Genomic DNA, 227,237 nt, shown 5'->3' on the forward strand with positions numbered 1-227,237 from the left:
GTAGAAGTCATGCATTTTTTAGATTTTTCTGCTTTGAGTGTATTTCATTTTTGCACAACGTTTGGTGGCCTTGGAACGCTGAGTCAGTTCTGGAGGAAAAGTGCCAAGGTCCTGACGGTTCGCCAACAATGGCCATTTATGTTGCTACAAATAAGTTTTGTAGGGAACAAAAAAAGTAACCACTAGTGTAGGATTGAGAGGGGAAGAAAGGATCTTGCTGCAAAGAAGTTTTGTAGGAAAAAATGTAACCAGTAGTGTAGGATTTAGAAAGGAGGGGGCAGGCACGAGAATGTTTGTTTTTAGAGAATGTTCCAGAAGAACTTACCTTGCAACATTGCACTTAGGGCTTCATCACCGCAAAGGAGCAGTTAGAGCTGCAAACAACCAGTTTGAGTCATATTTTTAGTATCCTGAACTGAACTTTCTTCATTGTGATAGTAAATTACCCACCTTGGGAAGGCCTTTGCTTCTCTTTGCTGAACATACTATGTATAAAGATGTAATGCATAAGGGGCCTTCCCCCCTCCTCTTTTGCTAAGGTTTTTGACAAAAGCTCCCCTAACCTTGGCTATAAGTTGCCAAACAGTGTGGCAAGCCCAGGCCCCATCTACGAGTTAGCAGGCAGGAAAAAAACAGGATTCAGAACAATTGGATTTAACATGGTGTCCAAATTCACCACTACCTGACCTCAAGCCCCATTATACACTCTTTGTAATTCATTGGCATAGTAAAGATCACTCCCCTTTAGGCCACAACAGTTTACAATTACCATGACAAGCCATTTAAGTGGCCAGACAAGGAGAAAAAAAAAAAAAAAAAAAGCTGTGGATCTCTAATTCCCTGAAGTCATCACTCCTTATGCAGAAATTAGATTAATAATCTGCCCAAGTATTAGCATACATTTCATGGACCTAATTAACATAAAACTCCAACAGCCCACGGAGCTGCTGTGTCTGGGAAGAGTGTGCTGTTTGCTACTTTGTTTAGCACACCTCTCTTGCTTTAACTATGCTGCCTCCAGATTGAGTTCTATCTCATGCAAAAGCCAAGAACCCTCCTGAGGCTGCAGTGAGCCCAGCCTGTCTGGTGTCAAAACTGCTTATTATGGCTGCCCTGTCTTGAGGGAGCTATACCTTCCCACTGTCTCCTTTACGTCTCACAGGTAAGTAAAACTATGAGTAACTCTCATTTAACTGGGTGATTGATTGGTGATACCCCAAGGAAAAGGACCTCTTAGGTCCAAAATGAGCATTCTTGTCCACTTGGATTTTGAAGTTCCATAGTTTAGGTTTTCATAGTTCAGGTTTTCTTCTGCCCCTCTGTCATAGGAAATCTGGTTGCCTTTGGTCCAAGACTTTTTTTTTTCTTCCATCCTTCCAAACTACATCTTATATAGGTATGCAAAGAAAAGAAAAGAAAGAACCAAACTCACTCATAGTAATGTTTAATGGGAATGTAATGGAACACTTGAAGTATGGTCCATGATTGTGAAAGTTAAACACCAATGAACTATACCCAGTGGTCAAAATGAATGTTCATCAAAACTAGACATGGTACTTCTGGTTTAAAAAGAAATAAGATATAAATCACAAAATTGTAGAAAGCAAGCTGGAACAGGTTGAAGAAGAATTAGCAAAAATGAACTTTGACCCCTGACAAATTCTGCAGTGAGATGATTGGAATGTGTGCTTGGCTTCAAAGGCCCAGGAGAACTTAAAGTATCTTGGCTAGGCTAAGAATGTGCCACCAGTTCTCCAATGATTCCTGTTAACTGATAAGCTCCTTCCTCTGCTCTTAATTAGAACCTTACATCCTTTTCTAATGGCAGTGGGCAATAAAACCTGACTTCTGTTGACTCAAACCAGCACACTCATGATTTTTCCACCCAAAGGCTTTATTTTTATATTAAAATTTGTGTGACTTTTGTGTTTCTGACATACTTGTATTTAGTAGGAAAAAAAACCACGCTTTGTCCCTAGCTCTTGAAGTCAGCTTCACATTCCAGGATGTTGGTTCCTCTGTGTAGTTCTTTGTTTGCGTCCCCACTTAGACACATAAGTGCACACACGCCCCCTAATCATTCTGGTGACTTACATGTCTCATGTTTCAAAATTTGTTTCATCCAGTCATTAATCATCTATATTTAGGGCTCAGTGTTTTAAGAATTGGGTTGTATGAGAACTGCCACCCAATCATTATGTACATAAGGAAACTGAGGTCCCAACAATTTAAGAACTGAAATGCATGAGCCCCTAATAATGATATGTGTACAAGAATAGGGTATGCTATATTTTGTGGAAGGACTAAAGATTTATATTCATGGATCTACCAAAGACATTTATGGATAATAGTGGAAAACAGTAAATAGAATAAAGGCTTGGTGACAGGATATTGATTAAATTATAATAGGTTTATGCAAGACTATTTAGCTATTTAAAAATGACATTATGGGCCTGCTGTTGTGGCATAGCAGGTAAGGCTGTGATGTTAGCATTCCAAATGGATGCTGGTTCATGTCCAGGCTGCTGCACTTCCAGACCAGCTCTGCTAATGTGGGAAAGCAGTGGAAGATGGCCTAGGTGCTTGGGCTTACACCCATGTGGGAGACCCAGAAGGAGGTCCTGGCTTCTGGATTTTGGCCTGGCCCAGTCCCTGCCATTAAAGCCATATGGGGAGTGAACCAGTGAATGAAAGATCTTTCTTTCTCTCTCTCCCTCTCTCTCGATCCCTCTCTCTCTCACTCTCCAGCTCTGACTTTCAAATAAATAAATAAACAAATATTTTTGAAAAATAACAACTGGAAGAACACATAAGTTTTTTTTGTAAGACTTAGTTACTTGAAAGACAGAACTAGAAAGAGGAAGAGTGAGAGATATTTTCCATCCGCTGGTTCACTCCCCAAATGGCCACAATGAATATTGATCATATAATATGATTAGAATTATTAAATTATTAGCATTATACTTTTAAGAAGATATCATATCTTATACTTGGAACTAAAAATGTTTATTATCAGAGAAGTAAAAAGTATTCTAGAACTAGAAATATAAACAATATGCTTAAGCAATACTGTTAACGCTTATAGAACCAAATGATGATAACTAAAGATACTAAATATGATACTGTGTTAGAAAAACAAACTGAAAGATTTTATTAAAATTAAAGATTTCTACTCTCCAAAAGACACCATAAAAAGAATGAAAAGACTAATTACAACCTGAGAGAAGTATATAATGAACCCTTAAAACTTCCTCAACAGTAAGAAAACAAATAACCTGATTGAAAAATGGGTCAATATTTTGATAAACCCCTCACCAATGCAGATATACAAATGGCAAATAAAAACATATGAAGCGGCAGGCTCTGAGGCGCACAAAGTTAATCCTCTGCCTGTGGCCCCAGCATCTCATATGGGTACCGGTTCTAGTCCTGGCTGCTCCTCTTCCAGTCCAGCTCTCTGCTATGGCCTGGGATAGCAGCAGAAGATGGCCCAAGTGCTTGGGCCTTTGAACCCACACAGGAAACAAGGAAGAAGCTTCTGACTCCTGGCTTCAGCCTGGCACAGCCCTTGCTGTTGCAGCCATTTGGGGAATGAAGCAGCAGATGGAAGATATTTCTCTCTCTCCCCCTCTCTCTGTAACTCTGCCTTTCAAATAAGTAAATCTTCTTTAAAAAATTGAATGCTTTATCATATTATTGTTTTGATTAGCTGTATCTTATGGTATGACAGATCTCAGCCCTAACCACTACCCTAAAATCTGAGAATTTACTAGCAAAGAAATAGGATGATGTACTATAATAAGAAGCCATAATATCAACATATTTTTATGAATTCTTAAGAAATGTCAATAGGAGTAAAACCCATCTTTAAAGTCTTTATTAAAGACTAGCCCAAGAAAAGGCATAAATTTAACAAATATATTTTAAAGGTCATGTACCTTAGATTTAAGAATATTTGGAATATCTATTGCCTTCATGTGTTGGTAAATATACCAACTACAAGACTTCATATATATTCAAGAAATATTTGTAAAAATCTCAAAAACATCCATGAATGCTAATGCTATTTGTTGTTATATTTAACAACAAATATTGTTAAATGTTGGTATCTCTAGCACTTCATAATTCCAATTGTTGGGATAAAATGAGAAAGTACATGTGATAACATCTTTACATTATGAGGAACTATATAGATTCTTTTTTTGTGGATAAAGTCCCACTACTAGTAGATCAGTATCTATTGATCAATAATAAATTAAGACTAATTTATTATTAAACACAATAATAAATTAAGACTAAACCAGATACTTTCATTATGAGACTCTATTTTTAACGCTTCTAAAGAGAATTATGCCACAAGTGAGATTAATTTTCTAGTTAAAACATGAACTGTTTTTAACCTGATAGTGTTATCAGAGATGATAATAATGAAAATGACTTTAAATGACCAGTTTATGCTGATGTTGGAATCCATTGCATTACATAGGTGAGGGTACTGATTACATAAATGGCTTCTGTTGCTGAGTAAGTGGTGATCTAGTTCCCTTGGTATCTGACAGCTCTAAAATATCATCCTGTCCCTTTGCCCTCTCCTTCTTCCTACCACAGTGACCCAGGAGACCCATGATGTAATCCTTAGAAAAGAACAAGAGGCTGGTGCCATGGTTCACTAGACTAATCCTCCGCCTGTGGCGCCAGCACTCGGGGTTCTAGTCCCAGTTGGGGCGCCACTTCTGTCCCGGTTGCCCCTCTTCCAGGCCAGCTCTCTGCTGTAGCTGGGGAGTACAGTGGAGGATGGCCCAAGTGCTTGGGCCCTGCACCCACATGGGAGACCAGGAGAAGCACCTGGCTCCTGGCTTCAGATCGGCGCAGCACGCCAGCCGTGGCGGCCATTTGGGGGGTGAACCAACGGAGGGAAGACCTTTCTCTCTGTCTCTGTCTCTCTCTCACTGTCTAACTCTGCCTGTAAAAAAAACAAAACAAACAGACAAAAAAAAAAAAAAAAAAAAGAGAAACTGTCTAGTGGAAAAAAGAGCCAACCCAGGGCCTGCATGTGGAAACAGCTGGAGAGTGAGGTATCTCTCTATGATGCAATGAATGCAGATGTCAAACTTCATAGAGATTTTCTTAGCAATATAGCTTTTTAATGAATGACTAAATGAAAGAAGTACCTACATTTAAGTACATACTTAGGATTTTATTGTGATTTATATTTCACTTATTTTTTTCTTTACTATATCAGAGATGAACAACATAGGCATATTGCAGAATCATAACTGAACATTTTAAAAGATAGGAGAAGCTTCATTTTGACTATACAAGAGGTTCAGTCTGGCATCTCTTCAGTAACTGTCTAAAAGTAAGACAGATCTGTGTATCTCCTGTTATTTCATCTGCTTGCTAAAGTTGGTTTCTCAAGAAATTTAGTAATAAAAATATAGCTTGTTTCTCAATTTCTTCCTGCTTCCCTATTTTAAGTTACCACTGAGCCACCAATAAAATTAATATCAGGCCAAAATTACCCATAGGACAACATGAACTTCCTTTGTTAAGAAAGAAAACTCTAGGGACCGTGCCTGTCTCCCTAGCTGCTTCCACATGAGGGCCCTGGATTGGCTCTTTGTCCTGCTAGGCATTGCCTTTGCTGATCGCTGAATCGTGCTCTTTCCTCGTGGCCTAATATTTAGAGAGACTGATCATCTGAGCTTTAGGAAGGGGCATCCAAGAGCAACTCCCCAGTTGATGTCTTCTGAGTTAAGGATACCACCAAATCACCAGTGTGCAAAAAAAACTGTGCAAATGATGATGTGCTTGGTTTATAGGAGGAGAAGGCTAAATCCTATCTGGGAAGACAACACTCTAAGCAATTTTTCTCATTTATCCCATGAATTTTATGAGTGTTACATGTATAAGACATAATGTTAGCTGCTGGATATTTGATGATGATAAAAACAGACATGGGGTGTGCCCTCCCATGGGACTTAACAGTTTTATGGAAGAGATGGACACTATTCAGGTAGACAAAAATATAATGAAAAATGTAGTATATGGCACTAAGGGGGAAAAAGGAGGGTGTCATAATTACCCATTACGGGGGTAATGGCTTAACTGTAGGCAGTGAGCTCAGGGAAGCCCCATCTGAACAATGTTATGTAAGCTGAGATCTGAAAGGTGAGAAGGAACTGGACCTGCAAAAAGCAGAAGAAGAGCTGCACTGGTGGTGGAGGCCCAGTGTTTGAAGCCCTGAGAAGAAAGGCTTTTTTTTTTAACCAGGTCACAAGAATTGACAAGCCAACTAATAACTTTTACTGATCTTAGAGTGTTTCTAAAGTGATTTCAGACTCATGATGGTCATCGCTGAATGTCAACAATCAGCAGGACCGCCCAGCTAGAGTTTTCCCCCTTCTATCCTCTGAGCAGTTCTTGGATCTGAATGTTAAGACATATTTGCAGAATGAAAAAGTAATGTGTTGTAAGGTGTTTTGGTTAAGATCCTGCCAGGGAAACACAAACCATACTCTGTTTTCTAAGTAAAAGGAGTTTAACACAGGTCATTTCAGTCTCACACACTCACTGGAAGGACAGAGTAACAACAGTCAGGGAACCTGTCACCAACTGTCTCAGCCCCCAGCAGAAAACCTGTGATTGGGGTGGGAGTTGTGGAGCAGTGGGCTAAGACGCCACTTGGGATGCCTGCATTTCATGTTGGAGTGCCTAGTTTGAGTTCTGACTTTTCCATTTCTTTAGCTTCCTACTAATATGCCTGGGAAGGAAGCAAATGATGGCCCAAGGTTTGGGTCTCTGCCACCCATGTGGGAGACCCAGATGGAGTTCCTGGCTTCTGTCTTTGGCTTGGCTCAGCTCTGAATGTTGCAGGCATTTGGGAATAGACCCAGGAGGTACAAGGTCTATTTCTCTTTTTCTGTCTTACACACACACACACACACACACACCCTCTCTCTCTCTTTCTCTCCCCTCTCCTTGCTGTCACTGTGCCTTTCAAATGAATGAATAAATATATAACTCGAAAAACAAAGCAAATCCTATGATTATACCTTGTCCAGAAGCTACTGCAAATCCCAAGAAGCCCTGGGAAGCTCTTCTCAAATCTCTCGGCAGCACCTACTCATACTCAGCTGTTTGTCAAGAAACTTCCCACGTGTGTCAGGCCTCCTGTCTGCAGTCTGTACATGCTTCTGCTTGTAACTGTCTCCTGGAGAATGATGACCTCTTATGTGTGTTTTCTGTATCTTGTACTCTTGCTAGCAGACTGCACTGTGTTACAAAGGAAAATTTAGAAAGGGATAATGGTGATGCCTGGGTGACAGTAATTCCAAATTGCCAATGGTAATCCTAAATTGCCAACAGACAGCCCAGTACAACAGTTCACCCCTTTTGCTTTGGTGAGAAAATAAAAATCATGAGTTATTTTTCAGTTGTAGTAATATGAAAAGCCATTTCTCCTTGGTCCTTGACACTTGTTTTCTGGAAAACATGGCATCACACACTGAGTGGTGCTTCAGACTACAAATCTGTCTTGTAGCACAGCAACCCTGTATGTGCTGCCCCACCTGGAACTGTAGCTGAGTCTTCCGTGGGTCATTCTACTGTTTTGTCAAGCAAGTTGCTTCAGAGTGGTAGCGTTGTGGGCTGCAGGCTCTCAGCTAGACCTATTCTAGATTCTGCCCTCCATGCATAAAAGAATTCAAAGGTGGGTATATAAAGATGTAGAGGAGAGTGGGGCCAGCACTGTGGCACAGCAGGTTAACGCCCTGGCCTGAAGCGCTGCCATCCCATATGGGCACTGGTTCAAGTCCTGGCTGCTCCTCTTCCAATCCAGCTCTCTACTGTGGCCTGGGAAAGCAGTAGAAGATGGCTCAAGTCTTTGGGTCCCTGCACCCGTGTGGGAGACCCGAAAGAAGCTCCTGGCTCCTGGCTTCAGATCAGCAGAGCTCCGGCCATTGCGGTCAATTGGGGAGTGAACCATCGGATGGAAGATCTCTCTCTGTCTCTACCTCTCTCTGTAACTCTGTTTTTCAAATAAATAAAATAAATCATTAAAAGAAATGTAGAGGAGAGCAGAATTTACCTGGAGCAAAACAAAAGTGCAAGCTCAAGAACCAAGTCGTATGTGAACAGACAAAAACCACAAAAAAGGGCCCCAAAGAAAACCCTTTCTCCAAGGAAAAACATCCAGCAATGAAAAAGCTCCCCTCCCCCCCCATGCACAATAGAAGAAGCCCTCAACCAAGAAAAAGCCCAATCAACAAGGTTAGGTCTTCCCTTTATACCCTCCAGAGGTATAGGGGGTGATGTCTGGGGTGGAACTCAACTGAATATGCAAAAGGGGCTGGAGTTTGGGGCAGTACTCAAGCACCATTCATTTCTGTGCCCTTTTTAGGAAATAGTGGAAGTGTCATGGTGGCAGATGCCTGATGGGAGTGGGTGTGCCCCCATGGTAATATTATTTTAATGACATTATAATGACCTAAAAGTTGTGGAGGGAGGGGGTACATCCTGCAGCCATGGGAGGGAACCTGCATGAGGCACAGAAAGGGAAGCTTTGGTTGTGCACAAAAACCAGAGACGGGGGCCGGCGCCGTGGCTCAACAGGCTAATCCTCCGCCTTGCGGCGCCGGCACACCGGGTTCTAGTCCCGGTCGGGGTGCCGGTTCTGTCCCGGCTGCCCCTCTTCCAGGCCAGCTCTCTGCTGTGGCCAGGGAGTGCAGAGGAGGATGGCCCAAGTGCTTGGGTCCTGCACCCCATGGGAGACCAGGATAGGCACTTGGCTCCTGCCATCGGATCAGCGCGGTGCGCCGGCCGTAGCGCGCCAGCCGCGGCGGCCATTGGAGGGTGAACCAATGGCAAAGGAAGACCTTTCTTTCTGTCTCTCTCTCTCTCACTGTCCACTCTGCCTGTCAAAAAATTAAAAAAAAAAAACAAAAACAAAAACAAAACAAAAAAAAAACCAGAGACGGGGATGATGCACAGAATGGCACAAGTCATGCCACTGGACTAGGCTGTCACATGGACCTGCTACAGCTGTGCTGTGTTGGGTTAGCTGCAGCTGTCAAAATGCAAATCACTTGGAGCTGTCACACACACACACACACACACACACCATCCCTGGATCTGTCAACAGCAGTTTGACTGGAGCTGATGGTCACTGTCCCACGATGTCTCCTGGGTTGGCAAGGAGCTGTCCAGCTACAGTTCAGCTGGAGATATCAGACCCCAGCTTCTCCCCTAGCTATCTGTCTTTGCCACACCAGTAGGGTATGAAAAAAACTTCATGGATTTAAAAATTTTTACAACAAATGAAATGTATCTGAAAATTCCATTTTCCATGAACTTCTTGAAGTTTGCTTGTATGTCTCCTTTGTGCTGTTATTGCAATTCAAATTACATCTTTTTTAAAAAAATTTATTTACTTATTCGAAAGTCAGAGTTACATAGAAAGAAGGAGAGGCAGAGAGAGAGAGAGAGAGAGAGAGAGAGAGATCTTCCATCTGATGGTTCACTTCCCAATTGACCACAACGGCCAGAGCTGTGCCGATCCGAAGCCAGGAGCCAGGAGCTTCTTCAGGGTCTCCCACGTGGGTTCAGGGGCCTAAGGACTTGGGCCATCTTCTACTGCTTTTCAGGCCATAGCAGAGAGCTGGATCAGAAGTAGAGCAGCCAGGTCTCTCTCTATCCATATGGGATGGCAGCGCTTCAGGCCAGGGCGTTAACCTGCTGTGCCACAGCACCAGCCCCTGATTAAGCTATTTTTAAATTAAGCTATTTATAAATCTAGATGGGAGATTTAAAACAAGAAACTCCCAAAGCCAAAAAGTGCATTCATACTGCCTTTTTTCGTATATTTAGCTTACTTTTATGGGTCCTCTTTTTTTCTTCCTGTGGGTTTGGATTTCTGTCTAGTGCCTTTTTTTTTTTTTTTTAAGATTTATTTATTTATTTTAAAGAGTTACACAGAGAAAGAGAGTCTTCCATCCACTGGTTCACTCTCCAATTGGCTGCAACGATTGGAGCTGTGCCAATCCGAAGCCAGGAGCCAGGAGCTTCTTCCAGGTCTTCCACTTGGGTACAGAGGCCCAAGGACTTGGGCCATCTCCTACTGATTTCCTAGGCCATAACAGAGAGCTGGATCAGATGTGGAGCAGCTGAGACTCGTACTGGCGCCCATATGGGATGCCAGCACTGCAGGTGGCGGCTTTACCCACTATGCCACAGCGTCGGCCCCAGTCTAGTGCCTTTTTATTTCATTCCAGAAACTCCATAAAATATTTTTTGTATGGAGGGTCTCATTTTGACAGATTGCCTCACTGTTTAATTATCTGGGAGGCCTTAATTTTTTCTTCAACTTTGAAAGCTAGTTTTGCTGAATAATACGACTCTTGATTGGTAGTCTTTGTTTCAATTCTTTGAATATGTCATTATGTCATTCCACTGTCTTTTGACCTTCATAACTTTTAATGAGAAATTGGTTGTTAATTTTTTTGCAGATCTCTTATATATAATAACATCCTGCGGCTATTTTTTTTTTTTTTTTTTTGCTGTCCTCAAGTTTTTTCTTTGTTGTGGACTTTCAACAATTTGATTGTAATGTGTCTATTTGTGATTTTTCTTTGAGTTTATCCTACTTGAAGTTTGTCAAGCTTCTTGTTTGTGTTGGTAAATATTTTTCCCAAATTTGAGTAGTTTTTAGTCAATATTTCTTCAAAGATTCTTTTTGCCCCCTTTTGTCTTCTCTCCTTAAAGGACTCCTGTTATTCATAACTTGGAATATTTGACACAGCTCACGGGTCTTTGAGGCTTTGTTCTTTTTTGCTGTTTTATCTTTCTGTTTTTTGCACTTAATATTCTCAGTTGACCCATCTTCATAGTTACTGATTCTTTCTTATGAGTTCTTAATTCTTCAGTTAAGTGAAAATTTTATTTCTGTTCCTTTACTTTTCAAGTCCAGAACTTTTATTTTGTTCCTTTTTGTAACTTCTGTCTCTTTCTTGATATTATCTATGTGGTGAGACATTGTTCTACTATTTCTTAAGTTCTTAAAACATGTTTTCCTTTACTTCACTGAACATATTTTAGGCAGCTGATTCAAAACCTTCATTTTAGTAAGTCCGGCATTTTCTCTTCCTCAAAGACAGTTTCTTAAACTCCTTTTTTCCTCCTGTGTATGAAACATGCTTTCTTGTTTCTTTATGTGTGTCATAACTTTTTTATTGAAACTTGGACATTTAAATTAATGCAGTGTGAAAACTCAGAACATTTATTTCTTCTTACTCAAGGTTTATTGTTGATTGCTACTTGCTGTAATGTTTGTTTATTAGAGACTTTTTTGAATTAATGTGATATTATAGTTTGAAAATCCCCTCTGAAAGTCATGTTGAAATTTAATTGACTTTATTAAGTGGTAGGGTCTGCCGGAGGGTGATTAGGTCTCTCATGAAAGCTTTAATATCATTGCTGTGAATTGTTAGAATAAGATACTAATAAGAAGGATGATACTGCGTAATTTCCTCTCTTGTGTGTTCACTTGCCCTTCTGGTTTCTGCCATGGGATATGCAGAAGTTAATGTGCATCCATTTCCCCATGTTGGGATCCATCCTAATTTTGTAAACTAGACATAATTATGACTTTTTCTTAAATTCACTCTGACAACCTCTTTTAATTGCTCTGTTGAGGTTGATGTTTAAAGTTAGGCTGTTGATATTTAAGGTGATTATTGGTACTGTTGGATAAGCATCTAACATATTTGCTGCTGTCTTCTATGTGTTCCCTTGCACTTTGCTTCTCTATTTTTTGTCTCCCAGTCTTTTCCCGCCTCTTCTGGTATTAATGGAACAATTTTAAGTGATTTTGTTTTCTCTCCTCTGTTAGCATTTTAAATTAGTTTGTCAAGGCTGTCAAAAGAAAATGCCACAGACTAGGTATATTAAACAATAGAAAGGTATTCCCTCACTTATTTGGAGGCCGATGACCCAAAGCAAGGACTCCCTCTGAGGCATTTCTCCTTGGCTTCCAGGTAGTGTTTTTCTCACTGTGACCTCACAGGCTCTTTCCTCTGTGTGCACAAATCCCTGCCATCTCTTTGTGTGTCCTAATTTCGTCTTCTTATTAGGACATCAATCATTTTGGATTAGAGCACACCCCTAATGCCCTTCTAACTCAACTTCCCTTTGAAGGAATACAATTAAATTCTGAGATACTGAGGATTGGAGCTTCAACATATGAATTTGGGGGGATCCAATGCAGACCATAATGCAATCAATTGTAATTCTTGCTTTTAAAAAAAGATTGATTTATCTGTCTAAAAGTCAGAGAGAGAGAGAGAGATTAAGAGAGAGAGAGAGAGAGATTAAGAGAGAGAGAGAGAGAGGTCTTCCATCACTGGTTCACTCCCCAGATGGCAGCAAAGGCCAGCACTGGGCCAAGCTAAATTCAGGAATCAGGAGCTTCATCCAGCTCTCCCATGTGGGTGGTCATTAGCAGAGAGCTGGATTGGAGGTGGAGCAGCTGGGACATGAGCCAGTGCCCATATGGGATGTGACAATGTCAGGCAGTGGCTTAACCCTCTGTGCCACAATGCCAGCCCTTGTAATTCTTTCTAAACATTCTTCTTAGTGGTTGTCATAGAGAATAAAGTATCCATTTAGTCTGCCTCTAAATAACACTATGCTGCTTCAAAGGCAGTCTAAATTCTTCTCAATAATATATTGTTAATTTCTCTTAAGTCCTTATGATATGGCAGTTATGAGTTTCACTTATCTACAAGTGATAATCATTTAATATAATATTGTTTTTTTGAATACTTTTTTACATCAATTAATTATAATAAAAGTTAAAAGAATTTATTTTAGGGGCCAGAATTTTGGCACAACATGTTAAGCCATTGCCTATGAGGCCAGGATCCTATATGAGTACCAGTTCAAGTCCTGGCTGCTCCACTTTTCATCCAATTCTAGGCTAATGTGCCTGGAAAAGCAGAAGATATCCCAAGTGCTTGGGCCCCTGCCACCCCCATGGGAGACCTGGACAGACTCCGGACTCCTGGCTTCAGCCTGACCCAGTCCTGGAGACTGCAGCCATTTGGAGAGTGAACCAGTGGGTGGAAGATCTCTCTCTCTCTCTTTTCTGTAACTCTGCCTTTTAGATAAATAAATCTTTTTAAAAATACTTTATTGTAGTTTCATATTTCCCTTCTCTAAACTTCTTCCTTTCCTTGCATAGATCCAGTTTCTGACATCATTTTACTTGTTTTATTATGACAAATTCCCTCAATTTCTATTTGTCTCATTCAGTTTCAAAAATCATTTCTCTGGATACCAAATTCAAGATTGGTACGTTCTTTCTTTCAACACTTTATATAACTTTATATATTTTGTTCTACTCCCTTCTTACTTGTGTGACTTTTGTGAAAAAATGTGATGTGATTATTATCCTTGCACTTCCAGTAATAAGATGTCTTTCTCCTGGCTCTGGCTATGTTTAAGAGTCTATATTTGTCTTGGTTCTCTGGCATTTGAATAGGAAATACCTGGGTGTAGATTTTTAAATATTTATCCAAATTGGTGAACTCTGAGCTTCCAATATTGTCTGTCATCAATTGTGGAGAATTCATAACTATTCTTTTTTTTTCATTTATTAAACTTTTATTTAATGAATACAAATTTCCAAAGTACAGCTTATGGGTTACAATGGCTTCCCCACTCCCATAACTTCCCTCCCACCCGCAACCCTCCCCTTTCCCACTCCCTCTCCCCTTCCATTCACATCAAGATTCATTTTCAATTCTCTTTATATACAGAAGATCAGTTTAGTATATATTAGGTAAAGATTTCAACAGTTTGCCCCCATATAGCAACACGAAATGAAAAAAATACTGTTGGAGTACTAGTTATAGCATTAAATAACAGTGTACAGCACATTAAAGACAGAGATCCTACATAATATTTTTTTAAAAAAATTAATTTTCTATGCCATTTCCAATTTAACACCTTTTTTTTCATTTCCAATTATCTTTATATACAGAAGATCGATTCAGTATATAATTAGTAAAGATCTCATCAGTTTGTACCCACGCAGAAACACAAAGTGTAAAAATACTGTTTCAGTACTAGTTATAGCATCACTGCACATTAGACAACACATTAAGGACAGATCCCACATGGGATGTAAGTACACAGTGACCCCTGTTGCTGACTTAACAATTTGACACTCCTGTTCATGGCATCAGTAATCTCCCTAGGCTCTAGTCATGAGTTGCCAGGGCTAGGGAGAGAAAGAAAGACAGAGATAGAGAGAGGGAGACAATGCCGGTCCTTCTCAATCATTCTTAAGGCAATCCTTTCTTTTGTTCCTTTCTCTCCTCTCTTAGTGGTATTTTCATCCTAAATATGTTACATCTTTCGTAATTGTCTCACCAATCAATATAACATTCCAATATCTTGAAATTTCCAAGAAATATGGCCTCTCAGGAATAAAAGAAAACCAAAAGTTAGGTTTAAGAACCTTTTGGTTCTACTTCATTTGTTCATCCATTTATTCATTCATTATGTTTTTTATTGAATACCTGCTCCATGTCAGTTTTCTAAGAGTCTTTATTTGGGAACACGGCCTCATATGAGGTATGTTCCTTCAGCATTTTGTGACTTTATCACCTGATAATGAACCAGGAATTAATGTTTAACCTTTTGCTCTTATAGGATTTAACAAAAGCCAGTTAGAAGAAAACCAGTGTAAAAGCCTGCCATGATATTTTCAGTTTTCTATGGAAAAAACATAGAATTGTTATTATTTGTTACTACCAAATTTTGATTTTGAAGGAGAAGCAGCTGTGTGGTCATGAAAATCTGTAAAAAGATAAATGTGATGAAAACATTGAGAGTTGCATATATTTTTAAAAACGAAGATGTCCAAAAAGGGGAAATGTATTTGCTTTAGTGATTTATCATTTAAAGGCCATTTTAAAAGAAGAAAAGGAATACTACCACAGATGGTGTAACTTCATCCCGTGAACACGGTTCTTTTTGCCATATGGAGCATGCATGAACAGCAGCTCATTCTTCAGGGTAACAGTCTGACCAAAACGGAAGTCTTAACAGGAACAATATGTACTAATAATAAACACAAACACAGAATTGTTAAATATTTGGATTTGCATTCTTGGCTTCAATTTGCTGCATTTGGAGAGTGTTTAAGATCTATAAATGTCACTCCATTATGAAGGGTACAAAAGAGTAAACCTAAAGATGAGTCTCTCTGTAACTGGGAAAAGGTGGCTCACTTTCCTCGTATTGGGGGAGAGCAGTTGCTGCAGCAGTTAAGTTGCCACTTGGGTTATCTGTATCTCATATTGACATGTCTGGATTGGAGTCCTGGCTCTGCTTCTGATTCCCCTGTGTGGAAGTCACACTAGTGTCATTTTTTTTTTACATGAAAGAACAATATTTATTTAAACAGACTTCAATGAGGTAGCCATGGTATCATCCCAATGAATCCAGAGGAACAAGGGAGGAGGGGCCATGAGACTCAACCAATGACACGCCCACACATTTGCTGTTTGATCAACACTGCCAGTAACCACATAGGGTGCTGTCTTGTGGAAATCCAAAGAGGTAACAAAGTGTTGTGTTCATGAGCATTGAGCATCTTCATACACTGTTTGTTCTTGTAATCCCATACACATATGGTCTTATCATCACTGCAACTCAAAATAAACTCTCCCAGAATGGAACAGAACTCCATGTACCCAGTTATCATGGCCCACAAGGATCATAACGCACATGCGAGTCCTGATGTCCCACACCCTAGTAGTCTTGTCTCTGGTTCCAGATAGCAAAAATGGCCCAGGCTTGCCACTTTTTTTAGTCCCAAATCCTGTTGCTTCAGAGATGGAAGAATATGAGCTTTCTGGAGCCCAGGAAATGCATTCTGCAACATGCTCATATCTCCACTGGGCATGATGGCTACTGAAGAGACATTGTGGTTGTGCCCATGCATAGTTCTGATGACTTCAAAGCCCTGAAAATTTTATAGTTTTGTGGTCTTCTCTGCAGAACAGGAAGCTATAGCTTGCCTCTGGGGTCAAAAGAAATGTCCAGTACAAAATCTACATGCCCCTTAAGACATCATTTAAAATCACCAGTCTCATAATCCCACACCTAAATTGTAGCATCCTCGGACACAGAGACCATAACACTGAACACAGGATGGAATATGACTCGAGTTGACTGGACTCCTGTGACCATGCAAAGCGCGTTTTTCTGGTGGTTGGGGAATCCATTCTTGTGGGTCTCTTTTCTGACCAAGAGGCTCATCAGATGTATATTCTTCTTTTGCTTCATTTAGTTTTGATTCTAATTCCATGACCTTCTTTTGCAATCTAGTAACAGAATTCCATTTTTTTCCCGAAGACCAGTATGCTTCTTATTTCATTCTTCATTCATATCTAGTTAAGTTTCCTTTTTAAAAGCTTAATGTGCCTCTTCTTGACCACTTGAATAATGATACCCTGCTATAGCTTGATTTAGTTCATCTTGTTGTCTGGGACAGCACCATTTTGGCTATAACATCAAGCTTATTTGATATAGTGCTGTGTCTCTCCTTTGGAAAATAAAAAGCTTTGTAATACCTGGTTTCCTGATAATGCAAAACCTGGGAGGCAGTAGGTGATGGCTCAAGTACTTGGGTCTCTGCCATCCATGTGGGAGACCCAGATTAAGTTCCAGGATGTGGCTTTAGCCTGGCCCAACCCTGGCTGCTGTGAGCATTTGGGGAGTGAACTGGTGGATGGAAGATGTCAGTCTTTCTACTTTTCAAATAAACAAACAATTTTTTTTTCTGATATTGTGCTTCACAAAAGAAGAGTTATACAAATTCAGGGGGTATCTTGCCTGATGTATTGCGTATGCCTGATATGTATTGCATATGCCTGATATGTATTGCATATCTCTGAAAAGCCAAGTTGCAACAAACCTTAGCTGTTACATATTGAAATACATCTTAGATACACCATGGGAAAGCTAAAAGCAAAATGAATTTTTTTGCAGTCTACAGAACCATTAATACATTAATAATTTCTCTGTCTTTGAGACTTAGGTAAGATATTTTAAATTATTGATACCATGTACAGTGCATCATGTTCTATTCAAAGAACATGCTCCATATAACTATTATTTTATACCTTTAAGGTTCACAGTTCTAAGTACTAAAATTTTTAAACAATGTTTTGGGGCTGGTGCTGTGATGCAGTGGGTTAAAGCCACAGCCTGCAAGCGCTGGCATCCCATATGGGCACCAGTTCATGGCCTGGTTGCTCCTCTTTTGATCCAGCTCTCTGCCTATGGCCTGGGAAAGCAGTAGAAGATGGCTCAAGTACTTGGCTCCTGCACCCATGTGGGAGACCCAGAAGAAGCTCCTGGCTCCTGGCTTCAGATCTGCTCAGCTACGACTGTTGTGGCCATTAGGGGAGTGAACCAGCACTTCTCTCTGTCTCTACTTCTCTCTGAAACTCTGTCTTTCAAGTAAATAAAATAAATCTTTAGACCAATTTTTAAACAATGCTAAAGCAGCTATATTTACCATTTTGAAGGATGCAGACTCTGGAGGCAGACTCTTTGGTTTCAAAATCCGGACTTCACAGCTTCCTAACTCCGGTACCTCTTCTACAAAATAACTGCTATAAAATGACAAGAAGAATACTTCAAAGACGTTTGTGTGCATATTAACTAAGACAATACCTGATGTGCTTAGCACAATCCCTGACTTCACATATGTTAATGACTCATTTGCCAAATCATTTTAAGTGAAAACTAGAAATTATAGAAAGTATTATTCCACTTGGATTTATTAAGTTGTGTAACGTATTTTTTTCATTTGTAACTTTTTAGATTACAAAAGTAATAAGTGCCAGTGATACATATACAATTAAGTAAACTTGTATGGAAAAGTTTTAATCAAAGGTAAAATCCTATGCTGCAACATGAGTAAACCGTAAAACCATTTTACTAAGTGAAAAAGATCAATTACAAAGGACCACATATGGTATAATTCCACTTCTATGAAATATCCAGAATGCACAAATATTTTAGACAAAGTAGATTAGTGATAGCCATGGGCTGGGAGGAAGATGAGGGCAGGTGGTGGGTTGGGGGGCTTGTGGGCTGATGAAAACGTTCTGAAGCTGATTGTGGTGACAAATGCACATCTGTGAATGTACTAGATGTCACTGACTTAGAAACTTTACAAGGGAAATTGCATGGTACATGAACTATATCTCAAACTATTTTTACTTAAAGTGAAGCGGGCCACTTCATACTGTTCTCCCATTCCCAGGCCCACTCCCCATAGTATTCACTTTTACCTCCTATGGGAATTCCTGACCCAGCAACTTGGACTTTATCTGTTGAGCCTCTGTGAGAATTCTTCCTCATACATCTTCTTCTTCCATCCCTGGCTCCTCCTTTTCCTGATTATTTCTCTTGTTTTTATTTATTTATTTATTTTCATATCTGAATTTCTCTTTCTCCCTCTGTCCCCTTCTCACTCTCCATATGCATAAGAAAAAGTCTGAGAAAAATGGATGTCCACAAAAAAGTGGAGATAGTGCTGATTTCTAAGAAGTGAGATGTGGATGATTAGGGTTTTTCTTTTCTTTTGTTTCTCTGTATTTTGTAATTTTTCAAAAAATTATCAGAAGTTAATAATATAATTGAATACAACTAAATGAAATCTTAAGGATATTGTTGAAAATATTTAAGGGATTATTTGGAATTCTTGCCTTCCTCGTTAGACAGAATACTTAGATTATTTCTTCTTTCTGTGATCATGCTGATTCTATAGGTTGTACATCCAGGCAAAGTGTCTTCCTAACCTATACACAATTTCCAAAGGTTTTTCTAATAACCAGAAATGATTGCATTCATTCTATGCTTAAAAGCTTTCCTAGGTTCTCTATCACCCATTAGTGAAATATCTGGACTCTCACTCATGACACAGAAGGCTCTCATTACCCACCCTGCCCTACTGTCTTCAGAGTTCATTCTTAATGTCAGATCCTGTGCTAAAGTTGCACAGAAAAACAAGAAATAGATCTTACAAAGATGCAGAGTTTGCAGATCAGGAACTGATGCGGCTGCTCAGTGGCTGACCCAGTGTGGTTGGTCCACAAACAGAAATGGCATTTCAGAATCCTGGGTAATTATGTCCAATGAATACATTAAAAAAAGCTTATTGTCTGCTGCCTAAGGAAGCCTGGAACTTCCCTGGGAAGAGGAGATGAGCATCAGGAGAATGAGCTTTGAAAAAATCATAGCAGTAGCAGGAGGCTCTGCAGGTGGAATGATGAATGTGTATAACTAGATTCTATGGGTGTTGTGAGTCTCCAGAGGATTTCATGCAAAAGCACAATTTCTTGCCCATTTTATGCAGCCCTCAAAACAACTCTGTGAGACTTTATTGGTATCCTCAATTCACAGATAAGAAATGAGACTTCATGATTAAATTACCGACTCATGATTAGATTGGACTCTTCTCTGTCTCCCAGTTTTGTGACCATCATATATAAAGCATCAGGGTTTACTTCCTGATTTAAGAGCTAAAGTGGGAAGAAGAGGAATTTCAGTTTATGAAAATGGAGGCCACCAGGAAGAAGCCTCTTGGAATAATTCATGTTCCTTATAGTGATACAATCAATGATAGGAGACCATTATTCTATCTACTTGGTGCCCAACACGGTCCTAAATGCTTTATGTACATGGAAATATCATATGTATTGAATTAGATCCTCAGCAACTCTCTGAGGTAGCTGCCTGACTTTCCTCCATTGTCTAGATGAGAACACAAGGCTTACATAAGTGGCTTAGCCCAAAGGTACACAGTTGGCAGAGCTGGGGCTTGAAGCCATGATAGAGACTGTGGTCTTCTGTAGAGCGCCATTACTAGAACAGCTAGAAGTTATTTTTCTTTCTTCGTAAAACTCTAGAGTGGTCAGTGCCGCGGCTCACTAGGCTAAACCTCCGCCTGCGGCACTGGCACCCCGGGTTCTAATCCCAGTTGGGGCGCTGGATTCTGTCCCAGTTGCTCCTCTTCCAGTCCAGCTCTCTGCTGTGGCTGGGGAGTGCAGTGGAGGATGGCCCAGGTCCTTGGGCCCTGCACCCCATGGGAGACCAGGAGGAAGCACCTGGCTTCTGGCTTCGGATAGGCGCAGCGCTCTGGCCGTAGTGGCCATTTGGGGGGTGAACCAATGGAAGGAAGACCTTTCTCTCTGTCTCTCTCTCTCTGTGTCTAACTGCCCGTCAAAAACAAAACAAAACCTCTAGGGTGGCTGTTTCTAATGTGGGGGTATCACACAGTTTTTTTTTTTTTTTTAAATAGCATCCATTTTCTCTTTGGCTCAGAGCCATCCTAATGAAGTGTTTGGGTACAATGACAACATGCTTCTCCTGTCACTTTCCTCATTTTCTCAACCTTGTCTTCTTAGTGCTGCAGTATTTCCAAGCCACTGCCATGGTTTGTAGCCAGCTTATCACCTCTTTGTATAAAATCCTAGAAAATGAGAATTTTGTGGTGAAAGGAGAAAAGAAACACCAAAATAAGAATCCAAAAACCAGATTTCTTGTCCTAATTCTGCCTTTTCTAGCTCCATGTCCTAGGATGAGTCTTTTTCACCTTTTCTGTGGTCTCTATTTTCTTACCTTCAAATCACCAAAACCAGTTTTCCCTCCTCTCATAGAACACACAGAAGGTTCAAATCAATTAGTTTAATAAGTCATTAAAAAACCAATCATTCTAAAACAAATGTACTTTGAATTCTTTCACTTTTAAATCAACCTCTAAGGAAACTCTCTGAGTATTGTATAAGAATTTTATTTCACTGATTTCTCCCTGGAAAATTGAACCCAACTGATCTCTTTTTTTAATTTATAGGTTTTAATTTTTTAAATAGAAGACACTTTTTTTTAAAAGAGCAGCTAGTGTATCAATCTCTCTTTTTTTTTTTAAAGATTGATTTGTTTATTTGAAAGGCAGAGTTACAGAGAGGCAGAGGCAGAGAGGGAGAGAGGGAGAGAGGGAGGAAGGGAGAGAGGGAAAGAGGGAGGGAGGGAGAGAGAGAGAGAAAGAAAGAGCGAGAGAGAGGTCTTCCATCTGCTGTTTCACTCCCCGAATGGCCTCAATGGCCAGAGCTGGACCAATCCGAAGCCAGGACCCAGGAGCTTCTTCTGGGTCTCCCATGCGGGTGCAGGGGCCCAAGGACTTAGGCTGTCTTCTACTGCTTTCCCAGGCCATAGCAGAGAGCTGGATCGGAAGTGGAGCATCTGGGACTCAAACCAGTGCCCATATGGGATGACAGCATTGCAGGTGGTAGCTTTATCTGCTATGCCACAGCACTTGCCCCCCAATCACTTTATGCACAAAGCAGATATTTAAGACATACTCAGAGGAAATGAACACCTCTCTCCTCCCTTTCAGTTTGTGAATCATAATTCTGACAGATGGGTAGGTATACATTCTCCAGTAGTTATGAGATCTGATTGCCAATTTCCCCACCAATGCATATTTTGAGAGAGAGTTATGAATAATATTTTCTTTCCTGGTTTCTCCCCACAGTTCCTTATTTTCTGTTTCTAAATAATATCTGCCATTTCTGGCAGCGGCAGAAGCTTAAAGCAGAAATCACATTGACCTTGGCCAGAGAAATCAGAAGCTGAATGATATTCATCTTTCCCATGCGGTTCCTCTGCTCCTGCGTCTCCATTTCTCCCCTCGAGTCATTGAGTCTCTTCTAATTCTCATGGGCTTGGAGAATTCCTCTACATGTTGGAGTGGAACTCTGGAGTTGGCAGTAGGCAGTAAGAAGCTGGTGGCTGTGAGTGGCGATGACCGTCCAGGGACAGTGTGAAAGAGAATGCATTCTACCGACAGGACCTCATTCCTCAGGCTGAATCCACTCTGTCGCCCCCAATACTTTTCTTGTTAATAGTTGAAAAGCTTTCATTACACACAAACAAAACTGATATTTGTTGCAAAATTAGAAGGCTTAACAGTCTTGAAAAGATTGAGTGACTAAGAGCCAACATTGTGGCACAGTGGGCAAAGCTGCCGCCTGCTGTGCTGGCATCCCATATGGGCACCTGTTCGAGTCTCTGCTGCTCTACTTTAATCCAGCTCTCTGCCTATGTGGGAGTCCCAGGAGAAGATCCTAGCTCCTGGTTTCACCCTGACCCAGCCCAGCCCTTGGGGAATGGACCAGCAGATGGAAGACCTCTTTCTCTGTCTCTCATTCTTCCTCTCTTTCTAATTCTGTCTTTCCAATGAATAAAATGAGTCTCTAAGAAAAAGATTGAGTGGATGTAGTATTTGATCTCAGGGTAAGAGTTATTACTAACCATGTCACCCAAGGCAGAAATGAGAAAGAAAAAATTAATATAATACATGCAGTTCTATTATCTTTCTATCTGTTTCTCTGAAGTCAATAAAGTTTGAAGACCAAAAAATATAAGAAAAAGATTTGGTAATTCATATGTCACATAATCAATATTCTTACTATATAAACAGCATATATATTAATGAGCAAAGGATAAACAACCTGATAAATGGCCAGTGAGCATTATTGTTAAAAAGGCAAGATTTTCTTAAAAATGCAAAATACATTATTACTCAGTTATTATAAATATTAATTGAATTAGCTACTAAATTAGAGATATTGGAGGAAAACAGCAGAAGATGAGGAGAGAAAGTAGAAATAGGAGTTCAAACTGATGGAGTTGATTGTCCAATTAAATTAAACTGCCAGCATCCATTCTCAGCAGCATCGATTCTTATGACAGAAAATCCCTAAACAAACAAGTTGAAAAGCAAGTGGAGCTAGGGCAATGTGTCACCTCACTTGTCTTCCTTAAGGGAAGATGTGGAATGAGTTTGCAAGGGATCTGGAACATAGATTATAATGTGTAGTCACAATGAAGTTGTGTTGAGTTGTCATAAAACCCAAGGAACTTCTTGGGGAGCTGCAGTCCTCCTATTTGTCTGCTAGTGAAGACGCGATTAGTGCAACTATTTGATATTTTATGGGTTATTAGTGCCTCTCCTGTTCTACTGAATGGTCAGTGTACATAAGGAAACTCGTGGGCTTGGCAACCGTAGAGAGAATTCTCCCAAAGTAGCCTGGATGTTTATAATGATTTCAATCTGCTGCTTGGGTTCATTTCCTTCCTTCCTTCCTTCCTTCCTTCCTTCCTTCCTTCCTTCCTTCCTTCCTTCCTTCCTTCCTCCCTCTCTCTTTCTCTCTCTCTCTCTTCAGCTGCCACCCAAAAGGGTTGAGCTCTACTAAAGGAGTTAAAAAAAGATAGAATAGAAAAGCTGCAGCACATAGGAAAAAATGTGCATGCAAAATACTAGTCAAAGAAATACAATTTTAATTCATAGTTCTTCACTAAACACAGAGTCAATTTGTTTTTAACGTTAAGACTCCTTGTTATCTGATATTGTGGACTGTCTGCCAAGATCCACCTCACTCCAGCTTCCTGCTTAGTGGCAGAATCCTCATGGGGTTCAACCTCAGGCCAAATCCAGGCTGGTTTACCACTTAGAGGAAAACAAGTCCTGGTGGTCTTTGTTCCCTTATCAGTGACTGGTTGAGGAGGAGTCTTGTCACCCATTTCCAGACAAGGAGAGTGGAGGGCAGTCTGCTTTCAGGCCTCTGGGAAACACTTCGTCATCTTCAGAAGGGGATACCAGGAGAGATGACGCCATTTGAACTCTGGTTAAGGTCTTAATGGGATGTACGGCCCAGACCCTCTTTACCTGTTGTGTGAGCCTGTGACGAGTTGGCCTTAGGGCAAAGAACACAGAAGAAAAATGTCCTGATTGAGTCACCGAATCCAGCAGCTCTCAACACTGCTCTATCCATGGTCCTTGATTAAATGGGATTTCTCCCCTTATTAACCAGTCTTCGTCATGGCTTTCTATTCCTTTTAGCTGACTGCAATCTGACATAACATATATAGATAAGAACTTTAGTTCTCTGCTCATGGAGAATCAATTCTTAAATATTTCTTGGGGAAAATTTGATGAAATGTGTAAAAATATTTTGATCTAGCAAAGCCACTTTATCAATTTTAATAATTATATGTCTTCATGTTTATATATGGTAATATTGCTAATAATGAAAAGCTATAAAAGCTACATTTATAATAAGGTATATTGATTAAGTATATTTCGGAAAATTCACACAGTGACATATTTCTTTTCACCAATCACAATGAAAACTATTTTAAAATTAAGTAATTCCTTGGGGCCGGTACTGTGGCATAGTGGGTAAAGCCTCTGCCTGCAGTGCTAGCACCCCATGTGGGCGCTGGTTGGAGTCCCAGCTGCTCCACTTCCAATCCAGCTTTCTGCTATAGCCTAGGAAAAGAGTACAGGTTGGTGCAAGTTCTTGGGCCCCTGAACTTGCATGGGCGACCTGGAGGAAACTCCTAGCTTCATATCAGTGCAGTCCACTGTTGCAGCCATCTGGGGAGTGAACCAGCAGATGGAAGACCTCTCTCTCTCTCTGTCTGTGCCTCTGCCTCTCTGTAATTCTGTCTTTCAAATAAATAAATAAATAAATAAATAAATATTTTTTTAAAAAATTAAGTAATTCCTTGGGTATGCCCATCATGATTGTATCTGGATGTAAGAAAACCTATTATCAGAAAGAAAATTTGGTTTTATTTTGTTTTTAAACTTTTTAAAAAGATCTTCACTCATTGATTTGAGAGAGAGAGAGAGAGAGAGAAAGTCTTCCATCTGCTGATTCACTCCCCTATATGGCCATAATGGCCAGGACTGGGCCAGGCCAAAGCCAGAAGCCAGGAACTCCATCCAGGTCTCCCACATGAGTGACAGGGACCCAAACACTTAGGTCTTCTGCTGTTTTTCTTAGGTCATTAGCAGGGAGCTGGATCAGAAGTGGAATGGCCAGGACTTGAATCAGCTCCCTTTTGGGATGCCAGCATCTCAGGTTGAGACTTTACACACTATGTCACAACACCAACCCCAATATAGTTTTATTTAATCATGAATATATGTTACATTTGTTTTTTTCCAGTGTCAACAATGTGCCAGGCGTTCTACTAGGTTCTGGAAATACATTGAGTCAATGAAAAGCCAGGGGACTCAAAGAAACCACATTTTAGAAAGGAAAACAATACCCAAGTAGGCAAGGACATTTTTTAAAGGTAGTTTTGATTTTTTTAAATAAAGAAAAAAATAGAGCTGTGTGAAGGAGAGTAAATAGGTTGATGAGTGGGGTGGCATTATGTGGAGTATTCAGGGAAGCTGATTCTGGCGTGGGACAAGATCGATGAGAAGTGTTGTCCTGTCCATGCAAAAGGCAAGGAGAAGAGTGATCATGAAAAAGGAAAAGAGAAGTTGTAATACGGAAAGGAAGCAAGTATGCTCTAGGAGCAGTCACAATGCCAGTACGGTTGTGCAGAGGCATGGACGGGGAGACCAGTGTTTAACAGAGTTGGAGGTAGGCCAGATTCCACTAATGAGAAGGGACGGGCATTTATGGTGAGGGCCTTAGGAAGTCACTGAGTCAGTTTACACTGGGAGGTGACATGACACAACCATGCTTCTCTGGCTGCTGGGAGGAGGATGGATTGTAGAAGGGAGAACAATTAAGAGCCCATTGCCAGATGGCGGATGGCAGTGATGGTAGCCATTTGGAGAAAAGTGGAACAAGTGAAGATCTATTCTGAACGTACGGTGAAAAGACTTTTCTGATGAACTGTATGTTGGAGGTGTGGTGATGAAAGAACAAGCTGCAAATGAAAAATCTCAAAAGGTCATTACTGGACGACATAAATATTAACTATAGTCACCCTGCTGTAGAACAGGTGTCTTCAACTGATTCCTTCTATCTGAAACTTTGTATCCTTGGAACAGTGTCTTCCCATCCCACCCTGATTCCCAGTCCCTGGTGTTTGCTGTTCTATTACCTGTTTCTATGAGTTTACATACAATATATGTAAGTGTTGAGTTCAAGAAATGTATTTGTCTGTTTTCTGTTGCTGTAACAGAATACCTGAGGCTGGGTGCCTGATTAAGAAAAGTGGTTTATTTGGCTTATGGTTCTGGAGATTGAAGAGCATGGCACCCACTACTGCTTGGCCCTGGTGAGGGCCTCCTGGCTACACTACAGCCTGGTGGGTGACATCAGGGTAGGGGTACATGTGAGAGGGAGAGAGCACATGGCAAGACAAGAAGCCAGACAGATTCTGGGGCCAGGCTCACTTTTCTTTTTGTTCACATAAGAAACATTCTTGTGAGAACTAGCTTACTCTCTGGGATCAGCATTAATCTCTCCTGAGGGTGGTTCCTTCAACACCCCATTACTTTGCACTAGGCTTCACCTCCAACATTTCTGACACCACCACACAGAGGACTAACTAAGCTTCTGATATAAGAACCTTTGGGAGACAGATCCATTCTACATCCAAGCCACGGCAGGTTTAAGTCTAGGCTGCACATAATTTCCAAAAGATGGTACAAAACATTGCTTTACTTGTCCCACTGAGTCACCTTCCACTCTATAGAGTCTTTCGCAGATGAACATCCAAAGTCAATTTTCATTTTCTTCCTGTCCCTGTGCAAACCTTTTTCTATTACCCTGCTCTTCCCCAAGGCCCTTGGCCTATCCGGAAAAGGCTGAGTCACATACCTTCAGTTCTCCTGTATCCTTGAGATGCTTTTTGGGAGGACTGTTGATAAGACAAACCTTCTTTTAGCAGTACTCTGGTGCATTATTATATTAACAGTTGGCAAGAGAAAAAATGGGAAGAAGGGCCAAGGAAAGGAGAAAAGACCTTTAAAATGATAGTACTCATGACAAAGACCATATCAAGAAATTAACCTACCCAGGCATTGCTGGAGGGAATATAAATTCTTAAAATTTTTCTGGAAGGTATTTGGTACACAGATAAAAATGCATAAAGATGTGCTTAGCCTTTAATCTACAAGTGTGATTTCTTCATTTGTATTTAAAGCCATGCATGCTTGAAAATATTTAGTTAAGATTATTAATGGGGGCCAGCGCTGTAGTTTAGTAGATTAAGCCTCTGTCTGCATTACTGGTATCCCAGATGGGCGCTGGTTCAAGTCCCGGCTGCTCCACTTCTGATCCAGCTCTCTGCTATGGCCTAAAGCAGTGGAAGATGGCCCAAGTCCTTGGGCTCCTGCACCCACGTGGGAGACCCAGAAGAAGCTCCTGGCTCCTGGCTTCGGATCTGCTCAACTCTGGCCATTGTGGCCGTTTGGGGAGTGATCCAGTGGATGGAGGGCTTCTCTTTCTGTCTCTCCCTCTTCTGTAACTCTGCCTCTCAAATAAATCTTTAAAAACAGAAAAAGAATGTTAATGGCAACATTTCTTATAATAATTAAGAATAGTAACAACACAGGCCAGTGCTGTGGCATAGTAGGTAAAGACATGGCCTGTGGCACTGGCATTCCATGTGAGCACTTGTTCATGTCCTGGCTGTTCCATTTCTGATCCAGCTCCCAGCTAATGCAGCTGGGAAAGCAGTGGAAGATGGCCCAAGCCCTTGGGCTACTGCACCCAGGTGGGAGCCCTGGAAGAAGTTCCTGGCTCCTGGCTTGAACATGGCTCAGTCCTGCCATTGCATCCACTTGGGCAATAAACCACCAGATGGAAGATCTCTCTCTGTGTAACTCTGACTTTCAAATAAATGAATAAATAAAACCTTTAAAAAGAAAAGGAATGGAAGTAATGAATATCTAACAATGGAGGCATATTATGGACTATCCATAATGGCGTCATTGGAAATGTTGAATGACATTTACATACATTGTGGAATCTTTAACTATATGGAAAAAAATGTCAACATACTGTTGAGCAAAGAAAGTTACAAAATGGTGTGCATGTTGTGATTACATAACAATAAAAGGTTTGGAAGATTTTGTATGTTATATATTAACGATGGTTTGGGTATTAATTGGGATTTTTCTTGCTATTGTAGCCAGGAGGGCAGAACTCTGGCAAGAGCTGGGCACCGAGAGTTGGGCCGAGAATGTGAAACAGTTGGCCGGCTTGAGCTCGTTTTCCAGAGGAGGTTCCAGGAAAGGCTGTCTGGCAGCACTGTCCTCAGAGGGAGCAGGTCAGCGCAGACAGGAGCGCTGCGAAAGGCCGGCGTGAGTCAGGACACGGACTACAAAGATGCGCGTTGCCGGCCAGGCAGGGTCCTTGCTGTAGACACCGTGGTATGCTGCTCGTGAGGGAGGCGGCTTCTTCAGGGAAATCACCCTCCCGCTGTCTCCTTCCTTCTCTCAAAGAAATAAAGTTCCTCGGAGCAACGCTTGCTTGGGGCAGTTATTCGGGGACACCCTAACGGGCCCCTTGTGTCCATTAACACTTTTTTTCCGACTCTTTCTTGCTGTCCTTCCCTCCATTCTATCTTCCCGTCCTCTATTCTTTTATATTTCCCACAAAGCACATATGGAAAATTTTATGAAATATAAAGAAATGGGGCCAGCATGGTGGCATAGCGGATTAAGCTGCATCCGGCGATGCTAGCGACCCATAGGAGTGCCGGTTTGAGTTCCGGCAGCTCCATTTCTGTTCCAGCTTCCTGCTAATATGCCTGGGAAAGCAGCAGAAGATGGCTCAAGTGCTTGGGCCCCCATTGCCCACATGGGAGACATGGATGGGGTTTCAGACTCCTGGCTTTGGCCTGGCCCAGCCCGGGTCATTGAAGCCATTTGGGTAGTGAACCAGTGGATGGAGTGATCTCTCTGTCTCTCTCTTTCTCCCTCTCTCCTCCTCTCTCTGTTACTCTGCATTTTGAATAAATAAAATGAATCTTTATAAAAAAAGACATGAAGTTGCTGGTATTTAATTGACATAGTTGGGAATTATATTACAGATGATGACATGAATATTAGCAAGTATGATTAATAACAAAGAGAATTGGTAATACAAAGAGAGTAGACATTCCTATGTAGCAACAATTGTGTTACATAGTGTTTCCTCTAAAAATATCTGTTGACATATTAGGTTTCAAATTATTTTCTTCTAAGATTTATCTAGGGACTGGTAAAGCAGCTGCCTGCAGTGCCAGCATCCACTATGGGTGCCAGTTCAAGTCCTGGCTTGGGAAAGCAATAGAAGATGACCTAAGTCCTTGGGCCCCTGCACCCGCATGGGAGACCAGGAAGGAGTTCCTGGCTCCTCGCTTCGGATTGGTGCAGCTCTGGCCGTTGCAGCCATCTGGGAAGTGAACTAGATTTATTTGTTTGAAAGGTAGACTTAGAGAGAGAGAGAGTGAGAGAGAGAGAGAGAGAAAGCTTCCATTTGCTGGTTCACTCCCCAGATGGCTGCAATGGCTGGCTCTGGGCCCGACAGAAGCCAGGAGCTTCATCTGGGTCTCCCATGTGAATTCAGGGGTCCAAGTACTTCAGCCATTTTCTGCTGCTTTCCCAGGTGCATTAGCAGGGAGCTGGATTGGAAGTGGAGCAGCCAGGACTCGAACCAGTGCTACATGGGATGCCAGCTCACAGGTGGCAGCTTTACCCACTACGCCACAAAGTCAATTAAATTAATAATTTAAAATAGACTTAGGGACTGTGTTGCTCTCCCACTTAGAGTCAAATGTGGTTGTGGATCTTGTGCAACAGGCATGAAGAACACCACCCGCATGAAGACATCTTGGGGACTAAGGTGAGCCTATTCAGATGTTTCTTGTTCGCCTTAGTACAGGAGTACCTAGAAGTAAGTGGTCTTATTCTTAAGGCTGCTTACAGGGCAAAGGTGACAGTCTTTGTCCTTCCTTCCACTGATCTCTCTGCTTTCAGCAGCTTAAAGTCTGTGTACAAATTAGATGTAAATCCCATAGGATATTGTGATATTTTTTGGCTTATTGTTAAAATTTTATTTATTTATTTGGGAGACAGAAAGAAAAAAAGAAAGTGCTCCCATCCATTGGCTCACTCTCCAGATGCCTGCAATGGCCCACAGCAAGGCCAAACTGGGACCAAGAACTCAATCCAGGTTTCCCATGGGGAGGCAGGGACTGTTATATGAGCCAGCTCTGCTATCTCCCAGGATCTGCATTAGCAAGCAGCTAGAACCAGGAGCTGAAGCTGGGACTTGAACTTGGGCACTCTGATGTGAGACACAGGTGTGGGATTTTTAGCTAGATTCTGATGTCAGTGTGCTGTTTAGGGCATCCGTCATTCTATGAGTCTGCTGTGTTGACTGCTTTCCATGTTGGATCGTTCTCTCCTCTTAGTTGCTCAGCCAGTGCCTGTGCCCTTATGGCATATCTGAAGTCCTGTGAGGTGCAGCGCACTGCTGTCTGCATTCTTGCCTACTCACCTTTCTTACACTCCTCTTTCTGCTTAGAAAGCCCTTTCTCCCTAAATGGTATCTGGCCCCAGCCTGAGAATTGCTACTGTGAACAGTCATCCATCTATACAATCTAGGGACAGAAGACAAAAATCTCTACATTCATTCCCCAAATATAGAATTCCAGTCCACTCAATCTGAGGAGGGGATGTGCCTGCCCATCGCATGGACCAGTGTCCTGTGAAGTCAGCCTGATGGAAAGCCCAGGTCCATGCTCCTCTGGTAGATCAAGCAGGGTTTAATTTTCTAAAGGACATAGAAGGAAATCAGCACACTCTTGATAAGCATGTCCCAGGGATCAGCGGCATCAAGGCAGCTGGAGAGTCAGCCTTCTGAAATGCTCACCGCGGTGTGCACAGTGACGGAGGCCAACATTGGAGCAAAAGTCATGGCCAGTCCTTACAGAGGCGAAATGGTCTTTCTCTTCATAGCTAAATGTTATAGATTAGACCTGGATCGATTCTCTACGTTCGTCTGAATATATGCTGGAGACAATCTCCTCAAAGCCAGGAGCCCTCGTTAACTTCAGCTTTGTTCTGTGGACATTAATGAAGAGCAGCCAGCTGAGAAAAGCAAAGGCCAATTGTTCAGTGTTTTCTATAGCAAGGGAGTCAGCCACCATCACTTGCATATCAGCAGAGACCCAAAGGCAGGCACAGAGTGGAAAAAAGATGTCTTCAAGTATGACCTGATTGAAGGCTGTTGGCATGAGGAAGCTATCAGCAGGCTGGAGGCAAACGTCAGCGAAACTGCCAGGTACTAACCAAATCCTGGACATTTCAGATGAATTGTTATAGAGGTCATTGCTTTAGTTTCCTGGACTGTCACTAGAGATGGCAGCCTGAATTCTTACTGGGCTGGTTGATTTCCTGAGCAGGTTGTTACAGGTTGCAGGTCAGAGTTCTGCTTTTGTATGTAGTGTGGCCCTTGTTTGTTTATATAGGCAGTCTTCCAGTGCAAGACACAATATGGTTACAGGAGGCAAAAAACGCAGTACAGTAAACTTAAACTTGGTATGCACAGTTTTGTATATCCGCCACAATCTCGGCAGGCTTCAGCATTCTGGTCCGGCTTAGCACTGTGGAGCTAGAATAGGGATTAGTTTCCCAGAAGCCTTTGAGGCTCATGCTAACAAGCCCTTAGGTCAGCCATAAAGCTTACCTGGCAATTGGAAAACTAATAGGGGCAGGAACAGAGTGATCACTAATTTTTCTTCCAGATCTCTTCTGTGGTCATCATGTCATATTTACAAACCATAATAACTGCCACTCTCCACTCTTCACAGACTCAGGCGGTTTAGGACTGTGTCATCCGAATAAAGCTATTCGCGGCCCTATGGTGTTAGTGACGGGCTCTGACAATCAAGTTGCGCCTGGACAGGACGTCACATGCAGGTGCTCAGGCTCCTTCTGGGAATTGTGGAGCACTGCTACATTCTGGGTGTGGGAGCTTCATTTAGAAGGAAGTGAAAGGTAAATGAACCAGTTTCTCCCTTGAGTTTTTGAGCAGGAAGAAAGATTGATTGTCAACTGCTGAGTTGATTTTTTATATGAACATTAAAAAATGTAGCACTTTGATGACTTTCAACAAAGAGTAGTAAGTAAAGACAATAAAACGTTGATAGTCTATTTAAAACCATTTTGTTAAAAAACATTTCTGCTAGCATTACTAGAGACCCTATTGCTTATTTTGCTTTTCCTCTGAGCTGTCTAAGATGTTGTGTGAATTTCTGTTTCAAATAATTCCAAATGAGATTCAGGGACAAACTGCCTTCAGCTGTCTAATCCAGTAAGCATTCACTGATGTTACATCTTGTTCTCAGCACTGTCATTTTACATAATGTCAAAGGTGACATTTTATTCCTGGTCTTGACAAATAGGGAAGTACAGATTAAAGAAAATGTGGAAACAGTTCATAAGAATGACTAGAAAAATAAAACTAGATTGTATCCTTTTAAAACTAATGAAAAAATAATAGCAAATAAATAGTACATGGCACATACATAAATAAAAGGAAAGCAAGGAATTTTGAAAAAAAGAAAAAAGACATCATCAGTAGCCAAAAATTTAAGTTATAGCAACCAAAGGAAATAGTTTAAACTCCACATTCTATTTATTTATTTGAAAGATAGAGTTACAGACGCAGAAAGAGGTCTTCCATTCACTGGTTTACTCCCCAAATTTCCACAATGGCTATGGCTGGGCCAGGCTGAAGCCAGGAGCTTGGAATTCCATCCGGGTCTCCTAAATGGGTGGCAAGGGGCCCAAGCACTTAGGTCATCTTCTGCTATTTTCCCAGGTGCAATAGCAGGGAGCTGGATCAGAAGCAGAGCAGCTGTAACTTGAACCAGTGCCTATATGGGATGCTGATGTAGCATGGGCAGCCTAATCTGTTATGCTACAATGCCTGTCTCAAAACTTCACATTGCAAAAGCAACGATTGCCTATATTCCATATCCAAATAATCATACACAGCTAAGTATTTTTTTTTAAAGATTTATTTATTTATTTGAAAGAGCTACAGCAAGTGAGGGAGAGACAGAGATCTTCCATCTGCTAGTTCACTCCCCAGGTGGCCACAATGGCTGGGGCTGGACAAGGCTGAAGCCAGGGGCCAGGAGCTTCTTCCAGGTCTCCCATATGGGTGCAGGGGCCCAAGCACTTGGGCCATCTTCTGGCCAATTTCCCAGGCCATTAGCAGGAAGCTGAATCAGAAGTGGAGCAACTGGAACGTGAACCCATATGGGATGCTGGTGCTGCAGGCGGTGGCTTTACCTACTACACCACAACACTGGCCCCAGATGGCGAAGTATTAAAAGGTAAGACAGGAAACATCAGGAAAACACACAGAGTAGATGTTGCAATATTACTATTAAACAAATACTATTCAAAATCAAAAGAGTTAAAATGGAATAAAGGATGTAATTTTATATTGAGGACAACAACCCTCCAAATATCATCTTTTGACAAGAATGAAGAATGATGAGAATGAGTTTCATTCATAGTGTTGAAGAGTATACTCTTAGATTCTCTTCAGTCTTCCTCTTCTGCCACTTGCTAATATTCACCTCACTCTCCTCCCAATCCATTTTCTGCTTTGTCAGCCATTATTTGCATATCTCAAGATGTAACTCACCATCTTCAGGAGTATATACTTTTTAACAGCACCTTCTGAGATATCATTTTTTTCAGTTTCCTAATGCTACATAAAAATTGGCCCAAATATGATGGCTTAAAATAACATCTAATTATTATCTTTTAAAATTTATTCATTTATTTCAAAGGCAGAGTTACAGAGCAAAGCAAAGACAGAGAAAGAGAAATCTATCCACTGGTTCACTCCCCAAATGGCTGCAGTGGTCAGAGCTGGGCCAGGCCAAAGCCAGGAGCCTGGAACTCCTTTTGGGTCTCCCACATGGGAACAGGGATCAAATCACTCGGGCCATCTGCTGCTGCTCTCCCAAGCACATTAGTAGGGAGCTGGATCTGAAGTGGAGCAGCCAGAACTCTAACTATTGCAGGCAGCACCTTAACATTCTGTGCCACAATGCTGGCCCCATCTGTTTTCTTATAGTTCTGCAGAACAGAAACCTGAGCAGGCTTGGCTGGGTTCTCTGAATAGGGTCTCACAAGGTCAGAATCAACATCAGCTGGACTGACTCTTGCCTGGAGGCTCTGGGGAAGAAGCTGCTTCTAAGCTCCTTCCAATTACTGGCCAAATTCATTTCCGATGTAGGACTGAGGTCTACATCTCCATGCTAGCATCAGATGCGTGGTCCACTTTCCTATCTTCCTGTGATCTTTCCATCTTCAAAGCCGGTAACTCTACCTCGAATCCTTCATATTTCAAATCTCACTGATTTTCCCTTCTGCTACCAGCTAGAGAAAACTCTCTGCTTTCAACGAGCTCATAGGATTAGGCTAGGACCAGTAGGATAATCTCTTTTTTGATTAACTCAAAATCAAGTAGGGTTGGCTATTGGCCAAGCAGTTACATTGCCTGCTTACCACATTGGGGTGCCTGGGTTTTGTTCCTGGCTCTGGATTCTGACTCTGTCATCCAGCTAACTCACACTGTTGGTAGCAGTTGTGGTGACTGAAGTAGGTTGGTCCCTGCCACCCACATAGGAGACTGGGACCACCTTCATCCTAGCATATTCACTTTAATATTTGGTAATATTTTCTTGTGATTTCGCCTTGGTTGAATTTAATCTGGGGGAATCCTGAGCCCCTGTGTTGGGGATATTTTGCTTCAGAGAGGATTTGTGTTCTCCTAAGCCCCTTCAAAAGTCCCTGGCTTAACAGGCTGTGCTCTCCAAGCCTGGCAGGGGTCCACAGTGGTAGTTCTGATCCCTGTATGAGATTTAGAGATGACAAGGACTCTTCGAAGAGTTCATGGAAGATGCATACCATGCAAGAACTGTGCACAGATTTCAAAAACACTTTGCACCATAAAGTTATCTTTTAACTCTATTTTTCCAGGAAGACATGGAAGTCATCTCTCATGTGTATTTTGATATGTTTATTTCTCCTTTACTTGGTTTCAGTTTATTCTCTTTCTCCCCCCCTCCACTCCCAGTCCTTCCTTTCCCCTTTTCTTCTCTTTCTTCATTCTTTCTCCTTGCTTTGGTTGCACTAATAAAAGTACTTCCTGAATCACTGTGCCCTGTCCCACCAAGGGGTTTTTCAGAAAGTCATTGCCAGAGAGATACTGCACATCCAGAGGTGCTGGCCACAACAAAGAGGATGAACAGGTTTGTGTACTGATCTGAGAAAACTAGAGGCACAGAAACTCTCCTCAAATAGCTGAAAGGCTCTCTCGAGGTAGAGGACCAACGCTTATCTTTTATTTCCCAGAACTAGAACCAACTGGTGAATCTAGCAAGAAGTTTGATGCTCGTTTGACAAAAGATGGAATTTATGAAGGTGCTTCAAAAAGTTCATGGATAAATGTAATGACAATAAGAGTTTATTGTGGTGCAAACTTGTTTTCGAAATCCACGCATAGTTTTCAATAAGCTGCGTTTTCCAGGAACCTTTGGAAGCCTCATGGACTCATACAAATGACAATGGCAGGCTTTATGCTGGTTGCAGGGGGAGCGCTCTCTGTGCTCTCATGGATGCAGACAAAGTGTCCTTGATGTTTCTGCTTTGCCTTAGATGCAACATCAAATTACCTTCATTTTCCTGATGCTCACATGCCAGGGTAGTTTATTCTTTGACTTTCTCTATTGAAATATAAAATAAGAAATTGTGGCCATCTGGAATAAAAAGTACTTATCCCACATTCTGACTATAATGGAAAGAAATTTTGTGTCAAAGTATTGAAGAAATCTTTAAGATTGGTGAATCAGAGCAATGATTAATGTATTTTACTTCTAAAATAGTCCTCTTTAAAATATGCCAAGAAAAAAGGCAATTAATTTTTATGCAAAATAGTCACCATATGCATATCCACTAGGAGAAAATAAGGTACACTTTTCAATAATAATAATAGGGCATAATGAGAAATTGGAATACAGTTAGTCTTAAACTAAATAGGACAGCCACTGGTAAATGAGAAGAATTGACACAGCATGAGTTGCATAATGAAATTGAAAGTGTATTTCAGGGTAATTTTCTTTAATATTAAAACTGTAATTCTTGATAAAACTGGATACAGGTTTTTGAATTTTTTTGGAGGCACACTAAGATCTTGATCATTTTTTTTTTCCTTAGAATTTTGTGAGAACATAAAATCACACTTGCTCTAACACCATAGCTTTTGGGGAAACAAAATATTTAATCTTCCACTGTGGAATAAAAGTTAGTTAAAATATTTTAGAGATACAGACACTCTTGCATCTCTGCATTCTAGAGTGACAGAGGATTGTGAGAGAGAAGGTGCTGCGCCCTGTAGTCCTTCAGGGACAAGGGGCACAGCACAGGGAGATGAGGTTACCCAGAGAAGGGAAACCAATCCGGACACAGAGAGGAAAATGGCACACAAAGGCAAATTTTAGACCAAAGGTACTCCAATCCAAAAAAGAAATTTGATAAAACAAAGGGAGTAGAAGACCTAAACTGTTTGACACTATTTTATGAAAATCTTGGGGAGATGAGGTATATACTATCCAAGGAAATGAACAGAGAGGAACTTGGGAAGCACATTGCTAATTGATCAGCTACCTAATGCTTTAAGTGGAAAGTCCCTACATACCCGGAGGAGACATGAGTTACAGAGGCAATGGCTACACAGAGGAAATAGTCCCAGAGTCCTAGAGCCCAGATTCCTGCAAACAGGTGAGTATATGTAAGTACACACATACATTTGCATATATAGACATATTTGCATATATAGAGAGAAAGAATGTCTGTAGGACAATGTCAGCATTCCTTGGAATCTAAAGATAAGGGCAAGACAGGCATTTTCTCTTACTAATTAATTCAGTTTGCTCATCTCACAAATAGAAATGTCAGGGGTAGGCATTCAACAGAGCAGTTAAGGAGGCATTTGGGACACCTGCATCCCCATATGCTGGTCCCTGAGTTTAATTCCTGGCTCTTCCTCCAAACCAGATTCCTGCCATGCACACCTTTGGAGGTGGCAGGTGCTGGCTCAAGTGCTTGAATCCCTGCCACTATGTGGAAGACCTGAATGGAGTTCCAGGCTCCTGGCTTCAGCCTGGCCCAGTCCCAGCTGTTGTGAGCATCTGAGGAGTGAAACAGCAGATTAGAGATCTCTCCATGTCTTTCTGATTTTCAAATAAATAAAACTTAAAAGGCTTTTAAAGAAAATAGAAATGATAATCTGTACTTGTGATGCTTAACTTCATATGTCAACTTGACTGAGCTAAGGGATGCCCAGTTGGCTGGTAAAACATTTTTTTCCCTGGGCATCTCTGTGAAATGTTTCCATCAGGGGTTAGCATCTGAATCAGTAGACTGAGGGCAGAAGATCAGCCCTTGCCCACGTGGGTCTGCATCACCAGGGCCTGACCACAGTTAAGACAGTGGAGAAAGGGCATATTTTCCTTTCTTCACCTGGAGCATCCATCTTCTCCTGCTCTCAGACATCACAGCTCCTGGTTCTTAGGCTTTCAGATTCTCAGACTGACACAGGGCCTCCCTCATTCTCCTGTCACTGGACTCAAACTGAATGACATCACTGGCTGGCTTGGTTCTCCAGCTCCTGGAGGCAGGTGGTGGGATTTCCTGGCCTCCATAATAGCATCAGCCAGATCCCACACTGAATGTCCCGAATAGATTTATACAGATCCTATTGGTTCTGGAGGGCCACATAAGAGGACATGTAAAAGTATTTTACAAGGCGGTCTTGGAGTGGATGTCTTACAGCTACCATCTGCAGTGCGAGGCGGCTGTGTCTGCCTATCAGGCTCGTGTTCCTCTTCTCCTGGAATAGCACTCTAGCCTCCCCTGTAGTCCTATCCAACACTGTCTGTCAAGATGGTTCAGAAGGGGTGGGTGTCATCCCGGAGGGGAGATCGTGACACAGAACTAGCTGGGGAAAGTGTCATATCGCTCCTGGGCCTGCCCCAGGTGACAGTTCCAGAAAAGATCACAAGGGTCGAGTCAAGCCAATCAGTGTCCAGGACTTCGACTGGAGCCAGAGGAAAGGGAGAGGGAGGGGACAGGCTAAGTTGGTGGCTGCCTTCAGGAGGGCGAGCCCAAGAGGGAAAGCAGAACCCAGAATAGTGAAGCAGCCTCCCAGAGACACCATCAGTCCCTGGGGTCCAGATGAGCTTAAGCCAGAACTCCTGGAATTTCCAATTGCATGAATGGAAAAAACTCCTCTTTGTCCTAGCTGTTTGGCTCAGTTTTCATCATTTGTCACTAAGAGCATACTAGAAGAATCATCACTATTAGGGAAACCTAATGATAAACGGTTAGTGTTACCTGGAAAATCCCTGGATGTATTCTATATGAGAGCAATCAGAGGACTGCTTGAAAGGCAACCATAAGAGCAGGGAAATTTTTGTTTCCTTCTTTATTGTTTTTCTTCCTCAAAGAGTGTCATTTTCCCTAGCAACCCACACTCACTCCCAAAGCAGTGAGTAGGCATCCTCAGCTGAGTGCTTGGCTTACTCAACAACAGGAGACTGCGGCACACGCCTGGCTCTCCAGGGGAAGCCCCTCAGTTCCTCACCTGCAGCGGGGGGTGGGGCTTGGGGGGATATGGGAAAAGGGATCCCCCTCCTTCCTCTGGGCTTCTTCCCTGAGAGAGGTTCCTTCAGGCAGAAAAAGGCCGCCAGGAACAAAGAAAGTCGCAAAGATACTGAACTTGTTTCAAGCTCCGTTCCTTTGGTAAGAACGGTTAGCTGCTGTGGCTAAATCGTCTCATTGTCGCCACTGATGAACAGTGCAGGTGCCAAAAAACAAAGCACCCTGGTGAGAGATGGAAGAATCCAAGGGCTTGGTCCATTTAAGGAAATGGCTACTCAGCCTTTGAATAATTAAGGACATCCAATTTGCAGGATATTAAAGAAGTCCCTAATATACATTTATGTTAAGCATGTCATTACTAATCCCAGACATTAAAATTGTATCATAATGGTTATGGACAATTCTGCTGAAGAATTTCACTTATTGGCAAGATTAGATATTAAAAGAAGGGAAATGCTAAATTATAGAATACTAGATATTGAATATTTAATAAATGAATTCCCATGCTGATGTTAGGAGTCCCAGAAAAAATGCCTGCTGCATGTCGGGGCTTCATCAATACTGGTCAATTATAATGGTTTGGGAGCAAGTGGATGTCTAATTGGTTCACAATCCAGACTGAGGGCACAGAAGAATCACAATCAAGGTTAAGATCATTCTAGAAAAGACTGTCAGTAGTTAAAGGATGGGAAAGAGTATTGAAGTTTTTGCTGGAGTTGATTCCTTTGATAGTTCCTGGGACATTAAACCTGGGCTTATTCATATAAATATTGGCTCTGGGTCTGATTATTTTTCTGTCATTTTTTCACGTAACTTTGAATTGTGCCAGGTCCTCTTGGGCACCCAGCAATAGATTCTGACTTCTAAATTCATATCATTTTCAAAGAAGGAAGAGGAGAGGAAAGAAACAGAGGGAAAGACAGAAGGAGAATGGAGAAGGAGGGGAGACGAAGAGGAGTAGGGCTGGAAGAGGAAAGAATAAGGGGAGGAAATGCGGGGGAAGGGAGAAGAAGAAGGGAGAGTGGGAGGGGAGAGAAGACGGGGGTGGTTAGGACATGGAGAGAACCAGAATGAATAAGACCCTCTTTTTAAAAAAGATTTATTTATTTGTAAGAGATTGAGAGAATAAGAAGGAGGAAGAGGAGGTGGAGGAGGAAGCAGAGAGGAGAGAAATGGGAGGAGAGGAGAGGAGAGGAGAGGAGAGGAGAGGAGAGGAGAGGAGAGGAAAAGAAATTTTCCATCTGCTGGTTCATTCCCCAAATGTCTGCAACATCCACGATTGGATGAGGCTGGAGTCAGGAGGGCAGAACTCCTTCTGGGTCTCCCAAGTAGGTGGCAAGGGCTCTAGCACTTGAACCATCATTTCTGCCTGCCAGGATACGTTAGCCGGAAGCTGGATCAGAAACGGAGCAGCTACGACTCACGCTGGCACTCCCATATGGGATGCAGGAAAAGCTGCTGGTTTGCTGACAGCCAGAGAAACATGCTGCTTTAGCAGAGGTCATTAAGATAGAAGGGAAAGGAAATGATGAAGTCATTTGTCCTCATGGCCAATGGCATCTCATTCAAGCTTCCTGTCCAGCTCAATTCTTGGCAACTTCTTCAGGTATTGGATGAAGCTAACAGACAAATGTACTATAATGAGCTCAGAGGATGGCATCCCACTACCTGGGTGGGCTGTCTGCACTTATCCTATAGAAAAGTCCTGTTTCTGTTTCATCTACTCAGGCTCTGATTTTCTCACCCCAAGGATATGATGAAAATGATTAACATAAACAGAATGCCCTGTGATAAGCCCTACACTTCACTGATTTGCTGAAGTTCAAGAAAAAACAGGAATAACTCAAGTGTGTTGAGGATCAGTGATTTCACATTTACAAAGCAAAACAGCTTATTTATAGTCATGAAGAGAAAAGATTTTGTAGGAATACAAAACCATTGTTGTCACTGGTAACAGGTCCAAATATCTCGCCAACATTTTTATGATTTAGACTATTAAATTTCATACTAAAATATGATAAAACGATATTCATTAAAGAGATTTTGAGGGTAGGTGTTTGGTCTAGCAATTAAGACACCAACATCCAATATCAGAATGCTTGGATTTAATTCCCAGTTCAAGCTTCCTGCTGACACAGACTCTGGGAGGCAGTGGTGGTGGCCCAAGTAATTGGGTTACTGCTACCCATGTGGTAAACTTGAATTGAGTTCCCAGCTCCAAGTTTCAGCCTGGGCCAACCCCAGCTGCTGCAGACTTTAAAAAAGTGAACCATTGGATGGGAATGTTCTCTCTCTGTTTCCCTCTCTCTCTCCCTTTCCCTTCTCTCTGTCATAACTAAATAATTTTTTAAAAATTACAAAAATAAATTTTTATAAACAAAGCTCAAAAAACAGTGAGTATACTTCATAAACTCTACACAAATAACAACTACATTTTACAGTAATTTTTCTAAATGATAAAGACAAAGCCAATATGTGGTATCATAAAAGCAGTAGTATATGGAATATAATTGAGTACCTGTTAGGCACTGGTTTACCTACTTTGTTTGTATCTATTTTCTTGTGTAATTCTCACACACACACAAAAAAGCCCTCTGTGTTAAGTGCTATTCTGTTCTTATTTTATGAGTAAAGAATCAATAAACCAAAAACTCATAGTCACAGACTTCAGCTTGGCTTAAGGGATGTTAAAGAGCGACCTGTATTGTTTGACTTATCTGCTGAAGTCATGGCTACTTGGTCTGCTGAGAAGCTTTCAAATCTCTGCGGCACCCAAGCACTGTGCAAAGAGCTTGGCTCTAAGCAGCTTCTGTCTTGGAGTCGAGTCATTTGCGCAGACCTGTCTTCCAAGTTGTGCCTAGATCATGTTTCCAACACTGTACGCATAAGTGAAATAAACACAGGCACAGCTGATAGTAATGATGGCAGTAGTTTTTGGAGCAGCAGTCAGAATGCTACCCTTTGATGGACAGAATTGAACTTTATAAGGCTTTTATTTACCCTCTTCAAATTAATTTCTATTTTTCTATTTATTCCTTCAAGAAGGAGAAGGTTACAGTGGCAGTCACCGCTCTACTAGAACTTGACTGAGGACAGTGGGCTATTTACCTGGTTTTTTTTTTTAAGTTTTTTTTTTTTTTTGATAGGCAGAGTGGACAGTGAGAGAGAGAGAGACAGAGAGAAAGGTCTTCCTTTTGCCGTTGGTTCACCCTCCAATGGCCGCCGCGGCTGGCGCTGCGACCTGCGCATCGCGCTGATCCGATGGCAGGAGCCAGGTGCTTCTCCTGGTCTCCCATGGGGTGCAGGGCCCAAGGACTTGGGCCATCCTCCACTGCACTCCCTGGCCACGCAGAGAGCTGGCCTGGAAGAGGAGCAACCGGGACAGGATCGGTGCCCCGACCGGGACTAGAACCCGGTGTGCCGGCGCCGCAAGGCGGAGGATTAGCCTAGTGAGCCGCGGCGCCGGCCTATTTACCTGGTTTTAAGTAACACAGCTTAGCTATAGCTGTCAGTAGAAGAGCAACCTTAGTGTATCACAGGCGCCTATACCATGCAGTACAGGCCCCAGAAAAGCACTCAGGAGTTGTATAGAATCAGATGTGCGAAATCTGATCCAGAACTCCTCAGTATCTATAGGCCACTATTATTCTGTAGCCTAGCGAATCTATTTGTAACGTCAATCATCTCTTAATTTGTTCTTACGTTTGAATTTTTTTGCACATGGGGTCTTCTTAAAGTAATTTGCTTCTTAAATTTATGGAACCCAGGGTAAATGTAAGATAATCAAATATAAGACTCATTTGCTCTTTTAACACTCTGAAAAGATGCCCTAAGCACTAGTGTAGGTAGGAAGATGGCAGCGAATAAGGCTATCAATGCCTTTAAGGTGCGCAGCTGTGGTTGGAGAGACGCATTCTGATGTGTTCAGTTTTTTTCGCCTTGGGAAGTCAACAATGAAATAAGCCCCCTACCTTCAACAACACAGCTCTCTGATGGCTTCTTGAAGGCCATGCCATAACCTCTTTGAAATCTCCTTCCCACGTATGTAACTCATATCACATTAATGGGAATTTGTATTGTCAGAAAATAGCAGAAGTTAGAGGCGAACGTGGTGAATCTTTGGGCGCGGAATGTGGGGACCGTGGTTGGCCGCTCTGAGCGGCATGATCTGGAGATTCGTGTGTTCATCCCACTCCATGGTCCCATCCCCCACTTCATTTTTCAGAGGAAGAAACTAACTCTCAGGAAGCTTAGAGAAAAGCTGAACCTGGAACCGGGTTTTTTGACTCTAAAGGTTTTTAATTGGTTTGCTGGTTCTGCTCCAACGCAGATAGGAAAGCTGTATAGAAACAACAAAATTTAGGGCTTTAGGAGGTGTTCTTTTGGCCAAACTGAAATCACTTGTAAGCAGAAGGTGTGCAGGCAACAGAAGACTGAGAGTAAACAGCCTGGCTCAGGCATTTTGCTATTCTCTTCCTTCTCAGCTGGTTCTCCAGAGCCACTCCCAGGATTACGCTGGTGGCCGGGTGAAACTACATGTCCCAGGATGCAGTTCTGCCCCCAGCTTCTATGCAGCGTGGGCTCCACCCTCGTTGCATTCTGGGAAATGTAGTTTATTATCAGTAACTCGCTGTCTAGGCAACCAGGGCTAACAGGTTAGAGGGATTCGTCCACCCACTGGCCCCGCCCTCTTGACTGGCCACGCCCAGGTTGCTTAGGAGATGAGAAACGCTGAAGCTTCGTCCTAGTCGCGCGGGGCGGGACGGGTGCCGAGGGAACTCCTCTGAGGTAACTCCTCTGAGGTCTGTTCCTGGAGCGCCGACATGGAGTGCGTCCAGAGCCTCTACCGTGAGTGGTGCGAAAGTCAGCCACACTGGTTTGAAATCGGACCCCTGGACTTGCTGGAGCGCAAAGGCTCCCTGACCCTGCGCTCCCACCACAAGAAATACTCCAAGCCCGTGTTGGTGTACTCCTGGTGAGCCCGCTACCCGCAATTCCGGGGTGCTGGGGGAGGGAGGAGCCCGGGAGGACCGGGACTGAGGAGAGAGAAAACAGAAGGAGAGAAGGAGCAAAGAGGGGAAGAAGAGCACAGAGAGGAAAAGAGGAGAAAGGGACGAGAAAGAAAAAGTGAGACGAGGAAGGGGAGGCCACGGAAAGGGGAAGACAGCAGCAGAGGCACTGGAAGGAGAGCTGGAGGCTGTGGGCGTGCGAGCTGGGGCAGCCGGCAGGAGGCGGGAGAGCCCGCCTGCAGCCGCTCCCCAGCCGGCGCTGCCAGGGCAGAGCAGAGACGAGGGGCTTGTTTTCGGAGGCCTGGAAAGCAGGTGCTGAAGCAAGTAGTGACTCATAAAAGACGAGCCCTTTGGGAAGCTGGACACAACAGAAAGGAGCTGTCTGTCAGAGAACCAGCCCCGAGACTGCCACTTCCTGGCGGGAGGAAGGCACCCTGAGTGAGTTCCAAAGGCCCCTACGCGTCCCCCAGGCTACGTAGGAGGGCTCTTCCAGCCACAGGTCACACAAGCTGGTATCTTCCTCTAGGTAAGACCCACAGACAAAGTTTGTTTGGCGTGCACTTTTTGCATTTTTTTCTTCCATTGTAATTAGTTGGCCACACTTAGAACCAGAAGAAGTACACGAAGATCCGGGGCTGTGTCTTCTGAGAAAACTGAAAGGCATGACAAGAGAGGACTTTGTTCCTCCTGGCAACGAGGAATGCACCAGAGCTGAGCACCACCTACTCCTTAAGATGGCACTTAATCTCGTCTAGTAGTGGCACTCATGGTTCTTACTGGCTCCAGGATGAGCTACTCTGTTTACCTCCTGTGCAGGAGGCCCTCAGCTTGGAATTCAGTGAAACACGGATCGCAGTGATCAGTAGTAGCACTAGGACATGGCTGGGAGAAAAGCGAGGACTTTGAGGGCAGTGCGGGTTGTGTCTTTCAGGTCAACTGTCCTGGGCTGAACCATTGACAAATGTGGTTGGCCCTCGGTCACCACAGGTTCCACACCAACTGATGCAGCCAACCATGGGTCACAGATACTCAAACAAAACATTTGCATCCCTTCAGGCCTTGTGTGGAATTTTTTTCTAGTACTGTTCTCTAAAGAATACTATCTAACAATTATTTACATAGGAGCTACATTGCACTATTGCAATATTTACATAGGATCTACATTGCACTAGGTATTGTAAATCAGCTTGAGATGGTTCAAAGTATACAGGAGGGTGTGCAAAGGTTATGGCCAAATACTATGACATTTTCTCCAAGGGACTTGAGCATCTGTGGATCTTGGTATCTGTGGGGGATTCTCAAGCCAATCCCTGAGGATACTGAGGGATGACCATAATTACTTTTGTAATACTTGGAATATTTGAAGGGTAGCAGAACAAAAGAGAGAAATGAAAAGGAATCACAATCTTGGCTATTTTATACTTTTGCCTTTGAGAAGGGAGGAAGGATTTTGACTCTAGACTTAAGGTTAATCCCTGCTTGATTCCATTCACTCATGTGATACACGTGACACCTGCAGTTCCTGTCTTGCAAACTTTCTGAAGCCTACCTCTCCCTGCTTTCCTACAAGCTTACTTCCCTACTTTCACTTCTCATTCCTAAGACTGGCTGGTGGCCTATTTTGAACTCAGCATGAGATGTTAAATAGGTGTGGAGCCCAAAGCTCCACTGGGAAAGAGAAAAATCCTCTTAGTCTCATGGAGGGCTCTGGTCAGGGACCTCAGGCCAAGTGCCGAGCTCTGTTGTCATTGCACTTCTCCGTAAGGACTTGAGTCATCACCACAGAAATAGCTGAGAGCGAAAGGCCTCTGCAAAGGGACTGTTTCTGTCCTCTTCTGCACTGCCGGTATTTTTGAAGAATTGCCTTGCAAACATAATATCAATAGCAGAACCACAATCGGGAGCTGAGGAACCTGGTGAAGGGAGAGTGGTGGCACACACTGTGCAGCCTTCAGCCACTGCCGAAAAAGTAGGCGGCTCCCTGCTGTTGATTGCAGAAAGACGATTTGGGAGCAGGAAGATTTGAAAAAAATTTTTTTTAGATTTATTTATTTGAAAGACTGAGTTATGGAGAGTCAGAGGTAGAGAGAGAGAGAGAGAGAGAGAGCTCTTCCATCTGCTGGTTCACTCCCCAAGTGGATGCAACGGCCAGAGCTGGCTGGGCCAATTCAAAGCCAGGACCCAGGAGCTTCTTCTGGGTCTCCCATATGGGTGCAGGGGCCTAACCACTTGCGCCATCTTCTACTGCTCTCCCAGGCCATAGCAGAGAGCTGGATCGGAAATGGAGTGGCTGGGACTGAAACTGGCGCCCCTATGGGATGCTGGTGCTGCAGATGGCAGCTTCACCTGCTACACCACAGCACCGGCCCAGGCCCAAGGAAGATTTAAATTTAACCCAACAAATATTTATATGTCATATGCTTTGCTGCATGTTGAGAACACAGAAATACTGAAATAGTTACAGTGAGAGGAAAGCATTTAGCATCATGCTTGGAACACAGTAAATAGTAATACATGGTGGCTCCTGTTGTGGGCGGTGGAGTCCCCGACTGAGTTCATTCCAGGTTCTTCCTTCTACACATGAAAGAGTTAGAAGTGGAGGCACAAAGGTGTACAAGAAAGCAAGATTTATTCAAAGCAGAAGAAAAATGCACACTCAAGAAATAAGTCAGGCCAGATTGAGAGAAAGAAAGAGAACAAACAAAAAGCCAAAACATGGGGCCGGTGCTGTGGTACAGTGGGTTAAAGCCCTGGCCTGCAGTGCCGGCATCTCATATGGGTGCCAGTTCCATACTTGGCTGCTCCACTTCTGACCGAGCTCTCTGCTATGGCCTGGGAAAGCAGCAGAAGATGTGGTCCAAGTCCTTGGGCTCCTGCACCTGCATGGGAGACCCGGAAGAGGCTCCTGGCTCCTGGTTTCTAGCTTGGCTCAAGCCATTGCATCCATTTGGGGAGTGAACCACCAGGTGGAAGATCTCTCTATCTCTTCCTCTGCCTCTTCCTCTCTGATACTCTGCCTTTCATATAAATAAGTACATAAATAAATCTTAAAACAAAAACAAAAACAAAACAAAACACAGAAAGACCTCACCGAAACTCCCAAAACTAAAACCCCCACTCAACAAGGTTCACAGTGTCCTCTTTTATTATTAGGAGGCATAGAGCCTGGTGTCTGGGGTGGAGCTTAATTGAATATTTAAAAGTGGGCAGAGCTTGAGGAGCTTGAGGACCACCCATTTCTGTGCTCTTTTTGGAAATAAAGGAAATGTCCTGGCCAAGGTCCATGATGGGAGTCGGAGTGCCGGCAACGGTAATTTTAGGACAGTGACCTAAAGGTTACTGCAGGGACATACCCTGCAACCTTTCTGGATATTTCCAGGTGATTCAGGTTCTAAGTTCTCAGCATTGCGGAACTTGCTACACAGAAAGGGGGTGCTGGGTGGTGCCTGGAAGGGAGGCTTGGGTGCAAGGCGTGCAGAAAGGAGGTTGTCGTTTGGCCCAGTCTGGGCTGTTATCAGGGGCTGTTGTGCGGCCGAGCTGTGGCTGATCAGCTGTCCCTTGGCAGTCCTACCAGATCTGTCCAACTGTCAGCTAAGCTCTGCTGGGGTTGTTAGTCAGGGGCCTGCACTGTGTGCTGGTTGGCTGGGGCTGTCAAACCTCAGCTCCTCCCCCACAGCTACCTGCCTTCCCACATAACTACTGCTTTTTGTTTAGTAGGCCAAAATGGTAAAAAGCACTTAGGTTGTTGATTTGAGTGCCAATTCTGCTGCCTTGTGATGTGGCAAATGATTTGATTGCTTTAGGCCATTGTTCTGGCATCTGTAAAATGGGAGTAATAGGATTACTGTTGGATTAAACAAGGCACTGTATAGTATATGAGTTGCCCTATAACTTTTAGCCTGGCCCATAGTAAGCACAGTGAGTATTATTTATATGTGTTAAAACATGGTCATTGACCTGAAATTTTTTATGCTAGTTTTAGGAGAATAATGTCAATAAATTCTGTATAATAAGATTTGTGCAAAATACAGATGGGCATAAGAAGCAAATGTAACAGGTTTTGTGTGTGTGTGTATGTGTGTGTGTTTTCCTGAGTAGGGTTTTGAAGCAAAAATAGAAGCTCCATAGGTAAACAAAAGGGAACAGGCAATAGTAGAGAAAGAAGCAGCACAGGAAACAGAAGTAATTCTCTAGAGTTGGCAATTGTAATTGATCCTCATTATTTGTGGCTTCTGTCTTTGTAAATTCAACAACTGGCTAGAATTTATTTGTAACTAAAAATCAATATTTGAGACACTTTCGTAGCCATTTGCAAACATGTGCAGGGCAACAGAAGAGGCTAAACATTTCAGTGGCCCTATGTGGATGTTTCCCAACTAAGGCCAAACAAGGGGACACTCTACCCTCCTGTTTCAGCAAGTGTACATTTCATAGGCTATTTAACGCTACTGTTTGGTGCATATTTGTGCTTTTTATTTGTGCTGTTATTCTCAAAATGACCCCAAAATGTCATGCTGAAGCTCTAATATACCTAAGACAAGAAGGCTGTGCTGTACCTTGCAGAGAAAATATGTGTGTTGTATGAGCTTTGTTCAAGTAGGAATTATATTGCTGTTGGCAGTGAGTTCAATCCTAATGAATCAAAAATATATGTTAAATGTCTTTAAAACAGAAACACATATAAAACAAGGTTATGGATTGAGTGGTTGGTTAAAAATACTGTGACCAGAGGCCTATAAAAACCTAACCTTTTATTTCCTCTAGCAGCAATGGTGTACTCTTCACTGAGTATTTGTGGCAACTTTCTAGGACACACGATAACAAGAATTGACTGTCCAGTGTGAGAAGTGTTCGTCTTTTCTGAGCTGGCTGTACTGCTGGCTTCTTTGTTTTCCTTCCGTATCCAGCCAGTCACCAAAAAGCATCCAAGAAACTGGAACAAAATTCAGATTGTGTAATCTTTGAAGAGAATAATATCATTGACTATTCTGTTTTTAATGTGTCCTAGTCATAATTGTTTTTTATTGATTTATTTTATGATCTATACAATCTTTTATTTGAACCTTAATATTTTATTAGCAATTTTATATTTAATTGATGAATAGCTAATATCTGTGGATTACCATTTGAGTGACATCTCAGACCTGGTATTTGGTCAATTAAATTATTGTCCCTATAGGTACAAAATAAAATCTGTAAATGGGAGAAATTGTGTTTACCTAATTTACGTATTTGTATGTTTCCTGTGTTTCTGTTTATCTAGCATGTATTACAAGTCCTGTTGACCTCTTGACACATAAAACAGTTGTATATAACAGACATGCAGAAGTACTATACCCACAATGGTTGTTAAGGGATATTTCTGGCCCACTATGGGGATAGGACACTACTACAGAGCCATCTCTTCCTTGCAGCTTGAGGGTAGATGGAGTCACATCACTAGTGCTTCTGAGTGCTTCTGAGTGAGGCCTTTTCCAGAAATTATATTTCTTTCTTTCTTTCTTTCTTTCTTTTTTTTTTTTTTGACAGGCATAGTGGACAGTGAGAGAGACAGAGAGAAAGGTCTTCCTTTTTGCTGTTGGTTCACCCTCCAATGGCCGCTGCGGCTGGCTCATCGCACTGATCCGAAGCCAGGAGCCAGGTGCTTCTCCTGGTCTCCCATGAGGGTTCAGGGCCCAAGGACTTCCTTCCTGGGCCATAGCAGAGAGCTGGCCTGGAAGAGGGGCAAGAATCCGACGCCCCAACCGGGACTAGCACCCGGTGTGCCGGTGCCGCAAGGCGGAGGATTAGCCTGTTGAGCCACGGCGCCAGCCCAGAAATTATATTTCCTTCCTCCCTTCTGTAGCAATAATGGAGCCATGTCATCAGATGATTCCATTAGAAATTCTGAGCTGAGAGGAAATTTGCTTTGGGATGTCTTCTCACTCATTTGAATAATGGAATAGTAAGAACTAGAACAACTTAGACTTGCCCTTAATAAATTATTTCATGTGAGGCTAGTTTATTCATTCATTCATTCTCAACTTTTCCTTGACCTACTTGATATCCAGTAACAAGTGATAATAATTTAAAGTAAAAGCAACAACAAAAAAAAGCATTCAGATCTCCATGGCGACAGTTCCTGTTCTGGTATCCATGGCGACATTTAGTTTTAAGGACTCAGGTTAATTTTATGTATTTGTAATTTCAATTACTTTTCTTCCTTGCCTGAGCCCTAAATTATTATAGAACCTGGGCATTTCACTCCCCCTTTCTTGAAAACAGAAAAAGAAGGGGAATAAAGGAAGCAGAATAAAATGTGGTGATAATTGTGGGTTAGAGAACTTCCCGGTTTTAAAAATTTTTACACGAATCAATTGGTTGGGTGTGATCAACTAGAACGAAAGAGGAAAACTCATCTCCCTGTTGGACTCTGTGGACAAGGGGTTCTGATATATTTCTCGCTCAGTGGAAGACTCAGTACCCATGCACCAGGGTACCATTAGGATGCTTAATAGAATAGAAAATGTCTGCAGTTTCTTATTTACTGTATAATTCTCCATATATATTTTAAAGCCTAGACTTGGGTTTGGTACAGCATCAGTTTCTCATTACTGTATAATTCTCCCTGTATTTTTTTTTTTTTAAAGCCTGGACTTGGGCTTGGTACAGCATCACTTTTTTTTTTTTTTTGACAGGCAGAGTTAGACAGAGAGAGAGACAGAGAGAAAGGTCTTCCTTTTTGCCGTTGGTTCACTCCCCAAATGGCCACTACGGCCAGGCACTGCGCTGATCCGAAGCCAGGAGCCAGGTGTTTCTTCCTGGTATCCCATGCGGGTGCAGGGCCCAAGCACTTGGGCCATCCTCCACTGCCTTCCCGGGCCACAGCAGAGAGCTAGACTGGAAGAAGAGCAATTGGGACTAGAATCCAGGGTGCCGGCGCCGCAGGCAGAGGATTAGCCAAGTGAGCCGTGACGCCGGCCCGCCTTTTTTTTTTTTTTTTTTTTTAATAGAGCTTTATTTTATTTGAAAGAGTTACAGAAGAGGTAGAGACGGAGAGAGAGAGGTCTTCCATCCGCTGGTTCACTCCCCAGATGGCCGCAACAGCCAGAGCTGTGCCAATCTGAAGCCAGGAGCCAGGAGCTTCTTCCAAGTCTCCCACGTGGGTCCAGGGGCCCAAGGACTTGGTCCATCTTCTACTGCTTTCCCAGGCCATAGCAGAGAGCTGGATCGGAAGAGGAGCAGGCAGGACTAGAACCGGTGCCCATATGGGATGCAGGTGCTTCAGGCCAGGATGTTAACCTGCTGTGCCACAGCACCGGACCCCTCCCTGTGTTTATTTATTTATTTACTTATTTTGACAGGCAGAGTGGACAGTGAGAGAGAGAGAGAGAGAGAAAGGTCTTCCTTTTTGCCGCTGGTTCACCCTCCAATGGCCGCTGTGGCTGGCGCATCGTGCTGATCCGAAGCCAGGAGCCAGGCGCCTCTCCTGGTCTCCCATGCGGGTGCAGGGCCCAAGCACTTGGGCCATCCTCCACGGCCTTCCCGGGCCACAGCAGAGAGCTGGCCTGGAAGAGGGGCAACCGGGATAGAATCCGGCGCCCCGACCGGGACTAGAACCCGGTGTGCCGGCTCCGCAAGGCGGAGGATTAGCCTGTTAAGCCACTGCGCCGGCCCCCTCCCTGTGTTTAATTCACAGCCTCCTTGGGCATTAATCTGAAAGCACATAGAGGACCAAACTAGAGTTACATAGGTCTTTGCTAGCCAGGAGCTCCATTTCTCTTTTCTTTCTTTCCTCTATTTTCTGAGAGGTGAAGAGAGCTAGTCCATTCCCCAAATGTCTACAATGGGAGCTGGGAACTGGGAGCTAGAACCTGGACTTGAACCCATGCACTGTGATTCAGAACATGAGTGTTTTAATCACTAGGCCAGATACCCAACCTTCATCTCCAGCACACATTCAAGACTGGGCTAAAAAGGCAACAAACAAAAACAGCCAACTAAAGCCCTTGGCTGCAGCCTGCCCCTCTGCTGAAACCAATAAAGGCCTCCCCTCTTAACAATCCTCCCTCTTTGTAGACTCAAATCAGACAAAAGCATGTTAGCTCTTATTTTGTGCACATTTAAAATACATTTGGTTAGATAGCTTTCATAAACACAGCATGCAATTCAAAGTGAAACGAGAGGCCTTAAAGGAGTGTGAGTGTATGTATAAAATTATTATTTGATAATCTTACTATTTTTATTTGGTAGTATATTATTATTTGGTAACATCAATATATATTATTTGAAAGGGAGAAAAATATTGATACCCTATCCTCTGGTTCACTCCCCAAAAGGCACTGCAGGCTAGGGCCTTTGTTACATACTTAACAAAGCCTTGAGGTGAAAGACTACAGTGTATCACAAATCCAGAATAAAACTAGAGTTGATCTTCACAAGCAGGATCATAAAGCAACAGGACAGCAGTGAATCATGGTGGGTGACCACTGTGTAAGTGAGCTTGAAAGGGTGGGGCACAGCACACTTCCAGTTAGAATGGCAGAGAATTTAAACGTGGGAGCTGAACTTGGGCTGTTTCTGCTTGCAGCACATCAAGTGCTATCAGGGACTGACAGGTGCTAAGAGATGTTGAGATAGTGTAGGGACAAATGATATTTACATTTGAGATATTTTTATTTCTTGATTCAAACTCAAAAAAAATAAACTCCAGATTATAATATCGCATAAGCGTTGCAGATGATGGAATAGTTGAGCAAAGACATGGAAATATATTCACTTTATAGTGGGTAATATAATTAGAAATTTGCATACAACTCAGATGTCTATATAAAATTTATTTTCTAAAAGCTGCCTTCATAACTTTTCAACTGTTGGCTACTAGAAAAAAATCAAGCACACCAATTAAAGCCTATCTCTTTGAGTTTAGACAGCTTGTTTGAGGTTAAAATAGTCTCTTTCAGAACAATGCCCACTCTTTCTGAGTTCCTCCTCCTCCACCTTCTTCCCCCAGTGCCATCTGTGTGTGCTCAAGCCACTGAGGTTCTGGGATGTTTGACGGTGGAGGAGTGAGGACTCCAGACCCACGTGTCGGTCTTTGTCCCTGTTCACCTCATCCTGGTCTGGTGGCTGTGCCTGGTGTTGATGAATCTGTGATTTGTGGATAATCTTACTTGTTTGTTGAGGGCCTGAAATCTCTTTTTACAGACTTGGTCTCAATTTTTTTCTTGCTGCTACTGCAGATCCATGTGTCAGTTGTCCTCCACAACCCCCTGGTCTACACTGGTCACTCAACACCACTGTGGGGGAGGCACCACTTCTCTCAATGTGGAGGCTTGCCGCCATCCAAGGACATTCCACTCAGCTTCTATCTAACTGCCCTGTAGAGAGGGTGGGCATTTGCTGAGGTTTTTTGTGAGAGTGTATTTCTGTTGGCTTAAGACTTAACACAAGCTTTTCTGTCACCCTCTGTCTTCTAGCTACACTGCCATATGGTGTGAAAGTATGAGAGGGAGAGATCACACAACAGGACAGCAAGCAAGAGAGGTCCAGGGGTCAGGCTTGATCTTTTACATCACCCTACTCTCAGGAAATAGTTAAGATTCCTTGAGAGCTGCATTGATTTTGCTGTGGCTTGGGTATGGTTTGTGCGTGTCCCCCAGGTTTCATATGCTGGAAGCTTGGTCTCCGGTGTGGCAATGATGGGAGATGGTGTGGAACCTTGAAGAGGAGGAGTCTGGTTGGAAGTGATTGGGTTATTGGAGGTACTACTGTTGGAGGGGATTAATATAGTTCTCATGGAACCCTTGTTAATTCTAGTCTTTTTCCAGTCTCTTTGGCTCTGATACCACTGTGTGGTCTCTCCCTCTTGCCTGGATTCCTGCTGTATTGCCATCTTCCATGATGCCACACACCTGGGGCCCTCACCAGAGGCTGCACACTTGGGGCCTCCTGATCTTGGGCTTTCAGTCTTTAAAACTGTGAGCTACCCAAGCCTCTTTTCTTTCTTTGTCACTCACTAAAGCTCAGGTATTTTTTATAGTCATGGAAAATGGACTAATAATAAATACCTTTTGAGGGTGATAGCTCCAATGACCTACTGAGTTCCCATGAGGCCCCACTCCTTCACAATCCCAGGCTTCAACATTGCCGCACTGAGGACCAGACTTCCAGCACATGGAACTCTGGGGGTCTACCCTGAAGCCAGAACCACACCGCAGCTGTGCCTTCTTCAGAAGTTAACATAGAAATCACCCTGCATGTGCTGGAATTGGCACCTTCTGGTTCTTGTTGTTTATAGAAGCTTCCGGAATTTAGAATACTTATTACTTCTCAGCAATACCTGTCTTTCAAAGAAAAAAAAAACAAAAAAAACTCGAGACTCAAAAATTTTCTTTTGTCAGTCAAATTAATCATCAATGCTTTATTTTTTCATATTTTTGGTGAAAGATTCCTAACTCTTACCAAAACAAATGTGGATTCCTCTGATTTATAAAAGCAAATATTATTTTAAAGAGAGTTCAGAAAAGTATAAATATGAATATTTAAAAATATACTTTCATTAGAAATAAGGAGCCGCTGTTTGGGGACTGGCATTGCGGCATAGTTGGTAAAGCCATTGCCTGTGATGCACCAGTTGGAGTCCAGCTGCTCCACTTTTGATCCAGCTCCCTGCTAATGTGCCTGGGAAAGCAGTGGAAGATGGCCCAAGTACTTGGGTCCCTGCACCACATGGGAGACTCAGAGGAAGCTCCTGGCTTCTGCCTGGTTCTGCCCTGGTCATTGCAGCCATTTGGGGAGTGAGCCAGTGGATGGAAGATCTCTCTCTTTCTCTCTCTCTCTCTCTGTCTCTGTCTCTCTCTCTCTCTGTCTCTGTCTCTCTCTCTCTCTCTCTCTGATTTTCCCTCTTTCTCTGTAACTCAGTCCTTCAAATAAATAAATATGTGTTTTTAAAAAAGAATTAAAAAAGCAATATATAGAATACCTCTTTGGTTAAAAATATGTATCTGCATTTTAAAGAGACTAGAAATATATTCACCATATAACACAAAAAGTATTATCAGATGGTAAATTTATGGATTATTTGTCCTTTTCTTTTCTCCCTTTGCTACTTTTATGTTTTCCATAGTGAACATGTATTATTTTCATAAGAATAAAGGGAAATTGCTTAATTTTTTATATCATTCTCTGCAGCTTTTCCCCTGAAACAAACATTCTCTAAACAATCAGAATGTAGACACACTGCTTAATTTCCCTCAGAGCCTGAGTCATCCTTCATGGTTATTACGAGTCTTTTTAAAATATCTTTTTAATTGCTAGTTTATGTTGGGTAAAAAGGGAGTGATGCTATCCACATTCATTTGGTTTAACCACCCTTTCATTCTTGTCTGCATTCTATAATGGTAGATCCTACGCCACAGTTATTTTTAATCTAATCCTACATTCTTATTCTTCAACGTACGCACATTACCTACAAATGCTTTTGAATGGAGTAGTTTTTGAAGGATGAGCTCTATTTGCTTTTTTCAAGATGAAATCCAGGAGACCCTGCCTTTTTTAGCCCTGATCACATTTTTTTTTCAATTCTAGTTTCTTCATACAATTCCAATCAAATGCTTTTTCTGAAAACTGGTGCCATGACTTTGTGTGATGGTTTCTCAACCTAACTGGCATTGATGAAAATAAAGGAGTTTTGTGTACAAGATGAACCCTTGGGAGGCAGAGGACCCAGAACAGGCACTTCCCCATGTGAGTTCACTTGGATTAAGAAAGATCCTTGCTGTACCTAAGTGCCTCTAACTCCAACCTACTCCCTCCTCAATGACCAATCTCTGAACTTTGAGCCATCAGAGCTGTCTCATTGCCATATGCTGTTGTAGTATCTTCTTTTTTTTTTTCAAAGATTTATTTATTTATTTGAAAGTCAGAATTACACACAGAGAGAAGGAGAGGCACAGAGAAAGAGAGAGAGAGTGAGGTCTTCCATTCCTGGTTCACTCCCCAGATGGCCACAACGACTGGAGCTGGGCTGATCTGAAGCCAGGAGCCAGGAGCTTCTTCTGGGTCTCCCACGTGGGTACAGGGGCCCAAGGACTTGGGGCATCTTCTGCTGTCTTTCCAGGCCTTAGCAGAGTGGCATCTGAAATGGAGCAGCCAGGACTCGAACCAGCACCCATATGGGATGTCGGCACTGCAGGTGGCGGCTTTACTGGCCATGCCACAGTGCTGGCCCCTATAGTATCTTCTAACAGAGAGCCTCGAGCCAGACCCACAGAAAATCTTTCTGTCTTCTGCCTCACTGGCAATCTCTTTCCAGGTAAGACTGTAGGGGTTGGAGGAGGAGGTAATAAGAATGTGGGACTTCATGACATTTTGATAATGGGATGTTCAGGCTATGGACCTGGAGCACTCTTGCTCACTAGTGTTGTTAGAGAAATTTTTCTGCACTCCCCAGGAAACCCACCACCACATTGGTACCATTTTCTCTATATTCTGTCAGAGTACAGTGACAGATATGCAGCTTTCATGAGCCTAACTAGAGAGAACGAATATTTTTTTAAAAAAGTATTTATTTATTTATTTATTTGGAAGGTAGAATTACAGAGAGGCAGAGAGAGAGAGAGAGAGAGAGAAAGAGAGAGAGAGAGAGGTCTTCCATCCACTGGTTCACTCCCCAAATGGCCGTAATGGCCAGAGCTGGGCCAATCTGAAGCCAGGAGCCAGGAGCTCCTTCCTGGTCTCCCATGTGGGTATAGGGGCCCAAGGATTTGGGTCATCCTCTACTTCTTTCCCAGGCCACAGCAGAGAGATGGATTGGAAGTGGAGCAGCTAGGACTCCAACTGGCGCCCATATGGGATGCTGAAACTGCAGGTGGCAGCTTTACTTGCTATGCCACAGTGCTAGGCCCACTAGGTTCTTGATATTCATGGATGGTTGGCTACTTAATAAGAAGAAGGGCAGGGAAACAACTGGATCTTAGGAACAAGTGGCATGAGGGCTGCTAGCAGGCCTCCTGTCATCTCTCTTCTTCGTGTGTGTGCTCCACCTTATCATGGAAGAATTGGGGAAACATAGCTGCTGCAGATCTGGAATGCATACCTTACATCTTCATCTTACAGAGAAAGGTTGGCATGAAGGTTTTCTCAATTCTGAATCTAGAAGTTTCATGTCAATTATCTGTCCTTGGGACAGGTTTCTTTTTGGGGTCTTCAGACTGGGCAAGGTCAAGTGGAAATACAGCTGCATTAAGAAGGAATTCTGCTATTTCAAGCACCCATATATAGCAGGTGTCTAGAATATAATCTGTTAATATGCTGGGAGTTTCCTACATTCATTGTTACTTTGACTTTAAACTGCCCTTCCCCCACTAATCTGCACCTACCCAGTAAAGTTTTCAAAAAATTGCCTTAGATGTAACAGGTGAAAAAAGAAATTTTGTACAGAGATTAGGTGAATATATCTTTGAATGTTTTAGAGCAGTTAGTTATGAATCAGCTTTCATCTTCTGCTACTGTTTTTGATTGACACTAATCTTTTCTTACCATCTCCATTATTTGAAACACAATTAAATTTTAATTCCTATTAGTCACACTGTACATTTTCTGTATTTTGGTTTAACTAAGTTTTCATGCATTAACAACATAATTAATTGGCAGAAATATTATACAATGTTTCTTTGGTAAGACATTACATGCTTACTCAGATTATTCTGGGTTCCATTTTAAGAAGAATTAATATAATGCCATTTGCTTATTGCTAAGTAAATTTTGTGGCAAAGAATTTACCCTTTTCTATGAAGTGATAGGAAGAAGAGTATTTTGAAATTAAAATGTAAGAACAAATGTGACATTTTTAAAAGCGTGGAAGAACTCTGAATTGCTTATCCAGGAGCGAGAAGCATTAAATGAACTTGAAAAAAAAAAACAGATTTAAACAAAGTTAATCTTCTCTTCACATGAAGACCTTGTTTTTGAATGCCATTGATTAAAAATATATTTATTGAGTCATTTCTTTATCATAGGCACTCTGCTGATTGGGGATTTGACAGTGACTAGGAGGTCTTCCTTGCTTTTAAGAGGTCAAAGATAACGCTAAGATGGAAGTGGAGGGGGCTAGCCAACTGGTTACAGTGCACTGTGATATGCATTAGGGATATGCAGTGTGCTCAAGGAGCATTCAATGGGAGCACTTATCTTAGATTTGTTGGACTGAGAAGTTTTCATAGGGGAGGTTCACTTAGCCCCTAGGATATACAAAGATAACAAAAGTATGATGCATTCATTGTTGACTGAGGATCAGTACAACCTCTTCCCCAAGAGTCTTTGGAAGTACTTGTGGATATTTTTTGTTGCATACTGCTGGCATCTTATAATGTGAAGTGTATGATTGTAAGAATTCTGACTCTTTGTCCTAGGAATGGCCATAGAATCTCGAAAGCCTTTATTTATCTAACTATGTGACATCTAATTTCCACATGCAGAAAACTATGGCCAGATGGGTGGGAGCAGCAGAGCTCATATGTCATGGAGAGCAAACACATTAAGGTTAGATGGTTTGTGCATGGCCATCTATAGCAAGAGTGTGAACATAATACCCCCAATGGATCCCATCACTATTGTGTAAGAATCCTTGACTTCAGAGCTCAGTGGCGCCTACTCTCCTTGCAGGCATGCATGCCAGTAAAGCAACCAGAGAGCCATCACAGGCAGTCTCCTGGAGGTGAAGATACTGTAACCTTCCATCCAGACCTAGAAAAAAAATCAGTGTTATTTTATGAATTATTAGGAAAAAAAGCTAGTCTGGGTAAATCGCATGATTGTTTAGTTGGAATTTTACTTTGTATGTTAAGCAACCCTATATAGAAACAAGTAGTTTGGGGAGGCCACCTCTGGTTGGCTGATACTTATGTCAAAGCCCATGTAGTGTGTATAACGTGACAGGTCTTCCCCTGTCTGTCCAGCTCTGACAGATGAGCAGGTAGGTCAAGCATGTCAAATGTCCTCCCTGACATCCTGGCACAAGTAAGAAACGTTTTCCCACTGTAAAGCCATCTGGGCCTTCTCCTGCCCTGGGGTTAACTCTTTTGCTCTTTGCCAACTTCTTTTGTTTCTTCCTTAGAAATCATCTATTCAGACTTTTTGTCCCTATAAGGGGACATTTTGGTACATTGGTTTTCTTAGGAAGGTATATCTCTCATCTAGCTTTCTAAGGATATTTGCATAGAGTGATGTCTTTAATGCTTCAATTTTTTCTTCTCTTTCGATGGTTATATCTATTTTTAAAATAATTTATTAAGATACAACTCGTATACCAGTCATCCTTTTAAAGTGCCTACTTCAGTGGTTTTAGTATATTCACAGAGTCGTGCATCTATCACCATAATCAATTTTGGAACATTTTCATTACTCCTAAAATAAATTTTGATCCCTTTAGTCCTTACTTCCAAACCTGTCCCAACCCTCAAGCCCTAAGCAAGCACAAATTATTTTCTGTCTCTATAGATTTGCTTATACTGGACATTTCATATAAACAGAATCATATAATAAACAGCCCTTTGTGACTCAGCATAATGTTTCCAAAGCTCCTCTGTGTTGTGGCATGTATTGTGCTTCATTTCTTTTTTAAAAAATTGATTTTATTTATTTGAAAGGCAGAGTTACAGAGAGAGAGAGAGAGAGAGAGAAAGAGGGAGACAGCCAGCCAGAGAGATCTTCCATCTTCTGGTTCACTCTCTAAATGGCTGCAACGGCCAGGGCTGTGCCAGGCAGAAGCCAGGAGCCAGGAACTCCATCTGGGTCTCCATGCTGCTGCTTTTCCAGATGCATTTGCAGGGAGTTGGATCAGAAAGTGGGTCAGCCAGGAGCTCAGTCTGTGCTCATATGGGATGCTGGCGTCCCAGGGCACTTAACCCGCTGTGCTACAATGCCAGCCCCACTTCATTTCTTTTTATTACTTAATATTATTGTACTATATGGACATGATATCCCTTGGTTTTGTCTGTACACTCCCAACTCTTTACCTTGATTTGTTAATTTATTTGTTTCTTGCTTGATTCTGGTTTTTTTTTTTTTTTTAACTCACCAATTTTCTTTTGAATTATTCTATCATTCTGATTCCTTTTGGTTTTCGTGTTTGTACTTGAATTTTTCCCCAGTTACCTCGTTTCATATTTCACATTTTTAGCAAACAAATCAAGGTGCAAACGGTTTATTTCACATTAACATATCAACTGGAGTTTTTTGTCGAATAAATAAGGAATTCTTTAAATCACCACCTCCTTCCTCACTTGTTGGCCAATCCAGGGACCAAACCAGAGGAGATGTCAGTGCATGGAGGAGGTGGGGGCAGGAGGATACAAGGAAGAGCGTGAGGGGCTGGCAGTAGCTTTCGGTCAGCACACAGGGCCAGGACCCTTCCCAGCCTACCCAGCAGTAGGCAAATAGCATGACGGACAGACATGCGCTGTTCAGTTGCAGTGAAAAAGAACTGCCCGGAGGGAAAACAAATTTCAGAAACCCTAGCAGGAAGCCGGAGGAGCTTCCTCCCCAGTCGCAGTGGCCTTTCCCTGGAAACACAGGGTAAGCTCCCAAAGTCACAGTGGTGGCAACAGAATAAGCACGGACAAGCACAGGCGGCTGGGTGTGACTGGGGCTGCGGCGCTGCCGAATGGTGCGTGGGCGGAGAGCTGGGACAGTGGGCTTCTGTGGCCGTGAGAGAGACCAGTGCAAGGAACGTGTCCGGGCCTGCAGGGACCTGTGGGCAAGACACGTGGCTGCTCTGGCAGGAGCTCCCGGAGTTGAGTGCACGGTGGCCACCAGACTGAGGGAGCAGTGGTCAGTCTCTCCGTGGGGAGAAGATACTAGAGCGAAACGGGAACCAGTGCTGCGGAGGAAGCCCCAGAGCTGGTAAAGAGGGAAGCACGGCTGAGCGACGGTGGGCCCTGAGCTAGTGGGGACAGCTGCCGGCGCCAGTAGGGAGGCCAGCTCCCGGGAACTATTTGGAAGCAGACCTCGGGGCGGAACAGCCCCTGGGAAGAGGTGGGAAGGAGGGTGAGAGTGAGAGACAGGGCTACTCTTCTGTTTTCTATGGAGGGCTTTCAGGGACTGTGGCTCGTGGGCATGTACACACATGGTGGGCCTTGCCTGGGTTGTTATAGGCAGAGGCAGCTGCTTCTGCGGCCTTAGTCTCTGCTGCAGGAATGGGGGACATATGGGCCGCTGATCGGTAGAGTGGGGAACGTGTCCGGTAACCACGTCCTTCGCGGTAGTCCCCGGTGGAACTTCTTGAGATGGCATCTGGGGCATCCGATGTCCGAGCTCAGTGGTGCCCCCTGCTGTGGTCACCTTGTTGGAGGTTGAGTTTTCCTAGCCACCCCGGCTTTGGGGCTTTGGCCTTGGAGTTTACAGCGAATATAGGCTGCTTGATCTCCTAGGCCTTCACCAGATAAGATGGCAACCTAAAGGACTGCATGGCATCCTTCCCGCTGGACAGAAGGATGACCCACTAAGGGGTCTTGGTCCTTTGGAAGGCTTCTCACACATTCTTGGCATCATTGAACGTTAAGGTCCACGTGGTCACAGGACATTAGGATGTTCTCAGTGTTTTTTTTTTTTTTAATATTTTTATTTATTTGAAAGAGAGTTATAGAGAGAGGCAGAGACAGAGAGGTCTTCCATCCACTGCTTCACTCCCCAGGTGGCCACAACGGCCTAAATGTGCCAGTCAGAAGCCAGGAGCTTCTTTAGGGTCTCCTACGTAGGTGCAGGGGCCCAAGGACTTGGGCCATCTTCTACTGCTTTCCCAGGCCATAGCAAAGAGCTGGATCAAAAGAGGAGCAGCTGGAACTAGAACCGGTGCCCATATGGGATGCCGGCACTTCAGGCCAGGGCGTTAACCCACTGCACCACAGCAACGGCCCCGCTCTCAGCGTTGTTGACAATCACTCTGCCTCTATCCGAGTGATTCTTGCTGAAATTCTTTTAAGAATGTTACTAATTTCTAGTTTTTATTACATTGCACAGAGCATATAATTTGTATTTTTTAAATGAAATTAATTATTGGTGAAAGTTCAGTGTATCCTTGGAGTTGTATTCTATAGGCACGTCATCAGATATTGGTTTCAGTCTTGTTTCTGTGCAATCTGTATTTACCCATTCATTCAAGGGAAATGATCCTAATTCTGTGTAGCTACAGGTCCAAATACTTGGATCTGCTTATATTATGCCATGGCTTTTCTACCAAGGCTAGATGTGCTTCTGTTAAGTTGAAAAACCTATATGGAAAACATTTAAAAGCCCCACGTTTCTGGAGTCTCTCATTTCCCTTTAATTCTTCTTGTAAGCCAGCCAATTTCCTGAGTTTGTCTCTTTTCCCTTTTAAATAAGTTACAAGAATGCCCAATGGAAATTCACACAGAGAATGAACAACTGCTCTCCAGTCTCTGTCTCGATCTCACTCGGTACATGACTTGATTCATCATTTACTGTGGCTATTAAATGTTTGGCCTTTGAAATTTTCTGTTTTTTTCTACCTGGCTTTTAACTAACACCACATATTTTAGGTTTTTGTTACAGCAGCATCCACCTAACTTCTGGAACTAATTTATGTGTTAGACAAGGCTGAGCTGAATCTGTGTTAAAAAACAATCTACTGAATCTCAGTGGCTTATCTCAAAAAGGTGTATCCCCTGCTCACCCAGGGTTGGCTGTAGGCTCTTAGTGAAGGGTGGACACTCCTCTGTGTAGGTACTCTGGGACTTGGGGTGATTGGGCTGGTGCCCTCAAAACTCTTACTGAAATCTAATTGCCCGTGTGAGGAGATTGGGAGATGCGTCTTTAACAGGTGGTTTGATCATAAGTATGCCATCCTCATGCTAATGCCATTGCCATGAGACTAAGTTGGGTGTCTTGGGAAACAAAAAATCTTAAGAAACAAAAAAAACTCTTCCTTCTCTCTCCCGCTGTCTCATGCGTTTTCACCATGTGCTGCCTTCTGTCATGTTGTGTTGGTAAGAGAGCTCACCTGGTACTACCGTCTTGCTATTGGGCTTCACAGCCTCACAGCCTTCTTTATTTACTGTGAGATAGAGGTTTCTCTCTGTATCAGTTACCTGGTTTGTGGTGTGCTGTTGTAGCAGTAGAAAATGAACAAAGACATTTTCAAAAGAAAGTCATCCGTGGCTGTGGCAGGGAAAGAAAGTGTTGAGAATTATACAAGAGCCTTCCCTGTCAGCCCAGGGAGGACACATATGATTTTTACATATTTATTTTATAGGCCAGAGCTAGTCGAATGTCCCAACTATCCACAAGATGTTGGGGATTTTTATCTCTTGTTTTCCTAGGAAAGAAGGCAAAATTGTGTTGGTGGACACAACATCTATGACATATGGAAGACTCTTAGAAAAACCTGCCTTCCTATTCGGATCTGGCTGAAAAGCCCATGAGAGTATTTCAGGCATGGAAAGCCAAGACACTCTGTCAAAAAAAAAAAAATGACCTAAATGAAAGATCTCTGCGAGTGAGATCCCAGTGGAAGGAACAGGTCATCAAAGAAGGAGGTACCTTTCTCTGAAGGGAGGAAAGAACTTCCACTTTGACTATGACCTTGTCTAAATATGATCAGAGTCGGCTAACTCAAAAGGCTTCCAAAGCCTTGGCAACTCATGACAAGAGCCTAGGGTGATAACTGATGCCATAAACAAGAGTGTCAATTTGTTAAATCAACAACAGGGGTTACTGTGCACTTACTCCTCATGTAGGATCTCTGTCCTTAATGTGCTGTACATTGTGATTTAATGCTATAACTAGTACTCAAACAGTATTTTTCACTTTGTGTTTCTATGTGGGTGCAAACTGTTGAAATCTTAATATATATTAAACTGATCTTCTGTATATAAAGAGAATTGAAAATGAATCTTGATGTGAATGGAAGGGGAGAGCGAGCGGGAAAGGGGAGGGTTGTGGGTGGGAGGGAAGTTATGGGGGGGGGGGGGAAGCCATTGTAATCCATAAGCTATACTTTGGAAATTTATATTCATTAAATAAAAGTTAAAAAAAAAAAAAGAAAAACCTGCCTTCCTAATGATATAGAACACTCCCCAAAACTGCTTGGAGGAGTTGCCATAGAACCCACTAAACTGGGTCCACCCATCTGACATGTAGAAAGCCAACCACTGACAGCAGGGGGCAGGCATGGGGTGGAAAAAAGGAAGCATTTATTGCAAAACTCAGAGCAAGGAGTCAGGAGCTACCACTGATGCCTGGGCTCCATGGAGGGTTAGAGGGGAAGGTTCTCATGGATGTAAATTAGGGCTAAGAATTGTGTGTTCAGGGCTGGCGCTGTGGCACAGCAGGTAAAGCTGCCGCCTGCAGTGCCGGCATCCCATATGGGTGCCGGTTTGAGTCCTGGCTGCTCCACTTCCAATCCAGCTCTCTCTGCTATGGCCTGGGAAAGCCAAATTCTTGGGCCCCTGCATCTGCATGGGAGACCCAGAAGAAACTCCTGGCTCCTGGCTTTGGAGCTGCACAGCTTTGGCCATTGCAGCCAATTAGGGAATAACCGGTGGATGGAAGACTTCTCTCTCTGCCTCTCCTTCTCTCTGTGTAACTCTGACTTTTGAATACATGGATAAATCTTTAAAAAAAAAAAAAGAATTGCATATTCAGCCTGTGTCTAAGTTCATGGTTGGTTATGGACTTCCTTGATAAGGCTGGGATATTGTGTTCTTTATGATGGAAAACTGGGCTTCTGTCAGTCTGGCAGTCACATGCAGGTGGTAGTTACTTCCTGTCCTAGGCCTGCGGTTCTGCAAAAAGAAATCAGTTGACTCAACACTGACTATTAGAAAAATAAATGACCTCATGAGTCTGGGGATAGCTGCACCACTCCCTCAATTCAGTGAGTTAATATTGGTAAGAAGTTGACTGAATTAAAAATATAGTACAGGGATACCCTGGGCTGAAGGAGAGAGGCTGGGGGGCTGCTACCTGATGCTCTCCAGCCTCTGTATTCAAGGCACTGTATAGGGGCCTGGTTTCACTAAGAGGGTTCTGGAGCTATGCTTTCCCTGTAACCATGAAGAGCCTGGACCTGCAGCCTTGAAGCCTTGCCCATGTGTGGTGTTTTCAATAACAGGGCAGCAGCACTCACGTTTGGTGTTTGAAGGTTCTGTATATCCTGCAGATCATGTGGGCTTTTACCAAAAATCAGCCTGGAAATTCCTCCTTGGCTTTTCTGCTCTTTAAACTTTTAATGTGTTGAGATATTTTTGTCTATTTGTTTTTTGTTTTTGTTTTTAAAATTTTGAAATAACATCTTTTAATTTACATTGTAGTCGAAGGCTTAATGTTCTGCTAAGGAGTTCAACAAGTAAAAAGGAAAAAGACCGTAGTGAAGCAAGAGTCTAGGAAAAGGCAGAAAACAACACTCAAATAAAAAGGTGTCAATTTTACTCATACACAGTACATTTTAAAATAGTCATAGACCATTAAAACTATAGTAGTATCATTCTTCTTTTTTAAAATTAATTTTTATTTATTTGAAAGGCAGAGTTACAGAGAGACAGAGGCAGAGAGAGAAAGGTCTTCCATCCACTGGTTCACTCCCCAAATGACCACAATGGCCAGAGCTGCGCTGATCCGAAGCCAGGAGCCAGGAGCTTCTTCTGGGTCTCCCACATGGGTGCAGGGGCCCAAGAACTTGGGCCATTTTCCACTGCCTTCCCAGGCCATAGCAGAGAGCCAGATCAGGAGAGGAGTATCTAAGACTCGAACTGGTGCCCATATGGGATGATAGCACTGCAGGTGGCAGCTTTACTCGCTATGCCACAATGCCAGCCCCAGTATATCATTCTTTTTTTAAAAAAGATTTATTTATTTATATGAAAGTCAGATTTACACAGAGAGAGAAGGAGAGGCAGAGAGAGAGAGAGAGAGAGAGAGAAAGAGAGAGAGATCTTCCATCCACTGGCTCACTCCCCAGTTGGCTGCAATGGCTGGAGCTGGGACAATTCCAAGCCAGGAGTCAGGAGCTTCTTCCAAGTCTCCCATGTGGGTGCAGGGGCCCAGGGACTTGGGCCATCTTCTGCCTTTCCAGGCCTTAGCAGAGCTGGATCAGAAGTGGTGCAGCTGGGACTCGAACTGGTGCTCATATGGGATGCCGGCACTGCAGGCGGAGGCTTTCCTTGCTACTCCACAGCACTGTCCCCAGCCCAGTATATCCTCCTTAACAATTTGCTTGACAAAGAGTTAAAGCAAAGTTTGACAAAACAGTATATTTGCAGCAAAACTGATACACATAGGCATTTCCTTTTTTCTTTTTGTTTTTTGATTTTGATTTTTTAAAAAATTGCAGTTCTCACATGTAAAGGAGAAAAAGCGGTATTTATCTTTCTGTATTTGGCTTATTTCACTCAATGCAATGTCCTCTAGTTCCAACCATTTTTATACAAGTGATAGAATTTCATTCTTTTCTATAGCTGAATTATATTCTATTTGTGTGTGTGTGTGTGTGCGCCACATTTTCTTCTTCATTCGTCTGATGATAGACATCTTTGTTGATTCCATATTGTAGCTATTGTGAATAGTGCTGTGTTGACATGATGGGCAGTTATTGCTTTGATAAGTGAGCACAGTGCCAGCCCCACCCCAGCTGCATAATTTCCAGTTTGAAAAATCTCTGTACTGTTATCTCAATGGCTGTGCTAATTTGCATTCCCACCAGCAATGTATAACAGTTCCATTTTCGGGACCGGTGCTGTGGCTTGGCGGGTAAAACTGCTGCCTACAATGCTGGCATGCCATACAGGCGCCAGTTTGCATCCTGGCTGCTCCATTTCCTTTCCAGCTCTCTGCTATGGCCTGGGAAAGCAATGGAAGATGGCCCAAGCCCTTAGGCCCCTGCACCCATGTGGGAAACCCAGAAGAAGCTCCTGGCTCCTGGCTTCGGATTGGCGAAGCTCTGGCTGTTGCGGCCAATTGGGAGTGAACCAAAGCCAGGAGCCAGGAGCTTCTTCCGGGTCTCCCACACTGGAGCAAGGGCCCAAGGACTTGGGCCATCCTTCACTGCTTTCCCAGGCCATAGCAGAGAGCTGGAAAGGAAGTGGAGCAGCAGTCCCACGCCCATATAGGATGCCAGCACTGCAGGTGGTGGCTTTACGTGCTGTGCTGCAGTGCAGGCCCCTGTGTGTGGAAATGGACAGACTGAATCTCAGATTTATTCGGGAAGTCAAACGATTTTGAAAGAGAAGATCACTAGTAGATCATTTGCATCACCTTGTTGATTTGTTGTTGTTTTCTGTCTGTTTTTGGTGAAAGTTTACTTGCAAGTTCCTAGTGCTTTGCTGTCTCATTGCACTTTTTGTCTGCACTGCTTCCACTCAGCTTGGACTGGAACTGGCTGCCTTCAGTAGCCTTTGCACTTGGTGTAAACTGGGAATTATAACCTAAATGTTGTCAAAAATTTAGTTTGCTTGTCATTTTTCCATTTCCTTTGTTGCTTTTGAATGATTTCTAGGAAAAACAGGAGAAAATGTGCATCTGTGTAGCTACATTCATAATGGTAGTCTGTTTGGACTCTAGATTCTATTCCTGAAGAAAGGTTTGTTCATTTGTTTCTAATGTAAATGTAGGGAATTGCTCTGAAAGCAAGGAACCTTTGCGTTATCATAGAGCGTGCATTAAAATGGGCCTCGGCTCACATAAGATCTTTTGATCTTGTTCTGTACTAAGTGATTCACATGAAGAATTCACATGTAATGTGAAGACTGTTGGGCCAAGCACTTGACTAGGTAATAAGGTGTTTGTCTGCCTTTTGTTTTGGAGGCGGGTTATTGCCCTCCATGCCACTCCACGCAATTACTGGACTACACACACACAGCACTTGGACAGTGCTGTGTGTGTGTAGTCCAGTAATTGCTAATGTCTGGTGTGCTTTTAAAAGGTCTCTCTTTACTTCCTCTTTCTACCACCAGGAGTATATTTGGCAGGGAGAGGAGGATCAAAGAAATTCTAAGACTGGGATTGGAAGAGAATAGATCCCATTGTCTAAATGCAGGGGCTGGGGGAGGGGAAGAATTTCCTCATCCTGGCTTGATCAGAACAGCCCTGGTTGTCACCTCTGCCTGCTCACTTAGCATCTTACTCCCCTCTGAAGTGCCCCAGGTAGGCTAAGCAATTATAATGTCACCTGTTTAATACTCCTCCCTTCAGTTATTTTTAGCGTTGTATGTTTGGCAGTTAATCAGACTGACAACACATATTTAACATTTAAGATGTTAGAAAAGACAAAATCTCCCGCTGCCGTATTCCTTTTGTTTCTCCCCTATGTTCTCCGTAGATTCTCCTGCTTTTGAAGATTTTTCTGCATAGAAACATCTTGACAGTGATGGGTTTTATTTACGTACCATTCAACACACGTTGAGTGAAGTAAATGACTTATCTGTCTTGTCAAATAGTTTTCTTTTGAGTGTGGTTTAGGCTTGAAATTCTATGGTTTCATGATGGCAAAATGCACAGATCGAATACAGCATGAGACATGTTGAAAAACAAAGTCCCTTTTCACACATTTGCAATGTCACTGTTGCCCCTAAGAGCATAAGGTTTTCTTCATGACTCTGCAAATACATCTAAAAGTCTTCATTTGTCATTTTGATAGATATGCCACCAAATTACAAGACCTTGACATGTAAATCATTTATTGGCCCATGAACTCTTTAGGGGGGGGTTGTCAAATGTGTCTTTGTAGTCTTTAGTTCTGTTGGTCTCATGCTGTTAATGTGTCAGGAAATATAGCTGACTGCCAAGGGGGATTTTTTTTAAAGGCCTGGATAGCAGATGATCATAAAACCTAACAGAAAAGGTGTCTTTCTCTTCTCATTTGGGCTCCATTTACATCCGAAAATACAATAGCTGACAGTGTGTGAATTACATTAATAATTCTAAAATCTAAAGTTAATATATTCTGCCATCTGGAGTCATAACTAAACATTTTTAACATCTTAAAAATCTGCAAGGAAAATGTGTCTCTTGTCAAGGAAGCAGAAGCTAGCATTTGCTCAGCTTCTCATTGTTTTCATGTCAGATATTGCTCGGATTGAAACCCCTCTGCAGTCAGTGTTAGGCATCCGGATGCTGAGTTTGCCCATTCAGGAGGGAGATTTATAGTTTCCTTCAGAGCCAAGTTGGTGTGGCCAAGGTCGAGCATCTCTCTGTGCATAATCATGCCCTCTTGATGTGTGCTTCTGCAGACTGAGCCAGGAGACTCTTTATTTTTATGGTCATGCTTGAAAGCCTTTGCTTTCAGCATTTATATTAAGACTAAAATAAGAGTATTCAATCTATCCATCAAGATTTAATGAGCATTTACATTGTGTCAGGCTGTGCTAGTCACAAAGACCACCAAGATGAATCAGAAATCATCCCTGTGTCTAGGACACTCTCAGACTAATGAGAAGGCAGCTGCCTTGGTGAATGATTACAAAACAATGTGGAGGTACAGCAGATAGAGACTGGTTTCTTTGTAAACCTCCACAGCGCTTCCCCTCCTAGACATGGGAACACAAACGCTACAGTGTGACTTGGTCCTCTTTCCTGAGAGGAGAATCCCAGGGCCTAAACCAACAGGGAGCTGGCCCTCTGGCCAGGGGCAGCCTGGGGGAAGCTGTGAGTCCCCGCTTGACCTGTGGCTCTGGATTTGAATTTGTGCAGTCCTGCAACTCGCTTGTGTGCATTTCCTCAGGAAGAGTTTATAGGTCTGATTTGACCTGCAGTCGCTCAACTCTGTGGAGGGAAGCCTGACTCCCAAAGTAGCACAGAGGGATTCAGCAGGTCTCCTTGACAAGGCATGATTTGGGACTACATTAAGTTAGGCCTAGGGGGAAACAGACAGAACAGCATCTGGAGGGCTTGGGTGGCTGTGGGGTTGTTGGCCAGGAGCCATGTACTAACTGGATATTGATCTGTCCTGAATGTGGACCTGCTTATTCTTGATCCTACTGGATTATTATTGAGTTTAATCCTCTTTGAATCATTCCAAGTAGTGTGTCTGACAATAGGATCTTGATTCCAAATTCCTTTTCATACAATTTGCAACTTAATTTCTATCCTATCAGCCCTCTCCCCATTTCTAATTCTATCCATAGTCTTAAAAGAAAGTTTCGTTTAATAATAAAAAAACTAGTTTAAAAAAATTTAGTTTAACAAAAAATTTTAGTGTAACAAAAAATTAATTTAAAACATTTAATTGGCTGTTATTTGTGATACTAAAATTGAGCAGCATTTCATTTTATGAAGTGCAATGGGTGTCCCATTGAGCTGAGCAGAGAAATTGGCTTCACAGACAGAGCAGGCCGAAGAAAGCAGCAGCAGAGATCAGAAAGTGACTTGGTCGATCTAATGTTACCAAGGGTTCAGACGAGAGGAGACTTCCTCATCTCCCAGACTCAGGTAGACCAGGGTCTCCTGCTTTTTGAGAAACTGGCCCATGTCCTAGTTCAGTTTGATTATATCACTCTTAGCGCAAGTCCTGGTCTGGCCTGCCAGAAATTAGTCTGAACCAATGGCCGCCTGTGGACACTAACAATTGCCATACAGTTTCTCTCGCAGAAGCATAAAGAAGCAAGTTCATCTACTTGCAGTTAAGGATGTCTTAGATAAGGTCTTCTCATAAAGAAACAGCCATGGAATCAGCTCTGGGCTGGACAGAGCAAGGTCCTCAGGCAAACAAGCCTGCTTCTCAGGGGGAATCTTGGCCCTTGCTGGCAGGAAGCTGTTCATGTCCCCTTCCAGCAAGAATGTGAGCTTGTGTCTGCCCTTCTGATCTCAAAGAAATAGCTCTTCCCCTAGTCAGTCACAAGGAATACCTATGTTCAAGCGTCTTTGGCCTTGGGCTGACTGCTGACCACGTCTTGACAAATTAATATCTGCAAAAGACAGCTGTGTCTAGACAGGGACTGGTCAGTGATGATGTTTTTACTAATTCAAGGGGGAAACCAATGAGGGCTGTGGGAATGCAGCACCGGGGCTGAGCTCTGACACAGCAGAGTCAGGTAGGTTATCTGGTCCTTAAGGGCCTCTTGACTTGGATGCCCCACCACACTGTACATTTTCCTTAAATTATTGTCCCTTTCTCTCTGGCCAGACTGTAAAGGCAGAGCCCCCACCCTCATTATATCCCCTGCACCAGCAAAATGCATGGCATATGGTTAGTTCCCTAGTCTATTTTTTGTTGCTGTAACAGAGTGTCTGAGACTAAGTGATTTTATTATTATTATTTATTTGACAGATAGAGTTAAACAGTGAGAGAGAGAGGCAGAGAGAAAGGTCTTCCTTCCCCAAATGGCTGCTATGACTGGAGCTACGCTGATCTGAAGCCAGGAGCCAGGTGCTTCTCCTGGTCTCCCATGCGGGTGCAGGGCCCAAGCACTTGGGCCATCCTCCACTGCCTTTCCGGGCCACAGCAGAGAGCTGGACTGGAAGAGGAGCAACCGGGACTAGAACCCAGTGCCCACATGGGATGCCAGCACCTCAGGCGGAGGATTAACCTAGTGCGCCACGGTGCAGGCCCTGAGACTAAGTGATTTGTAAAGGAAAGAAGTTTGTGTAGTTCTTAATTCTGGAGGCTGAAAGTTCAAGACTGGGTTGGTACATCTGGTTGGAGCCCTCTGCTGTTTTATTGCATGACTAAAAACTGGGTGACAAGGGCAGAAGAGGGAAAACAGGGCAGCAGGCCTCACCTTCTTCTCTGTAGCTAACCTAGTCCCGTTAGAGTGAGGACTCACCACCCCAAGTGAGGTCAGTCCCACGAGAGAGGCTTGAATCCTTCATGATGGCCTCATTACCTCTCAGGGGCTACAGCTTCCAACTCCACCAAAATGGCAGTCACATTTTAGGATGATGGGTTTCAGAGAGAGAAAGCACAAGCAAACCACAGCCTGTGAGTACTTAACCACATTTGCTGAATGAATAAGTGGATGCATGAATTTGTGGCTAGTTGAGTACCCCAGCTAGGATCCCAGCTCCGTATCCCGTAATAGCCAGCTCCCATCTTGGGGCTGCTTGGGCTCATCTTCCTGTATCTCAGCCAAGAAGTCTCTGTGAAAACAGCTACTTCTGTTTCCAGCCATGTCATTTCCATTCCCCTTTCCTGTCCCTGAATCCCCCTCTTCTTCTTATTCTTCACCACCCTTTTAGTCAAGATGTTTGGAATAATTTTCCTCTTCCATTTACATTTTTACGAACTGTTCCCCCACCCCCCCCAGCTTATGTTTAATTGTCAGCTTCCTTCCGACTGACTTTAGGAGCAGGAAGCACAGGTTATAAATCAATAGGAACCAATACTTTGCTGTCTCATTTTGAAAAAAAATTGTAATTAAAATTCATGGTAGAAAGAATTTCTGAAGTGGCAAGTTGCCTTTCTAAGATATTACCATGTTCTTTTTTAGAATTTACTCTTGGTAACTAATCCACATTATTAAATAAGATTCAGTTCATTGGAGTCATTGAATAATTACTGTGCTGGGCAAGTAGCATATTTGCAATATTATTAGTTTTATCACATGTGCTTAGTTGCTTTTAGGAAGTAGCCTCAGCACTACTTGAAAAGAGCTAGAAAATATGGGCCACAAATTCAATAAAATTGTAATTAAAGCAATGCTGCAAATGTAATCCATTTTGCTGGGTAATTTTAAAAAATTTAAACGCAATACATGATAAATAAGCTTTATCCCTTAATGAACTTTTCATTTTGTCTTAAGGCACCGGGACAGAGAAGCTTTTCCCAAAGATTATGATATAGAGAGTTCCACGGAAGTGAAAAAGCTGTGTAATTCAACATATTGGCGACTTGGAACTGATGAGCCCCCGGTGAGTCCTTGCTGGTAATTTCTTTGTTTAGATCTGGATTCTTTGTCATAATGAAGCATGAACCAGTGAAAGGATGAGCATTTTTCAGCACTGCCTCTCATTAGTCACATTAGTTACCCGGGCAGGTAATGCAGCCCAATCATTTTAACTATAGAAGGTACCGGCTTCTTAAGGTTATTGGGGAAATGAAGTGAAGTAAAGCAAGTGAAGTGCTGAACACCATGCCAGGCACATAGCAAGTGCTCAAAGAATGCTTACTGTTGTTGTGGTGCTGTTGTATGTCTCCAGTAACTCCTTGAGCCCCCAAGATAACCTGTGGAGTAGGTGTTATAACATCTACTTTATAGAGGAGGGGACAAAGACTCCTAGAGGGCGAAGCAAGTCAGGTAAAAGCACATGGGTAAGGAGTGGCAGAGTGAGAGTCTGAACCCAGATCTTTGATTTTAAGCCTTTTGTTGTCTTAAGGTACTAGAGTTGGGAGTATTTAAAGCATTACTTAAGATTCTCATAACGTTTGCATGACTTAGTAACAAAAAGAATATTCACTGCATAGATAATCCCAGTTTGAACTGCTATGAGTGGTGTGGGTAACTAGCCCCAGGCAGCATGAGGCAGGAACTCACCTCTTCAATGACCCCAGATTGTGTCCCGCACTGTGAGGAGCTTTGGGACTAGCTGCAAACTCAGTCCAGTCTTTGAGGATGACCTTGTGGCTGGAAAAGCTTGCTATTTGACAGAACAGATGGGAACATGATAAGAAGACAGGGTTTTTAAAAAATCACATTCTGCTCCCAAAGACTTGGCTAGTTTCAAACCAGCTTTTGAAGCAGACCAGGCCCAAGAAGGATCTGTAATTCTACACTGGACATTATTCTAGAAGATCCTCTGTTCTCCAGGACGATGGAGATGGATTAGCTTAGCATCTCAGGGCTGTGCCTTCTCTTCCTCTTACTGTTGCAGTAGACAGAGAGTAACAAGTACAGCATGAAAAATGGGGCTGAGTGGGGGATAATGTAGAGTTACAGCTGCCTGGGTATGGAAAGAGGAACCAAGACAACTCTAAAGCAAGGCATTCTCTTCCCCACCATGCTGCGCCCCCTATTGACAACTCTCTCAATATCTTCATCTGCTCGGATTTCCCTGTTGCTCTGCAGCCCAAAAGCCAGGCAATCAATCTCTTGTTTTCCCCACCCTCTTGCCCTCTGCAGCAGTGGTCATTAGCCAGCATGTGGATGGGGCTCTTGAGTCTGATGCCAACTCAGCCAATAGCCACCCTGTTGTGCTCCCCGCCAGACCCAGCATAACCTTACTTTCTTAAGCATGGGACTGTGGTCAGGATCAGAGAAAGCTGGATAAGGCAGGCATTGCCTGGCATGCATTGAGCATCTTTGGCTCTTAAAAATATATTTGTTTTTGATTACTAAGTTAAGAAACTCTTGGTCTCTGGCTTGGGGCAGGCAGTGAGATGCAGTGAAATCTGAGGGGTGGAATCTTCAGATTTTCCTGTTTCCATGTTCCGTGCATTGCAGCCATCAGGCCTCAGGTTTAATAGAGGATGTGTAAGTAACCAGTGACGCTGCCCTTTTCCATGGCTTTTTATGCTTGGGCATTGAAACCCAGGCCTTCCTCTACTACGTTTGGAGTGTGTGTTAGATAGGAAGGAAAACAGGCCGAGGAGCCACATTTTTCTTGAAACTGCTATTCTCTTAACTTAATAGTAACATTTTTTCCCTGTTGATTCTCTGTGAGTAAAACAGTGGCTCATCTATCTTGTTTCTTCTTTACAATAACAAAGCTTTCAATTTGGCAAGAGATATGTTATTCCAGTTCTATACCTAGACTTCCAGGTCTTGGCTTCACCAAGGTTTCACCTGTAAAAATAAGGGGAGGAATACATGCTCAGAGCCTGCATAGCTTCATGAGCTGGGCTCATGCTGGATGCAGCTGGAGGACATCCCCTCTCCTTTTTGTCACAGAGTTTTGATAGAGGCTGAAAGACCAGAAGAAAGTCAGAGTTACACACAGAGAGAGGGAGAGACAGAGAAAGAGATCTTCTATACAGTGGTTCACTCCCCAGATGGCTACAATGGTCAGGTTTGGGCCAGGACAAAGCCAGGAGCCAGGAACAACTTCTGGGTCTCCCATGTGAGTGGCAGGGGCCCAAACACTTGGGTATCCCTCTGCTGCTTTTCCTAGGCCATTGGTAGGGAGCTGGATTGGAAGTAGGGCAGCAGGGACCCAAACCAGCACTCGTATAAGGTGCTGGCATTGCAGGCAGCAACTTTACCTGGTATGCCACAATGCTAGCCCCCCAAACATACTTGATAGTATGCAGGAACTGCACATTCTAAAATGAGATGTTAGAGAACCCAGACAAAACCTGCAGAGAGACTCTAAGGTAGGTTTCATCATTCAAAGTAGCCTTGTCTTTGAAGACTAGGGATTGAAGAGTTGAAAAGCATTTATTCACCTATGGCTTATATGATCCTCCCTCCCCAGTTAAGAGGAGTTTCAAGGGAGTCAGTCAGAGAGATTACTGTGTGCGTTCTGGAACTTAGAGGACATTGGATCCGGGTATATGGCACATGCCTGAGAACCTAAGGGTGAGTGAGCACTTATGCCTGATATAGCAGAGCATTTATGGATATATGATATGCACATAGAGGGGTGTGTGTGTGTGTGTGTGTGTATTTGTAAAGAGAGAGAGTTGCTCTTGGAACAGGAATGGCAGTGGCCAAGGGTTTGTGAGTGTGTGGGTTTACTCATGGGGCCCACTGGAGACGGCTCCAGAACCCTCTTGAAGAAGGTTGCCTTGGAGTGGGCATTTTGTGCAGCAGTTAGGATACTGCTGGGGGCCGGTGCCGTGGCTCACTAGGCTAATCCTCTGCCTTGCGGCGCCGGCACACCAGGTTTTAGTCCCAGTCGGGGCACCGGATTCTGTCCCGGTTGCCCCCCTTCCAGGCCAGCTCTCTGCTGTGGCCTGGGAGTGCAGTGGAGGATGGCCCAAGTGCTTGGGTCCTGCACCCACATGGGAGACCAGGAGAAGCACCTGGCTCCTGGCTTCGGATCAGCGAGCTGCGCTGGCCACGGCGGCCATTGGAGGGTGAACTAATGGCAAAAGGAAGACCTTTCTCTCTGCCTCTCTCTCTCACTGTCCACTCTGCTTGTCAAAAAAAAAAAAAAAAAAAAAAAAAAAAAAAAGGATACTGCTGGAATTAGTGCAAATTCCAGCATCCCATCTCGGAGTGTCTATGTTCAAGTCCCAGTTTCACTTCTGACCCAGCTTTCTATTAACGTATACCCAGAGAGGCATCAGGTAATGGCTCAAGTGGTTGGGTCCCTGCCACCCATGTGAGAGAACTGGATTCAGTTCTGTTTCCTGATTTTGAAGTGACCTAGCCCTGGCTGTTGTGGGCAATTGAAGAGTGAACAGCAGATTGAAAATCTCTCTCTGTCTCTGTCTCTCTGCCTTTCAAATAAATTAAATAAACCTAAGAAGAAAAAGAAAAAAGCTGCATGTGGTAAGAGTGAGTGGGAGAATATGAAGAGACCCAGCACAAGACACCACAATCCCCAAGTTTAGGAAAGAGGAGTTATGCCAGCCGGGGTTGGGGGGAGATGCTTTGACGCTGCAATTGGAGGTCCTCAGCAGGAGAATCCTAGACAACGATGACAAACAGGCCCTAGGAGGGGAGTCAGTTTTGAATGTCGTCCAAGCCCCTAGTGCAAGTCAGATAGCTAAGACTCCCTTAACACCATGCCTTTTCACCTGCTCTCTCCCCATCAGCCAGACCTGGGAGGGGTCTGTGACTAGAAGAGAGGCAGGGGAGAGAAAGATTCTACCCACTGCAACCTTTCCAGCCTGAGGAGACGCCAAGCTGGGCAGGGCAGAAGCTTACATTTACTGCAGGTAGAGGTTTTTATTATTTCCCAAGGCTGGAAGCTTTTAGAACTGGAATGAGATCCTTCTTGAGATCTGAGCAATCCAGGAACACTAGGAGACTGACTTAAGAAGTTCTTCAGGCAAAAGGAAAGAATGAATTGTGTGGCTGGAAGGCTTGATTAAAATAAAGTTGCTTCAGGATTGCATCCTATTGATGCCATCGGATTAATTCAGTGGCACAGCTGCATGACAGGTGCCTCATGTCATCCTCTGGACAGCTTTTCAGGCAGGTTTCATGTGTGACCAGCCTTCTACAGGTGAGGAAGCTGAGGCCAAGTACAACTTAATCAGGGTTAAATGTCAAACAGCTGGAAAGTGTCTTCAAAATTAAAGTTCATGGGGGCTGGCGCTATGGCGTGGAGGGTAGAGCCACCACCTGCAGTGCTGGCATCCCATATGGGCCCCAGTTCAAGTCCCAGCTGCTCCACTTCTGGTCCAGCTCTCTGCTATGGCCTGGGAGGGCAGTAGAAGATGGCCCAAGTGCTTGGAACCCTGCACCTGTGTGGAGACCCAGAAGAAGCTCCTGGCTCCTGGCTTTGGATCTCTCAGGTTCAGCTGATGCGGCCATCTGGGGAGTGAACCAGTGGATGATAGACCTCTCTCTCTCTCTCTGCCTCTGCCTTTCAAAATAAATGAATATTTAAAAAAACAAAAAAGTCCATTTTTCTCCTCTAAAGTCTAAGATCTTAAATATGCTTCCAGACTGACTCTTGGAATGCCAAACTCCTTTGCAATTAGTCAGCTGGCCTTTTTCCTCCCATGGACCCCTACTGCTTCCTCCTTGCAGAAAATAAGTCTGCTTATTTATTTTTGCTCTGCCTTGAGTATTGTATCTATCTCACTGCATATGTGTTGGGGCCTTGGTGTCTTACATCTTAGCTATAACTTCTGTCCTGTTTCTTGAACTAGGTCCACACACATGCTGGCCAGCCCTACTGCCATCTGTTTCCCTCCTGCATGCCTTCTTAGCATTTTTGTTTTTGCAAGATTGCTGCTGAGTGGTTGCTTCTTATCTCCAACAGTATTTCTGTTTAGCTGATTGAAGATCTCCTTGCCCTTAACTGCTGATTCTGGAGCTCATGTTAGCATCGTTTATTTGTGACTGGCTAAGCCACCCAGAGCCCAAGAGAAAACAATGATCTCCCATGCCAGAGTAGTATTGAGTCGGCTATGTGAGACCCTTAAGAAAGATGGTGTTGGGGCCGGTGCCATGCATAGCAGGTAAAGCTGCCACTGGTAGTGCCAGCATCCCATGTGAGTGCCTGTTTGAGTCCCAGCTGCTCCACTTCCAATCCAGCTCTCTGCTAGGGCCTGGAAAGCAGAGGAAGATGGCCTAAGTGCTTGGGCTTCTGCACCTGCGTAGGAGACCTAGAAGAAGCTCCTGGCTCCTGGCTTCAGATTGGCACAGCTCCGGCCTTTGTGGCCAACTGGGGAATGAACCAGGGGATGGAAGACCTCTCTCTCTCTGCCTCTCCTTCTTTCTCTGTATAACTCTGACTTTCAAATAAATAAATAATCTTTAAAAAAAGAGAGAAAGATGGTGTCATCCAACCCCCCATTCACATGAATGATGTAAGGGGACTGAAATACAAGAAGCTGAAGGAGGAGTCTGAGCGCCTGGGGAAGGATTTGCTTCAAATCTCTTCTGCAGAACCACTTGGATGCCTGGTGCAGTCACAGACACTGTTCTGTCTGAAGAAGCAGAGCAGAAAGAGGACTCCAGCCGTGTGTCCCCCAGAGGTAGGGAAAGAATGTAGGAGATTTAGACCTCCCTGTGGCTCTTGTGGTTCCCATGTGGACTGTGTAGAGGGGAAAGATGAGAGGACTCATTCCAGTGACTGTCCAAGAGCACCTTATATAAGGATAGGGGTATGGTAATTGGATTCCCAAGGTCTGAGGTAGGACATTTAAGTCCAACCTGAGGCATTCTGTATCATGGGACCTGCCACTGAATAGTCCCAGAGGGGATTCTGAAGTCTACCAGAACATCCCAAGAAAACCAGCATTGAATATCCACCAATATAGAAAGAGTCAAAGATACACATACTCAGAAGAAATCAAAGATCACATCCTGCTTTTCTTACATTTGCCTCTCTCTCCTTCATCTTATCCCTACACACTTGCCATTAACTTCCAGGGAGACAAAGGGAGATGGGGAGAAGGGAAGATGTTCAAATGGGACCACTGAGGGGAAGGCAACTGAATTTCCTGTTTCCACTGTAGTAGGCCAGGCCATTGCAGGCCTGAGGCAAAGGAATGAGAATCTTTCAATGAGACTTGAAGTTTTGACTTGTCTGAGACTGGGCATTTTGCTTAGTAAAACTCCTCTAGGGAGAAATAGCTAGAGAATTTGTATATTATTTGGGAGTGAAGAGAAAAGTTCTGGGATCTGTCTTACAGTTCATTAAGGAATACAAAGAACTAGCCATTGCCAATGACCGTGAATGGGCAGTGATGGAGGGAGAATACATTTGTTTTCTGTTGTACCTATTTATAGAACCATTTGGTCAGGGAACCAGTTACACATTTGTATGTGAAAAAGCAGCCCATTCCTATCAACCTTGTGTTTCTCCTTTCCTTACGTGAGTTTTCTTCTTGACACTTAAATCACAGGACATATTTTACACTTACTTGTTTATCTTCCTCTGCTAGAAGATAAGCTCCATGAAAGTTGGGACTTTGATCTGTTTTGTTCTCTGCTGTAACCCCAGTTCCTAGAATACAGCCTGGAACATAGTGGGTGCTCAGTAAACATCTGTGGAATTGAAAAAGGTAGGGGGAAATGAAGCAAGAAAGGAAAAGAAGAAAAGGAAGAAAGGACGAAAGGACTGCTACTCAGTCAACAGGCATTTATTGAGACCTTGTTATTTTGCCAGGCATTAATGCTAAGCGCTGGGGTAAGAAACATAATTCAAATCAAAGTCTTTGTATAAAAGGAACTCAATTCTTCATCGTGGAAGTGAAGATATTCAGCTTTGGTGGTGAAGTGTGTGATGAGTCCCATGATGGAAAGGCCAGGACACTGTGAGGGGCACCTGTGCTGAAGTGAATTGGAGGGAGCTTTGAGGATGGCTTCTCTTGAAGCTAAAGGAACAATCTCTTAGTGGAATCTGGAAATATACAACTCAGGTTTCAATAGTGAGAAAATCAATTTCCTACTCCAGTGGTATCTGAGGAGGCCTGGTGGGGCCATAGAGTATCTAGATTGACAAGACAGCAATAGTTCACGCCATTGGGGTTTTTCTGATTGTCTTAGTGTAAGTTGTATGGGTAACACAATTTTTATTTTGGTATTTTATTTGGATTTTATTTAGTTACTATGAATTCCAAGCAAGTTAAAATCATCAGAAGTACTTTTGTTATTGTTTCTTCAATTGGCAAAACCCCTTGTCCAAGGATCCTCACTATACTGCCAAAAGACCTGCCACAATCACCTGTGTTACCTTACTTTGGTTTGACTTATATTAAAGTGAAAACCATTGAACAGGTAAGGAAAGACCATTCCTGATTCAACATGCATTTGATCCCATGAACTTAGAAAGGTTAAGTGCAGGGCACATGTGATGCTGTGTCATGGAAGGAAAAACACACTGATACAAAGAGGAATAAAGAAAATCATAAACAATTTTATTAAGCATATTTTTTCTTGTATAGCTAATGTGTCAGTGCCAAGGCTATTTTAGAACTAACAAGACAACATAGATGAGTAGAATGGTTACTTGTAACAGCATCAGAGTCATTTTGGATTTTAAAATGACAAATAAATAATAAAAAGTATATCAGCATTCATTTTTATGAATAGGTTAAACTTGTAGCTAAACTAAGAAAAAAGAGATGATATACATTAGTGAAATCAGAAATGAAAGAGGAGACATTACAACAGATAACACAGAAGTACTAAAGATCATGAGACTATTGTGAACAACAAATTGGAGAACCTAGAAGAAACAGCAAATAGAGAACTAGTTCCAAAAACCAAAATTTTTTGGAAATTTATATTTATTAAATAAAAGTTTTAAAAAAAGAAGAAAATAATTTGTGGGTACCCAGGACTGAAAAATGGGAAAAGAATAGTAACAATAGCTAATGGGCATGGAGTGATAAAAATTTCTAAAATTAGATTGTGGTTATGCTCAACTACATGAGTTTACTAATAATTATTGAATTTTATACTTTGAATGTGAGTGTTATGAAAACTCCCCAGTGTTTTCAAGAATTTAGAGCTAAAACAAATGCATCTATAACTTCCATAGAGTTGCTTTCTGATTCCTAAAGGGTATACTTTTATGTCCCTGGTCCAACCTGAGAAAAAGCTACCTGACAAGTTCTCAAAATTCTTCTTTATAAAAACTTTTAGATATGTGAAAGGCAGAGAGACACAGAAAGGGGGAGAGAGACAAAAAGATTGCATTCCTCTTTTTTGCTCCCTAAATATTCCAAAGGCTAGGACTGGCAAAGGCCAAAGGTAGGAGACAGGAACTCCATCCAAGTCTGCCACATGGATGTTATGGATTCAATTACTTGAGCAATCAACACTGTCTGCTAATATGCCCTTTAGTAAGAGGGTGGAATCAGGAGCAGAATCAAGACTTGAATCAAAGCCCTCCAACGTGGAATGTGTACACCTATCTTGACCAGCATCTTTTTTTTTTTTTTACTCCAGGGCAGGTCCATTTCCAGTGATCCAACTCTTGGCAGAGCTGCCAGGGCTCTTCACAAGTTGACTTCTGCTGAAGTCCAGGCTTACCACATTGAAAGCCACTGCAGTGGACTAGCCTGTTGGGTCTCCTTGAGGGCAGATCACTGTACAGATCAGCCATTAATAGGCCTGCCACCCATTGCTTCTGATGCCTAGCTTTCTTTTCCTCCTGCTTTTTGTTCAAGCAGACCAGAGGATGCAAGTCAAGGGAGTGCCCAAGTCCTATCTCTAATCTTTGGTGGCCTGAACTACAAGTCTATAGTCACAGGCATGTTCTGTAGTAGTTTTTCTAAGGTAGACAATGCCCATGAGGAAAATTATATTCTCACTTTAAAACTTTCTTTCCCTTTGATCTGAAAGGGAGGTTTTTTCTACTTACTGTATACTTCGCTGATGGCAAAGTAAATCTAGCTATGAAATTATACTTTAAGCTCTTATTTTGGCTATGCTATTACAGAAAAATGTTAGCCATCTCTTTTATAAGGTCTAAAGATTAAATTGTGCATCCTACAGATTCCTTCATAATAGAATTAGTTTCCTACCTTGAAGAGAATAGAGAAATGAAAGAACAAGTTAGGCTCAGAATAGAGAAACGAGGGAGCAAGTTCTAGATTGCTTGCTGACAATAGCAATATCACATGAAAACTTAGCAAACAGTTTCAACCATTAGATAACAACTCAATAAAACATTTATCAGAAGGTCCAATGCCTTCTATAAATTTTAAGAATCATGTATTTGGAAACACCTCTTAAATATCTAACATGGTGTAGTTTGTTTAACCAGTAAACTTAAGCACAACCATATAAAATGTTTTTAGTTTCTTTCTACCAACAAGTTTAAAACATATGATACAGAGATTCAGATCACACGAATTAAAACATATCTTTGGACGGTCTGGAGCGGCGCCGTCCGCTCTGAGGGTTCGCGGCCAACCGCTGCTTCGGAGGCCTCGCCGCTGCCATCACATTCCGCAGCCGAGAGACCATGGTGGGCCGGAACAGCGCCATCGCCGCCGGCGTATGCGGGGCCCTTTTCATCGGGTATTGCATTTACTTCGACCGCAAGAGACGGAGTGACCCCAACTTCAAGAACAGGCTGCGAGAACGAAGAAAGAAACAAAAGCTTGCCAAAGAGAGAGCTGGGCTTTCTAAGTTACCTGACCTTAAAGATGCAGAAGCTGTTCAGAAGTTCTTCCTTGAAGAAATACAGCTTGGAGAAGAGTTACTAGCTCAAGGTGAATATGAGAAGGGTGTGGACCATCTGACAAATGCAATTGCTGTATGTGGGCAGCCACAGCAGTTGCTACAAGTATTACAGCAAACTCTTCCACCGCCAGTGTTCCAGACGCTGCTCACTAAACTCCCAACAATTAGTCAGAGAATTGTAAGTGCTCAGAGCTTGGCTGAAGATGATGTGGAATGAAGAATTTCAACATAATAAAATCTCACTTCAAAATATTTTTAAAATTCTTAACTTGGAAACTGAGCAGCTCTGGGGGAAAAAGGGCAAATAAGCTTGTTGTGGACTGTCCTACACTGAAATCTACCAAAGTTCATGTTTGCTTTGCGTAGATTCATTTGTCTGTTTTATTTATTTTCCCAGTGAAAAGTGTATTTTGTAGAGAGCTTTTCATTTTATAAATACACTATGAGTTACCAAAAAAATAAAACAAAACAAAACAAAACAAAACATATCTTTGATTAACTTTAGCAGCTTAAATTTATGGGCAATCTTATCTATAAGCCAATTAAAATAAAACTCTTAATAAAATTTTCCCATGTGAACATACAATATGTACATACATATAACCTAACACTACAGACCAATATAGCAATTTTAATAATAGCTTTTAAAATCTTTAAACTCTTTTTGTAAATTGCCAATTGATTTGAATTGCTTTTTGTTTTTAGTAACCTCAGTTGACCATACTTTCTCTCAGTTGGTACTGTTAATACATTTTTGGCTTCATCTGTTTACAGATCCATCCCAAAGTACTGAATACAATAGAAGTGGCTGGAAAAAGTCACTAGGAACCTATAGGAGGACAGCTAAACACAGAACCAACAATGCTTTAGTTTTATGAGCAGCAAATCATATATAACTGTGGATGACAAAATACTTTAAGTCGCCATGTTTAAAATTATAAACTCATCAACCAACAAGAGGCACTTGCTTACTTCACAGTATTTTTGAAAGCACCTGTATGATTTTACAAGTATTTAACCCTTTAGGCCTCTGGGGCTTTCTCATTAAGATAACTATCATGTCTAGTAACACAATTAGGATAACATTTTAAATAAGGTAACACAAATTTTAGCCTGAGCTTTTTTCATTTCTGTTGGCATGGTATATCTTTTTCCAGCCTTTCACTTTCAGTCTGTATGCATCTTTGTTGGAAAGATGTGTTTCTTGTAAACAGCAAATAGATGGGTTTTGTTCCTTAACCCAATCAGCCAATCTGTGTCTTTTAACTGGACAGTTCAGTCCATTAACATTCAATGTGACTATTGATAAGTAGTAACTTTGCCCTACCATTTGCCAAAGATATTTTCTAATAGATACTTTGAGCTTCCTGTGATCTTTTGCTGTGAGGTTTCCTTCCTTTACCTTCTTTCATATTGATTAGCGTGTTTCTGTGTTTCTGTGTGTAACACATCTTTAAGCATCTTTTGCAGGGCTGGACAAGTGGCAACAAATTCTTTCAATTTCTGTTTGCTGTGAAAGGTCTTTATTTCACCTTCATTCACAAATGAGAGCTTTGCAGGAAATAATATTCTGGGTTGGCAGTTTTTCTCTCTTAGTACCTGGGCTATGTCTCGCCATTCCCTTCTAGCTTGTAGGGTTTCTGATTAGAAGACTGCTGTGAGTCTAATTGGAGATCCTCTGAGAATAATCTGGCGTTTCTCTCTTTCACATTTTAGAATCTTTTCTTTATGTTTCACTGTGGTGAGTTTGATTACTACGTGTCGTGGTGAGGATCTCTTTTGGTCATGTTTACTAGGGGTTCTATGAGCTTCCTGTACTAGGATGTTTCTGTCCTTCTCCAAACCCGGGAAGTTCTCTGGAAGTATCTTACTAAAAAGGCCTTCTAATCCTTTCTCTCTCTCCATGCCTTCAGGAACTCCTAGAACCCGAATGTTGGGCTTTTTAATAGTATCCTGTAGATTCCCAACAATAGTTTTTAGATTTCTAATTTCCTCTTCTTCTCTTTGGTTTGCCTGTTTCCTTTCTTGTTCTCTGTCTTCTAAGTCCGATATTCTCTTTTCTGTTTCACTGACTCTGTTTTTAGGCTCTCTAATGTGTTTGTCATTTGATCTATTGAGTTCTTCATTTCATTTTGATTTCTCTTCACTATCACACTTTCCTGTTCTACTAGTTTCTATATTTCATTTTGATTCCTCCTTAAGATTTCATTTTCTCGAAGGAGATTTTCTATCCTGCCCAGTAAGGAATTCCGTAGCTCAAGCATTTGTTTTTGAAAACTTCTAATTGTTATTATCATAAATTTTTTGAAATTCGTATCTTGCATTTCTTCCATCTCATCATCTTCATAATCTTGGCTTGGGGAATCAGTAGAGGATGGCTCAAGTCCTTGGGCCCCTGCACCCATGTGGGAGATCCAGAAGAAGCTCCTGGCTCCTGACTTAAGATTGGCACAATACCAGCCATTGTGGCCATCTGGGGAGTGAGTGAACCAGTGGGTGGAAGACCTCTCTCTTTTTCTCTCTCTCTGAACCTCTGCCACTCTGTAGCTCTGCCTTTCAAATAAATAAATCTTTTTAAAAGAAAGAAAGAAAGTAAGTTAGGAAACTGGTGCAGTTTTAGCCAGGTGACCACATGGCCCAACCTCTGTGGTCAAGCTCCACCCCCATCCTAATGGGATTTGCTGCTCCTGCTTCCCTGCCCGCCCTCGGGCAAAGTTTTAAAAGGCCCAAGGACTTGAGCCATCCTCTACTGATTTCCCAGGCCATAGCTGAGAGCTGGATCGGAAGAGGAGCAGCTGGGACTCGAACCGGCGCCCATGTGGGATGCTGGCACTGTAGGCAGTGGCTTTACCCACTATACCACAGCGCCGGCCCTGACCAGTATACTCTTACAAATGCTTCTTGCAGTTTTACCTAAGCACCTCGAAGGGGCATACAGATCAAATTTTTATAAATGAAATTTAAGTGCCATGGTAGGACAACCACTTACGCCAGGGGGAAGGCAGATGTTTGGGGATAATGGGCAGCTGTGCCAGGCATTCCTCTTGGCTTTCTGTCTTCCTGTCTCTGAGCTTGGATCTGCATCCACTCCTGGATCTACCTTGGTATGTCTTTCCCAATACCAACACAATCCGATCTGCCTTTCCCATGGCAGAAATTCTGCAGAAGTTTTGGTCCATGGAGGGTACTTCCTTTGTGTTCTGTTGTGTCTGTGAGTTTGTGTATTCTAGCAGATATCTCCTCTGTCATTTCTAGGGATGTGGGACAGGAACAGGAGCTCACCATCCGCCATTTGGATCCCCTCACTCTCCTTTGCTCCACTTTACATCAGTAGTCAGACCTTAATATAATTCTTAGAGAAAGTAGAGTTTAATTTGTCATGTATGTTAATTTGCTTGAGCAGGTGTAACTGTTATGTTGAACAGATGGGACTTAAATGGTGCAATCATACACACACACACACACGTCTATATTTTTTTGCCTTTACCACCTATTTATCCTGCTTTTGGAGCTGGTTCTTTCTTCATGCTTGGATAAAATCTTGTGCAAGTTTGATAATTTTTATGGCACTCTCAGGCAATAAAAAGTCTATTGGTCACATTTTGATCATTAAAATACATCATAAAAATGATGAATTTCACTTAAGGTTAAAGTTTTTCTCCTCCTCCAGCTGTAGCCTGATCCAGGCTGAGGAAATTTACAAATGGAAGTGGGGCAGTAGGGCTTGGGGAAGGTTGGTGGGTTTTCTGTCTTTTCACATGCTCTTTTCTTTGCTTCCCACAGACAACTGGACAACTGGCACTTTTGGGATTCTTTGATTAGTATTAATTACTTCACAAAGACTGTTTTTGTGACAAGAAATGGTTTTGTTTTCTGAGAGTGATAAGAAACACAACATTTGTTCAGGATTTATTTGTTCTTTGAGGTCAGGAAAACAACTATCCCATAAAAGCTTGCTTGAAAGGTAGTGGTGGGAAACAATGAAATTATTTTTCTGACTGCACTCTCTGAGTCCCAGTTACTCAAATTAATGGTGCTTATGTTCGTGGATGCTGTGCTGGTATCCTTTGTGTGTAGCTATCTATACACAAAGAGTCTGAATACAACCAAACTGAGTTAACCTCCATGTGGAAGCCGAGCCAGGCTTTCCAAAGGCAAAACTACTGCTGAGAAATAGGAATGTCATTCATGGTGATTTTTGAAGATAAAAACTTTTCTCCAAGTTTTAATTCTACCTGTTGATGATGATGAAGATGATTTTTTAGAGGGGGGCAGTGTGCAGAAAAACTTTGCTTGGCTGGGGAAGTTTAGCAGGCTAACATGGCAAGACTGTGCCTTATGACTGAAAGAGAGGTTGTGACTGAGGATCTCAGCTAATAGATACCACATTTTCCTTTATTCCAGAATGAGGTGCCACATCCCTCATGTGCAACCTGCAAACATTTGAGTAACTCAATTTGAGTCCCTTGGTCTCTCATTTACTTTGAAAATCTAGAAACAAGACAAAATGAGAATTGGAAATGGAAGAGACTCTCCTCAGAGTACTAGCAATGCAGAGGAGTCCTCTGGAGGTGGCATGCATGTTGTGGATCCTACCCCCAGGTGGGAGGTGTGCCTCTCACGCCAAATCTTAGAGTGGGGCCTCCAGCACACCTCCTAGGGAACTTGATAAGAGTTCTCTGGAGGTTGGGGTACTTGAGGGACTGAGATCTCATTCGTGCTTGACAGAAGACTGCACACTGGGGGCTCCAGAAGCTGCCTGTGGCATAAGGGGAGAGCCTTGGCTTGGGAGGTACCTACCTGCAACTCCTTCAGCATGGGCTGGGGAAGTGTGCCTTCTGGGGACCCAGTCTTAGCTGGGAATTGTCTATAGTGAATCTCACCATGAGAGATTCTGCCGGGGAGTGAGCCATCTCAGCAGGAAGAGGCTCTACCCAGATTGTGTGTCTACTGGGCTTTCTTAACTGTAGCCCCCATGGGAAGGGTTCATCCTGGAAGAGTAACAATTGGGACTTTAAAAAATTGGTGCTCAGAAAAACAGAGAATAAAGATGGTATTATGAAATGAGTTTCCTGTAACATTAGGTATTTTTTATATTACATTTGACTCAAGCTAGATTTTATTATGCAAATTAAATGGAAATTTTAGTGATTATCCTGTGAGTTTGTGCTGTGTTAATTTAGCTCCTTCACATACTAAATTGCCAATCTCCACTTTGTGATATATATATCTATAGCTACGCACACACACACACACACACGGGGTGGGGGGAGGGAGAGAGAGGGAGAGAGAGAGCCCTAGAAGACTTTTAAACATATGAAGTGCTTTTATGAATTACTTGCCTTTATCTCAGGCTATGAACATTTTTCAACCAAAGTGATTTTTCACGTGAAGATGGTGTGGATTAGGCTTGCCTACATGCAGTGGGAGCCACAAATCAACAGAGGCTATTCACATAGGTTCCATTCTTTCATGTGGAAGTATGGGGGATAGCATGCTAAGACTGGTATCATCACACAGACTGCCCAAGACCTACTCCTTCCAGCTTTTGGCTCCGTGATCCCTTGGGTAGGGCCCAAGATTGCTGCTGGAAACTAGTGACTATGTTCAGGGTTGATGCGATAGGAAAAGAAAACATTTTCCTGGAGGTTTTATCCACTGACACTCCATTGTCCAAAATGAATCACTGGTCATTTCTAAACATGAGGGAGGTGGCAAAATATGGTTTGCAATGCCATGTGCTCAGCTAAAAGGAGAGGCTTGCATCATGAATGAAGACAGCAGGTCTAACACTGAGGGATAACATTTGTCTCTGACACAGGAAACACACAGGTTAGGAGTGGACTGTGGAGTCACACAGCTTCTCTGATTCTTGGCTCTGCCAGTTACTAGGTTGTACCTTTGGTCAAGAGTCTTCAAAACGTCCATGTCTTTTTTTTTTTTTTTAAGATTTATTTCTTTATTTGAGAGGCAGAGTTACACAGAGGCAGAGGCAGAGAGAGGTCTTCCATCCACTGGTTCACTCCCCAGATGGCCGTCAGGAGCCAGGAGCTTCTTTCTGGTCTCCCATGTGGGTGCAGGGGCCCAAGCACTTGGGCCATCTTCTACTGCTTTCTCAGGCTACAGCAGAGCACCTGGTCAGAAATGGAGCAGCCGGGACTTGAACTAGCGCCCATATGAGATGCCGGCACTGTAGGCAGCAGCTTTACCCGGTACACTTCAGTGCTGGCCCCCTTTCCATGTCTTCATTTCCTTCCCTATAGAGACAATACAATTGTCATGAGTGTTTATTATCAAGACCTTTAGAACAGTGTCTGACTATGTGCTATTGTTCTTGCCACCAGCCCCAGGGTTTCCTGTAACTCATGTATCTATAGGGAGGGCAGCCTCAAGTTTGTTAACTACTCAAGCCCCAGAGCCTAGTATGATGCCTGGTGCTTTGTAATTACGGAGACATAGATGAATGAATGGGTTAGACTGCATGAATTTTTTTTTTTTTTTTGACAGGCAGAGTTAGACAGAGAGAGAGACAGAGAGAAAGGTCTTCCTTTTTGCTGCTGGTTCACCCTCCAATGGCCACTGCGGCCAGTACATCTCGCTGATCCGAAGGCAGGAGCCAGGTGCTTCTCCTGGTCTCCCATGCGGGTGCAGGGCCCAAGGCCTTGGGCCATCCTCCACTGCACTCCCGGGCCACAGCAGAGAGCTGGCCTGGAAGAGGGGCAACCGGGACAGAATCCGGCGCCCCGACCGGGACTAGAACCCGGTGTGCCGGCGCCGCAAGGCGGAGGATTAGCCTGTTAAGCCACGGCGCCGGCCAGACTGCATGAATTTTAAATCACAGAGCTTCCACTTTCTGGTTGGTTTACTGGACATTACTTGATCCCTGCTTCAATTTTCCCTTCTTTAATATGGACATAAATTACACTAGGTATTCTTCCTTTGCTGTCTGGGTCTACTCTCCAACCCTGCCAAGGAAGCTGACGTCTACAGATTTCAGCTCTGACTTCTCATCTGCACTGGCCCTTGGGAAGCCTGGCAGGTGATCAGAGGTGGAAGGAGAATGAGCTAGTTCATTTATTCCTGTGGCTTCCACCCTGCAGAGCCGTGATTTGACAGTGACTGAGTGTCTGGTCTGAAAGTTATTATGAGGTGGCTCTCTTTTCACAGCTGTAGGTGATTCTGAGTTCCAGCATTTGCTCTCTGCTATTTCTGTCACCAGGGGCTTTCAATATCATTGGTTGGTAACTCTTTTTAAAATTACATTTTTAATATTTTTGTATATTTGAGAGGGGAGAGGGAGAAAGAGCCCTCACATGTATTGGTTTACTCATCAGATGCCTTCAACAGTTGGAGCTGGTCAGGAGCTGAAGCTAGGAGTTGGGAACCTAAGCCAGGTCTCCCAAATGATGTCACTGAATGCAATCACTTGAGCCATCACCACCCCTCCCTTGGTCTGCATCAGCAGGAAGCTGGAGTCAGGAGCTGGAGCCAAGAACTGACCCTAGGCTCTTCAATGTAGGGCATAGGTGTCTTCATGGCTAGGCTAAGAGCCTGCCTTCTTTATTGATTTTCCTCTTGCTTGCTGCACTTTTATAAATAGACCCTTCATTAAATTTTCCTCAGTTCTCCATTTGTTTGTTGTTTTCCTTCTGAAACCATGACTGATCACAATGCTCATAGAGTTGTTCTGAGTGTTCAATGAAATAACACACATAAGAGCTTAATTTAATATCTGACACAGAATAAACACTAGATAAATTTCAGCTGCAAGACTGTGTTTTTTACCTCTTGTTATTTTGTGCTTCACAATATCTTTGTTCCATATGATTTTCAAAGAGCTTGTGGTTTTTTGAAATATTTTACTGCTAAAAATGATCAGAGTGTACCTAAGCTTATTTTTTTTCTTTCAATCTTTTACCTTCAAACAAAATGGCACCTAACATTTTCCCCCATATTTCCTGTCTTTGTTAAAATATGAATATGAGCCCAATATAGTGTTCCCTGCTATGGACCTGTGAACTTGGAATTCTGAGAAGGGCTGTTGTGCTAAGGGTATACAGGCCAGTGTTGGGCAATTGGACTCGGCAGCTCCAGATTAAGGAGATTCAGGCCCCAGGGGGAAATGGTGAGAGAGCCATCAAGTAGACCAGGGAATCAGGACCAGAGAATGTAGCCAAAGTTGATTTGAGCATAGTAGATTTTGAGTGTTTGATTTTGAACTTTGTTTTTAGAAACAGAAAATCTAGAGGGCATTAATGTGTTCTGGGGTTTCACCGGGTGTTGGGGGAAAGTAGTCCTTGGGTGCAGGGCAACTAATGGATGCTTTTCACGATGAGTTCTGATTCTCTACTCTGACCTGCCAAATTCATGATCTTGTAGAGTTTTGTACGACACAAGAGCTGGATTCTTAGCATCTATTGTTGTTCCTAAGACCCCCTAGATGCTCCACGTGATGCTTCTGAAATTGGTGCAACTACACCATATGATTTTTAGATTTTACCATATTGATCCTTGCTTGATATCTCAGGGATTTATCCTCTATGTTAGGGACTAGATGATGATGGTAACAGTGGTGATGGTGGTGGTATCTGAAAGCCTTCACAAAATGATTGCTGCAAACATTCTCTTGCTTAAGGAAGTTAAAATATACCAACTCTGAGAATGATAAAGAAGAAAATAGAAAGTAGGTAGACTTAGTATTTAGTTGCATGCAGTACTTTCCATCTCATAGATACAAACAATTTGATTTTTATTTTCCAACAATATAGCAAGGAATCACCATTTGTACCTATTTATAATGAAGGAGTTGATAGATGTGAGATATTGCTTATTTTTAAAAGTCATCTGGGGTCAATAATTAAAACCAATATAATTCAGTGAAAATATATTTTAATAACTGACCATTTTTGGCAATTTCTTTTTCTTATATGTGGCTTCTGTTTCTCTAGATTTGGATATCAGAAACACATGAACAGATGTCGCAAGTTTGTTTAAACACAGAATTGGCTGAAATAAAGAGTAAAGCCTTATTAAATGAGGAAACATTATGCTCTGGGATTATTGGAAGGTATTCTTTTTTTAAAAAGTGCTTATTTATTTATTTATTTGAAAGGCAGACTGACAGAGAAGGAGAGACAGAGAAAATGAGAGCTTTCATCCACTGGTTCACTCCTCAAGGGGCCATATAGGCCAGGGCTGGGCCAAGCCAAAGCCAAGAGCCTGAAACTCCATCCAGGTCTCCCATGTGGGTAGCACTGGCCCAACTATGTGGGCCATCTTCCACTGCTTTTCCAGGCACATTAGCAGGGAGCTGGATTGGAAGTGGAGCAGCTGGGACCAGAACCAGCATTCCAATATAGAATGCTGGCTTCACAGGTGGTGGCTTAACCTACTGTGCCACAGTGCTAGCCCCTTAAAGGTATTCTTAATATTTTCTTTTGATTATAGGATATACACATGTAGGATGGGATTTGTAGAAGCAGGAAAGAGTTAGAGTGGGACCTAGCTACATAGTAAAGAAACACATCAGGCGTTTTTGTCACAAGCTTCTGTACTTTTGCTCATGCTATTCCATTTGTCATTTATCACACAACATTCTACTCTGGGACCAGTTAAAAGGTCGTTTCCTCTTTATATTTTTTTCTTAGCCCAAGGTTCTGACTATTTAGTTTGGAACCCCAGTCCACAATTACTTGAGGAAGTTATTTTGTGTCTGCAGTCCTAAATTTGTTCATCTGTAAAGTGGCAGTTTTGAAAGTACCTACTTCATAGAGTTGCTCTGGTGTTTAGAAAATAAAGTATAAATTGTGCACAGAAGTATTGCCTGACATGTGTAAGAATTAGGGACTCATGCAGCCATTAATCAAAATCAATTGCTCATGTATCATTGCCTCCTACTATTTTATGCCCTGCAAAACAGTTGAACTTGCATTCTAGCTATTTATATGTCTGAGTTTCCCCAGGGACAGAGAGTTCCTGAAGGGCTCAGGCTTATCTGTAGTCCTGCAGCCTTGTACAATGCCCAGCCATGGAAGCATGTGGCATAGATTTTGCCTTACATTGTAGTTACTGGAAAATGCAGCCACAGTAATGACAAAAGACTAAAATTTCCATTTACTCTTGGGATATTTTATTTAGCATAGCACATAAAAAGTCACAAACATAAAAACTATTTTTAAAATACTCATAAAAACTCAGCGCTAAATTGGTTGTGTATGACTTTGAAAGTTTAAATAAAGCAGAATGACATGTTTTCTAAAAATTGTCATCTTGTTTCCAGGGACACCGGGTCGCCTGCCACAGGCTTTGGAGCTGTCTTTACTAGACACCCACCAGACTGGGGAAAAATGTTAGTAAGTCCCTAAACCGCTGGGGATTGTATGAAATATTTCTTGGTTTAGGAGGTTGATTTTCAGGGGTGATCCCATGCAGTGTACCAAGGTCAACAAATGTCCTTCACATGCATCTCAGACTTCCCTTTCACAGAAGTTTTTTTTTTTTTCCCATCAGCATGCATAAATTCATAATGCTATTGGTTGAGAATCCCTTATCTAAAATGCCTGGGATCAGAAGTGCTTTGAATTTTGTATTTTTTGCAGAGTTTGCAGTATTTGCTTATGTATAAGGAGATAGTTGGGGATGGGATCCAAGTCTAAATGAAGTTATGTTTCATATACACCCTGTCATGTAGCCTGAAGGTAATTTTATGTGATAGTCCTAGTGAGCCTGTGTTTTGAGTATGCTCTCATCACATGGAGTCAGGTGTGGAATTTTCCACTTGTTGGGGTGTGTGGTGTTCAGAAGGTTCAGGTTTTGGAGCATTTCAGATTTAGGATTTTAGGATTAAGAAAGCTGAACCTGTATTTGCAGTTTCTGTATCTGTGAATTCTCCTACTTACTAAAATTTATTTATAACTCCCAAATCACTCTTCATGGTGCTGTCATTTCATTTGTGGATATGTGCAGATTGGCAAGAAACTTCAAGTCACTTGGTATGTACACTCTCAGCTGAGGATGAACAAAGTAACATGCTGCCTTCTTGTTTCAGCTTTCATATTGTACACAAGTCTCCTCTTCCCACTCCATATAGTGCCATGTTTTCCAAACTTTCATGCTTTCTGTTGGTGACATCACTGATTAAAATATCCCAAAAGCTTAGTGCTCAGTTGTGATTGTGTTCCTAGGTGCTGGAAAGTTGCAATGTGTTTTTCGGAGAAAATATATGTGTTAGATAAGCTTCACTCAGGCAAGAGTTACAGTGCTGTTAGAGGTGAGGTCAGTGTTAATACGCAGGGAATAAGGTGCCCTTAAACAGAAATATACATATAGCTAAGTTATATGTTGATCACCTGGTGAAATTGTTGTGACCATGAGCTTGAAGGAATGGAATCCTGTTTTTCCCCTAAGAGCAGTGGTTCACTACTTGCTAGTGCAGTTTCCACAGCATTTTTATAGAGCATTACTGTGGACAATGAGAATTGCCTGCATGGCAGGAGGCTACTATTTTTACTAATACAGTGAAGATAAGTGATATGGTAATAGACTTACGAGCATGGCAAATCTCTAAGTATTAGGTTGTGCATTAAAGGTTTGTTGCAAAGATTAAGTCAGTAAATATATGTAAAACAGTTAAACAGTGATTGACACATAATGTAGTAAGTGATCTGCTGGACATATGTGTGAACCCTTTCAATTATAAACTCATATTAGGTGAGCAAATTTTCTTGGATTATTTATTTTTTAATATATTGTGTTTTCTTTCGTTCTCTCTTTTAGAAATCCCTCTTTTGGTTGTTGGATTTCATGTCCTGGTGCTCTAATTTTCTTGTCTTTTCTCTCCTGTTTTCTATTTTGTCTTTTTACTATCACCTTTCCTCTCTCTTCCTTCAACCCTATGGTTGAATTCTCTTCTTGTTTCCTGAATCCTTCTGTTTTTATAGGACTTATTTATTTATTTATGGTTTCCTGACCACACTATCTTATCTGGGGATGTTAATGATAGTTTATTTTTCTTTAATTATCTCCCTAGTCTCTGTTTTTGCCAATACACCTTGCTTTGGTTTGGTTTTTGTTGGTTCCATGCTAGAGGTATTTTCCTCAGGTGTCCAGTGGTCAACCCTTGTACTTTACTGATGATTAAGAGATGAGGCTCAGAGTCTGTGAGTGAGCAACCTGTGACAGATATCTTTAATCTTAACTCAAGTCTCATCTGCTATGCCACCTCCTCCAGAGGACCTTCCCATGCCTACTGACCTGTCCAAACCCCATGACTTGGTAAGGTTCCTCATTGTGGGCATCCATACCACTCACGGTATACTTCTTTTATCCTAACACATCTTTGGTGCAAATACTCACATGTAGTGGAATGAGAAGGCCGTGCCAAGATGGCCGCTGGCAAGTGAGCATCAGTTACTCAGGAATGGCTTTGAAACCCACCTGCCAACAGAGCCTGCCTGGCAACAGGGTGTGATTGGTTAGGGCATAAACCTCCCCTTGACCAGATTAGCTGCCTCGGCTATATAAGCTGCTGTACCAACTGAAATAAACGAGTCTGCGAGCTGCTCGCCTCTGGCCTGCTTTCACCTGACTCCCAGGGTCTGTGCAGTGACTCTGTGCCTCTTGCCCCCACCATGCTCCTCCTCTCAGAACGAATCCACAGCAACACTCACAGTCTTACCTTTCTTGTTAAATCTAGCTCTAACACAACTCTATCCCCAGTGCCTAACAGAGAACCTGACTCTCAACAGATGAATGATTGTTTATCTTCAGTGAAAAGATGAACTGAGGTTGAACAGAAAATCGTAACAAAAGGGCTGGTTTCTATCTTATTTAATTTGGGAATTCAAGGCCTGTAGATCCAAAAGTTCTCAATTCTGTTTTAGTAAATGCACTGAAGACACAGGATCTTTTAGGAAACTGCCCTTTATTAGTTTGAATTGCTAGAATTACTTGTTTGTTTTATTTGATTTGTGATTATTGGCAAGGGAATAAATACACAAGTACCTTCAACTGTTCTCAGCTCATTCCATATGTAATTCTTTCTTTCAGCTAATACACATTAATTATGAGATGTTCCACACAATAGGATGCTGTGGTGTTCTATAATCTACTCTCTTGAATATTAACTATTCTTTTGCTTCTTGCCAACTGTACAGCTGTGGAAGTTAAATGTCAACTTTAAAAGGCAATGAATAAGAATGAGTTTGCTCAGTGGACCAAAGTAATGTGCTTCAACTTAGAAAAGAAAGGCTGTAATCATAATGTAAATGTAAACTCCAGGTTACCTCTTCAGGAAAAAAAATCAGAATACAGGTATAGCTTTGTTGTTAAGGAGACATTTATCTGATGCACTTATCTGAATTATTGGATATGTCCATTATGTTGTGATGGCATTGGACTATCTGTTTCATTTCTTTATAACTCAACCCATGGCCCATCTTCTTTATTTTGTACCCATGTGAAAAAGACACAGCATCTTTCCCCCTACAGTTTTTTAGCAAACATCTCAGTGAAGTGTGTTGAAGATTAGAACAACTAGAATGTTTAATGCCACTGAACTTGTCATTCCCAAGCTTAGCCAGAGAAAAGGGTTTTTGTGAATAATACCTTCCTTATATATCACAGATTGAGATAAATGGGGGAAAAAAAGAGTGAAAATATAGGGAGTTGTTGGGTTGAGACTGAAAGTGACCTCAAAGGCTTAAACTTTAAAAATGATGTGTGCAGATTCTGATGTGAGATGGAGGCCCTCTGGACCTGGAGCTGTTGTTTCTCTCAGGAGTTGGTCACAGTTTCATCCGAGAGTTTCTGAGGACTTGACAGTGACCAGTGATGTCCGAGTGGCTCAGAGGTCTCTTAGACATCAACTGTGCCTTCCGATGCACACAGACACAGCTGCATGTGTGAGGACACCTCTGAAGTACATGGATAGAGACAGTGAAGGTGAAGTTCCGAGAGGCACGTGTCCTTTAGACATGTTGGAGAATTAGATGCAAACATGAATATAGTGAGTTAATTTAGGGGTCTTTCTTTGCTCTCCTACTTGATTCTCACGCATCTTGAGTAACTTTCATTTAATTTGGAAACACTCTTTACAAGGCATGGAAAACTAATTCACTAATTATCAGAGGTCCCTATATATCTGATCATCCAAATAAAATCGGTGTTTGGTTTATCCACAGAACCAAGCACTTGTAGTAAATTCATTCTAAGTACTAACATTTTCTATGCAAAAGTATCTAGACTGCCTCAGACATCATTAAACAAACAACCAGAAACCAAAACAACAGAAGAGGCAGCAACAAAAACTGTATGACACAAAACTGATTTTGAAAGGGAGATGTTGGGGGCTGGCGCTGTGGTGCAGCAGGATAACGCCCTGGCCTGAAGTGCCAGCATCCCATATGGGCTCCATCTGGTTCTAGTCCCAGCTGCTCCTCTTCCTATCCAGCTCTCTGCTGTGGCCTGGGAAAGCAGTAGAAGATGGCCCAAGTCCTTGGGTCCCTGCACCTGCATGGGAGACCCGGAGGAAGCTCCTGGCTCCTGGCTTTGGATCTGCGCAGCTCCGGACATTGCAGCCATCTGGGGAGTGAACCATCGGATGGAAGACCTCTCTCTCTCTCTCTCTCTCTCTCTCTCTCTCTCTCTGCCTCTCCTCTCTCTGTGTAACTCTGACTTTCAAATAAATAAATAAGTCTTTTTTTAAAAAAGAAAAGGAGATACTGGAATGAATACAATTTTATGTTAAGATCTTATTTCTCAGAAGCCCTAATTGAAATACACAGCTGTGTAGTGGGTTAAGCTGCTGCCTGTGATGCTGGCATCCCAAATAGCCGCTGGTTCAAGTCCTGGATACTCCACTTCTGATCCAGCTCCCTGCCAATGTGTCTGGGAAAGCAGCAGAGGATAGTACCTCTGCACACATGTGGGAGACCTGGAAGAAGCTCTTGGCTTCAACCTGACCCTGCCCTAGCTGCTGTGGCTATTTGGGGGAGTGAATCAATGAATGAAAGATCTCCCTCTCTGTGACCCTGACTTTCAAATAAATAAATAAATCTCTAGGAAATTAAATGTACAGCTATAACCAGGGATAATGGTTCTCAGGAAAATTCAGGTTTCGAAAGTAATTATTTATTTTCTTGAAGGCAGAGTGAGATATAGAAATAGAAAAAGAGAAATATCCTTTATCTGCTGGCTCACTCCCTAAAGGCCCACAACAGCTAGGAGCCAGGAACTCCATCCAGGTTTCCATGGACGGCAAGGACCCAAATACTTGAGTCATCACTTTCTACCTCCCCCAGGTGTACATTAGCAGGAAGCTGGAATTGGGAGCAGAGCTAGGGCTCGAACCCAAGCACTCCAGTATGGGATGTGAATGTTCCAGGTGGTGTCTGAATCACTGTGCCAAACGTCAGCCCTAAGTCACTTTTCTTGGTGGGGAAAGGTGATCCTGGCACCAGGTTTTGCTGTCTGAGAAACAGGCCCATAGAATCTTTGGTCAATTTGAGAGCAGCCCAGGAGGACCAAGCACAAGGTCAGCTCTAACTGGTGCATCCTGTCGTTTTCATCAAATTTCATTTCCTCACGGTGGCAGTGATTAGTGTACATTGTTAAAATTTTATGATAAATGTGTCTTGTTTCCAGAACTCATCCAAGCACTTATGTGATCCACATGGTGGGAAGGGAAACTAATTAATAGTGTTTTGGATCACTGGGTAGCATTTTAGACATTGAGTGGTTTTCCACAAAGAATGTACTGTGGGGAAATTGGAAACCTAGGCTCAACTTCTGCACCTGCACTGCACCTGCTATGTGACCTTGCGCTGGCTAATACCACTCTCTGGACTCCAGTTGCTTCCATCTGGAAAATGAGGGGAGTGAACCAAATGATCTGTAAAAGTCCTTTCCCATGCTGGCATTTTACAGCTCTGAAGAGAAAGGCATAGATAGTCACATAAATGGGCAAGTTAAATGAGGCCCCAAAGTCATTTAGGCAGCTAACTTCTCATTGTTGGCACAGAGCTCCTTTCCATATGTTTGCCGAGTGGTCACTCCACAGTGGCAGTAGCAAGCTTAGGCTATGGCTTGAACTCTTTCAGTTTATTCCTTTCCCAGGAGCACTTTACATCTGTAAAACCTTCTGCACCCTTCAGAGGAAAGGGACCGGGTATGACTTAGAAGGGTTTTTGTTTTGCTTTTCTTTTGTTTGCTCAATGTCCAGTCAGTGGCAAGGCACTTGCTTCCTTCTCTGCTCAGGTACTTGCAAGGTGCCTTGTCTGTTGGTGAAATACGACTCAGTTCTTAAACATCTTTCCAGAAGAAAAAAAAAAATTTCAATGAATTGCCACCCTGTGATACACATGATGAGAAAGATAATAACAAAGAGAATGTAAAGAGGCGAGTGGTGTGGGGAAAAGGCCCTAGACTGAGAGTGAAACAGACCTCAAATTCACTTCTGGATTCTCCATCTCATTCCACTGTGGGACTTACTGTCCTTGTGTGTCCAACTTTCTTTTTTTGGACACCATCCTCTCTGCTACTCAGTGTTTCATGGCTAGGCCGTGTGATGACCTAGTCTCTTTCCTGTGTCCACCTTCTCACAAGCCCAGGTGTTGGGCACACGCTCCAGGCTGGGCCCAGCAGAGAAAGTGCTGGGACAGTAACTGCAGTTTGGAGGAAGTTCCCTATCTTGCTGCAGGTTACAGGTTTAGTGGCTGTCTTGCTTGCAGGGGAGTGTACATCTGTAAATGAAAGTAAGCAGAGATGTGGACAAGGAGAGTTTTGATCATTTTTTATGTGAGCTAGTATTTTTTCTCTCAAGCCTTTCGAGTTGAATTTCTATAACTTATGACTGTGTGCATAATACTAAGGTAAGACCAATGGCTCTACTCCCAATCTGTGTGTACTGATGGTCCTCTTCCCCACTTAATGCTGTATAATTGTTCAGACCTGGTTAATGCCACTCTTAGGATCATTGGTTACTATCCTCACCCTGTCTTTTATGGCTTTGTCTAAATATGATCAGAGTCAGTGAACTTGGAAGGCTTCCATAGCCTTGGCAATTCATGACGAGAGCCTAGGGTGGTTACTGGTGCCATAACCTAGAGTGTCAATTTGTTGGGTCAACAACAGGAGTCACTGTGCACTTGCTCCTCATGTGGGATCTCTGTCCTTAATGTGCTATACATTGTGATTTAATGCTATAACTAGTACTCAAACAGTATTTTACACTTTGTGTTTCTGTGTGGGTGCAAACTGATGAAATCTTTACTTAATATATACTAAATTGATCTTCTGTATACAAAGAGAATTGAAAATGAATCTTGATGTGAATGGAAAGGGAGAGGGAGCGGGAGAGGGGAGGGTTGCGGGTGGGAGGGAAGTTATGGGAGGGGGAAGGCATTGTAATCCATAAGCTGTACACTGGAAATTTATATTCATTAAATAAAAGTTAAAAAAAAATACTAAGGTAAGCGGAGTCTTACAGGAAGCTTATCCTCCGCCAGCCGCTGTTCCAAGTGTTTCATACATGTGACCGCCTTCTCTCCCACAAAAACTCCCTGAGTTCATTCCGTCATTATCAGTGTTCTGTGGAGGGGAAATACAGAGGCAGAGAAGTCGAGTAACACGTCCAGGCTCTCAGAGCGAGCAAGTGGCCCTGAGCTGGGATTTGGACAGACAGTGAATGCGGGAGCTCCCGCTTCTCGGCTGCTCCTCTGTGCTGCCTCCATCCTGTATTACAGACCAACTCTGAGGAATCTGGAGTATTCTTTAGGTTCTCTCAAATGCAAACCTGCAGATCATACACATAATTGCCACATTTCGGCGAGCCAGGCCTTGATTACTGTATTAATGTTGTATCTATAGCTCTCTATATATGGAGCTTTAATCTGGGAATTGGCTCATGTTGCTTTGGAAGCTGAGAAGTCCCGCCATCTGTCGTTGGATTCTGCTGTGGAATCAGGAAAAGCAGTGTGTAATTCAGTGAAGAGTTTGAAGATCTGAGAACTAAGAGGGCCACAAGTACAAGTCCCAGAGCTGAAAGGCCCAATAACCAGGACCTCGGATGGTTTTTTTTTTTAAGATTTTTAAAAATTTATTTGAAAGAATTATAGAGAAAGGTAGAGACAGAGAGAGAGAGAGAGAGAGAGAGAGAGAGAGAGAGAGGTCTTCCATCCACTAGTTCACTCCCCAAATGGCTGCAATGGCCAGAGCTGAGCCAATCCGAAGTCAGGAACCAGAGGCGTCTTCTGGGTCTCCCACACGGGTGCAGGAGCCCAAGGACTTGGGCCATCTTCTACTGCTTTCCCAGACCATAGTAGAGAGCTGGATTGGAAGAGGGGCAGCAGGGATTAGAACCGGTGCCCATATGGGATGCTGGCGCGTCAGGCCAAGGCTTTAACCCACTGTGCCACAGTGCTGGCCCCAAGGACCTCTGATGTTTAAGAACAAGAGAAAATGGGCCTCCCAGCTCAAGAAGAGAGAGAGATTTTGGTCTCCCCACACATTTTTGTTCTATTTGGGCCCTCCGTGAGGTGAATGCTGACCCAAATCGGTGAGGGCCAATTTCTTTCCTCAGTCTGCAGATTCAGACCTCATCTCTTTCGTAGACATTCCACCAGGCACAATGTTTTATCAGACATCTGGGCATCCTTTGACCCCATCAAGTTAATACATGAAATTAGCCATCACAAGCAGCAAGCTCATGAAGAAAATTCTGGTGAAAATTTCCTGCCCCCTTTGAAAGTTTCTGTAGTCAAAATTTCTAAGTTTTAAACAAACCAGGTTATTGGTTCCCCAGACATTTCTTGGTCTTAGCCTGACATTGTTTGTCCGTCAGTCAGGAATCCTGCCTGAGCTTAAGTCAGCAGCCTCACAACCAAGAAGGGATTGGTACTGTGAATGCCAGAATTTGTAGATACTCAAGTCCCTTTGAAAAAAATAATGCCACATTGGAATAGAAGCTATGCATATCCTCCAGCATATTAAAATCATCTCCAGATAACTTATCATACCTGATAGAGTGTCAATGATATAAATCATTATTACATTTTATTATTTAGAAGATAATTACAAGGAAAGGTTGTACATGTTCAGTACACAGTTTTTTTCTGAATATTTTATCTTTCTGTTTTTTAAGATTTATTTATTTGAAAGAGCTACAGAGAGGGAGAGATCTTCCATCCACTGGTTTACTCCCCACATGGCTGCAAGGGTTAGCGCTGGGCCCGGCCAATGCCAGGAGCCAGGAGCTTCATTTGGGTCTCCCATGCAGGTGGCCATCTTCTGCTGTTTTTCCAAGGCCATTATCAGGGAACTGGATCAGAAGTGGAGCAGTCAGGACACAAACCAGTACCCATATGGGATGCCAATGTCAGCAGCTTTACCCATATGCCACAGTGCTGGCCAATTTTTTTTTTTTAATATTTTCAACCTATAGTTGGTTGAATCTGCAGATGAGGAGCTCCTGTATCTCTCCTAACTAGTCCCTTTGCCTCCAGTCTTGTCCTTTTCCACCCATTCTCCACCTTGAAGCTTGATATGATCTCTATAAACTGAAAAAAGAACCATGCCCTTCTGCTGGTTAATTAATATCATTAGAGTATAGTCTTTTCTTACTGAACACTTTGTGTTTGTGGTACTGAGCTAAGTGCTTTGTAAGCCTTATTTCATTTAATTCTCATTTTTTAAGGTAACATTGTGGTGCAGTGGGTTAAGCCACCACTTGGAATGCCCGCCACTCATGTAGGAGGACCAGGATGGAGTCCTTGGCTCCCGGCTTCTGTTTGGCCTAACCCCAGCTGTTGCAGGCATTTTGGGAGTGAATCAGAAGATGGGAGATTCTTTTTGTCTCTCCCCCCCTCTCTGTCCCTCTGCCTCTCAAATAAATAAATCTTTAAAAGAAAAAAGGTAGATTCTTCAACTATCCCCATTAAAAAGCACTCAGGGTGGGAAAAGTAACTTTCTGAAAGTTCCTTACCTACTATGTGCCAGAGCTGGATTTTAAACTCACATCTGGTCTCTTTGACTATAGGATCCGTGTCACTCAACACTACACTACATTGTCTTTCACGCTTAAATGTGCTCCATAGTCTTAAAAGTACTTTCACATGCAGTGTCTATTGCTCTATTCTTCCCAATAATCGTTCAAAGTCATTTGGAGGAGGATTTTCTTAATTGCACAGAGGAGGAAATGAAAAAAAAAATGAGAGTACTTCAAATAGTTTATGGGCAAATGAAATCAAAATATAAATATATTTTGATGCATTTTTGAAATCTATGTGCAGTTTTTCCATAATGTGCATTTCCATGACCTTTTTGAGGATCCCACATACCGGTATAATTAAGGAATCTGATTCCTGACTAATTAATCTACCCATGTAGTCTATAAATATTTATGGGACAGACACTTGTGGGAGGAGTTAAGATGCAGAGAGTTTAAGCAACTTTCTCAAGGTCCCATGACTGCTCGGTGGCAAAGCAGAAACTAGAATGCCTGGGTCCCTTTTTGTGTTCTTGATGGGAGGAGAGAACTACTTGCCAAGCAACTGGGATCATACCAAGCTTGGATCAGGAGGAAAAGTGGATTTGAATGTTCCTTTATTTCATCTTTCCTCTCCCCCTCTTTAGCCACTAGCTTCTTAGGAGTTCATTTCTGAAAAATAGGCCTGCCATTCAGCAGCTGTGGAAAGATTACTGGATTTGACCCGTGTGGCTTCACTTAATTGGTAGAAGTAGGAAGAAATGTAAGTGTATTTATTCTTGTCAGCTCAGTAAAAGATTTAAAAACAAAGGGTTGCTAGGAAGAATGAGACAGAATTTCCCAGAGTGGTTACAAGGGCCTCACCTCCTCCTGTACCATGCAGAATCAGGGAGACTCCGTCCCCTCTGTGGCTATCCTTGTCTTAGAGAATGAAAGCAGATTCTACCGCTGCTAGTGATGTGATTCACTCCAAATTAATTCTCTGCTTCTTTGAGTTATTTACTCAGATTCAGACTCCTAGATGGGACCCTCTGGTTTGGTGATTTTGCACTGACTGCCAGGAAGCTGAGTGAGAAGGTATCTGCTCCTCCTGCAATGAAACAAAATGGAACAGTTGCCCTTTAAGGTTCTTCCAAGTTTAACACATTGTGATTCTGCTAGCTTTGTACACCATCTTGTCACTGTTTCACACATGGTGCTACAGATGGCACTGTAGCTAATACTGTGGCTCTACTGATAACTTCATTACTGGACTTCTTTTCCTTTCTGTCTTAGAAAACATTGTTAGCTGTTCTCGACCTTACAGTGTGCCTTAAGTGCAACTGTTAAGGGTTGGAGAGGCCATATGTGGCCAACTGTGGGTGGTGCTGGGTGAAAGCCAGCAGTCTAACTTCCTGTGTCCTTATAGTGTGGCATCATCCTGGTGAATTCACCAGCATCTGGTCTTCAGTTTTAAATCTACAGAAAGACCTTTTTATTGTACTTCAGTATTTATCTGACTCATGGAGATTGACTTAGGCTCATTACACTGAAAGAGAAGCCAGAATTCCAATTAGTTAATTTGTGGTGAGAAATACAATTTCCATGTATACTAGACAGACATGGCAGCCTAATAAGAGCATTTGTTCTCTGCAACAACCATATGGGAAGCCCATGTGCAATTGGAGTGCTGTTCTGTGTTTGGGATCCCAGCAAGTGGAGCTGATAATATGATCACAATCATCAATGCCCTTGCCTACTTGCCATTGGACCCTTTCCATGATAAGTGACAGGAGCATGATTGAATTTGGGCAACAAGGGGTATTTATTAAAAGAGTACTGGAGTACCTCATGGAATTACAGGAACAGCCATGATAGAGAATCTAGCTTCAGAGTTGACCAGAATCAGGATTAGAAAATTTCCCAAGATTCTCTTCCTGTTGACTTGGCTCACTTTCTCCGAGGACCAACTTCTTCCACATGCTAAGGATATTATATCCTGCGATTCCTGTTTCAGGAGAGAGACTATTTTTTTTTTTATCACCAGTATCTGTTAAGAAAGGAAAACCCTAAAGGAGCGCCCTGACCAGCTGTGGCCAGAGGCTGATATTTGGACCTATTTGCGGTAGGCAGGGCTGGGAGTGGTTGAGAAGAGTGACATGTACAGACTTGTTCCTGTGCTTCCAGATAATGCTGTGGAGTCATTGTCAGCTGCCAGTGAGTTGGACTGGTGCCCTGACCTTGATGTACTCCAGCTGTTCTCTCAGAATCAGATATCTCGCGAGCCAGGTCATGTCTTCCCTTAGACAATGCCTAGAACAAATGCCTCTCCTATCTTTTTGACCTCTTACTTTCCTGAATTTCTGTGACAGCCATTTCCCTAATGGACTTTTTTTTTCTGCTGTAGTTGATATCTTAGAAGAAGCTCCATGTTGACTTTCTGTATTTTTGTTCTCAAAAGATTATCTTACTTCAATTTAGAGAGCACATTATGTATTCCTTATGTATCAGTTAAAGGTTTCTGCCTTGTTCTTTAGATTAGGAAAAAAAAGCTGGAGAAGAAGCAATCACAAAGAATTTACAAGTAACTGGCTTTAAGTTATCATTCCTATTATAAAAGTTTCCATCTGGTTGAGCCGTATTACCTTTTCAGAAAGGTAACCGAATGTTGTAATCTTTCACTCTATTTATTTTACACCTAATGTGATAAATCTGTATCTTGTTCTACTCTAATTTTGTTGTTATGGCTTTATACATTCAATAAGTATTTTTTAGGGCCCTTGTATCAGATTCGGCACTGAGAGGGGATGATAGTGAGAGGGAGAAGGGACTAAACATGGGCAGAATGAATTTCTGTCTATTTTGAGGACTGAGATAATAAAATCCCAACTTGAATTGGCATGTCAAATGGGCAAGGTTACTCTCTGATGTTTGACAAGGGATCTTGACAAGCCTATCAATTGAATCATAATATTGAGTGAGAACTGGGTAGGCAAGCAAGTTCACTGTCTTCTATTAATAGTTAAACATATTTTAAAGATATGGAATAGTTTCATTATATAAATATTTCCAAACATCCATTCACTCATTTTCCAGCTATAACATAAATTAATATTTTTACCATATTTATTTCCTATTCTTTTAAAAGAAATTATATGAATCATGTTAATGAGTATTTTCTTCTGTTTCATGGCTTTTCTTATAACTTAATTTATGGTTGATTATTAGAACTTTTAAATTGTAATTTAGTCAAGACCTATATATGAAATGTTAAACTTCAAACATTTTAGAAATTACATATATGTATGTGTGTGTGTATGTGTATGTACCACATTCTAAAACCTCATGGAAATGTGTATTGTCAAAAAAACTGTGCATAGATTCCAATTTTTTTAAAGATTTATTTATTTATTTGAAAGTCAGAGTTACACAGAGGAGAGGCAGAGAGAGAGAGAGAGAGAGAGAGAGAGGTCTTCCATCTGCTGGTTCACTCCCCAGGTGGCCTCAATGGCCAGAGCTGTGCAGATCCGAAGCCAAGAGCCAGGAGCTTTTTCTGGGTCTCCCACAAGGGTGCAGGGGCCCAAGGACTTGGGCCATCTTCTCCTTTTTTCCCCAACTTTTATTTAATAAATATAAATTTCCAAAGTACAACTTTTGAATTACAACATCTTTCCCCCCATAACCTCCCTCCCACCCGCAACCATCCCATCTCCCACTCCCTCTCCCATCCATCCTTCATCATGATTCATTTTCAATTATCTTTATATACAGAAGATCAACTTAGTATATACTAAGTAAAGATTTCAACAGACTGCACCCACAAAGTATAGAGTACTGTTTGGGTAGTAGTTTTACCATTAATTTTCATAGTACAACACATTAAGGGCAGAGGTCCTACATGGGGAGCAGGTGCACAGTGACTCCCATTATTGATTTAACAATTGACACTCTTATTTATGACGTCAGTAATCACCCGAGGCTCTTGTCATGAGCTGCCAAGGCTGTGGAAGCCTCTTGAGTTCACCAGCTCTGATCTTGTTTAGACAAGGCCATATTCAAAGTGGAAGTTCTCTCCTCCCTTCAGAGAAAGGTACTGCCTTCTTTGATGGCTCGTTCTTCCCACTGGGATCTCACTAACAGAGATCTTTCATTTAGGTCATTTTTTTTTTTCCAGAGTGTATTGGCTTTCCACGCCTGTGAAACTCTCATGGGCTTTTTAGCCAGATTCGAATGCCTTAAGGGCTGATTCTGAGGCCAGAGTGCTGTTTAGGGCATTTGCCATTCTATGAGTCTGCTGCATATCCTGCTTCCTATGTAGGATCATTCTCTCCTTTTTAATTCTATCAATTATTTGCAGACACTGGTCCCATCCATGCAATCCCCTTGACACTCAATCCCATCCCCCCAATCAACCATGAACCTAAACTGATTACTCCAACAAGATGGCATTGGCACATGCCACCTTGATGGGATTGAATTGGAATCCCCTGGCAAATCTCTAGCTCTAATATTAGGGGTAAGTCCGAGTGACCATATGCTGAACTGTACATCTCCTCCCTCTCTTATTCCCACTCCCACATTCAACAGGGATCACTTTTCAGTCAAATTTAAATGACTAAGAATAACTGTGTGTTAATCAAAGAGTTCAACCAATGGTATTAAGCAGAACAAACAAACAAACAAACAAAACACCAAAAGGAATAAAATAGCAAGTTGTTCCTCGACAGTCAGGACAAGGGCTGATCAAGTCATTGTTTCTAATAGTGTCCATTTCACTTCAACAGGTTTCCTTTTAAGTGCTCAGTTAGTTGTCACCAATCAGGAAGAACATATGATATTTGTCCCTTTGGGACTGGCTTATTTCACTCAGCGTGATGTTTTCCAGATTCCTCCATTTTATTGCAAATGACCGAATTTCATTTTTTACGGCAGTATAGTATTCTATGGAGTATATATCCCATAATTTCTTTATCCAGTCTTCTGTTGATGGGCATTTAGGTTGATTCCATGTCTTAGCTATTGTGAATTCTGTTGCAATAAACTTTGAGGCACAGATAGCTCTTTCATTTGCCAATTTAATTTCCTTTGGGTAAATTCCAAGGAGTGGGATGGCTGGGTTGTATGGTAGGGCTATATTCAGGACTTCAATAGTGGCTTTACCAGTTTGCATTCCCACCAACAGGGGGTTAGTGTTCCTTTTTCCCCACATCCTTGCCAGCATCTATTGTTGGTAGATTTCTGTATGTAAGCCATTCTAACCGGGGTGAGGTGAAACCTCATTGTGGTTTTGATTTGCATTTCCCTGATGGCTAGTGAACCTGAACATTTTTTTCATGTGTCTGTTGGCCATTTGGATTTCCTCTTTTGAAAAATGTCTATTTAGGTCCTTGGCTCATCTCTTAAGTGGGTTATTTGTTTTGTTGTTGTGGAGTTTCTTGATTTTTGTAGATTCTGGTTATTAATTCTTTATCGGTTGCATAATTTGCAAATATTTTTCCATTCTGTTGGTTGCCTCTTCACTTTCCTGACTGTTTCTTTTGAAGTACAGAAACTTCTCAATTTGATGCAATCCCAATAGTTAATTTTGGCTTTGACTGCCTGTGCCTCTGGGGTCTTGTCTAGAAAGTCTTTGCCAGTGCCTATATCTTACAGGGTTTCTCTGATGTTCTCTAATAATTTGATGGTGTCGGGTCATAGATTTAGATCTTCAATCCATGTTGAGTGGATTTTTATGTAAGGTGTAAGATAGGGGTATTGCTTCATGCTTCTGCATGTGGAAATCCAGTTTTCCCAGCACCATTTGTTGAATAGACTGTCCTTACTCCAGGAATTGGTTTTAGATTCTTGATCAAGTTAAGTTGGCTGTAGATGTTTGGATTGATTTCTGGTGTTTCTATTCTGTTCCATTGGTCTATCCATCTGTTTCTGTACCAGTACCATGCTGTTTTGATTACAACTGCCCTGTAGTATGTCCTGAAATCTGGTATTGTGAGTATTTTTGTTGTACAAGATTGCTTTTGCTATTCAAGGTCTTCTGTGTCTCCATATGAATTTCAGGATAATTTTTTCCAGGTCTGAGAAGAATGTCTTTGGTATTTTGATTGGTATTGCATTGAATCTATAAATTGCTTTTGGGAGAATGGACATTTTGATGATATTGATTCTTCCAATTCATGAGCATGGAAAATTTTTCCATTTTTTGGTATCCTCTTCTATTTCTTTCTTTAAGATTTTGTAATTCTCATCTTAGAGATCTTTAACGTCTTTGGTTAAGTTTATTCCAAGGTATTTGATTGTTTTTGTAGCTATTGTGAATGGGATTGACCTTAGAAGTTCTTTCTCAGCTGTGGCATTGCATGTGTATAAAAGGCTGTTGATTTTTGTGCATTGATTTTATATCCTGCTATTTTTCCAAACTCTTCTGTGAGTTCCAAGAACCTCTTAGTATTTTGGGTCCCCTAAATAAAGAATCATATCATCTGCAAAAAGGGATAGTTTGAGTTCTTCCTTCCCAATTTGTATCCCTTTAATTTCTTTTTTTGCCTAATGGCTCTGTTGGGCCATCTTCTACTGCTATCCCAGGCCACAGCAGAGAGCTGGATCAGAAGAGGAGCAGCTAGGACTAGAACCTGCGGCAGGCCAGGGCGTTAACACATTGTGCCACAGTACCGGCCCCAAGGATTCCAATTTTTTTGTAGCAAAATAAACATCTGTCAATTCATTTTTCCACAAACTTGTTAAAATGACCTTAATAAAATAGAGTCCTAAAATTTTTAATTAGATTAGCCATTTTGTTCAACAGCATTTGGTCTAGTCTTTTCTTACTAATTTTATTTTGTAAAGCCATTTCCATCATTTAACACCTTTTTTTTTTTTTTAAGATTTTATTTATTTATTTAAAAGGTAGAGCTACAGGCCGGCGCCGTGGCTCAACAGGCTAATCCTCTGCCTGCGGCGCCGGCACACTGGGTTCTAGTCCCGGTCGGGGCGCTGGATTCTGTCCCGGTTGCCCCTCTTCCAGGCCAGCTCTCTGCTGTGGCCCAGGAGTGCAGTGGAGGATGACCCAAGTGCTTGGGCCCTGCACCCCACGGGAGACCAGGAGAAGCACCTGGCTCCAGGCTTCGGATCAGCGTGGTGCGCTGGCCGCAGCGCGCCAGCCGCGGCGGCCTTTGGAGGGTGAACCAACGGTAAAGGAAGACCTTTCTCTCTGTCTCTCTCTCTCTCACTGTCCACTCTGTCTGTCAAAAAAAAAAAAAAAAAAAAAAAAAAAAAAAAAGGTAGAGCTACAGACAGAGGGAGAGAATAGAGAGAGCTCCAACATTTGGTCGCTCAGTCCCCAAATGGTCACAAGGGCCAGAGCTGGGCAGATCTGAAGCCAGGATCCAGGAGCTTCTTCTGGGTCTCCCATGTGGGTGCAAGGGCTCAAGGACTTGGGCCATCCACCACTGCTTTCCCAGGTCATAGCAGAGAGCTGGATTGGAAGTGAAGCAGCCAGGACATGAACTGGCACCCATATGGGATGCCAGAGCCACAGGCGGAGACTTAACCTACTATACCGCAGCGCTCGTCCCAGTATAGCACCTTTTCCTATTTAACCAGGTGTATTTCTGGGTTTTGGGTTCTTACTAATTAGTTCTATTTGTATATCCCTGTACAGATACAGCACTGTTGTAATTACTACTGCTTTAGCTTAAGTATTACTATCTGGTAAAGTGAGTTTGGACATCTTCTTTTTCAAAGTAGTCTCAACCCTCCGTGATACTTTATGGAGTCATATGACTGTTAGAGTTTGTTAAGTTGTTTGTGTTTGGATAGAAGGTGTTTCACATTTGTTGGATGGCATAATTGCCATCATCATGTTGAGCCATCTCGTGCCTAACGAAAAGCGTTATTTCACAGTTAGCAAAATTTAAAATTTTTCTTCATAAATGTCTTGTATATCTTCCCTTATATATTTTTATAGGACACTTACAGATTTTGTTGCAATTGTAAATGGAACATTCCCATTTTATGCATTTTCTTTTCTTGTTTCTTATACAGGAGTATACCATTTTTGTATATTGATCTTGTATCTAACCTACTTGTTGAAAGTTGCCTGTTAAGATTTGTAGATTCTCGTGGATTTTTAAAGTGTAGACTATCTTATCTGTGGAAGGTGAATTTGATTCTTCCATTATACTTATTATGCTTATTTTTCCAGGTTTACTGCATTTTCTAAGATTGGCTTTAAGCAGAAATGCTGATAGAGGACTTCTGTCACAGATTGAAAATATTTCTGGGAAGGATGTTTATAAGCTTAGTTTGGATTTGTGTGTTCTTTTCATGTTACCCTTTTCTGATCATTTTAGGTCTATTGGATTTGCCTAGACGAGGAGCAGTGCTACCTAGGGGTAGTGAAAAGTTCGGGCAGTTTGCTCAACACCCTAGTTCAAGAGTGCCCTCTTCTGTTAGAACACTGATGTGAAGTTTACTTTAGTGATTTAGGGGATGGGGCTGGCTAGGAGTAAGAGGGAGGGAGCTCTGCTATTGGCAGGATATTGTCTTACAGCTCTAGAATCTTTAATTTCTGGTGCTGAGTTAGTATTTTCCTTTACCTCCCGGATGATCTTCTTTTCTCCAGAACGAATGCTTTCTCAAGCCTGCCATTCAGGTCCTTCATATTTTCCTGGAAGGCCATGGCTCAGATCCTCTAGCCTCAGCCCAGTTCCCAGTATCCTCGCATCAGGAAAGGAGGCTCTTTGTGGAGGTGATGCTGCTGTGCTACAGCACCACTGCTGACCTCCTCTCTTTCACATAAGCCCCAGCTGCTGCTGTTGTAGCAGGGCTTTCACCTGCTTCTGGTGCTTATGGGTAGTTCTGCCTCACAATGTACAAACTGAAATTTGCACTATTCCCTGTACCCCATTATACTCTACTTATATGTGATTTTTGTTTGCTTTTATTAAATAAAAATAACAGAAAACCACTGTTTGGAGCTAAGCTCCTTGCAGCAGGCCTCTACAGACCAGGTTAAAAATCCAAATGGAGCCACTCACACTCAAGTTCCTCATCACCAAGCTGACAATTGACCTTCCCAGAAATCAAGATAAGATTAGAGAGATAACAACCAGAGTTCCCAAGCAGGCTAGTTTCAATGGATGTAAAGATGAAGTTATCCCCCCTCAATCATTATAGACTAAAGTGAACTTGAAGTAACTCGATGTTAACCAGTCAGTTGTTTTCCCATTGATCTCTTTCCTGGAAAGTAACTGTGAAATGACCAATATGCTTTTCTATTTCTTGTTTCATCTTTCTTGTGTCTTTTTCTGTCTACGAAATCGTTCTCTGCTAGGTTCATTGGGGCCCTTATTTTATTTTGTGCAAGAAAGTGTTGCTTGATCCTAGAGTCTAGAATAAAGCCAATTACAATTAAGATATTTAAGGTAGGGACCCGCACTGTGCTGTGGCAGATAAAGCTGCCGCCTGCCATCTTTACCATAGGATGCAGTGCCAGCATCCCATATGGACTATGGTTTGAGTCCCAGCTGCTCCTCTTCTGATCCAGCTCTCTGCTATGGCCTGGGAAAGCACTAGAACATGGCTCAAGTTCTTGGACCCCTGCATTCACATAGGAGACCCAGAAGAAGCTCCTGGCTCCTGGCTCCTGGCTTCTGATCACCTCAGCTCTGACTGTTACAGCCATTTGGGGAGTGAATCATCAGATGGAAGATCACTCTCTCTCTGCAACTCTGCCTTTCAAATAAATAAATACATCTTTTTTAAAAAGATATTTAAGGTACATTGGTACAGTTTTGTCTATTGACACTTTTGTTGTTGAATTGTTGACCTAGTTGATTCTGGAGGACTTATGCGTTGAACGAATCAAAGGGTCAAGGAATGTGTTCCAGTCTTCCTCTGACTGTGAATTTGTCATTTTTGTGATTTTTTTTGCCTTAGATAGTTTCTATATTGTTGGGTTTATTGACTTAGGATCTAATATATCTTATTGGTGATTTGTTCCTTTAATCAGCAGGTAATAAATTTTATAACTAGTAATTTCTGGCTCAAAGTCTTTTACATATGAATTAATATAATACAAAATTACTCTTTGTTGTATATACTTTTTATATACTTTTCAGACTTAAAAATAATTTTATTTTAGTTACAAAAGCAGATACTTGGATTTTTTTTAAGAATTCTGGTTTGATGTTCTTAACTCTGAGAAAATATTGTCACTCTACTGTGATTCATCCCTTTTCTTTCACTGTGATTGCTAGGATATTAAATTTTTATGATTTTAAAGAGTTAAAGATTTTAAAAGCTATTATTAAAATTGCTATATTGGTCTATTATGCTATGTTATATGTGTGTACATATTGTATGTCCACATGGGGAAATTTTATTAAGAGTTTTATTTTAAATGGCTTATAGATAAGATTGTCCATAAATTTAAGCTGCTAAAATCAATCAAAGATACATTTTAATTTGTGTGACCTGAATCTGTGTATCATATGTTTTAAACTTGTTGGTAGAAAGAAACTAAAAACATTTTATATGGTTGTGCTTAAGTTTACTGGTTAAACAAACTACACCATGTTAGATATTTAAGAGGTGTTTTCAAATACATGATTCTTAAAATTTATAGAAGGCATTGGACCTTCTGGTAAATGTTTTCTTAAGTTGTTATCTAGTAGTTGAAACTGTTTGCTAAGTATTCATGTAATATTGCTATTGTCAGCAAGCGATCTAGGACTTGCTCCCTCATTTCTCTATTCTAAGCCCAACTTGTTCTTTCATTTCTCTATTCTCTTCAAGGTAGGAAACTAATTCTATTATGAAGGAATCTGTAGGATGCACAATTTAATCTTTAGACCTTATAAAAGAGATGGCTAACATTTTTCTGTAATAGCATAGCTAAAATAAGAACTTAAATAATAATCTCATAGCTAGATTCACTTCGCCATCAGTGAAGTATACAATAAGTAGAAAAAACCTCACTTTCAGACCAAAGGGAAAAAAAGTTTTAAAGTGAGAATATAATTTTCCTCATGGGCATTGTCTACCTTAGAAAAACTACTACAGAACATGCCTGTGACTATAGACTTGTAGTTCAGGCCACCAAAGATTAGAGATAGGACTTGGGCACTCCCTTGACTTGCATCCTCTGGTCTGCTTGAACAAAAAGCAGGAGGAAAAGAAAGCTAGGCATCAGAAGCAATGGGTGGCAGGCCTATTAATGGCTGATCTGTACAGTGATCTGCCCTCAAGGAGACCCAACAGGCCAGTCCACTGCAGTGGCTTTCAATGTGGTAAGCCTGGGCTTCAGCAGAAGTCAGCTTGTGAAGAGCCCTGGCAGCTCTGCCAAGAGTTGGATCACTGGAAATGGACCTGCCCTGGAGTCGAAGGATGCCCCGGTCAGAGCCACAGATCTTATTGACTCTAAGCTGAAAAGCCCTTCACTCAGCCCAACTTCCAAAGTGACCACTGCAGCTGAGGGGATGGTCAAGTAGGGTCAGCAACATTGCAGGCAGAACTGTCAATTTCTTGTTAGAGATGCCACCTGCCTTTACCTGGCCAGCTCTCCTCCCAGGCCAGCCAAGTCATGAAAGTCAACAGAGTGCCTTCCCCTAGGAGGTTCACACCTCCCTTAGGATATACCCCATGTGAAGAGATAGATAGGTCTGGGCCTCTTAACTTACAAGGCCTAAAGCCCACCAGATTATTATCAAGCCCCTTCTATCAGGTTCTATTTGCCTCTCAATCAGAAAACTTAATTGTAGCGTAGACAGCACCTTTCTTAGCTCCTCTAATAATGACTCTGTCCTTTGTTCTAGACCCTGTCTAGCACACTTGGGCCTCATTCCTTTGTAATCATAACCTCTACTCTACCACCAATGGCTCTACTCCCAACCTGTGTGTACTGATGGTCCTCTTCCCCACTTAATGCTGTATAATTGTTCAAACCTGGTAAATGCCACTCTTAGGATCATTGGTTACTATCCTCACCCTGTCTTTTATGACCTTGTCTAAATATGATCAGAGTCGGCAAACTTGGAAGGCTTCCATAGCCTTGGCAACTCATGACGACAGCCTAGGGTGGTTACTGGCGCCATAAACTAGAGTGTCAATTTGTTGGGTCAACAACAGGAGTCACTGTGCACTTGCTCCTCATGTGGGATCTCTGTCCTTAATGTGCTGTACATTGTGATTTAATGCTATAACTAGTACTCAAACAGTATGTTTCACTTTGTGTTTGTATGTGGGTGCAAACTGTTGAAATCTTTATACTAAACTGATCTTCTGTATATAAAGAGAATTGAAAATGAATCTTGATGTTAATGGAAGGGGAGAGGGAGCAGGAGAGGGGAGGGTTGTGGGTGGGAGGGAAGTTATGGGAGGGGGAAGCCATTGTAATCCATAAGCTGTACACTGGAAATTTATATTCATTAAATAAAAGTTAAAAAAATTTTTTTATGATTTTAATTTTCTTATGAGCAGAAATCATATTTTTCTTGTTCCTTTTACTCTCATTTTCTGTTTTCTATTAGATTGGTCCATTTTTAAAATCCCATTTGCTGATTTGCAAGTTGTTTCCTAGGGTTGGCATTTGGTGCAGCAGTTACGATGCTTGTTGAGATGCCTGCTGATGTTGTGAATGTACTGTGGGGCTTGGCTCCAGTCCTGGCTCCGGTGCTGAATGCAGCTTCCTGCTAATATGGCCCTGGAGGCAGCAGATGATTGTCAGTATGGGTGGGTTCCTGCCACCCACATGGGACACCTGGATTGACTTTCCTGTTCCCAGCTTTAGCATAGCATTGTGGAATTTGTGGGCATTTGAGAAGTGAAACAGTGGATGGAAGACCTATTTGTCTCTCCAAAATAAAAATAAATGCATGTTTAAAAAAGATTCAGATCGCTTCTCAGCCTTTTGGCTAAGATCAAGTGTAAAAAAAATTGAGGTTGGGGTGAGTGTTGTGGTACAGCAGGTGAAATTGCTGCTTGGGTGTCTGCACCTCACATTGGAGGGTCTGAGATGCAATTCTGTCTCTGCTTCCCATCTAGCTTCCTGGGAGGCAGCAGGTGTCAGCTGAAGTCATCGGTCCCTGCCATCTACCTGGGAGACCCTGGTGGGGTCCTGGCTTCAGCCTGGCCCACCCTTGGTGGTTGCAGGTATTTGGCATGTGAGCCAGCAGACAGAATATCTCTTTCTCTCTGTTGCTCTGCCTTTAATATAAATACAAATAATCTTTAAAAAAGACTAAATTTAGAAAAAAAGATTCAGCCTAGCATAGGTGAAACACATCGTTAGGTTTTAATAGAAGAAAAAAGCATGCTTCCAATTTGTCACATTAGAAAAAAAGGTGTGCTTCCAATTTGTACTCTTTTGATCATCAGTACTCAAGCTTGAGTGTGCTTCAGAATCAGCTAGGGGGCTTGTCAAGCTGTAGATTGCTGGCCCCACTAAGAGAGTTTCTAAGTCAGTGGGTTTGGGGTAGGACCCATGTCCAGCTCAGACTTTTGTATCTGAGGTTTCTCCATCCTCTGATTCTATCAACTATGGATCAAAAATATTTTTAAAAATTGCATCTGCACTGAACAGATATAGCCATTTTTTCTTGTCATCGTTTCCTAAACAATGCAGTAAAAGTATTCACAAAACATTTCTGTGCTATTGGGAATGACAAGCAATCTATGGGTAATTTATACATACACAAGGATGTACATTGGTTCTTTGCAAACATTACACCATTTTATTACTGGGGCTTGATTATCTATGAGTTTTGGTATGCGCGAAGTGTTCCTGGAACCAATCCCCCATGGATAGTGAGGGACCACTGAATTTGAATGTGTCCCTAGGTGCTTGCTTCTGCTGCTGTTCTGGAATCTATCCTTTTTTTTTTTTTTTAATTTTCAGTTATCTTTATATACAGAAGATCAATTTAGCATATATTAAGTAAAGATTTCAACAGTTTGCACCCACACAGAAACACAAAGTGTAAAATACTATTTGAGTACTAGTTATAGCATTAATTAAACACCTAAGAATAATTGTGTATTAATTACAGAGTTCAACCAATAGTTTTAAGTAGAACATAAAAAATACAAAAGGGCAAAGTATTAAGTTCTTTTTTTTCCTTTTTTTTGTTTGTTATATAGTTATTTTTTTAATTTAATAAATGTGAATTTACAAAGTGCAATTTTTGTATTGTTGTGGCTTCCCCCCCCCCCAACCTCCCTCCCTCCTGTGGCCCTCCCCTCTCCCACTCCCTCTCCCATCCCGCCATTCATCAAGTTTCATTTTCAATTACCTTCATATACTGAAGATCAACTTAGTATATACTAAGCAAGGATTTCAACAGGCTGCATTCATACAACCATACAAGGTATAGGGTATTGTTTGACTAGTAGTGTTTTTAAGTTTCATAGTAAAACACATTAAGGACAGAGATCCTACGTGGGGAGCATGTACCCAGTGACTCCCATTGTTGATTTAACAATTGGCACTCTTATTTATGACGTCAGCAATCACCCGAGACTCTTGCTATGAGCTGTCTAGGCTATGGAAGTCCCTTGAGTTCACCGACTCTGAACTTGTTTAGTGAAGGCCGTGTCACAGTGGAGGTTCCTTCCTCCCTTCAGAGAAAGGCGCCTCTCTCCTTGATGGCCTGTTCCTTCTGCTGGGGTCTTGTTCACCAGGGTCTTTCATGTAGATTGTTTTTTGCCACCGTGTCATGGCTTTCCATGCCTGTGAGACTCTCATGGACCTTTTAGCCAGATCCAAATGCCCCAAGGGTTGATCTGGAATCTATCCTTGAGTGCTGGCAGGAATTGGTGGTTACCATCAGGAAACATGCTAGCACCTGAACCCAGCAGACTGTTGGACTTGATATTTCTGGGCTTCTTGGTGAATTCTCCTCCTTTCCCATCAGCTTGGCATTAAAACTTTTTAGAATGTCCTTTTACACAGTGTGTAAAATACAAAGAAGAGTTTCTGTGACTCTCTACTCACATAATATTGCCAGGAACAGAAATGGCATTTTAATTTCTTAAAGGAGAACAGCTTTCTCCCCACCTTAAGATCAAATAACTATATTTTCTGGAAAGTCTCTCTGGGCTGGTTGCTTGAGTTTCTCTGGTCTCTTATGTGAAAGTACAGAGCTTGTATGTAGGAGTTTAGCTCTTTGCCTCTTTGGAACTTAAGGCCGCTTCTCTTGCCCTTGAATAGTGGTTCAAATTCCATCCTTTAGCCTTGGGACTTTTTGATTTCAAATGGTAATGAGGTTCCTCTTCATTTCTATTCCTCAGAGTTTCCCTATTGAGCTTGGCTGTGCTTGTGTACTTGAGAGTTGTGGGTATAATTTGTCCAGCATTTCTGTGTGTTTAATGGGGTGGAGATTGGGGGTATTATGTAACTCAGTCCACCTAGTTGTCTTCTTTTATCTTTTTATCATTTATGTGGCAGAAAACACCATAGGTTCAAAATGGTTTCAGAAGGAGGAACTGAGTGGTAAAGAGAATTCTTAAAATTCAAAACAGCTGAGCTCAGGGATGTGCAACTCAATAGCCACAAATATCCTTAGTACAGGAGAGAGGTAGGTGAGGCTGAATCAGAAGGAGGTGGTGCTCTGTTGGTGGTGGCTAATCCCATAAAGAAGGCCTGGGACAGTTACAACATTTGAAAATTTTATTAGGCCCAAATCTTCTTGAATGTTTTTACTACACGTAAAGAATACAATTTTAAGCATCTCTCCTTCTGAAGTCATTCTGTTTTCAAACATTGACTTCTCTCTCTTAGGTACACATTGACCACATATGCGGAAGAATACGCTCCACCATATGACTATCCGTCACGTGTGAGTACAGAGCCATGCTCTAAGATGTATTTGTGTTCTTACAATGACTCATTACACTGAGTGTAAATAGTCAAACTTGGGGAGAAAGGAGAAATGACTGATATTTATGATGTTTTATATTTATTTAGAAATATTAGCTATTTGTGAGAGTCAATAGAATGTTTTATGGTTATGATTTTTTTCTTTTTTAATTATTCCCCCCCAAAGAGATGTTTTATTTAAGGAATACAGACTTCATGCATTTCATAAGTACAACTTTAAGAATATAGTGATTCAGGCTGGCGCCGTGGCTCAATAGGCTAATCCTCCATCTGCGGCGCCAGCACACTGGGTTCTAGCCCTGGTCGGGGCACCAGATTCTGTCCCGGTTGCCCCTCTTCCAGGCCAGCTCTCTGCTGTGGCCCGGGAGTGCAGTGGAGGATGGCCCAAGTGCTTGGGCCCTGCACTCCATGGGAGACCAGGAGGAAGCACCTGGCTCTTGGCTTCGGATCAGCGTGGTGCGCTGGCCGCAGCGGCCATTGGAGGGTGAACCAATGGAAAAGGAAGACCTTTCTCTCTGTCTCTCTCTCTCACTGTCCACTCTGCCTGTCAAAAAATAAAAAAAAGAAAAAAGAAAAACAAAAGAATATAGTGATTCTTCCTACCATACCCACCCTCTTACCCATTCTCCCACTCCTTCTCCTCCTCCCTCTCCTATTCCCAGACTCAGTCTCTACTAAGAACCATTTTCGGCCGGTGCCGTGACTCAAAAGGCTAATCCTCCACCTTGCGGCACTGGCACACCGGGTTCTAGTCCAGCTCTCTGCTGTGGCCAGGGAGTGCAGAGGAGGATGGCCCAAGTGCTTGGGCCCTGCACCTCATGGGAGACCAGGAGAAGCACCCGGCTCCTGAATTTGGATCAGCGCAGTGCGCTGACCGCAGCGGCCATTGGAGGGTGAACCAATGGCAAAGGAAGACCTTTCTCTCTGTCTCTCTCTCTCACTGTCCACTCTGCCTGTCAAAAAAAAAAAAAAAAAACATTTTCAATTAACTTTATACACAGAAGACCGACCAACTCTATATTAAGTAAAGAGTTCAACAATAAAAAAAGCCAAAAACCAAAACCAAACCAAACCAAAACAAAACAAAAAACTATTCCTCAGCAGTCAAGACAAGGGCTCTTCAAAGTTATTGCATCTTGAAGTTAATTTCACTTCCTTTTTTTAGAAACTTAATTAATTTTTATGAAGCACCCAAGAATGATACATAGTTTGGGAGCACTTAGACATACTCCTAATATAGCATTTTGAGGACAGAGGTCCTTCATGGGAAGTTAGTGCATAGTGACACTTGTTAATTTAACAATTAACACTCTTCTGTATGATGTCAATGATCACCCAAGGTTCTTGACATGAGCTGCCAAGGCTATGGAAGCCTTTTGAATGCACAGCCTCTGTCGGTATTTAGACAGGGCCATAAGCAAAGTGGAAGTTCTCTCCTTCCTTCAGAGAAAAGTACATCCTTCTTTATTGACCAGTTCTATCCACTGGGGTCTCACCCACAGAGATCCTTCATGTAGGACACTTTTTTTGCCACAGTGTCTTGGATTTCTATGCCTGAAATGCTGTAGTGGGCTTTTCAGCCAGACCAGAATGCCTTAGGGTTGAGTCTGAAGTAAGAATGCTATTTAAAGCAATTGTCTTCCTATGAGTCTGCTGTGTGGACTGCTTCCCAGGTTGGAACATTCACTCCTTTTTAATTCTATCTATTATTATTATTACCAGACCCCTAATCCTATCCATATGATCCCTTTAACACATAAGACGGTATTTTTACCACCCAGCTTAAGGAGATTTGGGGTCCCATGACAAGTTTTTAAACTGTACCCTTAGAAGTAAATCTGTAGGAGTGTATGCAGAACTATAATGCTTTACAGTTACAAACTTCTTACACTTCGTAATTACAAGTTTAGGAACATAATGATTCTTCCCACCGTGCCCACCTCCCCACTCATACTCCTAATCCCTCTTCCTTCTTCCTCTCTTACTCACACTCTTATTTTTTACTGAGATCTATTTTCAATTGACTTTATGCACATATGTTTAACTCTATGTTAAGTAAAGAATTCAACAAATAAAAAAAAACAAAACAAACAAAAACTCCAAAATTGTTCCTCAACAGTCAAGACAAGGGGTCTTCAAGTCATTGCTTCTCAAAGTGAATTTCACTTCTACAGAGTGCCTTTTAGTTTCACTCTTAGTTGTCACAGGTCAGGGAGAATATGTGGTATTTGTCCTATTGGAACTGGTTTATTTCACTAAGTATGATATTTTGCAGATTCATCCATTTTGTTGTAAATGACCGGATTTCATTTTTTAAAAATCATTGTGTGGTATTCCATAGTGTACATATCTCATAATTTCTTTATTCAGTCTTCAGTAGATTTCAGCATTTGGGTTGATTCCATATCTTAGCTATTGTGAATTGAGCTGCAATAAACATAGGGGTGCAGATAACTCTTTCATATGCTGATTTCATTTCCCTTGGGTAAATTCCCAGGAGCGGGATGGCTAGGTCATATGGTAGGTCTGTATTCAAATTTCTGAGGTATCTCCATACTGTTTCCATGGTGGCTTTACCAGTTTACATTCCCACCAACAGTGAATTAGGGTACCTTTCCCCCACATCCTCACCAGCATTTTTGCTTATTGATTTCTGTTTATTGATGTGGGCCATTCTAACTGGGGTGAGGTAAAACCACATTGTGGTTTAGATATGCATTTCCCTGGTGGCTAGTGATTGTGAGCATTTTTTCATGTGTCTGTTGGCCATTTGGATTTCCTCTTGAAAAAATGTCTGTTTAACCCTTTGCCCATTTCTTCACTGGGTGGTTTGTTTTGTTGTTGTAGAGTTCCTTGATCTCTTTAAATACTATGGTTATAAATCCTTTATCACTTGCATAGTTTGCAAATAATTTCTCCTATTCTATTGCTTGCCTCTTCACTTTCCTGAGTGTTTCTTTTGCAATACAGAAGCTTCTCAATTTGACATAATACCATTTGTGAATTTTGGCTTTGATTGGTTGTGCCTCTGGGTCTTTTCCAAGAAGTCTTTACCTATGCCAATGTCTTGCAGGGTTTCCCCAATATTCTCTAATAATCTGATGGTGATGGAGGCAGATCATAAATTTATGTCTTTAATCCATTTTAAGTGGTCTTTTGTGTAAGGTATAAGGTAGGGGTTTTGCATACTTCTGTATGTGGAAATCAAGTTTTTCCAGTGCCATTTGTTGAAGAGACTGTCCTTGCTTCAGGAATTGGTTTTAGCTTCTTTGTCAAATATAAGTTGGTTGTAGATGCTTGGGTTGATTTCTGGCATTTCTATTCTGTTCCATTGGTCTATCCATCTGTTTTTGTACCAGTACCAGCCTGTTTTGGTTATAACTGCCCTATAGTATTTATTGAAATCTGATATTGTGATACCTCCAGCTTTGTTTTTGTCATATAAGATTGATTTAGCTATTTAGATTCTCCTGTGTTTCCATATGAATTTCAGCATCATTTTTCTATATCTGAGAAGAATGTCCTTAGTACTTTGATTGGTATTACAATGAATCTGTAAATTGCTTTTGGAAGTATGGACATTTTGATGATATTGATTCTTCCAATTCATGAATGTGGAAGATTTTAACATTTTTTATATCTTCTTTTTCTTTCTTTAACATTTTGTAATTCTCATTGTAGAGATCTTTGACCTCCTTGGTTAAGTTTATTCCAAGGTATTTGATTTTTTGTAGCTATTGTGAATGTGATTGACCTTAGAAGTTCTTTCTCAGCCGTGGCATTGTCTGTGGATACAAAGGTTGTTGATTTTTGTGTGTTTATTTTATATCTTGTGACTTTACCAAACTCTTCTATGAGTTACAGTAGTCTCTTAGTGGAGTCTTTTGGATCCCCTGTATATAGAATCATATCATCTGCAAATAGGGATAGTTTAACATCCTCCTTCCCAGTTTATATCCCTTTGATTTCTTTTTCTTGCCTAATGACTCTGGCTAAAACTTCCAGGACTATATTGAATAGTAGTGGTCACGGTGGACATCCTTGTCTGGTACGAGATCTCAGTGGGAATGCTTCCAACTTTTCCCCATTTAATAGGATGCTGGCTGTGGGTTTGTCATAAATTGCCTTGAATGTTGAGGAATGTTCCTTCTATACTCAACTTGCTTAGAGTTTTCATCATGAAAGGGTGTTGTATTTTATCAAATTCTTTCTCTGCATCTATTAAGATAATCGTACAGTTTTTGTTCTGCAGTTTGTTAATATGATGTATCACATTGATTGATTTGTGAACATTGAACCATCACTGCATACCAGGGATGGTCTGGGTGAATGATCTTTCTGATGTGTTGTTGGATTTGATTTGCCAGAATTTTGTTGATTTTTGCATCTATGTTCATCAGGGAAATTGGTTTGTAGTTCTCTTTCTCAGTTGCATCTTTTTTGGTTTAAGAATTAAGGTGATGCTGGCTTCATAGAAAGAATTTGGGAGGATTCCCTCTCTTTCAGTCATTTTGAATAACTTCAGAAGAATTGGAGTTAGTTCTTTAAATGTGTGGTAGAATTCAGTAGTGAATCCATCTGGTCCTGGTTTTCTTTTTTGGGAGGGTCTTTGTTACTGATTCAGTTTCCATGTTGGTTATGGGTCTGTTTAGGTATTCTGTGTCTTCATGGGTCTGTTTAGGTAGGTTGTATGTGTCCAGGAATCTGTCCATCCATCCATTTCTTCTAAGTTTTCTGCCATTTCTTCTAGGTTTCCTGGTTTGTCGGCATATAGCTCTTGGTAGTAACTTCTGATGATTTTTTTTATGTCTGTGGTGTCTGTTATTACATTTCCTTTTTAATCTCTGATTTTATTAATTTGGGTCTTCTCCTTCCTTTTTTTTTTTTAATTAGTTGGGCCAATGGTGTGTCAATTTTGTTTGTTTTTTTTCAAAAAAACAGGTCTTCATTTTGCTAATCTTTGGAATTGCTTTTTTGCTTTCAATTTTGTTGATTTCTTCTCTAATTTTAATTTCTTTTCTTCTACTATTTTTGGGTTTGGTTTGCTATTGTTTTTATAGATCCCTGAGATGTACTGATAGCCCATTTATTTGGTGCTTTTCAAATTTTTTGATGTAGGCACCAATTTCTATAAACTTTTCTCTTAACACGGCTTTTGTTGTATCCCCTAAGTTTTGATATGTTGTATTCTCATCCTCATTTGTTTCCTGAATTTTTTTGATTTCTCTTTTGATTTCTTCAATGACCCATTGTTCATTCAGGAGCATGTTGTTCAGTCTCCATGTGTTTGCATATGCTCTAGAGATTCCTGAGTTGCTGATTTCCAGCTTCATTGTTTTGTGGTCTGAGAAGATGCATGGTATGATTTAGATTCTTTTGAATTTGCTGAGACTTGTTTTATTGCCTAGCATGTGGTCAATCCTAGAGAAAGTTCCATGCACTGATGAGAAGAATGTGTATTCTGCAACTGTAAGATGGAAAGTTCTGTAGATATCTGTTAGGCCTATTAGGTCTATAGTGTTGATTAACTCTGTTGTTTCCTTGCTGATTTTCTGTGTGGTTGATGTGTTCATTGCTGAAAGTGGGCTATTGAAGTTCCCCATTACTATTGTATTGGAGTATATGTCTCCCTTTAGATCCATTTACAATTCTTTTAGATTGCCAGGTGCCCTGTAATTTAGTGCATATAGATTTATAATAGTTACATTTTTCTTTTGAACTGATCCCTTAATCATTGCATAGTGCCCTTCTTTGTCTCTTTTAATAGTTTTGTGTTAAAGTCTATTTTGTCTGATATTAGGATGCCCATACCATCTCTTTTTGATTTCTGTTAGCAGGGAATATTTTTTCCATCCTTTCACTTTCAGTATGCATGCATCTTTGTGGTGAGATGTGTTTCTTATAGAGAGCAAATAGACAGTTTTATTTTTCAATCCATTCAGCCAGTCTTTGTCTTTTAACTGGAGAGTTGAGGCTATTTACATTCAAGGTAACTATTGATAAGTAACAACTATGCCCTGCCATTTTTCCATAAATATTTCTATTTCTTACTTTGTATTTCCTTTGTACTTTTACTGGATGATTTTCTTACTTTACCTTCTTTCATAGAAGTGACCATGTTTCTGTGTTTCTGTGTGCAGTGCATCTTAAGCATCTTTTGCAAGGCTGGACAGGTGGTGACAAATTAATTTAATTTCTATTTTTTATGGAATGCCTTTATTTCACCTTCATTCATAAATGAGAGCTTTGTGGGGGACAGTATTCTGGTTGACAGTTTTTTTCTCTTAAGACTTGGAATATATCTCACCATATTCGTAGTCTGTAGGGTTTCTAATGAGAAGTCTGCTTTGAGTCTAATTGGAGATCCTTTGAAAGTAATCTGGTATATCTCTCGTGCACATTTTAAAATCTTTTCTTTATGTTTTGCTGTGGAGAGTTTGATTACAATGTATTGTGGTGAAGATATTTTATGGTAATGTCTATTAAGAGTTCTACGTGCTTCCTATACTTGGATGTCCCTTTCTCCAAATTAGGAAAATTTTCTGTTATTATTTCACTAAAAAAGTCTTTTAATACTTTCTTTCACGCCTTCAGGAATTCCTAGAACCTGTATGTTGGGTCATTTGCTAGTATCCTGTAGAGTCTCAACAGTGGTTTTTAGTTTTCTAATTTCCTCTTTTTTTTTTTTGTCTGACTGTATAATTTACTGCAATTTGTCTTCTAAGTTGGATTTCTTTTTTCTGCTTCACCGATTCTGTTGTTAAGGCTTTCAACTGCATTTTTTAATTTGTTCTTCTAATTCCTCATTTCCAAGATTTCATTTTGCTTTCTCTTTAAGATCTGTTTCATGGGAGAAATTTTTTTTATGTGTTGTATGGATTTCATTAGTTTGTACATTTACTTCTGATTACTTCTATGTAATCTTATGATCAATTCTTTGAATTCCATTTCTTGCCTTTCTTCAAAGTCTTCAGCTTCACAATCTATTATTGAAGTGTTGTATTCTTTTGGGGCATCATGTTGTGTTCCTTATTCTTTTTTCTTGAATTGGTGCATTTATTATTCGGCTTTTGTCGAGATACTTGTTGGTTTCTTCCTTATTTTTTGCTGTGGCAGCTTTTATCTTTGGACTATGTCTGTGTGAATTAGTGGAGTGTCTGCTTTCAGAGAATACCTAAAGTCGTGTGGTGGATGTGGTCAGGGAGCTCTGTTCATTGTTCCAAGGTGAAGAGAGTGTTAAGATGACACTCTGGTTGGGTGTGGTAAATCTCTCTCTCTCTCTCTCTCTCTCTAAATCAGAGGCAGAAGGGAGGTTTTTCCTCTGTTGGTGTATACTCAGCTCATTTCCTTTCCTCAAAGGAGACCAGTGCCTGGGTGTTAGTCCCAGTGAGTATTATATTTGTCTGCACTTCCACAAGGAGCACATAAAGGATCCATGCAGTCCTTGGTGTAAGCAGATTCCCCAGCAGTGTCCCTCACCAGGGAACCAGAGATTACTGAGTGTGTGGAGCCTCCCACAGTGACTGCCGAAAGTCTTCGCCACACCCTAAGCCTTCCCACACAGGCTCAGAGTTTTCAAAGCCTCGTAGTTTCAGTATTTTCACAGTCCCAGCACACAAGCCTCCCACAGTCACCAGCACCCAGCTCCCCAAAAGTTCTCCCCTCCAGACTCAGGAGTATCCACTTGGCTGGTTGCAGGGTCTGGATACAAGCTGGCACACCTGTAATATGTATGTCCAAAATGGCACCTGCTCTCTTTTGGTTTGTTACAGGATGCTGTTGCAGGGTGACTGGGGAGAGAGAAATGAGGCACCTCCTCCTCTAGTTTGGCAGGTACACTATCCCCCAGAGGGCTCCAAGCTGGATTCCTTCCCAGCTTTTCCTGCAGCTTTATTGCCAGTGGCTTGGACTGTTACAGTCTGGTCTCACCTTTCTCCAAAGCTGGTGCTGAGGCTCTTGGCTGCTTTGGTCCTGATTTGTGCATACCCACACCCTCCACATAGGTCCACTGTGTCTCTCTAAATTGCATGTAGTTTCCTCCTCTGTTTTCTCCCTAACTGTTTCCTGAGACAGCACTCTTTCCGTTTTTTAAAAGAAGTTTTATTTATTTATTGAGAGGTAGAGTTACAGACAGTGAGAGGGAGAAACAGAGAGAAGGGTCTTCCATCTGCTGGTTCATTCCCCAAATGGCTGCAATGGCCAGAGCTGCACTGATCCAAAGCAAGGACCCAAGAGTTTCTTCTGGGTCTTCTACACAGGTGTAGGGGCCCAAGTGCCTGGGTCATTTTCTACTGCTTTCCCAGGCAATAGCAGAGAGCTGGATTGGAAGAGGAACAGCTGGGACTAGAACCAGTACCCATGGAGACTTAACCCACTGTGCCACAGTGGTGCCCCTCTCTACTTTTTTCTTAACTATTTTCTCCTAGACTAGAGCAGTAAGCTCCCCCCTACTCTGCCATCTTAATCCAATCTCTGGTTATGATTTATATTTGGAAATTTATACATTTTTGGGATAACATATTGCAGTGTCCAAAACATTATTCATAATCTTTGTTGTCTTGTTTTATTGTCCCTTACTCTGCATTCAATTAATTGGAAATGAGAACCCACCTTCCTATTTATTTGTATTACATTGCCTGATAAAAATATGTGAATTAATTTAGTTCTGGGATATATATATATATATATATATATATATATATATATAACTATTGATAACTTGAATATGTTTATACTTTAAAAATTATTCAGGGGCAGGCATTTGGTAGTGCAGTTAAGATGACATTTGGGTTGCCCACATCCCATATCAGAGTGCATGGGTTCAAGTCCCCACTCCATTTCTGATCCAGCTTCCGGCTAATGCACACACTGGGAGGCAGCTCAAGTACTTGGGTCCCTACTATCTATGTGACAGATGTGAATCAAGTTCTGATCTCCTGGCTTTGGTTTGGCTGAGCCCTAGCCGTTGGGAGCATTTGGGGAATGAACCAGGAGATGGAACATCCCTTTCTCTGTCTCTTTCAACTAAATAAAAAAAATTAAGAAAAAACCCCACAAAATTTGCAACAGAAACAAAACAAACATGCTTCCTAATAGCGTTGTTCTGAAAGTCTTAAGTGTAATATGCATGAGATAGAAATAAAAGATTTAACTACTGATGAAGAACATTTGAAAAGTCCTTTTTATTTTGTGACAAGATGATTATCTTCTTAGGACTGCCAGGATGTTAAACTGAGAAGTAATTAAAATCAATGAGACAATAGCTTTCCTTAGTATCAACACAAATCAGTAAGTTGTAAAAGAGAGGAAAATATGCAAATTACTATGGAAACACAAATTTCACATGCTGGTTTTTTTTTATATTTTTATTTTTTATTTTTGACAGGCAGAGTGGACAGTGAGAGAGAGAGAGAGACAGAGAGACAGGTCTTCCTTTACCGTTGGTTCACCCTCCAATGGCCGCAGTGGCCGGCGTGCTGTGGCCAGCGCACCACGCTGATCTAAAGCCGGGAGCCTGGTGCTTCTCCTGGTCTCCCATGGGGTGCGGGGCCCAAGGACTTGGGCCATCCTCCACTGCACTCCCGGGCCACAGCAGAGAGCTGGCCTGAAAGAAGGGCAACCAGGACAGAATCCGGCGCCCCGACCGGGACTAGAACCCGGTGTGCCAGCACTGCAGGCAGAGGATTAGCCTATTGAGCCGCAACTCTGGCTCAAATGCTGTTTTAAAAATATTATTTATTTAAAAGGCAGATTACATACACACACGCATGCGCACATGCGCGTGCACACAGACACATACACACACACAAAGAGAGAGAGAGAGAATCTTCCATCTTCTGGTTCACTCCCCAAATGGTTGCAAGTGCTGGAGCTGGACCAGATCAAAGCCAGGAGCCAGGAGCCAGGAACTCCAACTGGGTCCCCCATGTGGGTAGCAGGGACCCAACCATTTGGACCATCTTCTGCTGCTTTCCCAGGTGCATTAGCAGGGAGATGGCTGGAAGTGGAGAAGCTGAGACTTGAAATGGTGCTCATAGGGTTACTGGTGTCACAGGCACTGCGTAACCTGCTGTGCCACAACATCAGTCACATAAAATGCTTTTAGGAGGAAAATTGTGCCAAGCTTAATAAAGGAAGACACAGTCATACTTCTCCAGAGTTGGCTGATCTCTTTGTTTGCCCCAGCTACTTCCCCATCAAGAGGTGAATGTTCCTCTGTCTCTTGAATGTGGCTGATTTGATTGAGAGAACATAGCAGAAGTGACTCTCTGCTAGTTTTAAACCTAGCCTCAAGAAAACTGCAACTGGGGCCAGCATTGTCGCATAGCAGTTTAAGCTGCCGAGTGTAATGCTGGCATCCCAAGTAGGTACCGGTTCAAGCCATAAAAACAGCAAATATGATAGCATATGAACTGGTTTGCTTGAAACATACAAGACTCACACATATCACATGGAAAAATGTTAATAACCTTAGAAAAAGAGCAAAGACATATATATGAATATAGGCAATTGTAAATAATAACTACAGGAAAATACTCAATTTGTTGGGTGGGCATTGTGGCAGAGTGGTTTAAGCTGCCACTTGGGATACTACATTTCGTATCAGAGTGCCTGGTATGGAATCCCACCTCTTCTTTGGATCCAGCTTCCTGCTAATGTATACCTTGGGAGGTAGTACTTGGGTCCCTGCCATCCTTGTGGGTGACCTGGTTGGAGTTCCTGACTCCTGGCTACAACTGGGCCTAGCCTTATTTGTCCTTCAAACAAATAAATGAATTGATTTTTAAAAACCCCTAAATATACAAATAATAAAATATGTGAGTTAAAGCTATGAGTTCTGTTTTTTTGTTTTTGGTTTTTTTTTGTTAATGAAACTGGCAATATTTTAAAAATAGTGCCAGGCCAGCTCTGTGCTGTGTCCCGGGAGTGCAGTGGAGGATGGCCCAAGTGCTTGGGCCCTGCACCCCATGGGAGACCAGGATAAGCTCCTGGCTCCTGCCTTCGGATCAGTGCGGTGCTGATTGGAGGGTGAACCAACGGCAAAAGGAAGACCTTTCTTTCTGTCTCTCTCTCTCTCACTGTCCACTCTGCCTGTCAAAAAATAAATAAATAAATAAATAAATAAAAATAGTGCTTGGTGTGGTAAAGATGGGGTGAGTTGGAATTTTTTTATGTTGCCAAGAAGATTGTAAATTGTTCTAATCCTCATTGAATGGAATTTGGAAGTATGTGTCATGATCCTGTGTGACTTAATAACTCTTCTTCTAGGTAACTTTCTCAAAGGGAAATAATTTAAACCAGGAATACAGTTTATGCCAAATATACTCATTACTGAATTGTGTATACTGGCAAAATTTGGAAACCACCTTAATGTTTAGTATTAGTAGTAGTGTTAATTAAATATGCTACAATTATATTATGGATGTTGTGCATTATTTATAGAGTCCATAGTTCTTTGGTGTCTTAATAAATTCTTGTTTAAGGTTAAGAAAAACATTAAGATAGAGGATTTTATCTGAATTATGTGATAATATAAAGAAAAAACTAGAAAAGCTCAAAACGCTAGTCAAGTTGACCTTAAATGCTGAGACTCTAGGTGATTGTGTTCATCTTCACATTTTGTAGCATTTTCCAATTCAACAACACTGCTCATGTTACAGTCAGAAAACCAAAAGAAAACAAATATATATTATTTTAAAATGCATTTGTATGGGGTTTGGCTTTTTCTTTGGACAAAAGGAAGGTTGTAAGACACTTAATTAAAAACTCATAAAATTCAAAGGACTCAATATAATAAATATAAAGAATGTGAAATGTAGTCTCAGGGCATATAAATCCTTATCCATTGTATTATTATATATTAATGGTTTTAAAATTTCCTGTATTATTTCTAATATTTCTTGCATTGTTTCTCTGTTAACAGCACAGCATGTAGTAGTAGTTTGGCTTTATTTGCAGAGTTTTATTCTTTCATTTCTGGCTTCTATGCCAAGTTATTGATTTAGAGGCATGTTTTTAGCACTGCTTCCAACAGTCGCATTCAGTGCTTTGCCCTATATTGTTGTAAGCTACAGAAAAGTTTTAAATTATATTAACAGTGTATGGTTACATAACAGCAGACCAGTGATTGAATGGTGACAAAGATATTAACATGCTCATAAACAAATGTCTAATTCACAAAACATTGATAAAGGAAAGAAAATATTTGCTTCTTTGCTGGAGACTTCACCATGTTGCCTTATCTTAAACAGTTCAGCATTCACTCTTTGGCAGTTATGTAATTCTTTAGGAAATCTGAAATATTTGAATATTATTTCAAATGTTGCACATGAATTGAGACTTTTTAATTTTTCTGTTATGGTCTCTTATGTTTACTTAGCTCACATGAAGTGAGATAACCTACAGGAAGTCAGGGGTATGCTGATTATCAACCCATAGCTCTAGTCACATGCAAGGAAATACAGAGTATTTGGAAGCCGTGAAGTTATTTCCAAAGAGAACTGACAGCTGTTTCTTCTGCACATCACATCTTAAGCTGTATGCTTATCATAACTTGTGTCAATTTCTATTAACGGCTTCTTCCCTTAAAGGTTTTTCTATCACCTCCCAAAAAATCAGACTAGATGGAACATTGAGGACATTAGAGGATTGGTCCAAGGATGGCTTTTTGCATGTAGACTTTTATGTTGTTTAAGGCATTTTCATTTTTGTTTGAAAGAGAGAGAGACACACAGAGAGAGAATATCTTGCATCTATTGGTTCACTGTCCAAGTGCCTGCAAGAGCAAAGGCTGGACCAGGATGAAGTCAGGAGACTGGAACTCATTCCAAGTCTCCTATGTGAGTGGCAGGGACCCAAGTTCTTGGCCTATTTCATGCTGCCTCCCAGGGTGTACAGTAGCAGAAAGCTAAAATGGGAAGTGGAGCTGGGACTCAAACCCAGACGCTCAGCTGTGGGAAGTGGGCATCCCAAGTGGCATCTTATTGGCTGCACTAAATGCCTACCCTGGCATGTGAGCCTTTAAAGTAAGAGAAAGAGGAAAGAATAATGGCAGATAGTTGACTGAACACAACATATCTAAGGAAAGGGATGAGTTCAGTCAGGGACTTGCAAACACAGGAAGTTGAAGAATCAAAGGAATGACTTAAATAAAGAATAAATATGACAATAGTGGAGGAGCTAGAAGGGAGCCAGAAGAATGGAAAATAGTGATAAAAGAGGATGTTTTTGGATTTATTATTTCAGAGAAAGGACAATTCTTGGGAAAGACAGAGTCTAACGTTTGGCCTTGGGAATGAGCTTCTAGAGTAGAATCAGATCCATTTACTTGAGAATGTGAAGGAATAATAAACCAGAATGTAGGCTACATTTCTAATATGGGTATTGGAAATCAACCTACAGGCAGCAGAGAGAAGGGTGGGGCCAGAGACCATGAATCTCAGGGAGTACCATGGGATTAATGGTCTTTCCTAGCTGTGCCACTACCATTTGGGTACATCTGATTGGTCAGTGTCAAGTGTGAAGTGCTATTTTGTTTTCCCAAGTGGAGCTGCCTTTTGAATGCTCTTTCAAGGCATTTAAGTGCTTATAAACTAAAAACTTTTGGATAACCCAGTTCATTCAGAGGTAGAAAGCTGAAGATGTTTTTAATAGACAATGTTTTAAAATTGATGTGGGGGCTGGTTCTATGGTGCAGTGGGTTAAAGCCCTGGCCTGCAGTGCCAGCATCTGCTCCACTTCCAATCCAGCTCTATGCTATGGCATGAGATGGCAGTAGAAGATGGCGCAAGTCCTTGGGCCCCTGCACCCACGTGGGAGACCCGGAAGAAGCTTCTGGCTCCTGGCTTCAGATTGGCTCAGCTCTGGCCGTTGCAGCCATCTGGGGAGTGAACCAGCGGATGGAAGATCTCTCTCTCTGGCTCTAACTCTCTCTGTAACTTTGTTTGTCAAATAAATAAATAAATCTTAAAAAAAATTGGTGTGCATTCCAAATTTACCACAAAGGGTTCATGCATTGTTACACGCTAAAGAAAGGAACTATATTTGTTTAATGATTATTCTCAACCATGGTGGGATTAACCTGTCCCACCACAAGGATTCTAAACTCTGGTATGGACATAGCATTGTTAGAGTGTTGATATTTCCGTGCTGACTGGAGATTAGTTGTGATTTCAAGTCTCCCAGGACTATACTGGCCCATTGCTTCCCTGGACTCCTGGGCTCAGGGTTGCATTATGACTTTCCAGGGCCATAAACTCTTTTGCCTTCAGGGGCTCTTTCCTCCACTAAAAATTTTTAAAAATATATCCCTGAAAGGGGCCAGCACTGTGGCATAGCGGGTAAAGCCGCTGCCTGCAGTGCTGTCATCCCATATGGGCGCCGCCTGGGAAGGCAGTGGAAGATGGCCCAAGTCCTTGGGCCCCTGCACCCATGTGGGAGACCTGGAAGAAGCTCCTGGCTCCTGGCTTCGGATCGGCGCAGCTCTGGCCATTGCAGCCTACTGGGGAGTAGTGAACCAGTGGATGGAAGACCTCTCTCTCTCTGCCTCTCCTCTCTGTGTAACTTTGACTTTCAAGTAAATAAATAAAAATATTTAAAAAAAATATATCCCTGAATTGGGATAAAGAGAAATTTTTTTTAAACTTTTATTTAATGAATATAAATTTCCAAAGTACAGCTTATGGATTATAATGGCTTCCCCCCCACACACACACACATAACTTCCCTCCCACCTGCAACCCTCCCCTTTCCCGCTCCCTCTCCCCTTCCATTTACATCAAGATTCATTTTCAATTCTCGGGATAAAGAGAAATATAACCCAAAATGGATTATATTCTTTTTTTAAATTCAAAGCTTATTGAAGAAATCTCTTTCTTAGGCTATATTTTCATAGACATTTATAAAGGATATCCATCTCCCTGTATAAGTAATATCTGAATATTTGTCTCTTATGACTGTGTTACTGGCTTTTGTTGGTATGTGATATGACTGTGTTATTATGAATTCTCCTCAAATTATCACCAATGTATCAATGAGTGTTATAACACAAAACGAACACATGCAGTGCTCATTTTTTTCTCCTGGGAGGTATTTTTGGACTTGCATATCCTGTTCTATGTAAAATTTCTCTGTGTAATAGCCGCCATCAGTTTCTCCTCTGAGATGTTTATGGAGATTATCCTACCAGCATCATTTTCTGGCTTAGCCATGAGTTTCTGTATCATTTGATAGGATTCATTTTTCAAAACAGTACCTGCTTTTTTTTTTTAAATTATACTGAAATGCAAGATTTCCCATTTGAATCCACTTTTAGTATATAATTCAGTGGCATTAAGTTCATTCCCATTGCTGTTTTCATTTTCAAAAGTTCTTATTTTAAAGGACAATCAAAGTACTTTTATTATCCGCTTGAAAGTGTTGTGGGTCCTGGGCACTGTGCTTCTTTTGTCTTAAGGCCAAGGTTGCCCATGGACTCCCCAGAAGCCAGGTGTGTACCTGACTGACTGAAGGCATTTAGGACTTGCTTGCCTAGGCTGCCTCATAAGTACTTTGAGTGTCATCCCAAACCAAAATGTATTTTAGTGAGAGTTAGAAGCAGGCATGGAAGCAGCACCCTTAGGAACCACTTATTTTTTTTTAAGTTCATTCACATAAAAGAAACTTCCCAAAGGCTGAAATTGCCCTGAGTTTTCTGCTTCTCAGGAACCTTTTAAAAAAGACTTGTTGAAAACAGGAAGATCTGGAACAGAAAGAACAGGGAAGGCAAGCTGGAGGAAGCATCACTGTGCAAGCTGAATTAACTCTCCATTCTCAGTTCTTTGTAAAAATAAATGTTTCTATTTGAAAGGAAGAGGGGAGAAGAGAGAGAGAGAGAGAGAGAGAGTGAGAGAGAGAGAGAGTGCATCTATGCATTATTTACTTCCTAGATGCCCCCACAACAGTGAGGACTGGGTCAGGCTGGGAACCAAGTACTTGAACCACCACCAATGCATCTCAGGGTGGAATCGGAAGCAGAACTGGACTTGGACCCAGGCACACCAAAATGGGATGCTGGTTTCCCAAGCAGTGTCTTTACTGTTGCACCAAACACTTGCCCCATCCCAGTTCTTTTAAAGTCCCTTTCATAGTATTCTTGCTCCATTCTCTGACCCTAGTCTTCCCCATGTCCATTGCACTATAGACAGTTCTTTAATTTTCTTCTTCTTTGGTTATTTCAAAACATAACAGCATGAAAAGATGTGCTGTATAAATATGGCCACATAGAATAATTATGTGTAAACTTTGCTAGAATGAAATAGATTTTGTCAAATTTTTGCTCGGGAAGGGATTATAAGAGGAAGGCAGGGAGGATGGAGGATAAACAGAGGGAGAAATGAATTAACATATTGAACGTCTACAGTGTTCCAAGCATTGGCTTTGTTATATGTGTGTTCTTGCTTAGCCCTCACAATTTTCTTGGGAAACCAACCTTATTAGAGTTATGTATTGAGGAACCTATGTTCCTAAGAGCTTAATTATTAATAATAACACAGCAGATAAGTGTCTAAAGTGAACCCAAGTTTTCAGTCATTTTGTGCAAGCATGGCTCAGCAATTATATACCCAACCTTTGTAGGCCTTGTTCTCCATACCTTAAGATTTATAGGTTTTAGTAGCATAGTGGTTACTATGGTTGGGCTAGGATGCACAGGTTTTTAGGTTAAATACTAATCTAGATATTGCAGTGATGGTATTTTGTAAATGTGATTAACATTTATAATTGGTTGACTTTAAGTAGGTTATCCTCAGTGTGGGTGAGGCTCATTCAGTTGGTTGAAAGCCTTGAGAGCCAAAAACTGAAGTTTCTTAGAGATCAAAAAAATTCTGCACAAGACTGTCATGTAGAAATCCTGCCTGAGAATTTAAAAGTTGTAGCCTCCATAATCAAGTGAGCTAGTGTATTAAATTTTCTCTCTAAATCTGTGTGTGTACGTACATATGTGTCTATTTATCACATGCATACACATATGGGGTTATGTCCTGGTAAACCCATAATAAGCTGAAAATTCCACATCAAAAATGCATTTAGGACACCTAATCTTCCAAATATCATTACTACCTAGCCTACCTTAAATATGCTGAGAACACTTATATTAGCCTACAGCAGGACAAATCATTTAGCACAAAGCCTAATTCATACCAAAGTTTTGAATATCTCATTTATAGACACAGGTGGATGTTTCGTATACATGATAGGATGCAAAAAACAATGCAATATACTGAAAGTGGATAACTGGGCATTATAAGAGAATATAAACAGCATATCTTCAGTTGAGGGTAAGATCAAAACTCAAAGTAAAGTGTCTGCCAAGTGCTTTTTCCTTTCACATCATAAAGTTGAACAAATGTAGGTCAAACCATCATAGTTGGGGACCATCCCCATGTATCCCATTGGTAATGTTTCTCTGGGACCCCCTGACTGAAATAGACAGAATGATCTTCACCAGCTCTCTGGCTCTCAAATTCTGCTGTTGAATTTGATCTGACTCTATCTCATTGATCCTATTCCATTGATTCTACTCCTTGGTTATTTACAACTAAGTAACCATTGCGATTAAAGGTCTTGGTTGACATTTGATTCAACTGTACTTGAAAATTAGGAGATAAATATTTTAACTCAACTCATGTATCATCAACCTTGAGAAGCTGTGGGGTTTAAGTTCTCAGGAAATGCAGATCCTTGCACTTTGTGGAGCCGGGTTCTTGTGGTCTGGTTTCTCATAAAATTTTACTTTCGTGTTATATTGCCTTCTGAAGTCAAGTATCCATAATAAGCCTTTTATTTCTGTGTCAAGGCATAAATCTCAGCTTTGTTTCAGAGAGTTGGGGATTATGGGAGATTTTAATTTTCTTTCTTTTGATTATCTTTACCTTCTACAGTGAGCATATTTCACCTTTGTAAAGAAGAAAAAGGTTTGAAAAAATCAAGAACCCTAGGCACCAAATTTATCCATAACACATTAGGTCACACCATTAGAGATGTAAAACGGTAATAGTTGCAAATGTCCTCACATAATGTAGACTAAAAACAATAAAAAATTATATATGTGTTGTATAAGATTGAAGCTAGGGGCCATCACAATTTTTACACTGAAAAGAAAAAAAAGTATCAGTGGCTAATATTTAATAGCACAATTATTAGGTTTTGATGCTGGACATAACTAACATTTGTGTGTTATTAATCTGTAAATCTTTTTTTGTGAAGTGTTTGTTTACATAGATGTGCATGTTTTGCTTTGTTATAAAGCTTTACTCTGTTAACTAGATTTGTTAATAATATAGCAAGTTATATTTATACCCAGTCTGAATTTTATACCTTTTTTTTTAGCTTTTTACTTTCTATGCCTGTTGTCCTTTAGTTAAATACTATCCTTTAGTTAAATACCTGTTTTTGTTGCAAATGCTCTTCCCTTCTAGAATTTTATCAAATAAAAGGGGGTAGTTAATATTTGTTAAATATATAACAAAAATATGTCAAACTGGTGACATGGTTATTGTAACTACTTTTGGCAGTTACTCTTATTGCATGTAATCTAATCATTTGCAGAAAAATATGAAATAGAAATAAAACTACTTGGGAGGAGATGTTTGGCACAGCAGCATGTCTGCATCCCTTGATAGAGTACCTAGGTTTGAGTCCATTTCTGATTCCAACTTCCTGCTAATAGGCACCCTGGGAGGCAGCAGGTATTGGCACACATACTTGTGTCCCCGCCACCCATGTGACAGGGACCAGATTGAGTTCAAGCTCCTGGCTTAATCCTGACTCATCTCCAGTTGTTGTAGGCATTTGAAGAGTGAACCAGCAGATGGAAGGTCTCTGTCTCTCTGTCTTTCAGATAAAAGAAAAATTATAAATATACACTTTAAAAATTATTTCAAGTTTAGCCAAAGAAATATATGAGGGGACCTTTCTCCCAGTGGTGTCCATGGCTGATAAAGTAGATTTGACTGTAGAGGGATTGTTCTCGCACACTGCTTGCCGCGTGTGCTTCTGTTAGAGACAGCCTTGTTAGAGGAAGCAGGTCCTCAGTGAGGTGTGTGGAAGTGGTAAAGACTTTTATGCATGACATATACTGAAAATAATGAAGCAAAACATCACAATAATTGACTTCCAGATCTACCTTCATTCCACCCAGTGTGACATTAACTTATATATGCTAGTGTCTCAAACACTTTTTAGAAAGTAACTAGAATATCCAAAATGAGCATACTTACAGGCATTCTAGGGAGGAAGGGCCTTCACTGTCCTAACGCCAGGTGGCTAATGACTCTCTTTAATGCTGGACACAAGGTTAGTTCACAGAGACTGATTTGGCCAGAAAACATAAATGATTATGTATGATTAATTGATGATCTGGATGAAGGAATTGAGATTATTCTTTCAAATTGTCTTACAATATTAAATTAGGCCAAATTAATGATGTTCCCAAAGGCAAGCCTAAAACTGAAAGTGACCTTGAAAACTAAAACTATCAAAAATAAAAGATCCTGGGGCCAGCGCTGTGGTGTAGTGGGTAAAGCCGCTGCCTGCAGTGTTGGCATCCCACATGGGTGCCGGTTTGAGTCCCAGCTGCTCCACTTCCAATGCAGCTCTCTGCTATGACCTGGGAAAGCAATGGAAGATGGCCCAAGTCCTTGGTCCCCTGCACCCATGTGGGAGACCCAGAAGAAGCTCCTGGCTCCTGGCTTCAGATCGGCACAGCTCCAGCTGTTGCAGCCAATTGGGGAGTGAGCCAGCGGATGGAAGTCTTCTCTCTTTCTCTGCCTCTCCTTCTCTCTCTGTGTAAATCTGACTTTCAAATAAATAAATCTTTTTTAAAAAATAAAATATTCTAAAGAAAAAGGATGAAATCAAATAAGAAGGGACCAGTGCTGTGGCATAGTGGGTTAAGACTCTACCTGCAGTGCTGGCATCCCATATGTGCCCTGGTTCTAATCCTAGTTGCTCCTCTTCTGATCAGTTCTCTCCTATGGCCTGGGAAAGCAGTAGAAGATGGCCTAAGTTCTTAGATCCCTGTACCCACTTGGGAGACCCAGAAAAAGCTCCTGGCTCCTGGTTTCAGATTGGCTCAGCCCCAGCCATTTGGGGAGTGAACTAGTGGATTGAAGACCTTTCTCTCTCTCTATAACTCCACCTCATAAATAAATAAATAAATAAATAAATAAATAAAATGAGAAGAGCTATAACCAAAGAACAGCCTACTGAAGAATTTTTAAAAATGGGGTGAATATTGTGTACACAAATGACCTGAAAACAGCAAACTCATTTTGTTCTGAAAACAAGATACAGGAGAAAATGATGCTTAGAGTGAGGGCATAGTACCTGATATGGTTTGAATATGATTTGTGGCCTGCAAGGGTCTATTTTATTAGCAGGAGACTCCGTCCTCAAGATGGTGCAATGGGAGAAAGTGGACCTTCCAAGAAATGGGCTGCAATGTGAGTCACTAGGAGTTGCCTTGGGATCGTAGTTCTCCCATGACCCCTGTGGCGGTTACTTGAGAGGGCTGTTAGACAAGGATGAAGCTGGGCGCTGCCCATCCTCTGATGTCTGTGCTCTGGCCACTTGCTCCAGCATGTGCTTCTGCCATTGCCATCCTCCATCCTCTGTCCTCTATGGGCCCTTCATCTATCACTAAAGGTGCCACTTACCCTTGGAATTGCAAAACTGTGAGCAAAATAAACCTTTTTGTCTTAAGTAGCTTGTGTCAAGTATTTTCTTTGTAACGGAAACCTAACAAGGATAGCACCTGAGTGGCTAGCAGGATATTGTGGAGGGCATCTCATCCATGCATTTTTACTGATAGGAGTAGAGAAAACATGTTCTGTGTGCCCTTCATCATAAGGAAAGTTTGAATGTGGGACCCATCCCTGAAGCATCCTAACCTTGCCATGATCTGTTCAAGACAAAGAAGGAGGAAGACAATTCAGAATGTCCCCCAGTAGAGATTCTCTTGCTGCAGTGTTGGTGGTTTGCATTTCTGCAGTGCCTGCTTAGCATCAGTGTTCATCTCTCTGGTACTCTCTTTTCTACCCTTTATCAGCCTGTTTCACTGAACTTCGTCAACCTTTGAACAGTTCATCCACACGTGGTAGAGACTGATGGCTCCTGTTGAGTTTTATTGAGCCTTGGTCTCCATCTTGCCTCTTTGGAAGTCAGCAGTGCTGGTTACCAGTGCATTCTTCCTCCTCCCTGCTCATTCAGGTCTTAGCGTATCGCAGCAATCCATCTTTACCTCTCCTCTGTTCTTCCTTAAGGGCCCAACAGTGGGCATCCCTAACTTCTGTGTCTTAAAAACACTGCTCCTATCATTTTATATAGTCATCCACTCCTGTGTTTCTGCAGGTAATGTTTTATTACTATGTAATTTCATATTTACAGGAAAGTCTTCAGAATTGCACAAGGAATTCCCATTTAATCTTTAAGCAGAGTCACCAGTTCTTTACCATATGGGAGTAGGCTGGAGACATTATGCCCCTTTACCCCTAAGTTTTTCAATGTGTGTTTCCTAAAAATAAGCACACATGGCTATGCTATTGCTTTCAACCTCAGGAAAATTGATACAGTACAGTTACATAATTCACAGTCCACATGCAAATATAATCTGTGGTCCAAGTAATGTTCTTTATAGCTATTTTTTCCCTGCCAAGGATTACTACTGCACATGGGGCACTGACTTCTCTCCAGGCCATCTGTCCCACAGCACCACCTTCCAAATAACATTATGTACTCATGTCATCTCAAATTAAAAATGTCTAAAGTGTGACTCATCATTTTCCCATAAAATGAGTCCTCCCAATCCCCATGTCTTTCTCCTCCTTTTTAGTGGTGTTATAACTCTCCCAAGTCATCCAGGCTCGAAGCTGTGAATCATCTTTGGTTCCTTTTCTCAGTTAGCTGTGTTAGTCCTCTGCGTTCTTCTTGGGAAACGTCTTTTCCAGTCTGGTTCTGTATACACCATTGTATACTAAGGCCCACTCATTCTGCGCTTCAGACAAATTCTTCCAGTTACCTATACCAACTTGAAGGCCTCAGAAAAAGCTTGCAATATTTGTCCTACCTTAAGTAAACTTTGTCAGAATTCAGAGTCTATGTAATACCCAATTTGGGCCAGCCAACAATGTGTGGTAATCCACAAATCTGTTTCTGTACACAATGTCTAAATATTTCTTCCCACCTCCATTAAAGAAATGTTGGGCAAAGATTTAACTGTTACATTAGGGTGTTGAAAATGTGCCAACTGTCTACAACTCACATATGCGGAGGAAATGTTTCTGAGTGTACCTGGTCCAGCACCAGTAGGAAAATGTTTAATCTTCACTCTGTTGAAAACAAAGTTCAGAGACTGATTTGGCCAGGAAAGCCATTCAAAGCTCAGTCTGCTTCCTTAATTTCCCTCCTTCATCTAGAAAGTGTTTAATCTCTCCTGAAAAAAAATTCTCACTTTCTTAGAGATGCTCTCCCATATGCCACATGCAGAATCAAGCTAACATAGCACAACAGAGACTACTGTCCTTTAAAAAGTCTGCTTACGAGGTTGGCTCTTGGCTGGCATCTGGAAATTTGGCTTTCAGAATCAGAATTCCCTGATTAGGAAGGCTCCCTGTGCCTGAACTGCTTGTGCATTCAATATGGTTTGTGTTGAACACCTGCTGTCTTCTGAGAGTCTGCATTTTTGAAACAGGCTAGGCCTAGAGGATGCCTGCATGAGAAGCCCCAGTGAAAATCCTGGGCACCTTCTCCAATGAGATTCCCTCATAGACAGCATTTTACAACTGACTGTTGGGGGAATTACACTAATCTTGTGTGACTCCACTGGGAGAGGATGCCTGAAACTTTGTACTGGTTTCTTCTGGACTTTAGCCTGAGTGCCTTTTCTCTTTGCTGATTTTACTTCATTTCTTTTTGCTGTAATAAATCATACACACATACAAGGTACTTAAAATGGAATTAAAAGATAAATTAATTCTGTTGCAAAAAATTTTGAAATCCATGCTTAGTTTTTTTTTTTCATAATTTTCATTTCTTATGAACTTTTTGAAGTCCCTTCATATGCAGGGACCCTTTGTATGCATGTGAATCCTAGAAAACCATCAACCTCAAGGATGAGCTCAAAGATTTTGACATCTACTTTTATCCTTGAAAAGAGAGGCAACAATTTGTTTTCTAAATATGGCTAGGCTTTGTGTTCCTATTTCATATACTCTTACTATATAATTTTGACACTTGTCCATTAAGTGCACAGTCTGGGATACCTCTTCTAGAATCTGAATGAGTTGTGACTGCAGTAGAGGTGATACTAGACTTCTGAGACTAGGTGATAAAAAGCATTACACCTTCCTGGTTCATTTTGTGGGATGCTCATTTTCTCTCTCTCTCTTTAAAATATTTATTTGAAAGGCAGAGTAGAGAGAGGGAGAGAGGGAGAGAGGGAAAAAAGGAGAGGGGGGGAGAGAGAGGGAGAGAGAGAATCTTCTATCTGCTGATTCACTCTCCAAATGGTCGCAATGGCTGGAGCTGGGCTGGTCTGAAGCCCGGAGCCAGTAGCTTCCTCCAGGTCTCCCACGTGGGTGCAGGGGCCCAAAGGCTTAGACCATCTTCCACTACTTTCCCAGGTGCATTAGCAGGGAGCCAGATTGGAAGTGGAGCAGCTGGGAATTGAACCTGTGCTCATATAGGATACTGTCAGCACAGGTGGCTTTACCTGCTATGCCACAATGCCAGCCCAGGGATATTCATTCTTAAAACTCAGCCAACATGTTGTGAAGAAGCCTAAGCAAGCTCGTGGAGAGGGCCTATATAGTTGTGCCAGCCAACAGCCCCAGTGCGATCCCAGCTGGCACCAACTGCCAATTGGAATCGGAGATGTTTCCAGTCCCCCAGTACTCAACTCACTCTCAACTTTGAGGTCTTCCAGCTGAGGGCCCAGGCTTTGTGGAGCAGAAAGATGTTGTCTTTGTGTACCTCATGCAAATTCCTGATCTGAAGCATCTGAATGTGTAATGAAATGCTTGCTGTTTTACATTGCTACGTGCAGGGTGGTTTTTCATGTTGTACTGGTGATGATAGCTCTTCCTTAGGTGGCACCCAGATACAGGGAGACAGAGATATGACATAACATCCTGACACTGAAGGCAAGTGTAGTGTTTTCTATTTGATGTTCTCTGTCTCTTCTGGTCCCTGGAGGGATATCCTTAGTCTACCTGGTTGCTCTTTTCCTTGTTGGCGTTAATGGATGAAGCGTGTGAATTTTGTAACTGGCAGTCTTTTTCTCTTTCTTTCTGGGCTGGGCTGGAGCCCAGATAACGTATCTGGGGTGATTCAGCTTCACTTCTACTCCTGCAGATACTGTAGACCTCACAGGAGCCTTTGTGACTCTCGTGCAAGCCCAGCTCCAATGTGCAGCTCTGTAGCCCCTGCTGGCACTGCCTCTGCAGACTTGTAGCCATCCTAGGCTCTCGTCTAGCCACATGGTACCGAAAGTGGCTTGGGGTGGTGAATCTTGGAGAATTGCCTCATTCAACCAGGCTAGGCCAATGAGATGGTGGACTAAGAGATGTTCTGTTTCAGGAATTTTCTTTTTTTTTTTAACTTTTATTTAATGAATATAAATTTCCAGAGTACAGTTTATGCATTACAATGGCTTTTCCACCCCCCCCATAACTTCCCTCCCACCCACAACCCTCTCATCTCTCGCTCCCTCTCCCATTCCATTCGCATCAAGATTCATTTTCAATTCTCTTTGTATACAGAAGATCAATTTAGTATATATTAAGTAAAGATTTCATCAGTTTGCACCCACACAGAAACACAAAGTGTAAAGTACTGTTTGAGTACTAGTTATAGCATTTATTCACATTGTACAACACATTAAGGACAGATTCTACATGAGGAGTAAGTGCACAGTGACTCCTGTTGTTGACTTAACAAATTGACACTCTTGTTTATGGCATCAGTAATCACCCTAGGCTCTTGACATGAGTTGCCAAGGCTATGGAAGTCTTTTGAGTTCACCGACTCCAATCTTATTTCGACAAGGTCATAGTCAAAGTGGAAATTCTCTCCTCCCTTCAGAGAAAGGTACCTCCTTCTTTGATGGCCCCATTCTTTCCACTGGGATCTCACTTGCAGAGATCTTTCATTTAGGTTTTTTGTTGTTGTTGTGTGTTTTTTTTTTTTTTTTTTTGCCAGAATGTCTTGGCTTTCCATGCCTGAAATACTCTCATGGGCTCTTCAGCCAGATCAGGGATGGGGCATACCCCTATGTTTTTCATGCCATTGTTCTCATTTGTTTAGTGGCTCCTCTCTGTTAAGGTCAAAGGGATTCTGCCCCATTGAAGTCTAGGGATGGGACAACAAGGAAACACATTTGCTCTTCCTGCTGTGCTGTTTTCCTTTGCCATTATTCTTTTCTCCCCACCATTTCTTCAGACAGATAGGCAGGCAGACTCTTCCCTATCTTACTTCTCTCTCTAACTCTTCTCTAAGCTTACAAAACAAAGGATAGTCTCTCTCCATATTTGGAGAATCCCTTGATCTGAGGTTTGATTATTGATACTCTAAAGTCCTCAAGACTGAAACTTGGATTACGAGGCCATTGTCTTGATGACATTTTTCATGTTAGAAGCTGATATTACTTTGCTTTTTGATTGGCATTTTTCTGGAAGAAATTTCAGTCTCCTCTTGAGCAAATGAGTGGTTCCATACACCCAAAGGGGAAAACATAGTAATAATTTTCAAGTTATTGTCCCTTTAGTGGTGTGACTGGTACACCAAATTACTGGCTCGTCCAGGACTCCCATTGTCTTAGTTTTTCCATGAATCTGAGCTGCAGTGAATATGAAGGCCCTTTAAGGTTATTCTTGGTGCACCTGCTTTCTCCTGTTCTGTTCTGTGCCTTCTGTGTTGAGCTTTGAAAAGCATACTTGCTTCTGTTTTCCTATGATAAATTATACCCTCCAGGTTCCTAGTCATTTGTTCTAATTTTTGAATACCTGCCTTATTCACCTATTCCATCTTTTCATCCTTCTACAAATTACTATTTTCCTTCATGCTTACCCTTTTTTATATAGACACCCGGATCACTTGATTTTGACCCATTTTCTTACTCTGCTTCTATGTGCCTCAGGGTTTCAATATTACAGACGATATGTTGTGTGTATGTTAGTGAGGATTTTTTTTTAATAAGATGAGTGAAACCTGTGGGTGATTCTGTGCCTGGCTGGGAGACTGCCAGGCTAGCCCATGCAAGAGGTTAAGACAGCATGGCACACCATGCCTCCCAGGAGAGACCCTGGTTGAGGACTCAGCACACTGGGACATACACCTGACCTGACTGCTGGCAAGTGACAGAAGCCCCAGGCACATTTCCTCCACCCCCACCTCGTGTTGAAGGGCCTTGTAATTTTCAGCTAGCTATATAACTGCTGAGTGTGACCCATGGAGACTCATAAAGACCACCTGGAAGGCTGCATGGACTTTGTGACCTTCAAGCTGATTGGAGAAACATAGAGGTGCCAGTATCTGCTTTATCCTATAGAGATAGTGTTGCTACCCTGAACTAGCTACTCCTCTTTGCCTGCCCTATAAAAGCTTGTGCTGACTGTTAATAAATGGGCATGTTCACCAAAACTGTCTCCTGTGCTTCTTGTTGAAGAATACTGTTGCCCCACCATCCCAACAGTGTGGGTCTCACAGGATGAGCCACAGAAATGCAGCTCAGACTGGATCAGACAATAAAAAGAATTTATTGGCTCACATTTTTTGGAAAGCCATGTATCAGGAAAGAATTGAAATAGCAATGCCATCATGTTTCTTATGGACTCTAAATCTGCCTTTTGTGGTATTGGTTTTATGCTAGAATGGTTACAGGAAGGCTGCCAACAGCAACCTGGGCTAGACGCTCCAGCATTTATGTCCAGTAATGGAAAAAGAGCTTCTTTCACCAAGCCATTTTTAATAAGTTTTAGTTATAATATGTTTTGACAAATTCAAGTCACAAGTCTAACTCTGAACCCACCACTGTTGTTGAAAATGGGGTGAGACTATTCTGATTGTCTTAGGCCAGTTACATTCTACCCCTAGACCTGTGACTGTGGTCAGTCCCATTCTAATTGCATGGCAGGTACACATAGGGAATGAGAGAAACAGATTCAGTAATGAATTAGACAGAAATTTGCCTGAGTGGATTTTACTCAGTGTTCACTGACTTCAGTCTTATAGCTTGAAGTCATCCATAGTGGAAGTATGTATGCCACGGAAATTGTCAAATTAATGTGGTATATTTTTTGAAGATTTGTTTATTTATTTGAAACACAGAGTGACACAGAGAAAGAATAAAGACATCAGCCCTGACTGAACTCCATCCAGAAACTCCGTCCATGTCTCCCATATGGTAAAGACTCAAGTACTTGGATCAGAAGATCCCAGGCACTCTGATATAGGATATGTATCCCAAGTGGCAGCTTAACCTGCTGTGCCACAGTGCCCACTCCTAAAATTTATTTTAGAGCTAGTTTATCAAGAACCCACTGACAACGTGAGGTACTTGGTGTAATGTGTGTCAGCAGACGACAGCTTCTTAATTAGTTTCCCCAATTTCAGAATTGTTTCCCTCAGTGCATTCATTCCCTTTTCACTAACAACTTTACTAAATGTAATTCCACATACCATAAAATTGATCCTTTTAAGTACACAAATAGAGGCTTTTGGCATATTACAAGATTGTACAATAATTACCATAGTCAATTTTGGAACATTTCCATCACTTCAAAAAGAGCTGTACCTGGTAACAGTAATGCATCCTTCCTCCTCGTCTTCCCATTCTCTCACAATCACTCATGCACTTTTATGTCTCTATGTATTTGCCTATCTTAGACATCTCACATAAGAAATCATACATTATGTGATCTTTTGGGTTAACTTCTTTCACTTAGTACAATGTTTTCAAGGTCATTCAGTATTGTGGCATGTGTAAGTATCTTACGCCCTTTGTGGCAATATAATAGTTCATTGAATTTAAGAATCATTTTCCTAAAGCATAACATTTCCTCTTGTCATTGACCACATAAAAATTAACCCTCTTTCTGCCTATGATATGTTAAAGAAACAAATTAATCTTGCACTCAAAGTTCCAATCAGTTTGACCACAGCAAGAGGGACTGGTTTGGGTCAATGGTGCTCAGATCTCAGATCTCATTTAAAGAATCTAAACCAACCAATCAAACAAAAAACAAACAAAAACTAGCTCTGAATGACCCTAATCATAAAAGTAAAAGTCTAAACTATATAGAATTGTGACACAGTTGTTGTGTAGCTTTATGATTTTATAGCTTATATTTCTTTTTTATTTTTTATTTTTGACAGGCAGAGTGGACAGTGAGAAAGAGAGAGAGAGACAGAGAGAAAGGTCTTCCTTTGCCGTTGGTTCACCCTCCAATGGCCGCCGCGGTAGCGCGGGGCGGCCGGCGCACCGCGCTGTTCCGATGGCAGGAGCCAGGTGCTTCTCCTGGTCTCCCATGGGGTGCAGAGCCCAAGCACTTGGGCCATCCTCCACTGCACTCCCTGGCCACAGCAGAGAGCTGGCCTGGAAGAGGGGCAACCGGGACAGGATCGGTGCCCCGACCGGGACTAGAACCCGGTGTGCCGGCGCCGCAAGGCGGAGGATTAGCCTGTTGAGCCACGGCGCCGGCCGATTTTATAGCTTATAATTCTTTTCATATCAATTTTTAAGTTTCTAGAAGGATGAATTTTATAGACTGACATTAGTTTATAACTCTTAGTTACTTATCATTGGCTTTTTAAAAATAATTTCTGAGATATTAAGCAAATCATCATTTCTTAAGTGTAAAGTGGGAGTGGTAATTTACCCTCAGAGGCAATTTATGAATTAGAAGATGTAAACATGTAAGTGCTGTGCCCAACCTATAACAGGCACTCCACATAAATGGACAGTATTGTGGTGGAACATATGGTTAAAATGTTCAATAAAACCAATCTAAGATCAGAGCTATTTTGGTTTTATTTCATTGTTTATAGCTATGGTGATTTAATTTCAATATTGTTCTAGTTCTTTTAGATTAGAACCAATTTAAAACCGGAATTAGATAATCAGCTAACGTCTTTATGTTCCATGTCTGCCATCACCCCTGGGATAATCAGAAATAATCAATATTTCCTTTGGGAAATGATTAATGATAATGTCTTATTTTCTTACAATTATGCTTTTGTAAAGTGGCCTAAGGATAAATTTCTTAAACACTATACTAGGTTATGTTGATGTTAATTTCTCATAGGAATAAATTTTAGATTGACATTTGCCATTGTCTTGAGAAATATGACTTGTTAGCAATTAATAAAGATATAACCCAGGATATTATTCTTTGGAATGGTTAAACTTATATTCACAAATAAAGTGATGAATGGTCATTATAATTCTTTTGGTTTTATTTAGATGATCATAAAATGTAAACTGTTCTTTATGGTTTAGAAAAGTCTTATATGTATAACAAGTTATCTTCTTAGTTTTATAAACAAAATAACTATAAGTTGGATTCTTCTTTCATGATTTGTTACTTACAAATGCAATAGTTACTTTTCCCCTTAAGGCACTTATTTGCTGTTCCTAATTAATTAATTATTAAAATTGTCCTTTGATCATAAGAATAATTTAATAAAGATCAATGTTTGGAGACCACTTCCTTTTATATATCCCAGGCACTCACTCAATGTTATTTCTTTTTTCCTCCCCATAGGGTTACCGCTGTCAAGATGATTATTCAGTAGTCCACAGAAAATGTCGTTCTCAGTTCACAGATCTAAATGGTTCCAAAAGATTTGGTATCAACACCTGGCATGACGAGAGTGGGATTTATGCTAATTCATATATAAAACGAAAACTCTACCCATTCACTGGGGGCCCTATTGTTCCCTTTTTAAAATAAGATGTGAAATCAGTTTCTCTGACTAATGAAAGAATAATAGATATAACAGTTGGTGATTTGTCTATATCAGTAAATGCACTGGAAATGTTACTATAAAAGGTTCCTTTAAATAGAAAATTTTGTCATCTAGACCATTCTTTATATCCTGACTATTCTGGTGTTTTCCAATGTTTAGTATGTGTACCACTGAGGATATTCTACACAGTTCTAAATGATGTTTGATAGAATTTTTTTCTTAAATGTTCTTATTAATATAAAGAAAAAATACAAGCAATTTATGCATTCCATAGGTACAGTTCCAAGAAAACAACTGCACTGTCCTCACTGTCCTGCTTTCCCCCAATCCCTGTCCCTCCCTCCCCTCTCCATCAGTTTTTGCGAAGCCTTAATTTTAATCCATTCTATATTCACAGGTTTAATTTGCCACTAATTTTACTGTTCAGTAAGTAAGAAGTAGGAAGACCACAGTTCCATAGGAGTATAAACAAGGGCTAAAAATGACAATCATATCCCAAAAATGACCATTTCATTCCTATACATTTTTTGGTATTTTATATTAACTGCCACATATCAGAGAAAATATATGATATTTGTCTTTCTGAGGCTGGCTTGTTTCACTAAGTATAATAGTTTCCAGTTGTATCCATTTTGTTGTAAAAGATAGGCCTGCCTTCCTTCCTTCCTTCTTTCCTTCCTTCCTTCCTTCCTTCCTTCCTTCCTTTAATTTATTTGACAGGTAGAGTTATAGACAGTGAGACAGAGAGACAGAGAGAAAGGTCTTCCTTCCATTGGTTCACTCCCCAAATGGCTGCTATGGCCGATCTGAAGCCAGGAGCCAGGTGCTTCTTCCTGGTCTCCCATGCGGGTGCAGGGGCCCAAGCACTTGGGCCATCCTCCACTGCCTTCCCGGGCCACAGCAGAGAGCTGGACTGGAAGAGGAGCAACTGGGACTAGAACCAGTGCTCATATGGGATGCTGGCGCTGCAGGCGGAGGATTAACCAGGTGAGCCATGGCGCCAGCCCCAGGTCTTCATTCTTTCTTATGGTTGAATAGTATTCCATCATATATATGTATGCTTTTCTTTATCAGTCATCAGTTGATGGACATCTGAGTTGATTCCATATCTTAGTTATTGTTAATTGAGCTGCAATAAATATGGGGGTACAGATAACTCTTTCATATGCTGATTTCATTTTCCTTGGGTAAATTTCCAGGAATGGGCTGGCTGACTCATATGGTAGATCTATTTTCAGATCTCTGAGGAATCTCCTTACTGTCTTCCATAATGGTTATACTAGTTTACATTCCCACAAGCAGTGTATTAGGGCACCTTGTTCCTCATGTCCTCTCCAGCATTTATTATTTTTAAATATTTGGATGATAGTCTTTCTAACCAGGGTGAGGTATACCTCATTGTGGTTTTTATTTGCATTTTCCTGATGGCTAGTGATCCTGAGCATTTTTTCATGTGTCTGTTGCCCATTTGTATTTCATCCTTTGCAAATTGCCTTTTCATGTCCTTTGCTGATTTCTTAGCTGGATTGTTTGTTGTTATTGAGTTTATTAAGGTCTTTATAGATCCTGGATATTAATCCTTTATCAACTATAACTTGTGAATATTTTCTGCCATTCTGTTTGTTGCTTCTTTAGCTTATTGAGTGTTTGCTTTACAGTGCAAAAGTTTCTTTTTATTCTTTTTTTAACTTTCATTTAATAAATATAAATTTCCAAAGTACAACTTTTGAATTATAGCATCTTTCCCCCCATAACCTCCCTCCCACCCGCAACCATCCCATCTCCCACTCCCTCTCCCATCCATCCTTCATCATGATTCATTTTCAATTATCTTTATATACAGAAGATCAACTTAGTATATACTGAGTAAAGATTTCAACAGACTGCACCCACAAAGACACACAAAGTATAGAGTACTGTTTGGGTAGTAGTTTTACCATTAATTTTCATAGTACAACACATTAAGGGCAGAGGTCCTACATGGGGAGCAGGTGCACAGTGACTCCCATTATTGATTTAACAATTGACACTCTTATTTATGATGTCAGTAATCACCCGAGGCTCTTGTCATGAGCTGCCAAGGCTATGGAAGCCTCTTGAGTTTGCCAACTCTGATCTTGTTTAGACAAGGCCATATTCAAAGTGGAAGTTCTCTCCTCCCTTCAGAGAAAGGTACTGCCTTCTTTGATGGCTCGTTCTTCCTGCTGGGGTTTCACTCACAGAGATCTTTCATTTAGGTCATTTTTTTTTTTCCAGAGTGTATTGGCTTTCCACGCCTGTGAAACTCTCATGGGCTTTTTAGCCAGATTCGAATGCCTTAAGGGCTGATTCTGAGGCCAGAGTGCTGTTTAGGGCATTTGCCATTCTATGAGTCTGCTGCATATCCTGCTTCCCATGTAGGATCATTCTCTCCTTTTTAATTCTATCAATTATTATTTGCAGACACTGGGCTTCCTCTTTTCCAATTTGTATCCCTTTGATTTCTTTTTCTTGTCTAATGGTTCTGGTTAAAACATCCAGAACTAAATTGAATAGCAATGGTGAAAGAGAGCAACCTTGTCTGGTTCTGGAGCATAGTGGAAATGCTTCCATCTTTTACCCACTCAATATGATGCTGGCAGTTGGTTTCTGTTATATTAACTTGATTGTATTGAGGAACGTTCCTCCTATACCCAATTTGGTTAAGGTTTTATCATAAAAGGATGTTGTATTTTATCAAATGCTTTCTTTGCATACATTGAGATAATCATACAGTTTTTACTCTTCAACATGTTAATGTGATATATCACACTTATTGATTTATATATGTTGAATCATCCCTGCATACCAGGAATAAATTCCAGTTGGTCCAAGTAAATGATCTTTCTGATGTGTTGTTGGATTCGATTAGCTAGCATTTTAAAAAAAATTTTATTTTATTTTTCTTTAATTTTTTTTATTTTGACAGAATTATAGACAGTGAGAGAGAGACAGAGAGACAGAGAGAAAGGTCTTCCTTCCGTTGATTCAGTCCCCAGATGGCCAGTACAGCCGGCACATCTCGCTGATCTGAAGCCAGGAGCCAGGTGCTTCTTCCTGGTCTCCCATGCGGGTGCAGGAGCCCAAGTACTTGGGCCATCCTCCACTGCCTTCCCAGGCCACAGCAGAGAGCTGGACTGGAAGAGGAGCAACCAGGACTAGAACCCAGTTCCCATATGGGATTCCAGTGCGGCAGGCAGAGGATTAGCCAAGTGAGCCACAGCGCCGGCCCTTAACTAGCATTTTGTTGAGGAATTTTGCATCTATGTTCATCAAAGATATTGGTCTAGTTCTCTATCTTTGTTATATCTTTTTCTAGTTTTGGAATTAAGCTTGTTTTCAATTGTTTTGAATAGCTTGAGAAGAATTGGAGTTAGTTCTTCTTTAATTGTCTGGTAGAATTCAGCAATGAAGCCACCCAGTCCCGGGTTTTGTTTTTTTTGTGTGTGTGGGGAAAGTCTTTATTTCTGATTCCATATCCATCTTGATTACTAGTCTGTTTAGGTTTTCTATGTTTTCATTGCTTAATTTTGGTAGATTGTATGTGCCCAGGAATCTATCCATTTCTTCTAAGTTCCCAATTTGTTTATATAGCTCTTTGTAGTAATAATTCTTGATGATTCTTCTTATTTCTATGGTATCTGTTATTATATTTCCTTTTTCATTTTTGACTTTTATTGATTTGAGTCTTCTTTTTTGTGGTGAGTTGGGTCAATGGTGTCTCAATTTTGTTATTTTTTTCCCCACAAAACCAGCTCTTCATTTCACCGATCTTTTGTATTTTTTTTAGCTTTGATTTTTTTTTATTTCTTCTCTAATTTTAATTATTTCCTTGTACTAATTTTGGGTTTTGTTTGTTGTTTTTTTTTCTGGGACCTTGGGATGCATAAATAACATTTATTTGATGCCTTTCCAACTTCTTGATGTAGGCACTAGTTGCTATAAACTTCTCTCTTTACACTGCTTTTGTTATATTTTGTAAATTTTGGAATGGGGTGTTGTCATCTTCATTCATTTCCAGGAAATTTTTTTTATTTCCCTTTTGATTTCTTCTGTAACCCACTGTTCATTCGGGAGCATGTTGTTTAGTCTCCATGAGTTTGCATATTTTCTAGAGTTTCTTAAGTTGTTAATTGCAAGCTTAATTCCATTGTTGTCAGAAAAGACAATGATATGATATCAATTAGTTTAATTTACTGATGCTTGCTTATGGCCTACCATATGATCTGTTCTAGAGAAAGTTCCATGCTCTGATAAGAATGTGTATTCTGCAACTGTGGGATGAAATGTTCTTTAGATAGCAATTTAGTCCATTTGGTCCATAGTGTAGATTAGTTCTGTTGTTTCTTTGTTAATATTTTGGCTAGTTGATCTGTCCATTGATGAAAGTGGGATGTTGAAGTCCCTCCTTATTATTGTATTGGAATTTGTATCTCCCTTTAGATCCATTAACCTTTGTTTTAAAGAGCCAGGCACTCTGGCACTGGGTGAATAAACATTTCCTATAGTTACATCTTCCTGTTGAACTGATCCTTTTAATGCCCTTCTTTGTCTCTTAAAAGTTTTTGTGTTGGAGTCTGTTCTGTCTGTTATTAGGATGGTTATGCCTGCTCATTTTGCTTTCTATTAGTTCATTCAGGCAGTCTGTATTTTTTTCACTGGAGAATTTAGGCTGTTTACATTATAGGTTATTATTGATAAGTAATGACTTGGTCCTACCATTTTTTCATAAATATTATTATTGTTTACTTTGAATTTCCTTTTTACTTTTACTAGGAGGTTTTCTGCCTTCATGTTCTTTCATAATGATGACTATCATACTCTGTGTGTAATACATCCTTAAGAATCATTTGTAAGGCTGGACACGTGGTGACAAATTATTTTAATTTCTGTTTGTTTTAAAAAGGTCTTTATTTCACCTTCATTTATAAATGAAGGCATGGCAGACTTTAAAAAAAGATTTATTTATTTATTTATTTGAATGACAGATGAAACAGAGAGAGAGAGAGAGAGAGAGAGAGAGAGAGAAAGAATCTTCCATCTGCTGGTTCATTTGCCAAAGGGCCTCAACAGTCAGGGCTGGGCCAGGCTGAAGTCAGAAGCCAAGAACTGACTTCCCAGGATTTACATTAGCAGCAAGTTGGAGTCAGGAGCCAGAGAAGGACATTGAACCCAGGTACTCATATGGGATATGAGTATCTTAACTGGCATCTTAAGTAGTGGGTCAAACACCAGCCCTAATACATATGTTTTCATTTCTATTGGGCATATACCTAAGCATGGAATTGCTCATTCTATAGTTAATATTTTGAGAAACTGCCAAACAATTTCTAAAACAACTTCATCATTTACATTCCAGCATAAAAGTTCCAGTTTCTCCATATCTTTGCCAACATTTTTAATTTTAATTGAGTATTTATCTTATAAGATCATAACCTTTTGGAACAAGGTTTTTTGAAAAAATGAGACATAATCTAAAAAACATAGAATTTTGCTTTGGGCTTAATGAAAAAGTCAAGAATATTTCACTTAGAATTCAATATTAGGATTTCTGTTATAAAGACAGAATATTTGAAAATGTAGAGTATCCTAGAATAGCATAGAGGCAAGAGATATTGTGAAAATTTATAATGCACTTGTATGTTTTCATTAATATTTTTGATGATGATAGTGATAGAGGCGATATAGTAGGTCAGAAAAGGAATAATAAAATTATTCACAAAATGCTAGAGAAATGCATGCCTTAATTTTTCATCCCATGGTACTAGTTTTCATTTGTGTGGAGAGGATTTAGACTTGCTCTTCCGGAAGCAAGCTCATCTCATTTTTCAAGGCTTGTCCAAGGTGCTGAAATTCCCCCTCAGGCAGCAAATCGTCACCTCTTGCGCTTATGAACTCCTCCAAGAGTCTAATCAAATCTAGACCTTTTCCCTTGAAAAAGAAATCATATTTTTCCTTGAAAATGTTATAAACATTCCTTTTATGGGAGAACATTGGAAGACACACTGACATCATTTTGCAATGAAAGCTTTCCTTTCCTTTAGGATGAGGAAATAAGCAATAACATTAATATTGAAGTCTTGTATTAATCTGCTTTTTCTTGCTTTAGTTAAAATACCCGAGAGAAGCTTCTTGGGAAAGAAAAAGTTTATTTTGGCTTGCAGTTTGGAGGTTTGCAGTGCAAGATTAGGTGGCCACATTAGTCTGTCTTCTATCAGGGCTGACAATGACAGAGCGTGTGCAGAGGAACAATCACGTGGCAGGAAGCAGAGAGGGGGGTTAGGCCACACTTGACTTTATAACCAACTCTCTCACAAGAACTGTCTTTGGAGGGGAAGTTCCCAGTGACCCAAAGACTCCTACTGGGCCCGCCTCTCAGACTTCAGAATTAGATCAAGTCTCAACCCTTAATCCTTCAACCATTAACATTAAATCCCTTAACCACTAACATGAGAACTTAGGGTTTAGACATCTGTGTGCGATTGGGAGCCAAATCCTGTTCAAACCATAACTGATCTGTATGTCCATTTTCAGATGACACAATGTGTGCATGTTGTATGTGTGTGATATGTCTATATGTGAATATATTAATCCATAATGTTTTTATAATATACATTTTAATGTAATTTAAATTTTTAAAAATATTATTTAATAATATAAATATTATTTATTACAGAAATAGGGAGAGACAGAGATCTTCCATTCTTTGGTTCACTCCCCAGATGACTGCAATGGCTAGGTCTGGGCTAGGCTGATGCGAGGAGCTAGGAGCTTCTTCCAGGTCTCCCAATTGGTAGCAATGGCCCAAGATCTTGGCCTATCTTCTGTTGCTTTTCTCAGGCTATTAACAGCGAGCTAGATCAGAAGTGGAGCAGCCAGGACATGAACAAGCACACATATGGAATGCTGGTATCACAGGCAGTGGCTTTACTTGCCATGCCACAATGCCAGGCCCTTCCCATGTATTTTTTTAAAAGTTTTTATTTAATGAATGCATTTTTCATAGGTACAACTTTAGGAATATAGTGGTTCTTTCTCTCATACCCACCCTCCCACCCTGACTCCTATGCCACCTCCCTCACCTTCTCCCATCCCTTTCTTCATTATGGTTCATTTTTAGTTTGATTTTATATACAGAGGACCAACTCCATGTTAAACACTGATTTCAACAGTTTTCACCTCCCCCCAACACACAACATATAAAGTTTGAGAACAAGATTTGCAGTTAATTCTCATAGTACAACTCATTAAGGACGGAGGTCCTACATGGGGAGAAAGTGCACAGTGATGCTGGCGCCACAGCTCACTAGGCTAATCCTCCACCTGCGGTGCTGGCACCCTGGGTTCCAGTCCCGGTTGGGGCGCCGGATTCTGTCCTGGTTGCTCCTCTTCCAGTCCAGCTCTCTGCTATGGCCCAGGAAGGCAGTAAAGGATGGCCCAAATGCTTGGCCCCTGCACCTGCATGAGAGACCAGGAGGAAGCACCTGGCTCCTGGCTTCAGATTGGTGCAGCGCACTGGCCATAGCAGCCATTTGGGGGTGAACTAATGGAAGGAAGATCTTTTTCTCTGTCTCTCTCTCTCACTGTCTAACTCTGCCTGTCCAAAAAACAAAACAAAACAAAAAAAGAAAAAGTGCACAGTGACTTCTGTTGTTCCTTTAACAATTAACACTCTTATTTGTGTCAGTGATCACCCGAGGCTCTTGCCATGGGCTACTAAGGCTATGGAAGCCTTTTGTGATCATAAACGCCATCAGTATTTGGACACGGCCATAAGCAAAGTGGATGTTCTCTCCTCCCTTCAGAGAAAAGTACATCTTTCTTTGATGGCCCCTTCTTTCCACTGAGGTCTCACAGAGATCCTTCGTGTAGGATATTTTTTGCCAGAGTCTTGCCTTTCCATGCCTGAAATGCTCTCACAGGCCTTTCAGCCAGACTCCATGTACTTTTTAAAGACTCCTTGCATGCATGGATTTCAAAAATTTTTGCACCAAAATAAACTTACCTTTTTAAAAAGATTTATTTATTTATTTAGATTTATTTATTTATTAGAAAGTCAGAGTTACACACAGAGGAGAGGCAGAGAGAGAGAAAGAGAGAGGTCTTCTATCCGCTGGTTCACTCCCCAGCTAGCTGCAATGGCTGGAGCTGCGTTAATCTAAAGCCAGGAGCCAGGAACTTCCTCTGGGTCTTCTCATGTGGGTGCAGAAGCCCAAGGTCTTGAGTCATCTTTTACTTCTTTTCCAGGCCCTAGCAGAGAGCTGGATGGGAAGTGGAGCAGCTGGGTCTTGAACAGATGCCCATTTAAGATGCAGGTACTGCAGGCAGCAACTTTACCCACTTCACCACAGCGCTGGCCCCTAAATTTATCTTTCAGTTCCATTTTTTTTTTAAGATTTTATTTATTTACTTGAGAGGTAAAGTTACAGGAAGTGAGAGGGAAAGACAGAGAGAAAGGACTTCTGTCCACTGGTTCACTCCCCAAATGGCTGCTACCTCCAGAGCTGGGCCAGTCTGAAACCAGGAGCCAGGTGCTTCCTCCCGGTCTACCACACAGGTGCAAGGGCCCAAGAACTTGGGCCATCCTCTACTGCTTTCCCAGGCCATAACAGAGAGCTGGATGGGCAGAGGAGCAGCCAGGACTAGAACTGGCACCCATATGGGATACCAGCACCGCAGGCAGAGGATTAACCTACTGTGCCATGGCCCGGCCCCTCAGTTCCATTTTCTGCAAACTTTTTGAAGTATCCTTATGTACACACATACACACTCATATACATACATGTCCATTTAATGTATAATGTATTCATCTATTACAACCAGAAAAAGAGAATATGTAATTTTATCACTTAGCTTTTTTAACCACCTGAAAGCACACTGACTTAACAAAGAGTATTTCTTATTGTTTTCTGAGCCTCCTGGGAAGTTTTCTAGTCTGCCAGATGGCTGCAGGATAGTGTCACTTTAGTGACTGGCAGTAGGATCAGAGTCAACTGGGAAGTCAAGGACGTGGTGGCTGTGCATCACTCATCACACAGCAGAATAGACAGGTCTTACTGATGCTGTGGTGGGTGACAAGGTTCCCAGGAGCTGTTGGTGGGGAAGCCTCTGTGTACAAGGGCTTTTATATTGCCCAGCTGCATCACGTTTACTACAGCTTGGCCAGAGCAACCTTGGGGCCAGCCCAGAGTCAGTGTCAATGGGCTCTACCCCGGTGTGGAGAGAAGGAGGGGCAGTTTTGGCCCATTATTAAAGTCCACCACTGTTGCACACTTCCTGTGGGAAATCCCTCTTTGCAGAAAAATTGTGTTTCATTCTTGGTGCTATTTCCATTAGAGAATAAAGAGGGACTTTCCTCATTTGTCTTAAATTGGTACTGTAATTAGGTGCCTTTATGTTACTTTCCACTAGTGCTGCTCCAGTCATTGGTTGTACTCATAGAGCTTGGTTACGGGCTAGCAAAAATCCCTTTGGGTCCATTTGAAAGACACTCAGGGGTCCTGACAGCTGGAAAATGCGAGGAGTCCCTCCTTTGACAGAGAGCTGACAGCAATGTAAGTGGATAGTAAAGGAACAAGGAAAAAGCTTTTGACTTAGCTCAGTCTCCTGGGGTCCTGGAACTTCTCTCTCTTTGTAATTGAATGACTGAAATAGGTCTTAGCTCAGAGAAGGAGTCAGTGAGACCTTAACATTGACAAATGGTAAGATGGTACCACCCCCCGACAACATTGCTAGCACTGAAGGTTTAGGTAAGCCTGAAGCTAGTTCACGCAGGGTTGGACACTGTGGGAGGCAACAGATGCACAGATGAGAAGCCAGACCTCAGCTTCCTAAAGAAGATCAGGGACCAGAGTTCCGACCACGCTGTTAGTATCCCTAGCTCGAAGTGAAAATCAAACTAAGAATTAACAGGCGACAAACATGGTAATGTATTTAATCAGTTTTATGTGACATGGGGGCCTTCATAAAGAAATGAACACCCAAAGGAAAGGGTTATTCTGTGCAGTTTTCAAATCTAAGTTTGATGGGGAAGTGGACTGTTCTGGAGAAGTGTAATCGGACAGAGGGGTATTATCTAAGGGTACTGAGTTGGGAAGGGCTTAGCGAGCCAGTCCAGATTCTTCTCTGGGGCCCTGTGTTTTCAGAGATAAAGATGTTCCCTTCCTCCAGGGCACTGCAAGGGAGGATCAGAAAAGTCTTCACAGGGCTTATGACCTGCTTTGGGGGGAAGGGCAGGAGAAGGCCTGACCTTCTGCTCCTACGTTTTCTCAAGATTTTTCAGCTTGAAGTATTCCATATGCCAATATACCCTATTTTGGGGTTCCTTATTGTGAACACTGTCAGAACCAAGAAATGTCATTTTTATAGGGTACTATACATGCTGTTTCCATATAGGCATATATTGTGTAATTTTCAATCAGGATAAATGTGTGTATCTCCTCAAACATTCCACATTTCTTTATGGTGAAAACATCCAGAAACATGATGTGCATTCTAAGAAAACAACACTTCCTCATCACAACTAAGCTGATGTTGTAAGTGTGGAATATATGTGTTTATGTATATGTATGAGGGGTCCTCAAAAAGTTCATGGCAAATATGCATTACAAAAATGCATATAATGACAGAAATATTTTTTCTGCTGTTGGTCTTTTTTAAAATTTTTATTTTCAGAAACAACTTTATTCATGGCACATATTAAAAAAAATTCCCACCCCATGGAAACAAACTAAAAAAATAAACAAAATCCACCTCCCATTCTCCCACTTTCTCCCATTCTCTACACATAAAAGGGGAAAAAAAGGCAAAGAAACAAAACAAAACAAAACAAAAAACAGAAAAATAAATAAAACATCCCCAAATCCACCCCCCAAAGAAGGTAGTGCATTTCCCTAGGGGAAAGGGAAATTTACACTGGAGCCACTGGGAGCAAATCAGAGACCTTCCTACAGAAAACTGAGAAAGACACTCAAAACAAACAAACAAAACACCAAAACACCAAAGGAAACAAAATAGATCAGGCAATCTGCAGGGGTAGGGAGTGGAAAAAGAAGGGTGGGTGGGTGGCAGATCTAGGAGGATAGCAGCAGGCAGGAGGGGGCTGAGAGAGGCAGGGAGGGGGTGGGCGGGGGTCACCAGCAGAGCAGTTTGCTGTCCTTCCAGAGCCCTGGGTAAAAGGACCCTCCCACCAGCCTTGCCCACCTCCCCTTGAGCAGCGCCCAAGGGGGTGGCGTGGGGCGGGGAAACACCGGGAGCAGCTTGCACAGTTGAGACGTGTGTGCCCATGACAAATCCCCAGAGTGAAGGAGCAGCCCCTGCCCCACTCCCTGGGCCTTCCCCTACTCCCGAAAGCAGGCCCCTCCTCAGCAGTTAGTTATAGGATTCCTCCCTCTTCTGCAGTATACTTTTTTTAAAAAAAAATTTTCTTTCCACCAAGGTCATTTTCTGTTTTTGTTTTTTTTTTTTTTTTCCATTCTTTCCTCTTTTTTTTTCCTCTCTCCTCCCAATACTCACTTTTTTAAGTAAGGGGAATACCATGATGTCGCTCTAGCCTGGCCCCTGTAGAAGTGACCCAAGGTCTGCTGTTAAAACCACCATAGAGGGACCAGCACTGTGGTGTAGCAGTTGGAGCTGCTGCCTGCAGTGCCAGCATTCCATATGGGTACTGGTGTTTGAGTCCCAGCTGCTCCACTTCTAATCCAGCTCTCTGAAATGGTCTGGGAAAGCAGTGGAGGATGGCCCAGGTCCTTGGACCCCTGCACCTGCATGGGAGACCCGGAGGAAGCTCCTGGCTCCTGGCTTCGGATCAATGTGTTGGTGGTCCTGGCCTGGGAGCGGGCACACAGGAAACCCCTGTCTGTTGGGTATCATGATGCTTGGTCTCTTGGTTCATTTTGGAATCACCTTGATTTGTCTTCCACTAAATAGGGACTCATATAAGGTGAGGGAAGTCCTCACTGACTGTGTCTGAGAACTCTGTATATGCAAACCCTTTGGGATGGCCACTGAACTTGTCACAATTATAGTTACCTGGTTGACGGAATCACAGCCATCAGAGTGAGCTCTTCTTCCAGCTCTTCTGGTGCACCGCCGTCCATATTGGCAGCATAAACGCAACAGGCGCCAGCCTCCAACTCCTCAGCAGACGTGATCACTGGGCCAGCACTGCCTGGCAGGGGACTCGTATTCATCCGCTCCTCTACCTTGTTCTGTAGCTCCTTCAGTTTCTCAGCCTCCTCCTCCATCCCTCTGATTCTGGCTTTGAGCACTTCCGGCTCCTGGTCCTCAATGGCACTGTCCCCCAGGTCACCATCACCCAGTCATGGCTCCTCTTCCTCCTGGCTTCCAGGGGCTCCTGAGCCAGGCCTAGGATTTGCATCTATGCATGGATTTGAATTTTTTTGTACTAAAATAAACTTATCTATTGGAATATCCTCATTTGTATATAGGACTATTATTACTTTTTTTTTTTTTTTTAGCAATTAAGTCTATAATCGATGGAGAAACTTGCTAGAATTGGAACTAAGTTCCCCTGAAAATATGCCCTGTACTCAGATTTACTTACTGTTGAGGAAGCTATGATTCAGCTCTGAATGGTTATGGAGATACTATCCCTTTAGCCTGTGACTTTACGGTGTCTTGCCCTGTTTCCAATCTGCCAAATGTCTTCCCAACAGAAAGCTAGCTCTGTGCTTCCCTCAGAGTCAACCCCTTTTTGCCTGATCTCAAGCCTGAATTGTCCAAAGCATCCATCAGCCTGACTGAAATCCTCCTTAAAGTGAAATAATGATTGCTAATAAACCAGAGGATTGATCAGAATGAACACAGCATATCCAAAAGATGGTGAAAGTGGCACAGGTAGCTGGTGAGAATGAGGGCTGGAAAAATGGTGTGCAAGTGAAGCTGGAAGGAAAGATATTTTGTGGAAATAATGCACTAAAAGTAGCCATGATGCACACTGTCTGTCCTGGGTCAGTCATTGTGTAGATTTGGTTATCGAAAAGTGCCCTTGACAGCTATAAACTTGCAAAATGGCAGCACAGAATTTTATGTCTGGAGATAAATGTTTAAGGGGGTATAATTTGCCTCTTTGTATTTATCTGAAGCTCTCTTCACTGAAACTTCTTACTATAGAAAATGCAGTTTTTCTGTAAGTTCTCTAAAGCTTATGGTTGATGGTTCATTTTCTCCCTACTCATGGTGCCTTCTCTGTTTTATGGGTTTGAGAAATATTTATGAATAAGTAATGAAATTTCATAATTTGTATGTAGTCCTGCAAACATAAATTCTTTATGTTATTCTTATAAGCCATTTTCCTATCACAAACAGGGTGGTAACCTTCTGGACCAGTGAGGTAAAATGAGCAAAAAATACATGAAATTAACCAGAATGAGTTGAAGAAATCACATCCAAATTTGATTTATCCATGGAGTCCTTATTTACAGCATTATGGATTGCTGACAATTATCTAAGGAAAAAGGTTCTGTACAGAGTTGCAATTAAAATGAAAAAAATTAATGTTTGGCAAATTTCCATTGTTCACACAGCACATGGCAATTTGCCCGAGACCCCTGCATTAAATGTATCTGTTTTCTCACATCTTCCTCATCCTCTTTCTTTTGTGTCCTTAACCCTCCTATTTAACACACATAGCTCTCTCCATTTCTATTTTAGGAGTGAACTCATGTCCTTTTTCTTGTCTCACGCAAGAAGCTCTATCTGCTTCTATTAATTTGAAGACCTGAAGCCCAGCTTCTATCCTCAGGGGACTTATTAAAGTATTCATTTACTCATCTGTTGCAGAAAGAATAAATTTTCTTCATATCATTACAGACAGAGAAACCTCTAACACCTTTGAATTGCTTTGAGAAAGTCAATCTTTTTGAACTTGGTATTTAAACTAATATCCATAAGAGGCTAGTTGTGACCCACCTCTCATAAGTAAATGCGATGGATTAGAGTATGGAGATTGTATGATGAGGCCTTCTAAACAATAATAGTTAATAAGTTTTATAACTTAGATGATATGGCCCCTGAACTCATGAACTTTAGCCCCCAAAGTCTTATGTTAGTGGTCTTAAGAGAATGGAAACAACCCAATTATGGTATTTACAGGGACTGTCTCTGAGAACTGATTAGATTTGATCAGGTCAGTAAGGTGAAGTCCCCACGATTGAATCCTGGTGGTTTTGTAAAGAGAGACACAGAAAAATGTGTGCACATCCCCTGTCTCTTGCTATGTGATACTTAGTGCCATCCTGGGACTCTGCCAGGAACATTACGCCAAACAAGAGGGGCCCACACAACCTTGGACTGTGAACCTCCAAAACTGTGAGCCAACCTAGACCTCTTTCCTTTGTAAAGTTAGGTTGCCTTAGATATTTTGTTAAAGTGTTGAAATGTTGGCTGATACAATAACTGTAGCTCTGACCTCTTCCCTGAGCTGGAGCCTCAGATAGACTGCACATTTCCACCAGGCAGGAAAGAAAACTCATTAGGCTCAAAATTGAAATAATCATTCATTCCAAATTCATTTCTCTTATTTCCTGCTGTAAGCAAAATCACTATCCATCCAACTGTCATTTTACATTAATGTAGCACTTCCAAAAGTGTGGTATGGGGATATTAATAGGTGTTTCTAGAAGAAAAGTGCTCTATGATCAAATGCATTTAGAGAATTGCTATCAAAGAGCATTACAATGCACATTGAAATATTAAAGACCTTTAGAAGAGACAACTATTAAACCCTATTTAACCCAGTGTTTTATAGGTTTATTTCATCACAGATTTTTTTTTTTTGCTTAGAATATATATGAATGTATCCTGGATTGTTAGTATTTAATCGAAAACATTGACTTAAGTAATTTTTAAGTAAGAATGGAGGCCAAAATATGTATTGTCTATATAGTAACTACCATATGCACAGGTGAAATTGATTTTTTAAAGTCCCTGTTCTACTAATAAGGAAAAAAACCTCAAGTACTTCTTTTAGTAAACAGATATAGACAGAATGTCAGCTTCATAAAGATGAAATTAATCTAAATTTACCTTAAATGTGATGGTGATTGGTGTCCACATATTCTACACCTTCTCCCTTATTTTAAACAACATCATGACTAACTTCCTCTGGCCTTCCTCAAGGCTACTTATCACATTTCCCTATAGGGTTTTCACTAAAAGCCACTACAGCTTGTGGCCCATGGTTCCAACTATCATTTTAATGTAAGAAGGCTTTAATATCTGTAGGTTATAATTATTCTATGTGGTAACAGCAGACTAAGGACTTAATAAGTCTTTTAACCTTAACACATAAGGTGTTGAATTCATGTAGGTGCCTAATAAGTGTTAATTTATGAGAATGTAAGATTCTAATGGAATAGGTTCATAACTGATCCTCAAGAAGTACCAGGAAATTTTACGTTTAATTAAACTTAATTTGAATTGATACCAGTGAGTGGAATTGCAAGTCAGAAAACAAACTGAAAGGGATAAACCCAGGCAACTGGGAAAAAATTGAGAGAAAATTTAAGTTGTAAGTGAAAAATTAGGAGAGTAAAATAATGAATTCAAGTGAGAATATTTTTCAGTGTTGCATTCTTTTGATGCACTTGTTCATATTTTTAGTGCAAATTGTACAAACTCCCAACAGATTTAATTCAGGGAGTCTGTTGACGAGATCATTATTATGATATTAGTAATTAAGAAGTTAACTGGATGTTTCTATGAGACCCACAATTTGGTCACAGAAAAGCCCTTAGTCACTACTGAACAGAAGAAACAACACAATGCATATAGTGGCTATTTTAAGTTGAACTACATCAAACAAAGAAATATGTCTAAAAAACTCAAGCAAATGTAGAAATCTGAAAACATTTTTCTGTTTAAGTCATCTGGAGAAAAGAACAGGGGAAAATCATAAAGTAAGGAATATTTCTATTCAGGATGCCTCTTCTCATAAGTACTTTAAAGTCCAGTGGAGTGTACAAAAGGCTCTTTTATAATGCGGGAAAATAGAAAAAGGAGCTGTTGGCATTTCTGGTTTTTATCGAATAACTGCAAGACAGTGGCTATGAAAGAGAAGAAAAAACTCAAGTAAATGGGTAGTTGAAAGGCCTGCTAGGATGATAAAATAAAGCAGGTGAAGCAAGTATGGAGGCAGATTTAATGCAGCTGGCTTCAGAGGAAGCAGAGACGATGATAACAAGACGTGGCCAAACAGATAACCTGCTAATGAATCTTGCATTTCTCTGGAGATGAGCTTACTTCAACTGAAGTCCTAGAGGTAGGGGAAGGAATTTTTCAGAGTTTAGAATAAAGAGATTGTCTCCCCTCTCACATGCTACTAATGAGAGGTAGAGGTTGGATTACTCAGGGAAAAATATCAGTGATGAAATTTTGAAGCTTCTAGACTTTAGAACTAAGCAGTAGAAACTGTACACTGGCTACGCCACTTGAGGTGACATCTGTCTTAAAACCATTTGTGTTATCAAGGCTTCTTGAAGAAATGCTTGATTCTAAGGTGCTGATCCTGGAGCATCTTAGTTCCAGAAAGTAGACATACACACACACACACAGAGTGAGAGAGAGAGAGAGAGAGAATATGATGGAAACATGTCAAAGAATCACAAGAATCAGCTGAAAGAGCTCCAAATGGTCATAGCTGGAAAATACTTTGAACAACAAAATAAATAAAATAGTATTGTATTAGAACCCAAAGTAGAAAGTACATATCCATAAATCTATATTGATATGAATAAATAATTAAGGAAATCCATAGATCAGAGAGAACAGACTATATCCTATGTAGAAGAATTCCCAAACAATTTGTGTGAGCATGCCACTCCTGAGGCAGTGAAACTAACTCCCTATTTGTTAAGTGTGGGCTGCCAAGGAAATTCTCTTCCAAGGAGTGCCATATGGGAATGGGGTAGTAAGAATGCCTGTATAGTGGAGAACCCTGGCAAACACCACCTCAGCTGGGTGTCAAGGTCAACCTCAACAGTAATAAATAATGTTTATAGTGCGTACCTTTGATACGTGTTGAGAGTGGCACTTTACTCCTCTAAAACCTCATAACTCCTCTAATCATGAGAAACATGTCAGATAAATCCAATTTGAGGGACATTCTGCAAGATGCCTGACTTATCTGTCTCAAAATTTTTAAGATTGTTAAAAACAAGGAAAGTCCAAGAACCTTCATAGCCAGGAATAGCCTAAGACACATGACAACTACATGTATGGGATCTCCTGAATAGGATCCTGGAACACAAAAAGGATGTCAGGTAAAAACTGGGGAAACTGGATGGGAAACCAAGATGGAGTTCCTTGCTCCTAGCTTCAGCCTAACTTAGCCCCTACTATTGCAGTAGATTGAAGAGCTCTGTCTCTATGTCTCTTCTTCTCTCTGTTGCTTTAGCTTTCAAATGAATACATAAATATGTTTTTAAAAACTAGGAAAATTAGAATGAATTATGGACTTTAATTAATAGTAACAGATCAACACTGGTTGTGACAAGTATCTAATAATAGGGAAAGCTAAGTGGTAGGCTATATAGAACCTTCTGTACTATCTCCTCAGCTTTTTCTGTAAATCTAAAACTATTATAAGATGAAAAGTTTGTGTAAACTTTTTTTTTAAAGACAGCTACTTATTTGATAGGCTGAATGACAGAGAAAGGAAGAGACACAAAGAGAAAGAGATCTTCCAACTGCTGGTTCACTCTCCAAGTGGTTGCAATGGCTGGGCTGATCCAGGCAGAAGCCAGGAGCCTCAGGCTCCATCCAGATCCCTCACATGGGTGTCAAGAGCTCAAGTACTTGGACATATTCAGCTACTTTCCCAGGTCCATTAGCAGGGAGCTGGACTGGAAACAGAGCAGCTGGTATTCAAACAGATGCTCATTTGGGATGCTAATATCACCAGCGGTAGCTTAACCCACTGTGCCATAGAGCCAGCCCTATTTAAACATTAAGAAAAGTGTTTGTGATAAATGCTGGCACCTGAAGAAGTTGAGTGAGAAATTGTTAGAGATGTGATATCTGATACTGATAGCCAAGCCTTGTGGTGTGAAACTTGTTTTCCCCATGATTTCCTTGCTTTAAATACCTCATTTTTAAAGTGGTTAAGAACACCTCTACTTTTAGCAGGAAAGAAATAAAAGGTAAAGAGGTAGTTGGGCTCCACAGATTCAGAAAGCACTGAGCAATTTCATTTATTAACAGCTCACTGTATGTAACTAAGACAAAACTCATGTAGAATGTCGGAGGGTCAGGCGGTGGTTGTCTTTGGGAGGGACTACAGGGCTCATTCAGGGAGTAGAGTGCTCTTTCTCATGATCTGGAGAGGTGTTCCCACATGCTGTGATTTAAATATGATTTGACTCCTGAACTCATGCAGACATTTAAATCCCAACTTGTAAGTTAATGGTAATAAAAGCACCAGAATATATTTAGTGGTGTGTAGGAGTATGGGCCAAGTGAGAGGTCCCTAGATCATTGGGGTTTGCACACAGAAGATAGTTCTCAGGAGCAGGCTGATTATAAAGCCACGTTGGTCCCAGCCACTCGGCATCCTGGGTAATTGTGTGGTCATTCCTCTGCATATGTCCCACCATTTTCCCCCAGCTTCCCTCAAAGAGGCCGAACCCATAGGGCCACTCAGTCTTGGGTTTGAATTTCCAACACTGTGAGTTAACCTTTTCTCTTTTACAAAGTTGTTTGTCTCAGTTCTTTCACTGTGGTAACAAAAAGCTAATGTACCACACTCTCCACTTTGTAAAAGTTCATTGGGCCAGAAGCTTGTGATCTGTTCCCTGTTCTACATGTATACAGTACTTCAGTTAAAAAGTTTATTTAAAGAAAAAGGAGGTTTGAATTTAAGAGGCTTTTCCAATGTGCTTTTTGACATTTATTTTATTATGAAGCACAATCGCTTTCTGAAAAGTAAATAGCTTTCACAGTTGAGGACTTTGCAGGGCTGAGAAATACATGTCATCCACTTATCGAGTCATTCATTCCATAGGTGTTTACTAAACACCTAGGACTGGCCCTGGGAAAGGATCAATCTCTCTAAAAACATTGACTATTTAGGAAACAGACTTCTAAACAGGAAACTGTAGGATATTGTGGTAATTGCTGTCATGTCTATGTGGGAAAATGTAATGTTATTCTAGAGATCTTCATTGGTCTTGGGAGAAGTCAGGGAGAGCTACTCATACAAAGGTACATGTGAGTTGACACTTGAAGAATGAGTACATATTTGGCCAAGGAAGTGGGTGTGTGGGACAAGGAGGGATGAGGAAGAAATTCTAGACAGAGGCAGTAGCTGGGAAAAGTAACAGACATAACACATTTTGGGAAGTTCCTGCAGTTTCAGAGAGGTAGGAATTGGTAGGTGCTAAGGCAACAGGTGAAGGCAGGAGTCAAATCAAGAAAGGTCATGTATATCCTGCAGAAGAAAAGACTTCGTCCAGGAGGTGCTGAGCCTTAATTAGCTGAGTAATATGAGAAGAAATATGATTAGAAGAATAGCTCAGGGTAGAGTAGAGCAGTGGTTAGAGGGGACATGGCTGGAAGTAGACCTAGTGAAGAAGCTGCCAGAAGCATGCAGGAGAGAGATGATGGCAGTGCGGACAGAGAGCAGCAGGGGTGTTCAGAGTTACAGTCGTGTTTTCAGGTCTTGGTGATTCAGTAGGTGGGGAGAGGATCAGGTAGGAGTTCATGATGAGGTCAGGGGTACCATTAATGATGACAGAGAGCGCTGAACAGTAGAGATATGGAGAAGACGAGTTCTGTCCAGGGTAATTTGTGGGATTGCACGTGGTTAGTGCAGTGCGAATGACCTGAACTATGAGTTTTCTGTGGTAGAGATAGAGTTGGTTGTTAAGGGAAGTCTGAGTTTCGTTAAGAAGGTCATCATGGGTTAGACTGGATAGATACGAAGGTTAAATAGAGCTGCTGGAAGTTGTTGAGTGTTTCACCATTTAAGGGTGACCCCTTAACAAGGCAAGTGTGGTCAGCTGTAGGGTTGTGGAATGACCAGGAGCCTGGGGGTCCTAGGGAGGTGGAATTAAGGGATTCAGAGAAGTGAGGAAGGCATGAGCTTGTGCTAAGAGAGAACCTTGCCAGAACTGAAGGTTTCCCAATGAGGGCACTTCTGATCTGAATTACAAATACAAGGTTAAGTTCCATCAGGGCTGGAACATTTCAATTCTGTATTCCTGATAAAGTTGGACAGAGTAGAGAATATGGTGGGTGCTCAAAAAATACCTAATGAATGAATAAATGAATGAGTTATCATTGAAGTAGAATGAATGGAAGACTAATAACTTGGATGAGGTCAAGAAAATGTTTTTGAAATTCTTAGACTCATTTTTGTGTGAGAGTGCATGTCTCATACCTCCCCCTGTGGAAAGCATATTAGTAGACAGGTTGAAAGGTTTCTATTGCCTGGGATATGATCAGCTCAGAAAGTATCTTCTATTACTTCCTGTTTTAGAGAAAACTAATCTCAAAAATGAATGAATGTCCATAGTGTTATATTCTACTCAACAGTATTCTATTTTGAGGGCTTCATCAGACTACCATTAAAACATTTGATATGAATTTGTAATATCAGATATGATGTAGTCCAGGTAAATATTTTACTTGAATGCATTAAGCTATTAGTTCTATCTTTCAGTTTATAGAAATGCAAAGGAGGCCAGCGCCGTGGCTCACTTGGTTAATCCTACACCTGCAGCGCCGGCACCCTGGGTTCTAGTCCCGGTTGCTCCTCTTCCAGTCCAGCTTACTGCTGTGGCCCGGGAAGGCAGTGGAGGACGACCCAAGTCCTTGGGCCCTGCACCCATATGGGAGACAGGGAGGAAGCACCTGGCTCCTGGCTTCGGATTGGCACAGCGCTCTGGCCGCAGCAGCCATTTGGGGGGTGAACCAACGGAAGGAAGACCTTTCTCTCTGTCTCTCTGTCTCACTGTCTAACTCTGCCTGTCAAAAAAAAAAAAAAAAAAAAAAAGAAATGCAAAGGATGTATAAGAGTAGACTAAATGATACTGCAAAGCAATAACCACATGGATCTAGAAGATGAGACATTTGGTAGATGTAGTGGCCCAGTTTATTCAACAAGTCAGTGAAGTTTAAAAGAAAAGAAAAAGATTCTGCTCTTTTAGAAGAGGGAAGCTGGATTTAGTTGTCATTTGGATCAGGCAGTTGTAAAAGCATTTTGTGATTTTGTGATAATTGTAAGTAGATGGTAGATTGGATGTGAGAGGAAAAAAGAAAACTTGATGATTTTTAAAGATATGGATAATTCAGTGAATAAAGCAATATGTAAAATGTTATCCACAAAATAATGTAATCTTGATGAAAATTTCATCTATATGTATAAATGTATTATAAAGACCTGAAGGGATATACAATAAGCTCTTAGCAGAGGTATTGTCTGCTATGTGGGAATACGATATTTTTGTTCGCTTGTTCTTGTTCATCTCTATTTTCTAATTTCTATAGTATTTTTATATTGCTTTTGAATGTCACAGAGCATTCTTGGTTTAAAAATTAAAATGAAAAGAAACTGAGATGGGGTTTAAACACCTGCTGTTTTAGTTCTGTGGGACTGCTGTGACAGAGCATCACAAACCGAGTGGCCTCAATACCAGCATTAAGTGATCTAACAGCTCTGGACACCGTGTCTGGGGCCACGGTGTCCACTGAGGCCAATGAGGAAGGATCTGTTGTTTGCCTCTCTTCTAGCTTCTGGCATCACCCTTATTTCTGTCCTCAGCTTCACGGAGTGTTCTTCCATGTACAAATGTGTCCTTTGTTTTTTTGTTTGTTTGTTTTTACAGGCAGAGTTATACAGTGAGAAAGAGAGAGAGAGAAAGATCTTCCTTTTTCTGTTGGTTCACCCCCCCAAATGGCCACTGTGGCCAGAGCGCTGTGCCTATCCAAAGCCAGGAGCCAGTTGCTTCCTCCTGGTCTCCCATGCAGGTGCAGGGCCCAAGGACTTGGGCCATCCTCCACTGCCTTCCCGGGCCACAGCAGAGAGCTGGATTGGAAGAGGAGCAACTGGGACAGAATCTGGTGCCCCAACCGAGACTAGAACTTGGGATACTGGCGCCGCAGGTGAAGGATTAGCTATTGAGCCCTGGCACCAGCCTAAATGTGTCCTTTGTAGAAGGCTGCCAGTCACACTGGACTGGGGGATCACCCTAGTTCCTCATGACTCCTCTGAACTCATTATATCTGCAGCCACCCTATTTCCAAATAAGGTTACATTCTGAGGCACCAGGAATCAGGACTTCCATATACAACTTTGGGGGGCATTAGTCAACCCCTAACATTTTCCAAGAAAGGAGTCCTTCCTCATTATTTAAAAGTGTGTAAACTTTTCAACATCAGGGAATGAAGGCTACAGTCCACAAGCATTGTTCTCTCATAATTGACTTTTCTTTTGACCTGTAAATAGTTCACAGTGAAGACAAAAACATTCCCACCTAACAAATGATGAGCTGTAGTGACACCTTTGTAGAACTCTGTTTTTTTTTTTTTTGAGTTTCAACTTGGAAGCCCGCAGGCTAAATAAATGCTTATCTGTAAAAATCCAACCCCTTTTGATGAAATTAATTGAGAAGGGTAAGAAAGTAATCATTTATTAATGGGATTTTTCAATATATGTATACAATGTGTAATGATCAAATAAAGTTTGGGAAAAATATTACCTTTTGGTTTAGCATTGGTCTCACAAACAGTTTCTACTTGCTATTCAAACCCCAGAAATAAAGATTCGGTGTCAAAGCACATTATTTTCTCTTTCTGGATCCCTGAACGTTGTCAGAGTGAGCTACGGTTAATGTTTAAATCTGGCTCCCTCTGCTGGACGATATGATTCTTTTCCTCTTCCTTTTAACTGTGGGTCCAAAACACAGACACAGGGTGAGGGTTCATAGCATAGAGTTCTCCATTCTTCACTCTTTTATGGAAATTGCTTCATTGTTCAACTTGTGCCTTATAATGTGAAAAAGTTGTATATTTTCACTATTCATAAACAAACCATCACCTACACGTCACCCTCCAGGGCTAATATTTAATTCAGCACCTAAGACACGTAAGAACAAGTCCTTGACATTCAATCCTCTCATTTATTCATAGGCTGGTGCTCTGAATTCGTGTTTTCAGAGCATAAAGAAAGCCCTAGGAATCCTCCAATCCGACTTTTTCATTTTACCAGGTGAGAAAGCACAGGTGCCGAATGAGGATGTGATTTCCCCAAATCATACAATGGTGCGGTCTTCAGTGTGAATATATTACAAGTTACATTTGGTGCACTTCTTTAACATTTTGCAGCAATTAGGGCATCAAGTTAATATTTCTTCATTTCCTACTGTGTGTCAGGCACTCAGAAATATGCAAAGATGTGAGATATAATCTTTGTTCCTCAGAGAGATAATGGTTAATTAAATTGTGTGAAAGATGATTCCTAGTTAGACACAGCTTCCAGGTCTGCAACTCGAAACAGCCAATTCAGTGACGGTTCTCACATTAATCAGTTCTGATTCTTGACAGATGATTGATAATTTCTTTGCACAGCCAGTTAATCTTCTTGATGATGTGCTGGCTCCTTTACAGCTGGCTTTGAGGTTCGACATTTTCTGGACTAGAATTGGTGGCTTCAAATGGGAGTGGTGATATGAGTGTTTGGGTGGGATTTCAAATTTTTGTTTTTGTTATTAATATATGGATTGATTTTGGATTGTCCTTAACCCAAGGTTGCTTTTGATTGGAAATGTCAGAATATTCATCGATTTGTGTTCCCTGGAAAACATGTCTGAGTATCTAGTTCTGTTTACTGATGTGGCTGCCTCAACCTTAACTTTAAGCCAGTTTTGCAATGCTAAGATGCCCATGCAAGTCTTTTTGTAATGAATTTGGGGTATTATTTTGTCTACTGTAGTAACACAATTTTCCCAATTCTGTGAATCCATCACCACTAAGACTAATTAAGCAGAAAGAATGGAGCCCTCAACCGTTATGAGTTCATTGTCTGGACCTGTCTTCTGATCCCTTATTGTGCCACCAGCAAATGCAACATCAGGTTCTTATTTACACTAAGCCATGCATTTTAGTAATTGCCAGAGCCTCAAACTCCAGCTCTGCCATTTGCCTGCTGTGTCACCTTGGGAAAGTTGCTTCATCTCTTTATGCCTCATGAGGTTGTTGTGATGATTAATGAATTACTATGCATGAAGCCATTAGAAGAGCTCCGGGCACATGGTGAGCATGTACGTGCCTTCACCGGCATTGTGAGGGTATTGCAAAAAGTTCATAGAAATCCGGAATTAAAACAAAAGTCCAGATGCAAAAAATTTTGAAATCCATACATAGTTTTTTTATAGTACCCATTTTCTGCAAACTTTTTGAGCATTCTTTGTACACATGATTTTTCAAGAAATTTTTGTAATGAAATCAGCTTGTCTTTTAATTCCACTTCCCATGAAACTTTTGAAGCATTCTCTTGTTACGACTTGATCTGTATGTGCAAGGAAAATTCATATGGTATTTATATATTCCAAGAAAGGACTTAAAAGGTGATTTTCAGAAATAGAGTCAACTAGATAAATACCTTTTCATGCTGGCTCTGGGCACAGAGGTAGGGGCCATTTTCCTCTGGGGAAAGAGCTGCTTCAGTAACCACAGGCAGCAGGGAGAGAAATCTTAGTTCTAACCCAATGAATTAAATGTCAAGTCTCTGCTCTTCTGTATCTTCTGCTTAGAAGATAGGAAAGTATTGTGGCAATGATTTTTAAGTCTCTAGAGAGGGAGAGAAATCTCTCAGGTCAAATGTCAGAGAATGTGTATTTGAGCACACTGCATGTCTCTTCCCTCTGAAGCATGTTTAGAAATCATGAGCTTTGCCATTTCAAACTCATTGATGACTGTTGGGTTTTGGCATTAAGGGAAAGGTGTGAGTGCAACCAAAAGACTCTGTCTTCTTAACATACACGGCACAATGGCAGGTGCCCTGTTCAGCGCTTCCCTGAAGACTTTATTCAATATGAAAGACCACCCAGAGCTGAGAATCATTCTAAAGTTTAGCAGTAGCCCATTTTCAACAAGGTAGATGTAAACGTGATTATTACAAATGACTCGAGCTTTTCTAAGCATTTAGCTTTTAAAACTCAGATGAGACTTAATCAACTGTTTCCCATCTCATATCATTGATGTCTCTTATTCAGCACGGCCCAGAAATCAAGCTGAGCTTGGATTAAAATCCTGTTTTCCAGGCTGCTTCTGAAAGATAAAAGGACTAATTGGTTTTCAGTTTCTTCAAAGCCCAGACAACAGGTTGAATTTGAGATGTTTCATCATTGGTGTTACTGTAGAGTGTCTGTCCAATTACTGACAAACCCAAACCTTCTATGATCTGCTTTCTCTTAGTGCCTGTGACCCCACCAGAGCAAATCATCATTTCACCATAAGCCTCTTGTCACTATTAATTCCGAACCTCACATCATGCCACCAGTTGCTGCAAACCTGTTTAGCATTAATGAGTGGATGGCAGAGCCTCCACAGCCGCTCCACTGTCAGTTAGCAATGAATAAATGCAGTGAAGTGAAAGGCTTCTGGACTTCCTGCATTAGCGTGTGGAGGTGCTCCAAAGAGAAACTAGTGGAAATGAGTAAAAATAAAGAAACAACTTAAAGGCTTTGAAAATAGTCCTGAGGGCAAGTAGCGATAGAAGAAACTCTCATTCAGGAAAATCAGTTTGGTAGGAAATATAAAAGTCTGTGGTCTCTGAACCAAGACCCCCCTCACCTTACTCTCTTCCATGTCAATGAGACAGAATCCTCATGCCATATTAATGTAGCCTGGAAGGCAGGTGTCCTTTTCCTTCCGGCACGCAGCTGGAAGGCATTCTTCCCAGGAGGAGCAGCAGCAGACGCATTTCTCACACTGCCTCCAGCTACGTGTTGTTGAAGTCAAGGAAGTGCCAGAGAAATGTATCCAGTATGTCAGGGCCCTCTTCCTCCTAGCATGCCATTCTCAGAGTATCTGGACTGCAATCACCTTTTTTGTTTTTTAGAAAAAGACTTATTTGAAGAGCAGAGTTACAAAGAGAGATCTGCTCCCCCAAATGGCTACAACAGCTGCAGCTGGGCCAGGTTGAAGCCAGGAGCCTGGAACTCCATCCAGATGTCCCATGTTGATGACAGGGGTCCTAGTACTTGAACCACGTTCTGCTGACTTCCCAAGTGCATTAGCAGGAAGCTGGATTTGAAGCAGAGCAGCTGGGCCTCGAATAGGCACTAATATGGGACGCTGGTGTCGCAAGAGATGGCTTAGCCCTCTGTGACACAACTCCGCTCCCCTTTTTGTTTAAAGATTTATTGATTTGAAAGGCAGAGTCACCTCCAGAAAGAGGGAGAGGCAGTTTGATCACCCTTAACCCAGTTCATGAGGGATGGTTGTATACCAAGATAGACAAGCTTGGGCTTCAGTTTCCCCCTCCTCCAAGCTCTCAGCTAGAGCAGGTGAGTCAGAGAGAAACTTGCCTTTGTCCCCACCCCTAGTGCAGGGATTTTTCTCTCAGGGTACAAGCCAGTGGTGAAACAGATGTGAATTTTTTCAATCTCTTCCTGAGGAAATTGACTTCATTTGTAACAGACCTGGGAGAAGTACAAGCCAAAGGGTACTCTCAAGAGCAGTGGAGATAAAAGGCTCTCAAGAGGCAAATTTGTGACGTTAAGAAAAGAGATTAGACTACGGGTTGGTTAGTTTGTAAAGAGAACTAGAATAAGACAGTCTGGAAGAGTCTTCCTAGGGTAGGATCAAATATCAAACACTCCACTCTTTCAAAGGAGCCATCATTTTATTGGATTAGTTTGTATGGCTGTGAGGGTATTTTTTTAAATAATAAAGAGGTAAGCCTGTAATTAATGGAGTTTTACAGTTGGGTACAGTCAGGGAAGGAAAGAAAGAGAACTCTACCAATACTGTTGTTATCCCAGGGTTACAAGAACACACCCAAAGTCATGCCTGACAGAGAAGTAACATCAGAGGCTCAACAATGTGTGTGTATAAATTCATGAAAATAATCCAGCCAGTCCAGAAAAGATAAGAAGAAGAAATACAGAAAATAAAACTGACAGACTCAAATGGTGGTAGTGGTGGTGTCTGGTACGTGGAGTTGCGTGAAAAGAAACAGGAAAATGTGATCCTTACACAGTGACAAAAAGCAAGCAACAAAACTGTCTCTAAGAATAACCAGATACCAAAGTCAACAGAAAAATACTTCACAAATCACAAAACGTATGTTCACAGAGGTGGGCACTGTGGCACAGCAGATTAAGCTGCTGCTCAGGCTGCCCAAATCCCACATGGAAGTGCTTGGAGTCAAGTCCAACTTCCACTTCCAATCCCGTTTCCTGCTAACGATAATCCTGGGAAGCAGCATGACTCAAGTGATGGATTTCTGCCACAAACATAGGCAATGCAGATAGAGATTCTGACTTCCAGCTTTGGCTGGCCCAGCCCCAGATGTTGCAGGCATATGATGAGTGAACCAGTGGACAGAAAATGTCTCTCTGTCTTCCTCTTTCTCTCTCTCACTCTCTGTTGCTCTGCCTTTCAAATAAAAATAAATAAATATTTAGAAAATATATGTTTATTGAACCAAGCATAAAGGTAATTAAAGAAGAAAAGGGAGAAAAGGAAGATATGATAACAATGCTGTATCGGACAGGGAATATCAGCAAAGAGGTAGGAATTATTTAAAAAAAATGGAAATTCTGGAGCTGAGCCATTTAATAATTGGCATTAAAAACAATAATAGAGGAACTCAAAAAATAATTGATATAAAAAGGCTTAATATATTTGAATTGGTAAAAGACATTATCAAACTTGAAAATAGATTGAGAGATTAAGCAAACTGAAGAAGAGAGATAAAAGGAAGTGGAGAAAAATCAGTGTAATCATAGAGAAATGTGGGGTACCATTAAATGCACCAAGCTATGCATAATGGAAGTGCCAAAGGAGAGGAGGTAAGGAAAGAAGGAAAAAAAGTGGCTAAAAACTGAGGAAGATCCTGAAAAATCATATCCTACATATCCAGGAAGCTAAGTGAACTCTAGGAGAAGCAAACATACAACATACTAAAAATTCTAAACATTAAAGACAAACAACACATCTTGAAATAAAAGGGAATGACAACTATCCCTTGCAAGGGAACCCTGATGAGATTAGCAGCCCACTAGACAGTTGAAACTGAAGACCAGAAGGTAGTAGAATGACACATTCAAAGTTCTCAAAAGAAAAGAAAAATACAAAAAATACAATCTGCCAACCAAGGAACTTTTATCTCAAAGCTATTTTTAAAAAGTGAAGGAGGAATAAAGATAATCGAAACAGAATTTGTTGCCAGCAGATGCCTGCCTTACAAGAAATACCAAAGGAAGATTTTTTTTCAGGCTGAAAGCAAGTGACCCCAGATGGTAATTTCAATATACACAAAGAAACAAAGAGTACCAGCCAAAGTATTTGTTTAATTACAAAAACTAGTATCTATGCATATTTTCCTTTCTTGTTCTAATGTAGATATGAAGTAGTTGTATGACTAATATGTAAATAATGTGTTATGGTGCCCATAATACACATACATGTACTATATGTCATTATATTTGCCAATCACAACACAAAGACCCAGGTAGAATCAAAGCTGTGTTAACTAAGGAAATGACTACAGGTTGGTAAAATAGTAATTAGAGCACTGTGCTTTTGGATTTGTACCATTAATACGTGTAATGTGTACAAGTACAATAATAAAGCCACAGAAAGGGGAAAAGGAATAGAGCTATATAGGCGTAAAATTTTTACATATTGCTGAAATCAATCTGGTTGAATATTGAATCTGACACTTTAACAAATTAAGATGTATATGGCAAACTCTAGAGCAACTACAAAAATAAAACTCAAAATGATAGTAAAATAATATGAAAGTAAAATGCTGCTTTAGAAAATGTTTACTTCATTTTAAAAAGTAGTAGATAATGAAAAAAAGTATAAAGCCAAAAGCAACATAGCAGACATAAATCCAAATATATCAATAATAACATCAAATATGAATGGATTAGACAATTGAGTCAAAAGGCAGAGATGGTTAGACTGTATAAAAAATTATCTAACTGGGGCTGGTGCTGTGCAGCAGCAGGTTAAAGCCATAGCCTGTAGCGTCAGCATCCTATATAGGCGCCTCTTTGAGTCCCAGCTGTTCCACTTCCCATCCAGCTCTCTGCTGATGAGCCTTGGAAAGCAGCAGAAGATAGCTCAAGTCCTTGGCCCCTTGTGGGAGACCCGATTAGAGCTCCTATCTCCTGGCTTCAGCCTGGCCCAGCCCTGGTTTGCTGCTATTTGGGGAGTGGACCAGCAGATGGAAAATCTCTCTCTCTCTGATTCTCCTTCTCTCTCTCTGCAACTCTGCTTTTCAAATAAATAAATAAATAAATAAATAAATGTTTTTTTAAAATAATCTAACTCCATGTTGCCTACAGGAGAAATGCTAAATTCAAAGAAACACACAAATTTAAAATGGAAGGATATATAAAAATTTAAAATTTTTCATGTAGAGAGCTGCCACAACAAATTTGGGTTGAATATATTGATACCAGACAAAATCGGCATTAAAATAAAAAAGCATTACTAGCAATAAAGAAATGTATTTATAATTTCATATTATAATTTACATAAATTATACATATAATTTATAATTATAAAACAAGTAATCCACTGGGAAGATATAACTTATAAACATGTATGTGCCTAATAACAAGGTAGCAAACTACAAAAACCAAAAACAAAGAAGAGAGAAATAGACAGAAATAACAAAGACTGCAATACCCCACTTTCAGTAATATAAAATGAATCTGGAACACATCATGCTGAATGAAATAAGCCAGTCCCAAAGGGACAAATGTCATATGTTCTCCCTGATCAGTGACAACTAACCGAGCACCAAAATGGAAACCTGTTGAAGTGAAATGGACACTATGAGAAACAGTGACTTGATCAGCCCCTGTCCTGACTGTTGATGAACAACTTAATACTTTATCCCTTTTAGCATTTTTTTGTCCTACTTAATACTATTGGTTGCATTCTATAATTAACACACAATTATTCTTAGGTGTTTTAATTTAACTGAAAAGTGATCTCTGTTAAGTATAAGAGTGGGAATAAGAGAGGGAGGAGATATACAATTTGGGACATGCTCAAGCTGACTTGCCCCAAATGGTAGAGTTAGAAACATGCCAGGGGATTCCAATTCAATCCCATCAAGGTGGCATGTACCAATGCCATCGCACTAGTCCAAGTGATCAATTTCTGTTCACAATTGATCATAATGATAGGATTAAGAGTCAAAGGGATCACATAAACAAGACTAGTGTGTGCTAATACTAACTGACAGAATTAAGAAGGAGAGAACGATCCAACATGGGAAGTGGGATACACAACAGACTCATAGAATGGCAGATGCCCTAAACAGCACTCTGGCCTCAGAATTAGCCCTTAAGGCATTCAGATCTGGCTGAAGAGCCCATGAGAGTATTTTAGGCATGGAAAGCCAAGACACTCTGGAAAAAAAAAAAAAAAAAGAAGACCTAAATGAAAGATCTCTGTGAGTGAGATCCCAGTGGAAAGAATGGGGCCATCAAAGAAGGAGGTATCTTTCTCTGAAGGGAGGAGAGAACTTCCACTTTGACTATGACCTTGTCTAAATAAGATCGAAGTTGGCGAACTCAAAAGGCTTCCACAGCCTTGGCAACTCATGACAAGAGCCTAGGGTGATTACTGATGCCATAAACAAGAGCGTCAATTTGTTAAGTCAACAACAGGAGTCACTGTGCACTTACTCCTCATGTAGGATCTCTGTCCTTAATGTGCTGTACATTGTGATTTAATGCTATAACTAGTACTCAAACAGTATTTTACACTTTGTATTTCTGTGTGGGTACAAACTGTTGAAATCTTTACTTAATATATACTAAATTGATCTTCTGTATATAAAGAGAATTGAAAATGAATCTTGATGCAAATGGAATGGGAGAGGGAGCAGAAGAAGGGAGGGTTGCGGGTGGGAGGGAAGTTATGGGGGGGGGAAGTCATTGTAATCCATAAACTGTACTTTGGAAATTTATATTTATTAAATAAAAGTTTTTAAAAAAGAATATATAGAACATGCACAAGAAAATGGAAAACCTGAACAACACTATAAACCAATCTGTCTTAACAGACATCTGTAGAACATGCCACCACCAACAATAGAATATACATTCTTCTCAAGTGCTCATGGGACAATTTCCAGGCTAAAACATATGCTAGGTCACAATAAATTTAAAAGGACAGAAATTATACAAAGTATGTTCCTTTTAGGAAACCATTTATTTGTTTACTTGAAAGGCAGAGTGACAGAGGGAGAGGGGAAGAAAGAAAGAGAGCGTCCACCTGCTGCTTCCCTCCCTAAATGGCTACAATGCCCAGGGCTGGGCCAGGCCAAAGCCAGAAGCTTAGAAATCCGTTTGTGTCTACCATATGGGTGACGGGGCCCAAGTACTTGAGCCTCCACTACTTTCCGAGGCAAAATAGCAGGGAGGTGGATCTGAAGTGTAGCAACCAGTACTTCACCTGGTACTCAGATATGGGACACTGGCATTGCAGGCAGCAGCTTAATCTTGCTGAGCCACACCACCAGCCCCACGAGGTGTGTTCTTGATCACAGTGGAATGAAATTAGAAATCAATAGCAGGAAAAAATTCAAAAACCCTGGAAATATATGGAACTTTAACAACATGTGCTTAAATAACCAATGGGGAAAAGAAGAAATCAAAAAGATCAGAAAATACTATGAAATGAATAAAAATAAATATACAACATACCAAAACTCAAGGGACACAAGAAAACAGGGCTTAAGGGGAAATTTATGCCTATAAAATGCCTAGATTAAATAAGAAAAAAGAAAGAAAAGGACCTTAAATTAATAACCAAAATTTACACTTTAGGGCACTAGAAAGCAAACTAACCCTAAAGCAAGCATAAGAGAAAGAGGTGACAAAAGGTAGAGTGACAGATGAGCAGTCTTCTCAACAGGTGGTGCTGGTACAACTGGATAGCCACATATACGTGAATGAAGTTGGACTCTTCTCTCACACCACATAGAAAAATTAGCTGAAAACGAAACCAACGCCTAAATATAAGAGCTAAAACTACGAAACTTACAGGAGACATCACAGTAAACCTTCATGATGCTGAACTTGACAAGGCATTCTTACATATTACACCAAGGTCATGAACGACAAAAGAAAAAATAGATAAACTGGACTTCGCAAAAATTAAAAACTTCTGTGCATTACAGGACATCATTAGGAAAGTGAAAAGACAGCTTACAGAATGGGAGAAAATATTTGTAAATCATATACCTGACAGGATACTTATATCTAGAATATATAAAGAACCCTTATGACACAGTAAATGTTGAATAGTCCCAGTTAGAAAAGATATGAATAGGTCTTTCTCCAAGATATAAAAATGGACAATAAGCAGATGAAAAGGTAATTGACATCATTAATCACCACAGAAATAGAAATCACAACCACAGATTGAGATACTGCTTCATGTTGACTGGGATGGCTCGATTAAAAAATTAGATGACAGGCCAGCGCCGTGGCTTAACAGGCTAATCCTCCTCCTTGCGGTGCTGGCACACCGGGTTCTAGTCCCGGTTGGAGCGCCGGACTCTATCCCGGTTGCCCCTCTTCCAAGCCAGCTCTCTGCTATGGCCCGGGAAGGCAGTGGAGGATGGCTCAAGTGCTTGGGCCCTGCACCCGCAAGGGAGACCAGGAGAAGCACCTGGCTCCTGGCTTCAGATCAACGAGATGCACCGTCTGCAGTGGCCATTGGAGGGTGAACCAACGGCAAAAAGGAAGACCTTCCTCTCTGTCTCTCTCACTATCCACTCTGCCTGTCAAAAAAAAAAAAAAAAATTAGATGACAGGGGATAGCACTCTGGCATAGTGGTTAAAGCTGCCACCTGCAGTGCCAACATCCCATATGGGTGCTGGTTCATGTCCTGTCCTGGCTGCTCCATTTCTTACTCAGCTCCCTGCTATGTCCTGGGAAAGCAGTAGAAGATGGCCCCTGCACCCATGTGGGAGACCCAGAAGAAGCTCCAGGCTCCTGGCTTTGGATCAGCCCAGCTCTGGCCATTGTGGCCATTTGGAGAGCGAACCGGCAAATGGAAGACCTCCCCCCTCCCCGCCTCTCTATACCTATGCCTTTCAAATAAATAAATTAGATGGCAAATGTTTCTGATGATAAAGAGAAATCAGAGGTCTCATATACTGCCATTGGAAATGTAATGAAGTGCAGTAGTGCAGTTGCTTTGGAAAACAGTCTGGAAGTTTCTGCAATGATTAAACAGAGTTACCATGCACACTAGTAATTCTACTCGTATATATACTTCCAAGAGAAAAGAAATGTTCACACAAAATCTTACATACCAATGTTCGTAACAGCATTTTCCCTGGGAGCCTAAAGGTAGACACAATGTACACGTTCTTCAATGGAGGAATGGGTAAACAAAATCTGGCATTCAGATTGGAGTATACTATAGGAAATTGTTTGCCAAAAAAATAAGGAAGTACTGATATTTGCTACAACTTGTACACACTTGAAAACATGCTAAGGGAAGGAAGTGACTCAGAAAAGACCATGTGGTATATGATTCCATTCATATGAGAGTCAAGAAGAGGGACATCTATAGAGATGGCAAGTGGATTAGTGTTCCTTAAGGCCGAGAAGGCGTGAGCGGAGATGAGTATGATAACTTAAGGTTATGGGGCTTCTTGGTGTGATAAAAATCTCATAAAATTGTAGTGATATTTGTGCTTACCTGTGAATATTCTTTGTTTTTTTAAAAATGTATTTATTTATTTGAGAGGCAGAGTTACAGAGAGAGAGAGAGAGAGGGAGGGAGGGAGGGAGGGAGGGAAGGAAAGAGAGAAAGAAAGAAGGAGAGGCACAGAGAGGTTTTCCATCTACGGGTTCACTCCTCAAATGGCCACCAAGGCAGAAGCTGAGCCAATCTGAAGCCAGGAGCCAGGAGCTTCTTCCAGGTCTCCCATGTGGGTGCAGGAGCCCTATCACTTGGGCCATCTTTTTCTGCTTTTCCAGGACATTAGAAGGGATATGTCAGAAGTGGAGCAGCTGGAACTTGAACCAGCACTGATATTGGATGCCTGTGCCGCAGGCGGAGGCTTAACCTACTGAGCCACAGCGCCAGCCCCTATCTGTGAATATTCTAAGAGCTACTGATGTGTAGACTTTAAATGACCTATATTGTATATCAATTATATATCAATAAAGCTATTTTTAAAAAATGACTAACGGTTGGTGCCAGCACTGTGGTGCAGTGGTTAATGCCCTGGCCTGAAGCGCCAGCATCCCATATGGGAGCCAGTTCCAGGCCTGGCTGCTCCACTTCTAATCCAGCTCTCTGCTGTGGCCTGGGAAAGCAGTGGAGGATGGCCCAAGTCATTGGGCCCCTGCACCCTTGTGGGAGACCCGGAAGAAGTTCCTGGCTCCTGGCTTCGGATGGGCGCAGCTCCGGCTGTTGCAGCCAACTGGGGAGTAAACCATCAGATGGAAGGCCTCTCTCTTGCTCTGCCTCTCCTCCCTCAGTGTGATTATGACTTTCATATAAATAAATAAATCTTTTAAAAAAATAACTAACAGTTGCTGAAAGTGGTAAGAATAATAGAAGAGTAAAATAATACAGTAATCCAACTTAGGAAAGTGTGGGCCAGGGTGGGTTTTTGAGTGGCAATAACAGAAGGGTGTGAGGTCATGGAATTAGCTAAGACATCACTGCCATGCTAAATCCACCCTGAAAATGATAAGTATGCCTGCAGATTTATATCCTTAGTACATTGAAAGAAATCCAGAAGCAGAGACTATAAAACTTTCTTATATTTAGGAAGCCACAGTCTTCCCAGGGTTCCAAAGCATTTGTACTTCCTGTTTGGCACTCACACTGTCCTACAATAGTGATTAAGAGTTGCCCTGGCTGTATTTACAGAAAGAAAGGAAAGGAAACTTATGATCTTATCCTGCATGTAGTCCTAAATATCATAACACTTTAAAAGCCCATGGTTTTGCCCACTAAAAAGGAAGCGCCATGATCCATTCTTTCAACAATTGTTTATTGAATGTCTGCAGTTTCCCAAGCACTGTCCGAGGCACTTGGGATACCTCAGGGAGCAAAGCACAAAGTTTTGTATCCCCAGGGAATTTGCATTCTGTGAAGAAGAGACAGACAATCAACCAACTTCCTAAGTAAATAAATCATAGGGTGTGTTTGCAGATAGCCACTGCTATGGGAAAAATAGACTCTGAGAACACTTACATGACTTGGCTTCCTCTAGACTAACCTTGGTCCTCAGAAGAGTTCCTGGCTTGAGGAGGTACAACGAATATTTGTTGAATAAACTAATGAACGAATAGAGGTAGTTCAGAGCATGGGTTTGGCTTCTAAAGGTTTGCAGTTTGTACTTTTGGACTGGTTTTCTTTAAAAAAAAAAAAAGTACTGTAGCTATAGAAGGAATTTAAATTTGCCTTTCTTCCTGTTCAGTTTTGCTCTCTCAGAGGAGGTGTAGCGTAATAGTTAAACCCAAAAATCTCTGGAGCCTGACCGTATGGACTCACACACCAGCTCTCCTATTTATCATTTCTAGAAGCTCTCATTATATTTTCCTTTATAGCAATTTTTTAGATTATACTGTCTCATTCCATTATAACCTGAGGCTTTGTGTACTGAAGACCTCCCTGCTACAGACAATTTTGATGTTGTTTGTTAACTTCATCCTGATAATGCCTTAGAGCTCTTATAGTCATTCAACATTTATTGTGTCTGTTGTTTGTAAGAAACTTTACTAGCTCCTAAGGTATTATATAATGATGTGTCCATTTTAGGTGAATGTTCTTGATAGTAATGATTCTTTTTTGCTATCAACAGGAAATTTGATTTCCAAATTTCTTGTAAGATGGACTCTGTCAGCTCAAACCAGCTCATTTACCTCCAATATCCCTCAGAACCTTATACGGGGACTAGCACCTAAGACATACAGCGCATGCTATATGAATGAGTAAAAATTAGTACCCAGTGACAACAAGCAGTTACACATGCAAGAAAAAAATGGTTGCAAACGGATCGAACATTCTGGTTAGAAGCTGTCTGTGCTGTGTTGGCTTTCAGATCAGCAGCCGGCACAGAGAAGGGCCAGGTGACCTGTTGCTTGGTAGCAGCCCAGGAACAAGCTTCTCTTGCCTTGGATGGCAGCCAGCCCTGGGCTAAGTTCAGAGAGTAACTCCCTCCTTCTTTGGATGTACTACTGCAATGCCTACCTTGTGAGCTGGATTTTCATCTCTGTGTTTTTGGTTACATTCTCTTATTCTTTGCATTGGCCCTGTTTTAAAATTAAAGGAGGATTTTATTTTATTTTATTTTTTATTTTTTTTATTTTTGACAGGCAGAGTGGACAGTGAGAAAAGACATCGCAGTCAGATGGTAATTTATTAGCTATGATATAATGAGATCATGAAATAGTAAGCTTGTTGGCTGTTTATTTTCCTCCCTGAGGATCAGAAGAGTCAGTATAGATAAGTCTCTGTTGCTATGGATACCACGTCTTTGAGATAATAGAATCCTTTTAACATAATCCAGTTTAGTTTGATGGATTTCTTCTGGAATATTCTATGTATCCAGCATACTTCTTTTTTTAATACAAAAAAAAAAAATCCCTTTCTCTCAATCTTAGGAAGTGTTAATTTTTTTCCCCAATTTTTTCCTGAAATTTTTCTTTTTCCTCTATTTCTTCTTTCCTACACCAGGGAAGATGTCAGGGAGAAATAAACTTTACCTCTGGCTTTCCTTCTGTTAAGCACAAACACTGATTTAATTAGTTATGAACAATCATACACAAAGATCTCAACATAATTGATCTAGGTATGATGTTTAGATCTTTCTTACTCAATCTTCAAAAACTGAGTTGATTATAAAAACTCATATAACTGCCGGCGCCGTGGCTCAACAGGCTAATCCTCCGCCTTGCGGCGCCGGCACACCGGGTTCTAGTCCCGGTCGGGGCACCGATCCTGTCCCGGTTGCCCCTCTTCCAGGCCAGCTCTTTGCTGTGGCCAGGGAGTGCAGTGGAGGATGGCCCAAGTGCTTGGGCCCTGCACCCCATGGGAGACCAGGAGAAGCACCTGGCTCCTGCCATTGGAACAGCGCGGTGCGCCGGCCGCAGCGCGCGACCGCGGCGGCCATTAGAGGGTGAACCAACGGCAAAAGGAAGACCTTTCTCTCTGTCTCTCTCTCTCTCTCACTGTCCACTCTGCCTGTCAAAAAAAAAAAAAAAAAAAAAAACTCATATAACTATTTTCCTGGTTCATAAGGTCAGATTTCTTTAAAATAGAATGTCTTTAGGATATGGCATTTTTAAAAGATGTATTTATTTATTTGAAAGGCAACATTACAGAGAGAGGAGAGACAAAGACCTCCCACTCTCTGGTTCACACCCCAGATGGCTGCAATGGCCAGGGCTTGTGCAGATAGAAGCCATGAGGCAGGAGCTCCATCCTGGTCTCCCACATGGATACAGGGGCCCAAGCACATGGGCCATCTTCCACTGCTTTTTCTAGGCCATTAACAGGAAGCTAGATCATAAGTGGAGCAGCCAAGGCTTGAACTGGCACTCATATGGGATGCCAGCATCTCAGGAGGTGGCTTTACCTGCTATGTCACAAAGCTGGCCCCAGGATATAGCATTTTAAGAATGCAGCATTAGATTAATTGATTGTGGGAGAGAACAAAAATCTATCAAGGCATCAAATAGCCTATAAAAATAACCACTCATAGTTTGGGGGCATAAGAAAAGTCTATTCTCTGGCCTTGCGTTGTGGTGTAGCAGGTAAGACTACTGCCTACAACACCAGATTCCTGTATGGGCACTGGCTCTTGTCCAGGATGCTCCATCTGCTCCACCCCCCTGCTGATGTCCTGGGAAAAGCAGTGGTGGATGGCTCAAGTTCCTGGGCCCCAGCACCCACATGGGAGACCTAGATAGAGATCCTGACTCCTGGCTTCACCTGGCCTAGTACTGGCTGTTGCAGCCATCTGGGGAGGGAACCAGTGGATGGAAGATTTCTTTCTCTGAATCTCCCTCTCTGTAACTCTGACTTTCAAACAAATAAATAAATCTTTTTTTATTTTTTGACAGGCAGAGTGGATAGTGAGAGAGAGAGACAGAGAGAAAGGTCTTCCTTTTTGCCGTTGGTTCACCCTCCAATGGCCACTGTGGCCGGCACATTGTGCTGATCCGAAGCCAGGAGCCAGGTGCTTCTCCTGGTCTCCCATGCGGGTGCAGGGCCCAAGGACTTGGGCCATCCTCCACTGCCTTCCCGGGCCATAGCAGAGAGCGGGCCTGGAAGAGGAGCAACCGGGATAGAATCTGGCGCCCCAACCGGGACTAGAACCCGGTGTGCCGGCACCGCAAGGCGGAGGATTAGCCTGTTAAGCCACGGCGCTGGCCATAAATAAATCTTTTAAAGAAAGAGAAAAAAGCCTACTCTCATGTATGAAAACAGTCGAACTCCTTGCTGAGAACATATATTTTTGAAAATTTAAGATTCTGGTTAAATCCTCCTGTATCTGTTTTTCGGAGGAGTAGTTTTAACAGATTTATACAAACACAGTAATTTTTTAAACTCCTGCTTTGGTCCCTCATTCCTAATTCTAACTTGTAGTTAACTTTAGAGAGTGGTTAAGTTCATTATACACATTTAAAATTCTGGACAATCAGCATTTTCCTGGGCTGTTTTGCTGGAGGCGGCCATGTTGGAGATGAAAGGGCCAGCTTATGAGTCACAAGCCTGGATTTTAGTCCCAGTCTGCCTCCAGTTGTTTGGCCTCAGATGAGTCATTTAACCTCTGGGGTCTTAATTTCATCATCCCCAAGAGTGCAGGTCAGAACTACATTATTTTCCAAAGCCCCTTGACATCCTAAAATATATCCATTACTTTGAAATTTATCCACCATTTATCTCCAAGTGATACAGCATCAAGGTTAGAAACTGTTTGAAATAGGCTTACAGAGTTCAAAACCAAATCAAAAAGAGAAAGTCTTAGAGCAGGCCTGCCAGCTACTTTATTTTCATCCTGCACTGCATTAATAATAATTTAAAATTTGCAGTGGAAAGTAGGAATTAGATCACATTCAGGTGGATCATTTCAGAACCTTTATTGCTGGTGATGCTTTCTCCAGATGGAAAGTCAGTCTGTAAAAGGAATCCTGGCTAATCCTAACACTGCTTGTTCCTGTAGTAAATGCCAGGCACTCTGCTAAGTGCTTTCTGTGGCTCACCTCATCAATGTTCAGAGCAACACTCGGAGCCTGGTAATGTTCTGTCCCCTTTAATTGTGAAAATGAGCTTCATAGGGAATAAAAAGATAAACCTTTCATCCACGAGGCTGAGCTAGCAAGGATCTGCACCCTTGCTGTCTGATCTGACCTTGTTGTTCAGAGCACACAAACACAACACACAGACTTGCCATTTGTGTGTGGGTGGTTTATCCATTATTCCTATTTTTCAACCCAAATCTGTGATCTCCCTTGCATTCTCCAACTCAGAGACCGTGTGTCTGATCTCAGTGAAATGTGCCGTATCCTCCCATTCCACATGACAGACACCTCAGAACTGCAACTGAGACTTCCCCTTCCCTCAATTCACCACCCACCACGCATGCAACCCACCCCTAAGTCCTGTCCATTTAATTCAGTCAGAATCCCAGGGCAAACCTGGCACACTCTGAAGGGTTGAACCTAAGGGATGTTAATGAAGGGGCCACTTATGGAGGTGTAGAAGAACACGAGATAATTTGCAACAAATGGTGAAGCAGTGCTGCAGTATTAGATGCTTTTAGCGCCTGTTGGGCTGAGTGGTGTCTCCCCCTCATAAAAGGTATTTTGGAATCCTAACCCCCAATACCTTGGAATGTGACCTTATTTGGAGATAAGTTCATTCCAAAAACAATCAATTTAAAACCATTTCATCAGTGTGGACCGTAATATAATATGACTAGTGTCTAAATTTGGATATCTAGAGACACACATACCAGGGAGAATGCCAGTTGCACACAAAGGCAGAGGAGCAGGTGCTGCTCCCATAAGCCGAGGCACAAAAGATGGCCAGCAAATTGCCAGCAGTCCGGAGAGAGGCCTGCAGCAGGTCCTTCCTCGTGGCCTCAGAAGGAACCAGCCCTGCTGACAGACTGGTCTCGGACTTTGGGTCTTCAGCACTGCGCGATAGTAAAGCCTAATTTGAGGCATTTTGTTCCAATAGCTCTTGCAAACACAGCACCTTTGGCCTGACGGTGCAGGGAAAGAGGACAAGATTCCAGCAGTGTGGCTGTGCAAGAGGGGCTTGTTCACTGGGATTCTTCTATCAAATAGGACTTCCTTTCATCAGCCATTTCTTCCCTTGAAATGATAGTGTATACAGGAAAGGTACAGGCATTTGCTTGAATCCTCTCCTTTGCTGACAAGTTTTGAGATTAATGGTTTGTTTTCCTAGCAACCTCAATGGTGACTAGATTTTTGTTTTGTTTTGTTTTGTTTTTCTGTTCCACTAGGAGCTCAAAGATTATTGGCATACTCAGTGTATTGTAATCTGTTGCAAACATGGTCATTTTCATGCTTCAGTTATCTTGGAGTTGGCCTAATGGAGCCTCTTCAGGTTGGCTTTTTTGACATTTTTGTATGGCCGCAGCTGTCTCTGGCATCTTCCCCATGCTGTAGTAGGGCAAGAGGCTGAGGCTCAGCTGGAACATTGCTTGCCCCAGAACTAAGAGGAGCCATCTCTCCCATGAGTTTTCTCTGGTTCATTTTTAGCGGGAAATGGCAGTGAGCACTGTATAGACATCTACTGGCTTTTGATGGTGCTTCACCTTGATTCTTTGGGAAATGGTCACTGCCTCTGTGGTGGTGTTTCCTGCAAGGGTACTGTTGGGGGTGGGGCTTGTGTGACTTTTTCCTGCAAATTTAAGAAATGTGCATGCACCCTGCTCCACACACTGAGGGCCTGGTGTGCTGCTGTCACTCCTGTTTTGTCCTGCTGGTTCAGTGGGTTAGTTCAGGAAAACAGAAAGCTTTTTGAATATTCTAGGTATGACAGATTTTAATAAGGAGATGCTATGGGCTGAATTGTGTCCCCCTCTCCAAATTCCTATGTTAAAGCCTTAACTCTCAATGTGATGGTATCTGGAGATAAGATCCTTGGAAATTAATGTGATTTAGATGAAATGATAAGAGTGGGTGCCTCACAATGAAATTAGTGTCTTGATAAGAAGACCCCGAAAGCTTGCATCCTTTCTCTTTCTCCACCCACCTGCAATGAGGAAAACCACATGAGAGCACTGTCATCTACAAGCCAGGAAGATGGACCTTACCAGGAAATTGAACTGAAGGGTACCTTGATCTTTGACTGCCAGCTCCCAGAACTGTGAGAAACAAATAAGAAAAGTATGTCTATTATATTAGGCCCCAGACTACGATATTTTTCCCAGTTTATGATAACATAAAATTTACCTTGTTAAGCATTTTTAAATGAACAGTGCAGTATTATTCACATTCATAATGATGGGTAATCATTACCAACATAATCTCTATCTCTTTTTATCTTGTAGAACTGAAACTCTACAGCTCTACATCCAGAATTGCAGCCCTAGCTAAGACTGAAATACCCCACTCCTGATACCAAATCTATATTGGTCTGAAATGGAACCAATAGGATCTCTCTCTCTCTCTCTCTCTCTCTCTCTATATATATATATATATATATATATATATATATATATATATATCTTCATACCCAGAAATGGATTCATTATAAGGAATTGGCTCATGTGTTTACAGAGGATTAGAAATTCCCAAAATCTGCAGTTGGCAGCCTGGACCCAGGAGAGCCAGTGGAGTAGTTTCTGTCTGAGTCCAAAGGCCTGAGAACCAGGAGCTCATGGGTTAAGTCCTGGTTTGAGGGCAGGAGAAGAGTGATGGCCTATCTCGAACATTCAAGCTCCTTTTAGAATCTACTCCCCTTGTAATCTTTCCTCCCACTGCTCTCCTGGGATTTCCCCTCCCTCCATTCATTCTGTTTCCTTCCATCCCCTGAGTTAGAACCCAACAATCTTTTCAGGTCCCTGATAGCTTCCAGAGTGGCTGGCCAAAGGCTCCCTATTTCTCCTCATTTGTAGTTTCTAGCATTTTCAGAAGTTGATGCAGGGAAGGGAGCTGACAGTCTGTTTTGTTCACCATCTCAGACACTCTTACCATGTATGCCTGTCTTTCAGCCACCACCCTAGTCCAAGTCTCTGTCTTATCTTACCTGGACTTCATGGTATAACCTCCTAATTGGACTACTGTTTTACCTCTTTCCCCCCTTTCACCTGTTCTACATGCAGCAGAGTAATCTTTCTAAAAAGAAAATCTGATCACATTATTCTGGTGTTTGAAACTTTAAATGGCTCCTCATTGCTCCTAAGGTAAAACATAAATTCATACCTGGCCAGGGGCTGTGCTCTGGCCCACTACTCGGGATCCCTCTCCCTTTCTCTCTCCATGTCCAGCCTCACTGGCTTTCTCTCATTAGCTCTAATGTGTTTTGCTTCCTGTTCCTGGGCACTTAGGTGGACAGATGCTCTTTCTTCTGCCTGTGTACAGCGCCATCTTTGTTCCTATGATCTTAGCTTAGGCTTTCCCAGTGGATAGAGTAGTCCTAATTTTTTAGTCATCTTTAGCTCCATACTGGGAGTGAATGAGCCTTCAGATAATTCCAGCTTCCGTCATAGACTCACAGATCTTCAAGCGTAACCAGCCCAAGACATTGGTGAAGCAGCCCATGTCAACCTGCTGTGACTTGCCTGGGTTCCCAAACCATAGAACCCTAGCAAGCATGGCTTGGTTGGTGATATGATTTGGAGATGTAATAGGAAAAGGGAGGGGAGAGGATGTTTATATGTTCAAGATCATATGTTCTTTATAACTTAAAGTAGAAGAAGTTTTATACATTTGAAAAACCAAAGGTTTCACAGAGAATCAGATGTGGAAAAGGGACAAATGTTGAGCTGGGGTTGGGAGGAGCTCTTAGAGCCTCCAGTCATGTTTTTGGAGAAGAAATTTCATAGCTCCATCTTCTGTTCTCATTACCATCTTTGATATTCCAGTTTATGTCAACCAGATGCGACCCCAGAGAGTCCAGGGAGGAAATGAACTAGAAGAGCCTTCTGTCTGTGGGCTTTTCCACAAGATGAGCCTCTTTATTACAGTCAGCTTCTGCAATGGCTGCTGCAAACACAAGCAGAAATCTTTACATGTGGCTTTTGTGAAGCTATCTATAGATTTAATGAGTAAGTTATGGAGCCTGTCCTGTAAAAGTTCACAATGAAAACAAAAATAAGACTTACATGCTACTCTATTTGCTTTTGTTTTTATTTTAATTTTTTAAAAAGATTTTATTTATTTATTTGACAGGTAGAGTTACAGACAGTGAGAGGGAGAGAGACAGAGAGAAAGGTCTTCTATCTGTTGGTTCACTCCCCAAGTGGCCACAATGGCCGGAACTGCGCCGATCTGAAGCCAGGAACCAGGTGCTTCTTCCTGGTCTCCCATGGGGGTACAGGGGCCCAAGGACTTGAGCCATCTTCTACTGCTTTCCCAGGCCACAGCAGAGAGCTGTATTAGAAGAGAAGCAGCTGTGACTAGAACCGGCGCCCATATGGGATGCTGGCACTGCAGGCGGAGGATTAACCAAATGAGCTACAGCACAGCCCTGGCTTTTGTTTTTAGAGATGCTACTGGCATCTAGCAATTATATGGGCCTTGACTGTTAATCCAAAAGAAGAAAACAGAAACAAAAAACAAATACCTGTGGGGTTGTGGAGAAAAGGCAACACTAATACTCTTGTTGATAGGAATGCAAATTAATACAGCCATCAAGGAGAAGAATGTACAAGTTGCTCAAGAAGCTGAAAACAGATCTACCATTTGACTCAGTTATCCCACTTCTGGGTATATATCAGTGTTGCCATTGATTTCTCAACAATGTTGCAGTGGGTTCGTTTCTGAGAGGAGCAGCGTGGTGGGGGCAAGAGGCGCGGAGTCACCACACAGACTCCGGGAGTCGGGTGAAAGCGGGCTTGAGGCGAGCAGCCCGCAGACTCGTTTATTACAGTTGGTACAACAGCTTATATAGCCAAGACCAGCCAATCTGGTCAAGGGGCGGTCTATGCCCCAACCAATCACAGCCTGTTGCCAGGCAGTTTCCAAAGCCATCCAATCACAGCCTGTTGCCAGGCAGTTTCAAATCCATCCAATCACAGCCTGTCGCCAGGCAGTTTCCAAAGCCATCCAATCACAGCCTGTTGCCAGGCAGGCTCCGTTGCCAGGTGGGTTTCAAAGCCATTCCTGACTAACTGACGCTCGCTTGCCAGTGGCCACCTTGGCATGGCCTTCTCATTCCACTACATATCAGCAGGAAATAAAATCAGCATATGAAAGAGACACCTGCACCCCCATGTTTATTTCAACACTATTCACAATTTTCAAAATAGTGAATCAACTTAGGTGTTGGATGAGTGGATAAAGAATGAAATTCTGTCATTTGCAGCAAAAAGGATGGAGCTGGAGATCATTATATTAAAATAAGTCAGACACAGAAAGACAAATACTTGTTCTCTCTCATCTGTGGAAGAAATATATCAAGAAGCTATCTGAATTTAAAATAGTGATAACTATAGGGCTGGCATTTAGCCTATTGGTTAAGGTGCTTGTGTCTCTGGGAATCAGTTTCAGGCTTGGCTCCTCATTCCAGTTCCTGCTAATGCAGACCCTGAGAAGCAGTAAAGATGACTAAGTACTTGGGTTGCCGTCATCTGTGTGGTAGACCTAGATGAAGCTCTTGGCTCCTGCCTGGGCCCAGTCCAACCCTGGCTATTGTAGGTATTTGGGAGTGAATCAGCAGATGGAAGATGTCTCTCTGTCTGACTCTGTATCTCTCTCTCCCTTTCAAAAAAAGGGGGGGGGGTGTCTTTCTACTTTTTACTTGTTGAATATTATGGTTAGTGGTGCATTAAATCTGTGACTATAAAGTAAATTGAAATTATGTATTTGCATAAATTAAAGAAAAAGGAAAGAAGGAGGGGGGTGAGGGCATTGGAGGGAGCAAGGAAAGCATGGTTATCTTCTTAGAATTCTATCTATAAAATACATGAAATCTGTTCTCTTTATATTAATAACAATTACAAACAAGTAGGCTGTGAGGTGGGAGTGAGCTTGGTATGTTCAAGTGACAGAAAAAGACCATAGTACCATGGAGACAGAGAGAAAGGAGAGAGTATCTGAAGGCTGAGCAGAGGGCAGAATACACAGGGTCATGGAGGCCAGCGTAAAAGTGTGGATTTTGCAATAGGCCACTCTCAGAGGATTTTGAACACGATAGCGTCAAGACGTCCTTATGGGCCAGATGTGGAGGTGAGGGAAAGGGAGAAGTCAAGGGAGGAATTGGCTGGACAGTGGTGCTCCTTACTGACATGAGGAAGGTTAAAGCAGTGATATACGTGGGGTGGGGGATGAAGAGTTCTAGAATGTCCATCTCAGGTTTTGAAAGGCTTGTGGGACGTCCTGGTGCAAATGTTGTTGTGATGACTCGGATTGGGCCGCCTGGCTAGAATCCTGGCTCCAATTACCTATCCTCCTCCTACTCTCCCACTTCTTCAACAAGCCGCTGCACTATTAATCTTTCTACATCCCGGCTGGGATCATGCAATGTCCTTGCTTTACATGTTCAGCATGCCCTCATTGTCTTCAGAATTAAGTACACCTCAAGTTGGTTTCAACCCTTAAATTGTGCTGTTCTGAGCATCTTTCCAACATTATCTATTGTGAGTGCCCTGTATTTTTAGTAACATCAAACTGGACAACTTTCTGTTCCCCAAATATTCCCTGCTTCCAGATCTTTGCTCAAATTTTTCCCACTGCTTGGAATGCCCCTTTCTCATATTGTCCAATTAAACTTGTATATCAAAACTTATTTTGATTGATAGCAGCTGTCATCAGACTACTTTAATTCCTTTCATTACATGTGATTTCTCTTTCTTTCACATTGAATTACTGTGATCTTGTGTACATGAGTACTTGGAAAAATTAAAAAATGGATTTAAAAGTTACATTTATTTTGGTACAAGAATTAAATTCATATATACAATTAGTCTTTAAAAAGTTAGTAGAAAATATATATTATGAAAAAACAGTGTTCATATGTGCTATGATTCCAATGGGTATTAAAATGACTGCTTTAGTCACTATTCCCCCAATGTAATAGAATCACTGTGGAGGCAGTACCTTATTTTTTCTCTGTATTCCTTGCATGTACTTGAACCTTCTGTTATAAAGACACAAACTTTTATATTTCCTAATTGTAAATGAATGAATTTATCCTTTGATTTAGGAGTACATGCATAGAATAAAAGATGTGACACTACCCAAGAGATCAACCAATTACACATTTCCTAGGTTTATGAAAAGGCAAGAATAAGTTTATAAGCTGATGTTGCAGATTGATTTTTTAAAAATCCTGAAGATGGTAAATTAGAACCAGGAAAATAAAGAATACAAGCAAAAAATTAGGGTTAGAAGAATCCGAATTTTACCTCATCCCAAATGGCTTCCTTAATTGTGCTGAACAATTCCATAATCAATTGTTCACTGCCAACTCTAACAATGCATGATCCTATTTATTAGAAAGTTACTTATTTTTTTATGAGCCAAAATCTGCCTCCTAATTACTTCTGGCTATAGGCCTATATCTAAGTCCTGCCTCTTAACAGCAACCCTGATACTTACTGGATGAGAACAGCAACCATTTTTATCATCTGTCACAATTTTGTGGTTTGACTAAGCTCAGCTAGGTGGTTCTTCAGTTCCTCAAGTATCAGCTGTGACATGAGTCATCTGGGGGCTTGACTGGACGTAAATGTCCCAAATGGCTTATTCACATACCTGGCAGTTGATTCTGGCTGTCAGCTGGGAACTCAGCTGGAGCTGTCACACATACTGCTCTAGTTCCCATTATGGCTTCTCCATGTGGTCTTTTCAAGTCTTGTAGGAAAATAGTACACATTCCTCTGATTATTCCCCTGTCATGCTTTTTGGAGAGTCTTTGCTGTTTTATTTACCTCCCCCTGAAACTTCTCCAATTTGTCATTGTCCCTAATAAATTGAATCATTTGTGACCACACATAATAATTCGTACTAGAAGACTCCCATGGGATTTACACCTGCTTTGTATCCATCAATGAAACTTAAAGGGACACAAGATGATAAAGTACATATGTGCATATATAAGTCAATGAATTTAGGTAGGAAATCAGGCTAATTTGTTTGTTTTTTATTCCTTTTCCTATAATTATTTATGGATTAGTAAGAATAAACACATTAAATAATTCTTGAAGTCGTTAGGAAGGAACTAGAAGTTAAGAGTAACTGCTTTGCTCCATGTTTTCATTGTCTTCAGAGTTACTAGAATGGCTATGCTATCGGTGATGCTCAGAGCTGCCTATTTCTCATTACAGTATACTAACCATGGGCCTTACACCCAACTTTATTTGAAATTAACACCTTCTGGCTGGGAAAGAGAAAATGACAGGAGTGGGCTTAAAAGAGGCCAGGGCCTTTCTATTGCCAGAACAGTGGCTGTGTCACTGTGTTTTAGCATTACATCTAGCTTGAAGATGTGTCATTGGCCAATTCTGAGCAAGTCATATAAGCTCAAAAGTTTCAATTTTCTTATATGAAACATAAGATTATAAAAGTTACTGCTTGGGAAAGATTTAGTAGAGTGACAAATATAGATTACATAACACATAATACCTGGTATGGTATATTTTAGTCTCTTAGTATTATTAATGTTCATGTTAGTAATACAAATGTGTTTTTAATATATTTTCATAATAATCTTTCGATCAGCTGTGCCTCACACTAGTTTTTTTTTATTTTACTTCCCATTACTTTCCTATAAATGTTGGAGAAAAAATAATACAAGGGCACATTAAAAAGTTAATGGAAAATAAAAGATAAATTTATTTTGGTGCAAAAAAAAATTTTTTTTGACTGGCAGAGTTAGACAGTGAGAGAGAGAGACAGAGAGAAAGATCTTCCTTCTGTTGGTTCACCCCCCAAATGGCTGCTACGGCCAGCGCGCTGGGTGCAAAATTTTTTTAAATGCATAGGTTTTTCTATAATATGAATTATCCATGAACTTTTAGAAGATCTCTTGTACACCTGATAGATTATTTGAAAATTAGGTGTGATGTTTTAGAGTGCCTGGCATGTGTTAGGCATTCAATAGTTGAGAGCCACTGTTAAAGCAAAGAGTAGAATTTGCATCTGTGCTTTTTACTTGTCCATGATTTCCCTTCACTGAAATTTTGCTTACTTCAAAATTGTCCTTAAACTCCCCCTACTAATTATAATTTCCCTTCTCAACAAATGTGCAAGTTGAAAAAGAAATTCTGAAGTTTCCAAAACATTTGTTTTTAAAACCAGTATTATATTATAACAAGAAGAAACCAAATTGTATTTTTCTGACTATGTGAAGGTTGTGGGTCAGAGTTACAGGAAGATTTTTTAAAAGAATAAGCAAAGATCAAACTCAATACTTTATGACCAATTAGGCTCGACTGAAATCATAAGCTGCAAGAACATGGCTCAAGACCTTTATGGATGTCAGGAAAATGCTGCTGCTGAAATATTCTTTGGTGATTCCTCTCACAAGTGCCAGCCATCCTCCTGGCATTTTGAATGCATCTAGAGTAATAGTTTCACATATTTGTTGTTACACATTTGTGTCTAGAATTGTGAACAAAAATAGTCAGAATACTTATAAATTAAGGGTTATGTGGATCCAAATAAATAGAACAAGTGGTACACATCTTTGAAGTCTCATTAATCTTTACAGAGGATCCCTGGAAGCAAAATTCACCAGAGTTATTTTTTCAAGTGTTTTGAAAGGTTAAATGCCTATGATTTATGGAAAAACCCAGTGGAAACTGCCTTTTAGAAAGCAAAATGCAGCATTAATATGAATAAAGGAAATCCCAGTGAGAGTAGGATTTTATTAATGATAACAACAGTAACCTAAATAGTAACCTTCAATAGTAACCTAAATGCTGGTAACAACATTCTTAAAGCTGTTGGTTTGTTACTATTCCTACTTCAGTGAGAGGCCTTGTGGTACCCTCTGAAAGACTTCAACAAGCCCTGGTATCTTTATTAGAATCATGTGCTCTGTGGCCCATCATTATATCAATTGGAAAATACACTGGATAATGAACAAGAAAAATAAACACTTGGCTGTTTTGCAATGTACATGGTGGTAAAGTGCCATCCAGAATATAGAAAATGTCAGTTTGTCACTGTGGAAATTTGCATATTTATGTCCTGTTGGAAAAACATGTATGTATTACTCTAGGCTGTAGTTTATTTTGCTACCAGTTGCAAAATATTTTAAAGTTTGATGTTATGGACAGCACTTGCCTGAATTCTAAAATGCTTCCTTAGATAACTTGCTTTCCATCATGCATGACTAAAACAATGCCTGTTATTTTTAGTCTGTGGCTAAAGTGACATAGAACAGATTGAATGTCTTTGAAATTCATGGTTTGATTGAGCTGGTAGCAAGCACTGGGTCTTCTTTTAGCCCAAGGCTAAGAATTCCAACCCCAGGCATTTAAAATTCCCTTTTGAATAGCTCTCCTACCCACTGGGGCTGCTTTAGAAGCCTTAGATATTTATTTCCCCATGATAACATACTACTATCATTCAAAGCAGATGTGTGTGGAGTCTATGCACGTATGTTCCCAGCAGAACTCTTGGGAGTGGAGGATGAGCCCTCCAGCTTTGAAGCAGACCCCTTAGGATGCGCGTACTTGAAACCACAGTTTCTGGACCTGAGAAACTATGCTTCCTCTGTATCTCTGAAATGATCTGTATTTCAGGTGATGGCAATTTAATAAGTTGCTTTTTTCTGCCTCCTAGATTCCCCCCTAGCATATTCCTCTTCCCCAGCTGGAATCAGACTTGGTACTCATTCACTTCTCGGCCTGGAAGTCAGCCTGGCAGGCCCTTGGCCAGAGCCATGGCCTCCTCACAGTGCCAACTTTGCAGCAGGGCAGCTTGACTGCAGACAAACCCCCCAGAGCAAGATGTTTCCTTCATCAACTCTTGGGCGCTCTGACAGGTGTTCTGAGCATCTTTTGCCAGGCGTTCTGATTTCCCAGGGAGGTTTCTATGGCTGCCTAGTCAACACTTCCCAATACTGACTGGGAGCCTTCTCTCTCTGCTGCCTCCCCTCCACTGTGCTCTCTCACCCTGTGATGCACTCACCAGCTGTGACCCTTAGCAGGCTGTGGAATGGTGGGAAACAAAGCTCTATTCTTTACAAGTTACCCAGCCTTGGTATTCTGTTACAGCAGCAGAAAACAGACCAAGACACAAGCTGTTGTTAGGAGACACATAATTACAAACAAAATCGCCTCCCAGCCTCTTTGCGAAGGGACAAAAGAGATAAAACAATTTTATTACTGAACACATGTGAAATCAGAATGTGCCGTGCACCACAGGCAGCCCACTGATGGCCCTGCACAGGCAGGAAGAAATCTCTCATTTTCCAAAGCCAAGTCAAGGATGCACTAGGTAGATTTTGCAAGTTGCAGTTAGACCCGTGTCTTTCCAGCATGTGGGGAGCTGGGGTCTTACTGATTCCACCTGAAGGTGATGTCCTACAGGTCCTTCAGGAAACATTCCTGAGTTATGAGACTGGCAGGAGGCTTATTTAGTTATTAGAATGATTTATATGCAGTTGAAAGGATACAGCAAGAAATTCTGAAAGAAAGGGAGAGGAAGGGGAAATTACCCGCCTTTATTGTCAGCACAGAGAAGTAATCCTCTTATGATTCATGCATATTTGCTCCTTGCACTCTCTAAGTCCTAAGTCTTCCAGATTACACTGAGCTCCCCTCACCCTTCGTGCTACATCCAGCTCCTGGGGCCAGTTCCTTTTCACTGCCCTTCCTTCAGCAATTTTCCGAAAGGTTCTCCTTGTATGACTCTGCCTAGGATTTGACTCCTCCAGTCTGGAGTCTTCTCAGTTCTCCCTGAAGCAGATATCACTCTGATTATAACTCTGGGAAAGATTAGCCTCCAGGAGATATTAGGAAAAAGATAAGAATGGCTTCTAGAAGTAGATCTATCTTCTGGGTAAGTGAGCAGGAAACACTGACTTTACTGCCAGGTTGAGATAAATCAGATCCTCGGGGAATTTCATGCCTAGCAGGAACTGCATGGTGCAGTGTTGAAATCCTCTCCTGAGGATGCCCTTCCTCCAACTCTCCATGCAACAATTCTTGTCCTTCAGAACAAAGCTTTGCATTTGCTATCCTGATGGTATAGTAAGCAGATTGACACCTATTTCCAAACTCATGTCAGCATTTCTGATGGTCAATGTGTCTTTTCAAATTCTCGTCTGAATTGGTTTTAACGTTTTATTGGTCTCCTCAGGAATGAGTCAAATGATTTGATGTGTTTATTTTATGTATAGTTGAAGATGAGTGACATTTTTAACTTGTAGAAGAGTTATATTTTGGCAGTATGTGCTAGCAGCATTTGAGGTCTCATTTGGGTTCCTATGAACCCATTCATTAAAAACCCAAGTTTTCAATTCTGTGACTCTTTCAACGACATAATATTTATTTCAAAGTTACTGTAAGCAGTATGTGTATTGCTCAATTTAAGTCTTTATAGGTGCAGTGCCCTACATGTAAGACAATGGGACACAGGATTAAAGGAGGGTGCCAAGCTTCCTTGGAGCCAAATCTCAAATGCTGGGGCAGCCTAAACTGACCTCTTAAATGCTCTTGCTATGCTTGGGATGTTTTGTCCCCTCCAAAGCTCATGGGTTGGAAACGTCTCATCAGTGCAGCAGTGTGGAGAGGCAGGACCTAGTGGGAGGAGCTTAGGTTATGGTAGCTGTGTGACTGAACAAGAAGGGCTCACTGCTGGATGAGCAGCCTAACCCATTTGGGTCAATACAGGCTTTTCCTGCATGGCCCACCAGCACGGAGATGGGGTAAAACCCAAATCTGCCTCCTTGACAGGGACTAGCGAACGTTTTTTGGGTTTGGGTAAGAGAACTCAGGAAGTGGACACATCACCAGGGTGATTGCTGATTGGAGGGGTCTGCAACTGGACCATGTACGGGTTGGTAGGAGGAGGCCGCTGAGCAGGTGGTGTCAGCTGCTGGCGCTCTCGCTTCCTAAAGCTCTTCTGTTGTCACTGATTCTCCAGGTTTTGGTTCCATGGGGACTGGGGGAGTTGCATCTTTGGTTCCGGGTGTCAGCTGTATGCCACAGCCTTCTTTTTTGCACATCTTCAGCTCAGCTGGTCAGTCTCAGTCTAACTGCAACTGATTTAGGCCAGCTTAGTGGTGAGCTCCACAAAAGCTACTCCAGCACGAGCGATTTAGTAACCTGACTTTCATGGCTACAACCAATTGTCAAAACTTGTTCTCAAAGAGAGTGGAGGATATTCTTATGTCTCATAAATTTTAGATAAGCCTAAAATCCCAGCTCCATTGCTTTTCTCCTTAAGTGCTTCTTCAATTAGTGATAAAACTTGTTCTCAAAGAAAAAAGAAGTATATTATCACAAAAATTAAAAGAAAAATAAGAAAGGAAGTAAGAGGAAGGGTGGGATTGAGAGGGGGAAGGAAGATGGAGTGGGAAGTATCACTATGTTCTTAAAATTGATGTATGAAATACATGAAATTTGTTTCATTTAAGTAAATAAAAATTTTAATTAAAAAAGAGTAAGGCAGGCAAACTTAGGGGAAGAACTGGGGAAACACAGTAGGAAACTTTTGCATTTCAGGAGTGTCAAGAGGAGGCCCTGGTGAAGAGCCTCATCAGCTCAGTGTCAGCTCAGCCTTGTAGACGGATCCACACTGTTATAAGGGGTGTAAGGGTTGGGGGAAGTTCAGCCCCTTCCTCCTGTCTCTCTTTTCCCTTCTGCCCTGTGAGGATGCAGCTCAAAGGCACTCACCAGATGTCAGCACTGTGACAGTGGATATTCCTGCCTCTGTAACTGTGAGTCAGTGCACTTCTGTTCATTATAAATTATCCAGGCTGTGGTATTTATAGCAACACAACATGATTAAGACTGCTACCATTCATGCATTCATTCACTCAATAGGCATCAGTGTTTACTGCTGCAAGGCACTTTACTGGGCACTGGAGACCCAGTAATGACGAGAGCTAATGGTTCCTATCCTTAGGCTGCTTAGACAGCAAATCAGTAACTTAATAGAACAAACAAGTGTATTCCAACAAAGTGGGGAGTGCAGTGAAGTAAAGGATCAGAGGAGGAGCTGGTCCAGCCACCTTGGTCAGGAAAGCCCTTGTGAAAGAAGCAGCATAGAAAGACCATCATCCATGGGGAGGTGTGGAGGAGAGCACCCCGGGCAGAGGCTGGCATGGCGTGGGCAAAGGGCTTCACACGGGAGCCAGCCTGGCTGCTTTGGAGAAGCTAAGGGCCAGATCATGGTGGGTCTGCACCCAGCCAGGGTGGGGAGCCTTAACCACCGGGAGCATCCAGATGGCGGCTTCTGCCTGATCCTGGCTGCAGCAGCGAGGAGACAGTGGGGAGAGGTGAGGGGGGAGAGCTGGGCTAGGAAGGAACAGGGTGGAGGTGAGAACAGGATTTTAAACACACACTTTAGGAGCCCTGGCAAGTCTGCAAGTCTAGATGAAGTAAGGAACAAACAGTTTTTGTTTTGTTTTGGGTTTTACTAGTCAACCGTCATAAAATAATCTGTTGTTTTTATAAAAGGAAGAAAGGAGGTTGAGAGAGAGAGAGAGTAAGGAAGGAGAGAGGGAGGGAATGTGGGAAGAAGGGAGGGACAGGACAGAGGGGAGGGGAAGGCAGGAAGGGAAGGGAGAGGAAAGAGGGAGGAGGGAAGGAAGAATGGAGGGAGGGAGAGAGGGAGAAAATGCTCTGCATTGCAGATAGATTTGGGTTGAAGAAATTATCTCACAACCAGGTCTTTTTGATTTTCCTTTTCGAAAGAGTAATGTCTTTATATCCCTTTTGCTTAGGGTGAGGTTCTTTCTGGGAAAGGGAAACCTGGCCTAGAAAAACTGGGAAAAGAGAAGAAAAGAAAAAATTACTGGTGTCCCAGAATGTACGAAGGTTCCCCTTGCCTTTTATTGGTGAGGTGTTGGCTGACACATCCTGTACCTCGTAGAGTTCCTGGAGTAGCAGCGACCCTATGAAGTTGATCTTATGTCCTCCATGGTACAGTTGTTGAAACTGAGGCCCAGAAAACTTAACTAATTTGTGTGTTGTTGATAAAGTAATGCATTAATGCAGTTAGTACTGAAAGCAACTTCTGTCTGACTCCAGGTCCCATACTTGTAAACCCTGTGGTGAGAGGAATCAGCATTTTCCACTTGTTTTATTTATTTATTTATTTATTTATTTTAATTTATTTGAAAGGCAGAGTTACAGAGAGAGAGCCAGAGAGAGAGTTCTCCATCCACTGGTTTACTCCTGAAGTAGGCGCAATGGGTAGAGCTGGGCCGATCCGAAGCCAAGACCCAGGAGCTTCTTCTGGGTCTCCTATTTGGGTGCAAGGGTCCAAGCACCTAAGCCATCTTCTCCTGCTGTCTCGGGCCACAGCAGGGAGCTGGACTGGAAGTAGAGCAGCCGGGACTCAAACCAGCACCCATATGGGACACCAGCACTGCAGGCCATGGCCTTACCCACTACACCACAGCGTTGGCCTCTTTCCATATGTTTTGACTGAACAAGAACACATGCAGATTTTTATAAAATGGAGAATATTTTTCTTTGCTGATACTTGTGATATTTGAGAGAGAGACTCCCATCCACTAATTTACTCCCAAATGGCAGGGGTTGGGCTGGAGTCAGAGTCAGGGACCAAGAACTCAGTCTAAGTGTCACCCATGTGGTGGCAGGGACCCTACTACTTGAGCCATTGTCGGCTGTCTCTCAGGGTCTGCGTTAGCAGGAAGCTGATATCATGGCCCAGGGAAGGAATGGAAGCCAGGTTCTCCGATATGGGACACAGGCACCCTAACCATGTGCTAGACTAAATGGCTCCCATTCACCTTTTCAAGGCCCAGCTCAGGGAGCAGCTGTGACCCTGCAGCCTCCTCTGATTACCCAAGAATAAATGAAACTCCCTCCTCTTTGAACCGTGATTCCTCTTCTCAATCATTAAAAGTTCTCTCTTTTTTGTTTTTCCTTTTAAGGAGATGTGCTCAGGGGCTCTCTGAGTGCCAGCACCTGCTTTCTACTTCTGTTTTCATAGCACTGCCAAATGGTAACCACTTGATAACTGTTCGATGTAGTAGACAGCTCTTATATTTTCTGCCCAGAACTTTTCCCTTTGTCTAGAAATAGCACCTCCCATTTCCCTTGGTAACTGATTCATTTATCCATTCATCCCTCCATTCATCAAATATTTAGTGAAGGCCTAGGGTCAAGCAGAGCTCTAGGTGCTTGGAATCCACGGATGAACAAAGCATGCCAAAAGTTTCTATTATCACAGCGAGGGGAAAGAGATAATAAGTGTAAATACTTATCTTCTATAAGCACTATAGAAAATACTAAGTGCATTGAGGAAATCATACCATAAAGCAAGATAAGAACTGCAAGTGCCAGAGGGAAGGAAAAAGGTTGTGATATTAAACACGATAGTCAGGGCAGGCCTTGCTGAGAGGAATATTTGAGCAAAGACTTAAAATTCTGTTGCCATCTCAGGAAAGGATATTCCAAGCACAGAAATTACATTGTACAGAGGCCCCAGTAAGAATGGGCTCAATAGGCTAATCCTCCGCATGCGGTGCTGGTACACGGGGTTCTAGTCCCGGTTGGGGTGCCGGATTCTGTCCCGGTTGCTCCTCTTCCAGTCCAGCTCTCTGCTGTGGCCCGGGAGTGCAGTGGAGGATGGTCCAAGTCCTTGGGCCCTGCACCCGCATGGGAGACCAGGAGAAGCACCTGGCTCCTGGCTTTGGATCAGCATGGTGCGCCGGCTGCAGCGGCCATTGGAGGGTAAACCAACGGCAAAGGAAGACCTTTCTCTCTGTCTCTGTCTCTCACTGTCCACTCTGCCTGTCCAAAAAAAAAAAAAAAAAAAAAAAAAAGAATGGGCTTGGCACATATCAGGCGGAGCAGGGAGGGGTAGGAGGTGCGGTCAGTGTGTAACATACAGCACTTTGAGGGCCATCAGGAGGACCTGTCCAATCAAGTGGCTTCAGAGGAGTCTTCCAATGTTCTAGTCCCTCCTGCCTCCTATGTAATCTCCTGACTCCCTACTAGCAAGCTTTGTTTAATTCAGGAGTCGGTATAGGATCCACTGAACCCAAGTGGAATTCTTCCATGAAATTTTAACCTGAAAATGGGGAGAAACGGGATGATCTCTAGATATGCAGATGGGTTCCCTCAACTCCATCCTAATTCCTTGCAGAATGACTGCAGGCTAGAAAGGGAGAAAGTTAAAGAGCAAATCTTAGTCTGCTGAGTGGGTGGCTCACACGTCACATGCTGTTTCTCACAGTCCTGGTGGCCAGGAGTCTGCAGTCGGAGCCAGCATGGATGGGTTCTGGCGAGGGCCCTATTGCAGGCTGCAAGCTGGTGCCTTCTCCTTGTGTCCTCACATGGTGGGAAAAGGACTAGTGGGCTCCCTGGCTGCTTCCCATGAGGGGGTGAATTCCATTCATGAGGGCTCTTTGCTCGTGACCTAAACACATCCCAAAGACCTTCTTTCCTAATACCATCACATGGAGAATTAGGGTTCAACATATGAATTCTGAGGGGACATAACACTCAGTCTGCCACTGACTCCCTTAGAGCTGTTTTTTAAATTCCTATTTGAGAGACAGAGTGAGAGAGAGAGAGAGAGAGAGAGAATGAGAAGGAGCACCCATCTGCTGATTCACTCCCCAAGTGCCCACATGGCTGGGAGCCAAACATGGGAGCCAGGAACTCAGTCAGGTCTCCTGTGTGTGTGTGTTAGGACTCCAAGCACTTGGGGTCTCACTGCTCCCTCCAGGGAATTTACAGTCTAGAGCTGGTACTGGCTATCAAACCCGGACATTTTGGTGCAGGATGTGGGTGTCACAACCAGTGGCCCTGTAATAGGTCAAACGCCTTCGCCTATAACTGAGTTTTTCATGTGACTTAGTTGACACCAACCGGATACTTCTGAAAATTTGGAAGGCAGAGTTCACAGTATGGGACTGTTTATGGGCAACTATTTTGTGAAGATGCTTTGGTTTTCTGTGGCAGCGATACCTAAGGCTCCTGTGGCTGGTTCCTAGCTTTGTGGGTGTCAAGAAGCAGATAATGGGACACCCATGTCACTGGCACACTGGGCAGCAGAGGAAGGGGTGGCCTTCTCATCATGGCAGGAAACTGTAGTATGGTGCTAGAAGTTGGCTCTGGAAGCTCAGCCGACGGGCTGCATTTCCCTGCATTGCCCTGCTAGTGGCTGGATGAATACCTAATCCCAGGAGCAATGGAGGGAGCAAGCACCACAATTGGTCTGGCCCAGCCTTGGCCATGGTGGCCATTTAGGGAGTGAACCAGCTAGATGGAAGATGTCCCATGCTATCTCTCCATCTCTCTTGGTCTCTCTGCCCTTCAAATCAAGAAATACTTTTTAAAAGAAAGTTTAAGACATAATTTAGATTCCCACTGTTTGTAAAACTCTGTAGCACATGGTACTCTTTCATAATTTGATTATTTTACCTGTCATTGACTTTGAGTTACTTCAAGATGGATTCCTGTACTCAACAAATTGAAAATTGAAGTGAACTAGGGAAAATACTCTGGTGATGTTATTTTTCAGTTTTAACTTTTTTTTAAAAAAGATTTATTTATTTATTTGAAAGTCAGAGTTACACAGAGAGAGGAGAGGCAGAGCGAGAGAGAGATCTTCCATCCGATGGTTCACTCCCCAATCGGCCACAACAGCCGGAGCTGTGCCGATCTGAAGCCAGGAGCTAGGAACTTCTTCCGGGTCTTCCATGCAGGTGCAGGGGCCCAAGGACTTGGGCCATCCTCCATTGCTTTCCCAAGCCATAGCAGAGAGCTGGATTGGAAGAGGCACAGCCGGGAATAGAACTGGCACCCATATGGGACGCTGGCGCTTCAGGCTAAGGCGTTAACCCACTGCACCATAGCACCGGCCCCTCAGTTTTAACTTTTAAATAATCCATCTATTAAGCGTGTCTTCTTTCTCCTCTTGATTTATGGTTTCTTGTTTTGATCACACAGTGTTTGGGGTAAGGAGTTCAAACTTTAGGCTAAGAGGTGATATCTCTTCTGATTTACAGCCATGGCTTCATCCTAACAGATATTTCCCTGCTGGAAATATTAAATGAGGGGCCTCTGGTTTGTAGTTCAGAAGTCTGAAAGTAGAGGTATCACAAACATGGAGCGCAAAGATGTCTTGAAGCAAACCACTCCATTAGATCAGTGATGCCTACCTACCTGGAACATGGCAGTCTGCCATGTGGGAACCACTCCCCAGCATCATCAACTTCAAATTGATGGAGACAAGCTGGTCTTCCACTCAAATCCAACCAAGGCACAAACCACCCCAAAAGCCAAGCACATCTCCCCCCCAGAGTGACCCAGGTGAAATTGTAAGCGAAATGTTCTTTGAGGTACTTAATTAGCAACTGCAAACTAGTACCCCTAAGCCGTTCCAATTTCCACCACTGGGTGGCAGCCCGCTGCCAGGTGTCAGAGCAGCTACAGTTTTCTTGGGACTTGTATGGTCATTCCACATACCTCGATCAGGAAAGGATCCCTCTCTCACACGCCTTGCTAGAAGCATGTCCTGGTTATCATGTTTCGCCAAGTAATCCTTTTGTCCTCTGTTACTCTTCATCCTCACATCCCTTAATCTGCCCCCTGGAGAAGCTGTTCATTGATGAGCCAGTGACCCACCAGCTTTGTTCTCCAGAAAGCTAAGGAACAATGAGATGACCTGGGTGATAATCAGGGCTGCAGTTCAGAGATCTGGACCAAAGCACAAACAGCCAAAGGGAAAAAGTAGATCAAGTGGACTTCATCACAATTATAAGCATTTGTGTGTCCAAGGACTATCAAGGATGTAAAAGGACACCCCACAGGATGGAGGAAAATGCTTGTGAATCATCTCTCTGAGAAGGCTCTATTATCAAGAATATGTGGAGGCTGGCAATGTGGCATATTGGATAGAGCCGCTGCCTGCAGTGCCGGCATCCCATAGGGACACCAGTTCGAGTCCCGGCTGCTCCACTTCTGACCTAGCTCTCTACTATGGCCTGGGAAAGCAATAGAAGATGGCCTAAGTGCTTGGGCCCCTGCACCCATATGGGAGACCTGGAAGACGTTCTTGTCTCCTGGCTTCGGATTGGCTCAGTTCCGTCTGTTGAGGCCTTTTGGGGAGTGAACCAGCAGATGGAAGAACTCTCTCTCTCTCTCTCTCTCTTTCTCTCTCTCTCTCTCTCCCTGCCTCTATCTCTCTGTAACTCTACCTTTCAAATAAATAAATAAATAAATCATTTTTTAAAAAAGAATATATCAAGAATTCTTACAGTTTAACAATAAAAAGATAACTAACCCAATGTTAAATATGGGCAGAGGATCTGAAAAGATATTTATCCAGAGAAAATATTCAAATGACCAAGAAGCATATGGAAAAATATAGATTGTTGCCATTAGGGACATCAAAACCACAGTGAGATGTAACTTCGTTCTCTCTAGGATGGCTATAATTTTTCAAAAGGGAAATACAAATGTTGGTGAGGATGCAGAAACATGGAAGCCTTGTGCATTCCTGGAATGTAAAATGGGGCAGCTGCTATGGAGATGCCTTGTCAGTTTCCCAGAAAGTTAAGCATACAGTTACCAAATATGACTCAACAACTCCATTCCTAGTTATGTACCTTGCAGAGTTGAAAACATAGGTTCTCACCAAAATGCATATGTGAATGTTATTGGCATAATTCTTAAAAGCCTGAAGTCAGTGGAAGCAACCCATCAACTGATGAATATATAAACAAAATGAAGAATATTCATACAATTCTTTTGGGTGTATACCAAGAGTGGAATTGCCCAGTCATATGGTATTCTGTGTTTCACTTTTTGAGCAACTGATGAACTGAATCTGGGAATTAATTTTTACCTGCTCCCTCCACTACTTGAAGTACCTGATGATAATGAATACAAGAGCAGTAGTCACTGATTTTTATGGCCATGCAGTATCCACATTGACAGGGCCTTTCATCAAGCAGACTTTTACTCATGGCTTGCTGTGTGCCTGGTACTCTTCAAGGGAATGAAGACACAAAGACCAACAAGACACAGTCACTGCCATTTGTGGGTTTCTAATCCCTGGGTGAAGCAAGAGACTGAATGAGGTTACATGGACAGAGAAGAATGTAAGAGCCAAAGAGGGGGTCGGTGCCCAGAGGGGCTTAAACTCCGTGAGGCAAAGAGACTAAAATAAACACACATACACACAATCCAGTATATAACTAAGTAGTTTGAAACAAGGATGGGTGTTGATGTCAACGGTGGATCTTAAACCAAGTTTAGTTAGAGGGACAAGGTGGGTCCAAATTCTAATGACTCTAATGACTGGCAGAGTTTTGTAATGTGGAGCATAAATCCTGGGCCAGGGCTCAGGGCACCACAATGTGAATGCCAGCTTGAGCCCTCACTGAATATGTGCAGAGCCTTTAAAAAGTTCACGGAAAATGTGTAATACAAAATCTTTGCATAGATTTCCAACTTCTTTGCACCAAAACAAACTTATATTTTGATTCCTTTGTTCTACGAACTTTTCTGAGCTACTCACGTATGAGTATTTGTAGTTTTTCTGGGCTTCAGTTTCCCTGATTTCAAAAATGGAGAGGTGGTTTGGATCATCTCTATGGCCATTTAGAGTTTTAAGTTGCTTTCCCTGCAGTGGTGGAAGGAGGAATGCATTTAAGCCAAGGGAGAAAATTCTTGGGAAAAGAGCTATACAGCTTATTAGCAATGTTTCTGAGTGGGGGCCACCATGGGCATTTTAAAAAGAAAGCTTTACAGGTCTCTCCTAGAGGAGTACACGGGCTGAAGGGGTGTTTATGTGAGACAAGAGGATGGAACGCCACATATACCACTGACGTTTGACTACACATTTCTGTAGCTGCCTCCAACTGCCCAGTTATGACATGCTTGTGCCTAAGACAGAAACGGAGGGCATGGATACGGGAGAGGAAGTTGTATTGTGGAAATAGATCATTGTGAAAGAACAAATCATTGTCCTCTCTGTGTGTGCACAGAGGCAGTGCAGAGACTGAAGACCCGGAGCCCATGAACAGCTGGAATTCAGAGCTGACTCTGAGCAAATGCCATTCCTTCCACTTGCACACCTTGCTGCCAGACCACCTTCTCTCCCTGCATCACCTGGTATCCATCAGGCACTCTGTTCTCTTCATCTTTCTGTCCTGGCTCCACTCAACTTCCTATCACCCCACCCCAACCACCCCCAAGTTAGTCACCCCTGGGCTCCCACCCTGTCTCCCACACCAGGGAGATCTCCCTCAACCCTCATATCATAACAAGGGGCACCTCGACCTTCTTTTAGTGCCTTTTCCCCTGGGAAGTTCTATGTTTTCTCAAAACGTTTTCATTTCAGCCCAAATTCTACTCTTCCTTGAACCAATGCTAGTTCCTGACACCTGTGCCTTTGACAATCCTCTCCATCTTACATCTTTGTTTTATATTTTTCCATTGGTATTTTCAAGTTGACAAATTTGCTCACTTTTCTTTTCATGAAAAATGCAACAAAGAAAACCAAGAAAACATTTTTTAGGTTCAATGTTAACACATAGAAATAATGGTAATTAAGAATAAACAAGTAAATTAAACCTTTTAACTCAATTTCAAGATTATTGTTGAAACTTGGTGGCAAAGAACTTCAGATCTGTTATGGAATGGAAGGGCACACTTTGAAGAAAGCCCAAGTCCTCCAGGCTTCACATGAAGATAGATCGAGCATCCTGAGGAAGGTTGGCCCAGAGGATGTCTTTTTATGACTCAACGATGGCATTAAGAATCTGATTTCTTTCATTTTTTTGTTTCCTTCTCCATAGCATCAGTTTCATCTAAAATGAGCTCCTCTTGGGGTTGTAAGAGGGCTACCAAGCAGCTCCCTGGCCTATGGACTTCCTGTTCACTCCCAGAAGCAAGGGAAACTCCATCCCAATCTGCGGTAGGAGTTGTGATGTCTTCTACCACTGATCTGACTTTGGTCACGGGACTGCATCAGAACTGATCATTGTGGTTCTGCAGTGAATGTAACGATGGCCATAGCCTTGGTTGCACTCCATTCCTGTAGTGGGGTGACGTTTTTGTTCCTGAAACCACATGATCCCCCTAAGCTAAATCAGAGGGTTTGTGTCTTACTCGTGTACGTCAGGACCTGCAGATTGGTTTAGACTCCACTCCTGACACACCCGTAAATCTTTGCCTGTCTGGCACGTGAAGCTTTCACAGTCCCCGTTCTCACACTGAACTCAGAGTACTAGATGTAAATAAAGTACCCGTGGAAAACTCGAGAATTCTGTGTGGAATCTCGTGGGCAGAGATGCAGGCAGAGAAGGGGAAGGCCTGCTTGGTCTACAGAAGTCATAGGTGATGTCATGACTTTAACTCTTCAAACATCTGCTGGGAGGCTCCTGTTGCTAAAAGAAGAACAGCTGACCAGAAGACAAAAAGAATAGAGTTTCCACTTAATTCTGACCAAAAAGGAAAGCCAGTTGGTGAGACAGAAGGTATAGGAAAGATGGGAGGGAGTGACTGAGTCACCTTGGAATTCAGAACAGCAGAGAAGGGGAACAAATGGGCATGTTCAGACACATCCGCTGGCTTTTCTTTCTTTTTTTTTTTTTTTAACCAGAGTAAGTTAAAATGAGTTCATAGTCTATTTCTAAAAGGAACCATCACTTAACAAGAATAAGTGACTTTAAAAAAAGAAATGCTTACTCTGTAATCTTGGGTTATCCTAATGAGAAGGACATCAAGGAGACACTAAAGAAACTGAATGTACCCAAGAAACTTTCCAAGCCCGGATTTAGAAAGAACAGACCCAGAACCTTGAAGAAAGGGCAGAGTCAAGGTTAGGTGGAAGACCGGGGATGTGGGGCAAATCTGTTCAGATGAACCATCCTAAAGGCGAATTGTGAATATGCAATGACAAAGCTCATTTTTGACATTTGTTTTTTAAAGCAAGAGGATGGATGAAGAAGGGAGAGATCTATGTTTGGAGAATGTGGGATCCAATTAGACAATAGCCCATCAAAGTTACTCAACTGACATTTTTGCCTGCCTCTCCCTGATTAAGGAAAGGGTATTTCAACATGGAAAAGCTAATGTGACTGAGAGAACTGTGTTCCAAGAGAGTAAAGATGATTGTCAGAGTATTATGCTGCCAAAATGCATTTCAGACAAATGTAATTCAGACAAATAAATTATATCCAAAAATATTGCAGTAACTTGCTAGTGTCATGGCCTTGGGATCTGCTGTGGACAGAAAAATGACCTCCTTCAAAGATGTGTACATCCTAACCCCTAAAAATCTATGAACAGGCTCCCTTACGTAGCAAAAGGAACCTTGCTGATGGGATCAAATTCAGGATCTTGAAATAGACAAGCTATGTGGCTGTATGGGTCGGTTCAGGGTAACGCGGGGTTCTTAGAGGACAGCAGGGGAGTTAGAGAAGGGAAAGAGGATGCTGCCATGGGAACAAAGGGTACAGCGGCTCCACTGCTGGCTGGGGCCTGCAAACCAAGGAATGCGGGCAGCATCTAGAAGCTGGAAAAGGCAGGGCAACAGCTTCTGCCCTCCGAGCTTCCAGTAGGAATACAGCCCTGCCGATTCCTTGATTTTAGTCCAGTGAAACTGACCTTGGACTTCTAGCCTCCAGCACTGGAATATGACAAGCCTGTGTTGCTTGAGCCAGGCAGGCTGTGGTCACTTGTTATAGGAGCTATTGGCGGGGCCGGGGGAGGGGGAGACACAAAATGTCCATGGGAAACCAGTATCCTGGAAAAGTACATGTGAATTTCACAAAAATTTTTAAAGATTTATTTATTTTATTGGAAAGACAGAGGAGAGAGAGAGAGAGAGAGAGAGATCTTCCATCTGCTGGTTCACACTCCAAATGGCTGCAACAGCCAAATGTGGCCCAGGAGGAAGCCAGTAGCCAGGAACTCCATCCAGGTCTCCCATGGATGGCAGACGCCTAAGCACTAGGTCCATCCTCCTCTGCTTTCCCAGGCACATTAGCAGGGAGCTGGATCAGAAGCAGAGCAGTTAGGACTCCAGCCTGTACTCTGATATGGGGTGCTAGTGTAGCAGGCATAATTTACTGTGTCACAATGCTGGCCTCAAGATTTAAAACATTTTTTGCACCGAAATAAACATATCTATTGATTCCATTTTCTCATAAGCTTTTCGAAGTGCTTTCATACAGGCACTTCTGATTTGGAAAACTTCTGATTTGGAAAACTGCTATCAAACAGAAAAGAGACCAAAGAGTGCAAGTGGGCCCATCCCACTCATGTAAGGGTTGTTAGAGTAAGCCCAAGCTTGGTGTTCATGATTGATGAAGTTTCAGGTGAGGTTATTAACCAAATGGTTTGCAAACTCGAACCTCCAGAGGCAAGTGTAAATGAACCAAGAATCAATTATCTCCAGATAAGGTCCCTTGTTTTTTTTTTTTTTTTCCAGAAATATTTTTTTTTATAAATTTGGATTTTTTTCTCTTAATATAAGATTCATCTGACACACAGGTTTTTTTTTTTTTAAGATTTATTTATTTTATTTGAAAGGCAGGGTTACAGAGAAGCAGAAAGAGAGAGAATGAGAGAGAGTGAGAGAAAATCTTCCATCTGTTAGTTCACTCCTTATATGGCCGCAATGGCTGGAGCTGGGCCAGGAGCCAGGAGCTTCTTCCAGGTCTCTCACATGGGTACAGGGGCCCAAGGACTTGGGCTGCCATCTTCTACTGCTTTCCAGGCCATAGCAGAGAGCTGAATTGGAAGTGGAGCCACCAGGACTCAAACCAGCTCCCATATGGGATGTCGGTAGGTGGTGGTTTTACCCTAAGCCACAGCACTGGCCCTCCCTTGAGTTTTAAAGTTATGAGATAGATTATCAGGCATATGTCTGTATCAAGCAAATAAAAGTTTCCACAAAGCTTTTAATAAAATGCCTTATGAAACTTATACAGACAAGATAAACAAGTGTAAACTGGATTATAGATAATTTAGGTAAATTTATAGTTTACTGAACAAATATACCCAAAGTATATTGATTTAATGGATCAAAGCCATTTTGGGGAAAAGTTTTTCTCTGCTTTTCTTCAAATCCTGTTGATTTTTTTTTTAATCAACAAAAACACAGAGGGCTATATAAATGATGTCCTTTAGAGATTTGTGGATAAGAAAGCATTAATAGTGAGTGGAAAGAAGCAGTATTTACAAGATATTCCCAGGTTGGAAAAAATGTACAGAAAATAGTAAGGTGGGGCTGGCGCTGTGGCGTAGTGGGTAAAGCTGCTGCCTGCAGTGCCGGCATTCCATATGGGTGCTGGTTCAAAGCCCGGCTTCTGATCCAGCTCTCTGCAATGGCCTGGGAAAGCAATAGAAGATGATCTAAGTCCTTATGTCCCTGTACCTGCATGGGAAGACCTGGAGGAGGCTCCTGGCTCCTAGCTTCAGTTCAGCACAGTTCTGGTCATTGCGGCCAATTAGGGAGTGAACCAGCAGATAGAAGACCTCTCTCTCTCTCTCCCTCTTCTCTCTCTGTGTAACTCTGACTTTCAAATAAATAAATAATTTTTTTAAAAAAAGAACATAGGTAAAACTGAAAAGGGATGTATGTAAAGTCTGGAATTAGGTTAAAAAGGCATTTATTTGTTTTTTGCAAAAGTACCAACCATCTAGCACAGTATAGAAGATGAATGGCAGAGATTGTTATGTCACAACAAAAGATCACCGGTGATTTGAACTGATGATGAATTAAGCTCCCAGCTCCAGCCAGCCCTAACCATGGGCTGTTGCAGACATTTTGGAGAGTGAACCAGATGATGGGAGCTCTCTCTCTGTCCCTCTCTGGATCTCTCTGCCTTTCAAATAAAAAAAAAATTATTACTTGCAGTATGTAGTGCATCAAAATTTATGCTTTTTTAGGTGCGTGGAGTGGCAGTGATGATGCTGTGTTTCTCTAACCTGATTATTGTGGAATTATGACTACTCAGAGTGGATGTGATTGGACGGTAGCATAGCCACCTGGCATCCAGGGAGAGATGCTCAGTGATCCAGGTGAGCAGTTACTGCTTCACAGCCCCGTAAGTTTCTTCTCTCTTCTCATAGTGACAACCTTCTCTCGATGCACCCTTGGGGGAACTTGCCCATCCTCTGACAAATCTAAATAAACAAATGGCCTTGAAGATGTATGTCGTTACAGAGTTGGGCTTAGAAGTCAGGACAGCAGTGGAAGGGAGATGAATTCTTCCTCCTCGTTTTCATCTTCCCCTCCTCCCCATCCTGACGCCTTCACTTTCTGCACTATCCAAATACCCACACAGAAAGAGGAAACGGATTATTCTGGAAATACTCTTCAATCTTTCAGCAGATGTGGGCTATTACATCAACCACAAGATTTGTAGACAAGAATAAAAAGGCTACTAACACTGTTTGTAACTATTCATGGTTATAAATCAGAGGGGACATTTTAAAAACACCAATTAGCTTTGGAGGTAAAAGTACAATCCCAAGTCCAGTGTTTCACTTCGCTAGATTCAAAAACAATCTTAATGACCCTAATGGCTGTGGATGCCAGCAACTGAAGCAAACCATCTGTTAGATAGAAATGCAAGTCTCATCTTAGGAACATCTAGCCACGTGGCAAGGGGGCATCAGGCATCAGTGCACTGATAGCCATCAGCCATGAGCTAAGCCTAAGGAGGCACTCCGTGGAGTGCTTCACCTCAGATGCCCGAGAAGGGCTGCCTTGTTTTGTTGATACTGCTGTTAAGGAAAAAGAAAATCATGAGTTTGGCCATCCTTCCCTCTAATATTAACCATCTGCCCAGATGTAACCTACTTACTTCCTGGCTGACATTAGACTTTCGTAGCTCTTTTTGTAGTGATTATGAAAAGTCCCTAATGGTGACGGGTGCTCACTCACCCAATACAGAATAGATGTTTGGGAGCTGGCTTCCAAGTTCTTCTTCAACTACAAACCCCCTCTCTCCCAAATGCCTTACATTCAGAACTTCAAGAGGGTGGCCAGGCAAACCTAAGCTCTTTGTGAAAACCTCCCAAATGGAAACTTTTGTTGGAAAATGTTAAGGTTATAAGGAAGAGTTGAGCAAAAGGATGCAAGGCCAAGGTCAACTAACGCTGATTGAAAGGATAAAGCCTGCTTTTCAAGGTTCCCTGCAGAAACAGAAGAATCACTCCTCTACAAATGTCCAGCAGCTGTTCAAACAGAGCTGCTAACCTCAATTGTCTTAACCCAAAGCCATTGAAAAATAATATTTAAGAGAAGTGACAAGATATTATTTTTAAACTTGAAGGATTATGCCACAAAGGTTGGATCAGAAAAATGAGAGACTCTCGCAGACTTTGACTTTGGTTTGGTCTGCTGACCATATAGGGGCCATTCCATTTGAGAGAGTAGTGCCAGCATCCGAGAGCTCAAGTGTGCACTGCATAGGTAATGCAGGAGGAGACTGCAAGAGAATTCGGAGCTTCATTAGCCATACTCTCAGAAGATTTCTCATCAACCTGAAATTTGACTGAGCTTTAAGTCATGAAAGAGTGGGGAAGAGTTAATTTTTACTGAGCCCTGTCTCCACATGTAAGAAAATTGCAGAAAACTGCAATGAGCTGGGCTAGAAGTTGAGCAGGCGGAACTTGCACTCCCACACTGTACCACAAGTCCTTGGGCCCCTGTCACACCTGTGGGTGACCCAGATAATTGAGTTTCTGGCTCCTGGTTTCAACAATGAATGGATGATCAATCAATCAATCAATCAATCTCTCTGTCCCTCTCACATTCCTTCCCTGTCATTCTATTTTTCAAGTAAATAGAATACAACTTTTTACTTTTAATTTTATTATTTGAAAGAAAGAGAGAGATTCCATCCAATGGTTCATGCCCTAAGTGGCTGCAACAGGTGGGGCTGGTCTGGTCTGAGGCCAGGAGCCAGAAACTTCTGGGTGCAGGGGTCCAAGTGGTTGGGTCATCCTCCAATGCTTTCCTGGGCACGCTAGCAGGAAGCTGGATCAGAGGTGGGGCAACTGGGGCTCACGCATGTGCCCACATAGCTGTTGGTGTCACAGGTGGCAACTTTACCTACAGTGCTGGCCCTAAATAAATCATTTTTTTTAAAAAAAAGGATCTGTTAGTGGGGCAGGCATTGTGGTGCAGAAGGGGATGCCACTGCTTGCCCTGCCAGCATCACATACCACAGTGCCAGTTTGAGTGCTGCCTGCATACTTCTGATCTGGCTTCCTGCTAATGTGCCTGAGAAGGCAGAAGGTGGCCCATATACTGGAGCCCTTGCCACCTGTATGGGAGACCCAGATTGAGTTTCTGGCTCCTGGTTTCAGTTAGGTACAGGGCTATTGCAGCCATTTGGGGTGATAACCTGTGTATTTAGGCTCTGTGTGTGTGTGTGTGTCCCCCTCCCTGTGTTTTTGCTTTTCAAATACATAGAATAAATATATTGGAAAAGGAATTTGTTGGTGATTCACCTCCAAAAAACAGAAAAATTAATTTAAATCATGTTTTTAATTAATTTAATTCAAGACCAAAAAAAAAAAAAAAAACCTGCCATGAGATGCCTAATGAGAATGCATGCTCCATGGATACATTCAGCTTACCCCCTATTTGTTGATCTGTATTTCCATTGCATGTCACCGTTTATGTGAATTAACTCAATGTGCTCATTTGAGCTGCTAAATTAAAATACCTTAGGCGAGGCAATTTAGAAACAACAGAAATGTATTTCTCATAGTTCTAGAGACTGGGAAGTCCAAGAACAAGGTACCAGAAGAGTTTTTTTAATCTACAGAAATACTTATTTTATAAGTAGCATTAAGAATAAAAATAGATGTGATTGACATTTAGATGAAAATTTCCAAGGCGTATTGTGTCATGTAGGTGTTATTATTTCTTATGCCTTCAACCCATTTATCAAGCAAGAACACCTCTATGTAACTACAGGTTCATAAATGTGTAACAGTAGGGGACAAGGTGTTCCAAGGGAGAAGAGCAGCTGTGCTCCACTGTGACTAAGGATTTCTTTCTAAAAATCCAAATGAATGTGACACTTCTGAGCCTCTGGCTGTGATCAGTTTAGTGTCTGCATTTTTTCTAATATATTATTTTTAATTTTTCTTTTTCTTTATTTTAAAGGAAGAGAGACAAATACAAATCTCCCATTTGTTGGTTCACTCCCGCAGTGGCCACACAGCCAAAGATGGGCCAGGCCGATCCTGGACCTCAATCTAGGTCTCTCACGTGAGTGGCAGGGAACCAGCTGTTGGAGCTGTCTAATCTGCTTCCTCCCACGGTGGGCATTAGCAGGAAGCTGGAATGGGGAGCGTGGCAGAGATTTAAATTCAAGCACTTCAACATGGGGTGCAGGCATCCCGGCATCCCAAGTGATCTTAACTTCCGTGCCAAATGCTTGCCCCTAGTCTCCTGTTTCTTGTGGTAGTCTGTCTTGTTGCCTAGGAGACAGATCCAAGCTTTCAGGTCCCCATCTTGCAGGGCTCAGTTGTCTTCATGTGAGGCTTAAAAGCACTGATCAGGCCGGCACCATGGCTCACTTGGCTAATCCTCCACCTGCGGGGCCAGCACCCCAGATTCTGTCCCGGTTGCTCCTCTTCCAGTCCAGCTCTCTGCTGTGGCCCGGGAAGGCAGTGGAGGATGGCCCAGGTGCTTGGGCCCTGCACCCACATGGGAGACCAGGAGAAGCACCTGGCTCCTGGCTTCAGGTCAGCGCAGCAGGCCAGCTGTAGCGGCCATTTGGGGGGTGAACCAATGGAAAAGGAAGACCTTTCTCTCTGTCACTGTCTAACTCTGCCTGTCAAAAAGAAGCACTGATCAGTCAGAAGATGGGGAAAGTTGAAAGGAGGAACCACAATTCCAGTATTGTCCTTATTCCTGCCACAGAAACTGCTCTCACTCTGAGGATGATGAAACCTGGAATATCACAGCCATGAAGATGTCCTGAGAGGCTCCATCTGAGAGTTAATTTCCAAGAGGGAGATGCCTGACCGCTTTTTATCACAACGCCCCATTTCCTCAAGGGCTATAGTAAAATAGTTCATTTGATGCTTACATGAGGTTTGCCACTCTAGGAATGGGCCCCTTTCTTCTTTTATCTTCTACTTTACCTTTAAGGCCTGTAGCTTCCTTGTCTGCTTTTTGGATGTTTCATTTAAAAAAAAAAATACTCTTCTTGCCAAGTTTCTAACAACAACCTAGCATCCATGTGACCCATAGAGTAACATTGTTGTGATGCCAGGATCTGACCGCCTGGGTTAAGGTCCTGGCTCGCCACAGACATCAAACAGGTGTCCTGAAACTTCTGCAGCAGCCCCACCCTCTGGGCTAGGTCCTTCAGCTCTCCTTGAGTTTCAGTCAACCTCTGGGGAATCTGCTTGCTGATGGCCTCTGAAAGTTAGTTCCTATCCCCGAGTTCCTCCTCTGATGTTTGCGTACTGAACTGTCTAGTTTTTCCCGATTTCCCACCTGATGGCTCTGCTACGGCTTTCATCTGCTCATTCTCTCATCTAGCTGTAGTGATTTTCCTCATGTCATGCTCTGAACCTCCTGCATACACATGTCTGCGAATGCCAGCTTCTTTGAACAGGAAACAGACTCTTAGAAGTGGCTTGAATTTGTGCATCTATGGGCAGGTCCCTGCACAGCACTGAGGAGGGCTGCAGGCTGTCTCACCTGTTCTGGTCATCATAAAGAGGAGACATGACTGGACCCTGAGTGCCCACAGCTTCTGCCCACAGTTGTTGCTTTGGAGCCTGAGCCTGTGCCGCACCACCGCTGGGTCTGCCACCTTGGTTTCCAATGACAGCACAGGCAGTTTTCTGAGGCCCCTGTGCTTCATGGATGGTGTCTTCCACGTACCTGATGTAGAAGGGCCATCTCTGTGCAGAGACAGAAGTGCAGGCAGAGGAAGTAGGGCGCCTGGCTTCATCTCTCACTTGGAAGTCATGATCCTTTGGAGAAGGATGTGGAAACCAAGAGTCAAAAGGAGGGAAAGACACAGCTTGTGCTGGAATTCCAGACCCTCCCTGCAACTGCTGGGTGATGTAGGGGTTGCTTTTCAGGGCGGAAATCTGTCTGTTCCAAGTTCTCTGGCTTTTATCCTCAAATGTTGGCCATAATTTCAGGCCAGTGGAGATGGATGCTGTGTTGCTGGGATTTACACTGCAGTACTTAAAAAAAAAATTTCCCTTTCACTGGGCCCTGAGCAATTGTGCTTCTCCTCTTTATCTCTTCCTCCTGTGGAGGTAACGTGCTTTGCAAGGAGTTCATGGTTTTACAGCTCTAGAGCTGGCAGCGTAGATCACAGAGCTCAGTGCAGAAACCCAGTGACTTCCTTTCTCTTGAGTTGAAAGCCGACACTTCTTGGTGTAGGTGAAGGAGCTCTGCTGCAGGGTTGCTTGATTTAAGATTTTATTCTAGAAAGTAGAGCAGGTTCTCCCATGCAGCTTGACGCCCATGTCACAGAAGTTTGTTCAACCCTCTTGCTTGATGCTGGCCAGCTGAACACACTTGAGATCTAGGAAACTAGCTCCTGGATTAAGTTTCTGCTGCTTTAGGGCTTAGAATGCCTTACTAAACTAGCAGTAACTATCCTAAGTTTATGATGGTGGTGATTCCAGCAACTTACTGTCAAATTACTTTGGCAATAATTTGCAGAGAAAAGCTGCCACATGGAGACATTGGATAACAAATGCAGAAAGAAATGTGCACATGAACAGGAAGGTAAGATAGATAGCTAGAAACTCCTCCCTCTGGGTCGCTTCACTGGCTTAGAGTGGGTGGGGGAATTTCAACCCTGAACCAAAAAGAATCATTGCAATTCATGTTTTTAAAAAGCAGTCTTTGCAAGATGCAGAAAGTGTAGAAACAGGTAGATGGTTTATAGCTACCAGACGTACTTCCCTCACTTAATCCGATGTTCCCATCCATCTTCCATTCAACGAGTCCCAACAAATTGTAAAGCAAGGGATCCAGAAAGGTAAGAGACTTGTCCAAGGGTGCAAGATAATGAGAATTAAAGTTAGAACAGAAGACTGGTAAGGTGAAACAGGGCAAGAGTGGCCATCTTTAAGTAAAATATGAGTCCATCAATGCATACAACTGGTCCTCAATTATGGAATATGAATACTATACATTTTTTAAAGATTTATTTATTTACTTGAGAGGCATAATTACACACAGAAAGAGAGAGAGAGGTCTTCCATCCCCTGGTTCACTACTCAAATGACCACAATGATGGCAGAGATGAGCCGATCCAAAGCCAACAGACAGGAGCTTCTTCTGAGTCTCCCACATGGGTGCAGGGGCCCAAGCACTTCAACCATCTTCCTCTGCTTTCCCAGGCCATAACCAGAGAGCTGAAACAGAAGTGGAGCAGCCGGGACTCAAACCGAAGCCAGTGCCGCAAGCAGATTCTTAACCCACTGTACCACAGCACCAGCCCCTATACATGAGTTTTTAAAAATTATGTTGCACCAAAATAAACAGCCTTTATTTCAATGTTTCCACAGAAGTTTTTAAGTATCCTCATAGATCTGAATTGTAATTCTTTTTCTTGTAGCATCATAGCTGTAATACTGGGCAAGTGAATCCATTTACATGAGCCTTCAGTTTTTGACTTTAAATGCAGCAAAATAATGCTTGCCTTGATGAGTTGTTAAGAGGATTAGTGGAGAGGCTGGCACTGTGGCACAGCAGGTTAAAGCCCTGGCCTGAAGCACCAGCATCCTATATGGGTGTCAGTTCTAGTCCTGGCTGCTCCTCTTCTGATCCAGCTCTCTGCTATGGCTTGGGAAAGCAGTGGAGGATGGCCCAAGTCCTTGGGCCCCTGCACCCGCGTTGGAGACCTGGAAGAGGCTTCTGGCTCCTGCTTTCGGATCAGTGCAGCTCTGGCCATTGCAGCCATCTGGGGAGTGAACCAGTGTAACTGGTTCTCTGTAACTCTGTCTTTCAAATAAAATATTTTTTTTGAAAAAAGAGGATTAGTGGAACTGTACATTAATGTGTTTTCCTCATAATAAGCCTGTAAAGTAGGCCGGTGGGAATGATGGAAAGCAAGCCAGGTGTAGACCTTGGAGAGAACAGAATTCCTCAGCTGTGTCTGTTGGGAAGCGGAGTCACAGGGGCAGAGATGTGCTTTGAGCAGTAGAGACAGGGTATGACCACACCTGCTTTTGTCTCAGTAGAAGCCTGGAGGAAATAAGCTATGAGGAAGAAGCACAGCTCTTCTGCTATGACCACAAGTCAGACTTTTGAATGCCAACGTAATCCTCACTCCAACCTGAAGGGATTAAAGCCAAGATTCTCGCTTTGCATAAGATGCTCTGATTTCTAACCTCAGTCCCACCTCTGGAAGACCTAGGCTCCACCTGCTCACATGTTTCTGTCATTTTTTCTTATTTTTTGAGATAACATTTTGAATCTACATTACAGTAAAAAGGCTTAGTACTTCACTGAATAAGAAATTTAACAAGTAAAAAGCAAAAAGACCCTAGTTTAGTGGGACTGTAGACAAGAGCTATAAACAATAATTGAATGGAAATGACCATTTCACCCATGTACAGTGAATTTTAAAGTAATCACAGGTCATTAAAACCACAGTAGCAAATATCTTAACTGTTGATCTGACAAAGCTATAAAACAAAGTTTTACAAAATTATATTTGCAGCAATATAATACACATGGACATTTCTTTCTTTTTTCCCCAAATTTTAGCTCCCATATATAAGGGGGACACGTGGTATTTGTTTTTCTGGGCTGGCTTATTTCACTCAACAAGATGTCTCCCAGTTGCATCCATTTTGCTACAAATGGTAGCATTTCATTCTTTTTTACAGCTGAATATTCCATTGTGTATGTATACGACCTTTCTTTTATCCGTTCATCTGATGATGGATACCTTGGTTGTTGTGAATGGTGCTTCTATAAACATGGTGGTGTAGGTATCTCTTTGATACATTGTTTGCAGGTCTTTTGGGTATATACCCAGTAGTGGGATTGCTGGATCCTATGGCAAGTCTATTTCTAGCTTTTTAAGAAATGTCTGCACTGTTTCCCACAGTAGCTGCTCTAACTTACATTCCCACCAATAACACATAAATGTTCTCCTTTTTCCACATCCTTGCCAGCATTTGTTACTCCCTGTGTTTTGGATTTTAGCCATTCTGACAAGAGTGAGGTGATATCTCATTGTGGTTTTGATTTGCATTTCTCTGGTGGCTAGCGATGTTGAGCAGTTTTGAAAATATATTTGTCGTCCATTTGTATTTCTTCTTTTGGGAACTGTATTGAACTCAACCATATTGTTTGTTTGTTGTTGTTGTTGAGTTTTTTAAGTTGCTGATATATTCAGGATATTAATCCTTTGTCAGATAGGTAGCTTGCAAATATATTTTCCTATTCATTCTTCACTCTATTAATTGTTTCCTTTGCTGTACAGAAACATCTTAGCTTGATATAGTCCCTTCTGTTTAGTTTTGCTTTTGTTGCCTGTGCTTTGGGTGTCTTGTCCAAGAAGTTATCCCGTACACCAGTGTCTTGGAGTGTTTCTGTTATGTTTTCTTCCAGCAGCTTCATAGTCTCAGATCTTAAATTTAGGTTTTCAATCCATATTGAACTGATTTTTGTATATAGTGAGAGATATGCATCTAATTTCATTGTTCTACACACACACACACACAATTGGAATTGATTGATTTCCATAATTTTCCCAAACTTGGGCCACACCCATGAAAACCCAAATTCTCAGAGGAGAGAATTTGATTAACTCAGCTCAAACTCTTTCCACTGAAGAGTTTCCTGCAAGGAGAAGGGAGAAGAAAAACTGGGCATGCCAAAACCATGGCTGCCTTCTCCGGTTAGGGCGCTCAACAGAGGAGTCGTAATCTCCTGATATTGTGGCTTCACAGCTTTCTCTGGAGGTAAGCTTCCTTTGCAGAGCAATGAGAAAAAGCTGTGCCTCACTCCTGAGCTATAGATATCCGTGTCTATCAGCAAGTGAATAAGCTGCCCAACACCACACAGTCCAAACATTGCAGTGCTGCATTTTGAGCACTGTATTTTGAGGTCTGTATTTTGGCACCTAGAAGGACATACAAAGGGACTTCAAATGTTCGTGGACATTTTAATTAAAAGATAAGGCAGTTTTGGCACAACATTTTTTGAAATCCATGCATTTTTTTTCATACTATGCATTTTCCGTGAACTTATTGAAGACCCTTCCTAAGCCTGCTGGGTATGCACTTTAGAAGCTGATTCAGTTGTTGCATAGAAGGGAATCTATCATAAGCAGCCAGAAGACAGAAGCTGCTGGGATTGCTGCAGGAAGAGGCATGGTGGGGCTGATGTCAGTACTCGAGGGCTTAACATGGCAGCTGTAAACAGCTCTCTCAGGGGAGCAAAGGAGACTCTGCCTCTCTGCAGGACAATATTCTGATCACTCTGAGTCCAAGCGTTCAGAAGAAGCTCTCCAACCCACAACCACCTCCTTAGGCCAGGTAGCTTCATCCTGAGGTCTGCGTCTCTACCCTGATTCCTCTCCCCTCTCTGAGTGGCTGAGGGCTCTCTGCCTACACATCCCTATCAGAATCTTGTCTTAGGAAAGGATGTGAGATATGCATTCACACAACGAGCAAACAGTAGATAATGCTTCCTCTTTGTGCGTAGGCCTTCCTGGCCTACATGCTCCTCCATGTGGCTGGCTCCTGGTGTTCGGTATGAACCCAGATTTCCCTCTCTCTTTTAAATAGGGCCCTCATACTCCTATGCATTTCTCCCACTGAATAAAAAGCTTAAAAACTTACCATGCTGCCTCGTTCATTTATGCTGGTATTCAGAATTCTTTTTTGAATATTAGGCAAGAACCCACACAGATCTATTAATATTTGGAATTTATTAATAAGCACATGGTAATATAAATGGCACCCCATATTCCAATATCATATGACACCCCAGATGGGACTTTTAGGGGGTCAGCCTCCAGTTACACTATGAATTAAATGTTGGGTTAAGCAAAGTCCATCAGAAATAGTTTTTCTGATTGCTTTTGGGCCACAGTGTCCCCAGCATGCTCTAAAAGTGAATACAGTGTGGCTCCTCTCCCTATAGAACCCCCAGAGGGAAATCCTTCCGCTTACTTTTATCTGCACCCAACTGCTGCCCAGGTTTCAATAGGAAATGCTTTGAAGAATTCTCCAGGTGCATCAGGCCTGTTCATACCCCTGGGCCTTTGTGTGTGCTGCTTAGGATGCCACCTCTCTCTTCTGCACTTGGAAATCCCTCTTGCTTGATCATTTCAGATAAACTAGGCTACTGCTTCTTTTTTATTTTTAAAAACATTTATTCATTTTATTTGAAAGAGAAACAGAGAAATATCTTCTATCTACTGGTTCACTCCCCAAATGACCACCACAGCCAGGGCTGGGCCAAGCTGAAGCCAGAAGGCTGAGGCCCAATCCGGGTCTCCCATGGAGGTAGCACAGCCCCAGCTACCTGAGCCATCACCTGCTGCCTCTCAGGGTGTGCAGCAGCAGGAAGCTGGAGCAGAATCCAGGCAGTCGGGACTCAAACCAGGCACTCCAATTTGTGACGTGGGATCCCAGGCAGACTTAACTGCTGCACCAAACGCCCACCCCAGATCATCTCCTTTGAGCAAGCTTCTCTGTCCACTCACATCTTAACTTCTTGTTTCCAGAACTTTGCCATGGACCTAGAACCTACAAAGCAGGCACTTGTTTGAGTGAACTGGAGGAGCACATGAGGAAGAAAGCAAGGGGTAAAGAAGCTAAGCCACACATCTCCGAGTGGCGAGTCAGGAATGGAATCTAGGGTTCATTCCAGTGTCTCTGTCCACATCCCAGAAACCTAAGATGCCACCTGGGGAATTTGACGAAATTTTTTTTAAATTGTAGAAAAATACACATTCTGTGACTTTCACCATCTTAACCATGCCTAAGTGTACAGTTCTATACTTTAATTTTTTTTTTTATTTTTTATATTTTGACAGGCAGAGTGGACAGTGAGAGAGAGAGAGACAGAGAGAAAGGTCTTCCTTTTGCCGCTGGTTCACCCTCCAATGGCTGCCGTGGCCAGCGCGCTGCGGCCAGCGCACCATACTGATCCAATGGCAGGAGCCAGGTGCTTCTCCTGGTCTCCCATGGGGTGCAGGGCCCAAGGACTTGGGCCATCCTCCACTGCACTCCCTGGCCACAGCAGAGAGCTGGCCTGGAAGAGGGGCAACTGGGACAGAATCCAGTGCCCCAACCGGGACTAGAACCTGGTGTGCCGGCGCCTCAAGGTGGAGGATTAGCCTAGTGAGCCGCGGTGCCGGCTCAGTTCTGTACTTTAAATACATTCACATCATTGTGCAACCAATCTCCAGAAATCGTCTCATATTTTAAAATTAAAGCCCTTTAAGCAACAGCTTCCCTATCTCCCAGGGCCCAGCAACCACCATTGTATGTCTCAGCTTAGTGGAATCCTAGGTTTGTCTTTTTGCGCCTGGCTTATTTCACCCAGCATAATGTCCTCTAGGTCCATCCATGTTGCAGCATGTGGCAGAATCTCCTTCCTTTTTTCCAAGAGAGTGATTTACTTGAAAGGTGCAGAGGCAGAGACAGAATCTCCCATCTGCTGTTCACTCTCCCAAATAGTTGTAATAGCCGGGGCTGGGCCAGGCTGAAGCCAGAGGCCAGATACTCCATCCAGGTATCTCATGTGGGTAGCAGGAACTCAGGTATTTGAGCCATCATTTGCTGCTTCCCAGGTGCATTAGCAGAGAGCTGAATTGCATGTGGAGTTGTTGGGATTCAAATCAACCTCCAAGAGGGGATCCCGGCATTGCAAGAGGTGGCTTCATGCACTGCACCACAGCACCCGCCCCTTCCTTCCTTTTTAAGGCTGGATAATTTTCCCTTGCATATATGTTCCACATTCTGTTTATCCATTCATCTGTTAATGGACACATGAGTTGCTCCTGCCTTTTTGTGTGTATGAATAATGTAGCTATCAATATGTGCATACAAAAATCTTTTTGAAGACTTTGTTTTCCATTCTTTTATGTACATTGTATATTTGGTGATTATTTTTAAGATGTTAGCTTTTTAAAAAAATTTATTTATTTGAAAGGCAGAGTGATGGGGAGTGGAAGAGAGAGAAAGAGAGAGAGAGAGAGAGAGAGAGAGAGAGAGAGAGAGATCTTCCATCTTCTGGTTGACTCCTCAAATGGCAGTAATAGCTGGGACTGGACCAGCCATAAGCCTGGAACACCATCCAGGTCTCCCACATGGATTACGGGGACCCAAGTACTTGTTCCATCTTCTGCTGCCATCCCAGGCACGTTAGCAGTGAGCTGGATGGAAAGTAGAGTAGCCAGGACTTGAACTGGTACTCTGATATGGGAAGCCAGTGTCACGAGCAGCGGCTTAACCTATTGTCCACAGCACTGGCTCTTTTGTGATCCTGTTTTGAGGACGCTGAAGTTTAACTTTTTCATTTATGATAGGAAAGATGCTGAATAATAATCTAACCTCTC

The 227,237-nt window shown here is 41.9% G+C and overlaps 2 protein-coding genes and 1 pseudogene across 5 annotated transcripts; 2 read left to right on the plus strand and 1 right to left on the minus strand.

Annotated features, from left to right (window-relative positions):
• Nucleotides 1–14,993: 14,993 nt before the first annotated feature.
• LOC133771035 (platelet-activating factor acetylhydrolase IB subunit beta-like) lies at nt 14,994–23,918 on the minus strand (annotated as a pseudogene).
• A 19,433-nt stretch (nt 23,919–43,351) lies between these two features.
• On the plus strand, nt 43,352–214,680 carry CFAP95 (cilia and flagella associated protein 95). Of its 4 annotated transcripts, none has more exons than XM_062207073.1 (6): nt 43,352–43,553; nt 72,318–72,426; nt 91,223–91,341; nt 92,554–92,622; nt 118,010–118,067; nt 214,591–214,680. In XM_062207073.1, the coding sequence occupies exons 1-6, from the start codon at nt 43,402–43,404 to the stop codon at nt 214,648–214,650; spliced, it is 567 nt and encodes a 188-aa protein (XP_062063057.1). In that variant the 5' UTR covers nt 43,352–43,401; the 3' UTR covers nt 214,651–214,680. The 4 variants fall into 4 exon arrangements, with proteins under 4 accessions (XP_062063057.1, XP_062063056.1, XP_062063058.1 ...); XM_062207072.1 differs by lacking the exon at nt 214,591–214,680 and adding an exon at nt 147,904–148,185; XM_062207075.1 differs by lacking the exons at nt 43,352–43,553; nt 214,591–214,680 and adding exons at nt 43,946–44,113; nt 147,904–148,185.
• LOC133771324 (mitochondrial import receptor subunit TOM20 homolog) lies at nt 81,964–82,696 on the plus strand. Its single transcript, XM_062207070.1, has one exon. The coding sequence runs from the start codon at nt 82,054–82,056 to the stop codon at nt 82,489–82,491; it is 438 nt and encodes a 145-aa protein (XP_062063054.1). The 5' UTR covers nt 81,964–82,053; the 3' UTR covers nt 82,492–82,696.
• Nucleotides 214,681–227,237: the final 12,557 nt, after the last annotated feature.

This window comes from Lepus europaeus, chromosome 12 (genome assembly GCF_033115175.1).
Source record: "Lepus europaeus isolate LE1 chromosome 12, mLepTim1.pri, whole genome shotgun sequence".
Taxonomy (NCBI): Eukaryota; Metazoa; Chordata; class Mammalia; order Lagomorpha; family Leporidae; genus Lepus; species Lepus europaeus.

Coding starts and splice junctions, on each gene's coding strand:
- CFAP95 (XM_062207072.1), top strand. CDS start 43,402: ATGGAGTGCGTCCAGAGCCTCTACCGTGAGTGGTGCGAAAGTCAGCCA. Junction 72,427..91,222: donor TTGGAACTGATGAGCCCCCG/GTGAGTCCTTGC, acceptor CTGTTTCTCTAG/ATTTGGATATCAGAAACACA. Junction 92,623..118,009: donor CCACCAGACTGGGGAAAAAT/GTTAGTAAGTCC, acceptor TCTCTCTCTTAG/GTACACATTGACCACATATG.
- LOC133771324 (XM_062207070.1), top strand. CDS start 82,054: ATGGTGGGCCGGAACAGCGCCATCGCCGCCGGCGTATGCGGGGCCCTT.